General features: G+C 38.8%; 3 protein-coding genes and 3 pseudogenes across 8 annotated transcripts; 3 read left to right on the top strand and 3 right to left on the bottom strand.

Moving 5' to 3' along the window:
* Window positions 1-6,993: 6,993 nt before the first annotated feature.
* On the bottom strand, window positions 6,994-21,251 carry ANKRD34B (ankyrin repeat domain 34B). Of its 3 annotated transcripts, none has more exons than XM_032404095.1 (4): window positions 21,013-21,251; window positions 19,900-20,041; window positions 17,986-18,075; window positions 6,994-9,568 (listed from the first exon to the last, which is right to left on the bottom strand). In XM_032404095.1, the coding sequence occupies exon 4, from the start codon at window positions 9,544-9,546 to the stop codon at window positions 8,002-8,004; it is 1,545 nt and encodes a 514-aa protein (XP_032259986.1). In that variant the 5' UTR covers window positions 9,547-9,568; window positions 17,986-18,075; window positions 19,900-20,041; window positions 21,013-21,251; the 3' UTR covers window positions 6,994-8,001. The 3 variants fall into 3 exon arrangements, with proteins under 3 accessions (XP_032259986.1, XP_032259989.1, XP_032259988.1); XM_032404098.1 differs by having other exon boundaries at window positions 17,986-18,072; XM_032404097.1 differs by lacking the exon at window positions 21,013-21,251 and adding an exon at window positions 20,889-20,977.
* Window positions 21,252-39,773: 18,522 nt separating this feature from the next.
* On the top strand, window positions 39,774-41,474 carry LOC116632284 (annotated as a pseudogene).
* Window positions 41,475-55,812: 14,338 nt separating this feature from the next.
* DHFR (dihydrofolate reductase) lies at window positions 55,813-77,406 on the bottom strand. Of its 2 annotated transcripts, XM_032404103.1 has the most exons (6): window positions 77,252-77,406; window positions 76,833-76,882; window positions 74,670-74,775; window positions 67,217-67,343; window positions 64,271-64,386; window positions 55,813-57,600 (listed from the first exon to the last, which is right to left on the bottom strand). In XM_032404103.1, exons 1-6 carry the CDS (start codon window positions 77,335-77,337, stop codon window positions 57,522-57,524), a joined length of 564 nt encoding a protein of 187 aa, XP_032259994.1. In that variant the 5' UTR covers window positions 77,338-77,406; the 3' UTR covers window positions 55,813-57,521. The 2 variants fall into 2 exon arrangements, with proteins under 2 accessions (XP_032259994.1, XP_032259995.1); XM_032404104.1 differs by lacking the exon at window positions 76,833-76,882 and having other exon boundaries at window positions 77,252-77,338.
* Window positions 77,318-254,796, top strand: MSH3 (mutS homolog 3). Of its 3 annotated transcripts, none has more exons than XM_032404094.1 (24): window positions 77,318-77,785; window positions 79,705-79,825; window positions 83,587-83,807; window positions 87,256-87,471; window positions 89,101-89,217; window positions 89,606-89,723; window positions 90,895-91,040; window positions 94,249-94,415; window positions 124,994-125,106; window positions 128,134-128,248; window positions 138,998-139,082; window positions 141,678-141,787; window positions 158,961-159,093; window positions 175,181-175,368; window positions 176,107-176,275; window positions 181,810-181,874; window positions 184,254-184,370; window positions 190,489-190,596; window positions 198,275-198,386; window positions 214,133-214,290; window positions 237,735-237,921; window positions 241,339-241,468; window positions 251,027-251,195; window positions 254,064-254,796. In XM_032404094.1, the coding sequence occupies exons 1-24, from the start codon at window positions 77,336-77,338 to the stop codon at window positions 254,170-254,172; spliced, it is 3,624 nt and encodes a 1,207-aa protein (XP_032259985.1). In that variant the 5' UTR covers window positions 77,318-77,335; the 3' UTR covers window positions 254,173-254,796. The 3 variants fall into 3 exon arrangements, with proteins under 3 accessions (XP_032259985.1, XP_032259984.1, XP_032259983.1); XM_032404092.1 differs by having other exon boundaries at window positions 77,343-77,782; XM_032404093.1 differs by lacking the exon at window positions 251,027-251,195 and having other exon boundaries at window positions 77,342-77,785; window positions 254,064-254,157.
* LOC116632527 lies at window positions 168,389-168,471 on the bottom strand (annotated as a pseudogene).
* On the top strand, window positions 226,946-227,114 carry LOC116632533 (annotated as a pseudogene).
* Window positions 254,797-260,615: the final 5,819 nt, after the last annotated feature.

Raw genomic sequence — 260,615 nt, 5'->3', positions numbered from 1 at the left:
AGGAAGAAACTATTCATTTTAATATGATTTCTGGTCAGAATAGGCCCTTAACAAATGGATGGATGGATGGATGGATGGATGGATGGATGGATGGATGACACAAAACCTCAGTAATTTTTTAGACAAGTTGTTCTTACAGTGTGGCTCACAAACCCCTCAGTCCCCCTGAGATGCTTTTAGGAGATTCATGAGGTCAGAACCATTTGTGAAATTGTTATTATTCACAAATAACAGCATTTGCCTGTCTCATGTTGACATTTACACTGATGTTGGAAAAACAATGGTAGGTTAAATTGTTGATGCCTTAGTATAAATCAAGTTCATGGCATCAACTAGTAATCATATTCTTCACTGCCACCACTCACATTAAAAAGGAAAAAAAAGACTTAGAAGTATCATCACTGATTTGGCAAAAATTATTAATTTTTGATGCTGAGTCAAGATTAACATCCCTGAGTTAAGATCTTGGGGCACCCTCTTGCACTGTTGGTGGGAATGCAAACTGGTACAGCCACTCTGGAAAACAGTATGGATATTCTTCAAGACATTAAAAATGGAGCTACCCTATGACCCAGCCATTGCACTACTAGGTATTTACCCCAAAGATAGAGATGTAGGGAAAAGAAGGGCACATGCACCCCAATGTTCATAGCAGCAATGTCCACGACAGACAAGCTGTGGAAGGAGCCAAGATGCCCTTCAACAGATGAATGGATAAAGAAGATGTGGTTCATATATAAAATGGAATATTACTCAGCCATCAGAAAGGATGAATACCCAACTTTTGCATCGACATGGATGGAACTGGAGGGGATTATGCTAAGTGAAAGAAGTCAAGCAGAGAAAGACAATTATCATATGGTTTCACTCATATGTGGAACATAAGGAATAGCGTGAAGGACCACAGGGGAAGAGCGGGAAAACTGAATGGGAAGAAATCAGAGAGGGAGACAAACCATGAGAGACTCTAGACTCTGGGAACTAAACTGAGGGTTACAGAAGGGAGGGGCTTGGGGGAATGGGGTAACTGGGTGATGGGTATCAAGGAGGGCATGTGTGGTGATGAGCACTGGGTGTTATGCTCAACTAATGAATCGTTGAACACTACATCAAAAACTAATGATGGCTGGCTGGCTAATTGAACATAATAATTAAAAAATTAAATTAAATTTAAAAAAAGAAGATCTTGGGGCACCTGCCTGGCTCAGTTGGTAGAGCATGTGACTCTTGGTCTTGGGGGTTGTAAGTTTGAGCCCCGTGTTGGGTGTAGAGATTACTTAAAAATAATCTCTTAAAGGGGTGCCTGGCTGGCTCAGCTAGTTAAGTGGCTACCTTTGGTTCAGTTCATGATCCTGTGGTCCTGGGATTGAGTCCTGTGTCAGGCTCCCTGCTCAGTTGGGAGTCTGCTTGTCCCTCTCCCTCTCCCTCTAGCCCCTTCCCCTGCTTGTGCTCTCTCTCTCTCTCAAATAAATAAATAAAATCTTTAAAAAATTTTTAAAAATCTTTAAAAAAAGATTAACATCTTGACTCTTTAATAGTCTGTGTGATGAAATGGGAGGTAAACACAGAACAGGTCTTCTGTATACTGAAATTCAATGGTTGTCCTAAAGAAAAGCACTTGTTGCAAACAGAACTAGTCATTTTTTTCATGGAAAAAATATTTACTTGAAAGAACAACTGACAGACTAATTATTCAATCTTGGGTATTTGGCGAATATTTTCTCAAAAATGAACAAAGCAAATTTGTCACTTCAAGGAAAAGAACTGATAGTATCTGTTGCCAATGATAGAACCTGAAGTTTTATAATGAAAAATTAGAATTTGAATGAATTTGAATCAATCATTGTGATTGATTCCCAATGCTTAAGGACTTTTTTTTTTTCTGATATCAGTGGTAATATAAAAAAAATGTGCCAACATTTGGAAGATCTGCATAACTCAAAGAGTCTTTATTTTCCAAATAACTAGTGCATGATATGATAAGACAGGGCATGAGTAAGGAATCCTTTCAAATTGCAGGACAGAAGAGTGAAATTTAGTGTAACACAATACGGAAATTCATTGACATGGTTTCAGATTCCATATTACAGCTAACCTTTTAAGAAACTACCACTTATCCGAGTTGGAGTATAGTATCAAAGAAGACTATCCACAATTATCTGAAAAGCCTATTAAGTTATTTCTTCCTTTTCCAATTACATATCTGTGTGAAGCCATATTTTCTTCAAATGCTTCAACTAAAACAACATACTATAACAGATTGAATGCAGAAACAGGAGAATCCAGCTGTTTTCTATTAAGCCAAACATTAAAGAGATTTGCAAAAACATAAACCAATACCACTTTTTTCACTAAATATATTTTGGGTAATAGAGTTACTTTTCATAAAATATTTATGCTAACATGTAATGGGTTTGTAAAGTTTTCCAGGTTTAAATTTTTTTAAAAGATGTATTTATTTGAAAGAGAGAGAGAAAGAGAGAGAACACGAGTAGGGGGAGGCAGAGGGAGAGAATCTCAAGCCAACTCCACAGTGAGCACAGAGCCCGGATGCAGGGTTCGATCTCAGGACCCTGAGATCATGACCTGAGCTGAAACCAAGAGTTGGACGCTTAACCAACTGAGACACCCAGGCACCCCTTTCCAGGTTTAATTTTTAATGTAGCAAACACTGAAATATATAACCTGGATTTTTTTTTAAAGCCCTTAGGGTCCTCATTTTTTTAAGAATGTAAAGGTCCTGGGCGCCTGGGTGGCTCAGTTGGTTAAGCGACTGCCTTCGGCTCGGGTCATGATCCTGGAGTCCCGGGATGGAGTCCCACGTCGGGCTCCCTGCTCAGCGGGGGGGTCTGCTTCTCCCTCTGACCCTCTTCCCTCTCGTGCTCTCTGTCTCTTATTCTCTCTCTCAAATAAATAAATAAAATCTTAAAAAAAAAAAAAAAAAATGTAAAGGTCCTGAGACCGTAAGGTTTGAAAACCTATGTCTCCAGAAGTTTTAACTGTTCAGCATATATGGATAAAAAGCTAATTCCATTTCTGCTTTAATCATTCTAAAATCAAGGCATTAAAAAATAATAAAAAAATAAAATAAAGGCATTGTTTTTTTAACTATAAAATGTGTCATTTAAATATATTTAATGTATTTAAAATTTAAATACATTTGTGACTAAATATATTTAATTTTTGAAAAGTAGTTCTATTGGTTTTTAAATAGAACAAAATACATATGGTTTTTAAAAATTCAAACAGTACAAAGATATATTTAAATTTTTTTTTTAGTTAAAAGGGATGTATAAGGGACGCCTGGGTGGCTCAGTCAGTTAAGCGTCTGCCTTTGACTCGGGTCATGATCCTGGGTCCTGGGATCGAATCCCACGTTGGGCTCCCTGCTTGGCAGGGAGTCTGCTTCTCCCTCTGCCTGCCGCTCTCCCTGCTTGTGCTCTCTCCCTCTGGCAAGTAAATAAGATAAAATCTTTAAAAAAAAGGGATGTATAAAAGAAATGACCGTTTGGAAATTTGTAGGGGAAAGAATATAATTGTAACCATTGTTTTACCAATTTATCAAACAATTTGATCTTTTCAGTTTTCCCAAATTCCTTATCCACACATTTATGATGATGATAATAAGTGTGTATATGATGCTAGGCGCCATTCTAAAATGTCTCAATGACAATGATGATGTCACTGATGAAAAACTGTCTACTGGGGTACCTGGGTGGTTCAGTCAGTTAAGCAGGGTCCTTGCTGAGCAGGGAGCCCAATGTGGGATTTAGTCCCAGGACCTGGAGATGATGACCTGAGTCAAAGGCAGTCGCTTAACTCACTGAGCCACCCAGGCACCAAGTAATTGATTTTCAAAACCTAAATGTAGCCTACTCATGATAAGCAGATGAGAGGGAGTTCTCTTTAGGAGGAAGGCAAAGGATGGAAGTCAGCCTCGGAAGATGAGGCTTTAGCAAAGTAGATCAGGCAGACTCAACAATAATGCTGGATAATGCTAGAACCTAGCATTGGGAAAGTGCCTGTATCCTGACCCAGCAGAGTATCTTGACTGTTTTAATACAATTACACTTTGATCCAGTGTTCCAGCTAATTGAAAGTCTTTTAAATTGTTTTTGTTGTTATTTGTTGTGTTAACTACTCTTGCCAGATTTTCCTTTTCTGGTCTTCCCTTTAAGACTTGTAGACATTCAGGGGCGCCTGGGTGGCTCAGTCGTTAAGCATCTGCCTTCCGCTCAGGTCATGATCCCAGGGTCCTGGGATTGAGCCCCGCATCAGGCTCCCTGCTCCACAGGAAGCCTGCTTCTCTCTCTCCCACTCCCCCTGCTTGTGTTCCCTCTCTCGCTGTGTCTCTCTCTGTCAAATAAATAAATAAAATCATAAAAAAAAAAAAAAAAAGACTTGTAGACATTCAGGCGGGCCTGGCAGGCTTAGTCAGGGGGAATGTGTTCAAGCCCCATACTGGGCGTAGAAATTACTCAAATAAATACATACATACATACACTTAAAAAAAAAAACAATTATAGACATTCAAAGAAGGTCATAAGGAGATAGGATGTCACCTTAGAAAGGCCAATGGCCAGCTCCAGTAAATCTAGCGGATTTATCATGGTCCATGTTCTGGCCCTCTTGGTGACTTAGAAATGACTTAAAAATGTGACTTAGATCTAAGGAATATTGGCATTAAACAAGGCTATATAAACTCAAATATTATTTTATCAAGAATTATGACTTCCAAGTAGACTGTGCCTTCTTGTTTAAAAATATAGGTTTTATTATTCATATATGTTGAGGCCAACAGGAGACAGTTACATTGAAAATATAGTTTGTTACTCACAGTTGCCAAGAAGAGGCAGGCATACCACACCACACAGGGCCAATGTGGGGAAGCACCAGTGTCTGCCTGGAGACGGAGTGAGGGGAAAACTGGGTCAGTCAGACCCTTTATTAGAGTTTCTGTAGGAGGGAAGGGGTGAGGCAAGGTAAACAGGCTTAGGATTGGCTAGTTTGAATAATTTCAGTGGTTTCTGGGATGTGGGAGCTGTCACTGGTTGTTTGGTACCTGACCCTGGGGTGATCAGGACAGGGGGGTAGTGGCCCTGAGAGCCCTGTGAGTGCCTGATAAAGGAGATGGTTGGACTATGGACTCTGAGTTGGTTGGTTTGCATATGAAAGATGCATTCTGGGGCAAATTGTTTTCTATCCCTAGGAATTAGCTAACCCTGGGAGGGGCCGTCCCTCTAGTGTCAGCAAGGCCCGAAGATATCAAAGCATCAGAAAATACAAAAAACAAACAAACAAACAAAAAAACACCAACAAAAAACCCCCATGATTAATACAGTTGTCACCACCCTGACAAGTTCATTCCTTCCTTTAAACAAGCTATATGGAAATCAAGTTACTAGAAGGCTACATGGTATTTAACAGACTAAGCGTCATCATTTGAGATTTTAAAAGGTCCAGGTACTGGATAACTGATGGGTGCATCTCTACCAAAGAATATGCCAGGCAGGTGTTCATCACCTTCCCTTGGCACTGCTTGGATGGGACACTGTCAGCACTTGTCTCTGTAACTAAGACTGCCCTATATCCTCCCCAAAATTATCCTTGCTGTGCATCAGTATTAGCTGTACTCTTTGGAAGTCCTAGCCACAAGTAACTAAGAATGGTACCTGTAAAACTAATGCATGAAGTGTCATCAGACCTTTAAATTAAAGTTAAATCATACTTTTATGTTAAAATATAACACATATATACATATCTGACTCCTGTTGCCAACATATGTGACTTACCATTGGGAGCCCAGTGATATACTCCACTTAATGGAGTGAAAAGTCCCATAGGATGGTTTTACAACCTAACTCAAGCAACCTTAGCCCCTAAAATGTTTTCAGGATTGAGAGAAGACTAAAAGCTCTTCCAAATATGGCCAACAAAGGTTTAGTACTATTAAATATTTTTGCATGTTGGGATTAGAATAGCAACAAAAATTATCCTCAGTTTTCTATTTAGTCAAAGTAACATGTGGCACAATTTCTCTTGAGATTATGTTGAAATATTTATCATTACTACTTGAGGTAAATAAAAATGATAATCAAAATAACATTTAAAATTTTTATTGATAGCATTTTGTTTATGAACTAATATATTTACATATTTCTCCAAACTGTATCCTTGCAACTTAAAGCCAAGCACTTTTCTCAATATTAAAACTTGTGAAAAGGGTTTAGCTACCTATAAACATCAGGTACAATTCTAAGTTCTGAATCAAAAACTATTTCTAATGTAATTTACATTAATGTTCTTTAAAACATTAAATGAAAAACCTCCAATTATTTTTTTTCAAATAAAAGCCACAAAAACATTAAATAATTACCATGTACATTACAACTTGCTTATATCAAATTACCAAGAAAAGCATCATACCAATTGTTAGGATCTCCTCTACTAATAGAAGGCAAAGAAATAAACTTGTATATGACAGTCATCAGATTAGTGCACTCCAGTTTTATATAATTTGACTTATTCTTTGTTGTGAAACTGCTAGGTTGAAATAAGGATTCTTTATATAAACACCACATTTTGAAATCATATAGATAATATAGTCATTTTGTAACATTTTATAATAGTAACATGGTATTCATTTATTTTGTTAGAAGTTATTCACAGGTCCTAAATACTAGATGATTGGAATGTCACACTAAGGAAATTATCCTTATTATCCTTATTATATAAATGTTTAATAATTATGTTAGAAATTAAGAGATATTGTTTAATCTTGACCAAATATTTAGTGTATTTTGTTTCTATTCTGTAAGTTTCTATTGGCTTTCTTAAATTTAGCTGATCTATTTGAGAGAGAGAGACTGAGAGAGAGAGCACATGAGAGGGGGGAGGGTCGGGAGGGTCAGAGGGAGAAGCAGACTCCCCGCCGAGCAGGGAGCCCGATGCGGGACTCGATCCAGGGACTCCAGGATCATGACCTGAGCCGAAGGCAGTCGCTTAACCAACTGAGCCACCCAGGCGCCCCAATTTTAGCTAATCTAAGAGAATCTAATAATCAGTTTTTCTTTTCTAAAATGAAGCAAGCACATAGTCTCTATTTGTGATAAATCCCCGGGTTTTTTTTTTGTTGTTGTTGTCTGTAAGAAAGACAAGAATAATTTCATATAAGTAATGAGGAATGCTTTTAAACTTTTGTTTTATCTTATTATTGGGAACCTATAGATAGACCTCAAAAATAATAACAGGAATTAAAAGATATGAAGAAAGAATTCTATGAGATAACATTAAAGACAAAATAAAACCAAGCAAAAAACAACACGCCAACACTTAGCATAGATTATTACTAGCTTGTAAAACTCTGATCTGTTATTTGACATTGATTAAGCTGACAACGTGAATATTAGCTGCCCAGTCTACTATAATGGTTGGCCTTTTACAATTTTAATTAGATTTCACATACTTGGAATCAACATTTTTAAGAATTAGTTCATTCTTTCCTTATACCTTATACCTTATAGGCTTATTGATCATAGGACTGTTTTGTTTTTGTTTTTTTTTTTATGCTTTTGGCATCATGGAAAATTACAATCTTATTTATTGACTTGTAATGTTAAAACGTTTATTGACTTGAATGCAGTGTTTCCTAATAAAATATCTGGGAAATCTGAAAAAAATTTTAAAGTCATCTCCAACATATTTGCCCTTCTTTTTTTACTGATTTTTGTTTAAATTAAAAACTTGGACCACATGAAGGTTGTTAAATATTAGGAGTTTTGAGAAATACAGCTTTAATTTTGTTTGAATTTCCTTAGTAGGAACTACATGTTATTTGTATGTCTACAGTGCTTAGTATGATACACAGTACATTTTGATACCCCTAACAATTATGGACTAACCAATTACAAGATTTAAAAGGATGGACATTTGAGATTTCTTCTCTGGTTCTATATTTCTCTGATGTAGACATTTGAACAAAATGTGCTTTCTAGCCATTTCTTAAAAATTTACTAATTGCTTAATTTGTTCTGTTTGCAATGATTGTCTCCTTAACAACATTTTTTTACTTTTGAATTCTTTAGGGAACATAGGAACTGTTGGCATAAGCACTTTTTGACCACAAGAAAGGAGGCTGGAAATCTTGTTATTGACATTGAGATCTGAGATGGGGGGGTGAGGATTCACATTTAAGGGTGGCAGAAATCCTGACCTGGCTTGAGTAATATTGTGATCTAAAGAGAAAGCTCCTGAACCACGCCTTTCTAAAAGTGCATGATTTCTCCTGCTCAAGGGACCTGGTGAGATATTCTCCAGCAATTCTTTGGGCCCTGACAACAGGGAAGGAGATGGCGAGAAGATTTTTTTCTTTCCTATAAGTGCTTTGCCATCTTCTAGAGTTGTAGGGGTAAGACCAGCCGAGAGCTGGGAATCAGAGCTGTAGTGATTTGCCCCTGAGTTTCTTTTTTGAACTATACTTCTTAAGGTGGAAGCAAAGATTGTCTGGTTAGAGTCTGGATCTGGGTCAGCAGGGATTTCAATGCATTGCTGGCTTCCTTCTGAAAAAAATGACTGATGATTTATTTCATCGTATGACATCTTTCTTGAGCTGGCCTGATCAAAGGCTCTTAGCAAATGTGCAGTGTCTTTTATATCAATACTTTGGTGCCTAGTAATGAATCGCTTGGAAAGTGCCAGTGCATTGGTTTTGTAGGATAATTCTTCCTCTGGAGTAATATCCTGGAGCTCCTCTTGCAAGGAGGCCACTCTGTTTTGGTGCATTAATAAGGGAGGACTCTTGATCCAGGTTGGAGCCTGGGGTAGCTTGGGCCCATTAGAGGCCATAGCAGGCTTCCTCATAGGGGAGCCTGGGTCCTGTGTATCATCACTACTTCCTGAGGGCTCCAGACCTTTAAAGCCAAAAAGTGTCATTTCAGTTTCAGAAGAATGTGAAAGTGGCAATGAGGCTGTTTTTATGTCTATTTCTGAAGGAGTGGCACAGGAGGCTGGGGAATGACACCCATCTATATCTACAGGAGGCATATTTAAGTACTGTTTGGTAGTGTGCCTACCAGAGGGTGATTTAGCTGTTGTTATGATAATGACCTCTTTCCCTTTTGCCTTGCAAGCGCTAAGTAGAACTTTCAGGGTTTCTCTATCCTCTGAATTTATAGCATAAACAAGGGCTGAATAACCAGAATGGTCTTGCAAGCTGAGATCAGCCCCACTGCTTAGGAGCAAGGAAACAACTTCAGGACCAGCTTTTTCTAAGCAAGCGTGCATCAAAGCAGTTTTCCCAGATTTGTCCTGTATGTTGGGATCAGCGTTGTTTTCTAATAGGTATTTAACCATTTTGGCTTTACTGACACTCTGGTGATCAACATGTTTGGTCTTACAAGCAATCATTAAAGGGGTTTCCCCACGGTCATTGCTCTCATTAATGTAGGCACCACCTTCTAGCAAGAGTCTTGTGAGGCGAAGCCGGCTCTGATGGACTGCTTTGATGAGGGAATTTCCATCACTTGAAATTTCTACACCTTCATCCATCTTCAAAAGTCAGAATCAATACCTGGTTATCAAAGAATATGAAGAACAAAAGATTAGACAGAATCCCAATTTGTATTCATAATTTCTGAAATATGTATGTATAGAGTAATAGGACATAAATGAGATTATGTTATTAATAAATATAGAACAAAATAGTGAATTGCAAAATTAAAGAAATTTTAGAATGGTAACAGTTTTTAGGCAATTACATACTAAAATTTACTTTCAAAATCTTCATTGAATATTTATGATATAATACCAACCCATTACTTCCCTAAATTCCACATTAATTAAACAACAATCCACTTACTTTCTACTTGTGAAAAATATTTTTAAAATAACACTAAAAATGTAGATTTAAGCAAAAATTCCAAAATTCTGTGTAATTGCAACTGAATCAATTAAAATATAGATATTTATGGCAGATAATCTAAAAATTTCTTAGTGTCCAATTATTTATATGTGCTCTTGAGTTAAATAATGCAACTATTATCTAGATTTTCAACTTGAGGAACATTTTTTTTTAAGATTTTATTTATTCATTTGAGAGAAAGAGAGAGCACGAGTGGAGGGGAGAGGCAGAGAGAGAAGCAGACCCCACTGAGCAGGGAGCCTGACGTGGGGCTTGATCCCAGGATCCTGAAATCATGACCTGAGCCAAAGGCAGACACTCAACCATCTGAGCCACCCAGGCGCCCCTTGAAGAACATTTCTATGTTTCTTTTAAAGGATGAAAGATCATTTGAACTACAAGACATTAAAATACCTGACACATTGTCTGGAACTCACACTGAGATGGGAATGGTGAACAGGTGATTATGCAGTTTCCTTGATTTCATTATTTAAATCAGACACTAGATTATGGATGGGGTTGGCCACATACTGTTTGGTTAAATTTGGACAGCAGTACATTTGTTCTGAAAAAGGAGTTTTCTAGGCTGGAAATGTGAATGATGACATGTAGCCTTTATTTATTTATTTATTTATAATTTTTTTTTTTTTAGATTTTATTTTATTTGACAGAGAGAGACACAGTGAGAGAGGGAACACAAGCAGGGGGAGTGGGAGAGGGAGAAGCAGACTTCCTGCCCAGCAGGGAGCCCGATGCGGGGCTCGATCCCAGGACCCTGAGATCATGACCTGAGCCAAAGGCAGACGCTTAACGACTGAGCCACCCAGGCGCCTTTATAAACATTTTATTTTTTTATCATTAAAACTAAAAATTATTTATGTTTAATTTATTTAAATAATTTAGATTCAAACTCCTTCAACAGATAATTCCATTAGTTGATAAGAATTATGTCCTTAGGGGTGCCTACGTTGGGTGTAGAGCTTATTAAAAAAACAAAAAGAATTATGTCTTTATCTAGAGCTGAGGAAATGTTTGTCTTTGAACAGTACTTAGAGCTGGGGAGAAAAATCAAATGGAGTTTATATAATATTTAAATCTATTTTATTTAATGAGGTAGGTTTTAGAAATGGAGAAGTATTATTTATTCCACTTATTTACTTTTAGATTAACAATATGGGACATGAATTTTTTTACTGGATAATAGAATAGATAATAAATATGATGACCTTTTAACAGACAGAAGAAGAGATGAAGGGAACAGAAAGAAAATGAAGGGGGGAAGAAAGACATGCACACAGAACTTAGAATCTAAGTGTTAAACAGCTGCAAGCTCCTATTATGTCCCGGGCACTGAGCTACAAAGGCACATGCCCTAGCCCTGAAGAGCTTGCTCAGTTGTTTGGAAGAAACGCTATATAAGCAGCTGGTTATGAGTTAGAGTCATGAGAATATACAGGCTTTGATGGCCTGGGGACTGAGGGGCTTCACAGAGGCCAGCCATGTGAGCTGGGTCTTAAAGACTGCATAAGGGTCTGGTAGGCAGATAAAGTAGGAAGAGAGAAGTAGAGAATGTTCCTTGTGCAAAAAACTAGAGGCTTAAAATAGCAGTTATTTATCATAAATCAGGCTCTATTTATGCTGATATAACCAAACTTTAGAAAAATATTTTAGGGGCGCCTGGGTGGCTCAGTTGTTAAGCGTCTGCCTTCGGCTCAGGTCATGATCCCAGGGTCCTGGGATCGAGACCTGCATCGGGCTCCCTGCTCCTTGGGGAGCCTGCTTCTCCCTCTCCCACTCCCCCTGCTTGTGTTCCCTCTCTCGCTGTGTCTCTCTCTGTCAAATAAATAAATAAAATCTTAAAAAAAAAAAAAAGAAAAATATTTTAGCAGATGGTTATAGGTAGGGTAAATATGGCAGAACACACACATTTAATTTTGCCTCTTCCTGAACAATCCCCTGAAACGAAAGAAGTTTTAATTTTATTTTTTAAGATTTTATTTTTATTTTTTAAAAGATTTTATTTATTTATTTGAGAGAGAGAGAGAGAACACAAGCAGGGAGGAGGGGCAGAGGGAGAGGGAGAAGCAGACCCCCCACTGAACAGGGAGCTGGATGCAGGGCTCGATCCCAGGACTCTGGTATCATGACCTGAGTCGAAGGCAGACACTTAACCAATGGAGCCACCCACGCCCCAAGATTTTATTTTTTAAGTAATCTCTACACCCAACATGGGGTTCCACTCACAACCCTGAGATCAAGAGTCCCACATGGCACTGACCGAGCCAGCCAGGTGCCCCAAGAATTTTTTAAAGGACATAACTTCACAAGGATAGCAGGAAAAGGAGACAATGGCAACGTTTTGGAAGCCAGAAAGCAGATGGGCCAGTGTTAACCAACTTATCCAACCTGAGAAGGCTGTGCCTCAGATCATTCATGATAAAGCTGAGAACTCAGCCCATGTACACTGCAGAATCCTCACAAGAGGCAGTAACAGCAGAAGTTCTAGAACTGGGCGGGTGTGGTGGTGGTGGTGGTGGAGAGTATAGCTAAAATAATGAGGACTAGGTGAAAAGCTGTCAGGAAAAGCAGTTAGATCCCTAGGTCCTTGTCAGCCAAAGTGTGATCCTACCTTGGACCAGCAGCAGCACCACCATTACCTGAAGCTTAATCTCAGGCTCCAGCCAGACCTACTGAATCAGAGCCTACATTTTAATTAGATCCTCAGGTGATTTGTATGTGCATTAAAATTTGACTGCCTCAGGTCATTCCTCCACTCCAAGCCACTAGGGGATAGGATATTAGCCCTCCCACGTGAGATGTCCAGACCTTTATTCTCCAGAAATGGTGAAATGGAGGGTCTCTGGACTGAAGACACCTGACATATTTGGGGACAAGAAAACAGGGAATAAGTGACAGAATGCTCACTGATCACTGAATGAAGAGACTCAGAGCCTTCTCCCCAACTCAACTCCAAGAAGGCTGGCAGCTGTACCCTTATTATGCAACAGAATATTGCTGTACTCTTCTCTCAATAATCTGACCTGCTGAAAAGAAAATACCTAAGAGTACTAACCACAGGGATTCCCTAACACGCCACCCAGATCATCCTACAGTGAGGTTTAAGGATTACAAGCCTCACCCACGTGCTCAAGGCTTCTCATCAGCTTTTTAATCCAAGCCCTTTAATCATGAGCAGATAATCAAAATAAAAAACAAAACAAAATAGAAAAGCCACTTACATTAGAGACCAGAAGACATAGAAAAAAAGCAACTTGGACGAGACAGATACTAGTCGGGAAGATGAAAACTTCAAAAGCTCATTATCTTTAGATATAAGATGTTGTAACCATGAAACAAAAATAAAATTCTAGGAAAAAGAATATTCAGAGACCATAAAAAGCATTCTCAAAAGGTAAAAACACCATACAAACTGCAAAACTCAATAGAAGGGTTAGATGACAATGTTGATAAAATCTCTAACAGTTAAACAAAAAGAATAGAGGGGGAAAAAAAGAAAATTAGAGGTCTACACTAGGAAATTCAACTACTAGAAGTTGAACATTCAACTACTAGAAGTTCTGGCAAGACAAAATAGTGGGGGTGGAAGAAGGGGCAAGCAGGAAAGGAAATGATGACTGAGATCAAGAAAAATGTCATGAGTGACACCAGTTTCCAAATTGAAAGGGTCCAATTAGAACATAGCACAATAGATGGAAACAGACCCATGGCACATGGTTGTAAGTTTCAAGGAACACTGAGAATAAAGAAAATTCCACAAGCTTGGGGGCAAGTGGGGAGTTGGGTACATAAGTCACATGCTAAAGGATCAAGAATTACAGTGGATTCAGATATATCAACAACAGTAAAAGACAATAGAGGAATGTCCTTTAAAATCTGAAGGAAAAATGACTCCCAGCTTAGAATTCTATATCTAGCCAAACCATCAGTCAAGAATTGAGATACTTTTTTTTTTTTAAGATTTATTTATTTTTAGAGAGAGAGAGAGAGCACGCACGAGCAGGAGGGCCAGAGGGAGAGGGAGAGAGAATCTCAAGCAGACTCCATGCTAAGCACAGAGCCCAATGCCAGGCTCGATCTCATGACCCTGAGATCATGACCTAAGGTAAAATCAAGAGTGAGATACTTTACTCACTGTGCCACTCAGGCACCCCAAGAATTGAGATACTCTTAAGAATGTACTGAAGGATATAATCTACAAAGATGAAATGGTAGAAGAAGAAAGAGGAAACAAGATACCAGAGGCTGGAGATCATCTTAGAGGAGAAGTACAAAATATCTCCAGGAAGATGGTGAGGGGTCAGGATGATGGATGTGCACATCATCTCTGAGATCATACTGTCATTTTACTATCTTATTAACTGAGAACCAAATGCCCAGGTGACCCTGCCCTCAGCTCTTATCTCTACGTGCTTTGTCCTGACTGCGTCTCTGTTCCTTTTTAACACAGTACCTATATATTTTTTTAAGATTTTATTTATTTGAGAGAGAGAGAGCCTCTGAGAGAGAGAGCATGAGGAGAGGGGAGGGGCGGAGGGAGAGGGAGAAGCAGACTCCCCGCTGAGCAGGGAGCCCCATGCGGGGCTTGATCTCAGGCCCCTGGGATCATGACCTGAGCTGAAGGCAGACTGAGCCACCCAGGTGCCCTGTTCCATAATTAAAATTTAAAAGAGCCATATGAGGTTGTAACTTTTTACAACATCATTCAGTTTTGTGGTATTATCAATAGTATTTATGCCTAGACTTTCAAGGACTTTCAACTAGTGAGCTCCTGAAAGGCAGTATTCAAAAGAATATACTTATCATTCTACTTTAGTATCACTCATTATGTTAAGCAAAGAACTATTCAATATATACATACATAAATACAATGAAAGTGAATGCTGCGCTTTTTGTCCCCCTGTGCAACATTCTATAAAAGCTATTCCAAAGCGAGGCACACCTGCAATTTGGGACCTTAGGAATTTAGGATTGGTTGACAGTTTGGGTCCCAACAGAGGTCTATTCTGAATGCAAAGCATCTGAAAAGAGTTCGCAAAAGAAACCTTTTGTTGCATTTTTCATATACTAATGTGTTTATTTATTTTTATTTTTTTTTAAAGATTTTATTTATTTATTTCACAGAGAGACACAGAGAGAGAGGGAACACAAGCAGGGGGAGTGGGAGAAGGAGAAGCAGGCTTCCCACAGAGCAGGGAGCCCGATGTGGGGCTCGATCCCAGGACTCTGGGATCATGACCTGAGCCGAAGGCAGACGGTTAACGACTGAGCCACACAGGCACCCCAGTACTAATATGTTTAATAAAGCAAAGAGATGTAGAGAAATTAGCTGGAACATAATATCAAATATAGAAATCATTTAGTAACCACAGTTGGAGAAGAGATACAGTATCAATCACATAAAAACACCTTTGACCAAAAGTGGCATTTGAGAAACATATTCAAAAGAGAACAAGTTACCAGATAGCAGATTTCTTTTTTTTTTAAGATTTTATTTATTTATTTGACAGGGAGAGAGAAAGAGAGAGAGAGAGCACAAACAGGGGGAGCAGCAAAGGGAGAGGGACAAGCAGGCTCCCAGCCCAACACGGGGCTCAATCCCAGGACCCTGAGCTGAAGGCAGACACTTAACCAACTGAGCCACCCAGGTGCCCCGTAGGTTTCAATACTGTATTCTCATATAGTTTCTAGTTTTGGGGCCAGTCTTGCTTGTTTGTTTGTTTAGTTTTAAAAAAGTCTTAGAAGAATCTTTTGGAAAGACTTTCAAATCTCTTCACCCACCCTCATGTAAAGGCTTTCTCTACAACACTAAACCTGACCACTTTCTGTCATAACTTTCTCTCACCAAGATTAGCATCAGAAGGTTCTGGGAAAAGAAGGGGAACTGGCAAGGTACTGCCAGCTTGGCTGCTTGAGGGGGGCAGTGGCCCCACTGTGGTCCTGTGGAAAGGGCTGGTGCTGTGGGCTCCAGGGCTGTCTGAAGAAGCTGGGCAGTGGCACCACTAGCTACTGGCAACTAGTGAATCTGTCTCGTGGATGTAGGCATATCCCCTCTAGAACTGTCTAGAAAAAAAACCAGCCACAACAAAGCCTTACTCTTGGTTCATTTATTTTATTTTATTTTATTTTGTTTTGTTTGTTTTTTTTTAAAGGTTTTTGTTTTTAAGATTTTATTTATTTGACAGAGAGAGAGACAGAGAGAGAGAGCGCGCACAAGCAGGGTGAGTGGGAGAGGGAGAAGCAGGCTTCCCGCAGAGCAGGGAGCCCGATGCAGGGCTCGATCCCAGGACCCTGGGATCATGACCTGAGCCGAAGGCAGACGCTTAACGACTGAGCCACCCAGGCGCCCTCTTGGTTCATTTTAAAGACTTCTAAAACCCCTTGGGTTGCTCACTTTTTAAATTGTTCACATTTAATAGAACAATTCTAAAATTGTTTAAAATTAAAATTCACAGAGAAAAAAAGCTGTCAGATACTTTATTGTCCACATGTATACATGTTTGTTTTCCTAGTGTCTCATATTCAGTTCCTTACTGGAACAATCCCCTTGTCTTTATGCCTTTACTCTCTTTCAATTCTTTTATCATGGTCATCCATTTGCACATCAAAAATGCTGAAACTGAAGCTCTATTTATCTATTCTTCATAGAGCTAAGCCCTACCTGTGACGAAGATCACTTCTCTAGCCTACAATTATCCTAGTTCAGGAATGTTCTTGCTCCCTGTCTCATTCTGTGAAACATCCTCACTAAGTACCCACTGCTGATACTGTATTAACATTCAGTCAGACCCTTTGTTATAATATAGCATATAAATAACCCCCACATTCAGTTACACCTGCCAAATAGATAGCAGTTCAACTGGAGAAAGTTCAGGACTCAGACAGACCCACATTTCCATCCCGATTCCCCTATTTACAAGCTGTATACCACAGTCAGATGTCTCAGCCTCTCAGTCTTGGGTCCCTCCTCTGTAACATGACAAGGATCTAACCTTCATTCAAGGTGGGGAGGGGGTGGGATGAGGTGATGAAATCAGATGTCTAGAAAAAGACTTTCCTATTGTGCCTCACTAGGCAATGTATTCTTTTTAAAAATTTTATCTCAGAATTTAGCCTGCTTTTATTTATATCATGTCTCTAATTCACAGGCTACTTAAATAACAGATAAAATATTTGACATTTTTTTAAAGATCTGTAAATAATTCTTTGTAAACATAAACGGAATCTATTAAGTGAATATGGAAAAAAGATAGCCTTAAATGTATTTTCCTTATAATTTCCAAATACAATAGTTTCAGCATATTATAGATTAATTATTAAACAGCTGGACAAATTGCTTTTTATTTTAAAATTAGAATGTCTTTAACATCACTTATGATTCATCACGGCATATTTACTATACTCTTTTAGTGCCTCTCTCTACTCCCGAGACTTCACTGAAATCACAGTTTAGTTACTTAAAAATTTAAAAAAATACACACTCTGAAGAACAAAAGCTTGCAGGAGAGCTGCATCATCAGATGCGCGATTTCAGACAAGCTTTGGAAACAGAGCGGGGATGGCGGTGTGGTAAACTGCCTTAGCACAGCAGAGGCTGTGCCATAAAGCTCCCAGGAGGTGGCCCCACCGCAGGGGAGCCAGCTGACCCACAGGCCCTGGGAAGTTTAGTGCTGAGAGGCCCCACGTAGCACAGAAAGTGGCAATGAGGTGCAGGGCTGAGAGCGAGGGTGGTTCAAAGTCTCTGGACAAATCTACTTGACCCCCAGGTACTTTTCCCCACCCCAAGTAGACAACCACTATCCTAGGCAAGAAAACAAGATTTATGCTCTGAACAGATCCATCAGAAAGGCTAAAAATAGGTGATAAAGTGAGAGTTTACAGGCTGAATGGTGGAATTCCCAGACCTCTGCCCTGCTAGCAGGAGACTAGAAGCCAGGAAAAAAGAAGGAAAAAATCACTCGGTCTTAGAATTATGAGCCCTGTTAAAAATCTCTGTTGATAAATGAAGCAATTCAAATAACTACATTCGCCCCTTTAGACACCCACTCTGAATGGAAATAGAAAGTTACCTGAAAACGTTATTCAAAATTTCATACTTCACTTATGTCTTTTCTCTCCCTGGATGAGTTTTTTTTTTGTCAGCCAGCTGTCAGTTCCTACTGAAGGAAATCAAAGCTATTCAGAGTTACATAAATACCAATAATTTGTTCCACACATCTCTCCCATTCGGAGTCTAGTTTTTTAATTCCTTGTTAAGACATCCCTACAGTGTTTGTTCACTTAATTATATTTCAGTGATTATGAGTAAAAGCGTCTGGAGTGGATCCCATGCACTGCAGTCCTGTGTATACAGGCCAAGGCTTGCCCTGCAAGGATGCTGGGGTTGAGACGGGCGCAGCACTCACCTGGTCCAGCCTTCCCCCACCCCACCCCAGTCCACGGCAGCTGAGGAGGCCTAAGAAGGAAGGGTGGGAGAACTCCCAGTCACTCCTCTTATTCGCCTGCTCACCAGGACTTAATTAGATCTTCCTATGTCCTTTCTCTTGTTTCTCTTATGTTTCCTTGCTTCTTGGATACCAGCTTCCAAGAACAGAGTAGGGTTCTGTTTTGAGTACCTGATTTGAGTGGTATCAACAATGGTAGTGCCACATGGGCTGAGGTGTTTTAAAAGCCTTCTTGGAGATGACAGGCTTGGCCTTCCCTGTGGCTCTTTCTCTCCAAGCCACCCCATTTTCCTTGCATGCAGAGAGAAATGTTATTTTCCTTTGAGATTTGTACTCCACCTCCAAATAGGATTGGTGTTCCCTCCCATAAAGGGCCCTGGTCGGAGAGGGCAGCAAGGGGGGTGGAAATTAACAAATGGGTTTCAAGCTGGAAATTCAGCCCCTTACTCTTGCCCCAAGGTCGTCCTGTCTTTGTCCTGCCCACAAGGGGACCAGAGCATGCTCAGAAGGGGCAGCAGGCTTTATGTATCAGAGACTGGGGCTCTGTTTATTCCCAAGTTACCAACCCTTGGGAAACTGATCCTCTGGGATTCAGTTTCCTCATCCTAAAATGGGGATAATATTTACAGAAGATGACTGTGAGAATTTTAGAAGATCCTAATATACTTGCCATTTAGGAATTAAATAAATGTCAGTTTCTAAACATGCATCACTACATATGAATCCTGGGCTGATGAGGTCTGACAATGGGAGGCCAAAGTGCCTACACCAATGGGTTTTCCAGCTTCTGTGGGCATAATCACATGGAGAGCTTCTTAAAAATAAGATTTCAGGCTCCACTCCCACATAGTCAATAGGGGATGCTTCCTATGCAGACTTGGAGAAAATCTGTGACAAATTCTTCCTTCCTCACTTCCTATTCACTGTCAACCCCTGCCTCAGGCTCTTACCAGGCTGGCTGTCTACATCGTCACTTCTAGGGTGTCTGCTGCTCAACTCTCCCGGAGGAGCTAAGGGCAGAGATGACTGCCATGGCCTAGAGAGGGATGAAGGAGCCCACAGGTCTAGAGAAGAGTACAGCCTGAGTTAGAATGGGCCAGGCACTGGAGGTTTGCAGTCCCACCCTTCCCAGACAGGTCTGAAAAAATCCAGAGGTACAGTGGGCAGCCCAAGGCCAGGATGTGGGGGCTATGGCACTTAGATTTGAAGCAAAACATGTGTCTTCTTGCCATGCAAGCGAAGGGCCAAAGCCAGAACAAAAGATGTGCCAGTGATTGTCCCAGGAAATGTAATGACTTGACAGGAAAGTGTTCTTCTCTGGCAGCAGCTTGGAAGAAATATTTCAAAACTGCCCAAGGGAAGGAGTGAGTAGCTGGTAAGGTTTGCTGTGTTTCCCCACACAAAGCCAAAAAAGGGCTGGTGTCTTTTAGTTACTTGTATGTCCCCTAGGCCTCTGGGCTGGGTCCCCCCGGCGGCTACACCCCCACCTCTCTCAGCAGACACCCCTCCCAGCACACACACAGACACACAAACCTATACCTCCAGGTCTCAGGGAACCAAGGTGATAGGATTTCCAAGCCGTTGAGGATTCTGGCAGTGTCTCCACAGTCCCCGCTGGCTCCGGGAACCAAGCTTGGTGCCTCAGTTTTTCCCGAGAGCGAGAGCGAGCGAGCGCGTGGTGCTGTCGGAGAAGGGCAAAGGAAGGTGACTGGGGCGACAGCGCCGGGGCACCGATGGGGGCGGGGTGTGCGTTCTGTCGCCTCGTCTCTGAGACAAGACAGGCAGCCGGCGAGCTGAGGCGATCGCCATCCACGTGAAGGGGTTCTGCCCAGAGCCGCAGCGGAGCGGTCCCCGCACCGCCAGCCCAGAGAACACGGCCCTCCCTCGGGAAACGGGCGCGTCCGAGGGGAGCAGCCATTGCCGCCACCCCCGGGCAGGGGCAGGGGCACCTCTGGACCCCGGACCTCCTGTAAGGGGGGCTCGGGGTCCGGGTGCCAAGGCGGTGCGCGCCCGAGAGACGCCGGGACCGGGCTGCCCGCCCCCGTGTGGCTCCCCTTTGTCGAGCCAGTGACTGCAAACGGCTCCGCAGCCCCCAGCCCGCCTCCCGCGCCCAGCCAGTAGCTCCCGCCTCCCGGCGGCCGGAGGCACCTGCGGAGACGCGCGCTAGTCGGACCCCCAGACCCGCGCGCTCCTGCGGCCTCGCGCGCGCCGTTCCCGCGCCCGCGAGCCCCTGCCCGGATGCTCCCCGACATCCCGCAGCCGCGGGGCTGCCCCTATCCACTCTCCCGCGCTGCAAGGCCGAGCAGGAGACGAAACCCGTATCCCCGCGGGGTGTAAGCCCCAGCCGCTGCAAAGCCCGAGCCGAGAACAGACAGGGATTGCGGGAGACGCCAGAGTAGGCTCGGGCGGAGTCTGGACAGGCCCCTGTCCCCCAGCAGCCCTCGGTTGACGGCGGGTCTCGGTCCCCGCTCAGGGCACCGCAGTGACAGGGTGCGCGGGAGGTGCGGGCTCCCAGGGCCTGAGCGTACCGGCCGGGGCGCACGGAGGCCGCGGGGCCCCGGGCAGCGCCCTCCATAACCTCCTCCGGGCAGCCAACACGGCGAACCAAAGTTTCTCCACGTGCAGCCTGCGGAGACGCCGTCGCACACGAACCTGGGACGCGCTGTCAAGTCGGCGTCGGCGCCTCCCACCCACGTAGGCTCGGACCCTCCGCGCCAGTCTCCAGGGTGCCGTCCGGGTTGGCTTCTCTTCGGGGGCTCCTCGGCGGTTGGAGTCGCAGATCCCGGTAGGTGCTGCCCTGTCCCCGCCCCTGCTCAGCCCAGAGAGGCGGGCGGCGGGCGGCGGGCCGGGAGCCGCGGAGCGTCGGAGCCGGGGCCGGGAGGCGCGCACCTCGCCAGACGCCCGGGCGGTGCGGCGTTTCCGCTGGGAGTGACGCGCTGGTTCCCAGCTGCTCGGCAGGTGGGGGCGGCGGGGCCAAAGTCTGTTCGGACCCTGGGGCCTTCAAAGTCTGTCTCTGAAGCTCCGCCCAGTGTCCCCACAAGTAGCACCCCTCCCCCAACAACCACACACACCCCTCACCGCAGCCGCGGCGCTTTGGCGATAGGGTCTTCTCCATTGTCCCGAGACCGCCACCCCTACATCCCGGCCTCTGGTTTCCCCTGGCCATACCTGCATCTCTCCCTCCAGTTCATAATCGACCAGACTGGTCCATGTGTCTGTCTCCCACGGCTCCTTCTTCCCCCTTCTCGTCCCTCTACCCGCTTTAGGTAGAGCCTGAGTCTCCCTTCAGGTTGGGGTGTTGGTGGGAGCAACCGTTCTTGTTTTTCTTTTATGAGTTTATAACTTTATTACACTATTTTTAAAACTTTATTACACTATTATTAAAACATTAATATAACACTTCAACAAAATTTAACGAAATGTGTATTTTATGTGTTAAACTGTGCTGCAGTGGTTTTAACTCTTCATTTATCAGGGGTCGTCTGGGTGGAGAAAAGACTATTACCGTTTTTTGTTGTTGTTCAGTTAATGTCAATCAAAACTAGTTTGTAGTTTTGAGTCCTCAAAGGGGGAAAGTAAACTTATCTCTGGGCAGGCTTCTTTTATTTAGGAAAATAACCCGCTGAAATGGGCCCTTTAGTAAAAATAGGTAAAGGAAATTCACAGGATATTTTAAGCCAGAGTTGGGCTCTAGGGAGTTGGAATCCTGGATCTGGATTACCGTGTACCCCCACCCATTTTTGAGGGGAGATTGGAGGGTCCCGAGGAGGCAAATTTGGATGAAGGCATAGGTCTCCTTTCCTCCATTGAAAAAAAGTTTTTATTTATGTATAGTACATATTAAAAGGTGCACATTTCACAGGTTCAATGATATTGTGCAAAATGAAGCATCTTTAAGATCAAGGGACAGAACATTAGCAGCTCCCCGGAAGACTCCCTCATATCCTCCCTTTGGAGGAGGGGGCAGGGTAGTGGTTTCACCCAGCATAGATTTTTTGCTTATATTTGCACTTTATAACAATCAAATCATACAGAATTTACTCTGTTGTCTGACTTCTTCCACTTGACATTATATTTAAGAGATGCAAACTGCCTATGGTCATAGTTTGTTCTTTTTTTTTTTTTTTTCCTGTGTAGAATTCCTCTGTGTGAATTTACCTATATTCATTATACTACTGATAGACATGTGGGTAATTCTCAGGTTTGAGACATTATAAATAATGCTGCTAGGAACATTATAGTAAATGTCTTTGGTGAACGTATATACACATTTTTGTTGGGTACATACCTATGAAACATACATACATCCATATATGTTCAACTTCTGCAGATATTGCAAAATAGTTTTTCCAAAGCAGATGATCTAATTTTCACTCTATTAGTTTCCTTTTGCTACTTGTAACAAATTACCATAAACCTAGTGACTTAAAAGAACACAAATGTATTCTTTTAGAGTTTTGGAGGTCAGAAGTCCCAATTGTTGGCTTTTCCAGTTTCTAGAGGCTGACTACCTTTTTTGGCTTGTGGCCCCTTATTCTGACTTCCAATCTCAATCTCTCTCTCTCTCTCAACTCTGCTGCTGTTGTCACATGTCTTTTTCTCCCTCTGCTTCCTTCTCTCCCTTTGATCCTCTTGCCTCACTCTTACAAGGACCTTTATGATTATACTGGGTCCACTCAGATAATCCAGAATAATCTCCCATCTGAAGATCCTTAGTTTAATCACATATGCAAAGTTCCTTCTGTGATATAAGGTAACATATTCATAGATTCCAGAGACAAGGATGTGAACCTCTATGGGGGGCCATTATTCACTCTACTACACCTATCAGCAGGGTATTGAAACCTGCTATATTGGATGGATAGAGAGAGGCTGGACTGAACAAAAAAAAAAAAAAAAGAAAGAGAGAAAGAAAAAAGGATGATGAGGCCCTGAGATTCAGTTCACCTGGAGGATTGGCTCTGTTGCCGTAGGGGCTGTCCAGGGCTGGAAGGCAGGAGGAGGAGTCTGATGCTGGAAAATTATCTCTGGCCACCACGATCCTGGCGTCACCAACATATCTGGGGCCAAGGGCTTTCATAAAGAGAATGAGAGTCTAGGTCGATTTGGGCCTGGGCACCCTGCCAAGTGAAATGTTAGGGAAGGATTGGTAACAGCAAGAAAACAATGGTGAACAGATCACATTATGCACTATGGGTAAGGTCCTGTGGTCAGCAGACAGTGTCCCACCCCATCCATGTCGCTGTCCATCCCACAGGCTCTGAGGACTGATCCTTTCCAGCGTTGCTGGTGGAATTGTGGGGTAGGGTGAAGATGTGATGGGACGGCAGAGCCTGCAATCTAGGCAGGCATGCCCATGCCTTCATTGTAACTTGAATGTTAAAGGGAGATGGATGGCTTTCACACTCTAGATTTGAGGATGAGGACATATAGTTTTCTTTTTTTTTTTTTTTGATTTTATTTATTTGTTTGAGAGAGAGAGAACAAGTAGTGGGGAGGGGCAGAGGGAGAGAGAGAGAGAGAAGCAGACTCCCTGCTGAGCAGGAAGCCTGACACAGGGCTCAATCCCAGGACCTGGAGATCATGACCTGAGCCAAGGCAGATGCTTAACTGACTAAGCCACCCAGGTGCCCCGAGGACATATAGTTTCTACTTCCTTCTGGCCTCATTTTGATCCAGCAACCACAATCTTGAAGGAGCTAGGACAGATGTTATTATCCCCGTTTTACCAAAGAGATCAGCAGGGCTCCAAGCAGCTTTCTGATTTACTCCAGGGGCCTCAGGAATGGGACCAGAACAGAGCAATCCTCATAGCTCTTCTTGCTCCCCTTGGCACTGTTCCATCTCCCTGGTGTGTGAGATCCACTGACGCCTGAAGTCATGGGAGCTGAGAGGCAGAACTGAACCTACATGCACAAACCAAATTGGACACATCCTACCTTGTGGGTGATACAGTGGGATTACCTGGTTTTATGCCATCAAAAATATGTTTTGGTGGAGTTTTAGGAACATGTAACAGTAGATGCTTGTGTTTGATAAGCATCTTGATCAGAAATCCCTCCATCAACTTTCTACCTTCCAGAAATAAGCTGAACACTTTGGTCTATTGATGGAACCCCTCCATTTCTCTTCAAAATTGTGGTTTATACTATAAGTCTACTATCTATTTAATTCAGATCTCAAGACAGAGAGGAGATGTGTGATTAGTCTGCCATTTTGAATTAAAAATCCCTTGGTTATCATCCTCCTAGCCATAATCATCATTAATAACTGCTCCCCTGTCTTGAACAACTTCCCCCTACCCCGGCCTTTTCGTCTTCCCTTCTACCCCAGCCCCCCTTAGGTTTCTCTGCCTTGACCACTTACTTAGGTTGTTCCAAGGACAGTGTCAAGTCTTTGGAATCTCCTTTTACCTCACCCTTTTCAACTTCCTGGGAACACTGCTCTACTGTCACCCTGGGACTTTGTTCTGTGATTTCCTGGATGGATCCCATTTTATAGGTCTGTGTCTTCCTCGTTCTTAATTCGCTTCCTCTATTTGTGGATAATATCTCTCCAGTAACTTCCTAAAAAGGGTATGTGGAAGGTAAATTTGGAGTCCTTGCATATCTGAAAATGTCTTTATTCTAACCTAACACTGTTTGATTGTTTATCTGAGTATAAAATTCTAAGATGAAAGTAATTGTCCTTCAGAAACCTGAAAGCATTCCTCCTTTATCCTCTAGTTCCCAGAGTTACTGAGAAAAAATCTGAAGCCATTCTGATTCCTGATTTTATTTGGGACACTCCTACCCCCACTCCCACTCCTTTTGGAAACATGTAGGATTTACTCTTTTTCTACAGTGCTCTAAAACGTCACTATTACTCGCTTTGGTCTTTACTTATTTATTTATTTACTTATTTATATACTTATTTTAAAGATTTATTTATTTATTTGAGAGAGAGCATGTGTGTGCGAAGGGGGCTGGGCAGAGGGAGAGAGAGAGCATCTCAAGCAGACTCCCCACTGAGCCAGTACCAGACTCTGGGCTCAACCCTGAGATCACGACCTGAGCCGAAACCAAGAGTCAGAGGCTCCCAGGCGCCCTAGGCTGGGGTTGTTTTTATGTAATCTTGTAGGCACTTAGTAAGCCCTTCACATCTGGAAACTCATGTATTTCAGTTCTGGGAAATTTTCTTGGAAAGCAGTTATTAAAGAGTGCAGTGAACAACATATAGATAGTTGGAACTTGATTTTTTAACTTTGAAGAGAAAGCACAGAAGATGTAATTATAATTGCAGAAGAGACTAACCTTTTATCAGTTTCAGTGATATAAAGATAACAGTAGAGATGGCAGAGCGGAGAGTTCAGAGAAGGAAAGTGAGTGGCAGGAGAGCGGGGGCTCTGATAGCCTCATCTTACAAAGTAGGGGGTGGCAGTGAAAAGATGCTATCTAAATTTGACTGACTAGAAACGACAGATGTAATTACTGGAGACACTGGGATAGTGACACAACTATCATGGGAAGCAGTGGTGTAGTGAGGGAGCAAGCCAGGTTTGGGGGAGAGAATGACCTGTGCTGGGGAAGTGCGGGGGGTGGGGGGAGGGGAAGCATTTAAACAGGCAACTCTTCTTGACTAATTTTTCGCCTGTCTTTCACAAACTCCATCTAATATCTTTTTTTTTTAAAGAAAAAAAATGTTTGAGGTAAAATTCACACAACAAAATAAACTGTCTTAAAATGAACAATTCAGAAGTTTCAGAGATGGTTTTTGAAAGCTTTAAGTGGTGTGTCCCAGAGTAGTTGTGGCAGACTGGGGACAATGGGCAACCCTACTGGGCGGGTTTAGGAGAGCTGAGGTGAGAGTGTCTCAGGTCTCAGGTTCTGGAGCTCCTGCCTCTCCAGCTCCTGGGACCTGCTGGGCTTGGCTTGGAGGCCAAGGGGAGGCTCTGTCCCTGGTCCTCAGTGGGCAGTGGGCAGTGGGCGGAGCTGTCTCCTCCTTGCCTCCGCTGCCAATGGCCCAGATCTTCTCATCCATTCAGGAAAATATTTAGTTTCAGCTCTTGAGATGCAAATACATTTTTCAAGGCCTTTTTCATTTAAGAAAAGATCCAAATACAGTGAATATTATCTTTCATGGCAGGTTCTCTGTAGGAGAGGAAAGGCTATAGGAAAACATTAAACAGTAAGCTTCTTGTCACACTGAGCAAAACAGAGCCTGTTTTACTCCCTATATTCATCATTTTCTTCCCCCCTGGTTTCTTTTCAGTCATTTTTTCATGTCTCCCTCTTTCTCCATACTGTCCTAGCATAACAGGAAGCCCCCTGGCTGAGCCTTTCCCCAACATTTTCTAAACCTTGACAGCTTCGTGTGGGAATGGACTCCTTGCTATTCCCAAGCTTGCCAGCATTTTCCTGATTCATCTTTGGGAGAAGATTGCTTTCCTGTTCTGGGAAGGAAAAAAAAGTACTTCTGATGTGCTAGAAAGATTGTGAGGGCTAACACCTTCATTTAAAGGTCCATGCTTAAAATCTGTAAGCCTTAGATTTGGATGTACCCAGTCTCAAAACCCCTAGCTGTCCACAGAGGTCCCACACACTGTGCCTTTCCTGATAGGAGGAAAGTTGCCTTAAAGAATAGTTTCATAATAGCCTTCGAAAGTTACCAGAGAGCAATAAAATCTGTTTTGTGTTCAACCCTTGGTCCTTAGGCTACAATCCTTAGGCCAGGCCATCTTTTCCCTGGTGGTAGGGGCTGGGCCTCTGTATCTTCTCTATATCCTAGCAGATGAATATTTAAATAGCTCTCTTGGATTGAGTCCTTCCGAGTTGAGAGGCCCGTTTTTTTGTTCCCTCTGCATATTGGCTTCTGTGATATTATGAAAAAGCTGGAGTTTTCTAAAATTTAGGAGATGCCTATGATTCTTTCCTTGGACTTTGTAAATGGCTTAGCAAATACAACTGCAGGAGTAGCAGGGTTACGTAGTTTTAGGACTGCTTCCTCAGAACCTAAGTGGGTATATCCAAATCCTCTTCTGGAATTCAGAATTTTAAGACCATGAGGAACTGCTCGGCATTATGATAAGAAAGATTGACCTTGTTGAGGGTAGAGTTGGCGTTGGGGCCTGAATGTAGAGAAAATGAGTGTTGGACTCTGAGGAGAAGATACAGGGCCTAATGGAGAGGCCAGTTGGGGTACCCCTTAAAAGGAATAATTGACCTGTGGACTTTGAGGCAGTCAGGAAGAGGATCTAGATTTAAATATCAGTGAAGATGGCTTTGGGCCCAATTCTAATGTTTTTACCAAATGGGATTCTCCTTCTCTCCCTCTCTATCATTCTTTTTCTCTCTCTCTATATATGTATTCTATATGTTCTTTCTCTCTCTCTCAATATATATATATATATTCTCTCTCTCTCTCTCTCATTATATATATGTATATGTACATATATATACTCACATATCAAAGAAATCCATGGCTGGTACAGCTGGTTCCTTCCCTCTTCCTGTTCAGCCATCCTCAGTTTTCATCTCATGATCACAAAATGGCTGCTTGACTTCCAGGTATCTTGTCCACATTCCAAAGCTGGAGAAGTGTAAGGGTCAAAGGGCAAAAGATGTACACCATCTGTATCTCTCCTGTTTTTTTTTTTTCTTTTCAGTAAAACAATAGTTTTCCTTGGTTCCTGACCCCAAACTGGGTCATATGGCTACCTCTGCTTGTGAGGGAAGCAAGATTTTTTTTTACAGAGTTCACTGAAATTACAATAAAATCAAGGTTCTGTTGGTAAAAAAGGCAGACTAACATAAGTTTCTTTGTGACCCTGAACAATGACTTAACCTCTCTGTTTGCCGGTTTTCTCATCTGTAAACTGGAAATTGGACCATAACTGTGTCTATCTTAGAGAGTTATCGTGAAGATTAAATGAGTCGATTTTCATAAATCATACAAAACATAACACTATAAAAGTGTTCGTGAAATACATTGGTAAAGGGGAGAGTGTCCGCTGGGTGGGCAGTTAGTAGGGCCTCCCACTAAGCATGGCCATTCTGCATGGCAATTCTCTTCTGCAATACCTGCCTGTTGAACATGACACCTGAAATTAGCTATACTTCAGGGATTAAGGGAAGAGCGGCCGCCCTCACCCGGCAAGGCGCGCGGGGCAGGAGCCCGGGAAAGCTTTGTAAGGTGATCCGTAGAGAGTGCGCCGGGAGCTCAACTCCTTAAGTAACAAGGCACAACCACAAGAGTAGTAGCCGAGCTGCAGCTGGGATAGAGCGGCCTTTCCCAGCTTCCCTTGCAGCCGGTGTGGCCACGTGACCACGCTTCCGCTACCGGGAGTGAGTGGGAGTGCAGTGTGCGGAAGGGGGAAGGCCCGGCCTTTGCTTTCTGCCGCTTCTCCCATCCGGTGGCAATGCTGGACTCGTCTGTGAAGACGGGAGAGCCCCCGGGAAGCGCGGATCCCTGAATGAGTGTGCGATACAGAGCCACCCACTGACCTGGGCCGCCTACCCTGGACGGTTATATGCGAAAGAACGTTTTGTTTGAGCCACTGCGTTTGGGACTTACTCATTCCAGCCTTTTACCTCAACTTATAATACAATGACTATCATCATTTTTTTTTTTTAAGATTTTATTTATTTATTTGACAGAGAGAGACACAGTGAGAGAGGGAACACAGGGACGCCTGGGTGGCTCAGTTGGTTAAGCGACTGCCTTCGGCTCAGGTCATGATCCTGGAGTCCCGGGATCGAGTCCCGCATCAGGCTCCCCGCTCGGCAGGGAGTCTGCTTCTCCCTCTGACCCTCCCCCCTCTCATGCTCTCTGTCTCTCATTCTCTCTCTCTCAAATAAATAAATAAAATCTTTAAAAAAAAAAAAAGAAAAAAAAAGAGAGAGGGAACACAAGCAGGGGGAGTGGGAGAGGGAGAAGCAGGCTCTCCACGGAGCAGGGAGCCCGATGCGGGACTTGATCCAAGGACCCTAGGACCATGACCTGAGCCGAAGGCAGACGCTTAACGGCTGAGCCACCCAGGCGCCCCTATCATCATTTGATATTTAGGAAATGATAATAACATAGGCTACCTGTAGGGAGGGGAACTGCGGTTGAGGGAGAGTGGTGGGAGGGAGTGTCGTTTTGTGTTTACTCCATATCTAGAATTGTTGAAATTTGAACCATAGAAATGTAATATTTAAAAAAAAAAAATTCACCTCTAGTCAATTAAAAAACCTTAAAATGGAAATTATTTAGTTACGTAGAAACGTTGATCTTGCACCACAGAAGTCTGCCTGTGATTGGCACTCAGCCAGCACTTACCTACTCCCTTACCTTGGAATCCTGTGACCGGAGCAAGAGAAAAGAGGATGGGTAAAGCTGGCAGAAAGGAGCAGCCAGGTGAATTCCTGAGTGGAAGGCAGAGCTGCAGTGCTCTGCCCGTCTCTGCGGAAGACCACTCATCGGCATGCCAGCAGTCGGACTCCTCATCCTCCAATTAGACTGTGCATCAGCGTGAAGGAGATGGTCTCTGCATGCAGATTGATGTCACATCCATTTCCTGAGCATCCGATGTGCCAAGATGGTATCTTTTAATAGGCGCTCCAAGAGACTTGTCCTGAATTTTTGGTTGGATGAGCAAGGTGACATTTTATGCCAATTGAAGGAGAATTCAGTTTGCATCCTTGTAACTTGAGTTGATTTTTCCTGCCTCCTATATTTTATGGTGCTAAGAAAGAATGATTTATTATTTTCCTATTGATGATTTCCAACAAAGCTCCCATTTCAGAGACAAAAGGAAAGGGGCAGTATAATATTGAGTGATTTTCTCCTTAGGGACAAAATAGGAGTTTCTTATTAATGTGGAGCTAGGGAGGGCATTGTGTGATTGATAGTTCAGTTTCCTCAAAATCTTATGAATATTTGAAATTATTATTTTATTCTTGCTTTATGTTTTCTTTTTCCATACAATGGCTCCTTTTATAAGCTCTGGCCCCTGGGAAAACACGGATGGCATTTCCCCCTCCCAGGTGCCCTTGAACTCTGGGTATTTTTCCCAGGAGAATTTGTCAGTTGAAATATTTGGTAAATTAGTAACAGAAAAAGGAATCAAATAGTTTCAGAAACCACTTTTTAATAGTTTGAAAGTTAGAACATTAAAAAACTAATGCATTGTTGGTACCAGTTTAATTACCTCAGTTTAATCATCCCCTTTGGTTCTCAGTTGCCCACCAGACCAAGCTTTATGCTGGTCCCTGAGGGTCCCTCGTACAGCTGACACATGCCCTCCCAGCCTTGCTGCCCAGCATTCGCTGTGGGATTCATCCAGAGCCACGGCCAGACTGCTGCTGGCTCCTGGGGGCACACGGCCCATGACTTACCCCTCAGATGTCACCTTGTCATGAAGTAACCTCCCCCCTTCAACCAGACGCTGCAACCACGGTTTGTGGATTTGGGTCCATGTCCTGTGGACTTAGCGGCACAGAGCTAGTCTTCACCATCTTCACTGCTCTGCAGCCGCTGGCCCATAGTAGGTGCTTAGGAAAGTGAATTGCACTGAGGGGCTAAAGAAGCGAACCAAGGCCAGATTCTGCTCTGTCAAAAATGTGCTCTCTGATGGGGCTGGCACACCACCGCCCAGGGGCCAAGTCTAGCTGCTGCCTTGCTTGCAAGGCTCAGGAACTAAGAAGGCTTTCACATTTTTAACTGGTTGGAAACAAGCAAAAGAATTATTTCATGACATTTGAAAATGATGTGAAATTTCAGTATTCATAGATCAAGTTTTATTGGAACCCAGCCACACCGTTGGTTTACATGTTGGTTGTTGCTGTCTTTCCAGTTTCACGGCGCAGTGGACTCCTTGCAATGGAGATCATATGACCCACCAAACGTGAAATAATTCACTGTCACTTTACGGAAAGTTTGCTAGCCCCTGCTCTATAGGCTAAGAACTTTCAAATGGAAATATTCATTTTTGCTCTCTTCCAAATCTGCAGCTGTGCTAGGAGCATAAATGGCTGTTACTTCCCCATTTTTAAAATACTATTTACTGGGGGCGCCTGGGTGGCTCAGTTGGTCAAGGGCCCGACTCTTGGTTTTGGCTCAGGTCATGATCTCAGGGTCGTGGGATGGGTTCCTGTGTCAAGCCCTGGGCTGGGTTCCATGCTTAGCGTGGAGTCCGCTTGTCCCTTCCCTCCCGCCCCCGACGTGCATGCTCTCTCTCATAAATAAAATAAAGACTATTTACTATTTTGGAATTTTCTGAGCAACAGTCCTATGTATGATAAGCCAGAAGTATTCAATTCCTGCCACCCTCAAGAACATTCAGCAGAGGTACATTCAGTACATCAAATAAGTACCTGTGCCGTGCGGGTGGGGGGTGGCTCTCTGGAGATAATGCTGATGAGCAAGATTAACACAGTCCCTACCGTTGTGTTGCTAGTTCTAATGTGGGGAAAATTAAGCAATCCATAACACAAAGTATGATCATTGCTTTTTTTTTTAAGTTTTTTTTTTTTTTTTTTTTTTTAGTCTGACAGAGACAGCGAGAGAGGGAACAGAAGCAGGGCGAGTGGGAGAGGGAGAAGCAGGCCTCCTGCTGAGCAAGGAGCCCAATGTGGGGTTCGATCCCAGGACCCTGGGATCATAAGCTGAGCCGAAGGCAGACGCTTAACGACTGAGCCACCCAGGCGTCCCTGATCATTGTTTTGATAGAGAAGTTAGAAGGTACTCAGAGAACAGAAGGCAAGAATACCTTAGCTTGTCTACGTAACATCAGGGAAGGCTTCTCAGAGGAGGGGACATTTCCAGTGAGACCTGAAAGACGAGTAGGTGTCATATCAGTGAAGAGTCTTTTACATGGAGAGACAAGCTTCTATCTTATTTAAGCTACTGTTATTTGAGTCTCTGCTATATGTGTCCAAACCTGTATCATAATGAATACATTCCTTTTTTTTAAGATTTTATTTTTATGTAATCTCTACACCCAACATGGGGCTCAAACTCACAACCCTGAGAACAAGAGTTGCACGCTCCACTGACGGAGACAGCCAGGTGCCCCCATTCTTTGGACCACAGTAGACACTTCCTTAAGCAGTTGGAAGGACCCACTTCTCCTGTGAGACTGGGAGTCAGAGCCACTATGTGGCCCAGTGCAGGGAGGAGCTTTGTGTTCCAGGATAGAGGACTCTGGGTTGCTGGCCGGTTATTTCTCTTTAGGGAGATTTTCTTTGGTCGGCCCCTGAATATCTGAAAAATATATCAAAAATAAAAGGCCTCTTATGTGGGGATGCCACTGCAGTTTGTCAGACAAATTCCTCTCTGAACTTAATGTTTATTCTAGAAGACTATCTCAGTCCTTGAGCTCCTTGACAGAACTCTCTTTCCTTCTCTCTTCTAAATTTCTCTTCCACATTGGCCATAGAAGGGGTCCTACCTAATGGCAGCAATCTGGTGGGAGTCTGCTTGCCACTTTTGTTTTCAGGGTGGAAAAATTGTTTCTGAGGCTTAGTGGATTTGCTTTGGAATGAGGCTGAGAGGACTTAGCTCTAGTGTCTCTTCTGACATCTATCACCTAAATTCCAGGTAATTCAGACATCCCAGCTGATCTCTAAAACCAGGACAATGCAAAGTCTTAGGGAAATTAACATCATCTCTGTGAAGAACTTTAGACCAGGACTAAACATCACATATTATTTTTTTACTTTAAAAATCAATAACAGCCTGTGCTCTGAATGAAGATGTGCTTTTTCCTTCCAGTGATTCATTATTCATTTCAGATACTCACTTTGTCATCCAGAGGAGCCATGTAAATATGAAAAGCCAGCCCAATAAATTAGTATCCTGATGAATATGTTTTCATTAACTGGACCAATCCCTGATTCATATAAATCGATGAAGAGATGAAGTAATACTGGAATAATCAATCAGCTGTAGACCTCTCCAGAACATAATTAACCTCTTATGGATGCCTCCAGGATGTGTTGAATTTGTAATCACAAGTGAGAAAACTGTGTAGTGAACATTTGTCAGTTTTGGTTGTCCAGCATCCGAACACTCTTTCTATTTTTGTGAGTGCCAGATGAATGGAGGTCAGGATCAGGCTTCCTACTCTGGAAGCTGGAGAGGAGCAGATAATCCAGCTTTGGACTCCTTGGACCCGTGTGTGGACATCTGACCAGGGCTCAGCCAAACAGAAGCTCTTTCCCCGAGACCTTTGCCCTTCAGGGAGGGGTAATGAGGCCAGAGACAGTCAAAGAGCATTCAGAGTGGCTGGATGGAATTAAGACTTCAGTGGATGGTGACAGGTATCCAGGGCTGATGATGCCAGAGCCAGCATCCTACGTGGACTGAACCTCTGGTGGGATCTCGACTGTGCCATGCACCCCTGAGTTCCTATTTCCAAGACTAATTCTCCAGTTTCCCTGAAATTCTTTGACACACCCAGTATCTTTCCAATAAATTTCTTTTTTGTATAAGTTAGCCAGTATTGGTTTTATTATTTGCAAAAACACTGGCTATTTCATACTCTATGTGAGAATAAGATACATGATATTATTCTGTACCTGGTCCAGTTCTAGACCAGGGAGAATTAATTTTAAAACTACAGTTACTTTAAGGGCCCAACTGACAGGAAAGCATATATTTTACAAAGAATGTTGAGTTGTAACATGTTTGTTCAGTGCACTTAATTGCTACTCATTCTTTGAAAGGACAAGGACCAATCAGAGACAGGCCACAGTCTCCGCGAGGGCCTGACAGAAAGGCAGTGGTGTTTTAGAATTCAAAGGGACCTTTGAAACCATCTCATCCAAACCCCTTATTTTACAAATAAGAAAATTGAGGTTCAGGCTAGCTAAATGATTTATCCCAAATTGCATAGCCAATTATGGAAGAGCAGGGATTGTAATCAGACACCCACTCCTGGAGAATTGTTTTATTTGGCAGGAAAGACAGGCAGGGTGAAGAAGGGAGTGGCAAAGACAGGTATCTAGTTTGCAGAACTGGGATCAAAAAATGTCTGTTTGGTTCCAAGGCCAGGGCAGTCACAGAATTAGAGACTCTGACTCTGGGGTCAGAGTGTTGCTACACAGAAAGACTGGCTGGGGGTCGAGATGCTGCTGGAATGCAGGGTTGGCTAAGAGCAGATAGTCTCAATGCGAGAACCAAGCCTGAATTTCTCTCATCCCTGAGATGTGTGGACAAGGAGCCTAAGTGTTTAAACACTTAAAAAAAAAAAAAAAAAGCAAACCCTGTAGGAACTTGTCACTTTCTAAAACTCTCATGAATCCAGCTATAACTCTTAGAACTTTGATTCCCTCTTTTTTTGGTCTGGATATTGACATGCCTAGTAGAATCTCATTGCAAATGGACTTCTCATCCGTTGGTGACACTGTCTAGTTGTTAGGTAGAATTATCCCTTTAATTTGAGATATTTGCTTTACTTTGTTGGGCAGATATTAGTTATATGGACACCCACCCCCAAAAAAGGAACTAATAAATCATTTAGAAGAATGGACTTTGACTCCTTTAGGCTTGAAAATCAACATTTAAAATAAACCTGCTTTGGGGTGCCTGGTTAGCTCAGTCGGTTGAGCATCTGCCTTCAGCTCAGGTCATGATCTCAGGGTCCTGGGATGGAGTCCTGCATCGGGCTCCCTGCTCAGTGGGGAGTCTGCTTCTCCCTCTCCCTCTAACCCTTCCCCCTGCTCGTGTTCTCTCTCTCTCAAATAAATGGATGAATAGAATCTTTAAAAAAAAAAGTAGGTTTTGTAAAAAAAAATAATAAAATAAACCTGCTTTCTCAAGCATCACTACCATACAGCATGCTTTCATGTCACATTATTGACAGATGTTTCCAAAGCACTGATGTACTTCAGGATAACTCATCTCTTCTGTATGATATTGCCCTTTAGAATTGCTTTTTGCTTACCATTTGATACATGCCCAATATAGATCTTCTTACTCTTTTTTAAAGTTACACTGCTGGATGAGCAAAGGGTCTGCAATGAAAAACAAAGAACTGTCTCTAAACCAGGCTGGTGACTCTGTTGGGAATGGGGGTCTCCCAGAACAGAGAAGACTAGAGAATCCGGGCAAGACTGGGACAAGCCTTAGTGAGAGAAGTCTAGCACATGTTATGCCAGGAAGGAGAGCTGAGACAAGAGCTGTTCCTGCAAGGCTGAGGTCATAGCTCCTACTTAACAAATATGTAGAAGGAAGAAAGAAAACTAAGGAGTGATCACCTGGTTAATATACAATACTTAAACTATTTTTTTTTAAACTTTGAAAATATTTGGTGAGCATTTTTACAATGTAAAATAGTAGTGTGATGAAAGTAACTAATTGTTATATTCTGCATTAAAGTAATGTTTAGGTGATGATAACTAATCATGGTACAATAGGATTATTTGATGGTTTATGGATTTAAGTCAAGGGTGTTCCATTTCTTAAAGAACAAGGAGGTTAAGAACTAGAAAATTAACTAAAACTTACTATCACTTTCAGTTTTTCTTTCAACTCAAAGGAAATAATTTTATTTATTTTTTAAATATTTATTTATTTATTTTAGAGAGAGAGAGAGCACTAGTGGAAGGGGTAGAGGGAGAGGGAGAGAGAATCTCAAGCAGACTCCATGCTGAGTGCGGAGCCTGATGTGGGGCTCTATCTCAGATCTCCCCATCCTGAGATCGTGACCTGAGCCAAAACCAAGAGTCAGTCGCTCAACCAACTGTGACACCCAGGTGCCCCTCAAAGGAAATCATTTTAAAGCATGCAGTGTTAAAATGAATTATAAGGCCGTCATACAAATGTCATAGAATACGTATCTTTAAATTCTGGGAAAGATATCTATGTGTGAAGGCTCCCTGGAATAAAAACTACCCTTTTTTGGGGTTTGAACCCCTTTCTAGTGGTTGAATTTTTAGTGTTCCTTGATCCCAGTTAAGATTGATTGTGTTTGTGGGGTGCCTGGGTGGTGCAGTCGGTTAAGCTGGTTTCAGCTCTTGGTTTTGGCTCAGGTCGTGATCTCAGGGTCATGAGATTGAGCCCCACATTGGGCTCTGTGCTCAGCACAGAGTCTGCTTAAGACTCTCTCCCCTCTCCCTGCTCTTTCCACTTGCGTGCATGCGTACTCTCTCTCAAATAAATACATAAATCTTAAAAAAAATAAAGATTATGTTTGTGACTAGGTAAGAGACTTCACCCAGGATGTTACCAAAGCCACATTCTGTGCAGTTTTCAAGATCTTATGCAAGGCAAGACAATGATTGAATTCTAATTTGAAAAGACCAGGAAGACGTCTCCAGCATTCTAATAGATTCCAGTTTGCCATCCTGACCAGCCTTTGGTGATGAGTTAATCAGCGTGGATGGAGTTGCCACTGGGCAGGTTATTTCTTGGAAATGGACTGGACACCTTCCTTCCTCTGATCCCTTGCTTGTGCATTTTGTCCTTTCCTGCCTCCTCTTCTCCACTGCACTTTTCTAAATCTCGCAACTCCTTGCAAATCCAGCTCACCTCCTCCATGGAGCCTTTGCTTACCATCTCAACCACTGTGGCATACCCCTTTTGTGAGCTCCTATAATACTTGTAAGTAGTAGTCATTTGATCCTTGCTTTGTATGTGGACTTCTCTTTATGTGCCTTCTCAGCAAAATGCTAATCTCTAACGTCCAGGGTCCTATCGCCCATCTCTCCATTGCCAACAGTGTCACCTCAGTACAGGCAATGAGCAGTGGATGCCTGATTGACAGCCCCGCTCAGCATGGTGGCTCATTTTAAACTCTGTAAGAAAAAAGAAAAACCAGCATGCAGCATCCAAACTCAGCTTGAAGCTTATGTTGGGATTCCCAAGATATTCCCATAGTCTCATAATAAATACCCTGTTAGCTTAGGCTAACATGAGAAGGCGTCTGTTACTTGCCTTATGAAGATAACGTGGACCTGACAAAATTACATAAGGTTCTAGAATGTGGTTGTAAAAGGCAATGTATAACTTCTCAGGTGATCACTGATTTGAACAGGAAGCCTTGGGAGCCCCTGGAATTGATTAAATGACTCACAAAGCTTTTACTGAGTTTTGAGTGTATGGCAAGATTCTAGATATATGAGTATAGCAAATGCTTTTGGGGCTCATGTCATATCCCTTGGGCCACCCCGAATTTTAGTCAGGCTCCAATGACCTAATAGTGATGTTGAGAATGCAGCCTTTATTTATTTATTTTTTTAAAAGATTTTATTTATTTATTTGACAGAGAGAGAGCAAAAGTAGGGGGAGCAGCAGAGGGAGAGGGCAAAGCAGGATAGAGGGCGGGGGGGGTTCTTCCAGAATTATTATTTCTTTTGATATTTTATTAATCTCATATCTTACTGAAGTGTTCTTTTCTTAGCTAAGTATGAAGAGGTGGGATTGGGCACATTTTGTACCACATCCTTAGTGATCTGTAATTATATCCTGTCATTCAAATGCTATTCTATTCAACTTTGCAGAGCTTAAGCATCCCTTAACATTTTACTTCTCCTAATACTAAATGGAACACTTAGGTGTTCACAAAATTATCTTGGAACATGTCATGAGAATAAACAAAATGAATTGAAGTTATCATTTTGTACTTGGGGCCATTTATTTTAAAGGAAAAAGAAGGGGAACTTAATTTTTTCATCACAAAACTAATATAACAATATTTTAAAAATTGGGGGATGAATAAATACATCATCCATAGAAATATACTATTAAAATTTGCTATTGTACTTTTGTAAATTTTTATGATTGGCCATATTATAGATATATTTTTTACACAATTATAGCACTCAAAAATTTTTGATTTAAATCCTTTATTGAGCCAATTTTGGGGCTTTAAGAAGTCATCTTGAGGAATTTGTTCATCACATATAGTATTCTGGGATTATAGGTCTTCACTATCCACTAGACAGAGTTCTGAGGGAAGGCTGTATTCCTGGTTCCCTTTCTCGAGTCATCTATGTCTTCTAGCCTCTTTTAGGTCAGGGAGTCTTGGTTGTCACGTTTATGAAGGAGGTCACTATAAAATTTCTTAAAATACCAAGCTTTTAAAATGTTTTAATGATTTTTTTTAAAGCTTTGTTTAAGAGAAATATGTACCATGAAAGCAAGGCATTGCTTGGATTTGCATTTCAGAGTCTGGGCAAGACCCTTCTTCACTCTTATGTTTTTATTTTTATTTTCTTCCAAGTCTTATAATAATAAGAATTTACCTTCACAGATGATGGTGGGCCTCAATGTGGGTCTTGGCATTTATTTTCACTGTGCTTTCAGTGAATTTTTACTATGAATACTCTTGTCCTTCAATCCTTGGGAGTTTTTCTTTTATTATTTCTTTAATAATTTATTTGTTTCCATTTTCCCTATTCTGTTTTTTTTTATCTTATATTTTTAGCATATTAATCCTCTTGGATTAATCATGTATCTAATTTCTCTCCTATTATGCATCTTTTTGTCTTTTCTACTTTTGGCAGGATTTTCTCAGATTTATCTTTCAACTTCGGAAGAGATTTTTTTTCATTACTAATATTATATTTAAATTTTTTATTTATTAACTTTTAACAACTGGGATTTATTGAAAATATCAAAAGAAAGTACTTCATATATGCAGTTGCCAGCAGAACCAGGTAGCTCGGTAGTATAATAAAAGGTGGCTAGGGACGCCTGGGTGGCTCAGTCAGTTGAGCGTCTGCCTTCGGCTCAGGTCATGATCCAGGGGTCCTGGGGTCGAGTCCCGCGTCGGGCTCCCTGCTCAGCGGGAAGCCTGCTTCTCCCTCTGCCTGCTGCTCCCCCTGCTTGTGCTCTCTCTCAAATAAATAAATAAAATCTTTAAAAAAAAATAAAAGGTGGCTTATCAGGCAGCCTGTTGAATGGAATATGCTGCTAAGGAAGCTGAAGCGTAGCCAGGATACACTGATCATTGACTTTTTTCCTTTTTTTTTGTGAGAACTAACATCATATTTTTTTAATTTCCAAGAACTCTTTTTCGGCACCTGAATATTTTTTTTCTATAGTATCACTCTTTTATTTCACAGATAACATTATCTTGTTTACTCTGAGGCTATTAATAAGATCATTTTGAAATTCTCTTCTTTTAATTTTCTCTGAGTTCGTATTTTCCACATTACATTCTCACAGTTTTAAATCTAGTGGAAGAGAGTCTTTAAAAATGTAAGCAGGGGGCACCTGGGTGGCTCAGTCGTTAAGCGTCTGCCTTCGGCTCAGTCATGATCCCGGGGTCCTGGGATGGAGCCCCGCATCGGGCTCCCTGCTCCGCGGGACGCCTGCTTCTCCCTCTCCCTCTGCTGCTCTCTCTGCTCCTGCTCACTCTCACTCTCTCTTAAATAAATAAATAAAATAAAATAAAATAAAATAAAAATACTTTAAAAAAAATGCAAGCAAAAATTCCCAGAGTTTGATTTCATGGCCTCTGATTGGCTCCACTTGGGTTATTTGCTCATTTTTGAACCAGGTACTATGTAGGGAGATGCAGTTTCCACAGTTGGTTGGGTGTGGATCAGTGTTCTTCCCCTAGCGCTAGACAGAGAGCTCTATCAGAACTGAAAGTGAGAGCAGAGTCGGGCTTCAAAGAAAACAAGGAGGCTGTTACTAAGGGAAAGAGCCAAGGGATATTGGATGGCCAAAAAATAGTAAATATGCTCACTAAAGTGCCTGGCACAGGGCTTTGCTCTGCAGCAAGCTGGCCCAGAGCTCAAAAAGCCAGTGTCTGAATTCCTGCAGTGACCACTTACTCTCAGTTTCAAGGAACCCAGCTAATATCCAGACAACACTACTTTTTAACAAAGTCTTACATTATGCCAAAGTCTAGCTTCCTTCAGCTGCTTCTGTGATCTCTGTCCTTTGGGCCTTTGAGTTAAGTGAAGGCAGTGCTCATGTTCCCAGGTCTGTCTTTTCAGATTCAGCATCTCCTGTTGCCATAGCTATTCCTAACCTGACAGCATTTTGAATCCTTTCTCTATCTTAGATCTCTCTTTTTTCCTCTAGGTTTGTGCATTTTGGTGTAGCATGAGCAGCTTAGTATAGAGGATCGTCATGTAGTACAGTTGATTCAAATTGGTTTCTGAATGTAATCTAAGAATATGTAAATAACTCACTTATTCACTCACTATGTATTCAACCTAGAACACTGGTCCACTAGAACCACTAACGAAACCCACAGATCCTGCTTCTGTGCGGCGGCCCCGAGCAGCGGAGCTTACCGGCCCTCGCCCGTCCCATCCCCAGCCAGGGACCCCACCATCATGGTCGTTTATTGTGGCTCTTGAGGCTACAAGTGTTGGTACCCTAAGCTCAAGAAGGTAGAAGATGAGTTCCCCAGATGCCTGGACATCTGCGGCAAGGGCCACTGGCTTCTTTGAAGTGAACAGAGGGGATGGCTACGTGGTCACGGAGAGCAAGTTTCTGAAGCTTGTGGCCACCGTCAGGGCCACCTTGGCTCAGGGCTAATGTGCCCTGAAGGCCGAGTCCAGAGACCTTGGCCCGGCCCCTCTTGGCAGACGCTTCAGGACAGGAAGGACTGAAATGTCTCGTGGATGCCTGGGCTTTCCCTGATGGCCCTGTGGCCGCCGGGTGGGGGCAGAGACTGACGCCCATGGTCCCTGCCCTCGTGTGTGTGTGTGTGTGTGTGTGTGTGTGTGTGTGTGTGTATGTCCCCAGGAGTGTAGCTCTGCGCCCTGCCTGCCTTGCTCCTTCCTCTCCCCACTTTTCCCCTGTATCTCCCAGCCCCGTGGCCACTCTCTGGCATTTGGGGTGGTTGGGTTTGGGGCTTCCTTCTCAGGGGGTGGCCAAGAGAGGCATCTGGGTGAGTGAGATGCAGATTTCAGCAGTGTTGGCAACGGTTCACTATTCAATAAACATTGGATGAGTTTAACAAGGAAGGAAGGAACTTAAAAATCCTGATACCCAGGCCACACACCAGACCACAGTTGGGCTCTCTGGGATGAGGGGATGAGAACTCAGGCATTTTTAAAGCTCCCCAGGTGATTCCAAAGTGCAGCTAGAGTGGAGAACCCCACTGCTCTCCTATGTAACAGACCTCCTTAAAAATATAATCTCAGTGCTCACAGGTTTCTTAATGTATGTTTTTTTTAAAGATTTTATTTATTTATTTGACAGAGAGAGACACAGCGAGAGAGGGAACACAAGCAGGGGGAGTGGGAGAGGGAGAAGCAGGCCTCCTGCTGAGCAGGGAGCCCGATGCGGGGCTCGATCCCAGGACCCCGGGATCATGACCTGAGCCGAAGGCAGACGCTTAACGACGACTGAGCCACCCAGGCGCCCCAATGTATGTTTTTTAGAAAATGAATTTGAAGCATATTTGCATCATTTGCCTCTGGCTAACCTTATGCACTTTCTGTATAGACTATTCATCAAGTCACATCAGGGAAACCTAGGGCAAGACAGCCATTTGGCCATGTGTATTTATTGAGGTTTCTGAAAAAAGTGATTATATTAATACTGGTTGAAGCCTTGCTTTTATGTAATTTTCTCAGTTTGGTTGATAACTCCTGGAGGATAGTATCTTGAGTTTATTTAATTGACCTCATGTAGCATCAAGAGTAATGTTATGTTCTGGCTTTTGAAATGACTTTGAAGAGCTTTTGAAATTATTTTCAACCAAAAAATGTAGTCTTTTAGGACTATGAATTAGAAGCCATCGTGAAGCTGCTGAGTTTTATAGAAAAGCCTTCGTTTAGACTGACATTTATCTTGTAACTTGGCAGTAGAAAAAATTCTGAAACATTTGCCGAACAAAGGTTAAGGCCAAACTTACTCAATGTGATGTTTATAAAGCATAAATCTGCACAGAAAGGGGGTAGATTTATTATTTATGTTTAACTACAGTGTCTATTGTGTGTTGTAAAATGTCATATTAAATAAAGTAGACTCACTGAGGAAAAAGGGAAAGGAGGGAGGTTGAAAATAAGGGAGGGAGTAAGTCTAGTGAATTTTTGTGGCAGCCTTCTTTAAACTGTCTCCTGACATTTCCTGACTTTAGAACATTTTTGCCAATTTTTATTTTGCATATTTTCAAACATGGAGAAAAGTTGAAAAGAATATTGCAGTGACATCTGTATATCCTTATGTATCCCCAATGCCTGGAAACCACGAGAGCTGATGGTGTAGCCCTTGTTCAAAGGCCAGCGTGCCTGAGATCCAGGAAGAACCAATATTTCAGTTCAAGTCCAAGGGCAGCAACAAAAGCTGATATTCCACTTTGAAGGCAGTCAGGCAGGAAGAAGTTTCTCTTACTTGGGGCAAGATCAACCTTTCCTTCTATCAGGCCTTCAACTGATTGGATGAGACCCAAGCACTTGAGGGGGGGTAACTGTCTACCTATTTAAATGCTAATCTCATCCAAAAACACCCTCACAGAAACATCCAGACTAATGTTTGACCAGATATTCTTGGACACCTCTGGCCCAGTTGACACATATAATTATTAATTGTATTAGTTTTCTCTTGCTGCACAAAAGTATTATCACACACTTAATAGCTTAAAACCAACACATATTTGTTATCTCACGATTTCTGTGAGTCAGGAGCCTGGGCGTGGCTTAGCTGGGTCCTGTTCTTAGTGTCTCACAAGGCTGCACAGGGTGTCCACCAGGGCTTTGGTCTCATCTGAGACTTGACTGGGAAAGGATCTGTTTCTAAATTCACTCAGGTTGTTGGCAGACTTCAGTTCTTTGAGGGCTTTGATTTCTTTTTATTTTTTTTAAAGATTTTATTTATTTATTTGAGAGAGAGAGCATGAGCAGGGGGGAGCGACAGAGGGAGAGGGAGAAGCAGACTCCCCGCTGAGCAGGGAACCCGATGCGGGGCTCAATCCCAGGACCCTGGGATCATGACCTGAGCCGAAGGCAAACACTTAACTGACTGAGTCACCCATGCACCCAGAGGGTTTTGGTATCTTGCTGGCTGTCAGCTGGAAGCCATCCTCAGCTCCTAGAGGCCACTACCATTCCTTGCCATTGGGATTCCCTGACATGGCCAGTTACTTCCTCAAAGGTAACAAGGGATAGGGGGACTCCACTCTGACAGAAGCCACAGTCTTATGTAATTTAATTACATAATCAGGTGCATAAACATTTATATCCTGTCACCTTTGCCATATTTTATTCTCTCAAAGCAAGTCACAGGTCTGCTCACACTCAAGGAGAAGTCACATAAGGGCATGAATACCCCGAGGTGGGGATCATGGGAGCCGCTTTAAGCCTGTGCACCACAATTCTCTATTTAGACTTAAGAACTGTTATCATTTTGCCATATCTGCCTTCTCTCTGTCTCTCCACACACACACACACACACACACACACACACGCAAACACACACATTTTTGTCAAACTATTTAAAAATACTTGTCATGATTAACATTACCCTCTAAATACTCATTTATCTCCTAAGAATAGTGCATTTCTACATAACTGTGATATTATTTTCAAGAAAATTAACAATTACTTTCAAGAAAATTAATAATTCCATTCAATCATTTAATATTCAGATCAGTTTCAAATTTCCCCAAACACATTTTTTATAAATTTTTGAAATCCAAGATTCAGTCAGGTTTCATGCATTACTTTTGGTTATGTCATTTCCATTTCTTGGTCTAACTTAGTTATACCACCAAATTAAAAAAAATTGGATTCTATTGTACATACAGAAGAGTACAAAAATCATTGGAAATGGTAGCCAGCATTATAAGGAAGAAAAAGAAATAATGAGTCTAAAGATTGTAAAGGAAGAAAGAAAACTGTCTTTATAGATGACACGATTGTATATCTATAATGAAAACCCCAAAGAATCTGTAAACCATTAGAATAAAAAAATCAGCAAGATCTCTTGATATAAGGTCAATGTGCAGAAATCATTTCTATATACTAGCAACAAAAAATGAAAATGAAATGTAAAAAATATCAATTATAATACCACGGCAAAGCAGCAAATTCCCAGAAACAAACCCAACAGAAGAAGTGTAAGACCTCTCCTCTACACTGAAAATTATAAAATGCTGATGAGAGAAATTAAAGAAGACCTAAATAAATGGAAAGATGTTAACTTTCAAAAATTAATATTTAGATTTATAATAATTCCAATCAAAGTCCCAGCAGGTATTTTTGTGGAAATTGACAAGGTGATTCTAAAATTTATGTGGAACTGCAAACCATCGGGCAAGGCAATGTTGAATAACAAATTTGGAGGATTTATACTGTAAGATTTCAAGACTGACAATAAAGCTAGAATAATCAAGATGGTATGGTATTAGCTTAAGGAAAGACAGTTCTATGGAATAAAACAGAGAGTCTAGAAATATATGCAAGCATATATTGTCACTTGATACATGATAAAAGCACCACTGCAATCTAATGGGGGAAAATATAACCTTTTCATAGATGGCCTTGGAGCAATGGGGTATTTATGTAGGGAAAAAAAAAAAAGGAAACTTGATCTCATCTCACATCATATACAAAAATTAATTTCAGGTGTATCATAGACCTGGCGGTGTGAAGAGCAACAATACAATCTCTAAAAGAGAAGAGAGGAAGGTGTCTCCCTGAACGTAGAGAGGCAAGCATTTCTGAAACAGTAAACAAAAAGCGTTAACCATAAAAGAAGAAAAAACCCTGATAATTGAACTTCATTAAAATAAAGAATGTTCACGAGAAGACACAATTAGGAAAGTAAAAGAAAGCCACAGATTGAGAAGATAGCTTCAGCGCTTATATTTGACAAAGTTCTCAGATATTCAGAATACCTGGAATTACAAATCACCAAAAATAAACAAAGAAAAAAAATAAAAACAACTGAAGCTTAAAAAAATGGGCAAAAGCCAACAGACACATGAAAAAGTGCTCAACATCACTCGGCATCAGGGAAATACAAATCAAAACCACAATGAGATACCAATACCACCTCACACCAGTCAGAATGGCTAAAATTAACAAGTCAGGAAACGACAGATGTTAGTGAGGATGTGGAGAAAGGGGAACCCTTCTACACTGTTGTTGGGAATGCAAGCTGGTGCAGCCACTCTGCAAAACAGCATGGAGATTCCTCAAAAAGTTGAAAATAGAGCTACCCTATGACCCAGCAATAGCACTACTGGGTATTTACCCCAAAGATACAAATGTAGTGATCGGAAGGGGCACCTGCACCCCAATGTTTATAGCAGCAATGTCCACAATAGCCAAACTATGGAAAGAGCCCAGATGTCCATCAACAGATGGATGGATAAAGAAGAGGTGGTATATATACACACACACACATTGATGGACATTGGAGAGGGTGTATGTTGTGGTGAGCGCTGGGTGTTATGTAACACTGATGAATCACAGGGGCGCCTGGGTGGCTCAGTCGTTAAGGGTCTGCCTTCAGCCCAAGTCATGATCCCAGGGTCCTGGGATCGAGCCCCACATCATGCTCCTTGCTCAGCGGGGTGTCTGCTTCTTCCTCTCCTTCTATCCTGCTCATGCTCACTCTCTCAAATAAATAAATAAAATCTTAAAAAAAAAAAAGACTGATGAATCCCAGACCTGTACCCCTGAAACAAATAATACATTAAATGTTAATTAAAAAAATAAATTAAAAAATGGGCAAAAGCATTAACAGTCATTTTATATAAAATTATTCCCAAATGACTGAGAAACATAAGGAAAGGAGTTCAACATTATTGGTTATAAGAGAAATAAAATTAAAACCACAATGAAATACCATTACACACTCATCAAAATGGCTAAAATTAAAATGATGACAAATCCAAGAGTTGATGAGATTATGGAAATACTGAATTCTGCATATATTGCTGGTGAGAGTAAAGTGGGTACAACCACTTTGGAAGAGTGTTTGGCGCCCTCTACTAAAGCTAAGCGTATGCCTGCCCAGTGACTCAGCAAGTATGCTCTGGAGTGTCTGTGTCCACCAAAGTTATGTACAGGAATCAATCATAATGCCAAACTAGAAACAACCCAAATATCCACTGACCGGAGAATAGAAAATATAATGTGCTATATTCATACAATGGACTACTATATAATTAAAAAACCACTATTGATATGTGCAGCAATAAAGATGAATGTCGCAGCCATTATGCTGAGCAAAACAGGTCAGGCACCAAAAAAGTCAGACACAGAAGTCAGATGAAGTTCACTGGAAAAATTAATCAAATGAAATAGGAGTTAGAATAGTGTGTGTGTGTGTGTGTGTGTGTGTGTGTGTGTGTGTGATGTAGACTGGGAACGGTTATCATGGAACTTTCTGAGATGCTGAAAATGTTTTATATCTTGATGTGGGTGGTGGTTACAGGGTGCATATAAGTCTAAAAATCCATCTAATGGTATACATTAAGATTATTGCACTTTATGCATGTCTCTGTGTTACCCCACAATAAAAAATGTTTTAAAAGAAAATAAATATAAACAAACCCAAAGTTTATAACTCCGAATTTTCCCAAATTGAACAGCTCCTGCTCTTTCCCCATCACTGTCCTCCTAAGTGTAACCATGATCCTGACTTCCAACACCATAGATTAGTTTTGCTTGTTTATGAACTTTACGTAAAATGAACTTTAGAGTGTTCTGTTGTTTCTGTTTCTTTTACTCAACATTGTATTTTTGCCCATTTTTCTATCAGCTATTTTCTTTTCTATTCCTCAGTATTTTTTATATATTATGGAGACTGAAACTTTTTAAAAAAATGTACTTGCTTGCCCAAACCTCAATCCCTGTGTTTTCTCTGAGTACTCTCTATGAATTATTCTGAATTCATTAAAAGAGAAATTACTCTCCCTGGGTCTTTTTCTACTGAAAAGCTGGAATACATGAGATGTCCACTTTCATCCCCAAATATAACCTTGGCAGTTATGGTATACACTTCATTGTGAATATGGTAAATATTGGTTGGTTTGTTCTTCATGTGTCTGCGGTCCCTGACCAGCTCCATGCCATATTGCTACCTGTTTTGGAGCCCACCACGTTGAGTAAGCATGGGCTCCCTGTCCTCAGAAGGCCTTGCTCCTTCTCTCCATATTCACAGGATTTAAGCTTCAGGTGTGAACATCTTTGTTTCCGCCCGTGACTTCCTTTCCCTTCACCTCCTCTGTGAGGTGGGCCACACTCCTGATTCCGTTCTTCTTACACCTCCTCTCCAAGACCCCTGCCTTCCTCTCTGCTCTGGAGCCTTCGGGGGCCGTTCTCTATCTCCAACACTTACCTTTCTCACTTCTGTCTTCAGTCTCTGCTTTGTTGACGTCTTTCTTTTCAGCTAGCCTGTAAGTATGTATTTTCCTCCCTCTTAATCCTTCTCCAGAACAAATGTTTCCCAGTGTAGTTTCTTGTGTCCACAATGGGGATAGCCAAGTATATTACTAGGCAGAGAAGTAGGAGTTGGGGATCAGCCCAGAGCCTCATGGAGCCCATTACTGAGCCTTTCAGAGAACACCCACCCATAGTGCGCCCTCCCTGTGCCCCAAACTTTGAAACTACAGCTTATCCTTATCCTGGGCCAGATCGGATTCTTAGTTAAGGCAAACTACCACTAAACCTTGTCAGGGAATACTGATTTATTCTGTCTCTGCCTTTATACTCCTAAGTGGCAGGACAGGAGTAAGCAGCCTGTCTTAGGGAGAGTGGGGTTTCTTCGGATTACAGTGAGTCTCCCTTCACTGTCCTCACTCTGCACACAAGTGTCCGCCCATGGTCCCCACCATGGGTCCTTTCACTCTCACACTACACCTTCTCTGGACCTGTCTTCTCAGAGTCTTCCACATTTTGATGTCTCCACGTCTAGACCTCCATCCGGCCTCCAGTGTTGAGCGACAGGCCTGCAAACCCAGCTGCAGAGCCACTCACCATCCTGCACAGTCCAGAGGCAAACTCCACCTGCCCAAATTAGTGTCTCCCTGCTTGCTTCCTTTCTGAACCCCCTCTCTGGGGTTTGGCACCCCTCTCCCTCTAATGTCTCAGGCTTGAAACCTGGGAGTGATCTTCTCATCCTTTCTCTTCCTACTTCCAAGAGTATTGATTGATCGCTTGACAAAACAATCACCAAGTTCTGTCCATTCTACCTTCTAAAATTCTCTGGAGATGCTCACCTACTCTCTTACCCACTATTGCCTCACCAGTTCAGGTCCTTGTAATCCCTCCTTGAGACTGTTGTATCTGTGTCTACTGCCTTGCTGCCTCTGGTCGCCCCTTTCCAGTCCAGACTTCCTCTGTCCTCCATCATGCTCATTGTAAAAAGTAAATCTGAGATGATTCAGATTAATTACTTAGAGATTAATCCACTACTCTAAATTCTTTCATGACTCCGCATGGGGCATGAGGTAAAATTAAACTACGTAGCAAGGCATCCAAGATTCTATGTGATAATTTGGCCTCTTGCCATACTTCCTAAACTTTATGTTTTAGCAATTCTAGAGTGTTCCTATTTTTTGGAACTCTCCATAATCTCTACAACTTCTTTACTTTGCATGTTATTTTCTTTGCTTGGAATATCCATAGTCCTTCCTCATCCTATACCCTCTCCACTGATTGAACACCTGACAAACTCCTTTCCATCCTTTAAATCTCAGCTCAGATGTCACCTCCTCTGAGAAGTCTCCTTAGCCAAGCTGAGGTTTCCTTCCCCACATCTACTCTACCTGCTAATTTGTGCTTTTGCACCATCCCACCGTTTACTTGCATGTTTGTTTCTCAAATGAACCATGAGCTCCTTGAGATCAGAAACCATGTCTTATTTATCTTTGGATTCCAAGTGCTGATGTGACTTATGGAGATGCTTAAGAACTTTTTAATGAATGAAAGAATGAAGGAAGAAATCTTAAAACTGGGTCTGCAGTGGGGCTTGCTTCAGGTGGGAGGGTAGGGGCTGTGTTTTCATAGATAGGATCTTGCTTGATCCTGGACCATAAACTCCGTGCAGGCTGATGTGCATCAGTTTTGTTCACGCCTGTATCCCCATTGCTGAGCACAGTACCTGGAAAGTATATAGAAGCTCAATAAACAATTTTTGAGTGCATGAATGGTAACTCTGTGGGCTGGGACAGGTACTACCATCATAATGTAGTGGAAGAACTGGGTCTTGGGGAGGTTAAGTAACCTGTGAAAGTGTTGGACAAGCCAAGCCTCAGAGTGCCTGGCCTGCCACCCCTTTTAGAGAGGGAGAGAAGTAGGCTGCTCAATGCACTTGGTTGACCAGGGGAGGGCCTTTGTCCCACAAGCAGCCAATCCCTTTAGGGCTATTATAAGGCCTGACTTTAAAAGATGAGGTGGGACAATCATATTACTGCTTGAGAATTTGAATTAAGAAACAGAAGGGGGACGCCTGGCTGCCTCAGTCGGAGGAGCATACAACTCTTGATCTCGGGGTTGTGAGTTCGAGCCCCACATTAGGTATAGAGATTACTTAAAAAGAAAATATTAAAGAAAAAATAAGAAAAGAAACAGAGAAGATGAGCTGGTAGTGGGATCCCCACCAGAAGCCTTTGGAGATGGTAGGCTGGAGTTACAAGGGGTATGCACTGCAAATCAGACACAGCAGGAAAGAAACCACAACTGACAGCCTGCAGAGCCCCCCTGTTCCCAATGGCCTTCACATTTCCGTTTCAATGTGTGTGTGTCTTTACAGTCACCTCTCTGTCCCACCCAATCACCCAAGGTAATTCCAGTGAGGGTTTGTTCCTTGCAGCTAAGGTTTTTAATGAATGCTCCTAGGTGGACCCAGGATTGAAACCCAGGCCTTCTCTCTGAGCTCAGTGCTTTCTACTATTCCAGGGCTTAGGGACATTGTCTTTGTGCATATTTTAGCAGAGGGCCATACAAAAATGGTGCATATTAAATGTATTTTAATGACAATGAGAAAAGCTGTAATTGTGAATATGAGTGGGAGCAAACAGCCAGTGAGGCAAATCAAATCCCGTCTCAATTTAAGCTAGGCCAGTAGGAGAGTCCCAAGAAACCGAAAATAGGCCTTTACCAGGGTACTTATTTGTACAAGGCGTCTGCCTTCTTGGCTCTTTTTTAACACAAATCCCCAGGAGTTCCAGCCGCCCCCTCCTACCACCTCCACCTGCCATCAGGCTTGCCGGGCAGGTGGGGCCCTGAGAGGAAGACAGGCGGCCCCTCGAGCATGTGGGCTCCTGCCCTTCAAGTCTCAAGGCTGCGTGCAAAGAACGCCAAGATCTTGGTTTCTATCCATGTGTGGCCTTTTGACACACAAGCTAATGAATGTATTCCAGGTGCAAATTGTTCTTTCCCACGAGCTGTTTTGTAGGTCTCCAGTGAGGCAATTACCTGGTACCACTTAGCAGAATGACACAAGGAGAGATCTGAGGGCTGACTGGTGATGATGAAGCCTGAATGTTTTCCTGCCCTCTTCCCCCGCTTTAGAAATTGTATTGAAAAGTTAACATACAAAATGTCAAAGCTCCCCTCATTGTACCCCACGCACCTGCTTGTGAGGGCAGCAGGCTCTCTAATGCTCCTGGTAGGCACTGCTTTTCAAGCGCCGAATGGGCAGGTTCACGACTCCGGGCAATGAGAATGGTGAGCCCAGAGGGGCTTGCTCACCCCCTCCTTTCTCTGCAGAGATGCCTCTACTTGACGATTACCTAGCTGGGGTCACCTTTTGAAACCGACTGAAAAGCAACATTTCCCAGAAATCACTCACAAGCCACAGGCTATGAAAAGAAACAGATTTTGACAAATTTCATTTAATGTACATTATGGTCAAAAGTTTGCAGATGTGAACTTTGAATATTTTCAGATTAGATTTGCCAAAGAAATGCTTTTTGAAGCTGCAGCTATCTGGAGGCACTGATAAAAAACAAGAGTGAGATGTCCTATTGGAGCTGGATTTTCGGGAGCATAGGGGAGACGATCTTTTTTTTTTTTTTAAGATTTTATTTATTTGACAGAGAGAGACACAGCAAGAGAGGGAACACAAGCAGGGGGAGTGGGAGAGGGAGAAGCAGGCTTCCCACGGTGCAGGGAGCCCGATGTGGGGCTCGATCCTAGGACCCTGGGACCATGACCTGAGCCGAAGGCAGACGCTTAACGACTGAGCCACCCAGGTGCCCTAGGGGAGACAATCTTAAAAGTTAGACTTCAACTTTCATTTTTAATCTAAGCTTGAAAAATCACTGAGCTATGGAGAAGGAGACAATTATGATCCAATTATAAATAAAGAACTTCCACTGGGGTTGATATTTGTCTCAGACTGAACTACACACTCTTTAAGAAAAAGCATTCTGATAGACCCACAAATGTGACATTTAGTGCTTAAGAGACTGCTGCCTTTTTTCAAAAAATTTTCTGATGTAAAAAAGAAATAACTCCAAGGAGGCATATAGCACCATTATTTTTTTGATTACTTTCATTACTGTGATGGTTCGTTTTCTGTGTTTACTTAGCTAGGCTGTACTACTTCGTGATTTAATCACAAGACAAAGGTGTTGCTGTGAAGGTATTTTGTAGATATAGTTAACATCTCCAATCAGTTGACCATAAGTAAAGGATATTACCCTTGACAACTGGCCCAATCTAATCAAGAGCAAGAATAGGTTTTCCAGAAAGGAAATTGTCTCAAGATTCCAACATCAACTCCTGGCTGAATTTCCAGCCTGCTGGCCTGCCCTACAGATTTTAGACTTGCCAGCCCTTACAACCACATGAGTCAATTCCTTAAAATTAATCTCTCAATATATATTTCTTATTGGTTTTCTTTCTATGGAAAATCCTGACCGATACAATGACATGTATGCACTCGAGTAATAGCTAGAAGTTTTTAAGCTGGAAATTCAGAACCGTTCAATCTGGATGAGCCAGATCCGGACTCCTTCCACCTTGGGGCTTCTATCTTCAACTAAGGATTTCCAAGGTCGTTGCCCAGAAGGAAAGAACATGGAGGATCACAAGTGGGAGGAGGTCTGGAAGGGAGAGCAAACTGGGAAGGGCACACACCACTTTTTCCCACATTCCACTGACCAAAACTTTGTCACATAACTACACACTCATGCTAGAAGCCTGGGAAATGTAGTCTAATTGTGGGTCAGAAGGAAGAGGAAACAGGTTTGGTGAACAGCTAGCCAGGCTCCTGCCACACACATAAGGCAAAAGAGACAGACACCAGACTCAAAACTGGACTTCTGCTTCCCCCAATTTTTTTTCCTGTTTCTTCTTTTTTTTTTTCTTTGTGAGAGATCTAGTTAATTCTTTTTATTGAAGTAGGGTTGCACCCAATATTACATTAGTATATTTTTAATATATTTGATTATATTAATATAGAATATGTTTAATACTATAATTTAAATATATATAAATACATATAATGTAATCATTAAACATACATAGTATATTTTTTGAAGTATAATTGACACCCAGTGTACTGTGTGTACAACATGGTGACTCAACAAGTCTATACGTTATGCTATGCTCACAAGTGTAGCTGCCATCTGTCACCATACGATGCTATTACAATATCATTGAGTGTATTCCCTATGCTGTACCTTTTATTCCTATGGCTTGTGTATAACATGTAGGCAGTAGAAATCTTAGGTAACAAGTCTGAAAAGGTTGATCAATGCCATCTGTAGGGGACCCTAAAGGCCAAGGTGGAGTTTGGTCTTAGCTGGGTCAGCATGGAGACAGTGGCGTAATCAGCGGTGCAGTTCAGAGATTGCTTTGGTGGCCATGTTTATGATAGTTTATTTGGGAGGGAGGTCAGAGGTGAAAAGCCACCAACTTAGATTACCCCAACAGTCCAAGTGAGAGAAAATAAAGACCTAAACTGGATGTGGTTATGAGAAAGAGAGAACAGGGGCGCCTCGGTGGCTCAGTCAGTCAAGCGTCCGACTCTTGGTTTCAGCTCAGGTCATGATCTCAGGATCATGAGATGGAGCCTCCAGCTGGGCTTCACGATCAGCTCAGAGTCTGCTTGGGATTCTCTCCTCTCCCTCTGCCCCCCCTGCTCGTGCTCGCTCTCTCTAAAATACATAACTCTCTAAACACACACACACTCACACACACACACACGCGCGCGCGCGCGCAAAGAAAGAAAGAACAGATTGAGAGGTGCCTCAAAGGTGAAGTAGGTGCTTGGCACTTGATGGAGCTGGGGCCTTGAAGGTGATGACACCTTCCCTTCTTGTTAAGGCCCTGTCCTGGGTTTTGGAATCTGGAGATGAAGTTTCTTCATGGCTTTTCCTCTGCCTGGAGCATATATCTGCCTTCCTCCTGACCCTCAGTCCCCACCACCTCTCTAGATCCTTCAATACCAAGCTCAAATCCCGTTAAAAGAGTCCACATGTCCAGCAATAGGAGAATGGAGAAACAAATGGTGGTGCAGCTATACAATGGAATGTCAATCAGTTATGAAAAGGTACAAACCGGTGATGATGCATGTAACAACTGGGATGACTCTTAAATGATGCTGAGTGAAATAAGCCAGACCAAAGCATACATCCTATATGATTCCATTCATATGAAGTCCAGAAACAGGCAAAAATAACCTACAATGACGAAAAAAACCCAGAGTAGCACCTGCTTTTGGGGGCGGGGGATTGACTAGCAAGGGGTCTGAAGGAGTTTTCTGGGGTGATGGACAGAGGTTTAGGTCCCATAGGCACATGGGTTTATTAAAATCTGTACAATGCTGCACTTAAGATCTGCATTTCTACATGTAAATTTTACCCCCCCAAAGGTAAACAAATACTGAACTGTCATTGATGATGTGAAAGCTGATGGAAGGATGGCTGGCTAAGTATGTGGTAAAGCAGAGATAGGAAAGTGTTAATGACAGAATCTAGGTGATGGGTAAATGGGTGCTTAATGTATAATTCTCTCAACTTCTGTGTTCTTAAAAGAGTTCATAATAAAATGCTAGGGGGAAACCCCCAAGTTTAAAATTTGATAATTCACCTATCAAAGAGGACTGGCAGTCAAAAACCACCCTGCAGGCAAAACGTTGGCCCTTTGTAGGGGGCTATGACCGGGGGCTGGAAAAAGGGGCAGTCTCATTCAGGATGCCTTCCCAAATGAATTTGGCTGGTTAGGTGCAGTAGAAGTTCTCTTCTCTGCACGTTGTTCCCGAGTTCCATTATCATTAAATCCTTCCCTCCTTGCAGACTAACCCTCTATTCCCTCAGGGTTTGTGTGTCCTATTGCCCTGGGGGCAAAGAAGTACAGACCACCTAAAATTTTTCATCCAAGGGGCGCCTGGGTGGCTCAGTTGTTAAGCGCCTGCCTTCGGCTCAGGTCATGATCCTGGGGTCTTGGGATCGAGCCCCGCATCAGGCTCCTTGCTCAGCCGGGAGCCTGCTTCTCCCTCTCCCACTCCCCTTGCTTGTGTTCCCTCTCTAGCTATCTCAGTCTCTCTGTCAAATAAATAAAATCTTAAAAAAAATAAATAAAATTTGTCATCCAATAATAAATTTCACATCTAGTTTGATTACTGACTGCAAAATTATTTGAAATACCACACAACAATGTGATTTCTTCGCTTTTTTTTGTTCTAAGAATAAAGAGATTTAACAGAAATGTCAATGTACGGACAGAAAAACTTCCTGGTCCACATGAGGTCTCCTGGGGAACAGAAATGGCAGGAGCAAATAATTAGAAATGGCCACCAGTGCAGTTTCACCTTTGCCACAGGAATAGCACTACCTCACACAGATTGTAGGGCTTCTTTTCTCTGTTTAGTCAGAGACTCCATCCCTTTTGTGAGCAATACCTTTTCATTAGAATCTCTAATTCTATTCCTCATACTCATTTAATTATGGATTTCTTTTTTGTCCCAACTGGAACATCCTTGATCACAAGTTTCAATCTTTCAGAAATCATTATTTTTCTGAACCTTTTCAGCAGCTGGCTGGCCAACTTTTCCCTCACAAAGTCATGGTGCCAAATTAGGTCATTTCCTGGACAGTTTTTAGTTTACTACTATAAAAAAAAAAAAAGCATCTTGTTCTTGCATTTGCTTACTATGTACCTCTTTGAGCTACTGACATTACTTTCATACGTATTTTTATTACATATTTAATAAGTGAAAATCTTTATTTCTTAAAATAGATCAGCAACACACAGGTCTAATCTTTACAATTTTACTTTCTCCAATCCCATACATGTTGACTTACAATTCACTCATTTTTCTATTTTGCTTTATTTAGAAGCCCTAGTGATAGGAAATAACAGTTCAGGTTTTTTCTTCTTTAGAGGGCAGAAGCACTCTAACTCAGTGATTTACATCCTTGGGTAGGTTTCAGAATCATCTGGGGTGCTGATTTGCACTGCAGATTCTTCTTCTTCTTTTTTTTTTAAGAGAGTGAGGGGGAGGGGCATAGGGAGAGGGAGAGAGAGAATTTTAAGCAGGATCCACGCCCAGCGGAGCCAGACTTGGGGCTTGATCTCATGACCCTGAGATCAGGACCTGTGCCGAAATCAGGAGTCAGACGCTCAACTGACTGAGCCACCCAGGCACCCCTGTACTGCAGATTCTGGGACCCATCCCTCATATAGGTATAATGGGGATGACATTTTGAGAAACACTGTCTGTTAGGACGTGGGTTATGTTACATAATTTCAACCTCACAGAAACATAAAATGGGCTAACCTGAATATTTAGAACACATGTGCATGTTATACTATTTATATTTTGGCCTCAAATTATCATCACTTTACAGTTCTGTTTTATAAATCAACCTGGAAATAGTAAGACTTGATTTTTTTGTCTTGAAAGATGAACAAACCAGGGACCATGAGAGAAAGCCTGATGGCCCTAGTGATCGGTCTTTGGAATGTTGTGTGACCCTTGAACATAAAAGGCTGTTATTATCTTAAGTCATTGTGCATGAAAACAAACATATAGCACTTCAAAAAAATCTAATCACAATAGGCATACCTAATGTATAAAATAACACACCCAACTCTGATACTCTCGACTGTTTACAGCACACATTTTCCTACACATACTACATACACTTATTAAAAATTTTAGGTATTGTACACATTGTGCTTCTTTTATTTAGTAGTCTTTGGTATTTTCCTGTCAGTACCCCATTCTTTTTAACTGCTACAGACAATATTAAATTTTGTAGACATATTGATTAGTTATTTCTTTATTGATTGTCATTTGGGCTATTTTCAAGTTAAAAAAGTAGTGCAACAAATATTCTTGGGTCCATCTCTTTATTCAGGATTAATTTCTGGAAGTGGAAGCTCTGGGTCCAAACCCAGAATATTCTGAATTTTAATTGATATTCCTAACTTAAACTCTAAAAAGGCTGCATAAGCAAAAAACGCTATTTCTTTGGATACTTAACAATCCACATCTTTGCTAACACGACGGGTAAATGTGTTTTAAGTTTCATTTTTTAATTCAGTGAAGTTTAATTTAGTTTCCAGCTTTGTAATTTTGGTTTCTAGCTTTATCCATTTTCAGTTCATTACCTTTTTAATTTCTAATTTTAGCCATATGCTTGTTATTAGATTACTCTTTTTTTGTATAGAACAGCCTATTGTTCTTCTATCATTGTAACATCCCATGGAATCTCACTGGAGATCGGAAACAGAGTTGTTAGGTCTCAGACCTTTTCTTTTAACCTTCAAAAAGGTAGTGTTCTACCTGCCTCTTTACTATCCCTATGGAATATATCAGAGTTCTCAACTTACCAGATTCCCTGTCTGAGTGAACAGAACTTTTTTTCAGAAGTGTGATATGCATAGAGAACTCAAAGTTCCTCTTTTGATCTAATTTTCTTTTAATATCTGAGTTCTAGCTCTTCTGTTTATAATCCATTTCTGACCTTTGGACAAATCTGTCTAGTCCTATCTCTGTAAGTCCTGGTTTCAACTTATGCTATCAGGGGACTGTCTCACTTAGGCTCTTGGTAGATATGCTACCCTAGGCAGGTGCTGGTCCTTGACAGGCAACACACAGTTATAGCAAGAAATGTTTCACAAATGGTATCTGATATGGTCTAGTTAAGATTAATCTTAACTTAGCCTAATTAAGATTAATAAAATCTCATTGCTTAGAAATAATTATCCATTGACCTAAAGTCAACAAAAGTCTTTTTTCCCTAGTATTAAAATATATAATTGTTTGGAGGGCAGGGGGAGCAACTAATTTGAAATAAATCACAAAACATCTTCACATTAATCGTTCTTCTCATATACTTCAAATTTGTACTTAATGCCTTTCTCCTCCTGGACATCAGATAGAACACCTGGGTATCTGTAAAAGAAAAATATCCATAATAATGTGTCAATTAAAAAGACAGCTTCCCTGACTTTCAGCCAAAAGGCATCAATAATGCATAAGGTAAGTAAAAGTTTTCCCTTCCTTTTTTCTTCACAATGGTAAGCCACTATGAAATTGGGTATTATGTAAGTACACTACATATGGGAACAGAAAGAAAAACTTTCAAACTATGTAGAAAGTTGGAAAACAAAAAGTGCAATTTCTCCTTTCCTTCTGACTCCTAATTCTTCTGTTCAAAACTAACCACTGTCATCAGTTTCTCTTTTATCTTTCCACTACCAATCAGCTAGTATGAAACTGCTTAATAACATTCTGCAAATCTTACACTTGGTATCAAATTTCTCGTGTGAGCAAAGGAAAAACAAAATACAACCCTCAGCTGCTTAGAGCAGAACTGAAGTTCTATGTCCCGCGTGGTGCTAGATTCTCAGTTTCCCAGTGTGTGGCTTATTGCAATTCTTTTACTGGCTTCACTGTTTAATCTGGCATTTTCTAACTCTCACTTAGTTCTGTGTTCTCTCCACCTTCCAATTCAAAACCCAGGACCTCCTTTGGGTATATACCAAGAAGTGGAATTGCTGGATCACATGGTAATTCTCTTTTTAATTTTTTAAGGAACCTCCATACTGTTTTCCATAGCAGCTCCACCATTTTACATTCCCATCAACATGTATAAGAGTTTCAATTTCTCTACATCCTCACCAATACTTGTTATAGCTTGGGGGTTTTTTTGGTAACAAATCAGGATCTCAAAGAGATATATGCCCTCCCATGTTCACTGTAGCCTAATTCACAATAGCTAAGCAACCTAAATACCCATCAACAGATGAATGGATAAAGAAAATGTGGTATATACATACATTAGAATATTATTCAGCCTCAAAAAAGAAGGAAATCCTGCCATATGCAGCAACATGATGAACTTAGAGGATATTGGGCTACATGAAATAAGCCAGTCATAGAAGGACAAATACTGCAGTATCTAAAATGGTCAAACTCATAAGAACAGAGAGTAGAAGGGTGGTTTGACAGGGGTTGGGGGAAAGGGGAAATGGAGTTGTTTGAAGGGAAGAAACCTTGTTGTCCAAGACGATTAAATTCTAGAGATGTGCTGTGCAACAGTGTGCCTATAGTTAACAACACTGTATATTGTATAATTAAAATTTTGTTGAGAGTAGGTTTCATGTTGTATTCTCACCACAATAAATTTTTTTTCCCAATGAGAAAACAAAACCCAGGTCCTCCATTTGAAGGCTGTACTGACCACCCCCATCTCCAAACCAAATCTTGTACTTCCTCAGCATTGTGTGGGCTACACCCCCAATATGCTCCAGGTTTGGGGGGAAGGAATACCTGCTTTACTCAGACTCATGTTTGACTCTGGTTCTGCTGTGTGATACTTAGTTATCAACACAGTCTTCATCCTTGTGAATAATTTAGCACGGAGTTCATTACATTAAGTGTTCTACAAATGTTACCCTTTAATATTATTAGTTTGTTTCATCCCCATATTTTCTAAACTCAATGTAGCAAGGATAATACAGGAAAAAATTAAATCTCTTTTGATATCCAATACAATGCTGAGTAATAACAGGTATTAACCTTTAGTTGACTAATGACAGATGATGCCATATGATAAAAAATATAATTAAGAGACATAAAGTAACAGCATAATGATGTATAAGGAAATGAAAAAGCTGTTTTTTCTTGAAAAACTTACATTTCAGAGGAAGAAGCTATGTTTCTAGTTACTAACCATTTTCTGAGCTGTTTTGTTCCAGTGTTTTAATAGCAATATAGCATTTTTCCTTTTTTAAAGAAATGATTTTATGAGGCCAATGTTTAACCTTAACTTTAGTTTCTTTGGAATGAGTCACCAAAAGCAGCATTTACATTTTTGTGTGTGTAAAATTCTCACGAGTATCAAGATTCTCAGTTAATAAGATAAAAGCAAAGTATCAAAATTATTTCTAAAATCATGAATAGTATTAACTTAGAAATACTATGCTATTGGCTGGATATTGTCACTAGCCACGGTATTAATGTTAATCTGCTCTGTAAAACTGAAATTCATTTCTGCTTAACATTAATTTTGCTTTCCACAATATTCACATATTCAGTTTGTTTTAATAATTACCATAACTACCACACCATCATACTTCCCAACTGCTTAGGAGCCACATATGAACTCTGAGTTTAAGCCTAACAGGATTTGGAAATACCTCCTATTTGTTATGAACCACCCAGAAAGAGAGTCCCCTCTAGAATCTTCAAGCAGTAAAGAATCCAATGAATATGAAAAGACATAAGCTCTGAAATGACAAAGCATCATGAGAATATTACACAGATGATTTACTGTAAAGTCTAAGAAAGAGGTAAATAGAGTTCTTAAAACAGTTACCTATAAGAAACAACTCATAACCAAAATAAAATGAAGACTCTATAGCAAGCACAGGCTCAGGAGAGAGACATACACACAACATGAGTAAGGATCCTGCTGAATAGCCGGGAAGTAATGGGAACAGCAGAGGAAACGTCAGCCAAAAACCTTCCTCAAGTTGTCCACTGATAAGGGACATCTGTCCCAGCTCTGGAGCCAACTACTGTTTCTAAGGCCTCGTCTGGGCTTTATCCTCTTTGACTGCATGGTCACACGGAAGGTTGTTAACTAGAAGGACAAACCTGTTTGGGGCTCATTAAGCAGAAAACCGCCGGTAGAAAATACCTGGACCTGCTGGTTTGGTTGGAGCCTCGAGTGGAACAGTGTGAGGCAGAAAGATCTCTTCCAGGCAAGCTGAATGAGGGCAGAGCCCTAGAGGGCGGGCTGGCATGGTGCTGGCGCACAGACTACGACCCACCGGGGAAAAGGCAGACACAAAGTCAAACCTTACTTTGTTAAGACTAATTTCTGCTTTTAGCTTACTACCACCTGTGGTTTCACCTAACTTCTAATTTTATTCTCTTTGCACTTTACAACAGCCTCTCATCTTTATTTCCTTTTACTAGTGCTTTTGTTACCAGGAACTATGGTGTTAATAAAAGATAACTGTGTTTGAACTGAAACCTATGTAAGCACAAGAGGCCCACTAATAGGGATAATGGGGTTCTAAACGAAGTGTAGCTGTGGGGAAAGAAGTAGGGGAGGGTAGAGAACGATCAGAGTTCATTTCTGGACGGTAGGGAGCAATTCTAAGTTCCTCAGTACACTGAGATTTAGAGAGAAAGAAGCTCAAGAATTGAGCAACATTACAGACCTCCAGGGACAAGGTATATTCCCTTTGTCTTTCAAGGTTTCCTTTTTCTCTACTTCATGAAAGATTGACCTACTCCAGATTTACCCTTAGGGGATTCCTTTCACCTCACGTCAAAGAGGCTGTTATTATGTTGGTACAGGCTTGAAAGTAAGATAGCATCAAATGATGCAATGAAAAAAGACTTTTCATTTTCTTTCATAGCCAGCCTTGTTTAGCCTTGTCCATTTGGGAGCAATTTCCTTGGATTTTGGCTCTGGATAGCAATTTCCTCTCTGAATCTACCCACAGTTAAAATTTTCTAGGGGCACCTGGGTGGCACAGTCGGTTAAGCATCCAACTCTTGATTTTGGCTCAGGTCATGATCTCAGGGTCGTGAGATGGAGCCCCATGTCAGGCTCCGTGATAAACTTGGAGTCCACTTGGGATTCTCTCTCTCTCTCTTTCTCCCTCTGCTCCGCCCCCACAATGTTAAAAAAGTTTTCTAAGACATTTAAAGAAGAACAAATACCAATCCTTCACAAACTCTTCCAAAAAAAGAAGAGGAAAGAGACCATTTCCTAACTCATTCTGTGAGGCTGGTATTCTTCTGACACCAAAACCAGGTGAAGACATTACAGAAAAAGAAAACTACAAACCAATATTCCATTATGAATGTAAATGCAAAAATCCTCAACAAAATATTAACAAACTGAATCCAGGAACATACAGAAAGGATTGTACATTACTACCAAGTGGATTTATCCCAGAAATGCAAGAATAGTTTAACATGAAAATCAATCAATGTAATACACCGTATTAATAACCTATTAAAGACAAAGACCACGTGATTATCTCAATAGACTCAGAAAAAGCATTTGACAAAATCCAGCACTTCCTCACGATAAAAATACTAGTGAGGTAGAACTAGACCTTCCTCAATGTAATAAATGGCATGTGTGAAAAGCCCACAGCTAATATACTTAATGGTAAAAGACTGAATGCTTTCCCTCTAAGAGCAGGAGCAAGACCCTCGCCACTCCTCCTCATAATTGCACTGGAGGTTCTAGCCAGAGCAATTAGGTAGGAGAAAGAAATTTTAAAAAAGGTGAAAGATTTATGCAATCTGAAGAGAAACCAGAATGAGAAAGAAATTTTAAAAATGCAGATTAGGAAGAAGTAAAACTACCTCTATTTGTAAATGATATATCCTGCATGTAGAAAATCCTAAGGAATTCACTAACATTAGAATAAATGAGTTCAGCAAAGTTGTAGGATACAAGATCAATAAACAAAAATCAATTGTATATCTATGTATTACCAATGAACAGTTTGAAAATGAAATGATGAAAACAGCTCCATTTATAGTAACATCAAAAAGAATAAAATACCTAAGAATAAATTTAACAATGAAGTGGAATACTTGTATAGTGAAAGCTACAAAGCACTGCTGAAAGAAATTAAAGAAGACCTAAATAAATAGAAAGACATCACACATTCATGGTTTAGAAAAGTACTGCTTAGATAGCAAAATTCTTCAAAGGGATCTTTGTAGTAATGGTTGCATAACTCTGTGAATATACTAAAACCACTGAATTATATACTTTCAATGGGTGGATGGTATGATGTGTGAGTCATCATTCAGTAAAGATGTGAAGTTTTTCATTTCTAAGAGCCGAGAGCCAGAATGGTAGTAAAATATTTTAAGTTATCAAGGATCCCAGAGGGTCAGTTTTGGAAAGAGGTCTGATGGAGAGCAACAGGATCTGGAAAGGTAAATTCACACAGTAATCTTTTCTTTTTGTTAGCAGCAAAGATAGGAATGAGGGTCAGCAGATATCAATATTCACATAATGTGAGCATCAGCAACGTAAGCAGTATAAGAGAAAATATATAAGATGTGACAAACAAACACAACTGATTTCATAAATATATACAAAATCACTAAGTGTGATTTTTCTATGGGGTCATCTTTGAAGACTAAGCAAAAGCCTGCACTTAAGCTGTTTAGAAAACTTTTAGAGTTCTTAAAATTTTCAGTTTTCTTTAGAGCTAGTTAAAAGCCCAAGGAAATCAGTCACACACTTCATTAGATTCATGACCTTTACCTATTACTCTACAGACTATTACTTTAAAGCTTGGCCATCCACTTATTCAGACGTGACTGAATATTCTTTTAGGAGGTATTTCCCAAAACAAACTCACACTCAAAGAATAATGACTGGATTCAAATGAGAATATTTGCAAGAATGTGTTAAAACCTAGTCTGAAAGTGTGGATACAATTAATCTTTTGCTCTCCATAGCCAAGAGCTGAAAAGTACTTTTTAATTTTTTTAAATTGAAGTATGAAAAGTGCTTTTAAACTAAAATGCTAGGAGTTTTCAAAATCAGGCAGTTTCATGCTAAAATCACAACTCCATCGTAAAACAAGTGTAACCTCCTCTTCTTCTTTTTTTTTTAAAGATTTCATTTATTTATTTGACAGAGAGAGAGAGAGAGAGATAGCGAGAGAGGAGTGGGAGAGAGAGAAGCAGACTTCCCGCTGAGCAGGGAGCCCGATGCAGGGCTCGATCCCAGGACCCTGGGATCATGACCTGAGCCGAAGGCAGACGCTTAACTGACTGAGCCACCCAGGCGCCCCTGTAACCTCTTCTTTCGATCTCCACCACTGCTATCCAAATCCCTTACTCTTTCACCTCAACTCTTGCAGCCAACTGGTCTCCCAGCTCCACTCTTGTCTCCTCCTGTCCGTTCTCCACAAACAGCTGGAGCAATATCACTCTCTCTCTATTCAAACCCTCTAAACCTGCATCTGGTCTGAGCCCTTCTGGCCTCCCCCTTGCTTACACATAAAATGCTCACAGTGGCCTTCAGGGTCAGGGAGCACACCATGCTTGTTCCTGCCCTCTGGTGTCTACACTATTTCTGTTTTTTTTGCTCTTTGCGTGGCTGGCTTCTTGCCATTTAGATCTCAGCATAGATACCACTCTTCAGAAAGGACTTCTCAGACAATACAGTATTTCCCACATCACAATATTTCAATTCTCCATACAGCAACTCTCTTGATGTTTATCATTTGCTACCCTCCTCCTCTACTACAAAGAATCTAATCTTAGAGAGCAGTGATAGCATCTGTCTTGGTAAGCACGGTTTCCCCAGAGCCTAAGACAGCGTCTGATGCTAAGCACAGATTGTGTAGAATGAACTAATGACTGCTCTCTAGATTTCAGCAAGATGATTAAAACTTAAACATTCCCAAGTTTGTTAAAGCAGATTTTCAAAAATTCTTAAAGTATTTGTCTACAGAAAACATAACTACTCCAAATTCAATCTGAAGAGTACTACTCTTTCTGTAATTCTTAAACAGGAAATCCAGAAGTGCTTCACATAAATTAGTAACATTTTACTTACTCTGGCAGAAGTTTATATTTCTCCAAATCAATTTCTGGAAAAAATGTGTCACTTTCAAATTCCTGCATAATCCTTGTCACAAATAGTCTAAGATGGCCTGGTTTGTTCATGGCTTCCTTTGAAAAAACACAAAAGGCATCAATAATTTATCTGTCAAAAGAAATAGAAACTCTAACATTTCTGTTTGTTTTAATTATACAGTCAAGTTTGTAATAGGTATTAGAGACATGCTATATAACTTGTTACCTGTAAAGCATGCTATTTAAATATCCTATTCTTTACTTTGGGGTCTTGCAAGGTATGTCTTAGTTATTTTGAGAATGGGACTAATCATTATCAGTAATTATGAGAGTGAGTTTAAATATATTCTGGCCTCTATTTTGCTTACATAACTCTTTTTTCATTTAAGCATTCAGTATTATCTTTTTTCTTTGGTAGTGTTTAAGAATTAAGAACTATAAATTATTTAGTTGTTCTCCATAGAAAAATCTGCATATATATATATGGATAAGATAGTATAATTTCATGAGACTTTGATTATTGAAAACCCCAAGGGCATACTTAGAACATTTACATAGAATTTAATAATGCTTCCATTTCTTAGAAGATAGTAACAATGCTAGTATGTTATTTACTTTCTTAGCCTCTTGTTGCTAATGATTGTATTTGGCCTTATATTGTTAAGGACTTTTCTAACTACTGCCTATGGTACTGTTGATAGTTTCTACAGAAAAAACTGCCCTCAAATGAGTATCTTAATACTCTAATAAAAAGTCTTGAGTCCTAATTCCATCTCCAAGAAAACAATAATCCTTGATTTTCAAATACCTTATGGTAGAAAAAAAATATGTATAATTTCAAGTGTGTCTTATCCTTGAAGTTCCAAATAAGGGGGCAGAACAAATTTTACTTTTTATTTTTGGCTTTTTACTATAGCGTATATGAAATCATTTATTCTCTTGCCCCAACCAAAAAAATATTCTACCAATTCTTACTGTATCAAAAATTAGAGAAACTGAATGAGACCAACGACAGAAGCATCTGAAGGTCTGTATCCAAGTAAATGCTATATGGCAAACGTTTTCTGTAAAGGGTCAGATGGTAAATATTTTAGGCTTTGTGGACCATGTGGTTTCTTCCTTACCTTTGTGGGCAACAGCAGCCTTAGATAATACTAAACCAATGGGCATGGCTGTGTTACAGTGAAACTTTGTTTACAAAAACAGGCTGGCCCCAGGGGAGATAAGCCTAAATGTTCTACAAACTATTGTGATGTGAGGTGGATAATGCAAAATTATCGGCTAGAGGTTCTACTTCCTTATAACTTATATACATATAGATATATCAAGTATATAATTATATTTAATTTTGAATACTTATAAAAAATGTATTTTCAAGTGAATGTGGTATTATTCAAAATGCATATTGAACAAAATGAAAAAAAAATGATTTGTTTTCTTAGAAATTCATCCTTGGCTGCAAGATCAAAGGAAAATGTCCATTTCCTTGTAATACAAATAAAGCAAACAAAAAGTAGAAACAGGTCTGGGATCCTGGTATACCTCTTCTTTATAAAACAATTTATGGGTATATATGTCACCACAAACCACCAGTGTTGGGGGTGGTTTTTTCCCTTCCCATAAATATTAATCTCTCATTAGTGTTTTAAGAGTAAAAAAATTCTATTTACTATCCTCAAAAATTTTGAAACTTGAAAGTCATTTGGTATCAAGAATAAGGAGTATTTTGGGGCATCTGGCTGGCTGGGTCTATGGAGTGTATGACTCTTGATCTTGTGGTTGTGGGTTTGAACCCCAAGTTGGGTGCAGAAATTACTTAAAAATAAAATCTTACCAAAAGAAAAAAAAAAAAAAAAGCTTTGGGCCAGAGCCTCCATCTTCTAGTAATTTACCAGAATGACCAGCACCAAGGGAAAGAGTAGAGGTACCCTCTATATGTTCTCTAGGCCTTTTAGAAAACATGGGAGTTGTTCCTTTGGCCATATACATGTGAATCTACAAGAAAGGTGATATGGTGGACATCAAGGGAATGGGCACTGTTCAAACAGGAATGCCCCACCAATGTTACCCTGGCAAAACCGGAAGAGCCTACAAGGGGACAGCATGCTGTTGTCACTGTTGTAAACAAACAACTGAAGGGCAAGATTCTTGCCAAGAGAATTAATGTACATATTCAGCATATTAAGCACTCAAGAGCTGAGATAACTTCCTGAAGTGTGTGAAAGAAAATGATCAGGAAAAGAAGGAAGCCAAAGAGAAAGGTACTTGGGTTCAACTGAAGCACCAGCCTGCTGCACCCAGGGAAGCACACTTTGTGAGAACCAGTGGAAAGGAGCCTGAGCTACCGGAATCTATTCCTAGGGATTCATGGCATGGTAAGTGTTAAAAAAAAAAAAAAAGAGTAAGTACTATTTTCTATTTTACCTGTTTTTCCTTATATTATGAAGTCATATAATACTTTTCCCATGCCCTCATATTATATAAAAATTGTTAAGGGAAAGTCTTCTGCTTTTAACAAATTCATACACATCTAGTCAGTATACAGCAACTGAGAGCCCCATCCCTTTATCAGTGAGGACGTAGATATCCTTGAAAAAAAGGGAATAATTCAGTATATCAGGGCACATCCAGGGAGTAGAAAACAGTGCAGTGCAAGTATGATTCTAAGGGAAGGATTTAGAATGTTTTTAAATTAGAAACATCAACTATTTTGAATTGAAAATAAACTGGAACAGGCTTAAAGACTCACTTTTATATTTTTATTTAGTTTTCACGATAGTATCTAAAATGAATAATTCAAATTGACAATATGTCTAGCTAACAGTAGGGATAATATGCTTCCTTTGCTCATGACTTAATTTTTTTAAAGTTCAGATGGCAGGGAAGCTGAAGGAAAGTGGGGTACAACATTTATAATTTTACTTACCTTATAAACAGAACTGCCTCCTACTACCCAAACCATGTCCACTTTATTTGCTAATTCTGGTTGCTCAATAAGTTTTAAGGCATCATCCAGACTTTTGGCAAGAAAATGAGCTCCTTGTGGAGGTTCCCTGAGGTTAAAAAAAAGAATTAGAAATAATTTCTATAAAACCTATTCATATTAGTCAATTAATTATAAAACCAAAATCATAAATATGAATCCTTTCTACAAGAAACACTTAACATCATATGACCTATGACCAATAATAGACCACCTTTGTGCATATATGGTCCACAATGAATCAAAAAACAGAAACATTTCTGATATCTTGTGATATTTATGGTGGAAAAAAATCATAAGAGTAGTTGTCTTCAGAGGGATGGGGTTAGAGGCATAAGGGAACTTTTGAAGGGTTATGGTAATGTTCTCTATCTTAGATATGGGATTATATAGGGGCATATATTTGTCAAAATTTAGCAAAAGTACATTTAAGACTTGTACATTTCACTGTATATATTTATCTCAAAAGAATAAAGCTAATGTGGGGCGCCTGGGTGGCTCAGTCATTAAGCGTCTGCCTTCAGCTCAGGTCATGATCCCAGGGTTCTGGGATCGAGCCCCACATCGGGCTCCCTGCTCCGTGGGAAGCCTGCTTCTCCCTTTCCCACCCCCCGCTTGTGTTCCCTCTCTCGCTGTGTCTCTGTCAAGTAAATAAATAAAATAAAATAAAGAATAAAGCTAATGAAGTATTGAACTCTGGTTAATCATATGTATGCTGAAGTATTTAAGGGAAAACACTAATGTCTACAAGTTACTCTGAAATGCATGAGAAAAACAAGATCAACTGATGTATGGATAGATGGTAAAACAAGCATAGTAAAATGTTAACAGTAGAATGTATGTGGTGAATATACAGGTGTTTACTGTAAGGTTCTTTCTGTATGTTTGAAAGGTTCATAATAAAATGTTAGAGAGAGTAGTATGTTTGAATAACTGTAGCATGGAATGATCTTTATTTTTTTTAGATAGAGTACGCTCATGAGTGTGGGGGTGGGGGGTTGGGGCAGAGGGAGAGGGAGAGAATCTTAGGCAGGCTTGAAGCTCAGGTCAGAGCCTGATGCAGGGCTTGATCTAACGACCCTGAGATCATGACCTGAGCCAAAATCGAGGGTCAGACACTCAACCGACTAAGCCACCCAGTAGGCCCTGGAATGATTTCAAACTCTTACTATGTGATGAATGAGGAATGAGTAAAAGACTTTCATGTTTCAAACATGTAAAGATGGATGAAGTATTAATAAATGAGTATGTTATTTTTTGTAATTAAAAATCCAAAGGAGGGACACCTGGGTGGCTCAGTTGGTTAAGCATCCAAATGTCTGACTCTTGATTTCAACTCAGGTCATGATCTCAGGGTTGTGGGATAGAGCCCTGCGTTGTGTTCCGTGCTGGGCATGGAGCCTGCTTGGGATTCTCTCTCTCCCTCTGCCCCTCCCTACCCCCGCCCCAATACAAAAAATTAAAAAAATCCAAAGGAGGAAAAGTTAATTAATTTCAGGGTTAGATCTTCAGGTTAATCTCTCCCTATCTCCACAACTGTTTTTTGGGGGTGGTTGTTGGGGGGCGGGGGAGGGCTGTAATTCCCTTTATAAATGAAGAAACATGTAGAATTTGGCTTCCACTGTAATTAGAGAACAGAAATTACAATTCAATGTCAAGTTTTTAGACTGACGCTTTAAAAAATTATATAACTGCCTTTGAACTGGTAGTTATAACAATGATTAATCAAGAGCTAATGGAGACATTCATTTTTTTGGCTGTCTCCTCCCCCACCTCCTTGACAGATATTTTACTTATTTCACTTTGTCATCTCTAAAGGAGTTAAGAGCACAAAGAATGTATTTTGACTAAAAGCTGGAAAAGATATGGAGGCCAGGGTGAGGTTAAATGAGCCAAGGGATTCTCTAAGACGTCAGGGCAGCTGCAGCGACTAGGCTGGATGAGGCTATGTAGGGGAAGAATTGAGTAAGAAACAGATTTGAACTTGGGGAGAAGACAGTCTAGTTAGTAAAGTTAGAATGCCTGAAATAGAGTCAAGGTGGTTTTAGTAACTGAGGATGCTAAAATCAGGAACGATGACAGGTGTCGGGGTAGAATGGAAAACAGTGACTTAGGAACTGACATCTGAGGAGAACTGGAAGAGGCATCCTAGAAGTTGGTGGGCTATAGCAAAATAATTTAGAAGGTGGTATAAATGGTTGGTGTGGACTTCAAATTAACAGGGTAAACATTTTGTGTAGATTGTGGAACAATGGCTTGAAATGGTGCAAGGGCTTAAGGTGAAGACTACTTCTTTGCCTTTTTGTAGTGAGTCTGGAAAAGGAAAACAAAGGATTTGTTTCAGATTTTAGTTATCATAGAGTCATGGAGGAAATGCTTCTGCAAAATGTTGCTACTTAGCAGTTTAGGAATAAGTTTCATAGGAAACCATTGACCCAAGATGGGTAGAAAAAAATAAGCAAAAAGTTGAGCTAATGTTTGAGTTCATTAGCCCACAGTGTTCATTGTGTGAAAGCACGAATCCTAGAAACTAACACAGTAAACAGAATATAGCAAGCACTCAATATTGTGACTTGTTTCATAGCTAAATCTCCTTCCTATATTTATCTCAAGCTAACAGAGATTGCATTCCCTGACAAGAGGGAGTTGGTATGTGGTTGTATAGTCAAGGAACATGTGGACATGCTTGATATCTTGTTCCAAACTTAAGTCTTGAATTTTCTTAGAGGGTTGGGATGAGGATTAAGAGAAAAATAATGCACATCATAGGCACTCCAGTGGTATTTCCATCCTTTTTTTAAAGATTCTATTTATTTGAGAGAGAGAACAAGCAGGGGGAGGGACAGAGGGAGAGGGAGAAGCAGACTCTCCGCTGAGCAGGGAGCCCAATGCAGGGCTCGATCCCAGGACTCCGGGATCATGACCTGAGCCGAAGGCAGACGCTTAACCAACTGAGCCACCCAGGCACCCCTCCATCCTTCTCTTTAAAAGCCGTATTCAAAAGAGGCTGCTTTTTACCTGATGGAGTTATAGTAGAAAGAAAATATCTAACATTTATTCAGTGCCCACTTGCTCTCCCAAATAGTGGGATCAGGCAGTGTTTTACAGGCATCACACCACTTAATGTGACCAGCAGTCCTGTGTAAGTACTTTTATTCCTGTTTATAGATGATACTGAGGCTGAGAAGTTAAGTAGCCAGTGGTTACAGAGCTAGGAAATGGTGGAGCTGGGATTTGAACTCCAGCAGCCTGATGCTGGAGTCTGAGTTGCAACTTCCTACATAGACATTAGAGTCTCAACTGGTGGTCATGGGCTACAGAGGTGTCATATTCGAGTCCCCTCAGACCTCAGGATGGTGTGGCCTAATTCAGGCAAGCCCTAAGACCAGTGTCCTCTGGCCTTGAGCAGCCTCATTTGATTACCTCAGGGTACCATATGTGCCTGATGTGAAGGATGATGTGGCAGATGGAATTCTGGCTCAAGACTGTTGGGAAAAACAAAAAGTCCTAGGCTAGAATCACATTTTAACCAAAATTTTAAAAAAAATGTTCAATTTAAGACCTTTCAAACTCAGTCTTTGAAATGGTATTTCCGACTATTTAAAATTGGTGCAAGTATGCTCCATCGTCATAATTGAATACTATGCAGCCATTAAAAATATTTACAGAAATTAATCTTTCAATATATCAAATGGGGGAAAAAGGCAGGTTACAAAACAGGATTATCCTATTTTTATTTTTTTTTAAGATTTTATTTATTTATTTGAGAGAGAGAGAATGAGAGAGAGCACATGAGAGGGGGGAGGGTCAGAGGGAGAAGCAGACTCCCTGCAGAGCAGGGAGCCCGATGCGGGACTCGATCCCGGGACTCCAGGATCATGACCTGAGCCGAAGGCAGTCGCTTAACCAACTGAGCCACCCAGGCGCCCTCCTATTTTTATAAATCACGTATTGATCATGTATTCTGCTTTGCTAGGGGATATGCTAAATGCTGGGAATAGAGATAAAAAGAAAAAGAAAAGCACTCCCTGTACCAATGGCAGGCAGAGAACTATCTCAGCAGTGGCCACAATGTGTAAAGGACATGCAACGGGGATGCGTGGAGGACGCCTGATGAGCAGAGGTGATGCATCTTCTGGGTGCAGTTATGAGGGAGAATACTCCTTGGAGAAAGATCCCTTACCAGAGAGTCTCAAAGGAGATAAACACATGTTCGAAACACAGAAGTGACAAATGACCATAGATACTACTGAGGCTTGTACGAAAGTTACTAAAGTTATCTAACACAAAGCTCCAAAAAAGTTGAAGGTAGAAGTAATCTGTGCTGAGGTTTAAAATGGTAAAGGGTAGGACAACACAGCCAAGGTCTTAACAACAGGAGAAAATGGGGGTCTAGAATAAAGTGGTGGGGGCAGGGGGAGGGTTCTGATTATGAACCTCAAGTTTGAGGGAAGGAAGAACAAAGTTATATGTTAGGGTAAAAATGAGACCACAAGCCTGTTCACTGTGCTTCCATTAATGTTAATTTTTTCTGTAAGATATAAAATAAGGTAATTTTGCTCAAATAGCAAAGGTTGGGAGAGTAGGAGCTGATATTGATAGGGTACTCTCTGTGTGCCACAAATTTAATATACAAATTTCAATTAATCCTCAAAATCACCCTAAGATGATTTATTATTATCCCATTATTAATCCCATTTAGTAGATAAGGAAATTGAGGTTCAGTAAGGCTTAAGGTTAAGTCTTTGCTATACTAAGTGTGTGAGTGGTGGGGAGAGAAGAGAGAAAGCTTTAATCACTGTGGAGGATATGATGAATTATTATACTATGAAATGTCAGGTAACTTTTATGGGCTGGAGACAATTTATAACATCTTATATCATGGAGGGAATTTTGGATTTATTAAAGATGCTATCAAAGCTATAGCATTATGGTAAAATTTACTTAATTTTTGGTTCCAGAGCCTTAAAATACTTTATTGAGATAAATCACGTACCATACAATTTACCCTTTTAACGTGTAGAATTTGGAAACTTTTTAGTGTATTCATAGAGTTGTAAAGCCATCACCACTATCTACTTTTAGGACATTTCTATCCCCCCCAAAAGAAACCCTGTATCCATTAGCATTCATTCCCCACTCCCACAAAACCAATAATCTACTTTGTCTATGAATTTGTCGATTCCAGAAACTTCACATAGATGGAATTATGTGGCCTTTTGTTTCTGGCTTTTTTCACTCAGCATACGGTTTTCAAACTTTATCCATGTTGTAGCATATATCGGTTCTTCTTTTTATTGTGGAATAATATTCCATTGTATGGATATAGGCTACTTTGTTTATCCATTCATCAGTTGATGGACATTTGGGATGTTTCAACTTTTTGGCTATTATGTATGATGCTGCTATGAACATTTGTTCTTGTGTGGTCATATGTTTTCATTTTTCCTTCATTTCATAAACCAAGGAGTAGAACTACTCGGTCATATGATAACTCTACGTTTAACATTTTGAGAAAATGTCAATCTGTTTTCCAAATGTGCTTGCATATTTCTTTTAAAGCCACAACTTGATTGTCTAGATAGCTTTGGAAAAGCATTTTCTCCCTATACTTTAAGTAACTACTTACCCAAAATAATTAGTATCCTGCAGCAAATTTTGGGATTACCTTGAAGATTCAGTTTCGTCTTACATTGGAGGGTGGTGGTGAAAAATTGAGTATTTCCAAAAGATTGCATGAGCTATAGTGATTATATGAGTAAATCTAGCACTGTGTGGCACATAACAGGTGCTCAGGTTATGTGTGTAATTGATCCTCAAGTAGGGAACCAGAAGGAAGGGCAAAAAATAAATTCTAAGACATTTTCGTAACTGATATCCTTATTTCCTTGGTAATAAAGACTTTTGACATTTTCTCTCTGCCTTAAAAAAAAAAAAACAAGTAAAATACAGCAACAAATGTTATATATAAATATGTAAGAAAACAACCAAACCCAATTGCATACACCACAGGGTGGGTCATAGAGAAGAAATTAGAGTTATCATTTGAGGAGATCTGCTGGCTCAACTGAGTATGTCCCCCACTGAGATTTCTTTATGTTTGTTTTAGCTCAAGCTAGCCATAAATAAACCTGAGTAGTATTCAAGAATATGTTACTAAAGAGTCTCTGGGAATGGCAATACGGTCTGTGAATCTGGATTCTACCAAGTAAAGAGATAATCAGAATATCCTAGCAACCAAAAAAAAAGAGAATAGTATGAAGATTGAGGCAGATGGCAAGATGCACATCAACATAATCCTCATCACCCAAAGGCAATCAATGCAAATATTCTGGTATGGTTTCTTTCATGTTTTTACCTATGCCATTCTAGGAGGGATTTGAGAGAAAATCTATATAAGCCGGAACCCCCTTAGCCTACAGTGTATAATGTTTTTTCCTTCCCATGATGTGATGGTCTTTGAGGTGTTCCCTTGATTGGGCTATAGTCCTTGTTCAGACACTAATCTAGGTGTTGCTGTGAAGGTATATTATAGAAGTGATTAAAGTTGATAATTAGATGACTTCAATCTGGGTGGGCAGGATTCAATCAGTTTTAAGGCCTTAAGAGCAGATCTGAGGCTTCCTTGAAGAAGACATTTCACCCACAGTCAGCAACTTCTGCCCCTGCTGGAAAGTTCCCGCATGCCCTTCCCGATGGCCTGCCCCACAGTTATGGACTTGCCTAGCCAGCACCCACAAATGTGTAAGCTAATTCCTAGCAATGAAGAACCCAGGGCATTTCCAAGCATCAGTAACTATCTACTCCAATGTTAGCCTGGAGGACAGAAAAATTCCTAGCAGAGGCCAAGTGGAGACACTCCTTTCTCTCTAGGATCCCTAGGTTGATTTCAATACTTTCAAACTTTTTGGTAAAGAATACAAGTATAAAATATTATTTGGGTGTTGTGGTAAACTAGGAATAGGGCACAAGATTATGACTGATTTTTAGCCCATCCTAAAATTTCTATCTTATTTATTGACGGCAGAGTCCAGAAAGTGCATAAAACACTTAATCTTGGCAAATCCCAAAGCATATGTGAAACTAGAAAAAAGTTATTAACTGTTGTATAAATGATACTTGAGCCTATGGAATAACAGTTCAAGGAAACTGACAAAACTGTTACCACAGTGAGATTTAATGTAACTTTTCACAGTGGTGAAATCAATCCCTTAAGTAGCAGAGTGAGTTACTGTCATGTGGGATAAATAACTGCTTATTCATTTTCTGTAAATCTTCTTTATGATATTAGGCAGCTTGATCAGTAAGGCTGTATTTATACTATTTTGTCATACACTGACCTCCACCATAAAAAATGGAACATGATTTTTTGTGGTGAATTTGTTATAGTACTTACTTGAGGTTTCTGCTGAGAACTAAATTAATTCTGTCCTTTAAAGGTCGATTCTTCTCGGGAATAGAGAACCATGTCTTCCTCCCCATAATCACCAAATTCTGTTTACCTAGAAAATCACATAAAAGGATATTTTGGGAGTATACATTTATATTTTCATATATTCATATACATATATACAGAGATATGATTGTCATAGTGACATCTAGTGGATCTGCATTAAAAATTAAAACAGGCTTACCAAAATTTACATTTATCACCCCATTTCCTAAATATAGTAACTATTTTTCCCTATGGTATTATTCAATTCATATCCAATATTTAGTTTTAATCAACTGCAATCATGTATAATAGTGAAGAGCCAAGATTCTGGGGCAAAGTGCTCAAGTTCAGTATATTCAGTCATCTACTAGATAAGTCATGTTAATCTTCTGTGTTTTACTTTCCTTATTTATAAAATGGAGATAACAGTAGTTCCTACTTCTAGGGTTACTGTGGGGATTGAAGAATTAGAAGATTTAATAAGTCTTGTTTAACTGTTTGATATGATAGTATTATTCATATTTGTATACTTTGTAGATTTATATTAATAGTCATACTTTTAAAGATAAGTGCTTAATATTCCACTCAATTAAAAAGCTAAAACACTTTCAATTGTGCTTCTATCTTTCAAGTATAATGCTTCTATAGAAATTTTATACACATAGCTTCCATTTTTGGTTTAATTACTTAGGAAAAAATCTTGGGAATCAGATATCTGGATCAAAGGAATATACACATTTCTGTAATTCTTGATATGTTCTGAGAGGCTATCAAAAGAAGTGCATGTGTCTGTTTTAAAGAATCATTATTAGCTTGATTTTATTTAGATAAAAATACTAACATTTACAAAATACAAGCTGTAAGACTAAGCATTTTTCTGTATATTGCTTCATTACTCATAACCAAATATTACCTCCAAATGTTAAGAAAAGTTTTTTCCTCTAAGAATTAAAACCCCAATAATTTAGGGTGCCCCCTATGCGATATGCACTGCATTTTCAAAGACAGAGCTTTAGGTGTTAGTAAGGAGATATCAATTATCAAAAATAACAGAGCCATTAGGTGAGGAATTCTGATGAGAGAAATGGTACAGACCTGGCCTAACAACTAAGGTGGAGATGATAAGTGAAGAGCATAGGGAGATATTGGGGGGCAGGGGGGAAAGAAAGAAAAAGAAAAAAGAAAAAAAAGCCAACACACCTTTGGTACCCTTCCATCCACTCATCCAAGAAATACTGTATTTACTGAATACCAGCAAACAGGCCAGGTGTTGGATGCTTTCCCTACTACTAGACCATACTTTGGATTCTAGAGAGTGGTTTATGTCAATTCCTTAAGATTCAAGCTATTGCTATCTTGTCTCTACTAGTGACCCAAGTGCCAGGTCCAAGGACTTGTATCTGTCCTGTTAAAGTTATGCTGCATTTGCTTCTGACTTACTATTTCCCTTTCACTCTGCTATTCCTTCTCCTATGACCAAATACATGTCTCTTAGGTTTTAAACGGGTATCCCACCACTATATTCTTTTCCTTGGTTGTCCTCTTCTCTCCAGTGGCTCAATTCATCTACTTCCCTGTACCTGAAATTACCCTGGATATCCCACAAAAGCCTCAAACCTCAAAATTATCATTATTACAATTGCACACTGTTCTCCACTCCTTTATTCTCCATGTCACCCAGGATTATTCAACTGAGTATCTGAGAGTTCATCCTGGATCCCTTCCTGCATCCCCTTCGCGTTCCTGATCTCCACATTGAATATCATGGAACCGTTTTTTGGACTTTTCTCTTCTCCACTGCCCTCCTTCAGGCCGCATCATCTCCTGCAGGGGCTATGGCAAAGGCCTCCTCTGATTTCCTTTCTGTTTTCCTCACCAAAGCCTGCAGCTAGCTGCTAATTCTGCCCAGTACCTCACCTGTACGCCTGCCCATATAAAATTTCAAAGAACGTTTTGTTTTTTTTTAAAGGATATGACAAACCTTGGAAACTGCATACAAATGAGTGGTAAGACAAAGGGTCCCAGATTAACATGGACAACTTTTCATTTAAATAAAATCTGCACTGGTAAGCTTACTCAGCAAGATGTTTCCCAAACCTCAATCTCCTAAAAATCCCACATTACCTTCTAATGAGGAGGCTGTGGTCATTCTTTGGAAAAACTTGAATTCATTCCTACAAGTTAGACAAACAGCATTACTCAAAACATTATCCCGCGGGTTCTAGTTCTAACGCGATCCACAGACGCTGCGCTGGAGGGGTGGGGGGAGAGAGGGGGGTCTCCGGGACCCGGACTTTGTTCTGAGGCAGGGCGCCGCGGGGGGAAAACTCGCAGGGCGGCAGGAGCAGGACGGAAATCAATAACTTGGCCTCCTGGCTCCTGATGGCGGAAAGAAGCCCAGGCCCAGCTCCCGTCAGCTCGGGTCCCAAGTCCGACCCCCTCCTCCCCCCGCAAGTGTCTGCGTGACCCCGTCCTAGTGCCGCGATCAAAGGCAGCCCGCGCCAGCTCTCCCAAACCCAATCTACTCCCTGCCCGGCAGGTACCTGAGCGGGGGCCACGGCAGGTCCCCGTTCTTGCCGATGCCCATGTTCTGGGACACAGCGGCGATGCAGTTTAGCGTACGAACCATGACAGCAGCTGTAAACACCTCCCAGCTAGCTCACCAAATCCGGATTCATCCCGCCGAGCTTGGCGCGAAATTGCGGCCACCCCGCCTCCTAGCTCCCATTTGTGCAGCCGAGACTCCGCCCCCCGCCCCGGCGCACGGCAGAGTCGTGACGTGCTCGCGCCCGCAGACGCCGGGGACCTGCGGCCGCGGGCTCGCGCTTCCCGCTGAGCTCTGGCCCAGTGGCGTCACTCTGTGCCCTGCGATGTCGGGCCGGAAGCCTGCGTCGGGCCGTGCCGCTGCCACCAGCCCAGCGCCTGCAGGGCAAGCGGTTTTGAGCAGATTCTTCCAGTCTACGGGAAGCCTGAAATCTACTTCATCCCCCTCGGGTGCAGCCGAGAAGGCCGACCCTGACTCTGACTCCGCAGCGCCCCTAGCGCCCACTTTCCCGCCTCAGTTGCCGCCACGCGTGGTGGGTTTGGTCCGGGGCGGGGCGTGGCCAGCGGGGAGATGGGGCGGGGCAAGATGGGCGGGGGCGGGGACGGTGCTTCTGGGTGGAGCAGGAGGAGGCGAGGACAGTGCGCGAGAATCCGCGAGATGAGCCGGCTAGAAGAGATAGGGGCGAGGCTCAGAAAGGAGAAGGCGGGAAAGGTCAGGCCGGCCTCCATCCTCGGCGCGGTTCAAAGTTTGTAGTTTCCACTTGGAGTGATAGACTTGAGGCCAACATCACTCAGGTTCTTAATGGCAGACCCGAAACAGGAACTCAGGTCTCCTGACTTCCATTTTGATGAGCGTAGGGGCTTGTGGGCAAAGTATATATCTTTTAACCTCCATTCTACGCCCCCGCTCCCCCCTTTTTTTTTAAATCTGGATTGAAGGTTGAAGAGCTTTATTTACCGTATTTGATATACTGGGTTAGGTGACTGGAAAAAGAAAATTGACCTTAAGTCTCTAGTTTTTAAGTATGCAACAGCGGTGCGCAGTATTTCAAGCTACTAGGGTAAGAGCAGTCATATTGTGCAGTTCCTCAGTGACTACACTTCTTGTAGCTAAGATTGTAAAGTTTGATACACAATTTGGCTGGATTAAGTTTAAGGTGGTGCAGATATGAATGGTTAGTCATTGAATCCTTCCTGTTGCTTGCCACCGTTAAACTGAGTAAAATAAGTAGTTTTGTTTTTACCAGGGACACTGCCACCAGGGAAAGTCTAAGGTTGAGCCCTCACTGGGGCTCCCTGGAACAGTATTTTTTAAACTGAGGATGTGATGGAACTCCTGTGTGGCTTAGTCGGTTAAGCGACTGCCTTCCGCTCAGGTCATGATCCCAGGGTCCTGGGATCGAGTACCGCATCGGGCTCCTTGCTCAGCGGGGAGTCTGCTGCTTCCTCTGCCTGCCGCTCCCCCTGCTTGTGCTCTCTCTCTCTGACAAATAACTAAAATCTTAAAAAAAAAAAAAAAAAAACAGGATGTGGAAAGGGATTGCAGACTGACTGTTAGCCACCCTCCCTGTTTTAATATGGATGACAGCTTAGCTACTTCAAAGTCTTGTTCCCTTCATTTATATTTCTTCCATAGAGTAATTTCTCCTCTCTTGTTTTTGATTTTTTAAAAATATTTTATTTATTTGAGAGAGAACACACGTGTGAGAGCACACAAGCAGGGGGGAGGGGTAGAGGGAGAAGCAGACTCCCCGCCAAGCAGGGAGCCTGATATGGGACTCTGTCCCAGGACCCTGGGATCATGACTTGGGCTGAAGGCAGACGCTTAATGGACTGAACCACCCAGGCGCCCCTGTTTTGGATTTTTGATGATAGTCTACATTTCATGAATTGACCAAGATTTTATTTTACACCTACCATTTAGAGGGTATTTTGTGAAGGACTTAATTTTTGACAGATTTCCTGCCAGTACATAGTTTATAATCTTATGATATCTTCGGTGGTGAACATAAGCCAAGTTTGAACATGAAACAGTTAAATTACAATTAACATTAACATTTCAAAAATGGTAATGTTCTTTTATTATGTATCTAATTTCACCTTTCCTAAAATGGATATTTTTTTTAAAAAGTATTTTATTTGACATAGGTAAGTAGGGTGACTCAGGTTTTATAATCTGAGATAGGTGAAGGCTGATTGAGTAAAGAAAGGTGTCAGCCTTGGTTCTGATTAATGTTAGCAGGGCTTGAAGTGCTGAGGCTCATGACCTCCAGTCTCCACACTGTCTTTCATGACAGTAAGGAGAGTTTACCTATAGTTCTTTCCAGGGCTAAAGGTAGATGATTCCAAAAAGAGTGGATGGCAAGGACCTTGTTAGTCAGAAGTACGGTTTAAATTATTTCACATACATCAAGTTTTGAGATTAGAGATAACACATCATTTTCTAATATAGGTTGCAGAAATTGGCAGCAGTAAAAAGAGACCACTGGAGAGTGATGGGCCTGTTAAAAAGAAAGCAAAGAAAGTCCAAGAAAAGGAAGGAAGAAGTGATTCAATGATGTTTGGGAATGCTGGTGAGTCCTAGGGCGATGATTGTTCGTTCTCACTTGTCGTGGTACTGATACTGTATTCTCCAGAGAGCAGGGGAGGTTATTGGAGAGTTGCACCATTTTTTCCTTTATGGACAAAGGTCTCCATTGTGCTCGAGTAGAGTGGCCCCTCCATAAGTTGTGGTGTGAATAGGGCTTTGGGGGTGTGGAGGTAGAACTGGAGTTCTGCAATTTGGCTGTAGTTCTCCCCATTTTCTCTTTTATTCCTCCTGGCTAGTTTTTGTCCTGATTATAAAAGTAAAACATTCTTGTTATAAAAATCTCAAACGATACAGAAATATAGAAGGTAGACAACAAAAGACCCCATAATCCTTCCCTTTTAGTGAGACCTGGTAATTTTAGGGGGGCTAATGAATATTTTTCCAGGTTTCTCTATTTATACACAGCTGTGTGTGTGTGTGTGTATATATATATATATATATACACACACACACACAAAGACCCACAAATTACTTAGTAATAATAGAGTTGGCCCTTGAACAACAATGGGGGGGAGGGGTACTGATGCCCTGCACCGTTGAAAATCCATGTAGAACTTTCTGACTCTCCCAAAACTTAACTACTAATAGCATATTTTTGATAGGAAACCATACTGATAACATAAACAGTTGATTAACATATATTTTGTATGTTATATATATTATATACTGTATTTTTACAACAAAGTAAGCTAGAGGAAAGAAAATGTTAAAATCATAAGGGAGAGAAAATACATTTACAGTAGCATACTGTATTTATAGGAAAAAAATCCCCAAGTGGACCCACATAGTTTAAACCATGTTGTTTAAGGGTCAACTGTATATTATAAGTTGTATTATACTATATGTACTAACTTGCAACTATCATTTTCCACTTAACAGAACGTTTTGAACAATTTTCAATGTCAGGACATGTAAATCTACCTTGTCCTTTTTTAGCATGGAAGTGCTCTTTCTGTATGCTAAAAGTCTTTGGATAAAACCACCATTCCGAGCTTGTGGACTTCTAGAGGTAGTGCTGGATTTATAGATGGTTGAGCAGTATTTCTTTAGTTCTTGGCCTCGGAGAATTTGTTATAAGGGATAACAGAAAATGCCTCTTTCTTCGTGATCCCCAGAAAATTAGGCAGAGATTGAGATAAAAGGAAAGCAAAAAAAAAAAAAAAAAGTCTCAATTCAGTGGATCAAGCATGTAAGATATCTATCCTTCCCCAAAAGGTAAAGTTTGGATTTAGGGTCAACATGAAAGCCTTGTATGAAATAAGTATAGAAATGGAGATGTATACTTAAAGAGAATGATAAATCTGATAATACCCTTTTCTGTTGTTAACAAGGCAATTGATTTAGAATGTTTTGAAATAAGACTTTTTGTGACTTGTTAAAAAATGGTGCTCAGGAAAAAGGGAAAAGAGCATCTGTCAGTCCAGCCCCTTCGTTTGTTTTCCAGTCTTATTTCTCCTTGTGCTTCATTTTGGATCAGTTCTCCTGCTACATTTTCAAATTTGGTAATCTTTTCTTCTGTGGTGTCTAATTTGCCATAAATCTCATTCAGTAAAATGTTCATCTCAGATACTGTACGTTTCATCTTTAGAAGTTCTACTTTGTTCTTTTAAAAGAAATCACCTTTTTCTCTACGTGAATTACATCTCAGTAAAGCTGTTACCAAAAACAAATAAAACCCAAAATCCAAATCTTCCCTTTGCTTCTCTTTGTTTGTATTTTTCTTTACCTTTTTGATTATGTGGAACATTTTTATAATATGTTTTCATGTCCATATCTGGTAATTCTGTAATCTCTGTCATTCCTGGGTCTGTATCCCTTGACTGTTATTTCCTGCCTTTTTTATGTCCAGTAAGTAATTGTTTGGGTCATAGACACTTTGAATTCTGTGTTAATCATGTGTTGGGTTTTGTGTTTCTTTTTTTTTTTTTTTTTTTAAAGATTTTATTTATTTATTCATGAGAGACAGAGAGAGAGACAGAGGCAGAGGGAGAAGCAGGCTCCCCGCGGAGCAGGGAGCCCGATGCGGGACTCGATCCCAGGACCCCGGGATCATGACCTGAGCCAAAGGCAGACGCTTAACCGACTGAGCCACCCAGGCGTCCCGGTTTTGTGTTTCTTTAAAGAATGTTGGACTTTGTTCTGGCACACAGTTAAATTCTTTGTGGATCAATTTGATCTTTTTAAGGATTGTTTTTAAATTTTGGAAGAGATGGTTTAGAGTAGTTCTGTTCCTAAAGTTTGATTTTTCTAGAGTTGGGAAGGAATACATAGTAGCAATAGCATATTATTATATAGTATTTCTACCACATGGAAAAAATGGACATTAATAACCTTTAGAACATAGGTAATAAAAAAAAGAACGTAGATAAGTAAAGTGTAGTAACAGTTTTAAAAAACGATGAGGTTTGAGTATTTATTACCTTTGTTTTTAATACAATTTATTTAATTGTAAGTTTACGTAATCTAATTTGTAATCATGGCTGTGTTTGACAGCTGGCTTACAAAATTCTTGAAGGTTTAACAGTGGGCTCTAATAAGCCAGTATCAATTGGCTTCATCCAGCACACCACTGGTCTTTCTCTGTGAGCTAGCTTGAGTTTCCTCATAGCTTGAGTCTCCAAGGATGAGCACCCTGAGAGTCAGACAGAAGCTGTATTGAATTCTAAGAGCTAGCTTCAGAAGTTAACATGCCTTATGCTGTTGGATGAGTTAGTTACAAAGGCTTGCCTTTGTTCAAGAGGAGGGACTGTCTATCCCACCTCTCAGCGCCAGAGTGTCAGCATTACATTGTAAGAAGAGCAAACAGGATGGGATATATATATCTGGCCTTCTTTGGTAAATAAAATCTCCTACATGGGTCAAAATTCAGAGTCGACTTTTTATGTTGTTAATATTCTTATTTGAATTACAGATAAACATAGTATAGAACTCTATCTCAGGAGTATTTTGATAAATACAAATCTTCATTATCTTAATGCTTATAGTATATGTGCTACTGAAGCGAGCACTATCGTAATGATGTATAAATAAATTCAGATTTTTATGAGTACAACCCCAAGACTTGTAAACCACCCCCATCCCAGGAAAGTTTTTTAATATCTGTAGGAGGGAAGTCCTTGTATAATATACACACTTACAGTATACTTTTTTTTTTTTTAATTTATTTGAGAGAGAGAGAACGAACAAGCAGGGAGAAGGGTCAGAGAGAGAGGGAGAAGCAGACTCTGCCGAGCAGGGAGCCTGATGCAGGGCTCCATCCCAGGACCCTGAGATCACGACCTGAGCCGAAGGCAGACGCTTAACGACTGAGCCACCCAGACACCCCAGTGGTATTGGTCCTTGGTTTTCTTCACTACTGGTTTAGGATTTAGCTTTCAGGTGTGCTAAATTGGTTATTATTCATCTATTTTTTCTTCTAGTTTCAGATTTTTTATTTGCACCTGTCACTTCTCCTTTTCTCTCTGTCCTTATGTCCTAAAAAAAAAAAAAAAAGAAAAGAAAAGAAAAAAAGAAAAACCCTACTATAGTTTGTAATGGGGTTTCAGGACCAAGTGAAATTACATGTATGTTTCAGTATGCTATCTTTACCCTAAACCCAAATGTTTCTTTATTTCCTTATCACATTGTAGTTAGATTCATTGCTTTAGTGAGAAGCTCCCTCTTTAAAAATCCTACGTTGGTTATGAATTGACATAATGAGAACAAAATACTATTGTTATATTTTCTTCTGATTTGCTAACTAAGAGCCAAAGAAATGTCTGAGGCCCAAGAATGTTTTAAAGTCTCTGGAAAAATTGAAAAAATTCTGCTGCGATTCTGCCCCTCCTCAACGTAGAGTTCAGACAGAGCCTCTCCAGGAGAGATTTGCAATTCTGCCAAAATGTACTGATTTTGACGATATCGATCATCTACGTGCAAAGAAGGCAGTTTCTTGTGAAGATTCCAAATCTCATATTAGTCAAAAGGTATGTGTTTTGTAGATGAATATCCAGTTACTCAAATCAGTAGGTTCTGAGGTGCCATTAGGTTCTGTGAGTTCACACAAGGCAGTGGTTCCCAAACTTGGCTAATCCAGATTAGCTGCGGGAGCTTTTGCATTTTAGCTTATTTATTTTTTAAGTCCATGGAGATTGTGATTTACTATGTATTAAGGAAGGAAGAATTGGTTTGTATTAAAACAGAACCAAAAAAAAAGCCCCTGGGTGATTCTGATGTACAGCCTGGGTTAAAAATCCTTGGCTTGGGGGGATTCTTACTGATGAATACAAGCACAAGTTTTATAATCCTCCTTATAGTTACCATGATGGAAAACCATAGGCAATATATGTGGGTTTTGAGGTTTTTAGTTGAAAACTTGGTGATATAAAGTAAATTCAAAGGCAAACCAAACATATATGGCTCTTTACTTCCACTGTTATATGATATATTAATGTTTTTCAGCATTGCAAAATCAAGGAATTTAACTTTTGCTCTGTCATTAACATCTACAATTCAGAACAGTGGTTCGCAGGCCAGCTTTAAATTAGAATCACCTGGAGAACTTAAAAAAATGCTGATAACAAAAACCTTCAGAATCATACTGGTTTTCGCTAAGAACGGAGTATGAATATTGTTTAAAAGCTCTCATTTTAATGTGTAACCATGGTTGAGAGCCATTGAATTAGAGAAATTAGTTTTTTTTTGAGTCATTTAAATGAAATGGATTTTTAAAAAGCTATGGACTGAAAGCAATGGATTTTTTACTCATAAAAATACTCACACCAACATAATTTTTTTATGTAATTTTCAGAAGTTTACACTCCTTCCCACAAAATCCAGGTTCACGAACTCCTCCTTCATCCAAGCTGAGATCTATTGACTTATTGTAGGTCATCAGGAAAAAAGGTGTTTTTGTTTTTATTTTTAATCTCTTTAAATACTTAGAAGCAGTTCACTTGAGTGTAGTGGTCATAAAAATATTGATATCAAAACATTTGTCTATTAAAGCTCACTTTATTAATTGGAGAGTTTACCGTAGGGCTTCATGAGAGCTTGTTTACCATTACTTTATACATAAAATGACCACCTTGGTATTTCTGATTCACAGCACATTAGAAGTCACCAGTTAGAAGGGACACCTAGAAGTGTAGTACATGGACGTCATTACAGGAGATAGCTGACTGATGGCATGGAAGGACACAGACAAATGGTAAAAGCTACTAAGTGAAGTTAAATGGCCAGGGTCTAGGGTCTGGGACCATTAGTGTGGGAGTCAACAACCCCATAAGTCTTGATAGGTTTTGAAATTCCCATTTTAACATTCTGAGAAGTATTTCCACCCAAATGGTAAAAAAAAAAAAAAAAGTTGCTTAATACTCAAGTATTCAGATTGACTTATTAGTATAAAAGTTTTTTTCTGCATGCCTGCTCTCATTCCATATGTGAATAAAGCATAAAGTAAGAACTTTTTTTTCTAGGAAATATATTTTCTTCAAGTATATGGTATTCCTGGATTTTACATAAAAGGCATGGAAACAAATGAGAGAATCCATCAAAGTTAAAAGCAAATGCATTCTCTCATCTGATACATTGACTTACCCTTCCGTTGCCACACCTTCCCACACCTCACCATCTCATTGCTGATATTTGGAGATTTGCTGGGCTGCACTATTCAGATAATTCACATCTCTACCTCCTATTTCAGCTAAGCCAAATTTTTATTTTTTTTTAAATTTTTAAAAATTTTTTATTTTTTTAAGATTTTATTTATTTATTTGACAGAGAGAGAGAGACACACACACACACGCAGTGAGAGAGGGAACACAAGCAGGGGGAGTGGGAGAGGGAGAAACAGGCTTCCCGCTGAGCAGGGAGGCAGATGTGGGGCTCGATCCCAGGACCCTGGGATCATGACCTGAGCCGAAGGCAGACGCTTAACGACTGAGCCACCCAGGTGCCCCTAAGCCAAATTTTTAAATGCAACTGTAAAGTACATGTTGCTGGGCTTTCTCTTGGATCAAGGTCCTCTCCCTTGGCCCTATAGGACATTTCTCTTTTTCTCTTCTCTTCCTCTGCTGATCACTGGTCTTTTTTTTAAAGATTTATTTATTTGAGTGGGGGAGGGGCAGAGGAAGAGGGAAAGCGAGAATCTCAAGCAGACTTCCTGCTGAGTGTAGAGACCAGAGCCCGATGTAGGGCTCCATCCCAGGACCCTGAGATCATGACCTGAGCTGAAATCAAGAGTCAGACACTTAACCGACTGAACCACCCAGGTGCCCCTGATCATTAGTCTTTTAAAGATTATTTATTTATTTTTTTAGTAATCTCTACACCCAACGTGGGGTTCGAACCCATGACTACGAGACCAAGAGTTGCATGGTTTTCTGACCGAGCCAGCCAGACGCCCCTGATCACTAGTCCTTTAGGCAATATATATGTATTTTTTAAAGATTTTATTTATTTATTTGACAGAGAGAGCCAGAGAGCACAAGTGGACGGGGGTGGGGGGAGGCTGAGGGAGAGGGAGAAGCAGACTCCCCTTGGAGCAGGGAGCCCACTCAGGCTCGATCCCAGGACCCTGGGATCATGACGTGAGCTGATGGCAGATGCTTAACCAACTAAGCCACCCAGGCACCCCTTTTAGGTCATATTTTTAATTCTAGGCATAGCCGATAAATTTTTAGATGATGGCAGTGACACAGTGACAGTTAGCTAGAAGTCAGATTTATCCTACAAATTTGTCTCATTTTATCTTTTGTATAAATAAGTCTCACAAGCAAGGAATTTGCCCTACGCTCTAAACTGGAATTAGTTACGGTTTTCACATATGAAGGGAAGGCTAGCAGGAATACTAATGTTGAAATGTGACCTTGTGCTTTATACTTTTCAAAAGCTCTGTGTCATATCTCTTTACCAAAAAAAATCATGCTTCTTTCTTGTAATCAAGATTTGTGGAATGTACTATCTTTTAGACTGTGCTTGGAAATTTGAAACATTAAGTGTAGCTTTAACTGATGGCATACTTATTGAAAGTGGTCTTACCTACTGTTGAGAGAGAGACATTCATGCCTGCTCACTCTTTGTGCCTTACACATCTAGGAATAAATATGGAAGAGAAAAATGTTAATTACAATAGATTTAATGAAATAGAATTTAAAAAGAGGTGTATAAAACTAAAATGTTTAGGCTTTTAAAATTTGCTTAAATAATTATACAGTAGTTTAGTTTGGCTCTTTTTTTTTTTTTTTTAGTCTTTTACCCTGAAAAAAATTTCAAACCTGCAAAAAAGTTTACCTGAATATACTATGTATTCCTGTAAACTTTCACTTAGATTCACCAGTTGTTAGGTTTGTGCCAAGTTTGCCTTCTCTCTCTTTCTGAAAACTATTATTATGGTTAATACTTTCTAAACTATAAAAATCTTTTGGTTGCCAGGATAAGACACTTTCTGATCGCAATCCTTTTGGATCATCACACATGGGTGATGACAATTTACAAAAAACTTCTGATCCTAAGCCATCTAACAAACGGACCAAAAGCATCTACACACCTTTAGAATTACAATACATAGAATTGAAGCAGCAGCAGAAAGATGCAATTTTGTGTGTGGAATGTGGATATAAGTATAGATTCTTTGGGGAAGATGCAGAGGTAAGTTATTTTTTCAAATACCGTTTCATATTCTTGTCCAGCCTGAAATATTTTCCGATATTTTTGTTTCATTTTCTGACTTTATAAGAGGACCAGTGTGATCAGTTGCTTTTTAAAATGCTGTCATTTAAAGTAAAAACTACAAATAAACACAGGCGAACTTGGGGGGTGCTAGACCAGTGGGAGAGGAGTGAGGGACCCCTTTTGGAATGTCGTGCCTTTTCTCCATGAGCTTGTCCAGGACCTTTCATCCACTGCAAGGTGATTGGATGAATCAGATAGTGAATGAACCATAATCATGTGAGTATTTATGTTTCCTGATGAAGACTCAAGCAAGAAAAAATTTTCAGATGGCCCATTTACTCTGAATTTATAAATTTTGATGGCCTGGAAGGTAGTTACATCTCAGTGGAAGAGCACATTAACTGCCAGGCACCTGCAGAAGGCGTTTGAAGTCTTACAGTCTCTTTGTATGTCAGTCATCTTGCTCTGTTAGTCTAAGTTGATTTTGTATTTAATTTTGAGGTATTTGATGTAGGCAGAAGTTAAGGTTAGAAGTGAGTTTGAGCATTTAGTGGGCAAGTGTAGGGAACGCATCGCTGATGTTCTGTTGGAGTCATGCATGATTGTGATGATTCCACAATTTTAGGTCTATGTCATCAGATGTCAGACATCATCGGAGAGTGATGGGGTGGCACAGCTAACATCTACCTCATGGATAGGAAGTAAAGACTTAACCAACTTTTCTTCCGGTTTTTAAAATCCTGTTGGGGCATGGAAGTGGTGATCTTTAGTATAGGTAGCATCGTGTTGTGTTTGGTGTTACGAAGTTAGACTTTGAAGCAGAGTCAGTGTGTTTCCTGAAGACAGGAACAGATACATAGTTGGCATCGTATAGGTAAAGGGGTGAAAGAAAATGTCATTCTTTCTCCTTCTCTCCAGGTCGAGTGGTAAGTTAGAGGCTAATGTCTTCTGGCCCTGCAGTGAGGAACTAATACAGTCCAGAGACGGGTGGGGTGAGGGAGTGAGAATGTTGGAATGAGAGTTCCATGACTCCAGTGGGCAATATCTGAGCCATCGAGCTTTCCAGAAGGTAGCGGGGAGTCAGGTGGTGTTGCCTGGTTCTGCATTCCTATCATTTATTTATGCATCGTGCATTAGCTAACCAGACCAGGGGGTTCTCTTCTCATTTCCTCAAAGATATCCTCTGTCCAAGTAGCTTCAGAATTTATGTATGGTAGTATCTCCTCATTTTCAGTATTTGCATGTGCTTTGTTGCAAATTCTTACTCTTAGAGTCTCACACTCTGTGCACTGAATAGTCCTTATGCAGGGAAGTAAGGTTTCAGTAGATCTAGGGGCATAGAAGACCTGTCATATTTTCCCATGTCGTTTATAGATACAGGTGTTGGCCCTGAGGTTAGGCCGTGGGAACTGCCAAAAATAGATTAAACCATAGGCTTCTATATGGGAAATGTCTTTTACACTTTTTATTGATAATACCACACAGGTAGAGAAGTGCACTAATCCCAAGTGTATACCTTGATGGATTTTTAGCAAAGTGAGCAAACACCACACAGGGACTCTTGAAAGAGAAATTTATTGATAACTCTCTTTTTAAATTTTTTAGATTGCAGCCCGGGAGCTCAATATTTATTGCCATTTAGATCACAACTTTATGACAGCAAGCATACCTACTCACAGACTGTTTGTTCACGTACGCCGCCTTGTGGCAAAGGGATATAAGGTCAGCTTTGGCTTTGACTTGTGCAAACGGGATTGGGTTCCCTTCAGAGAGTGAAAACATGTTCTGTAAGGTGGTAGGTTGTAATTGGAATTCGGCTTTTGGGAAATGCAAGTGTGTCACAGTTATTAGCATTATATCTTCATGAGTTTTTACTGTACTAGAATTTTAAGGTAAATTAAAAAAAAAAAAGTCTGTGATACTGTTTCTTAGTGATTTATCCACACTTGCAAGCTCTTTGTGGTGCTTATTACTTAAGCCTTACATCTGGACATTGTGGACAAATGTGTTTATTTTATATGTTTCAGAATTAACCTTTTAAAGTCTTCAAATGTGTTTCTTTAAAACAATTTCCATCAGGTTTGATACTCAGTATTTATTTTTGTTGAAGGTGGGAGTCGTGAAGCAGACAGAAACTGCAGCATTAAAGGCTGTCGGGGACAATAGAAGTTCACCGTTTTCCCGGAAATTGACTGCTCTTTATACGAAATCTACACTTATTGGAGAAGATATCCTTTTTGAATAGGAATTTTTCTCGTAAATGTTACAAAGGCTTTGTTTTATTTATTTATTTATTTATTTAAGATTTTATTTATTTATTTGACAGAGAGACACAGTGAGAGAGGGAACACAAGCAGGGGGAGTGGGAGAGGTAGAAGCAGGCTTCCCTCTGAGCAGGGAGCTCGATGCGGGGCTCGATCCCAGGACCCTGGGATCATGACCTGAGCCGACGGCAGACGCTTAATGACTGAGCCACCCAGGCGCCCCTGCAGGGATAAGGTCTTAAAAGATACTGTGTGAAAGCAGTATTTCTTTTTATGGTTTATTACAAACCTGCTTATTTAGAGACCTGCTTAACTTCTACCCAAATTATTTAGAGACCTGCTTAACTTCTACCCAAATTATGAAGACCGTTTTGTTCCAATAATATCATGAATAGAAACAGCTATTACACAGAGTAGACCCCAAACCATTAATAGTTCTCTGCTGTTCTAAGCTGATCAGCCTGTAGGAACCTGGTAATTTTATTGCTGCTTTTGCCTGAACTTGAAGCCTGCTCCTAAAATGGTACACCTCCCTGCTTCTCTTTTGCCATTGCTATAGTTCTTACCTGCTGATGCCTAAGTTGGTTGTTTTCGGATTGACTTCTGAAAATGTCCCAAATCAGCATTTATCTCTGAGAATTTAATTAACGGACTCCCTACATATGCATACATGCATACACATATTATGTGTCTGTTTTCTTCCTTGGTTTTCTTTTTTCATGTCTTTTAAAAATTCTCATGCTTTTTCTCAGAGCTTTAGGCACCTTAAAGGAGGAAAGTAATTTACACTATTTTAGTGTATTCATGCTTTGACTTGTGGAATTAAGCATTGTGGGACTGTTAAGGATTCAAGTCTTAGCATTATCCAAGTAAAGAAGCAGATTAATATTTGAGCTTCCACAAGGGTACTCTCCTAGGCCCTTTGGGAAGTGAGAAGATAATAATTGTCTGTCCTTACAAGCCTCCTATCTTAGGGAAGATAAGGCACGTAACTATGATCAGAGTAAATCAGAAGAATGAAGGCTGTATGGAAGATTTTGCACAGAGCAAAAATGTCTGGGAAAATGAAGCATTATTTTAAAGGAGAAAGCAGTTAATGGGAATGTAGCATATAATTTTCTTTAATGATTATTACATGTGAACCCTTTAGTCAAGCTGGATGATGCTGTAAATGTCGATGACATAACGACTGATACTTCTACCAGCTTTCTTCTGTGTATCTGTGAAAATAAGGAAAATGTTAAGGACAAAAAAAAGGGGAACATTTTCTTTGGAATCGTGGTAAGTGCATTGTAGGTAAAGACGAATGATAGATGTTCATGGTAGGTATCTCTGTGAGTACTCATGTAGGGTTTACAATAAGACTATCTGATGAAATGTGCCCTCAAGTAATTGTACTAGAAAAACATTTTTCCTTATAATTTTGTATGTTAAATCACTAGTTAAGATTTTCTCATATGGCTACTTGGCACTCTGTGCTATGGAGACATCCAGGTAGTTTCTGTCCATGTGCTCCGTGAGTTTGGGTTCAAGATGGACCCAATGATAAGCATGGGTATGGATGAGAAACAGCAGAAGGAAACACTAAGCCAACACATGCACAGATAGTAAAGGGTTTTGCAAATTTCCTCTAGAAATTTGAAGTTAAACACATGATGATGGGATTGTTGTATATAGATTTGGAGGAGAGGGAATAGTTAGGGGGAAATGATACTTGGCAAATACAAAACTCTATACTTAATGACATTAGGAATACTTAATAGTCATTCTTCTAGAGAAATACAATTTGTGAATCGTAGTTTTATTGATTTTGCCGTCTAGCAATTTGTGAATAAATTTGCCCATTTACAGACCTACCTGAACTCTGCTCAAAACCTCAAATTTTTTAGTGCCCTTCAGAACTATTAGACTCCCTCGTTCTGTTGTAGGTGAAGCCAAAGTAGGATTCCTTGCCTAAGTAGTAACTCATTCTCTTTGTTTTTTCTAACTTTTGCAATCAGCTGCAATATCAACAAAAATTCTTACAACCCAGATGTCTCCAAAGTACTTTTTAATACCTAATTCTGGTTGGATAAGTTTGTGCTAACTTGACATTTGCTTAGCCAATAGACCTTTGTCTCAGGGAGCTAGCATTACTGTTGGGTGAATGTTTTTTTTTTTTTATCCTTGAGAAGTCCTTTTTGTCTAGCCACAGGCAAATTGGGTCTATTTACAAATAGTAAGGTTATTTGTCTTTAAGCTTTAATATGTGTAACGTGCTATTTTATATTTACCCTAAACTCAGTCTAAAGAACAGAGCTGATCATATACAATTCCTCCTTAGTGCTTAGTGCTTGCTGCCAGCGTTAATCATTGTGTATGAAAATGGGAAATTCCTCTCACGTGTTTTCCTGGGTCCTATCCTTGACCTCAGTGACCGCTTTTGGGCTGATGACATCCAAAGCTGTGGGCCCGGGCTGCACCTCTCTCCTGAGAGCCAGCCTCCTGCACCCAACTTTTTGCTGGGTACGGCACTTAGAATTTGTCCTCACTCCTCAAACTCAGTGTGGCTGCGATGGATCTCTTCTTTTTTTCCCCTCAGTACTATTCTTGCCGGGTTTTTCCCTGTTGTAATGAGTGTCATGAGTTCTCTGTCCCTCCGTAAGAGTTATCTTCTAGATAGTGGCAGTGTCAAATCAAAGGTTTTAGTGTTGATAGTACTGCTGCAATTATGCCCTTGACCTTCACTCTGGGTGGTGCACAGTTTTATACAGACTAACTTTGGGGTTCTTAGTGTCACATATCGCATCGTAATAGATGTTGTGGGTGTTATAATATAGACCATTTCTCTGATTTAAAAAAGGCAAAGGGGAATTAGGCTGATAAATTTGTTACCTGAACTTCCGTAACTAGCTTTTGTAAATGTTTGGTTTGTAGTTTGGGAGATAAATTTACTTAAGTATACTAATATACTTATAGTCCAGCTATCTGGGTACTAGAGAAGGTCTCTTGGCTAGAATTAAGGAAGTTCCTTGAGCCAAAAATGAGGGCCTTCAAAAAATTATAAAATATTCAAAAGAAAAAAATTCATAAAACAGAGTGCATAATTGCAGTAATTATAGTAATGTGAGACAACCACCTAGGTCAGGAAATAGAATATTGCATAGAGAAAGGCCCCCTCCCTTCAGCAGAGGTAATTGTAATCCAGACTTTTATGATAATAATTTCCTTGCTTTTACGAGACCAGTGCTCTAACCCCTGAGCTACGGAGCCCCGTCATTTCCTTGCTTTTAGTTCCAGTTTTACCACCTTAAACTATGTACAAATGTAAATATATTGTATCTTTTTGGATCTTGCTCCTTTTGTTTACAAACTACTATTTGTATATGAGATTTATTTACCTGTGTTACTGTAGTTGTGTTTTCATTGTCATTGCTGTGTTGTATTTCATTTTATGATTTACACTTTATTCAGTCTTCTATTAATAGACATGTGGGTTCTTGTTAAATTTTGGTTGTGCAGAGAATGCTGTTAGAAACCTTTTTGTGCATGCCTTGTGGTATACATACCTCTCAGTATATACCTCGGGGAGGATTTGCTGAGTTGTGATACTGGATGCTCACGACTTGTCGAGAAAATACCATGCTGTTTTCCCAAGAGGCTGTGTCAGTTGACTTGGTGTCGGCAGTGTTTGAGTGTAGGGATGAGTGTAGCTAATGCCGTCTGTGCCGTCTGTAACTAGTGCCATGCATTTCTTAAGCATCAGCAGTGGACGAGAGCGTGGCCTATGGAGTGAGGCCACATGACCCTTGGCTCCACCACTTTATCACCCTTCAGCCTTCCGTAGATTACTTACCACCTCTCCCAAACCATGATTTTTTCCAGCTTATCTTTGCTATGGCTTAGGATGATAGGGGGTAGCTTTTAGTTTTCATGGTTATTTCCCTGGATAGATTCTCTAGTTGAGATTCATTCAGAGTTTGTTGTATTTGTGCTTTTTGGTTTTTTTTGCAAAAATTATACTTTTATTGATTAATTTTATATAATGAAGTAGAAATTTACTACTACTCTGATGGCCACGTTACTAGGAACATATTGCTTTTAGTGATGACAACTGCTAATTGTACAGTACTGTGTAGTTCACAAAGCATGCGCGTTTGTTTTATAATTTGACCCTTGCAGTAATCTGAAGATTAAAGTAGGCTGATTTATTCCCACTTCACGAAGAAGGAACTGAGGGTTTTGGGACTTGTCAGAGTCATTCTGTCAGTTTTGTTGGATCCAAGACTTAGAGTGTCTCTAAAAATCCCATCTAGCATAGCTTAGATATTGGTGAGTCTGACTTCCTACCTAAGAATCTTGGAAAGTACACAGGTTTTCAAATACTTTAGAAATGGACTACATACTAAAGAGTGTATCCTCTTTACCACGTTCCCATGTTTGCTTATAATGTGTCAGGGTTATAATTGGGAAAACTATTTTGTCTGTGACGTAGTGTTTTTGTTTTCAGGGAGTACAGCCTGCCACAGGTGAGGTGGTGTTTGATAGTTTCCAGGACTCTGCTTCCCGTTCGGAGCTAGAAACTCGGATACTGCGCCTGCAGCCGGTGGAGCTGCTGCTTCCCTCCCACTTGTCAGAGCCAACAGAGACGCTCGTCCACAGAGCCACAGCTGCTCGGTAAGATGGCACATCACAGAAAAGAACACTGATTTTGAAACTCAGATTTGATTCCCAAACTGGTACTTATGCAACTTATTAAGGTTGTTGAAAAGTTTTTACTTAAAAAATATTTTAACAGGAGTGGAAATGTCAAAAAAGAAAACTAAAATTACCCCTAATATCACCTTAATGTAGGATTTTTAAAGTGGTTTTATATTATTTGGTAATTAATCTTCAGTTTCTGGAGGTAATTTAGAGTTCATTTCTTATAAAGGTTAAATAAATTTGAAAATGCTTTATCTGTGCTGCAAGTTTTAATTTGTGGCTCTGTCTAGGACTTGTATTTATTCGATCTAAGGTCACACTTCTTATTGATGAGGCAGTATGCTAGGCACTGTGGTGTACAGAAGGAGAGGATGTGGTTGTGGTCTATGTCTGGCAGGCTTTATAATCCAGCAAGAGATGCAGATGTGTACTACCTAACTGGATTCACAAAGCCTGATGTATTAAGGGACAAACATGAAGGTACCTTGTTGGGACCATTCCATCCTGCTACCTGGTGGAGTGTCGGGGGAGAAAAGACACTGGAAAGGCGGGCTGGGGCTCCAATGGAGAGGATTATATGTTGAGGAATTTGGACTTTAGACTAGGCAAGAGAGTCCCTAAAGATTGTTATTTAGTAGGTTGACAGATCAATTAGAAAGTCAAACTAATTGATTTAGTGAAGTTCCATGTATTTTTTTATTCTGCGAGTTTAGAGTGTTCTGTTCTCATTTGGATTGAACTTCTTTCTAAGTAGCTTTCATAATGTATTTTTTTGGTTATACTACTAATTCTTGATCATTTAGGAAAAACTGGGAGTTACCAAAAAAAATGAAGAGCTAAAAATAAGTCAAATCCTATAACACATAAATAATTACTCCTAAATGTTTTGGTGTGTTGTTTCTATGCATGTATATCACCTTTTTTGTTTTAGAAACTTGGATTCATGTTGCAAAATCAGTTTGTGTCCTGTTTTTTTACCTAAAATTTCCCATACTTTTTTGTGGAAGATTTTATTTTATTGTGGAAAATTTCAGACATATACAAAATTATACAGAATAGTGCAGTGAACACCCATGAATCCATCAAGCACCTTCAGCATTGCTCAACTCAGTTGATTTCATTTCATCAATATCCCTACTCCCTCTCTCCTTGAATTATTTATTTGAAGCAAATTCTAGAGGACATCACTTCATCTCCTAATATTTCAGTAGGTAGTCAGTAAAAACAAAATGACTACGTACCACTCAGTCATGTAAATGGATAATTTATCCATTCCCCTTTTGTTATGTTGCATTCACTTTTCAGTTTTACAAATATTGCTGTGATAAATACCCATGCATAGAAATATTTGTGTGCATTTCTGATTATTTTCTTAAGCTAAATTCCTAAAAGTGGATTACTGGGTCACAGGGTATAAATATTTTATGAAGCTCTTGGTTGCTTGCTAGAATGGTCATATCTGTTTATACTTCTACCACTACTGAATAGTAAGAGAGTTGCTTGAACCTTGCTAACATTGGATCACTTAAACAATTTCTGCCAGTTGGATAGATGAAAAATTCTGCATCAAGTCCCCTTATTTTATTATCCTCTTCTGACAGTGAGCTAAAACTTGAATAATTAAAAGAGACAGTAGACTAATAAGGGGTGCTGCTCTTGAAGACCTAAAAAAATTAATAAAATCTAAAAAAATTTTTAAGATAGTCTTCTAAAACTATTTCCAATATTTTGTGTCTGGTTTTCATTTTTCTTTATAACTGTGTATATTCACTTGACTTAGGTATAACTGTGACTAAAGTCAGTCAGTTGAATCAACACTTCCATTTTTCTTTGGGTCTAAAATGAGTCTCTTGTAAGCAGCATATTGATGGGTCTTGTTTTTTTATTTTTATTTTTTAATTTTAATTTTATTTTTATTTATTTATTTGACAGAGAGAGAGACAGCGAAAGAGGGAACACAAGTAGGGGGAGTGGGAGAGGGAGAAGCAGGCTTCCCTCTGAGCAGGGAGCCCGATGTGGGGCTCGATCCCAGGACTGTGGGATCATGACCTGAGCTGAAGGCAGATGCTTAACGGCTGAGCCACCCAGGTGCCCTGGGTCTTGTTTTTTTTTTTTAAAGATTTTTTTTTTTATTTATTTGAGAGAGAGAGAATGAGAGACCGAGAGCACGAGAGGGAAGAGGATCAGAGGGAGAAGCAGACCCCCCGCTGAGCAGGGAGCCCGATGTGGGACTCGATCCCGGGACTCCAGGATCATGACCTGAGCTGAAGGCAGTCGCTTAACCAACTGAGCCACCCAGGCGCCCCCTGGGTCTTGTTTTTTTAATCCATTGTGATACCGTATGTCTTTTTTGATTGGAGCATTTAGTCCATTTACATTCAGAGCAATTATTGATAGATACAAATTTAGTGCCATTGTATTACCTGTAAAGTCACTGTTCCTGTAGATTGTCCTTTCTGTTCTTTGTTGGTTTTGGTCCTTTTCCTGCTCAAAGGGTCAAATATTTCTTGTAGGGCTGGTTTAGTGTTCATGAACTTTGGTTTTTGCTTGTCTTGGAAACTCTTTCTCTCTCTTTCTATTCAGAATGACAGCCTTGCTGAATAAAGTATTCTTGGCTGCATACTTTTCCCATTCAGCATGTTGAATGTTTCATGCCATTCTCTTCTGGCCTGCCAAGTTTCTGTGGACAGGTCTGCTGATAACCTTATGTGTCTACCCTTGTAGGCTGTGGACCTTTTGTCTCTAGCTGCTTACAGAATTCTCTTTTTATCTTTGTATTTTGCAAGTTTCACTATAATAGGTCTTGGTGTTGACCTGTTTTTGTTGATTTTGAGGGAAGTTCTTTATGCCCCTTGGACTTGATTGCCTGTTTCCTTCCCTAGATTATGGAAGTTCTCAGCTGTAATTTGTTCAAATAAACCTACCCCCTTTTCCCCGCTCTTCTGGGACTCCTGTGATGCAGATATTATTGTGCTTTGTGGAACTGCTGAGTTCCCTAAGTCTGTATTTGTGATCTAATAGTTTTCTTTCTGTCTTCTTTTTGGCTTATTTTCCATTATTTTATCTTCCATATCACCTGTTCTGCCCTTTGCTTCTTCCATCATTTTGATTACATCCAGTCAGTTTTGCATCTCAGTTATAGCATTTTTTATTTCAACCTGACTAGTTTTTATGTCTTTTAGAATACTAGCCCAGCTAGTATTATTCTGACTGTTGTTCTAAATTCTTGTTCAGATATATTGCTTATATCTGTTTTGAGGAAATTTCTGGCTGTGATTCCTTCTTGATCTTTCTTTTGGGGAGAATTTCTCTGTCTTGTCCTTATATCTGGGCTTCTGTCTTTTGCGTTTTATGAAAGTTTGTTATGTTTCCTGCTCCTGAGAATAATACTACATTAAGAAGGGGTCCTACACTGTCTAGGGCCTGGCACTTCGGGAAGTGTTTCTGGTGTATGCTGTGTGCAGTCTGCTGTTGTGTTTTGGTTGCTCTTTGTTACAGGTCAGTCCTCTACAGAGTTCTTCCTTGCTTGCAGTGGGAGTGTTTGGACCTTTAACTAGGTGTGCTTTAATTTCTTTGTTAACATAAGCCTGATTTAAAAAAAGAAAAGAAAAAGAAAAAAAGCCTGATCCAAGAAAAGGAAAAGGAACATAAAAGCAAACAAACAAAAAACTGTAAGCCTGATTCTAAAGAAAAAGAAAGAAGGAAAATAGAAAAAAAAGAAAAAAGCATGATCCAAAAAATAAGAAAAGGAAACCAACCAACCAACACACAAAAAACTATAAGCCTCATTCCAAAGAAAAAAAAATAAAAGCCTGGTCCTATTTCCACCAGAACTGAAGCTGACTCTTTGGAGCAGAGCACTCTGTGATTGGTAGACCTGCTACATGCAGGGGGCCTGTGTTGGTCTTCTCAGGGAGAGGCCTGTGGCACTGGCTCAGAGTCAGACCTGCTGGAGCAGAGGGGCAGGATTTGGTGTAAGTGACTCCAGCCTCCACCGGAGGCACTGTGTCTCTCTTAAGTTCGACAGTGCTGGTTTGGGGAGGGGGGTAGGGTAGGCAGGGGAGAGTGGAAGATGGCATAACCCTGCCCTCTTGTCCCCAGGAAAGGGAACTCGCAGGTACTGCTGTTCAGGAGGTCCTCCCAGAAAAGTGAATGATCTCCCCTCCTGTGTCCCAGGCTTTCCTCAGATCCCTGCTCTCAGCCTGTCTGTGTCCTGCTGTGGGCACACCCGGCCCCACAGTTCTCCTGTGTTTTATCTCTGGCCAGCAGCTAGGATTCAGATGGCAAAACACGGACCCACTCCCCTCCCCTGGAGGAGAGCCTTGCAGCACTGTGCCTGTCACCGTTCTGTTCCAGAGAAGCGGCTACATGCCCGGGTAGCTGCCTGGAGTCTACAATGAAGCAGAGTGAAGAGCTGAGACCAGGCTATGTGTCCTCTGCACGCGCCTCTATGGCCTGCTGCTGAATGGCTGCTCAGTGGTGCCCGGCAGGCCTTTTGTCCTTGGAGAGGCAAAATGTCCTCTTTTATTTATTTATTTAAAAAGATTTTATTTTTCATTTGAGACAGAGAGATACACACACACACACACACACACACACAGCATGAGCAGGAGCAGGAGCAGAGGCAGAGGTAGAAGCAGACTCCAGCCGAGCAGGGAGCCCGATGCGGGGCTCGATCCCAGGACCTGGAGATCATGACCTGTGCCAAAGGCAGATGCTTAACCATCTGAGCCACCCAGGCGCCCCCAAAATGGCCTCTTCTACAGGTACTCTAAGAAGGGGAGTGTTCTCTCCCAGTGTGACCCAGGGGATCCCCACACTGTGGCATTGTGTGTGAACCCTACGTGCTGCTCTCTCTCCTGCTCTCCCTCTCCCTGATTTTTCTCTGTGAAAAGGGCTCTCTTCCCTGAGTGGCACCACGGCTTTTCTCTCCCCCAGTTCACGTCTCAGAACCTCGCATCTGCCATGTCCTCTCCTTCCCATTGTGCAGATTGTTTTCTTAATCCTCAGATCAGTTTCCTAACTAGGAATGAGCTGATGTTGACTTAACTGTGTGCAAGGGACGAGGCAAGTTCAGGGTCCCCCTACTATTCTGCCATCTTAACTCAAGCAGCAGCACTTCCGTTTTTCTGATTTCCACTTTTTTTTTTAACAAAATAATAAAGGCAAAAATTAAATAGGAAAATATTCCACAAAGACATTGCCAAAAATGAATTTTTTTGCTGGCAAACAGCATTGCCTGTGATATTCCTTAATGTTTATTCATCAAATGAGATTCAGAAGCCAGTTGGTATACTAAAGATAGTTTGGGTGTCATATGTGGGTTTTTCCAAATTTGATGGCTGCCTTTGTCTTGTTTTAATTTATATTTCTTTGCTTAGCACTGAGAGTATGTAATTTTTCCTATTTTTATTGAGCACATGTAATTTTTATTTTTTTCGCATACTGGACCAAGCAAAGTCAAAAGTTAATCTACATTTCTGTGTCTAAAGCTAACCTTTATCTATGGGCAGAATGGAGTGCTAGAGATTCAAAAGTCAAGCAGTCAAACATTGTGGCTCTTGTAACATGAGGTTGGGTTGGAAATGGGCTCTTACCCTTAGTGATTTTGGTGCTCAACTACGTTGTCATTCAGTTTCCTTTTCTTTAAAATAGGGGTAATAAGACTGCTTACCTCATATGATTGTTGTGAGGGTTAAATAGATTAATATAGGTAAAATGTTTGCAATAGTGGCTGGCATAGAAAGCTCTCTATGGGGGGAAATCGTTCTCTCTATTATCAGTTATTTTGTTATTGTTCCTGTCAGCCATTGTCTTTTTAGATATTGCCTCTGCCCCATTCTCTTCTGGAATTCCTTCTTATTCTACTCCCTGTGCATGGCCCTTTATGGTGTTATCTTCTACCTACAGCTGTCTGAAACAAATGTCTCTCCTATTTTTGTTTTTTTTGGCCCTTGGGGATTTCCTCTTTTTTTGTTGTTGTTTTTTGACTCTTTTTAAGAAACTTTTTTTAAATTTTGTTTATTTTTTGACAGAGGAAAAGAGAGCACAAGCAGGGGGAGCGGCAGGCAGAGGGAGAGGGAGAAGGCTCCCCGCTGAGCAGGGAGCCCAACATGGGGCTCGATCCCAGGACCCTGGGATCATGACCTGAGCCAAAGGGAGACACCTAACCAACTGAGCCACCCAGGCACCCTGAAACATTTTTTATTATATTTTAATTCACGATTTCTATGTGTTTTTAGTAGACTGTTTGGATCAAACAAGTGTCCATGCTTACAGTAGCATTCCTTTATTTTTGTACTTAGATCTTTCCCCATTCTGAAGCTACTTCAGTAATCATCTGTATTTTATTCAATTTAATTTTCTTTAAAATTTTATCTAATTTTTAGCATTTAACTGTTTTTCTTTATTGTACTTTCACTGTGTAAGGTGTGGTCCTACCTTGATTTCCCCCGTGAATGCTAGTGGGTCCATTTTAGCATTCATAAAACTTACCCTTCATCAGCCTGAGATACAAATCATAGCCATATTTAAAAAGAAAAGAGAAGGAAAAAAAATCAACAATGAAGATAGGAAGTGCTTTTAATAAGGTATGAACAACATAGCTTGACAAAATTTTGTTCCATATTTACTACGAGTAAACCGTATAGCCTTAAAATTTCAAGGAGAAAAGTTGTTTTATTTTTGATGGATTCTTAATCTGTTTTAAACAATAAGTAGATTCTTGTGTCTCAGACTTAGCATCCCCTCTTTTTCTTCTGCTGTAAATCTGGAGGTAAAGAGAGTAGTTTTTGTCAGTTGCTGGTTGATATTTTATTAATATTTAAGAAATAATAAAGCTGTGTGAGAAAATGCAGAAGAATGGCTTGGAATTATGGAATATGCATTTTAAAATACTAAGTTTTTTTGTATTCTTTGGCCACAAGAGGTCTCCAAAGGATTTTCTATTCTGTGGGTTATCATTTAAAGACTATTGGGACCTTCACATTTATTTTTATATCGCCAGGTAGACTTACTTACTTTGTATCTTATGGCAATTACAGATAGCTACATATTAGTCAAAAATGGTACTAAGATAAAATTGTTTCTAAATAATGATAAACAGTTTTTCTTAGGTTAATTATTTTTATTTATGTAAAATGTGTTTATAAAGCTTCAGTTTGGATCTTAGGAAATCATTTTTACTATACTTTGTTACCCTTCCCATTTGTGGTAAGAATATATAGAAAGAAACAGAGGGAAAGAGATGATTTTAAGCACTGTATTAGCTGCAGTTAAGATGGCTTTAGTTTAGAGAATGTTACATGTTTATAAAACTTGTTGAGAGGAAGACTATAGAAAACAATAAACCAAAATTAGTCTTTGTTTACTAGTTCTCAAAGAAACTGATATTTGAGGCAAATCATATGAACAGAGCAGATGATGCTCAATTTTGTGATCAGAGAAGTGAGGGCTTCCTGAGCCTAGCACAGCCAAGGAAGGCTTTGTGAAAGAGGTGGGCTGCGCGGGTGACATTTGCAGGATGGGAGGCTTTGTACTGGTAGTGGAGGAGGGAAGGGTGTGCTGTGTGTGTGTGTGTGTGTGTGTGTGTGTGTGTGTGTGTAAACAGGATGAGTTCTGAGGCACTTAGGCTGGAAATATTAGAGGAGGTGTGAAGACAGAGGGGAGACTTTTCTAGTTGGAGGTGAACTTTAAAGTTGAGAATGGAGGAAGAAGGGGTCAAGAACCCTAAAATCCAGCAAAGGGGTCTGGAATCCTAATGGAAGTCAGTAAGGTTTCTGGGCAAAAGAATGGCATGATAGAAGAGAAGAGGTGAGTCTACAACCTAAGACAGGAGAATTGAACTTTAAAAAAATAAACAATTCCCCTAATGGGAAAAAGAATAAGACCAGGGAGTTTAATGGATATCATAGTTGGGAGTAGGGGGAAGAAAAATAGAAAGAAACAGAAAGGAAGGGGATAAAGAGCGAAGTAGAGAGCCAGGGCAAGGTAGGGATATGTAGTTATAATTTATTTGTTGCAAATGATATGGCCAGTGGTATGTGTTAATTTTATACAGTATTGACTCTTAAAATTTTCTGAAGCTGCACGATATTCAGATAGTTGGTTATAAATTAATCCTAACCAGTTGGTATCATTTATCATTTATTCTTCTTATGGAAGAATGTCCTTCAGTACTACAGTGATTGAAGCAATTTGGCTTATGAAATAAATGCTTGAACATATTAGCATTTACTGAAAGATAGATGTTTATGTTGCAGATTTGAAGAAAACATTCAAATCTTGGTGTTGGGGAGTAAGAATGACCCCTGCTGTGGATGCTTCCAGTGTTAGAAAGAGAAATACATTATTATGTCTTTGTATCCACAGAGGACCTTAAATTTTCTAAGGTTTAACCAAAATCAGTATCTGACATGATTGTTTATAATGGAGATTTATACCATCTGAATGTCATTTATACATGTTTGCAGTGTTTTAATTTTGTGTTTCTCTTTTATTAAATTAATTTGTGTTAGAGATTGATTCCTACTTGGTGTTCTTATACTTTGATTTTCAAATTTTTAATGGAAAATGTATCAAAATGAAATTATTGCTGTGAAACTATGTGCATAATTATCAGAGAAATTGTTATGTAAACTAGGTATCTGTTATGGCTAAGATCCAACTTTTTTCTCATGTTATTAGTTGAATTTAGCATTAGTTAAAAAGTATCAAATCTTGAAGGACGAGAGGAAAAAAGTAGACAGGTATTACTGATTAACTTGGTTAAGAGGAAGTGCTCCACACATAAGAAATGTTAAGTGGCCAGTACTTGATGGTCTGAATTTAGTGATTGCAGTCTCCCAGTTTGTTCTCTGAGAGTTTAATAAGCTCAGTTTCTTGGACTTTTATGACATCATTACTGGGATCCAAGTAAATGTGGCATGTATCAAACACTGGCTGGCATGCAAAAGAACCATAAAGCCCCTATATTTAGTGGGAAGGTGAGGCTGGGTACGGTGAGGGCATTTAAGGGAGTCTGAACACAGGATGCAGTAAGGGATTGTGAACATTGAGTGTTCAGGTGTGTATGAGCAGAGGATCCTGGGACAGAATCTAGCCCTTAAGAACTGCTCAGTGAATGTTTGCTCTATGGCAGTGTGTTTAAGGATAGGGGGGAAGACTACAGCTGTTTTATGGAGGATGCTAGGCACTAGCAGAAAGAATTTGTGCTTTATTTTGATGTTTCTCCACTTTGGCCTGCTGACTCCTTTTATTTATTATTTTGTGTTAGAATTTTCTTCTTTTAAATTTGTTAAATTACAGAGGTAGTACATGTTTTTTTGTAAAAGTAAAAAATACCTATTTTATTTTATTTTATTTTTTAAAGTTTATTTTTTTAGTAATCTTTACACCAGCAGGGGCCTCGAACTCATGACCCGGAGATCAAGAGTCGCACACTCTACTAAGTCAGCCAGGCATCCCCCAAATCCCTGTTTTATTTTATTATTATTTTTTAAGATTCTTTTTTCTTCTTTTTAATTAATTAATTAATTAATTATTTTTAGGGAGGGAGGGTCAGGGGAGGGGCAGAGGGGGAGAGAACTTCCCCAGCAGGCTCCACCCCCAGCACAGAGCCCACGGCAGGGCTAAATCTCACCACCTGAGCCAAAATCGAGTTGAATGCTTAACCGACTGAGCCAGCCAGGTGCCCCCAAAAATACCTATTTTAAGGGAAAAAATTATTGCTAACCTCCCTACCCAATTTGATTTAAAGTATTTTTATTACAGTGTGACTTTAATATTTATAAACTTAGATTTTCATGTTTTAGGTTTATACCTTTTTTTTAGAGTAAAAAAGTCATAATGAAATTTGAGATTAAAATCAAACAAATATATTAAGCTCATAAACTATAGGTGAACGATAGTTTGGTACAAAGGATGATGTTCTTGTCTGAAAATAAACTGCTCCTCCCAATTTGAGTAGGATGTGTCCCCCACTGAGGACCAGGTTCTTTGCAGTTCAATATTTCTATACTATGATGTGCTGTGTAAAGACTCAGCTGTTTCCCACTGTTTTTGTCTTTGAACCATGGTGTAACTTAAGTGATTTGCCCACCACTTTCATTGTAAGACTGCCTCCTTTTTCTTTTTTTCTCATTGAACCTTTAACACCTGAAGTGCTCTTATTGCTAATGTGGTGTTAGCATAAAGAGAAATGTAGGAACTAAAGCTTGTGGCAGCATTCCTTTTAAAAGTTGGTAATCCAGTTGATCTAGGATAGTGTTTTTCAAACCAAAGGTCGTGAAATCAGTTTGGTAGGTTGCAACTAACAGTGAAAAAAATAAATTTGAATTTATCAGAATGCTTCCCATGTAGTAAAGGTTAAATGTTTCATGAAATGCTTTCTTTCAGTTTTATCTGTCTGTGCGTAATCTCTGTCTATATGTATGCCTTCTGATCCTCTTTCCAGTCCTTACGAAGTTTATAATTCTCCAGGAAGGGAATTAAACTCCTAATGTGATGTATTAATTAAATGTTATCTTAGATTATCTTACATGCACATTCTTACTACCTAAAACTGATCAGATATTGCCTGGAAGTATATTTTTAAATAGCACAAATGAAAGGTAGTTAGCATTTAAAGACTGTGGATTGAAAATTCTAAAGCTGACTTGACTCGCAGACCACATATTGCCTACATAGCAAATGCAGAAGTGACAAATTATTAGAAGTAATGAGGATTCATCAAGATTGTTAAATATAATCAATATATGCAAATGAATAGTATCTTAATACGGCAGCAACAAATAATAAAATTTTTAAAAAAAGATACCACTTGGAATAGCAACAAAAGCAGTATTATTTAGGACTGTATTCACCAAAAGAAAAACAAGAAGACCTTAATGAAGAAAATTTCAAAACTTTATTTAAAGATAATAAGAACTAAATAGTGGAAAGAGGTGTATTAAAAACATGTAATTAGCGAATCAAACCTGCGATTTTAGAACTTTTTATGGTGTAGACAGATTCTTAATTTGATATTTGGATTAAAAATGTGGGCTGATTTAACAGGAGCTCTTGGGTTGTGGTGATGCTTATAGGTGTAATATGTTTGAAAGTGGAGGGGATATGACTTAAGTTAGGGCAATGTGCTGGAGTACGTTGTAAAGCCAGTATGTGTCACGATTACCTGTTTCCTGTCATTTAGATTATGTGTCTTTGAGCTAAATCTAATATAAATGGGACCATTGCTTGAAGAAAAAGAAGATTCAAACCAGAATTTTAGGCAAATACAGATGATGAATTTAAGGCCTAGAAAGGTCACTTAAACTCCCTGAAGATGGATTACTCTCCATTTTTCATGATAGCATACTGTTATTTTTATTTATTTATTTATTTATTTATTTATAAAGATTTTATTTATTTATTTGACAGAGAGAGAGATAGCGAGAGAGGGAACACAAGCAGGGGGAGTGGGAGAGGGAAAAGCAGGCTTCCCGCCAAGCAGGGAGCCCGATGCGGGGCTCGATCCCAGGACCGTGGGATCATGACCTGAGCCGAAGGCAGACGCTTAACGAGTGAGCCACCCAGGCAACCCTGTTTTTATTTTTTTTAAAGCTTTATTTATTTATTGGAGAATGCAGGTGCGGGTGCGAGTAGGGTGAGGGGCAGAGGGAGAGGGAGAGAAGCAGACTCCCTGATGAGTGTGGAGCCCAGCACAGGGCCCAATCCCAGGACCTGGAGATCATGACCTGAGCCAAAATCAAGAGTCGGATGGACTGAGCCACCCAGCAGCTCTAGTAGCTTACCTTTTTAATTAAGATATTTTATTCTGCCTTCAAGTTCTTGTTACTAATTTAGCTAGCAGTAAATTCTAATTGATAATTCTTTTCTTATCTGTATTATTTTAGCTCATGATTATCTGTATTGATAGATATTTCCAGTAGATTTTCAGTTTATTGATACATCCCCTGAGTATGCATTATTATACATTCATTCATTCTTAACATTTATTGGGTGCTTGCTGTGTGCCAAGTTCATTATTAGATAGTGAGGATCTGAAAATGAACAAGATCCTTACCTTCCCAATTCTTAAAGTCTAGAAGGGTGGTAGTCATGGAAATAAATAATTATAATGAAAACACTGATTATTAAGGTCCGATAGAGTGACTGGTAGCATGAGGACATCAAGCTTTGCAGAAGGAGTTAGGGGAGGCTTCCCAGAAGAATAGGCCACAACTGAGACTTGAAAGATGACAGCCAGGCAGATGGAGGTGTAAACCACAGTGTGGTTTTCTTAGGGAATAGAAACGAGTGTGGTCTGCCAGGGTGGGCATGGCAGCCTGAGACAGGACAGATGTGGGGTTTGGAGAGAAAGGTTGTGTAAAGTGAAAAAGAACCAAGAGAGAAAGTAATATCATGGACGGGTTAGATAAAGAATTTCCTGTGAAGAAGACCGAGAACGAATGGCTGGTGGCAGAAACTGTATCATAAGGATCTTTTGTGTCCCCAGTACCTATCATAGTGGCTTGCATATAGTAGGTACTTAATAAATGACCAATGAATGATTAAAGAAGTGACTTTTGAGATAAGGGGGAAAATGGGTATTTCCTATGTGTTTTTCTTAGAAAAAATGATTTAGGGGTTTTATAAATACAGAGGATTGTTGTAGTAGCTGGGAATTCATACATATATGTGATGATAAATGTATATTTAAGTGGTATGGATGGAGCCAAGTCATTTACTTCTTTTGGAAAGACTGTATTAATTCCCTATCATTTTTTTCTATTGTTTTTAGTTTTTAAAATTAAAAAAAAAAATGTCACTTTCAAGTAGTTTATTTAAGCTTCTTGACATTTCCGTGGACATTCCTGTACAGTAAATACTAATGGGATCTACATGGCTAAGTTATCCTGGATAAGGAATTATGTAATATTTTAAAAATTGATATTGATGATGATCACCACAATAAGGCTAGTCCATCACCATGCATAGTTATACAATCTTTTTTTATGATAAGGACTTTTAAGATCTACTCTCTTAATAACTTTCAATGTATAATACAGTATCATTAACTGTAGTCACCATGCTGTACATTTACATCCCCAATTGATAGTTTTTATATACGTAGTCAGCACTTTTAATGGGTGTGCTTAATATATATGAAATGGGTGTGTTCTTATATGTGAAAATCCAGATTTTAAAACATGGTAAATTAATAGGTCAATGTTACCGTACAAAAGTGTTTGCTATAGGGTTTATCTAAATTCTAAGCCTTTGTGCATTTTCATTGAGTCTAACTCCATAGGAATGTCTTTACTTGAAAAGTATAAATGGAGGGTACATGTAGTAAGCTTACTGATAGTAGTTGAATAGGAAGAAACCGCATTTGAAGAGTCTGGAGGAATGACTTAACAGATTAATACAGAAAACCCCCAAGCTGGGTCCAGACTGCTTCAACAGAAAGTTCAAAAGCATTGTGTGAGATATGCGTAATTGTTTTACTATTTCTGTATGATTTTTGTAAGTACACTTATTCATTTGAGGTTGAAGATTTATTGCATAAAGTATCCTAATTAAAGCATTTTATTCTGAAGTTACAAGATCACTGAGGTAGTAAGTGGCAAAGCCCACTAGATCCGCAGTCCTATTTGATGCTTCTGCTATCATTAAGCTATAACTTAACGGCAGTCTAAAACACGAATATCTCCATAATTGAGCCCTTAATACAGGTAGCCATCTGCCCATAGGCTCTCTTCAATTATTTCTTTCTTCCCTTTCCCTCTTCATAGTTCAGAAAGAGATTCCTTTTACTTTCTTCCCTTGTAGCAAAGTTTCCTTTCGCTATCTGTTTTAAATAAAAAAACACTTGAGGCTAGCTTGGTTCACAGCCTCTCTGAGCTTGCTTATGTCTAAGCCTTTGTGGACTTAGACTTATCCATTAGTCTTTTCAATGACTCCTTCCTGTCAAACCTCCCACTAAAGAGAGATTTCTTACTAATTTCCATTACTTTTCTTGATTACCCTGAGATTATTCTCTTATCTCTTGTTTTCAGGCCAGGACTTTCTTTTCTTTCTCCTCTTTTTTTGTGGGTTCTTTTTAACCACTAGCCCAAGTTTTGATCTCTAGAGCAATAAAAGTCTGTGAAGTCCTGCTATGTTTTTTCCCTCCACCATTTTTCTTTCCTCTCTCTCTTACTCCTCCTTCTGTCTTCTGTTAGGTATTTGATTTAATATATAATTTGACTTAATATACATAATACTGAGGTTGATGATGTTTCTCCAGGTTTCCTTGGGATCTCCTGTACACCCCAACAATTTAGAAAACTCTAGCAAGTTCTTGGGACTCTTACCCTCAGTGTTATCTTGAATTCTTTCTTTTTGAACCTTCAGCTCTGACCAACTCTTCTTGGTCAGGCTGTACTGGGCTCTGCATCTCATGGGAGTAGACGTGAACCCAGAACATAGCATGTAGTTATGCTAGGTTGCCCCCAACCCTAATAGGAAGGCTGGTAGAGAAGGGAATGCATGAGTGGATCTGCATTCCTTCCCTGAAGGCCATGTTGGACCATGACCATCCACAGGGTTAGTCCTTACTTGGTGGGGCCATTGAGATCAGGGGAGTGTCTAGCCAGGAAGGCCTGCACCTGACCCATCATGGCAGTGCTTTTTGAACTGTGGTCACAAGTCATTAATGAGTCGTGAAAACAATTTTTGGGTTGCACTTACCACTTTAAAGAATGAATTAGGGTAGTATAGAGTAGAAGATAGATGAATGCATTGTTTTTATAAGCTAAGTATTGTTTAATGAAACTTTTTCCATTTGCTATACATCCTAATCCTGTCTTTAACCCAAGAAAAAGTTGCTTCAAACAGTAACATATTTATTTCTGGTCGTTCCTGTTAACAATAAAGTAATTGTATGCAAATAACACATTAACTGAATGTTTTCCTTTTCATTCAGCTTCATAAACATTTATTGTATAATTACCATGAATCTCATTGAGATTAGAAGATCCATTCCCTTTGCCCGATAAGGGCTACCAGTCTTTTTGGGGAGCCAGCGCATACACAGATGGCTCTAGTACAGAGCAGATTGATACAGTATGTGATAGGAAAGCAAACTGAATACTACGAGTACATGAGAGGAGAGAATGGAGCAGCACTGCTTAGCAGATACATGATGTGATCCACAAATGTGAGTCACTTGTTATTTATTTTTTCATGGAAATAATAGTTGAAAACACAACGTTACATTAGTTTCAGGTGTACTACAGTGATTCCACAAGTTTGACATTATGCTGTGCTCACCACAAGTGTAGCTACCATCTGTCCCCATGTAATACTGTTATTACAATACCATTGAATATGCAGTGTGATTTTAAATTTTCTGGTAGCCACATTAAAAAATAAAAAGAGATAAGTGAATTTAATTTTGATAGTACATTTATGTAATTCAGCATATCCAAAACATCATTTTAACATGTAATTTCTTTACATTCTTTTTTATACACTAATTCCTTACATTCCTTTTTACACACTAAGTTTTCAAAATCTAGTATGTGTTTTACACTGAGCAGCACATCCCAGTTGTGACTAGCCACACTTCAGGGGCTCAGTAGCCAGCCACATGTGATGAGTAGCTACTCTATCAGACAATGCAGTTGTATAGAGTGTAGGGAAACTTTATTTAAGAGAGGGCCTAGAATGATAGGTAGCATTTAACTAGACAGTGCTGGGAACAGCATTCCGCAGTGAGAGAAAAGTGTAAACAAAGATGAAATAAGAATTTGTAAAAAAAAAAAAAAAAAAAATAGTGAATGAAGGTCTTACTATATATCACGTATATTCTCTGATCACTACTCTTATTAACTTGTAACCTTCACAATAGCCCTTTGAAGAAGTTACTATCATTATATAGTAATTATATATATAAACTCTAAATTTTTAAAAATGTGGAAACAGGCATTAGTGGTCAAGTAACATATATGTGTATATATGTATATATGTATGTATGTATCTGTCTGTCTGTGGAAGGCAAAATGATGGCCCTCCAAAGATATCCGTGTCCCAGTTCCTGGAAACTGTGAAGTTACGTGGTAAGGGGGAATTAAGGTTGCTACTCAAATAACTTTAAGTTGGGGAGAGTGCCCTGAATTATCCAGGTGGGCCCAGTTAATCACAGGAGTCCTTTAAATGTAGAAGAGGGAAGTAGAGGGGATCAGAGTGATGTGTGATATATTTGACACATAACCCTGGCTTTGAGACAGAGGAAGGTGCCATGAGCCAAGGAACATAGGCTGCCTCTAGAAACTGGAAAAGACAAGAAACCCAATTCTCTCTCTCTCTGTTTTTTTTTTTTTTAAGATTTTATTTATTTATTTGGCAGAGAGAGAGAGCACATAAGCAGGGGGAACAGCAGAGGGAGAGGGAGAAGCAGGCTTCCTGCCGAGCGGGGAGCCCGATGCGGGGCTCGATCCCAGGACCCCTGGATCATGACCTGAGCTGAAGGCAGACGCTTAGCCGACTGAGCCACCCAGGCGCCCCAAGGAACCCATTCTCACCTGGAATGTCCAAAAAGGAATATAGCCCTGCCCATTGAGACCAGTGTCAGAATTCTCACCTAACTGTGAGATAGTAAATGTCTGTTGTTTTAAGCCACTAAGTTTGTAGTAGTTTGTTTAGTAGCAAAGGAGAGTAATACACTACTTTATCCAGAACTGTGGGTTCTGGATAATGATATAAAAATGTGCTTCTTAACCTTTTGTTTATGGGTAGCTATTTACAGGAATTAAGTCAGACTACTGTATCTCTTTCTGGGATGCTGAGTTTCTTCTTCCTCATTTTTCAGAGTAACTGGAAAATGACAGGTATTTAATACTGTTTAAGTAGACATAACTTTTTTACAAATAGGAATATAAATACTAGTTATGGTTTTGACTGAAATATTGAGAGTTTGTAAGTACTTGATAAAGTGGTAACTGCCCTTTTTAAGTCTGAGCAGTTTCTAGTTGCTAAGTCAGGGTATCATTTATGTATGAATTACCTTATAGGTAAGTATATTTTACAGTTTTTTATGTAACTCTTAACTATCAGCCCCCGGATGTCACAAAGTTTATCTCTGGGTGATTAAATTGAGTAAGACAAGAGATTGCCTACCCATACATAATAAAATCCTATTTCTTCTACCTTCCAGAGAACAGTGAGAACAGCTTGGCCTGCAGGTTGATTGTCATATTCTGCCTCCTTCCCACCTACTTACTGCTACTGAGAGACAGAGCTTAGCCTCTTCTTAACGTTCTGTGAGGAAAGGGCTTCCTTAGGTTAGTTCCTTGGCCCTGTGCACATTGAAACATATGCTCTTAGGAGAGAAGCTTTTATCTTGCTTCCTGCTTGCATATTTCCTTCCACTTTATCTTTCCTTCTGTACTAATAATGCAAATATTTTACTTCAGGGATATGTGTTTTATTTACTCCTGTCATTATCCTATATACTAAAATACTACCTTTGTCAAAGGGCTGATCTTTTGCAATGCTCTACAAACATGTAGATACAGAGTGATTTTTTAAAAAGTATGATTCCGGAGTTAAATGCTGGCTAAATGTAGACAACAACAGTGGAATTCATTAGTTCCCTGGGGCTGTGGTGATGTGAAGTGTTTGTGGGTGTCTTTATTCTAACTTCAAAAGTGGAAAATTTATGCTTTTTTTGCTTGTCTGTGCTCTGGGTGCTTAGTGAGTGCAGCCTCATCTTCTGGAATTCTCTCTTTTTTTTAAAGATTTTTATTTATTTGAGAGAGACAGAGCTAGGGAGAGAGCGTGAACCAGGGGAAGGACAGAGGGAGAGGGAGAAGCAGACTCCCTGCTGAGCAGGGAGCGTGACACAGGGCTCGATCCCAGGACCCCTGGGATCATGACCCGAGCCAAAGGCAGACGCTTAACCAACTGAGCCACCCAAGCGCTCCTGAAATTCTCATTATGGCTTAGGGAATCTGTATGATTTTCCTGCTTTTATCCTCAGAGGCTCTAGGCCATGCTGATGACTCCTGAGTGATTACAGGTTCTTTTTGCCTGCTAAGCAATCCTTATATGTAAAAATCAGGAATTAGACACAAGACTGATAAGGAGATGGTGATTTTGTTTTACAGAGATTTTCACTTGCAGACTTTTAGGTATTTTCAAATTCTAATTTGATTTGATGCATTTAAATAACAAGCCATGCACCAAGGTTAAACTGATCCATTTTACAAGTTTGATTTGCAAACCCATGACTTGTATAAGGTAACCTATACCTGAGGCCAGAAGAATGGCATACTATCTCTCACGTGGTCTCTTGTCCCTGTCTCTGGAACTTAGCTACACCAGACTATTGGCATGTTCTCCACATGTCATGTACAGTCACAGATGGCACAGAGCAGTGGTCTGGCACCAGACACCCTGCATTTGAATCCTAGCTTCCTCCTCACTTTTTAGCTGTGGATCTTAACATTTTTGTGGCTCAATTTCATTATTCAAAAACAGGTGAATAATAATACAAGTATCTCATAAAGTTGTAGGGAGGATTAAGTTAGTTAATACATGTAATGGGTTTAAAACAGTCCTTAAAACACAGTATTCAGTAAATACTAGCCTTATTTTTCTTTTTTTTTTTTAAAGATTTTATTTATTTATTTGACACAGAGAGAGACAGCGAGAGAGGGAACACAAGCAGGGGGAGTGGGAGAGGTAGAAGCAGGCTTCCCGCTGAGCAGGGAGCCTGATGTGGGGCTCGATTCCAGGACTCTGGGATCATGACCTGGGCCGAAGGCAGATGCTTAACGACTGAGCCACCCAGGCGCCCCTAGCCTTATTTTTCATTCATCGTTTATTTTTCTACTATTCTTAAGCTATTCTTAGGTTGTGCAGTGAGTTTTTCCCACATTTGTCTTAAAATTTTCTGCATCCTGACAGTCTTACTACTTTTATGAAGCTGCCCTACAATTTTTAGTTGTGGGTCTAACCTTGGCTGTAATTGGAATTGCCTAAGGATATTAAATACTGATGCCTGCATTTTTTTTAAAAGATTTTATTTATTTATTTGATAGAGAGAGGGAGAGAGAACATAAGCAGGGGGAGCGGCAGAAAGAGAGGGAGAAGCAGACTCCCTGCTGAGCAGGGAGCCCGATATGGGGCTCAATTCCAGGACCCTGGGATCATGACCTGAGCCGAAGGCAGATGCTTAACTGACTGAACTACCCAGGTGCCCTTGATGTCTGCATTTTTGATCTGTGCTAAAGCTGGCTGGTAGTAGTTTTGAGGATGGATTGTTGTATTTCTGGGAGTTTTCTGTCAGGTTGTTAAAACACTGGTAGCTTAAAATCAGCCATGGTGGGAATATTTACACTATTGAAATTGGCAGATACCACCACAGCATTTCTTTCAGTCTAGTTGGTATTCCTGTGATTTGTTTATAAGCCTCTCTAAATAGGTGTTGAGCCTTTTACTAGAGTAAATTAGTTTGCTAGGGCTGCCATAACAAAGTATCACAGACTGGGTGGCTTAAAAAACAGAAATGTATTGTTTCACAGTCTTGGAGGCCATTAAGTCCTAAATCAAGGTGTCAACAGTGTTGGTTCCTTCCAAGGGCTGTGAGGGAAGGATCTTCCAGGCTTCTTTCCTTGGCTTATAGACAGTTAATTTCTTCCTCTGTCTCTATATTCTTTCCTTCTCTGTGTGTCTCTATGTTCAAATTTCCCTTTTTTATAAGGACACTAGTTCTACTGAACTAAGGCCCACCCAGTGGACCTCACTTTAACTTGATTATCTCTGTAAGGGCCTTATTTCCAAATAAGGTCACATTCTCAGGTGCTGGCAGTTAGGACTTCCACATTTGGATTTTAAGGGGATACAATTCAACCCATAACACAGGGCAGGGAACTTCTTTTTTCTTTTTCTCTGTTCTTGTAATATTTACACAGTGAAGATTTGTTGACTTGAATGAAAAAGGAAATGCCAGTTAACTTGTGTGTTATTTGTGTATAATTTTTTATTCATTGTATTATGAATTCCAGATAGTTAATTTGTTGATTTTTTTTTTGAAGCAGCTCTTTCTGGGCATAATATCAGTTAGTATTTATAGAGAAAAACATTAGTTTAGGAAGATTAGTTATTTTAGGTTGCCTGAGGTAGGCTTGAGCTTGTTGGTGAACTCAAAAGGCATATGATCTGAGTGAAATAGTCTTGATTTTGTGTCTGTTGCTGAGAAAATGCTTTTAATCATGCATGAAAAAATGAGATGAATTTCCACTGATCTGAGAATGTTTTAATGCTGATAGTCATCTTCAGGATTATGTAAGACTATAGAGTTCTGAGGAAAGTAGGGGTTTTTTTGTTGTTTTGTTTTTGTTTTTTGCTTTTTCTCAAAGGCAAATATAATGTCATGTAATGATTTTGTGATGTTGGTGATTGAAAAAATATTTTTTGAAGCACAGGAAGTATAAATTATTTTTTAAAAATCTACCTTGTGTTAGGATGATTGTATACAAAATAGTGGATAATATTTAAACTATGATCATCTCAAAGCATGTAAATTTGGCTGTACTTTTTGAAGTTAAAGATTTTTCTTTCAAAATGAGGTACTTCTCCACACCATTGTTTTTTGCTAAATAAGTACTGGAATCTTATTCCAGAAGTGTATTTGAAATAAGTATTTGAGGGGTACCTAGGTGGCTCAGTTGGTCCAACTCTTGATTTCAGCTCAGGTCATGATCTCAGGGTCATGAGATGAAGCCTCACCTCAGGCTCCGCGCTCAGCACAGAATCTGCTTGAGATTCTCTCCCTCTGCCCCTCCCCAGGCTCACGCGCTCTATTTCTCTCTCTCTCTCAAATAAATAAATAAGTCTTTAAAAAAAACACATTTGCACAGGAATTTATTAGTGTAATTGTTCTGTTTTTTTAATAGAAAAATTTCATTTATAATTTATATATTCAGTTGTAAATTATAAAAGCTTTATTTTTAATCGACTTTAACCAACTAAATTTACATGCAATATACTTTATACATTTTAAGGGTATGAGTCAAATCAATTTTGACAAATATATACATCTATATAAACACCCCCCAATTAAGATGCAGAGCATTTCCATCTTCCCAGAAAGTTCCCTGTATCTCTTTGCAGTCATTTGCTTCCCATCTCCTCCTTCCAGTCTAAGTGAATACTGATCTGATTAGACTGTTTTAGAATTTAACATCAATGGAATCATGTACTTTTATGTTCAGCTTCTTTTAGCATAATGCCTATGAAATTCACCCATGTTGCTGTGTATCAGTAGGTTTTTTTTTTAATTGTTCAGTAATATTGCTTTGTATGAGTATACCAAAATGTGTTCATCCATTCACTTGCTGAACATTTGGGGTTTTTGCCTATTTTCAGTAAAGCTGCTAAGAACATTTGTGTACTATTTTTTTTTATGGACATATTTTTTATTTTGGGTAAGTACCTAGGGGAGTGGAATTGCTGGACTGGATGGGTAAATATGTACTTGACTGTATAGGAGACAGCCAAACTATTTTTCAAAGTAGTTTCCCAGTTATATACTCTCATCAACAGGGAATGAGAGTTGTAGTTGTTCTGTCTTTGTCAACTCTTGGTATTGCCAGTCTTTTAAATTTCAGCCATGATAGTTAGTGGGAAGTGATTATTCACTTTGGTTTAAATTTTTTTTTTTTGGATGACCAATGTTTTCATGTACTTCCTGGCTATTCATATATCTTTTTTTTTGCCCATTTAAAGAAATTGGGTTGCTTTTCTGATTGAGCTATAAGAATTAGAATTCTTTCTGCATTCTGAATAAAAATCCTTTGTTAGGTATATGTATTATGAATATTTTCTCCCAGTCTGTGGTCTGCCTTTTAATTTTCTTGATGACCTTAGAAAAACAGAAGGTTTTTTAAAATTTTCTTTTTATTTAAATTCAATTAATTAACGTATAATGTATTATTGGTTTCAGAGGTAGAGGTCAGTGATTCATCAGTCTTATATAATAGCCAGTGCTCATTACAACACATACCCTCCCCAGTGTCCATCACCCAGTTACTCCATCCCCTAAACCCCCTCCACTCCAGCAACCCTCAGTTTGTTTCCTATGCTTAAGAGCCTCTTATGGTTTGTATCCCTCCCTGATTTTGTCTTATTTTTTCCTCTCTTTCCCTATGATCCTCTGTTTTGTTTCTTAAATTCCACATATGAGTGAGAGCATATAATTGTCTTTCTCTGTTTGACTTATTTCACTTAGCATAATACCCTCTAGTTCCATCCATGTTGTTGCAAATGGCAAGATTCCATATTTTTTTTGATGGCGGAGTACTATTCTATAGAATATATATACCACCTCTTCTTTATCCATTCATCTGTGGATGGATATCTGGGCTCTTTCCATAGTTTGGCTATTATGGACATTGCTGCTATAAACATTGGGGTGCAGGTGTCCCAGAGGCTTTTTTTTTTTCTGATGGAAGTCACATTTGTCAATTTCTTCTTTTATGGTTAGTGCTTTTTGTGACCTAAGAAATCTTTGCCTATTTCAAGGTCATGAATATTTTTCTCTTATGTTTTCTGCTAGAAGTTTTATAGTTTTAACTTTTACTTTTGGCTCTGTTAAGTATATTGATTTAATTTTTGGGCATAGCATGAGCATAGGGATTGGAGTTCCTTTTTCTCCATGTAGTTCCCAGTCGTTTTCATGTCAGTAGTTGAAGAGACTGTTCTGTCCACATTGAATTATGCTGCTGCCAAAGGCTTTATTTCGAATTTAACTTTGAAAAGTGACCTAGAGTTTTATGTTCTTCGGGTAGATGATTTAGACACTGACTTTCTAGGATGTCATTTTAAAAAGTGTGGTGTTTTGTTTTTTGGTCTCAAAAGTTACTTACATTTTAGAAACATAGAGTCGGTGGAATGGGAGCTCTAGAAAACCACTGTGCCACCTTCTCCCTAATACACCCAATTAGAGATGAATATAAAATAGATGACTGTGTGTATGTACATGTGTTTGTGTGGTGTGTGAGAAAAATTAAGCTAAAGCGCTCGTGGAACATCCAGGAAAGCACATCAATAAATATTGCACAATTGGTACAGTCTTAAGTAATCAATTTTAGGGCTTATTAACTTCTGTTGTTAATTCTTCTTCTGTTTAACTTTTAAAAATAACCTGAGTATAGGTAAGACTTTCTACACCTTTTTGTTTTCTTGTCTTTGAAGACTGCCATTTAAATGACCATTGAATAACTTTTTTCTTCTTGTGAAATGAAATGCTTTGTGTCTCTCAAGCATCAGAAATGGGTGAGATGGTATGGGGGGGGGGTGCAGTGGTTTCTGAAATCACACATGAGCTTTTCCTCCTTCACCTCTGTTCCCTTGGAATGAAAAAGGTGCTCTTGGTAGCTACGGAGCATATCCCTTACTGCTGACATGTTTTTTACTTTGTGCCTGTCCTGCCCAATTACATATATTATAAAGCTCTCTCCCTTTTATCCCTTTTCCTTTGAGTACACGACTACTACTTTCTCTCGTTCTTAAGTAGCAGTAATAGTAGTAATAATGGTAGCAGTAGCTAACAATATGTTTTAGACACTAAGGGCTTTGTATTTACTGACTTAATCTTCACAAACACCCTGTGAGGGAGCTGCTGTTCTTTTAATACAGATTTTATAGATTAGGAAGCTGAGGCAGAGAGATGTTAAGTCTGGGGTTCTACCACTGATAAGTAGTAGAGCTGGGATTTGGCCCAGACTTCCTGGCTCTGAAGCACATGCTTTCAACCACTATGTTACGTGGCCTCTCAGGAAAAGCACGCGAGGAAGCAACCATTCCCTTCCTTCACCCCTGTTTCTGGACTTAAAAAGGAGTCCTGTTTTATAGCATAGTTGACATTATTTTGGTTACTATTTGATGAAATTTTCATTCCTTTATAATGCATATTACAGTTTGTATTTCTATCTCTGGCAGTAAAGTTTCTAACAAACAAAGTAGCTTTATTTCTAAAGCTATTACTTTACAAACCGCAGTCCCATGTGTCTGGTAGAAAGCACAGGCCCTTCCTAGCATGTGGTTCTTTTTCTGGGAAAGCATCTTAGAAGAGGTGAGTCTTGGCCCACTTCTGTACAGGAATGTGCGCAAATGGCTGGGGTGTGGTATGTGGAGATGGGTGGTCAAAAGATCCATGATTGTGATGAGGTGAAAGTTTAAGAAAGGATGGAGGTTTTAAAATGTTCAAGAGAATTCATCTTTAGAGACGATTTCCAAGGTCAGAGAAGAGCTGGGAGGTCATGACTCTGGGCAGAAATGAATGGCTTCTCGAGGCCTTTAGGCTTTTTCTGTCTCTGTTCCCTCCCCCTTCACGTTTTCCCTTTCCCTTTGGTTTCCCAAGTTCGAGTACACTAATCCTCTTTCTTTTCCTCACCTCAATGCAGAGAGAAGTACTCTTCTGTCAGGTTTGCCAAGACAAATTGGAGACTTTTTGATGCAGCTTTATCTTAAAGAAAAAAAAAATAAGAATCACTATAAAAGAAGAAAAAGTAAAACCAAAAATTTAGAAAAAGCTAGAGAAAGTTTTAAAAGACATGAATTTCGCCAGTACAGACTTCTTACATTAAAGTAAAACCTCTTCACGCTTTTCTTCTTTTGAAGGCCCAGCTGCCCTCCATACTGGCCTTGATTAGTTCCTGGGCCTTGGGTCTCTTGGGAACTCAAGGAGCTTGCGCAGGGAGTGAGGAACTTCTCAGTCCTCCCTCGCTCCCCAACAGGCCTGTCCTGCATGGCGGGGCCTGGTGTGTTTCTTTATCTCCACTCTCTCCAATCCTGCAGGGGCCCTAAATCTGCTTGTAGTGTTTAGTCCCTAGTGGCAACTTGGCTAAGCTTTCATCAGCTGTGCTAGGTGGGGAGGACTGGGAGGAGGGTCCTCCTGGTCTCCAAAATTTCTGACTTATACTCTCCCCGCCTTATCTAAAGCAGACTTCCCAGCTAAAATCAAACTTCAGGTCTTCCTTGCCTCGGTTCACTGTTGGCTGTTGGATTTGGGTAGAGGTTGCCAGCTTTCTTAGAAGCTGTCTGTGTCCTTGTGTCTACTTCCTTCTCTGGGCAGCAAAAGGTTCCTTTTTTCATTTTGAAAATCCCTCATTTTGTAGTGAATTCTTACTGAATTTTTAAAGTGGAATGTGAACATACCAGCTCCTGTAAGTGAAAAGCTGGAAGGTGGGCTAGAAGCAGGCGTGGCTGGATTTAGGAGCTCTTCTCCTTTGTCTCTCCTCTTTCCTGTCACGTTCCACAAGGTGGCAGGATGGCTCCAACCACTGGATCTCTGGACTCCCAGACTCCCAGGTTCAAGTCCAGGGAAATGGATGAACATCTCCTGGCAGCTGTTGCATAAATCCTGTAATCCATTTGTCTCTTTCTCTTGCTCTTTCCTAATAAGCAATTTTATTTTTTGAAGAGGTAGTGTATTTGTTCAAAAATGTAAGTGTTTTAAGGATGTGGAGTGAAAAGACTTTCATCCTTTTTATTAGTACGAAGCACCTCTTTTTGTCTTCTTTAATGCTTTTTGTCCTGAATTCTGTCTTGCCTGATATAAAATCTTGTTCAGTGCTTTTTTTTTTATTTACATTTGACTAGTATATCCATCTAGACAAGTTCTTTTTTCAGCTATCATTTTATTTTTAACCTTCCTGAATTACTTTATTGTAAGTTTTACTCCTGTTTGTAGCACAGAGGTTTTTCCCCCTCTGTAATCCAATCTGAGATCAGCTCTCTTTTAATAAGTAAGTTTACCCCATTTACATTTGTTGTTTGGGCAGATATATTTGATATTAGTCTGTCCATATCATTTTATTCTGTTTTTATATCTTATGAAGAATCTTTACCCTGGCCTTTTTCCTTGCTGTTTTTGTGGCTAGTTATTCTGATATTTGTCAGATAATGGTTGTCTTCATAATTTTAATTTCACATAATGCTCATTGTCTTCCTAAAGTTCCTTACTATACGTGTTGATAAAATTAATGAATCTCATACTAATTCTAATATAGAGACATTGTAACTCTATTACATGGCCTGTTTTATTCATTCTGGATCTCTATTGGATTCTATCCTCAGAGGAGAGAATTAATCACTCAGCCAGGAAGCTTGGAACTCAATCAGTATTTTTATCATCAGTAAGAACGCTGTCAGAAGAGGCTTTGTGAGTTTTCCTATAGCAGATTGTCAGCCTTTTACAAGGCTCTTTTTGTCTATGAAAATGATAGTTTCTAAAGTTAGCATAGATCATAAAATTGGCAAGCTGACATTTGTTTGGTCACAATTGAACGTTAGATCAAGATCTTTGTAGGTGGTCTGTTACTCAACACCAGAGAGTCGGCAGTTTTATGTTCAAGTTGACATTAAAAGGTATTATTGGGTCTGAAATTCCTTTATTTTAGTATGGGTTCCATACTTGTTGAGAGTTTTATCACCATTTAGTTTTTCCAAAACAGTATATTTGGCAACAGAAAGGCATGTTACATATGAAAAGGATTTTTTTTTAAATCAGAAGTCTTAATTTAAAACAGTCCAGCTTCACATACACCTTGTAATAACTGAGACTCCTTTTTTGACCATAGTCCTCCCATCCAGCACAGAAGGGGAGTCACCACCCTGGGCCCAGGGAGGAGCACAGCCTCTGTTCAGCCTCCTTTCCATTCAGGAGGCTTCGGCCCAGGCCACAAACAGCCTCTGTAGAGGGTGGAAAAGGGAGGGTGTTTTCATAATTTTTTAGACTCAGGTCAGTTACATGACCATAGTTGACTTCCTAAATTTTTTTGGTGGAAAGGCACTTAACTGTCCACCTCTAACAGAGCAGCTGAAACGTAGACTATTGTTGTAGAAGATTTCCATCTCCTCTTTGTACTCTAGTCCTGCAGTGACTGCCATATCTTTCCTATAGACTGCTGTTTTCAGTTTGCAGTTTGCCCGTGAATCATTCTGAAAACCCTGTTGAAGATGAAAATACCCCTTCTCCCCTAACTTCCTGTGAATTCAGATTTAACACATTTAGGGTGTGGGATCTATGCTTTTACTGTGTGTTGCCGGTGATTCTGATGCAGGTATTCCAGGACTGTAGTTCGAGGAAATCAAGGTTGACAGTTCTGTGCCTAATGTAGAAATTTTGCTAAAATCTAGTTTGACAAAATTCTGGTTGGATATTACTCATTATGTACACAGTGTTTCAAGTAGACATTTGTTTCAAAGATAGTGATTTAATCTACCATGACTTTCTTCAATTAAGAAATCTGGCAAAACACAGATTTTATAACTCCAACCAGTTTGTGGAAAAAATGTTTGCATGAAGATGTTCAATATACAGATTGCGGAACGATGAGTTTAATACTCCCGTAATGCTTTCACGGAAGTCTCAAGGATAACTGACAAGTCCGTTTTTATAAAATTTAATGGGTTTCTAAATCCTTATCTGCTTATCAAACAAAACGTTAATTAGAACAGTAATTGAGTAACCAGCTGCCTCTTGGGTTCATTCTAGGAATTTGTACAAAATCACTGTGGAGCTCATGTAAGGTCATTCACTGCTTTTTGAGTTGCTAAATAATACTTTGCTACAGGCTTCTAAAAATCCAGGTATTAAGGGAGTCTACGGGAAGATACAAATTGATAAGAGATTTGTAATAGTCTGATACTCTCTCTCTGGTGGATTAAGGTGAAAAAATCCTTCTTCAGCACTACAGATGGGAGAAAATCCTCCCTCTTAGATTTCTTCCTGAATCAGCTTATGCTTGCCTAGTCTTGTAGTAGAACAGAAAAAGCCTTTGGAGCTAGGGATGCTGGTGCAGATTTTCTGGGGAAACAAAACAAAACAAAACACTACGAAGTCGAGTTTGTAACTTTATTTAAGCAACACAGAACATCATGACAAGTATGTTCTATCCCAGGAATGCAAGGATTATTCAGCATCAGAAAATATGAATAATATATTAAGAAATTAAGTGAGATATAAGCCATGTGATTATTTTCACACATGTAGAAAGAACACCAGGTTAAATCTTATTAAGATTTAATAATCCTTTATGACTAAAGATTTTTTTCCCCCAAAACTGGGAAACTTACCAAACCTTAGGCCAATAAGTCATTTATTCCAAAACCTATAGCAAGACTCGTACTCAAGAGTGAAACTTTAGAAGTCTCCCTATTATTGTCAATAAGAAGACAAAGGATGCCTATTAACATTACCTTTGTTCAACACATCCCGAAGGTCTTAGCCAGTAGTGTAATGAGATAGGAAAAAGAAAAGAATAGAAATTGTAAGGGAGAGATAAAAATATCCTTTTTTCCCCAGGTGATATTAATGCATACATAGACAATACAACACAAGAAATTAGGGTGTTCAGTATGGTTGCTACCTGTAAAAATCGATAGGTTCTGTACACCATGATAACCCTCTAGTAAATACGTTTCCCTTCACAGTAGTATTAATCTATAATATATCTAAGAGTGAGCACAACCAAAGAATATAAAACATGGAAAAAATTAAAGAATGTTATTGTTACATATAAAAGACAGAAACAATAGGATATCTTGATTTATTAAGATATTTTTCTCTAAATTAATTCATTGTATATCCAGTCAAAATCCTAATAATATTAGGTTTTTATTAACTTGACAAGATGAATCTAAAATTTATAAAGAAAGTCAAAGGCCCATGAGTAGTTAAGACAGTCTTGAAAAGCAAGGTCTAGGGTCCCGGCTACAGATACTGATACCAAACCATGGACATTAAGATACTGTAGTCCTGTTACAAAGATACACAAAAAGATCAGTGGAACAGAATAGAGAAGCCAGTAAAGGGTCACACACATATAGAAACATGATATGCATTGGAGGCAGCATTATGAAGTGGTAGGAAAAGATGGAATGTTTTCTAATTGGTGCTTTGATCTTTAATTGATAATCATATGGAAAATCTAACTGTATTTCTAACTTCATACTATCCCCCAAAATAAATTCAGGTGAGTTTAATTTGAAAAGCAGATCTTAAAAAATTCACCAGAAAATATAAGAAGTAATGGAATACTTAGCAGTTCTTGAAAATTAAGAAAAGTTTATCTGTCTTCATGTATAAATCTTACAATACTGAGTGTAAAAGCAAGTTATAGGAGGATAGGTGTAATAAAGTACCACTTACGTAAAATTTAAAGCATGAGATAGGGGCGCCTGGGTGGCTCAGTCATTAAGTGTCTGCCTTCGGCTCAGGTCATGGTCCCAGGGTCCTGGGATCGAGCCCCGCATCAGGCTCCCTGCTCGGCGGGAAGCCTGCTTCTCCCTCTCCCACTCCCCCTGCTTGTGTTCCCTCTCTGGCTGTGTCTCTCTCTGTCAAATAAATAAATAAAATCTTTAAAAAAAAATAAAGCATGAAATAAAGCAACATGTTGTATAAAGGCGTTAAAGTATATTGCAGAGTATAAAAACATATATAGTAATACACACGAAATTAGAGATAGTGTTGGTAGAAAGATGAATGTGACTGAGGAGGGATGTGTGCAGTTTATTACTTATTTAATGTAATGTTTTACTATTTTTTTAGATAAAAATGTTCTATAGCAACACGTGACAGATGTTAACATCAAGTGAATATCCAATAATAATGAAATGGTTGAATAAATTATGGCTTTTACATACTATGAAATATTTTTCAGCCATTAAAAACAATTAGTTGTAGATAGATCACTTTATGTGGAGGAATTTCCAAGAGTTACTGCTTAAGAAGAAAATAAGATGCAGAAAAGTTTGTATGAAGTCATCCCATTTCTATAAAACAAGAACATGTATGAGTATGTATGTATATGATATGTGCTTGTGCATGAACATATGAACATGAAAAAAAATAAGGATTCATTCTGGGCTGTTAACATGGGTTGGGAGTGAGGTGATAGTGAAGGAGAGGGGGCTGGGGGAATGGGGAGCCAAGCGAAACAGAAAATGAGAGAGAAAACATACTACCCAGCATGGATGATATGGTTTTGTTTATGTACTTACATAATCACATACACACACACACACTCACTCACTCACTCACTCACGCATGCAATTTTAAAGAGACTATAGAGCTGCTTTAAAGAGAGAGTGAGAGTTGACCTGGGGGAATTTACTAGTTTTGAATGGGGACTGTGGTAGAAGTGGACTTAGCAAAAAGATGCCATTTCAGAGAAAGATGTATTTTATTGGTAGAGTATTTAAACAAATGATGCAATTAAATTAAAATGATGCTTTTCCAGTTTTCTCCCTTTTGTATTTATCAAAGTAATTGACCTTAGTTTCAGTGAGTTCTTGATAATCACAGTGTACTACTTGATATAAAGTACCAGTGGTAAAAATTGTAATTATATTTTATGAAATGGGGCCTTTTGACAGGGAAACTTTAGATCTTTCTTTTTTTTCAACTTGAGGGAGAATAAAGAATGAATTTCTTTTTTTGGTCAGGCCAAGACCTAAATATAGATAGTTCAAGATTGTGAGTAATTATCTTTGAAATTTTCGTTTTTTTCTTTCAGTGTGCAGGATGACAGAATTCGAGTAGAAAGGATGGATGACGTGTACTTTGAATACAGCCATGCTTTCCAGGCAGTTACGGAGTTTTATGCAAAAGATGCACTTGACGTCCAAGGTAAATATTTCATATGTGTTAGCCTCAATGTCCTCCAATTTAACTGAGTTGAGATTTGGATAAAAGTGCAAGTTTGACTTCCAATTTAATGAAAAAACTAGGCAGTTATCAATAAATAACTGGCAGAAATAGAAGCAAGAGTTCACTTTTCTTGCACTCATCAAAAACACCCCTACAGCTTCTTCCTTTGTAGCTGTGACCATTTAGTAACTTGATGTTTTTGACATATTCGTTGGACTGTAAGGAGATGCTGGCCAACCTTCTTTTTGCTTTTCTTAGAAAAATGGCCCATTATTTTCCTTGCCATTTTATAGAGTATTTAGATAAATCTCCTGATAAAGGCTAGTGTTTCGTTAGATTGATTGCCACAATTTAAATACCAGAACATTAATGACAGGGTATTACTATGTTAAGTAACCATTATTTGTCTAATCTGCATGTTGTCAGCCAGGTATCAGTGCTTTACTTGGTCTGTACCCCTACTTCCTTCTAGTCCAGCTTATTCTGTTAAGGTTCATTTTTATATCTTACCACATGCTGTAAGGCTTTCACCATTAGACCGTAGATAAATCAGTCTTCCCTTGGCTCCCCCACAGGCACCAATGTCTTGTTAGCATTTCTCTCCCCAACTCTTTTTAATCTCATGGTGTCAAATTGAATTGAGTGTCTGAGAGGGTAACCCATTCTGACAGTCTGCGGTATCACCAAGGGATTGTTGTCTTATGCTCAAGTAAAGACAAGACTACCATAAGCCTCTTCTGACGTCACATTCACTTAGAAGCGTATGGGATAGGAAACCAGCTTGCCAGTAGGCAGCACTTGTTCCTGTTAGTGGGAGTAGTCCTCCACAGGGTTTGTCACCCCATAGAGCCATTGAGAGCTTAAGTTGTGCAAACCCCTTCCCCCCCATCCCTACTCCAAGCCAAGTGACAGTTCAGCTGCAAAGACAGGAGATACTCGTCAGGGCCTACCCAGGCCTAGAAGCTTCATGCCATGCCAACTTCAGGGTCCCTGTACTCAGAGAAGGGCAACATTTCTACAGTCAGGGGTTTATAATTCTTCTTAGTCCGGATGCAGTTTACTGGTTTCAGGTCATTCTTACCATATACAATGTTACCTCATAACAATGTGCTTCATTTTTATCAGGTTCCCTGGGGAACAGAGCTAGAAAGTTAAAGGTGAAATTCTCAGAAGGGGGAAGAGTTTTGTTAGCTCTTTCTTCACACCTTGGTTTTATAAAAAACCGCAATAGAAATTAATGTACTTGGTATTACTGATGTGGAGAGAGTATTTTGTAGTTTTTTTATTTCTGAAAGTAATAAATGACTGTTGCAAAAAAAGGTCCAAACATAGATGTGCATAAAGAAAAAAAGTCCCTCCCCCCAAATCTTTAAGAATTTTTATAGGTACAAATCCATACATATAAGTATACATATATAATTGTGTATATTTCATATACCTTGGATTTATTCTTTCAACTAATTTTTATTGGCTGCCTATTATGTGAGGCATCACACATACAGTAAGGGATAAAAAAAGACAAAAATTCCTGCTCTTCTGGAGTTCACATTCTAAGGGGAAGATATATACAATAAAATAAGCTAGTGTGTTTGAAAGTGGTAAGTATTATGAAGAAAATAAGGCAGGGAAGAGGGAGCACTTTTGAATAGGGTGGTGAAGTAAGGCCTCCCGGAGAACGTGGCACGTGAGCAAAGGTTTGAATGAAGCCTGAAGGAGTGTAGGGGTAAAGCCATACACACAGGTGAAGGAACAGTGTTTTAGGCAGAGACGCCAGAAGTACAACATATCTAAGTGCCTGGTAGGTTTAAGGAATAAAAGGAGCCTGGGTGCTAGGACAAAGTAAGGGAGAGAATCTGAGGAGGTGAGTTCGGGAAGGTGGAAGGCAGGTTGTGGGGCCTTACAGATCCCTGTCAGGGCTTGAGCCGCTTCTCTCAGTGAGTTGCGGGTGTTAGAGGGTTTTTATAAGCAAAGTAGTCTAATGGTCTGATGTACATTTTTAAAAGGATTCTTTTGGCTGCTCTGTTGAGAATACCCTGTAGGGCACAGGGATGAAGCTGGGAGACCAGATGGTAAGCAGTCTTCCTGCTGAGAGATAAGAATGATTGTACAACTTTTTTTTCACCCTCACTCAGCAGTATATTATGGATAGTTGTACAGATAGCTGTAAGGCATTGTTGTTAGTAGATGCATAATAATCTGGACTTACCAAAATTTATTGAGCTGTTACGCTCCTGATGTTCAGTTAGGTTGTCTGTAGATTTTACTATTACAAAAGATCTTTTAGCTCACTTCCTTGTACACACATCTTTGACATGCATTTTAGAGTATTTCTGGATCAAAGGGGATGGGCATTTTACATTTTGAAAAAGTTGCTCTCTGGGGCGCCTGTGTGGCTCAGTGGTTAAGCGTCTGCCTTCAGCTCAGGTCATGACCCCAGAGTCCTGGGATCGAGCCCCGCATCGGGCTCCCTGCTCAGTGGGAAGCCTGCTTCTCCCTCTCCCACTACCCCTGCTTGTGTTCCTGCTTTATCTGTCTCTGTCAAATAAATAAATAAAAATTAAAAAAAAAAAAAGAAAAAGTTGCTCTCTAAAAAAGCTTTATTTCACTATCAGAAAATCCCCATTTTTCCATGACCTAGGTACTTGTAATCTTCTACATTTTTCCAAAAGGCAATTTAAGGAGGTATTGTCTATATTATTTCAATAATCATAAACTAAATTTCAGTTAAAGTTTGTTTGTTTGTTTGTTTGTTTTTAAAGATTTTATTTATTTATTTGAGAGAGAGAGAATGAGAGACAGAGAGCTTGAGAGGGGTTAGGGTCAGAGGGAGAAGCAGACCCCCTGCCGAGCAGGGAGCCCGATGTGGGACTCGATCCAGGGACTCCAGGATCATGACCTGAGCCGAAGGCAGTCGCTTAACCAGCTGAGCCACCCAGGCGCCCCTAAAGTTTGTTTTTAATAATGGTGAGCAATAACTTTAATGAAACTATATATTCTGTTTTTTAGCTTCTCAAAGTTTTTCTGGCATCATTAACTTGGAGAAGGCTGTGATTTGCTCTTTGGCTGCCATAATAAGATACCTCAAAGAATTTAACTTGGAAAAGGTGCTTTCCAAGCCCAAGTAAGTGATTTCTCAAAAATAAAAAAAAAGGAGTAGAGTTATATTAAAAACATTCCCTTTAAAAAAATATCCTGTTTTTCTTTTGGCTTGAAGTTCACATGCATTCATTTAGAAATAAGAGCATCTGAGAAATTTGACATTACTGCCTTTTTCTTTGATTATTGGCGGACAAAAAGTCATCTTCTGTTTTCTATTCTGTGTCAATATTAAACCATATGACTGAATATAATACATCTAGCCTTAGAGTGTACTTCATTCTCTCCATAATTCAGTCTATAAAAGCAATTCTTAAATTGAATTTGGTAAGTACTGTACTCAGATAAGTTCACCTACTAATGATAGAATAGTCTTTTTTGTTTTTTTAAGATTTATTTATTTCAGAGCACAAGCAGTGGGGAGGGGCAGAGGGAGGAGAGAGAGAATAGTGAATCCTCAAGCAGACTCCCTCTGAGCATGATGTGGGGCTTGATCCCAGGACCCTGAGATTATGTCCTGAGCCTAAATCAAGAGTCGGCCGCTTAACCGTCTGAGCCAGCCAGGTGCCCCGATAGAATATTCTATTTGGGGGCAAGAATGAAGTGTGTGGTGCTATTGGTGAAAAATATTATTTAAAAATATTTATAGAATCCTTAAGAATTTTGTCAATTTGTATTCATATAGCTATTTAATATACTAAATACTAAAGCACAGTTAATTGACAAGTAGTATTAAGTGGAGTTAGGAAGTGGTATTAAAAAGCATTCATAAAACTTCACTGCCTTTCTTATTCATGGTTTCAGTTCTTATTTTATAGACCATAAATTTGGAGATGAAAAGGATAGTTACTAACATAGCTTTTTAAAAGAGTGATTAACTTTGTGGAGATTTAAAACTCGCAATTGCTATTCTAGGAAAATTAGTTTAAAAACCAGTGGAATAATAAAAGGTAGTGGGAGAATTTTCTTGCCTTTCTGTATTTCACCTTCACCAGCCCCTTGGCTTTGGCTCTGTGAAGAATTAACCTTTATCATTTTGATCCTTGATAAGTAAGCTTCTTCCTGTTCTGCAGATAGGAGCTATCTCACTAAAATGGTCGAATATGAATTGGGGTACAAAGAGGTCGTATTGGTTTGAGGTTGTTGGGGAGGGTGCAAGAAAGGTAGGTCTCTTGGGAATCTTTCTGTAATGTCTTTTTGGTGTGCATAGTATTTAGGATAGAACAGAATATCATTTCTCTGGAAGCAGTTTTGTCCTGTTTAAAGTCAGTCTAAATGTCCATCAACAGGAGAGTGGATTTATTGTGTTATATTCATGCAGTGTAGTGTCCTACAGCAATGAAAATAAATGGACTGGAGTTACATGTATCAATATTTAAAGAACTTTGTTAACATTATATTGAGCCAGAAATCAAATTACTGAAGGACACACGGTACACACCATTATATGAAGTTAGAAACATGTAGAAGAGTCACTACTTAAGTACTGAAATTAAACTAGTTTATTTTAAAATTACCTACCTTGATAAATTACGTGAAGCTGAACTCTTCTCATTTTGTATTTGGTGGTGGTGTTGGGCAGTGGTCAGGGAACTGAATCTGCTGATGACTTAGTATGTGTCTGATCTGCTGGTTGGGTGATCCCCTCTTCTCATTGCCACAGAGCCAAAGACAAAGATAGAGAGCCAAAGTAAAAGGTCGTCATATGGTATAAGTTTCTATCACCCAACATTAGCCAGCACCAAGCAGGGAGTCAGTAAATATAGGATTAATGGAAGAAAAGGAAAGAAGGAAGGAATTCTTTATCCTGTGAGCGTGGACTTGATTGGAAATTGCCAAAATGTCCTTGGGAACCAAGGTTAATGAATAAAGGTGGTGATCAAAGTGGTGCTGTTGTTTTGCTTAAACATAAAATGTGAGTGATGATGTTATATGATTCGACTTTGAAGATATTCCAGAAGAGTAACTCCACAGTTGTATTTTGGAAAAAGAATGTTGCCGCTCAAAGTGGTTACTTTGGAAAACAAGAATGTTCTTCTTGTGTATTTAGAATTCAGTTATATTACTTTAAAAAAGTTCAGCAGCATAAGGTATGATTAGATTTACTTTAAGAGCTATGTTAATGGGGAAAAATTTAGTTGCCTCGTATGGCAAATGCTTTCACAAAAACTGTTGTATATTTCCTAAAAATCTTGATACACATTTTAAATAAATACTTAGAGGTGTTTGTGCCTTTATGATAGAATTTTAGGTTATTAGAGAAAATGCGTATTTTAGGTATTCTTAAGAATGGATTAAGTGAGGTTTTATTAGTTAGGTCAGATTCTGAGGTTCCAAATTTGTCTTGAGAGTTTAAGTAGGTTTGTTCCAGAGCAAAATAGTATAATAGAATAAATAGAATGTGAGGGATATTAATCATCATGACCAAATTAGCCTGATTCCCAAATTTATGAAGTTTTAAAGAAATTGGCATTTTTGTTGGTGTTGGAAATGAGTGCTTTTGTCATTTCAGAGGACTTTTATTAAGATTGGTGTGGTCAGAACTTCACATAGGTTTTGGAAATTTAGAAAAGAATGACAAAATCCACCAAGGAGAACTGTAAGAGCTTTTTCTTAGAAAACTTATTGTAACAGAAAGATAACATAGAGTGTTTACAGTTACTAGTGAAAGTAAATTTTATTATTTTAATGACCTTTAATGGGCATAGAACAGAGATGCAGCTGAATATCCTAAAATTCACAGTATATCCCTTTACAAAAAATAATTATTTAGCCCCAAATTCAGTAGTCCAAAATCACATAAAGATACTACAAGAGAAAAAACTGCAGACTAACGTGAATATGGACATAAAAATCCTCAAAAAATACAAGCAAATGGAATCCAACAATATAAAGGATTATACATCATGATTATGGGATTTATTCTAGGACCATAGGTTTGGTTTAACAAATTATAAGTCATTTAATGTAATATACTATGTCAGTATAATAAGAGATTAAAAACTACAGGGGCATCTCAACAGACAGTTAAAGCTCCGTTTCATGATAAAAACATCCAACAAACTAGAGCTAGAAAGGAATGTCCTTATCCTGATAATGGCCATCAGTGAAAACCTCAGACCCTAACATCATACTTAATGGGGGAAAGAATGAATGCTTCCCCTCTAAGAACAGGAATAAGAAGAAGCAGTGTTTTCCCAGTTCTGTTGCATATTGTCCTAGAAAGTCTAGTCAGGGCATTTAGGTAAGAAAATGTAGTAAAATTGTAAAGTAAGAAGTAAAACTCTGCTATTGCATAATTTCATATGACTTGGAATTATGTATAGAAAATCCTAAGAATCCAGGAGGAGATGATTAAAGCATATAAAATGAGTTCATGAGGTTGCAGGATGTGAGATCAATATACCAAAATCAAAATCAGCTCTGAGTGTATAACCTTGCAACAAAGAATCCAAAAATGTAAGAAAATAATTTCATTTACAATAGCATCAAAAAGAATAAAATACTTAATGCATTTAACGAAAGAAATATAAAGCCTGTATTCTGAAAACTATAGAACACTGTTGAAAGAAATTAAAAGAAGACCCGAGTAAGTGGAAAGGCATCCTAGGTTTGTGGATCAGCAGACTTAATCTTACTAAGATGGCAGTATTCCCCAAACTGATCTACAGGTTCAGTGTAATTGTACCAAAATCCCAGCTAGTTTTTTTGCAGAAACCGACAAACTGATCCTAAAATTTTATGAAAATTCAAGGGCCAAAGAATAGCTGTAACAATTTTGAAAAAAGAATAACAGAATCAGAAGATTCACATTCCTGTTTGAAAACTTGCAGCAAGGCAAAAGTCGCTGAGACATTGTGGCACTGGCGTAAGGACAGACATACAGATCAGTGAAACAGAATTGAGAGTCCAGAAATAAACTACACACATATTGTCAGTTGATTTCCAACAAGGCTGTTAAAGCATTCAGTGGTGGAAAGAATAGTTGTTTTTTTCCTCCAATAAAAGGCCCTGTATGAACCCTGCTTATTGTTTGACCTAGTGTTTTTTGTGGTTCTTTCCCTGTCCTCATGGATAACTGGTTATCTATGCAGAAGAATGAGTTTTGTATTACCTTACCTCATGTCCTAATAAAAAATAACTCAAAGTGGACCGAAGACCTATATGTAAGAGCTGAAACTATTAGCTCTTAGAAGAAAACATGGGTGTAAAAATCTTCATGACCTTTGATTAGGGAATAGTTTCTTAGCTGTGACGCCAAAAGCACAAGTGGCAAAAGAAAAAATAGAAAATATTGGACTTCACAATGAAAAACTTGCTCTTCAAAGCCTACCGTCAAGAGAATGAAAAGACAACCCACTGAATAGTAGAAAAACTTTGTATAGAGATCTATGTCTAGAATATATGAAGAACTCTTATAAAGATCAATGGTAAAAAGACAGATAACCCAATTAAAAAATGGACAAAGAATCTGAATAGGCATTTCTCCAAAGAACTTGTACAAATGACGAATAAGCACATGAAAAAAATGCTTAGCATCATTAGGCATCAGATAAATTCAAATCAAAGCCACAGTGAGATACTACTTCATACCCACTAGAATAGCTGTAATAATAATTTAAAAAACCAGGCAAGTGTTGGTGTGAATGTGGGCAAATTAGAACCCTCATACATTGCCAGTGGGAGGGTAAAATGGTTATAACCACCTTGGAAAACACTGTGGTAGTTCCTCACAGTGTTTGGAGTTACCGTATAATCCAACTATTTCACTCCTAGATGTGTACTCAACACAATGAAAATGTATGTCCACACAAAAATTTGTATGTGACTGTTCATAACAGTATCATTCATAGTAGCCAAAAAGTGGAAACAATCCATATGTCCATCCATTGATGAATAGATATATAAAATATAGAATATGCATAAAATGGAATATAATTCAGCCATAAAAAAGGAATGACATACTGGTACATGCTACAACGTAGATGAACCTTGAAAATATTATGGTAAGTTAAAGAAGCCATCACAAAAGACCACACACATAACTGTATGATTCCACTTATATGAAATATCCAGAATAGGCAAATCCATAGAGAGAGAAAGCCAATCAGTGGTTTCCAAGAGCAGTTTCAGTTGGGGGGAAGTGGAGAGTGACTGCAAATGGGTATAGAGTTTTTTGGGCGGGTAATGCAAATATCTGAAATTACATAATGATGATGATGATGACTGCACAACCTTGTTAATATACTAGAAACCATTGAATTGCATACTCCAAATAAATGGTGTGGTATGTAAATTATATCTCAATGTAATAGATATACATATATATACACATATATTTAAATGTTATTAGTATCAAGATTGGGAAATCCTTGTCACTATTTTACTCCCACTTGTAAAGCAATACTCTTCTGAGGCTTCTACTCAGTGTCCCATGTATTTTTTTTTTTCCTAAAGATTTTATTTATTTATTTAATTGACAGAGAGAGAGAGACGGCGAGAGAGGGAACACAAGCAGGGGGAGTGGGAGAGGGAGAAGCAGGCTTCCCGCGGAGCAGGGAGCCCGATGCGGGGCTCCATCCCAGGACCCTGGGATCATGACCTGAGCTGAAGGCAGTCACTTAACCGACTGAGCCACCCAGGTGCCCCAGTGTCCCATGTATTTTGAGGCATTTCCACTCTAGTTGGTCAGAGAACCAACTATTCTAAGCCCTGTATGAACCCTGGTTATTGTTTGACCTAGTGTTTTCTTGTGGCTCTTTGATCAGTGGAGGTTCCCCCACACCCTTAAGGATCAGTACCTGGCCAAATCCTTGAAGGGATCCTTCCGCAGATCTTTGGATCTCTCTCTTGTGTGCAGCTCTGTCATCTCTGGCTTTCTGTCTAACGAATTCTAGTTTCCTTGGTCTCTCCAAAGAGTCAGTCTTAATATACCTCATTTGTTTTTCTTCTCTCAGGGATCACAGTTTTGTGCTGTCTGATATCTAATAGCTGACAACAGTTTTTTTTAAAATATAAATTTGTCCAATTTTCTAGTTGTTTATGGTTAAAGGACAGTTCTCATGCATTTAATCTTTTATGAATGAAAGCGAAAGTCAAGTACCATAATTGAACATCACACATAAACAACAGAAGATGTGTGAGGTTACAACAGCTGTCCAGAACAATGCCTGTGTTCTAAAGCTCCCAGAAAATTAATTTCACTTAAAATTAAAAACAGAAAAAGGACCAAATTCAAATCTTATACAAAATTATTATAAGAAGAAACACAATAAGGAGCCAGATAACGTCCTTACAGAAAATGAATTCATGCCAGAAAGATGCCCACAAATGAAATGAAAACTGTAACCTACTACTTCAAAATGAGCCAAAAGACATTAAGAAAATGATGCTGGGGATGAAAGAACAAATGAGAATGAGAAATAGGAAAGCTATGGAATGAGATGATAGGATCGAAGAATGAACTGCGTATTCAAGAAAAAGATCAATTTAGGAGTGAAGAGTAAACTAGAAGGAATACTAAAGTGAATAAACATAGCACATATACTTGAAGAGAACTAGAATTAAAAAGAGATGTGCAAAAAAAAAAAAAAAAAAAGGTTAACATAGCAGACCTGATGAGACAGCCATCCTTAGAAAGATCTACCTGCAAGCTTGACCCTTAACTGGCATCTGGGAAAGTTTCCAGCATTTTCTGATAAGAATGGCTCACTCTCCCCAAACTTTGCAGAGAACATGGTTTATACTAACTACTTGCTTGTTTCTGGGAGCTGGAATTTTTGTACATGTAAGGAAGAAGATGCCTGTGTGACCAGCTTCCAGTATAAACCCTAGGTGCTGAGTCTCTAATGTGCTTCTCTGGTGGACATTTCACACATGTAATCACAACTCACAGCTGGGGAAATTGAGCACACCCTGTGTGACTCCATCAGGAGAGGACTCTTGGAAGCTTGCCCTTTGTTTCCTCCAGACTTTACCTTCTGTATCTTTTCCCTTTTCTGGTTTTGCTTTGTATCCTTTCACTGTTATAAATCATAGCTGTGAGTACAGCTATATTCAGAGTCCTTTGTATCCTCCTGGAGAATCAGAGGACTCATTATATACCTTTCTTATTCTTTTCCTCTCTAATATGCTTCTTGGCAGCTTTTAGGAATGTAAAGGAGGTCATTTTGTTTAGTTACAAATCAATTAGAAGTGAATCTACAATAAAACAAGTTTTATATAATTTGTAATTCATAAGTTAAATTAACCCTGAAAATGTTCAAGAAATGGTGAATGTCTGAATTCTGAAAACTGTACATAGAGAACTATTTTCTACTATAGATTCCATGTGAAACATAGTAGTTTGGTGGGGTTTTTTTGTCTGTTTCAATTTTCAAATTATATTTAAATAGGGTCTTTGTAAGGGGTTGGTCTTTCAGGTAAGATCTGCACCTTTAACTACCTCTATCTAAATGAGAAAGATTGGTCTTCATTTTTTAAAAAAAACTAGGGTAGGAATGATATAGAATCTTAAATTTTGCTGGCAAGTTTTCAGCAATGACATTTTTCTCCCCTTATAAAACTTGAGGGGGAAAAAAAAAGCGTCCTCTGTACTTCTGTTGTCTGAAATATTAATGAAGTATTTTCCCATGTTACTTGTAGGATTTTTATCCAGGTTCACACAGCATGAATTCTAGCCAGGCATTGTTTATGAGGTTCATTTCAAAGCATATAAAATTTGGCTTTTTCCAGAAGGATAAATAATTTAGAATTGCTTGAGTATTTCAGATCAGTGATCATATACTGTTGAATTCCTGAGGATGCTGGCAGATACAACCCTGAGTTCAAAAAACCATATAATTCCTAATGGAAATAGGCACTGACAGAAGGAAATTTCTTTCGTATTTGGGAAGAAGAGTCCCAACTCCAGAATACATTATCAACCAAGCATAGGGGAAACCTGAAAGCATATTTAGTTCTTGGGGCACCTGGGTGACTCAGTCGGTTAAGCATCTGCCTTCGGCTCAGCCATGGTCCCAGGGTCCTGGGATCGAGCCCCGAGTTGGGCTCCCTGCTCAGTGCGGAGACTGCTTCTCCCTCTCCCTCTGCTGCTCCCCCCTGCTTGTGCTCTCTTGCTTTCTCTCTCTGTCAAATTAATAAGTAAAATCTTAAAAAAAAAAAAGCATATTTAGCTCTTATGTTGCTTGATAATTATTGTTCCATAGGAATCATTCCAATTTAATATTGCCCAGTGGTTGATCTTTTTTATTAAAATCAATGCAGATGTTAGGTTTAAATAAACTCTTTGCTTCTCATGGTGTCTACTTTGAGATCTAGGGGACTTGCTCAATAAGGGAAAAACCTAAAACAAAATAAAAACTATGCACAACTTATTAATACTGCTAATTAATAAAGGAACCTGTATTTTTTCTCTAAAGGTCTAGTTTTGTGAGCTAACTTAAGACAATTTGGTTGTTCAGTTTATTGGGTTCTTTTTGGTGTTGTAGATACCCAGTAAAAATATAGGTGAGGGCTCTAAGACTCCTCCTCCAGTGCTCTCTATACTAGGTTGTGTGTTAGTCCAAACAAAATTCTGCCACACATATACTTCTTAGCAAGCAGACACAAAAGTAGTCCTGTTAACTTTTCTGTAAGCTCCATGAAATTCTGATTTTTATTTATTTATTTTTTTAGTGTTCTGATAGCGCCTTGCTTCAGAGGTTCATTTGAGGCATAGTAGGAGCACTTTTAGTTAGAGTTAGGTGACAAAACTCTCAACTAATTGCTGGAGCAAAGGTGCTTTCAGAAACCTAAACCTAAGACCCCATTCTTCAGCGTATGGACTGTTGGGTTTACTAGTTCTTGTGAGGGTAAAGCCAATTGAACAGTATTTCTGGATAGTCCACAGATCTTAAATGTCATTTATTTATGTTACAGCTCTGCTCTTCATGGAAGATGAAGACCGCTAACTGAGATGTTTTTAGAACAGGCTGTGGGATTATGGGTTCTTGATTAGTCTTTCTCTCAGACCACATGAGCATCCCTGTAGAGTCTGTGTTTGATTAACATACTCATGTGTTACTCACTGCTAGGGTATAGGTTCAACCTAACTGTCAGGAACAGGGGAAGACTTCTACCTCAACACTTGGGAACTGGCTGGATGTCAGCTCGAGTCCAGGCTATCAACTCTTCCAATTTGGATCTTTGACCATAAAAGTGTGTGAACACCTGTCAGCTACACAGGAAATCACTGCCTAATTGTTTCTTCCTGAAGAGAACGTTTTACATTTTATTCTTGTCCCTGGGTGTTTTATGGACATCTCTGGGTTTTAGGACTCAAAGGAAACCAATCAACCCACCCGAGCTGGCTCCCCCATAGGAAGATGGCAGACATTTGTTGAGCATCTGTGTTCTGTTAGGCTCAGCAGGTGGCTGCAAAATGTATGACATAAATAACTCTTGCCTTCAAGGAACTTTGATCTATTAATGAGGATAACAGAAGAACATGAAATTGCTGTAATACAAAGCCAATTAAGTTAACTGCTATAAGAAGGAGTGAAAGAGCTACACACACCTGCTGTCAATCAGTGTTGGAGTTGCTCCTCTCTAAAAATCATTAACAAGTTATCATGGAAGCTACATCAAACCTGTCAGAGAAATCATGCTGCTAAAGGACAGTTCTTAACTAGGCAATATTCCTAACATGCAGGAAGGTTATTTTTTTTTTCAGGGCTTTGGAGCATTAGTTGGGGGAGTCATCTAGAAGTGAGGGCATCTCTCAGTGAGCACTGGCTCTGATTTTAGGCTCTAGACTCCTGGATGAAGCCTTGTTTCCATAACTGGCTTGGGAACCTGGATTATATTTAGATCTTACCACAGCCACGTGAGAAGTATAGTAGTTAATAATGCAAACATTCATGCTTTTCCTCCAAATAGTTTAGTGGCTTGCCATTATTTTTCTTGCCTTTAAAAATAAGCTATAAAATCTGTAAGTGCTGTTGATGGAAACATAAAGGAAATTGAATTACTGTATTATTAATGCATTGATTAATACACTTTTTAACACAAAAGATTGCTAAGGACAGAATTGGAATTGTGTATACACTTATTAATCATCACAGCTCAGTACTCAAGTCTGAAATTTATTGATCTTTAATCTCATTTGGGATAGTTTTAGGGACAGAGAGAGACTGTGAATTCTTTGAGCTTAAGGAAATAATTTTTGCTACTTTTTAAGTTTTATACTCCACTAAAATGTTAGCTCCATTAATGTGTATTGTTAATTATAGAGTAAATACCATTTGTTGTACATATCAGAATGTTGATTAAAAGCTGTTTAAAGGGTTTATCAAGATGATCTCATGCTAAAGAATAAGGAGGACATTTTAAAATATCTTGACATATTTTTCTAGCTAATTGCATAGCTTTTCCTGAAGATACCACCACATGCTCTGCTGATGATAAAAGACTATGTTTGGTTCTATTCCTGGAAATGTAAAAAAGAGATGTTGGTACCATTTACCTCCTTGTGCTTGTTTATGGTGTGAGACAACTATCTTTTTGCATCAGTCTGTTTAATAGCACCAGCATCAATGGAAAACAGTATCCCAGTGAATACTTGTTTTGCTCCTTTTGGTTTGATTTTCTATCAAAGAACTCATTTTTGTCATAATGGTACTGGAATATTTAGTTTAGTTTTTAAAATTTCTTTATGTACTTACATCATGGCTAAATTAGTTTTTAAAATTTCTTTATGCACTTATATCATGGCTCATATTTCATTCTTTAACAGGAATTTCAAACAGTTGTCTGGTGAAACGGAATTTATGACAATTAATGGAACAACATTAAGGAATCTTGAAATCCTACAGAATCAGGTGAGGTAAACATAAAGGCTAATTGATTCAAAATGAGTTTGAACAAAAATTTGAAATAAGGTGGCAGTCTGTTCTTAAGAGTGAAGGTGAGAACAAGAATATTGTCTTTAACTGATCACTCTGCCCATCATCTATCTATTAATTGATAACTGCAGGACCCCTTTTTTTGAGAATCACATATATGAAATACTTCCCTGGGGGTTACTTTGGGAGCTATAGAGCTGTCCTTCTTAATTATTGAAGTGACATTCCCATCCTGATAATCTCTGTATCAAATATTTGTTTGGAAAGGCATAATTGAAAATTAATGTAAAGTGGATTTTTTGTCTGTTTGATTATATTTTTTCTACGTGCCTTTTTCACTGAAATGTCTTCAGTCTTATTATCCAGTATAAAACAAGTTACTGTGATATTGTTAGATTATAAGATGCATAAATTTCATTTCACAAACTTCCATCATTATTTGCCCTTTATTGATGAATTAGGAAGATAATGGAGACATTAAATTGATTGCTTTCATTTATTAAATTATCACTTAGAAATAAGATCTTATATAATGTTCATAACATAAAGCCATAGAAATAAAAAGCAATTCCAGATCATTTGAGTAAGTAGTTGAAAAGCTGAACTGTCTGAGTTAAATGGTTTAAAGCTCTTCAGAAATATTTATTAGTGTTGTAAATTAAAGTAAATGCTGAATTTATTCTCCTGACTCCTAGATTTGTATATTACTAACTAGTTTCTCTCATTTAGTTTCTGCCTCTTCCAGGCTATCCTTGTATGCTAGAGTCAACCTTACTTTAATTTCATAACATTTTGATCTTGTCATTACATTATCCGGAGATTGAGAATCTTTCCTGCATATCTTTCTCACCAACTCTGTATACATTGCCCAATAGGAAATGAGTAGTAGGAGGAAAAGAACATTTCTTGGATGAAGAAGAGCTCATAATCAGACTCTGAAGACACAGCGCTGGCCTTCCTAGCTTTCTTTATTCTGCCACTTCTTCCCTGTTCAAATCCTACTGCTGTGGAGTCAGTTCTGAAAATAAATTCCTAAGGCAAAAATACCCTTAAAAGCTCTTTCATTATCAGGACTTGGGCCATTATAGAAACAGAAGCTAAGAATTCACAGCTTTGGCTTGTCTTTGCATTTGAACTTTGGCCTCTGTTATCCATGGAGCAATGGAAAGGGGTAATGAGGAGGGGGCTGGGTATCAGGGAGAGCAATTGAATAACTGTTTCTCTCCCACCCTTCCCTCTCTTGTCTGAGCCTGGTCCTTCAGTGATGCAGGAAATAATTGGAAAATTATTCCCACCCACTTTCCTCTTCCTGGGACCCTTTACTGTACTCAGGCGAGTAGGGCATGTGTTTTGGAAGAAATGGTGCTGGTTTTGATGTGGACTGCCCTCGTCAGTCAGCTCATCCTCAGGGGAGCCTTCTGTGACCTGTAGCTTCTGTGTGCGCTCTGCTTTAAACTCCGAAGGCCTGGCAGCTTTTGTCATGGCTTTTATAGTTAATTTCTGCCAAGTGGCATCATGTGTTGATTATGAGTCATTTCTTTCTTTTTTTTTTAATATACAGTAGGAACATATATTTTAACTCTTCTAAAAGATATTTCTCCATTTTGATATAAAAATCAAACCCATCATACTTTTCCCACCAATCTTTCCACATCAAGGGCAATCAGAAATTTGTACAACATGAATATTTGCTTCTGAAACAAAAATTACAAATGAAAGTGATAACAAAAGTACACAAATCAATTTCTCCCATACTTGGATATAAGATATGGTTCTCAAGGAGGGGCCATATCTTAATACACCTTTGCCAGTCATACAACTGAGTACAGAGGAGTATTCTGGAAGTACTTGCTTAATGACTTGAAGGAAAAGAAAAAAAGTTAAAAAAAAAAATTTAGGTGAAAGCAATTTTATATTCCAAATAAGATTTAAACCTATTGACTTTTTGTAATACAATGAGACCTTGGTTAAAATTAACTATCATCTCTAGTTAATTTTTTTTTTAGTCGTTCAACTTCGAAGTAGCAAAGCACAGGTCAGTAATTTTTTACTGAGGATTTAATAAAGCAGACTAAAATAAAGTCTTTCCAGGGTGAATTCCTAGAGTGCAGTTTAACTTCAGTTCCATCTCCAGTACCTTCTACTTGTTCAGTGTTTTCATGGGAGCAGCAGTCCTTAGAACTCTGAGGCCGTGGAGGATACTGAATTGCCAAAGGAAATTAAATTATCTTCACTGTACTTCCCAAGGCAGAAAAGTCTGTATTTTTAAGATGTGTAGGACAAACATATATTTTAAAAGATTTCTAAATATTCTTAGTTAACCAAAACCACACACAGACTGTCCTTTTTCTGTGCAAATATCAGTACTTTATATTGTATATGTGTGTTCATATGTACATGCATTCGTCACACATTAAATGAACGCCTGTTATGAGCCATACTTTATGATAGGCATCTGTACCATTTAAAATTGGGGTATATGGAATAATTAAGGCACATGAGCAACTAGCAGTTTTGGTACAAATACAACATCCACTTAATAAATAAAACTTTTTTTCTGGTTTTTCTTAGACTGACATGAAAACCAAAGGAAGTTTACTTTGGGTCTTAGACCATACTAAAACCTCATTTGGGAGACGGAAATTAAAGAAGTGGGTGACCCAGCCACTCCTTAAACTAAGGTAAGGGGAATTCTTTTTTGTGTGTTTAATCTGAAATTACATAAAGTTGTGAAATTAAATGTATGTTAGCCTCCTTAAAACCAAGATTACCAGAGTTATAAGAACAGAATTTTAGGGGCACCTGGCTGGCTGAGTCAGAGGAGCAGCGATTCTTGATCTCGGGGTCTTGAGTTCGAGCTCTGTGTTGGGTGTAGATTACTAAAAATAAATGAACTTTAAAAACAGAATTTTAAATTGGAGAAGATTTTATTTTGTATCTGGCAATACACTGTGTAGTATTGTGAGGATGTTTTCCTTGTCCCCAAGAATGAGTTGGCTTGCAGATTGGAAGACATGGGGTGTGTCCAGGGAAAGTGAGTTATCCATTTAGTTTGGGTCATCCGCAGCATAAGAGAGTAGGGAGGAGGGGGTTGAAGAGCTGGGGCACTGCCTTTCGTAGAGGGCTTTGAAGGCTAACCTGAGTTGGTAGCCAGGGAAAGTTAATCCAATGATTCTGAGCATGGGAGTGCTAGGATCAGAGCTGGGCTTGTATGTGGGAGGGGACAAAGTGTGGTGGGGTGGGCAAGTTAGCAAGTTCATGGCGAGGTTCTGAGGGACCCGAGCTAAAGCCGGAACAGTAGGGATCTGAGAGAAGGGTCAGGTGTGAGATGTTTGGGAAAGTAGATGAGTAAACCAGGAGCGCCTTCAGGGAAGGTAGCTGAATCTAGTGCCTAAAATGCAGCTGTTTCCAAGCTTGTCCGCCCCTTGCAGTCCTTGGGAGGCTTCGCAGATACTGATGCCTATGTCTAAACCCCCAGAGAGTGTGATTTAATTGGTCTCCAGTGTGGCCTGGGAGTTGGGAGTTTTTGAATGCTCCCCAGATGATTCTGATATGCAGATAAATTGGGAGACTCTGACCTGTCACTTAGTAGGAGCCCCATTAATGTTTACCGAATGAATGAAGGCTGTTATTTATTGCATTTTTACTATGTACCACTCTTTAATACTCAGAAGCATCCTCTGAGGTAGGTCCTTGAGATGAGTAAACAGATTCAGAGCTTCAGTTAACTTGCTCAGTGTTTCATAGCTGGTAGAGCCCAGATTTAAAAACAGCATTGACTCCAGAGCTGAGCAGGCACTTAACCATTCTGAACCATTTCCTAAAGAGACCAGAGAGTGTGGTGTTAGATGTGTTAGAGGTGTTAGAACTGCTGTGCGTCAGCTCTGTCAACTGAGTGAGTCAGTCCACTAAGTCCTTGGGTCCCATGTCCTGTCCCATGTGTCTGTCTCCCCATGCCATGTTCTCACCTTTGAATTGGTAAACTGCCTCCTCACAGGTTTGTCCTAAGGAATAAGATGAGACGGGAATCCTAACTACCACTTTTTGAGCTCTTTATTACATGGCAAGCCCCGTACTGGGGGCCTTATGTACCTTGTAGCTTTTGAACTACACAAGAGCCTCACTCTTGGCTGCTTATTATGCTGAGTTTAGTAAATAGTCATCTTCAGCAAAGGATAGCACATGTTGTTAGTGCGAGTAATAAGCTTAACACACTCTTATGATGATGATCATTACCAAATCACTTCAAGATTTACCGGGTCACTCCAGTTTTTCTTCTTGACCATAAAGACCTTCGGACAGGGGAAACTGACAAGAAGACATTCTGGAAATGGAAGCATGGTTGATCCTTGAACAACTCGGGTTTGAACTGTGCAGGTCCACTTATGTGCACATTTTTTCTGATACAATACAGCACTGTAAATGTATTTCCTTATGATTTTCTTAACCTTCTCTTTCCTGTAGTTTACTTTGTTATGAGAATACAGTATATGATACGTATATAAAATATGTGTTAATTGGCTATGTTATCAGTTAGGCTTCTGATCAGCAGTAGGCTATTAGTAGTTAAGTTTTGGGGGAGTTAAAAGATATACTCAGATTTTTGACTGTGGTGGGGGAACAGCGCCCCTAATCCCCACATTGTTCAGTGGTCAACTGTGTCTCCTTGGTTCAGTACTGAAATGAGGTAAGAATGCCTTGGGGAGCAAAAGCAGACAAGATGGCTTTCTGCAGAAAGTGTGGAAAGACATATACCTAAGCATCCATAGCACTTCTTATATTCTTATTTGCTTGGTTGAAATATTCAGCAGAAACAGAGTCAGTAGCAGACTTTTTCATGTAAATTAAAATTTTTATTTCTATTCTTAAAAATTTGTTTTCTATAACTAGGATTAATTTGAGATAAATTCAGTAGACCATATTGTATGCTCTGTAGGAGCTGAATCATGTATCTCTTGAGATCGTACTTTCCCAGGAAGGCTGAAAGAAAATATGCCATGTGTTGAACAGTGATGCTTTCCAAATATGAACTCTAGACAGGCCCAACACCTATATAGCTGAAAACAAACACACAAAACTTTTTCCTTTGTGCCTTTAATTTTAGATCATAATTTCAAAACTTTTATCTAAAATTCATTTCAAAAGAATTTGTTAAATCTTAATGGCACTTGCAACCTATTCCAAATAGCTAGAGAAAATCGTCAGCTGAGTAGTCATTGGTTCAGGCGTATATTTATTATTGTTGTTCGTGCTAACATGGGGGTCATGCAAATCACAGATCTCATCAGTGTGGTTATCCAGGCTAATATTCTCTTTCTAATGTTGGCAGCCAAAAGTTCGTTTAGAGTCTGGTTTTCTTTTATAGGGAGTCATAGAACAAAAAATTGGTGACAAGGGTATTAAGCAAGATATGGTAGGTTTCCCGAAGTTCTCCAAGAGCCTATTATTTGTCAGTTATCCATGAATTTTCTTAAATCCCTAAAGATCATCTTTATATTTTCAGCTCATTTTAGTTCCTGGGGCAATCACACAGTTCATATATCCAGGACCAACTGTTTTAAGTTTCAGAGGATTTTCCACTCCCATCACCTTTTTTTGTATAAAATAGTCTCTTCAGTGTAGAATTTTACTAGTGACTTTTAGAAAATATAAATAGCTTTTATCCTATATTTACTGACTGATTCAAATAATTTACTTAGATTATTGAGACTGGATTTTACTTTATTGAAACCAAATTCGCTTCCCTCCACCTTTCATTTATTTTTTTTGAGAGGCTGAAAGCCATTTTATTTTTTACAGTTTTCTTAATTCAGGTATAATTAACATACAGTGTTATATTAGTTTCACACATCCAATGTCGTGATTCAGCAATTCTATGCATTACTCAGTGCCCATCAGGATAAATGTACTCTTTATCCCTTTTACCTATTTTACCCATCTTCCCACCCACCTCTCTTCTGGCGACTACCAGTTTGTTCTCTGTATTTAAGAGTTTGTTTTTTTAATAAATAGGTGATGTGTTGTGACCTATGCTTTTTATCAGTTCTCTAAGTTTAGGCAAGAAGATTCTTCAGTGTAGTTCTTTGGCTTCTTCTTATAAATGAATGTCACATTGGCAAGTCATTCGTCCTAAGACCTTTTAAAATTAAATTATATTGAATTCATTTTTTGAGGTTCTGTCTTTGAATTCCTTCTGCTTCTTTGAGTTGATACGATCTTGTCAATTTTATATATAAACACCATATGTAGTTTGTTGGTTTTGTCAAAAAGCCTTAAAATACAAATTCTCCTTGTTAATATTGAAAGAAATGGGAAAAAGAAAACTTTGAGAAGTATGGGATGCATCTCTAAAATATTGTTTTAGGCAAAATCCTAATTTCCAAGGCAGATTTGTTCATCTTGGAAGAAGGAGTCAAGATTTGGTAGCTTACTCTGTGTTTTAAAATATTAAACAAAAATAAGTTGTGGATTTCCTTTGTGGGTAACTCTTCTGCCTCACCTTAAATGTGGATGGTCCCCAGGGCTCTCTCCTGGGATCTCTTCTCACTTTCAGCACTACTTAGGATCTTTTCTGGGGCCGTGGTTTCTGTAGCTCCTGTGCTGATGACTTCATCCCATTATCTCCAGCAGCTCCATGTTCACACATCTGCCAGAACATCTCTGCCTCAGAAAATACTAGGTTTGAATGCTGAATGAAACAGATTGGAAACAAAGCATTTCCTTTAGTGAGATAGTGACTTCTTGTAAATGAAGATGTGTGTGTGTGTGTGTGTCTGTGCGCGTGCGCGTGCCACAGGTGCACGTATATGTGTACACACAGAGCAGGGTATTATTATTATTATTTTTTAAAAGATTTTATTTATTTATTTGACAGAGAGAGACACAGCGAGAGAGGGAACACAAGCAGGGGGAGTGGGAGAAGGAGAAGCAGGCTCCCCACGGAGCAGGGAGCCCGATGTGGGGCTCGATCCCAGGACCCCGGGATCACGACCTGAGCCGAAGGCAGACGCTTAACGACTGAGCCACCCAGGCGCCCCTAGAGCAGGGTATTATTAACCACAAGGCAGAATCTGAGAAATCAGTCCCTTCCCTTCTAGGATGGATGATTTTGTTAAACAGTGAAAACACTGGATTTCTGGCAAGAGGTAGTATTATATCATCTTGCCTTTTTGTAAAATCACTTTTTATGAAAGGCAGTCAGATGGAAGCCTTTTCATGAAAGGTTTTTTTATTTATTGAGGGAATCTCTGTGCCTCTGGTCTCGCCCTTCTCTGTTTCTGCTCTGCACTACCAATTGGTTACTTTAAAAAAAAAGTATATCTGATTATGTTGTTCCCTACAGTTTGCAGTTCTCACAACACGCTGAGGTGTCGTTTATTTCTGGATCTTTGTACAGTCTGTTTCCTTTGTCTAAAGTGGAAACTTGTACTCATCTCTGTTTCCATTCTAGTGTGCTGCCTGCTTCTTCACAGTCTTCTTTGCTATCTGCTCATCCTCTGGATATCCTTTAAATGTCAGTGTTTCAGAGACCTGAACCTTAGGAGCCGAGCTTTCTTCCTTCCCTAAACCTCCCCTCACTGCCTCTTCTCTTCTCACTGTCTCCTACCCATATCCCTGTGAACATACCTGTTCCCTTTACTGTACATATCAAAGTGTCAGTGACTCCCAAATTTGTATCTCAGGTCTTTACTCTCTCCTATTCCCCAGGATTATATCTTCAGCTTTGATTCATAAACACATAGATGTATCACAGACATCTCAAACTTCACGTATTCAACCCTGTTTCTCCTTCTGGTGTCCCCATTCCAGGAACCAGCACTTCACCGAACAAGTTGCTTAGACCAGAAACCTGGAAGTTATCCTGGACATTTCCTATTTGACAACCATGTCCTATCTAATACTAAGTCCTGTTGCCTTTAGCTCTAAAATATATTCAGAGTCTGTGCATGTCTTGCCATCTCCACTGCCATCACCGTGGTCTAAACTACATTAGTTCTTACTTGGACAGCTGCAGTATCCTCCTAACTCATCTCTTTTTCAAGATAAAGACTGTATTATGCCACTCCCCTCCCTTAAACTCTTCATTGGCTTCTGCTTCACATGAAGTTAAAATTCTTTCTCATGACTCTTCTGTCTGACTCTCCCCTGCATTCATGCATTCATCATCTTCCGGTCACTCTGGCCTTTCTTTGGTTCCTGAGCAACCCAAAGCTTTTACTCATCTTGTGGTCTTCGCATTTGCTGGGCTCTCTACCTAGAATGTTCTTCTTCACATGCTGACTCCTCTTTTAAGTCTCACCTTTAAAGTGTCACTTCTTCAGAGAGATTTTCTCTGACTGCCTAATCTAAATTATGTTCCTTGTATCATTCTTCATTAGCATATAGGATTTATCATGACTGATATTTGTTTTTTCTGTTTATTTAATATTTCTCACTAAATTGTATTTCATTTATAACAAGCATTCAATAAGTATTTATTGAATGAATTATTAAAATGATGTCATTCAGGACCTAACTCAGCTATCTCTTTGAGAAGTTGTCCTTTTTCTCCTTTCTTTGTAGAAAGTTAACTCTCCTCAGTTTTGTTCAGCCTCTTACCCGTCCATCACCAACCCACACAGAATGAATTGGGGGCTCATAGTACTTTGAATATAATAGATGGTCAAGAAATTATGAACAAATGAATCCATTTGAAAATCTTAGGGTTCCAAGTGGTCTTTGGCACACCTCTGTAAGAGAAGTTTATTTTTCTAAGAAAAACTCCTTGATTTTAAAAGCACCTTAGAAGCAGTTTTCTTTCATGTGATTCCTTATTTTAGTGGAACAGTTGCTTGGTCAGGAATGAAAACATTAACACTTAAAGTGGAAGAGATGGTTTGGCAGTATCTTGCTTTCTTGTCAACTCTTAGTGGAATTAGTAGTAAATAGAAGTTCCTTGGCGTAAGTCATGGGACTTAGTAAAGGAAGCCAGGTTGGGGGATGGGATGGGGTCATCTTCCCACCTGAGGCATAGCTGGTTTTAAATATCGTGTAAAAGGTCTAATTCACAACTCTGAACACATCTGAATTGGAATTTTTTTGCTTAGAATTATTTGGATGCGCTGTGATTTTCCTATGACTCCTTAAGGCCATGCCTGTATAATTTGAATTCCATAATGGGTGAATTAGATAGTGTATTAGTTTGCTGGGAGTAAAAAAGTATCACAAACTGGATAGCTTAAACAACACACATTTATCTCACAGTTCTTTCTGAGTTCTCAGAGGAGAAGCTGTTCCATGCCTCGCTCCTAGCTTCTAGTGGTTTGCTGGCAATCTTTGGTATCACTTGGCTGGTAGTTGCATCTCTTTTCTGTCTGCTTTCACATTCACATGGTATTCTTCCTGTGTGCATATCTGTTCACATGACGTTCTTTCAATGAGGATGTATCCTGTTGGATTGGGGGCCTCCCATATTCCAGTATGACCTCGTCTTAACTAACCCTGATTCCAACTAAGGTCAAATTCTGAGGCACAGGGGATTAGTCTTCAACATGTATTTTTTTGTTGATACAATTCTACCCCTAACAGGGAGGCTCAATAATTTCATCTTTCTTCCTTTTGGCACAAGCGGATTGAATATATTCATCTCTTGGATGGAAACAAGTGTTTTGATTATCATTTAAATGTATTACACATTTATTCAACATCTGAAGTGATGTTATAAAGAACCATTGAATTTTGTAAGTTGCAAACATTCTGCAATTTTGTGCCTGAAGTACAGTACTCAAAAATCATCCATCGGTCTTTGAAAAACATTCTGGTCTGTATCTGTCCAGGTGAAGGTATTTTACAAATGTTAGGTTGATTTTTAGGGATCAGAAAAAGACATTTGTATGTGGGAAAAAAAGAGTAAGGGAAATGTTTGGGTAGAAAGGAGCAGAGGTCCACATCTAAGGGTTGAGGAGAGAAAAGTAGCCATGGTGGGAAGGGAGAGGGCTGAGGGCTAAGCGGTAAGATGTGTTACTCTGTAAGTGGGTCCTGTGTGGGAGTGGAGAGAAAAAGGCAGCACAGAAAACTGATGTCTGACTGTGCTGCATTTTTTGAGTCTGTGATATGTCTATTAATTCTTCCAGCTATCCTCAGAGATAGTTATTACTTCATTTTATAGACATGGAATACTGAGACTCGGGTTGATTATCCAAGATCATCCAGCTTGCACATAGGGCCCATCTAGAAGCACACTTGGGGAGTTATTGGGACTTGACCTCTAGTTCTGCTTCCCTCACCCAGTTGTGTCACTTTGTACAAGTTACGAATTTTGATACACCCTCTGTTCCTTTATCTGTAAAGTGGGAACTATAATACCTAGCTCACAGGGTTGTTGTGAGGACCAGATGAGACAGGATATATAAAGAGTTGTTCTGGTTGCTAGCATCAGTTATGTGGTTCAGGAAAATAGCTGTGGTCTTTATAATTGGTTATAATTTATAACCAAAAAACTGGAAGCAACCTAGTTATTAATAGGGGAGTAGAAAAATAAATTGTTATCTAGTCTTAGTTAGCATATGATAACAGCAGTTAAAATGAAGACAGTGGTCAGATGACCCAGCTGGAGGCTTCCCGTGATGACAGGGCAGAGGCTGGGTGCCACTGTCAGGTGTCCCATATCTGTCTGGTCAGGTCTCCTGAATCTAGTACTTGCCCGTGTTGTATCTTTTGCCTGTAGCTGCAGTCGGTATTGTGAGGAGAATTTGCAAGGAACACTGGTGAGTAGATAGTGTCTTTGTCAGTCCCCTCTAAGAATGATGCAACCATCAGCAATTGAGCTCTGTCATTTTGTGTGGTCGGGCTTGGATCACAACCTTTCTCATTTATTTAATGCTCTAAACCTGACTATGTCGTGGGACCTTAGGAAGCTCAGTCTCATATTCTGATTGACTAAGGACAGGTTAACATGTTTGTTAACACTAAAGGTGTAGTACATTGGTTGGAGAAACTAACTGCTTAACAACAACAACAAAAATACCACACAGTTGGACAGCTCTAACAGTGGAAATTGATCTCTTCTTTATCTTCTTTGCATAAACAATCCATGGTCTTGCCATATTGAAGGTGGGCTGGAACTCATCACATAGGCATTTAGGAACTCCACAGGCTCTTCAGTCTTAAACCTGTGATTTCTGAGGTCAGCCTGGGCAGTGACATCCAGCCTGAGGAAGGGGACAGAGCATGGAGGACATATTTTTGGTTCACCAGGTCTTGTAGTGGCAAATATCATTTCTGCTCACACGTCACTGACTAGAACTCATTCTGATGGTCTCACTTAACTGCAAGGGAGGTTAACAAATGTTTGTCAAGGACGAAAAAGATATATTTAATGAATACCTAGCAGTCTATTGCCAGAGATGGGCTATTTTTCCTTTAACTTTGTATTGTTGTTTCAACTGTGTTGTACTTTTTTTTTTTTTTACACATTTAAATGATGAACTTATTTAAATTTCTGAATAGGCAGTACCTTCACATAGTTGCAGAGCTTAAAAATGGAAAAAGAGGGTGCCTGGGTGGCTCAGTTGGTTAAGCGTCTGCCTTTGGCTCAGGTCGTGTGATCCTGGTGTCCTGGGATTGTGATCCCAGCATCCTGGGATTGACCCTCGCTTCGGGGCTCCCTGCTTAGTGGGGAGTCTGCTTCTCCCTCTCCCTCTGCCCCTGCTCGTGTTCTTTCTCTTTCTCAAATAGATAAAATCTTAAAAAAAAAAAAGTATATAGATAGTGAAATGTTTGCCTCTCATCCCTGCCCCACATCTGCTCAGTTCCTATTGGATAATCATGGCTGTTATTTTCTTGTGTATCTTTCCAGAGGCTTTCTGTTTTAAAAAGCAAATAAATAAAGATGAATATATAGTCCTCCCTCCCTTTTTACATGGATGGGGCATAATATACACAATATTTTTTGCTTCTTTCCCTTAATAGTATAAGATAGTTACTTTTGTATTATTATGTATAGTAAATTTATGTATAGTAAATTTTGTATTATTCTGTCTCAGTGACAAGACGTTCCTACGCTCGAGGAGTTTCTAATCTAATTTGGTCAAGGTATAATCTAGTGAGGAGGAGATGCAGATAAGATATCCTGTACCTAAGATAAAATTCTTACCTGTTACACGCTGTATAGCTCAGTAGCACAATTAGAGCAAGTGAAGAATACTTTTTTAATTCAAATTAGATTTTTAGAAAACTGTTAAAGAGAATTAAGCATGCTAAGGTTATTCTTGGTAATTAAATCACATAAATCATTGAAATTAGCGAAACTGAAACTGGTTGGTATTAGGAAATAGATCCCTGACTATTGATTACATTTTTGTGTAATTTTCTAAAGCACTAAGTACATTCTAGTGATAGTTCTTTCTCTTGAATAGTTAAATGACTTTTATTTTGGTAAACTCATGTTTGGAGTATTAACGGTTTATTTCTAATTCATAACTCTGGCCTCAATGGCAAAGTAATAAAATGTTATGTATTTCCTCCATTTACCGTTTAATTTATATTAACAAAACTGAATGCCATTTTGAAGTCTCAGGGATTTGTTGTACTGAACTACATTGGGAGGCCCTCTTTATTCTTCGTGGTTTCCCATGTTCCATGAACCTGCCCACACAGTGTTCACCTTTGGTGACTGTGATTTTCCTCAGCCCAGTGAGACACAATACTGCTCATAAATGGGAATGAAGAGCAGTAGGTGGGGCATAGCTGTGAGCGGAGATTGGTTGCTGTTGAGCCCTGCCTCTCTGCCTTTGCTGTGTGAATGTTTGAGCAGAAACTGCTGCTGCCAAGAAAAAAGTGACCCCAAACACCTCTTACCCGAACGTCTGCCCTGACTTAGTGCCTGTGGAGGAACCAGTGTCTCTTGGGATGCTTATACCCAGGAACCTGCTGCTGGCCTCCGCTTCGTTCGGTAGTAATCAGGCCTCCAGGGAAGGCTAAACTGGTTCACGTGACCAGCAGGAAATGGCAGCTTTCCTTTGTGCTGAGGAGGAGATACACAGGAGAGAGTGAGGAGGAAGAGTTGGAGATCTTTTCTTTCTTGGCTCTTCCAGCTTTATTTTCCTCTCTTTGTGCCTTGACCGGTGGGGATTTTCAGAGTATATCTCCTCCAAATGCCGTGGGAGGACTTCATTTCCTGTGGCTGTAATGTCATAAAAATCCCTCTATGAAATAACTAGATATGCTGTATAAAGCATAAGACATTGTTTTCGGACATAGCTGAGCCTCTTAAATAATGATAAAGGGAAAAACTGAGGGAACAGATTAAAGAAGGAGCTGGAAGTGGGAGTTGACTGCTGCTGCAGTTGCCCCCCTAGGCCTCTGCAGACGTTGGTAATCAAAAGGATCGGGTTTTAAAAAGCCTTGTGGGAAACTGGAGTGAAGGCTTTGTGTCTAAGTTAGGGAGCCTATAGTAATGTGAGACCCTCCAAGGATCATAATCTCATTAAAGAGAGGGAACAAGGAAATACATTTGTCTTGGCCTAGTCTTTACAGAGGGGAAATTTGCCAAGAATTCTCAACCAGAGGCTCACCCTCACTCAGGTTTGCTATTCCAATTGTACTGTCTGTGTGGCCTGGCAATTTCCAACTTGTGAAAGTTGTTTTGAATGGTCCCATGCCTCAGGGTTCCTAGCAGAAGCAAATGCAAACGCTCCCTGAAGGAATACACTCTCAATCCTGGCCTTCTAGGAATCCCAAAGAGAAAGCTCTACCATAAGCTCACAAACCACAATTACAAAAGATAAGGAAACAAGTAACCATGAATGTGAGTAGAAATTATAAACAGCTGAATTAGAATCCCAAGACCTTCAGATCATGGGATTATGAGGATAAATATCAAAAGTTAAAAGAAGTTAAAGTTAAATACAAAAAAGAACAAAAAATATGAGCACGAAACAAAAATGCCATCAAAGGAGAGAGTAGATTGTTTTTTAAAAAGAACTACATACAACTTTTAGAAACAGTGGGTGGGTTACACAGGAATAAATGCAGTAACTATAACGCAGGGTAATATCTGAAGAAATTACCTGGAGTATAACACAGAGACAATACGATAAAAAATATAAGAAATTGTAAGACAAAAAGAGAATTAGGTGGTCTAACATAATCCTCATCAGATTTCCAGAGGGAAATTAGAATAGGGAGAGAAGAGACAGTGTTCAAAGAGATTGTCCTTTGACAGTCCTTTATTAGGATGAGAATTTCTCATATTTCATGAATGATATGAATCCTTAGGTTTAGGAAGCACAGTGGATTCAAAGTGCATTTGAGAACAAACGAGAAATCCACATTTCAGTAAATCACACTGAAACTGTATGACACCGTATCAGATGTAAAAATATTACAAAGAGCAGAGAGCAAAGAAAGATCACCTGTCATGCCCTAAAAATTACATAACTGATTTGATTTCTAATTTCCCCACCTGTTCTCTGCTTTATTTGCTTTCTTTCAGTGATTTCTTTTGGATTTATTGAGTTTTTGTTTTTTGTTTTTTTGTTTTTCATTTAATCGCCCCTTTCCCTGCCCAAAGCTTCGTAGTTTATATGTCTGTTCCTGTTGTCTCTTGTTTCTGTTGATTCTTACTCATCTAGTTGCTTTTTATGCTTGATTATCTTTGTTTACTGATTATATTCTTTGGAAATTTATTTTAAGAATAATGGAGGGCTAGGATGAAGGTGCCTTCTCTGTTTGTTTGCTTCTGCCAGGTTCTTGGTGGCACAACAATTCTGGGACCATTTTAATTCAAGTGCAGCATTTGGTATGTTTTAGTCCATCCAAATGATGCGAACCTATACTGCAAGTTCATCTTTACTGTGAGGCTAGCTCATTTTTAAGCACATCTCTTCAGTACTAAAGTGGCTTTGACTGCTGGATTACTCCTCTGGGTTCCTGTTTTCTTTTAGATTTTGGTGATTTTATTCCTTACCATTTTGTTAGTTCTTTGATACTTTTATGAACATGTTTTTATGTCTCATTTGGCTTTTTAAATTGTCCTCATTGGAATGATGGTCTGAAAGTACTGGTTCTCACCATTACCAAAAGCAAAAATCCTATTACGTGTTTTCAAAGACTCAAGTTGATGTTCTAAACTGGTAATGGAAGGTAGCTGTCAGAAAATTGTTCTGTTTAATATTCCAAAAAGGGTGAATTGTTGTCTATTCCTAAAATGATGCATCACTAGAATAGGAGTAATAAAAATCCTCAAAAGCTTGTTGGGTGATCTATAATTTGCAACAAGGTACATATTCAGAATAGCTCCTTAGAATGTAATTTGTAAATAAATAAAATAACGACATTTGTGGATGACTCATAGCGCATCTTCTTACTCAAGCTATTCGTTCTTCCCCCTCCTGCCTTGCCTTATCTAATATGTCACAACTCTTGTTAACTTGACCTCCTTAATGTATCTTAAAACTATGTGCCTTTTCACCCCTCTGTCCTTTACCCAAGTTCAGATCATCAGCATCCCTCCCCTGGAGTCTTCCTGCCACTGTCCTCTGCCTTTCAGACGTTAGCCATTGGCTCCCATTCTCAGGGGAAAGTCCCAGCTCCTGTGTGGCCCATGTCCCTCACATGACCATATGCTGCCTGGCTGCCTAGCTCCTGCTGTCACACTCTCACACTTTCAGCCTCCATCTTCCCGTACATCTTCCTGAGCTACTTCTACAGTCAGTACTTTCGTAAGCACTTGGTAATTATTCATTAAATGAACCAGTGAATGATGTGTATGACTCTAGGGAGATCCAAGTAATCATAGGCCTTCTCATGTTTCTATTAGAAAGCTGTGTAGGTAGTTAGTTGAGCCATAGTGCATGGCCAGCATGGTAATGTCTGGATTTAATTTACTCATTTTATATCGTCTGTCTTTAGAGCCAACCTTTCAGTGAAAAGTCAGAACAAACACAACTCTTCAGAGCAAACCTTTCAGTGAAAAGTCAGAACAAACACCACATAAAACCACCTCTCCTCAGTAGTTTGTATTTTAGCTTCCCCCCCCGCTTCGCCCTCCAAGTAACCTTATGTTAGAATGATAGAGGCATCTCCACAAATAGCAACCAGCAGGTACAGACTTCATCACATGTCCTTGCAATGGCAGCAGCTGCAGTAGGGTTACGTACTGTGTTCCTGAGTGGCAGCCACACACAGCAGATACTGGCGTCATCGCCCAGTTCATCTTCAGATGTGAAGGACTCCAGTGACACCCACTTTTAGTCCTTGGGTCTTTGGTGGTAAAGAAGAATCTTTGTCATTGAAGGACCTCAAGTCCATTGTTTTTTGTCATAGGGAATGAAATGACTCAGGGGCCTTCCTTTCATTTGGACTGTGTCATGCTGTAAGATCAACCATAGAGTTCTATAGGGCATCTTGACGCAAATACTTTTATCATCATCTCGTTGACAGTGCTACTTCCTTTTTTTTTTTTTTTGACAGTGCTACTTCTTGTTTTGTTGACTGTCATGATCACTGAATCTCTCTTATTGATTACACCAAGATATTTTTTCTCTATTTTGGTATAATCTGTCATACTGTTTTATTAGAGTTATTTGGGAAGTCTTGTTACTGCTGCTAAGTAAAGAACAGGATATGCAAACTTCTTAAAAAACTTGATTAGAAGTCATTTTACTAATTTGCATTCTGATCTGCAGATAGGAGATAAAAGTAGAACTATAGCTCCCCCAGTGGTGAGAAGTTTGTAGTAAACAGTGTCACACACCCTTTCACTCTCTTCCTGCCTGTTCTAAACATCTGTAATGCGTTACGGCATTCTCAGTGCAGCCTCCTAACCATTTTGGGTGCTCTTTCCCCCACCCTGTGCTGTTCTTTGTGGTATCTACCAAACAGATTGTATAAGCAAATAAAGATCACTGTTAACAGCTAATTTGTATTGAGTACTTACTATGTACCAGGCACTGTACTGTTTACCATGCATTATTTCATTGCATTCTTGTAACAGCTCTGAGTTAGAGACCATTATTATTCCCATTTTATAGATGGAGAAACTAGGGCAAGACTAAATAACTGGTAAATGGTAGAGGCTGGATTTTAACTGAGGTCACCTGCCCAAATTTTTAACTTCTGAGCTCCCTAACCAATGAAGGCTGGGTTAAAACCAAAATGATTCATAGTAAATATGCTTTTGCCTGTGCTGTCATTAGGCTAAAATAAAAAGCCAGTACCTTTGTATTTTTCCAGATTGCAGACCAGCTTAGCACATCCTTTTTTGTCTCTTTCTAAGAAATTTGTAGTTTCATGTCTATTTAAAAAAAAAATCTTCTGGAATATTTCATAAATATGACTTAGGCTTTTATTAACCTGTTTTGCTTTTATCTTTCCATATCTCCAACAACCTTTATAATTTTTGAGAGAGCAGCTATCTTTGTAGGCTGTCTTATACATTCACAGATGGTATTATTTTATCTGTCCTCATACCATCTGTAGCATCAACCTAGTCTGTTCCAATTGGTGTTATCTCTCATTTATGCAGGAGTGAGTTATTAAAATAAAACTTTATATTTGTATAGCATTTTGGGTAAACGTTAGGGTAAAACATTGATTTATTTTATCACAACAATCCTATGCAAAGAAAATTTAATTTTTTTTTCACCTCATCTTGATTTACTTTATATGTAGTCTTTGGAATTGAGCTGAATTGAATTCAAGAACTACTTTTTGAACACATATTGTGATCCCAGAACTGTGGGAACGAAGAAATGATCCCTGTTCTCACTGAGCTTACAGTCCAGCAGAAAAGACAGAGAAGTAAATACAATTACGATTTCCACTATGGGAAAGACAATAGAGGGTTGTGTGGAAAAGGACGGCAGAGGATTAAATCTGGTCTGCTGAGTCCAAAAAGCTCTTTCAGAAGAAGGGTGAATAGGAGTTTGCCAAACAAAGTGGAGCTGGTAGGTAGCAGGAGAGAGGAAGAGAGTCTTCAAGGCAGAGTGAGCAGCAAATGAGCAGGCCCTGGTATCAGAGAAGTTGGGAGTGACCAAAATATGGAACAATTTCAGTGTAAGTCAAACTTACAGCGAGAGGAAGAGAGTGGCAGCGGTCTGACTTGAGACTTGAGAGGTAAGCAGGGCCCAGTTGTCTTGTAGGTCAGTGAAGGAATCTGGATTTGCATCTAAGATTATTGGCAAATCATTGATGAGCTGAAAGCAGAGGTAAGACATGAACAGAGTTGGAAGACCGCTCAGGCTACAGTGTGGAGACTGGATTGGAAAAGGGGCAGAAGTGGATGCAGGAAAGTTAGGTTGTTCTTTTTGTAGTCTGTGTGAGAAATGATTTTTACTTAAACTAGTGTAGCAGTAGTAGAGATGGAAAGAAATGGATTGATTTAAGAGGCCACCCCACTGAGAATGGAGGAACCAGTGTGTATGTCTACAAAGCTCGGGTGTGTTCTACTGTGTCATGCTGAACCAAATGCCTGTTCTACATAGTAGAGTATGAGCCAGAGAAAAATGAAACTGAAATAAAGCCAGCCTAGTATGCATGTTGTGAACAGGCATGACCTCACAGAGTAGTTTGAAGGATAATAAAGAGAAAAGCACTCAATTAATTGGGAAGTACTCAATTTAACAGTCATCTAGGCAGGATTCTGAGGCTTGCCCTTCACGTCAATGTGTGTGATATCAAAGAACTTTGTTAGACAAATGTGTATTCAGTAGCTCACGTTTCCCTTTGGCCCTGAGTGTCAGTTCATTCTTTCATTTGCTTGCTTGCTCATTCTTCGTTCAAAAAAACATTTACTGAGGGCTCACTATCTACTAGCTATGTTTACTTATCTCAGTCTTTAATACCACATTATGGCCATCATACCTAGTCTGGGCCTTTGGCATTTATAGGCACTAGGTGGGCCACATCCTGTTTAGGGCACATTTAGTCAATCCGGTTTCCATTTTAAGTTGACAGCTTCACCATTTCCTCTCCAGTGGCCTGCCCATCACTTATGGTGCAGCCACTGATGAAATCCTCCTACTCTGGTCTCCCATGTCTCCTGACGTCTTATCTTCTGTACTTTCTGTTACTGCTCTGAGTCTTTGCTCAGGCTCAGTAATGCCTAATCCCACTTCAAACAGGTGATCGATTCAGCCACCACCACCAAGTCTTCTATCAAAGTAGTTGGTTGAATGAATGAATTGGTTTTTGACTGAGATGATCAGTCATTTCAGTCGGACTAGAAAACTCAGTTGCCCTTTGTAGATCCGTTATATTAGCCAAGGTAAAACAAGCAGTTGTAGCAAATAAATCCTCAATCTCAGTGGTTTAAATACAATAAAAGTTTATTTCTTGCTAATGTAAAGTCCACCTGGTAGCAAATGTGGGAGTGATGGGTTTTCTGCTCCACTAACGGACCCAGGCTGAGAGATTCTTCAGGTGGCTCACAAGATTGTTTGGGGCCTAACATTCAGCTGGGGAAAGAACAGATGTGAAAGATCACACAGGAGGGTTTTATGGGCCAGAGCCAGAATTGGCTTAATCATTCCTGCTTACATTTTATTGTCTACAATGTGGGTACATGGCCATAGCTAATTGCAGAGGGAAACTGGGAAATGTTGTCTGACTGGGAAATGTCGTCTGTGTGTTTGCCCAGGAGGAATGGAAAATCTAAGGAGCCAGTTTCTGCTCCACTTAGTTAATGACTTTCTTTGTATGGTACCTGCTCTTTGATGTAAATGATAGGGGTTAGGAAGGGCCAGAGGTACGGAGGAGGAGTCCCTTTATGTTTTTCTAAGTAGCTGTTGTCACAGTGCTGGGCATAAGAGTGGGAAATGTCTCTATTCTGAATTCCTAACATATCTTATAATTGTTACTACTCTGTTCCCACAGGGAGATAAATGCTCGACTAGATGCTGTATCTGAAGTACTCCATTCAGAATCCAGTGTGTTTGGTCAGATAGAAAATCATCTGCGTAAACTGCCGGATATAGAGAGAGGACTCTGTAGCATTTATCACAAAAAAGTAAGTGTGATAGAAATCAAATCTATTAAAGCTGTTAATGTTCTGCAGCACAAGGACACCAGGTATTAAAGGAAAACATGTCAGAGCTTCATCATTGTTATTATTTTGTGAAATCTTATGGATAACATGAGAGAATTCTTAGAACATTTAATGGCACAAATTAAAGTTATTCCAATTTTTTAGGGGTGCCTGGTTGGCTCAGTCGTTAAGTGTCTGCCTTTGGCTCAGGTCGTGATCCCAGGGTCCTGGGATCGAGCCCCGCATCGGGCTCCCTGCTCCGTGGGAAGCCTGCTTCTCCCTCTCCCACTCCCCCTGCTTGTGTTCCCTCTCTCGCTGTGTCTCTCTCTGTCAGGTAAATAAATAAAATCTTAAAAAAATAAAAAATAAAAAAAATAAAGTTATTCCAATTTTTGCATTGTAAAAAGTAAAGTTTGCCCCTTTCTGTTAACTACAGCAACGCATAGAGGCCCTTCTGTTTTAACACAGGATATTCTCATGTTTCATCCTCAAAATGTGGACCATCATCAAAATAGGAAATTTCTTAGACTAGCCATTTTTTTAAAAAAAGATTTAATTATTAGAGAGTGTGCACATGCACACACATGTGTGCACAGAGGGGCCGGGGGGAGGGGCAGTGGGAGAGGGGAGAGAGAATCCCAAGCTGACTCTGTGCTAAACACAGAGCTGGGAGTGGGGCTCGAGCCCATGATCCTGAGATCATGACCTGAGCTGAAACCAAGAGTCCAACACTTAATCGACTATTCCACCCAGGCACCCCTAGACTAGCCATTTTTAAAAAAGAGATGTCTTATTTCTTTTGACCCTAGAACAATTTCTCATTTGACTTATCCAAAGGAAAAATCTGCTAATATATCTGTGGGGGTATCAATATGCAAATGAGTTTGGGTATTGAAGCAAAGTAAAAAGCATTATTTTGATTTTTAGCACTTAAGCTTTACAGTTTGTCATAACATTAACAAGAGAGGATTTTCCCATGAGGCTAGCAGAAGGTTTTTTTCAACAGAAACTTTGCAAATCAGAAAGGAGTGGCACGATATACTCAAAGTGCCTAGTGGGAAAAATCTGCAGCCAAGAATACTGTATCCAGCAAGGCTATTGTTCAGAATAGAAGGAGAGATAGTTTCCCAGACAAACAAAAACTAAAAGGAGTTCATGACCACTAAACCAGCACTGTAAGAAATATTTAAGGGGAACTTGAGTGGAAAGAAGAGACCAAAAGTGAAGTATAAATGTAGGAAATCTAAAAGCAGTAAAAATGATTATTTCTGTAAAAAATCAGTCAAGGAACTCACACACAAAAAAGGATATAAAATATAATAACATATACCTAAAACATGGGGAGGAGAGGAGAAAAGAATGGGTTCAAACTTTAACAGCCATCAACTTAATATAGACTGCTACATGCAGAAGAGGTTATATACAAACTAATGGTAACCATATATCAGAAATCACTAGTAAACTTGTAAAGAATGAAGAGATAGAAATCTAAATGTATCACCAAAGAAAACCAGCAAAACATGAAAGAGAGAAAGAAAGGATCAAAGAAAATCTTCAGAAACAACCACAAAACAAGTAATAAAATGGCAATAAATACATATCTATTAATAATTACTTTGAATGTAAGTGGACTAAACACTCCAATCAAAAGACGTAGGGTGACAGAATGAATAAAAAAACAAGACCCATCTATATGCTACATTCAGCAGATTAAAAGTGAGGGGATAGAGAAACATCTACCATGCAAATGGATGTCCGAAGAAAGCCAGGGTAGCAATACTTATATTGGACAAACTGGACTTTAAAACAAAAACTGTAACAAGAGACAAAGAACGGCACTAAATAATAATAAAGAGGACAATCCAACAAGAAGATATAACAATTGTAAATATGTATACACCCACATAGCGCCCAAATACATAAACAGTTAATAACTGACATAGAGGAACTAATTGATAATAATATAGTAATAGATCAATGCACAGATCATCTAAACAGAAGAATGAAGGAAACAGTGGCTTTGAGTGGCACATTGGACCAGATGGACTTAACAGATAAATTCAGAACATTGCATCCTAAACCCAAAGAATACACATTCTTTTCAAGTGCACACAGAACTCTTCTCCAGAATAGATCACTTATTAGCCCACAAAGCAAACCTCAGCAAATTTGAGAAGATCAAAATCATACCATGCATCTTTTCTGACCACAATGCTATGAAACTGGGAGTCAACCACAAGAAAAAATCTGGAAAGACCACAAATATATGGAGGTTAAACAACATGCTACTAAATGATGAATGGTGGATCAACCAGGAAATCAAAGGAGAAAGGAAAAACTACATGGAAACAAATGCAAATGAAAACGTGATGGTCCAAAACTTTTGGGACACCTGAAGGCAGTCATAAGAGGGAAGTTTATAGCAATACAGGCACCTACCTCAAGAAGCAAGACAGATCTCAAACCTCCTAACCTTACACCTAAAGGAGCTAGAAAAAGAACAACAAACAAAACCTAAAATCAGGAGAAGGAAGGAAATAATTAAGATCAGAGCAGAAATAAATGATACGGAAACTAAAAAAAAAAAAAAGCAGCTCAATGAAAATAGAAGCTGGTTCTTTGGAAAAAAATAAGATTAATAAGATTGATAAACCCCTAGCCAGGTTTACCAAGAAAAAAAAGAAAGGACTCAAAATCACAAATAAGAGAGGAGAAATAACAACCAACACCACAGAAATACCAACAATCATAAGAGAATATTATAAACTACATGCCAACAAATTGGACAACCTGGAAGAAATAGATAAATTCCTAGAAACATATAAACTACCAAAACTGAAACAAGGAGAAATAGAAAACTTGAACAGACCAGTAACCAGCAAAGAAGTTGATTCAGTAATCAAAAATATCCCAACAAAAGTCCAGGACCATGTGGCTTCACGGGTGAATTCTGCTAAACATTTAAAGAAGAGTTGATACCTAATCTTCTCAAACTATTCCAAAAAATAGAAAAGGAAGGAAAACTTCCAAATTCGTTCTGTGAAGCCAGCATTACCCTGATATCAAAACCGGATAAAGACACCACTGAAAAAGTGATCTATAGGCCAATATCCCTACAAAAAATCCCAACAAAATACTAGCAAACTAAATCCAACCGTACATTAAAAAAAACATTCATCACGATCAAGTGTGATTTATTCCTGGGCTACAAGGGTGGTTCAGTATTCTTAAATCAACATCATACATCATATCAATAAGAGAAAGGATAAGAATCATGTGATCATTTCAATAGATGCAGAAAAAGCATTTGACAAAGTGCAACATCCATTCATGATAAAAACCTTCAACAAAGTAGGTTTAGAGGGAACGTACCTCAACATAATAAAGGGCATATATGAAAAACTTACAGCTAACATCATCCTTAATGGGGAAAAACTAAGAGTAAGGTCAGGAATAAGACAAGGATGTCCACTCTCACTGCTTTTATCCACCATAGTACTGGAAGTCCTAGCCACAGCAATCAGACAAGGAAAGAAATAAAAGATACCTAGAATGGTAAGGAAGAAGTAAAACTTTCACTATTTGCAGATGACATGATACTCCATATAGAAAACCGTAAAGACTCGACCAAAAAAACTTCTAGAACTGATAAATTGAGTAAAGTCCTATGATACAAAATCAATGTACAGAAATCTGTTGCATATATATATATATATACACCAATAATGAAGCAGCAGAAAGCAAAATTAAGAAAACAATTCCATTTACAATTGCACCAAAAATAATATACCTAGAAATAAACCTAACCAAAGAGGTGAAACACCTGTACTCTGAAAACTATAAAACACTGATGAAATGTCTATCGACTGATGAATTGGTAAAGAAGGTGTGATATATATATCTACACATGCAGTGAACCCCCCCCCACACACACACATACACACACACATGAGTATTTCTTGGTCATAAAAAAGAACAAAATCTTGTCATTTGTAATGTTGTGGATGGAGCATAGAGAATTGTGCCAAATGAAAAAGTCAGAAAAGACAAATACCATATGATTTCACTCGTGTGGAATTTAAGAAGCAAAACAAATGAGCATAGGGGGAAAAAAGAGTGTGCAAACCGTGAAAGAGATTCTTTTTTTTTTTTTTTTAAGATTTTATTTATTTATTTGACAGAGAGCACAAGTGGTTGCAGGGGTAGAGGGAGAGGGAGAAGCAGACTCTCCGCTGAGCAGAGAGCCTGACGCGGGATTTGATCCCAGGACCCTGAGATCATGACCTGGGCTGAAGGCAGACACTTAACTGAGCCACCCAGGTGCCCCAAGGAGACTCTTAATTATAGAGAGCAAACTGATGGTTACCAAAGGGGAGGTGGGTGGGAGGATGGGTGAAGTGGGTGATGGAGATTAAGGAGTACACTTGTTGTGATGAGTACCGGGTGTTATGTATAGGTGTTGAGTCACTGAATTGTATACCCAAAGCTGGTAGTACACTGTATGTTTACTAGTTGGGGTTTATATTAAAGCTTTAAAAAAAAAAAAGATGAGAGATACATTGGAATATTACAGAATGGAGTATTACTGAGCCATGAAAAGAAAGAGATCTTGAACATTTGTGACAACATGAATAGACCTAGAGGGTATAATCCTAGATGGAATAAGTCAGAGAAAGACAAATACCATATGATTTCACTTATACATGGAATCCAAAAAACAAAAATGAACAAATGGATAAGGAAAGTGTGGTGTATATATACTCAGTAGTAATCAGCCATAAAAAAAGTATGAGATCTTGCCATTTGCAACATCAATGGACCTAGAGGGTATTATGCTATATGAAATAAGTCAGGGAAAAAGAAAACAAATGAATAAACAAAAAAGCAGAATCAGACATGTGACTACAGAGAACAAACTGATGGTTGCCAGAAGGAAGAAGGTGGGGGGGATGGACAAAATGGATAAAAGGGAGTGGGAGGTGCATGCTTCCTGTTATGGAATATGTAAGTCACGGGAATAAAAGGTACTGCATAGGGAATGCAGTCACTAATAGTGTAATGGCATTGTGACAGATGGTTGCTACCCTTCTGGTGAGCAAGCATAATGTACAGCGTTGTCAAATTGCTATGTTCTATACCTGAAACTAATGTAACATTGTGTGTCAACTCAAATAAAACTTCAACAACAACAACAAAAACACAGATGAAAGAAATTGAAGACAACACCAAGAAATGGAAAGACATTCTGTGCTCCAGTATTTGGAAGAACAAATATTGTTAAAATGTCTATACTACCCAGAGCAATCTACAGATTTAATGGAATCCCTATCAAAATACCAACAGCTTTTTTCACAGAACTAGAACAGACAATCCTAAAATCTGTGTGGAACCTCAGAAGACCCCAAGTAGCTAAAGCAGTCTTAAAAAAAGAAAAGCAAAGCTAGAGGCATCACAATTCTGAATGTTAAGTTTTATTACAAAGCTGTAGAATCAAAACAGTGTGGTACTGGCACAGAAAGAGACAATAGATCAATGGAACAGAATAGAAAATCCCGAAACAAACCCACAATTAAATGGTCACTGAACCTTCAACAAAGCGGGAAAGACTACCCAGTGGGAAAAAGACAGTCTTGGAGTGCCAAGGTGGCACAGTTGGATGAGCGTCCAAGTCTTGGTTTCGGCTCAGGTGATGATCTCATGGGTCCTGAGATCGAGCCCTGCGTTGTCAGGCTCTGCACTTGGTGGGGAGTCTGCTTGAAGATTCTTTCTGTGCCCCTCCCCCCACTTTCTCTCTCTCTTTCTCAAATAAATAAATAAATCTTTAAAAAAAGAGCATCTCTTCAACAAATGGTGTTGAGGAAACTGGACAGCAACATGCAGAATAATGAAACTGGGGCACCTGGGTGTCTTAGTCAGTTAAATGTCCGACTCTTGATTTTGGCTCAGGCCATGATCTCAGGGTTGTGAGATTGAGCCCCGGATTGGGTTCTTTGCTCAGTGAAGAGTCTGCTTAAGATTCTGTCCCTCTCCCGCTGCCCCTCCCCCCATTTACACACACACACTCTCTCTCTCAAAATAAATAAATAAATCTTAAAAAAAAGAATGAAATTGGACCACTTTCTTACAGCATGCACAAAAATAAATTCAAAATGGATTAAAGACCTAAATGTGAGACCTGAAGTCATAAAAATCCTAGAAGAGAACACAGGCAATAACTTTTTTGACATTAGCTGTAGCAACTTCTTTCTAGATAATGTCTCCTGAGGCAAGGGAAATAAAAGCAAAAATAAATGATTGGGACTACATCAAAATAAAAAGCTTCTGCACAGTGAAGGAGACAGTCAACAAAACTAAAAGGCAGCCTATGGAATGGGAGAAGATATTTTTGAATGATATATCCAATAAAGGGTTAGTATTCAAAATATGTAAAGAACTTATATAGCTCAACACCTAAAAAACAAGTAATCCAATTAAAAATGGAGCACTGTGTGTTATATGCAAACAATGAATCAGGAACACTACATCAAAAACTAATGATGTTGGGGCACCTGGGTGGCTCATTTGGTTAAGCGACTGCCTTCAGCTCAGGTTATGATCCTGGAGTCCTGGGATCGAGTCCCACATCAGGCTCCCTGCTCAGCAGGGAGTGTGCTTCTCCCTCTGACCCTCCCTCCTCTCATGTGCTCTCTCTCTCTCTTTCAAATAAATAAATAAAATCTTTAAAAAAAAAAAAAAACCAAAAAACTAATGATGTAATATATGGTGATTAACATAACATAATAAAATAAAATTTAAAAAAAATGGGCAGAAGACATGCACAGACATTTCTCCAAAGAAGACATCCAGGTAGCCAACAGACGCATGAAAAGATGCTCATCATCACTTATCAGGGAAATACAAATCAAAACTATAGTGAGATATCTCACACCTGTGAGAATGGATAAAATCAACAGTATAAGAAACAACAGGTGTTGGCAAGGATGTGGAGAAAAAGGAATTCTCTTGCACTTGTGGAGGGAATGCAAAGTGATGCAGCCATTGTGAAGAACAGTATGGGGGTTCTTCAAAAAGTTAAAAGTACCCTACGATCCAGCAATTGTACTACTGGGTATTTACCCGAAGAATACAAGAATGCTAATTCAAAGGGGTACATGCACCCTCATGTTTATTGCAGCATTATTTACAATAGCCAAATTACGGAAGCAGCCCAGGTGTCGGTCGACAGATGAATGGATAAAGAAAAGGTGGTATAAAAAAGAATGAAATCTTATTTGCTATGACATGGATGAAGCTAGAGATTATAATGCTAAGTGAAATAAGTGAGAAAGACAAATACCATATGATTTCACTCGTGGAATTTAAGAAACAAAACAAACGAGCAAAGGGAAAAATAAGAGAGACACAGATCAAGAAACAGACTCTTAACTATGCAGAACAAACTGATGGTTACCAGAGGGGAGGTGGGCAGGGGGATGGGTGAAATAGATGATGGGGATTCAGGAGTAAACTTGTTGTGATGAGCACTGGGTGATGTGTGGAATTGTTAAATCATGATATTGGACACCTAAAACTAATGTAACACTCTGTTAAGTATACTGGCATTAAAATAAAAACTTAATTAAAAGTAAATAAATTAATTAATGCCAATTAAATGAAAAAAACCGAGAGATTTTTCACACAGAAATAATTTATCTTCAAAATATGCTTAGAATTAATAAAAATCAATTAAGTATATTTATAATTGTTGATAAACTTTCTATAGTGTTTTACCTGTTGTGGGAGTCATTCACATACGTTAGACCCTTTGTCCCTTGTAAAAACTTTATGAAATTGAGAAGATAAACTGTGTTTCTCACCTTCTTACTAAAGGGACACTATGTATACTGCTATCTCTATATAATGCTATCACAGCTTGCATTACCTTGGATAAAATGATGATGCTGAGAAGAGAGTTAGTAGCTTGTTAGTAAGGGACAGAATTAGTATTTAAACCAGGGTCCTTGACTGGGTTTTTAGTGGGTACACTTCGGATGTGACCATTTTTGATGTAGTAGTTTTGACTACCATTGCATTTTTTTCCTGGTTATCCTGACATAAGCCATCTTTATTTTCTGCCCAAATGTAAATCCCTGCCAATGTAATAATTTTATTGTAGAACAGTTTTTATGTGCCCACATTTTAGTTGTGACCAATTTTTCATTAGTCTTTACTTTTTTTAGTCCTTTCCCCCACAAAGTTTTACTGGAACAATAAGTACTGCTTCTGAGAATACTTGCAGTGCCCGAGAGGACTTATGTAACTGCTCCATATGCTTCAGCTAAATTTGAAAACAAAGAACAAGCCAGAATTGGGAAATACTCATCCCTCGGGAAGAATGCATGGGTTGGTTACGGGGTCAGTGGAGTCTTTTGTACCATGAGTTGGTGCCCTTGTGGTGGTGTTTCGCTGGCAGTAACAGAGGTTGTCCTGATTCTGTACCGCCCCATTTCCTGCGGTTCCAGTTACCCGCCGTCAACAGCAGTCTAGAAGCAGGTGGTCACCTTCTGATATACTGTCAGAAGGTCAGTAATAGCCTAACTCTGTGTCACAGTGCCTATGACATTCGCCTCACTTCATCTCATCAGTAGGCATTTTATCGTCTCATATCATCATAAGAAGAAGGGTGAGTACAGTGTAATATATTTTGACAGGGAGAGAGAAAGACCACATTCATATAACTTTTATTACAGTATATTGTTATAATTGTTCTACTTGATTATTAGTTATTGTGCACCTCTTACTAGTGCACCTAGTTTATCAATTAAACTTTATCATAGGTATATGTGTATAGGAAAAAACAGTACATATGGGGTTAGGTACTATCTGGGGTTTCAGATATCCATTAGGGGTCTTAGAACATATCCCCCATAGATAAGGGGGGACTAATGTAGTCAGAAATTTTATGGTTGACATTTTTGAGGTTACAGAGTGGATGTCAAGCCATTTGTTAGGTTGTATCATTGGTCCTGTGCTTGACAATCAGTGCATATTACCCTTCATCAAGCAATAGGTCTCTAAGCACCTTGTCTTCACTGCTTGAAAGGATTCACTGACAGTCATTAAAGATTTCTCTCTTTCTCAAGAAAAAATAGGGACAAAGCTGAGAAAAGTATTAATTGCTAACTAAAAGAGCAGAGTCAAAGTATCCATGGCATCAAGACAGAAGCATCTTTCCATGGTGCTGTGATTTTTATTGTGCTTTGCTTCTCTTTAAACTTTACTTTGATGTTTTCAATTCATAAGGTTTGTGTATTTACAAAAGTTTTAAAACTCTGGTAAAATAATCTACACTTGATCTTAGCCAAAAGGCCGAGAAGCGATATCTGGTAAAATAATCTAATTCTTTTTTTAAAATTGAGATATAATTGACATATAGCCTTGTGTTTCAGATGTACACATAATCAGTGGTTTGATATACGTATATATTGAGAAATAATCACCATAGGTCTAATTAACATTCATCACCACATGTAGTTACAAAGCCTTCTTTTTCTTATGATGAGAACTTTTAGGATCTACTCTCTTAGCAGTGTTCAGACATGCAGTACAGTATTATTAACTATAGTTACCATGCTATACATTACATCTCCAGGACTTACTTCTTTTCTAATTGGAAGTTTGTACCTTTTGATCATCTTCACCCATTTCATCCACTTGCCCTCCATGGCCCACCTCTGGCAACCACAAATCTATTCTCTGCATCTATGGGTTTGCCTTTTTTTTTTTTTTTTTAAGATTTTTACATATAATTAAAATTATATGGTATAGAATCGGATTCATTTTAAAAGTAACCAAGAATGACTTTTGTTTTAGAGTTTCAAACTGTACTTTAGTGAAGGAACTTATGACTCACTCAGAAGTTGTTCCTTATTGCTGTTTAAATGTTTACACAAGTGTGCCTGAAGATTGATTTGAAAAGTGAGGATTAGAAATGACTTGGTAACAGACCAACTTTAGGAAGTCTAAATGCTTTCAACCTAATTTTTATAGATTAGTTTGCTGGCTCTTGGAACACACCACCAAACACATGTCTGTTCTTTATCATTAGATTACTCTAAATAAGCTTCTGCTGTATGCACCAAATGGTGAGTGATATCCTGGGCACAGACTGTGCCAATTATGTAAAATTCATAAAATGGTTAGGAACACTATTTGGATGTTGTGGAAGTGGTAAGCCTAGGCCATATGGCTGTGTGGAAAGTGCCATGGAATAGTCATAAATAGGTATTTTTCATGTCGATAATAATAGAAGATACCAAGAAGGCCGACCCTGAAACAAAACAAACATTTCTTGATTAGTAAAAGTATTTTACTAAATATATATATAAATAAATATATATATATATATACACACACACACACATAATTAGTATCTTATAGTAAAACTTCAAGTTCAAATCTTAGAGAACAGTGTTAGTCTTAGAAACCCATACTAACTTTGCTCAAGAACTGTTTTGTAAGAAAATGATACATAACTGCTAAGATTGGTGAATACATTTAAAGGATTATAGCACTTAGTAAATGTTAGAGGAGAGTGTTTCCAGAATTTGGTAGGCGAGAATAATTTCTTGGCCAGACTGGTATAAGCCTAAAGCCACGTTCTCAGTATGGAACTTAGGCTGGAGTTCTTCTAGTCCCATGATGACCCTTTTCCACACTTACGGATGTGTTCTAATGCTCTTCCACAGAGAAATTTGCTGCTGGAGATGGGATTGAACATGAGTGACTCCAGGAGCTACTACTTCACCCTTCTCTTCAGCTTTCTGGCAGCTCTGTTGAGTTATTTTGTTTAAGAAACTTGAAAACAACGTGCCTTGGGCACTTAAAATTGCAAAGCACTTCGTTTTCACTTTGCTGCTGTTGCTGACTTAAATTTTATATCTGAGGATGAAAAATCATGCTCAGATTACAATAATTATAAGAGATTATTATTATTCAAAAATTGTATTGAAATGTTTACTTTTAGTTTTCATTTTTGTTAGAATGTATCTATTTAATAAATAACTATTGACTGTTGGCCAAAAACCTTCTAGGCTCCACATTACAAAAATCCAGCCTCTGTATTTATCTTTCCCATCATACAGTGGCCTCTCTGGTGAAGAGATACTTTATGATACACTTTAGATTCAGCTTTTATTCAGTTGGACCTAACTTCTTAATTTTTTGCATAATTTACTTCATTCCTTTTAGTTAATAATTTTTTCTTTCTAAATAGGTTCTTAGCATTAATTCATTTTATGTATACTATTTATTATGTGTACTTATCATTTACTCAACCCTAAATCATCTTCTCATCTCAAGATACTTATTTTCATCAGATATTCTATTTCATTTTACCTGGTCCAACTTAGACTGATTGCCCTCTATACTAGTTGTATAGCTATCTTCTTTGATTTATTTCCCTTGAATTGAGTCTTTTGTTCAAAATTCTGTGTCTTCCTTTTGGTTTATCACTTCATTCTGATAGAGTGCATTTTCTAGAAGCATCCTGAGACAGGGTATTGGAAGTACAGTTGACCTCAACTCCTTTGAACAGTGCAGGAGTTAAGGGCATTGACCCCTGAAGAGTTGAAAATCTATGTATAACTTTTGACTGCCCCAAAACTTAACTACTAATAGCCTGCTGTTGACCTGAAGTTTAATGATAGTCAATTAACATGTTTTGTATGTTATATTTTATTATATACTGTCTTCTTACAATAAAGTAAGCTAGAGAAAAGATGTGAAGAAAATCGTAATATTAAGACAATTTCTTTTGAGAAAGACAAAATACATTTGCAGTACTGTAGTATTTATACAAAAAAATTTGTGTAGAAGTGGACCTGCACAATTCAAACCTGTGTTGTTCAAGGGTCAACAGTAAATGTTTTGAAATGTTGTCTGGAAATGTCTTGTTTTCTTTTCTTTTTTTTTTTTTTAAGATTTTATTTATTTGAGAGAGAGAGAGTGCACGAGCAGGGGGGAGGGGCAGAAGGAGAAAGAGTAGCAGGGTCTCCACTGAACAGGGAGCCCAACACAGGGCTTGATCCCAGGACCCTGGGATCATGACCTGAGCCAAAGGCAGATGCTTAACCGACTGAGCCACCCAGGCGCCCCTGGAAATGTCTTGTTTCCTACTCACATTTGATTGGTAGTTTGGGTATAAAGTTCTAGGCTATAAATTATTTTCCTTTAGAATTTTGTGTTACTCCATTGTCTTCTAGCTTCTGTTATTTTTGTTGGATAGTCTGATTCCTGATTCTTGGTGTGACTTTTTTATCTCCTTCCAGAAATTGAAACATTTTCTTTTCATCCCTGGTATTCTCAGATTTCATGATGATTTGCCATGATTTGGTTCTGTTTTCATCCATTGTATTGAGCCTTTATTTATTTATTTTTTTAAAAGATTTTATTTATTTATTTGACAGAGAGAGATAGCGAGAGCAGGAACACAAGCAGGGGGAGTGGGAGAGGGGAGAAGCAGGCTTCCCGCGGAGCAGGGAGCCCGATGCGGGGCTTGATCCCAGGACTCTGGGATCATGACCTGAGCTGAAGGCAGACGCTTAACGACTGAGCCACCCAGGCGCCCCATGTGTTGAGCCTTTAAATTTGGCAACCAAGTTCTGGGAAATTTTCCTGAGTTATATTTAGGTTCTTTCTTTTTTGAAGTTCTTTTTTTTGAATTGATTGAATCCTGTTCTCTGAATGTTCCTATTTAAAAAAAAAAAGTATCCCGTTCTGTTTCATGATTGCATTCTTCTCTGTTTAACTGAGGATATTGTTTTTTTTTTTAAGTTTATTTATTTTTAATGTTTTTATTTAAATTCAATTAACATACAATGTATTATTATTAGTTTCAGAGGTAGAGTTCAGTGATTCATCAGTCTTACTAAATACTCAGTGTTCCTTACATCACGTGCCCTCCTTAATGTCCATCACCCAGTTATCCCATCCCCCCACTCTCCTCCCCTCCAGCAACCCTCAGTTTGTTTCCTATGATTAAGAATCTCTTATGGTTTGGGTACCTGGGTGGCTCAGTCGTTAAGCGTCTGCCTTCAGCTCAGGTCATGATCCCAGGGTCCTGGGATCGAGTCCCACATCGGGCTCCCTGCTCCGTGGGGAGCCTGCTTCTCCTTCTCCCACTCCCCCTGCTTGTGTTCCTGCTCTTGCTATCTCTCTCTCTGTCAAATAAATAAATAAAATCTTTAAAAAAAAAAAAAAAAGAATCTCTTATGGTTTGTCTCCCTCTTTGATTTTGTCTTGTTTTATTTTTCCTTCCCTTCCCCTATGATCCTGTTTTGTTTCTTAAATTCCACATATGAGTGAGATTGTATAATTGTCTTTCTGTGATTGACTTATTTCGCTTAGCGTAATACCCTGTAGTTCCATCCACGTCATTGCAAATGGCCAGATTTCATTTTTTTGATGACTGCATAGTATTCCATTGTATATGTGTACCACATCTTCTTTATCCATCTTTTGATGGGTATCTGGGCTCTTTCCATAGTATAGCTATTGTGGACATTGCTGCTATAAATATTGGGGTGCAGGTGCCCTGTCGGATCACTGCATTTGTATCTTTGGGGTAAATACCCAGTAGTGCAATTGCTGGATCATAAGGTAGCTCTATTTGCAACTTTTTGAGGAACCTCCATACTGTTTTCCAGAGTGGCTGCACCAGCTTGCATTCCCACCAACAGTAATACTGATTTTTTCTAAGACATTTTCTTCTACGTATATAGGCTGTATTCCCTCTAGTATTTGTTGATTGATTGATTGATTGTTTTGGTTTTTTCATTTCATGTTAGAATTTTTTACCTGATGCCTGATCATTTTTAAAGAGTGGGTAAGAGTTTTATCAGTGGATAAAATGCTGATAAGAAGATCTCTGTAGGGCGCCTGGGTGGCTCAGTCGGTTAAGCGACTGCCTTCAGCTCAGGTCATGATCCCATGGTCCTGGGATTGAGTCCCACATCAGGCTCCTTGCTCCGCGGGGAGCCTGCTTCTCCCTCTCCCACTCCCCCTGCTTGTGTTCCCTCTCTCACTGTGTCTCTCTCTGTCAAATGAATAAATAAAATTAAAAAAAAAAAAGATCTCTGTAGATGAATATGGCTTGCAAAATATGAAGTAAACTGTACAGTGTACTAGCTGATCCATTTTTGGAGTGAACTCCTGCTTTAGTATCTTCAGAATTTTCCTCTTGGGCCTGTGCTATTCCCTAGGCACTCTTTTAGCCTCCTGAATGGCTAACAATGTTCTGGGAGCTAGGGGGAGGCAATTGGGAATCTCCGTTTTCTCTTATTTTAATCCCTTGCTTTTGGTGATATTCTCATCTTTCACTATGCCTGAAGATGGTTCAGGTACACTATGTTTTACCTTCTGCAGATAATAAAATTAGTCTTTTGTTGGTTAGGAAAATAGTGATTGCTCAGTGGCATGGAGAGGAATGAAATATTGAGGGATAATTGCTTCTTAATTCATTTGCAACCAGTCATGTTCTACCCACCCACCCACTCCCAGCTTCCACTTCCAAAGATAATTTGTGCCACTAATTTCTGAGTCTTTTAGGATTCTTGGTGTAACTCAAGTTGGGTTCTAGTTTTCCTCATAGCCAGCTTGAAATGCTAATATTTTGAATCTTCTAAGTCAGTTACCACTTATCTATTTACTTTATAGTTTCTAAGATGTTGTTACTGCTGTCTTTTCTTCTAGTTATTCTTGAGGTTTTATGCCTTTTTAAACAATCTTGGACTGTAGTTTCAAGATAGTGTGAAATTAGATGTACATGTTCAGCTTATTCTCTTTATCAGAAGTTCCAAAAGTAAAAATTATTCATGTTCATGTTTAAAAATTGCAACAGTGTTTATAAAGGTATGAAATAAAGAATAAAACATTTTCCTCTACTTTCCCCCTGAATACACACCACCCAGAGGTAACTAGAGTACGTTAACATGTGTACCCTTCCAGATATTTTTTATTTATATTTTTCTCTATATAGAATAATGCATATAATATGAAGAATCAAAAATGAAATTTTACTGTATAAATACATATGGTATATAGTATAAACATATACTATGTATATTTAATATTTGTCAAAATTATGGAGTTCCATGTTGATCTGTACATCAATATGTACAGATGTCTTAATTTTTAACTGTTTAATACTATTACATTGTATGAGCTTTTCCTAATAAGATCCCAATTGTTAGATACTTGTTTCCTATTCATCTGTTTAATATTATTACCAATAGTGCTACTATAAATATTCAGATACACATACTTTTTCACTACTTGTTAAGTATAGTTTTTGTTTAATTTTTAAGAGTGGAATTATTTAGGCAAAGGGTATATGCACTTTACTCTTCAAAGAGGTTATGCCTCTACTAATTGTATATAAAAGTGTCTTTTTTAATAGCCTGTGTGACTTAGCTATTATCAGGTTTTAAAATCTTTGGCATTCTGATAAGTGACAAATGCTATCTTGTCATTTTAATTTGCTTGTTCTAATTATGTGTGAGGTTAATTGTGCTTATTGGACATTCTTTTTTTTTATGAGCTGCATATTCAGTTCTCTTAGCCATTATTCTGTGGATTATTCATCTTTTCCAGGTAGATTTGTAAGAAGAGCTCATTAAACTGGGAAGAATTTTGCCATTTATTTCTCACACGTTTTGCAGATATTTCCCCAGAATTGTCCTTTATATTTTTGACATTGGTTACTGCATTTTTGCTATGTGGTCAATATATTTTAAAGTGAAAAATTATTGAACAAGTATTGGCTTTATTCTCCCTGGCCCAAATTATTTTCTTTAGAGTTTTAAAATGTTATAAAGTATTTGAACTATTAATTTAACATTTAGAAGTTATCAACAATACTTTATTTCAATTAACTAGTATATAGAGTAAATTAAAATTTTCTTGAATTCTGATTCTAACTTGAAAAAGACCATTAACTAAAAAAGAAAAGACCACTAATTAAAAGACCACTAATTAAACTTCATGTTCATATATCTTATGTTATTTAGCTAAAAAAGATTTCTTTTTTCAGTGTTCTACGCAAGAGTTCTTCTTGATTGTCAAAACCCTGTATCACCTGAAGTCAGAATTTCAAGCATTAATACCTGCTGTTAATTCCCATGTTCGGTCAGACTTGCTCCAGACATTTATTTTAGAGATTCCTGAACTCCTCAGTCCAGTGGAACGTTACTTAAGGATGCTTAATGAACAAGCTGCCAAGTAAGTAGTAGACTCTTAGATTACTGTCACTGCTGGAAAGGAAGAACTAATAGATTTGCCATTTGTTGTATGGATTCGTAAGCTTCCCTCGCGGTACTGGTAGACGTTGCATTTGAAATTAGAAATGGGATGGGATGCTAAAGGCTGTCTATGATAGCTGAAAGTAACCCTCTGCCATATAAAACTTAGGCAGTTCATTATCAAGGACAGATAACAGTACTTCTCCAGGTACCAGATGATGAAAAGATAGAGTCCAGGCAGAACAAATAGTAGCAGTTTATTAATTCAAACGTGGGAGTCAGATGGCATCTTACACTTATTTCCTAGATTCCCAGCGGTAGTCTGCGTTGTTTATAAACCACAGAAGCAAAGTTTTCCTTTACGAGGTAGTCATTTTATAGTTCATTCCACAAAGAACTCTTTTATAAAAGGGGAAGAAAGACAGTATTTACATTCGTGTTTATTTTCTGCATAGGTGAACAACACATATTTAATTTTATCTCTCATTTTCACCACGGGAATCATGAACTTGCAAAATGAAAATGATGTTGGGATAATTTTGTATATTCAAAGAAATTAAGAAACCAACCCATAAATACTTAGTGACAGCTGGGATTAGAGCCTTGCTTTCCTGATTCCCAACCCTTTGGTATTTATCATGCTGTGAAAAATAATTGATAACTGGTATAGGTAGTATGCTTCAATATATGTATTTGCATTTTTTTTTTCATTTTTTAGAACTGGGAATAAAACTGAATTATTCGAAGACCTTACTGACTTCCCTTTAATAAAAAAGAGGAAGGATGAAATTCAAGAAGTTACTGACAAGATCCAAATACATTTACAAGAAATACGAAAAATACTAAAAAATCCTTCTGTACAATATGTAACAGTGTCAGGACAGGAGGTAATGTCAACATACTTTTATTTTGCATTTGTTTATCTCAAGTAGAAAAGTTATTTTAAAATGTAAACAAAAATCCGAGGATAGGATGAATATTTGTTTGTTTTCAGATTTTCTCTTTTGTTCCTTGGAAATACGACGTAATACTTTGTGTTGGTAAGAATTATTTTAATAACAGTTTTTTGTGTGTTTATTTACTCTCTTGGTAAAATCATGCAATTTAATGTTACATGTGTTTTAATATTATTTGTTGAAATTGTATTATAGAAAATGTGACTCTTGTTAATAATAACTTATAGGATTCATTTACCCTAAATCCAGGAGAGAAAAGTTAGTCTTTGATCTCTGGCCTGCAGATAATGAAATGATAGAAGTGAACCACCTGTGTTGGTTGGATCACACAGTGATTAAAAGGTAGGGTTTCCTTCTGAAGTTAGTAGTATAGCTGCTAGAGAACAAATAGCAAGAAAAAAACAAACAAACAAAAAAAAAACCAAAACTATAGCGAAAACCTACAATTAGTGAGTCTTCCATGAGCTGATGTAACTGCTGTTCAGAATGTGTTTTTTGGCATGCATACTTCAGTTTAAAGTTTGATATTATTAATATCTGAGTGAGAATCAGGAAGAAGTATGCTTTTTAAATGTGGTTGTATCCTTTGGTCTTATTCTGAGTCTTGAGGCATGCTACTTCTATATCTTATGTTTAATAAAATATAGAGAGCCTAACTGAGGGAATTTGAGAAATCCTACTTCGTTAAGATAGCAAATTAGGAAATTTGTGAATAATTTCCATAGGATGGATGAACATTTTATTCAGGATTTTAAAAAGCAGATATTTTTCTAGTGGGGAAGAGCTTAATTTCAAATAAAATTTTTAAACATTTGCATTACTTTATATATTTAGTCAAAAGACTGCTGATTTGTATAATTATTTGAAATAAGAAACCCTACAGATTATAATCTTTATTAAAATATTTATTATTTATTTTAAAGATTTATTTATTTATTTATTTGACAGAGAGAGAGAGACACAGCAAGAGAGGGAACACAGCAGGGGGAGTGGGAGAGGGAGAAGCAGGCTTCCCGCCGAGCAGGGAGCCCGATGCGGGGCTTGAGCCCAGGGCCCCGGGATCATGACCTGAGCTGAAGGCAGACGCTTAACGACTGAGCCACCCAGGGGCCCCTATTAAAATATTTATTAAACTTCTGCCATGTAATAGACCATTGTTTAAGTCAGTGTATCTTTTGGACTCAAATCTTTTGGCCTCAGGCAGACGTTTCACAATGTATTCCACCTAGAAGTCTATATAACAGAAAAATAATGTGACAATATTTATACTTAGTGGCCCCCCCACCGTCCAGCCAAATATTTAATTGCATCACTTGGTTTCACTATGCTGTCAGGACGTTGCAAAGGAAACAAGTGACCTTAGTACCACTATTCCAGGCTATTTGTTGAAAATGAGATGATCAAAACTGCTTAATAACATTAATAAAAGATATGTAGTAGAAAGGCGGTTACCTGGTATGACAGTAGGAAAAAGCTGGGTGTGAAGTGCCACTTCCCCCTTCGTGCTATGTGACCAAGGCAGAATCACCTATGTCATGAGACTACTCCAAAGACCAATTGAGTTAAAATACGTGAAAGTGCTTTTTAATCATACATTAAAGCCCTATGTAAATGTTATTCATATACTACTACTACTAATATAGTTACCATTTGTCAAGCACTTGATCAGAATGGTGCTAAGCACTTTATGTATATTATTTAACATTTGTAACAACACAGAAAGGGGTTATTCCCATTTTGTAGTGAAGAAAACTGAGGGATGGAATAGTTAGGTAAGTTACCTAAATCAGAAGCCCAGTCCTGCCTGACTCCAGTCTTTCTACCAGTTCCTTATTTCACTCTACTTACAAATATTAACACAAGGATTATCAACATCTTGGGTTTTATTTTATGAAACCCAGACATTTTAGAGCTCATACTATGCAAACTGAAATAAAGCTTAAGTCTTGGGAAGACAGTCCTGGATCCAGCTGGTAGTTTTACAGTAAAAATGGGGAAAACTGATCAGGAATTCATAAGGGATAGTAGATTAGATTTTTTTTTCTTTTTTAAATCAGTGTGGCAGTGAAGTTTAAGAAAAAGCACAGTATGGAGATAAAATAATTGAGTTACAACTAATTAGGGAGGTAAATTATCTTATTCTTTACTTAACCTTTATTAGGTTAAGGTGATGAGTTTGAGGCAAGAAATTTCTTAGTTATTAACTGTGGGATGAATTCTTACTGGTTTTTAAAAACCTATAGAAATTGAATAGTATATTGATTCAGAATCACTTTTACAACATTTTTTGAGAATTAGTGATTCTGTTCAAACCAAATAAATTCTAGATATTCAGCATTGTTATAGTCAAATTCTCTTTTAAAAAATTGTACTAATGGGGGGCACCTGGGTGGCTCAGATGGTTAAGCGTCTGCCTTCGGCTCAGGTCATGATCCCAGGGTCCTGGGATCGAGTCCCACTTCGGGCTCCCTGCTCCTTGGGAGCCTGCTTCTCCCTCTGCCTCTCTCTCTCTGTCTCTCATGAATAAATAAATAAAATCTTTAAAAAAAAAAAAAAAAATTGTACTAATGGTATCAGCAAATTATTTAAAGATACTTACAGGACCAAGAACAGACTCCATCAAATATGATTACCTCTGAGAAGTGAGAGAGGAAGGCAGGAAAACCCTTACTTTGTATGTGCTTCTTATTTTATACCCTTCTGTTCTGAAATTTTATAACTTTGTAATAATTTTTTAAAAACCTATTTTAGCAGCCCCATGTGGTACATGGATTTTGTTATTATTGGGAAAAAATAAGTAGATTGTCAAGCCAGTGATACTTTTGACAACTTTCCTTTTTCACCTCTGTTCTCAGTTTTTATGTACTCATTAGAATACTATAAGCCTTATTGACTGTATTATTTCTGACTCTGAAAGTATTTGTAAGAAAATAATGAAAGCAGAAACTTAGCTCACTGCTTCTGAGATAGTTTTTCTCATATTTTGTGTATATAGAGAATCATCTTTTAACCTTGAATCAAATATGGAGTGGATATGGGGTGATATTTAGATTTGGGGCAGTATTGGTAAGTAGTAGTATTCTTAAGGAAAAGGGAAGAAATATTGGGGGAAAATCTTTAGAAAAAAATTTTATTAATTCACAGCATGCAGCATATCTGAATTCTGCTTAGTGTGTTTAAGATGTGAAAATTATTCTCTGTTACATCTTACTTCTAAAGAAAAAATACTTGAGAATTCTTGAGAGAGAAGAAAGAAAAGAGGGAGAGTAGGAATGGGTTAAGTGTGGTATTGGAGAAAACAGAGAGCGGTTTCTGGAGTGAATTAAGCAAACTTAGCAATGATGCAAGCCCAGTGATACGACAGCCTGTAGTTTGAGTAACAATATCTGACGTTTAACCAAGACAGAATTGGATCCCAGGAGTATGTGAGAAACTACTAGAACAAATCAAGACATACTTCTTGCATCAACACCTAAGAAAGTGAGGAACTATAGAGCATGGAAAGGTGCTTGTGAGAATTTTCTAAGATTTCTGAAATATATATTAATTTCCAATTTTAGTTTCCTTTTCTGTAGCAATAAAGTTTTTTAAAGGCCTTGTCTGCTCATTCTTAGAATGTTTGTGAAAAGAAGCAGAGAGAAAATTTACTATTCGTTAGGCAGTGTAGAAGAGAAAAAAAAACCTGCTAGTAGATGACAATTCTCAAGAGAAACCCCAGCTGAGAAGAGGACACACAGGACCAGCGCCAACTTGAAGAAGTAACCCCAGGGGTGTAACAAGCAGGAGGTCCATGTGGGCCTTCCCAACTCTCACCCTCTTTTCCATCGAGTATTGCCTCTGCATATGGCTTGTTTGAGGAACTGTGGTCCTTAGAGTAGACCCTTGATACTTACAGATTGAACCATTATGGTCCAGACTGTTCCCAGCATGCTCTAAAGGGCCATGATTAGAATCGATCTGTGACGTGTATAAGGTATAAATTTGGATCCAGTGCCCCGTGCTGCAGTGTAATGGCAAATTACTTAAGTAAGCCAGCCTATCTGGCTGCCCACTGATCTCACTGAGGCAGTTTTAGCTTCTTTTTCAAAATTTCCACCTTTCCTTACACAGTAACTCTTGCGGAGCTCTGTGTTTATAGATCTAGATGTGTCCTTTCCAAGTATTAGTGAGCCGCCGCGGCCCTGAGTTTTGCTGTTTGCCGCAGGCATAGCTCTTCCCAGAATTATTTTATAAGAAGATCATTATGCTTTTCTTGTAGGACATTTACGAATAATATTTAAGCAGAATTTTTTAGCATGGTCTTAATGTGCTTTTCTTTCTCGTCAATGATATTTATTTTGTGGGTTTTTTTCCTCAGTTCCTTTTTGTAGCCGAAGGGAACTTTTTTAGACTTTTGACTCTTCACTATTTAACTGGGTGTAGCAGATTTGAAATTGTATTAATTTCTCTCTATCCAGGAAGACATCATTAGTCCCCAAATTCTTAAAATTAACCAGTAATTTCTGTATTATAATGAATGTAAGAACTATATAGAAAAATAAACTCAAAGATAGGCCAATATTATTAATAATATGCATATTATAAATACCAGAAATGTTATAAAACTGGTATGTGTAAAAAAGTTCCTGTGCCATCTCAAAATTAGTGGTAGCCACAGAGCTTCTGGGTTTCCTCCTGTATAAAATAAGTGTTTGTGTGTTTATTCATTTAAATAAAACACTGAATTTTATTACAGTAATATAGGAGAGTGAGCAGGAGGAAGAGATGATATACAACTAATGCTAAAAAGGAAAGGCATGATAGAAGAAGTTTATTTCACTTGCTTCCTGATTGATTTCAGAAAAGCTTGCTTGCAGAACATGGCTCTATAAAGATATGGTTCATATGAGTGAAAACTTAAAACACTGATGGGAAGAAATCTCTTCTTCCCTTAATAGCTGAAGAAATCAGTACTTTTTCATGAGGATATTCTTAGAGCACTTGGGCTCTTTGGATAAAAACTATGACAATGAATCCTCTTCTGTTCAGAGTAGGGGATGGGCCATGTCTGAAATTGGTATAGCACATCGTAATTGACATTTTAAAATTGTATGTACTTTGTAAGAACTTCAGTCTTATTACTGAGTATAATAGAATTCTTAATTGGGTACTAATAAATGAAAGAGGCCATTAAAAAAAGAAAAATCGCCACATGTAGTGCACATGACAATGTTATAAACATTAAAATGCCGAGTTAAATGCTTATTACAAACTTTCGATCAATACATATTGTACTTTATCCCAAGTATTGCAACCCTAATTAATGATATTTGGTTGTGTGGACGTATTTGAACTTTCCTATTAACAATACTGGATTTATTTTGAATGTTTAGAATAGTATTTACTAAATTTATAGCACAATTTTGAGGAAGCTTTAATAATGGTTAATCACTTAAATATCTAATTTTTATTTGTATTTCTTTTAGTTTATGATTGAAGTAAAGAATTCTGCTGTATCTTGTATACCAACTGATTGGGTTAAGGTTGGAAGGTGGGTTTAAAATTACATTTTTTCTTATTAATGTGAATTATGACATGTGTATACCTGTATACTACTGGAATGAAGATAACAACATCCTTGACATAAAAAGTAATTCTTTCCCTTTGGTTTTCTTATGGAACTTTTAACCAAAGAAATAATTATTTTAAATATTTTTTATCATTGATTTAAAAATATTTTTTCCAAAGAGTATCTTACTTGTATACATTTGTTTTCCTGTTTTGTAAATTACCATTTTATTCTTACACCTCAGAGTACACTTTAAACACATGAAAAAAAATATTGGGGCATCTTCAGTAATAAGATTAATTTGATTGCTTGAAATTCCTGTTGAGTGCTCTACCTGAAATTTCTTTTAGGAAGCTGAAATTTCATTTTCTACCTCACTGAGTTCTGCATTTCTTTATTCTTGATGCTTTCCAATGCACATAATTTTAACAGTTCTTTATGGCTTCTTTTTTGTAAGTTATTCATGAATTGATGAAAACAAATTAATCAAAAACAGAATTAGAGAACCACATTGAGACTGCCTTTTCTCCTTGATTAGGCATTAATCCCCCAAAGGGGACTCATATAAAGAAGTGGTATTAGTGAAGTATATACTCCTGTGAGTAATATTCTTTGTGAAGTATTTATTGCTACTGTTATTAATATGCTTGCATGAACTTGAGATGAAAATGTTACATTTGTCTAAGTGAGCAGAAGAGGGACTAGTATAGTAGCTGGTGTTTATATGAAGGAACTCTGTTAAGGATAAAAGAAAATTTTAACATCTGTGAATGATTATTATTTAATTAAAAGAAAAAAACTAGTATCCATTGCCATTATCAAAGGATTCTGAAGGCACAGTCATGGGTTTCTTTAGCTCTGTTACCATTGGGTGTTTTTTTTTTTTCTCCTGTGTTACTAGAAGCTGTAGGTGAGATTTGAGTATTGTTGATTTTAGGGGCTGTTTTCTCTCTTTACAGGCTTTCTTTCCTTTATCTACTTTTGTCCTGCCTTACAGCTCATGAATTGAAGTATGTTTTACGAAGAGAAATTATTTAAAATTGTACATCTAATTATCTAAGAAACTGAAATGTTTCACTAAATGAATTTTATCAGAAGAGAAAGCTATGATAAATATGTTGGCATAGAAATCTAGATGACATTTCAGAAGCAACACGGAAGGCATAAATCAGTGCCAGCATCTTTTGAACATTCAATGATGTAAATTGAATGAATAAATAAGATGGCTTTGGGGAGGTTCATTGTTATTTTTATATGTCATTTGGCTATTGGAACCTTGACAGGGATAGGTTAGAATATTAGTCAGAATTTGAATATGAAAGGCTCACCCCTGGTCCAATAACTGGCCAAATTAAACTTAATTGGGACAGGAGTTGGGGAGCAAACAAAGAACAGTAATTACACTCTGTCATCACCTGCGTATCACTCAGTCCTGATCTCTTCTCATAGGTCCAATCATAATAGTAATATCAACAGCAGTAGCAATCACCACCTCCACAGAACAACTCCTAACATTGGGTACTAATGACATAGGACATAGGTACTGTGCTAAGCACTATCTTATCCTCTCAACAGTACCTATGAGGTAGATACTATCATTATTCCCATTTTATAGATGAGGAAAGGGATGTTTAGAGAAGGTCACTTATATTTGCTTAAGGTTAAATAGGTAGCAAGTAAGTGGTTAGAGATAAAGCCTTGGCCCGGATTTTTTAACTGGGAACCCATGGCATCCCCTTTTGTGCTCTACAGCTTCTCGATGAAGAAACAGACGATACACAAGCCCACAAGAGGAGCATGTCATATTTCTTCCCATCTGGGGCCACTGTGAATCTACAGTTAGATCATGCAACATTCCTCTTCTTTGATTGCCTCCTGAATTAATGCATTGCTATTCTTTGTAATTATATTTTTCTTTTTTCACTGAAATACATTAATTATACAGAAAAGTATCAAACGTAAAGAGTAATAGGACTTTCATCCATGTACCCAGCTTTGTCAGGACTTACTTGCTTCTGATTTTTAATAAGCAAGCATTTTCATTTAGTGTAATTTAAAGAAAAAAGCTTTCTGCTTATGAAATGGAAATTCTAAACTTTGACTTTGCCATATGGATATAATTTGAAATGCATTTGAGCTCCTGAACAAAGTCCTGTGAACTCCAAGTACTTTATTTACAACAGAGATCTTTGGAATCAATAGAGTTCAGCACCATAATTAAAGAATGTTCTCTGTTTACAGCTATTTACTTTCAAGGTTCATCAGAGAACAATAAATAACTACTTTAATTTTCTGAAGTGATTGCATTAGTGATTTCTTAGTAACCTTGATTTCCTATTTATGTTTCTTCCCCTCTTCTAGCACAAAAGCTGTGAGCCGTTTTCACTCTCCTTTTATTGTAGAAAATTACAGACATCTGAATCAGCTCCGGGAGCAGCTAGTCCTTGACTGCAGTGCTGAATGGCTTGATTTTCTAGAGTGAGTTTACAATGAAAAATATAATCTGACTTTTTGCTATGAGAAATAGACCGGAAAATCTTTCCATCAAAAAGAAAAGTAGAGATTACTGCTTGTGACCTGCCATAAAATAGTTGAGTACATGTGTTCTCTGATTTTATTTTTAATCCATTGAAATGTAAGCTCATCTTAGTCTTTAATGAGAGACCTAAATATACTTTATTGTTACTGTACTAATATTTAGTTGCTAAGGATGTTTGGTAGAGTCACTTTTTGAAATGCCACCTTGGACTTCCTTTACTTTACTTACAAAAAGGCTCTAACATTTTCAGAGTTGAAAAAGAATGGGTTAGTTGCTTTGTTTTTATTATCTCCATTTAATTTTTTTCTTATTTTTTTACATCCTGAATATTTTCTTCCTAACTTTTTATTTTAAAGAATTTTAAATCTGAAAAATTTGAAATAAATACCGATATACTCTTCATCTAGATTTATAAAGTGTTAACATTTTGCCACATTTGTTTTATCTCTCTCATACTTTTTTCCTGAACCATTTGAAAGTACGATTTAGACATTATAACACTTCACCCCTAAATACTTAATTAAGCATACATCTAAAACTAAGGACATTCTATTATATAATCTTAAGACTATTATCACATCTGAGAAAAATTATTAATTTTTTTTTTTTTTTAAGATTTTATTTATTGCACAGAGGGAGACACAGTTAGAGAAGGAACACAAGCAGGGGCAGAGGTAGAGGGAGAAGCAGGCTTCCCGCTGAGCAGGGAGCCCGACGCGGGGCTTGATCCCAGCACCCTGGGATATGACCTGAGCCAAAGGCAGACGCTTAACATCTGAGCCACCCGGGTGCCCCAGAAAAATTATTAATTTAAGGAATATTGAATTTCTCTAATTCTGCCCCCTCATTTTTAAATGAAAGCTCTGTTCAGCTTTCACATGTTACATTTTATTATGTTTCTTTTGTAGTTGAATCTAGAATAGTCCCTCACCTTTTTGGTTTTTTATTTTTAAGATTTTATTTATTTATTTGAGAGAGAGAGAGAGCATGAGCAGGGGAAGGTGCAGAGGGAGAAGCAGACTCCACATTGAGCAGGGAGCCTGACAGGGGACTTGATCCCAGGACTCTGGGATCATGAATTGAGCTGAAGGCAGACATTTAACTAACTGAGCCACCCAGGTGCTCCACCTTTTTTGCTTTTTTATGAGATTTTTTTTTTTGAGGAATCCTTGCCATTGCCTCAAAGAATGTTTCATATCTGGACTTATTAATAGTTATGTGTTCATATTGACAGGGTTAAGTCAGTGGTGTACTGGTAAATAAGATGTTAACAGCCAGTTCTTTGGAAGAATAGTAGTGTTTGTGGCATTTGCTGGTTTCTATAGTGTAAATACTCCTACTGTGGTTGATTTCAAGTTATTGCTGGACTGAAGTTGGGAAGAGAGGTGTACAGTTGACTTTCATGAGTCCTTAGCTATGAGCCACTCATCTAAGCCCTTTAGGTATATTAGGTCATTATTTCTCACAAGATCTTTGTGACTGAAATATTATCACCCCCAATTGACAAATGAATAAATTGAGATACAGAAGTAAGAAGTAAGTTGCCTACATTGGGTTGGAGCCAAGGTTCAATGCAGGGTGCACAAAGATATTAAGTGACAGTTCTTAAAAGGTAGTTGGTACCATTTTTTTGCCCAGAAGAGTCTTGAATTAGAGCATTAGAAACACATTCTAATTTACTTATCCTGAATCTTCTGAGGTTATCTTAACTCTGAATCTTGGACCCAGGGATAGAAACTTGGTATATTCATTTCCTTTTCCAATTCGCTTTCAGTTTCCCATTTTAAGGGTCTTTAGGGCCCTTGAGTCTCAAGTTCTCCTGGTTTTCCCCTTAGAAATATCACTGAGAGGTGCCTGGCTGGCTCAGTTGGTAGAGCGTGCGACTCTTGATCTTGAGGTTGTGAGTTAGAGCCCCATGCTGGGTGCAGAGATTACTTTAAAAAAAAAAAGTATCACTGAGACATGAAAATTGGATGAAAATTAGTCCTTTCAAGCTTCAAGGGCCACATTCTAGGGTTCTGGGATTGGGTGAGATGATACATATTCGCTCTGTTCATAGTATACAAGATTTTATAGATCTGGTTTATGTTCTCATTGTCGTTATTCTAGACTAAAGATAAAGTTCCGATCTCTCAGGCCGAAAACTTCGGCATTGTCCCTTTTTGTCCCTTTATCTTTTATCAAATTCCTGTTTGTCTTTTCCCTTTGAAATGTATCTTTGATTTGCCCCTTCTCTGTTCTGTTCTAGCACCCCATTATTTCTGTGTATCATTCTTCCTGTATCAGCTCTTTGCCTTCTACCAAATTAACCCAGGAGAATTCAGCTTTCATCATACTACCTCTTTGAGTGAGGTGACATTAAATACAGCATCACAGAAGAATATGATACTCATGTTGTATTGCTAAGTGAAAAAAGAATGCAAAACAGTATTGAAGGATGATGCAGTTCTGTGTAAATTCACATACATGCACAGCATACAAATCTTTTTATCTGTTTTTAAAAGATTATTTGAGAGAGAGAGCATGCATGCATGCGCAAGTGGGGGAGGGCAGAGGGAGAGAATCCCCAAGCAGACTCCCCACAGAGTGCAGAGCCCTGTGTAGAGCTTGATCTCATGACCCATGAGATCATGACCTGAGCCGAAACCAAGAGTTGGATGCTCAACCTACTAAGCCACGCAGGGTGCCCCTAAATCTTTTTATTTTAAAAGATTAAATGTATATATTCCATTATTGTATTATCAGTATGCTTATTGGTCATTTGTATATCTTTTCTGGAGAAATGTCTTCATATATATATCCTCAAATATTAACTGATTATTTCTGGATGGTGAGATTACTGGAGATTTTAATTTACTTTGCAAATACATGATATCAAAAGTGTCTTTAATGTACTTACATTACTTTCAAAATAAGAAAAATACATTAATGGTTTTATCTAAAAAAATAATATTGGCTGAATTTTTGCTAGAGCTTTTGCAGCTAGAGCCCCCACTTGAGAACAACATTGATTGTAATGTACAATATTTATTAAGGTGCCAGATGGTATGAATATGATGTCATTTTAAAAAATGATTAACCTCAGTGAACCTGACATCAGAGGATTGAATACCAGCCATACACATGTATTTGTCTCTTATTGAGATACTAACCATTATACATTAGTCATACTACTTTTGATCAAAATATTGCAAGAAATCAAGGCTGTAAGAAACTCTAAATGTAATTTTCTCTGAAAAAATGTGTCTCTTCATCTGTATTCCTAGAAGATGGGCTGTGGATGTTGAATAATCTTCTTGATTGGAGATTTTTTTAAAAATTGAATTATAATGTCTCTCGTGCAGTAGGTTAAATATTTTAGAAATAAATTTGCAAATAAAAAATAAAATATTTTCCTTTTTTGTTGATTTTACATATCATTGGGCAACATCTGATGGTAGACTGTCCTAACAGCTTTAGAACCCAAGTACCTTAATCTTAATTTTTCCTATGGATGTGGCAATATCTTTTGACCAGAGATTAAATCATAGTACTTTGGCTTCATCTTTAAGTTGGTTGGTGGCTTAGTGATAAAGTTGCCTGTTGTGACATAAACCCAGTCTTATCAGATTGTTATTTGAATTGCCCATTCTTTAGCTTGTTATTTTTCTAGGTATGGGTAATCTTTTTGAAATTTGGCAAAGTGTAGCAAATGGACAAAGATCAAGAAGTCAAACAAGACTTCCTAGGTTATGATGATGATGTTAAAGGTTTATGATAGTGTTTCATTTTATTCACACATCTTATTTATATAATTGACATGAGAAAGAACATTATTGTCTATATCAAAATAATTACCTTATCTCTCTCTGCCTTTTCTTTTTTCTTATTTTTTTAACCAAAATGGTACCCACTGAGAGCTATGTCACTCATTTCAATCCCAGACACTAGAATATCATGAGGGACAGTTACCCTCAACCTAAGGCTCCTAGATAGTGGCAAATTAATTAGGGTCTTGGTGGCCTGGACAAGAGCTGAGAAGCAGGGAGTGAGAGTGAAGAAAAAATGAGAGTTATTTAGTGCCAAAGATACTTTGATACTCATATTCCAGAGAGGCAAGAGGAGAGACACCAAATGTGGCCACTCTCTGGGAAAACAGAGTGCCAGGATAGGAAGGACCAGATGGGTCAGTAATTAGAACAGGGACAGAACGCAACACAGTCCAACAGATAAACCAGTGGTCAGATCTAAAACTGAAGTCAGACCAGGAATGACAAGGCATGATCACTGGGCAGTCACTCAGAAGTGTTAGGTCCACGTAGCATCTTCACAATGGAGTGAGTCATTTTTAAGGTGGCAACTGAGCATTGTCTGATGCCAGGGGCCAGTCTCCTTTGTGTTTGGGATTTTGCACAGACTCTTACCACTGTTAGTGGGATTCTTGCTTGTGTTGATAAACCTTAATTCAGTGAGAAATAGGTAAATTATATTTATTATGTTCTATCTATTCAGATTAAAAGGTATAAAATACACTATAAATATATTTTCTAATTCATAACGTTAACACAAAAATAAAAATGGGTGCTTAAAATGTTGCTTCTGTTATCTGGAAAAGTCATTTGCATGGAATACCTTATTATAATATTACTAGAAAAATCATATTACAGATTCTAAAAAATCAAGATAATGATAATATAAGAATAACTGATCACATAATAGTTTAATCTGGATATCCTTTTCAAGCTAGGAAGCATTCTAAAACTTTTGGATTTAAGAAGCAGATTAAATCTCAAAGTTTCTGAAACCCATAATACAACAGAGAAATCTTTTTTTTTTTTAAAGATTTTATTTATTTATTTGACAGAGAGAGAGATAGAGCAGGAACACAAGCAGGGGGAGTGGGAGAGGGAGAAGCAGGCTTCCCGCCGAGCAGGGAGCCCGATGTGGGACTCGATCCCGGGACCCCGGGATCATGACCTGAGCCGAAGGCAGATGCTTAACGACTGAGCCACCCAGGCGCCCAGAGAGAAATAATTTTTAAGAGAAGAATTCAGCCTAATATTCTACTTTGGTGGGAATTTTCTTTGAAAGGATGTAAGGGATACCTATGATGTGAAATAATGGAATAATTTGGGGCACCTGGGTGGCACAGTTGGTTGGGTGTCTGACTCTTGGTTTCGGCTCAGGTCATGATCTCAGGGTCGTGAGATCTGCATCGGGCTCCGTGCTCAGTGGGGAGTCTGCTTGAGATTCTCTCTCTCCCTGCCCCTTCTGCTTGTGCTCTCATGCTCTCTGAAATAAATAAGTCTTTAAAAAATAAAGGAAATAATGGAATAATTTAAACAATAAAAAAAGGAAAGCGCTTGCCTACATTCCTATATGTTTTCTGAATAAGTCTTTCAATAAAAGTCTTTTAAGCCTTTAGATCACAAGTGATTTAATTAGCCAAAGATTTGAGGCACTGATCATTATCTTTTTAAAATAAATCTAAAATTTAATTTATATATGTATTATTAATAAGATAACTGAAGATCACTGAAAAAAAGTACTTTATTTGCTTGCTTTTAATGAAATTTATTACAATGTCTACTGCATATCAAAGTTATGGGCTAGTTGTTGGAGCTAATAATGCTAGGAAAATCAGACGAACATGGACCCTACCATCGAGAACCTTCCAGTTCAGTGTGAGAGAAAGATACTGAAACTATTAATCCTAGTTTGGATGATGCTATGAAGGAGAAGCACAAAGGCAAGCTGACCTACCTGGGTAGTTCATGTTAATTTAAGCTGAATGAAAATGATCATTACATTTGTGTTAATTATGTTAAAGTTGATGTGTCATGGTCAAATGAAATGTGCAATACAGTATTAATAGTAGACATCTTTATATAGAAGCCTCAGTAATCAAGTTATATTAAACTGAGAAGTCTTCTGGAGTAATTTCCATGTTTCTTAACTGTTAGGTATCTCTGGTTATTTTGTTTATGCTCATCTTAGCTAGTAAAGCGATCACGTATTGTGCAGCTTTTACAGATCTAAGAAATCAATGTGTTCACCTTTTTGTTGTTGCTTCTGTAGGAATTTCAGTGAACATTATCACTCCTTGTGTAAAGCAGTACATCACCTAGCAACTATTGACTGCATTTTCTCCCTAGCCAAGGTCGCTAAGCAAGGAGATTACTGCAGGTAATGTATTTTTTGACTCCCCCCTCCTTTTCGGTGCTTTAGATCAGATGGCATTATCCCATTACTTTTAGTATTTTTATTATAAAATATTAAAATATGCAGATACGTTGGATTCTTGGTAAACCTGAATGTCATACACACATGGCTTGATTTAAAATTAACAAATTCCTTTCTTGCTTGCTCTGTCTTTGAGTACAATGAAAGCAGATGTTCACAATAACTCTAGAGGTGAGTGTCATAGATTTCAATTTTTAAGTTTATGTGGGTGACATTTTTTTAAAGGCGTAATCCTTTCATTTGTTAGCTTTGACTTGAACACTTTGTAATATATTTCACTTTATAAGTCTCATTTAAATGCCAACTAAATCGGATATGGATGAGACTGAATGTGTGATCCATTTCGAGACAGTGTCTCTATTGCTATCAAATTGCTCTTCGTTAAGTCTAAAACCTTAGGCTTGAGCCAAATCTTTGGCTCATTGCTCTGCTTTCCAGGCCCACTGGGTAGGGATTCCCACCTTCCAGACCCACTGGGGCAGCAGTCCTGTTCCCGTAGCTTTGCGGGGCCAAGGTTGGGCCCCCAGAGCTCTAGGCCATATTGCCCCTTTGGTGGCCCTGTGCCTGAGCCCCGCCCCTGAGGTAGTTCTTTCTGGTAGTCCCATGTCTGCTGATGCCCTGTGCCTGGTCTGCTGATGCTCTGTGCCTGGTGTGCTTTCTGGTAGTCCCATGTCTGCTGATGCTGATGCCCTGTGGCTCTCCCAGGCTGGAATTTTGTACTGGTGGCTCTGTGGGTCTGGAGAGCTTTGCCCAGTTGGCGTCTGGCTCTCTGTGGGCTCTTTTTATAAAACCACTAGCCCATTCACGAGGGCTCTGTCCTTATGAACTAATCACCTTCCAAGGGCCTTACCCCCAGTACCATCACATTAGGTTTCATATGAATTTGGGAGAGGACACATTCACTCTGTAGCACAAAGCCTATTTTTTCATATACTTAAGGAAATTTAAGGGAATATTTAACTCACTGGCTTATTATGAGTTCTAAAAAGAAAACATGGAAGTGATACTGCCTATCAGTGCTTTGGTATACAGAGTTCGTTATGTTTGAGAGGATATGTTCTGCTGTTCATACTTCTTTCATGTTCTCTCTAGTTTGTGCCGAATATGTTTTTTTTTTGACATTTAAATGTTCTCTTTATACCTAGCATATACCCATAGTGGATGTTAAAAAATAGTTTTTTTATTGTAAAGCATTTATTTATTTATGGGAGAAGAGTTGCAGGAATTGGCTACCCCAGTTTTAGATAAAAATGTACTTAGTTTGCTGTTTTGTTTCATTTTGTTTTGCACCCATTTATGTATGGAGTGATCTACTGTACTGTGCACAATGGTTTTGTTTAAAATAGGCTCTTTTGTGGGCGCCTGGGTGGCTCAGTCATTAAGCATCTGCCTTTGGCTCAGGTTATGGTCCCAGGGTCCTGGGATCGAGCCCCACATCGGGCTCCCTGCTCGGCGGGAAGCCTGCTTGCTTCCCCCTCCCCCACTCCCCCTGCTTGTTTTCCCTCTCTCACTGTGTCTCTCTCTGTCAAATAAATAAAAAAATAAATAAATAAAATAGGCTCTTTGCGTTTTTATTATTACTCAGTTTCTTTTCACATCAGAGGACTTTGAAAATTTTGTGCAATTTATCATTCATGAAAATGAGATCTGTAAATGTACTCTAGTTGAATCTAGTTCTGGGAGAATAAGAGTCTATCTTCCGTTGACTCGATTTCTTCCTTATGTACTGTGATCTTAGTAGGACTTCTTTCTTGGTGCACAAGGTTTGTGAAGCTAACTTTTCCTAATGGATTTGTGAATTAAGCAGAGGATTGGCTACAATCTGTACACTTGGTGATGTTTTCACACAAAGCTCTTTCCACTGAAAAATACCGATGCCTGGTTTCTCTCTTCCTGCACTTCTTCAAGTGGCCTTTTGCCATTTGCTGCTGCAGCAGCTAGTAAGAACAGAAGAACCATGTCTGTGGGCTTGTGGTTTATATTACATCAGATTTAAGTGTTCGTATCTGTATGTGCGTATATACCTATTTGTAAGCCTAAACATACATATATATTACACATAATATGTAATTTAAAGTAATACATAATTTTCAGGGCATTATAATAACCAGAATCTAGCTTTGATATCAGAAGGTCTGGTTCTAGCCCATCCTCTGTCACTGATTAGCTGTGTACTCTTGTTTAAATCTCAAGTATTCATATATAAAATTGCAAGAAGTTATGAATTAGTAAATGGGATAAATTTTACAATTGTAGGTATTCTTTATTGAGAGCTAGTTTTGGCAAAATCTCTGAGGAGTGAAAATGCATCCCTTATTATGTCACTATAAAACTATGATTAATTTGTAGACTCATCAGAGATTTAACAAACATTTTGAGTATCTACAATATTCAAGTTTGGTCCTAAATTTTTCATTTTGGGGCTTCTGCTTATTTGGGCATTTTCCAGTACATTTACTAAGAGACCCCTTGATTTGCAAGTAAAATTTGAACTGTTTTTTAGACATATCCTTCGGAGTGTAGACTTTGGATCAGACAGGCTAGGCTTGGTTATTTGGCAGCTGACCTTAAGCAAGTTACTTAACCTCTCTGATCCTCAGTTTCTGCATTAACAGAGTACCTACCTCTCAGAGTTGTTGTACAAATTAAATGAGATAAAGCTATATTAAACTTCTAAGCAGAACCAGACAGACGATAAGAACTTAGTAAATAGCAGATAATATTATTCAAAGATATTTATTCAAAAATCAGAAGGAATTAAGTAAAAAAAAGAATTAAGTATTTTAAAAATTGTCTTTAATAGAAATATCTAAACTTAAGGGTTGTTAGAATCTTTCATACCCATAATAATTTATTCTTTAAAAATCATTTTTAGTTCTCTGCCAGTTCTCAATCTTATCTGTCTCTTTGAACATGATAAGCATCGTTATCTTAAAGTCTGTGTCTGGTAATTCAAATATCTGGAATTCTTGTGGGTCTGTTTCTATTGCTTGTTGTTTTTGTTCATTTCCATTCTTAGATCTTTTTGAATTCCTGGTTGTTTTGATTACATTATGAGCATTGTATTTGCAGAATCATTATAGAAATAATTTGATATTATATTTCACCTAAAAGAGTCACATTTGCTTCTACCAGGCATCTTAAGACACTGATAATAATCTGGCATCATTTAATCCGTATCAGGTCTTGAGGTGACTCAAAGATTCAAAGGTTGCCATTATTACTTCAAATGTGTTTCTCTGCCTGGTGTGCAGCCCATTGGTGTCTCAGTCCAGAGCCAAGCTGTTCATAGTGCTTTCCCTTAGTGGTTCCTTTAGGAATCCACAGACACAGTCCCTGGGTCTCTGTCCTGCCCCAGGTCCTGGCCAGCTAATTCCTTGCTTTCTTGTTAGTTATCAGATACCATCAGGTAACTGTTTTCTATACTTTATCTAACTTTCCTATTTGGCCTCAGTAGGATTGTTCCAACTGATATATTCTTTCATGAAGACAACTTCAGGAAATATTTCACATGCTAAAATACTTTCCAAATTGGATACTATATGTTAAGAAAAATCCACCTGAATATTTTTAAATGAAAAATCATGCTATAAAGTTCAAGGAATATAATCAACTTCTCTCTCTCTCTCTTTTTTTTTTAGCAGAAATAAAATTGAGTGTAAATAGCCATGAAATAAGAAACTTTTTTTTTTTTTTTTTTTTAAAGATTTTATTTATTTATTTGAGAGAGAGAGAATGAGAAACAGAGAGCATGAGAGGGAGGAGGGTCAGAGGGAGAAGCAGACTCCCCACCGAGCAGGGAGCCCGATGCGGGACTCGATCCTGGGACTCCAGGATCATGACCTGAGCCGAAGGCAGTCGCTTAACCAACTGAGCCACCCAGGCGCCCGAAATAAGAAACTTTTAACTAAAATGCATTTTAAGCTAGTATTTAAGTATCTGAAACTTATACCTTTTTTTCCCTTAGATTTCCAGCTTGTTTAAAGATTTTAGTGCATTTGAGCTATTGCACTTAGTTCAAATTGATTGTTTGGCTGCGTAATTGCAGTCTTTTCTTCCTAAATGCTCTTAAGAGATTTTATTCACTGTAGCCTAACCTTGAGACAGAAGTTCTTATTCTAAGTCTTTCTATCCATTTTTTTTCTGGATGTTATATTGTTTTACTAATTACGTTCTGTTTCCTTGAGGCATTTAAAGGAGAAAGATGCAATTTCAAAAATATAAAATAAATTTGTTCAAGTTTAATGTTTCATTCTTTCCAGGCAGCATCTAAATTTCCTCAGCTCTTCGTAAATGCCATATCATCAACATGATTTTCATATCCTTCTTGCTATAACTATCCTAATCTCATCTCATCTCTCCAAATTATGATTTGCTTCTCATTCCACCAGGAAGTGTTTTGTCATTATATAATTTTGATAGCAACAGAGTAAGTCAGTGTAGATTTTAGAGCAGAACAGATCACTCAAAATTTTATTCTAAAGTGAAAACCTTCCTGGGAAATCATATCAGTGTCATGAATAATGATCTATTGATCTCACTTGGCAGAACACCTAGGATTTTATTTTAAAACTGATATTACTTGCAGATGCTTTCACTTTTTATAGTAAGTTTATAATGCACCTATATAAAAATCCTATCTTTAGAATTAAACATTGAAATTAAAAAAAAAATATCCTTTTCCTGTCATTTCAAAAGTCTCTTTCCAATGGATAATTTTAAATTACTCAGAAGGTACTTTATTTTCTTTGAGAAATGTGAGTGTACATACTTGGGGTTTTGTAAGCCAGATATATTTAAGGAAAAGGATTTAAGTATTTAGGGAAGTAGTATTTCTTAGCCTTATGAATAAGGTCAGAAATGTGCTTATATGTGAAAAGTTCTGAGTCAAAGTATTTAGTTATCGACGAGTGCAAGTTAACACGATTCGAGAACACTATTCACCCAACACATTGTCAGAAATTAGAAAATTAGATAATACCTACTTTAGGTGAAGGTATGAAAAAACAAGTCAACTTTCATATCCTGCTGGTGGGAAGATAAACTGATACAATATTTCTATGTGTTAAAAAGTATGCATACCCTATGACTTAGAAAGTCCACTTCAGGAATTTACTCTAGCTTAAGAAACATTTGTCCGTATGCACATGGACATATATGTAAGATTGTTGATTGCAGTATTGTTTATAACAGTGAAAATCTAGACACAGTCTAAATGTTGGACAGTGGAGAACAACTGACTTATCTATGCAGCAGCTTCAAAAGAATGCTGAAGATATGACAAGAAATGATCCTAAGTCTTCAGTATAGCATACCATCAGGGTCCCTTGGACCTAATTTCAGTTTTTGAGTTTCTTAAAGGTCTTTTAAAGAACAAAGAGAAAATTCATGTTTTTTTTAAAAGGAGAATAAAATTCTGTCTTGCATTTACCATATGGGTCCATTGGACCCTTTTATAAATCTAAGATGCACTTTGGGATCTTTAATGATTTTTGTCTTTTCTATATCTGGAACATCTTGCTATTTCGTCATCCTAAGAATTAGTTTATTATTGTTTATCAATTATTTCTACTAAAAAGTCTAAATATAAGAAAACTAGAGGGTGATGATGCAAAGGTAAGATAAAAATCACTACCACACCATCCTTCATTGTTCTAATTGTATTGCCCAAAGTGCTGCATCGTCCTTCAGGAAGTTATAAAAGACTGGAAATAGCACTGTTGTAGTCTAACTACAACAGTTATTATAACTGTTATAGTTATAATTAATTAATTTCTATTAATGTAATGATTAACTTTCACACATTGTAACTATTGTTTCTAACTTTCACTGAGCATAGTTGAGAAGTCTGAATTTTTAAATTTTTCACCCATAATAGCAAAGAGGACAAAAGTGACAGAAGACATTTCACAATTATCAGATTAATCAGAAGATGAATGTGAAGAGAAAGATAGCAGTGCTCTAGATACTACCGATGATGATGATATTTCTTGTATAAACAAAATCTCAGATCATAAGTGTTCAGGTGACAGTATCCTAGATGAATTTTCCCAAACTCAAGAATCAGTGTGCGAATGATGTATTTCCAAGGACAAAATGAAATGTGTTCTTCTCCAGTTAGTTATTCCATAGGCAGCACACATCATGCAATATTTGGTGACAAGAACCTGAACCATCCTGTTTTGCTAAAAGGATATGTAGTGGTTTCTTTTGCCTTTATGATGACTGTGCACTAAAGTTTGCTTGATACTCTTTGTAAGTCCACAGGTTCTGAAGGGAGGAGATTGAAAGAAAATAGATGTGAAATAAAAATATTGATTTGATCAACTATTCTAATTTGGTATTTATAAATATAAAACTGAAAATGTTTTGCAATTGTGGAGCGAAGAAGATGGCTGTCCTTTCCTCAACATAATGATAAGCTTTCGAAGATTTCAAAATTTCAAGTATTGCATTTTTGTCCATGCAAGTGGGAGAAGAACCAGAAATTATGATAAGCCAGAACATTTTAGAAATGTATTGAAACCTAGAATTAGTATTTATGAATGACTGTGGTCCAGGTGCATGCATGATAGCTGATGAGCAGTTAATTACATTGAGAGTGTGTTGCCCATTCCAAGTATATATGCCTTTAAGACCAGGAAAATGTGGAACAAAAATTTGAGATTTGCTCTGTTTAAGTTCTTAATAAAATTTGTCATGAAGTTTTGTTTTGTTTTTACTACCCCTTTATTGCCACCTCTGCAAATTATTTGTAAAATGACTTGAAAGTATTAAGAAAAATAAAAGGGTCCGTTGGTAAATTGTGAAACCTATTTCTTTTAATGTGTATTGAGTATTAAGGGGGAAAATGTAGTTATAGAATAACACATTACAGTATGATCCTGATTTGTTTTGCTGTTTTTTTAATGAAATCACAAACCAGCACAGTGAGTGTGTAAAAACCTAAATGCAGAGAAGAAATTTGGGAAGGGTAGACACCACACTGATCTCAGTGGTGATCTTTGGGGAGGAGAATAAAAGGAGGGCAGTGCTCACAGGGGCTTTGATAAATAGATAAAGCTATAGATAAAAACAGAGAAATATAAAAGCTTTAAAAGGAAGACCAGCAAGGCAAAAAAAAAATAATAATTTTTGTATCAAGAAAAGTGAAAGATACTAAAGACCATAGGAAGATGTTTCAGTTAAACAGAATATGAAAATTTTAGGTCTCCAAGTGCAACACATAATATAATTTCTACTAATGTAATAATTGAATCTGGAAATAATTTTCAATGACTTCCTTTATTCTTATAACTGAAAATGATTTAAATGGCGATAATTTGAACTGTAACTTTTAGTAATGAAAATATTGATCTTAGAGAATAGTAGAAAAAAAAAGATCTTGTAAAGTAGACTTCAGCAGTGGAGCTATTGTAAGACACTGCTAAAGTTTGTGCTTCGAGCACTATTATAATAATTGTCCTCCCAATTCTTATTTTATAGTTAAAATTTAACTTTTGTACTCAAAGCCTTATTCTGGGTGTGTGTTCTTAAAGTCTTATCTTTTATGCTAGAACTTAGAGATTTTTTTAAAGGCAGTTTTCATGCCTAGTAAATTGAAATATGCTTCTTTTTGCAGACCAACTCTACAAGAGGGAAGGAAAATCTTGATTAAAAATGGCCGGCACCCTGTGATTGACGTGTTGCTGGGAGCACAGGATCAGTATGTTCCCAACAGTACAAATTTATCAGTAAGTAACACACGATGCCAGTAAATAAGTAAAAGATGGTAACACTGATCCAAACTTTTAAATACAAAAAAGTATTTTTATAATTTACTCAGGTTTTAACTTTGGCATTAAATGTAGTAATCTTGGGCTGTAGTTTTTATATTCACCACCAAGTATGGAGTTGGTGTCCTTTCCAATGAAAGATGATCTATAAATGGAAAGATTTAGCAATGAAAGGGTTAGTCTTAATTAGTTATCCTAGGTAACCCCTATAAATATTTTTCATTTATAAATGTCCAAATATGCTAATAGGGTGGAATCATACCATAGTTTTTGCAAATTTCTATTAGTGTTTAACATTATATGCTTTGTCCTGTCTTTCAATATTTTAAAATGTTCGGCGAAAGAATTGGAGATGCTTCAACTGATTTCAGTGATGAGAACTTTGTCATATGGGCTAGCATTCTCTCACGGAATGTTAATGATCCTAAGATTTATTCATTTAACACATACTTACTGTATTCCTATTTAGTTTCAGGTAGTGAAGCAAGTATTAGGACAGAGAGTGATAAGCAAGACAGAACTAACTATTCCCTGCCTTAAGGGTACTGTGATCAAGCAAGAAGGTAGCCAGGCTATTATGATACATGATATAGGAAACCACATTGTCCTGGGAGCATGTAGCAGGTCAACCTAACTTAGTGTAGAGGGAGCATCGAGGAAGGTTTCCTGGCGATGAGATACTAATTGAAGAGGGAGTCAGTATAGGCCAGGGAAGTGGAGAGGAGTATACCGGGTCAAGGAACCAACATGACAGAGGCTAGGAGTGAGGCAGAGCAGGGTGAGTTCAGGGTAGTGAAAGATGTGGAGTGGTGTGGAGCATAGAGTGTAGAGAAAGAAGGGTTCAGAAATGAGGAAGAGGCCAATTTGCTCATATGCCCTTAGGGAATTTTGATTTTTTTCCCTAAGGGATTGAGAATACCAGCAACAGAGTGTTTGAGGCTGGGAAAAAGGCAAACTTGTGGGATGGAGTATGTGTGTATGTGTCTGTGCCTCTGTGTGTGTGTGTGTTTGTGTCACATAGAATTACACTGTCAAAGACAAAGCATACACTAAGTGAAGTGGGGCAAGCGTAGATTTTATTCAATAATGTAATGGCAATAGAGAAAAGAGTCTGGTGTGAACTGAACTCAACTTCAGTTTGTGCAGAGGTGACGGGGTGTTTTAAAGGGAGAATGAGGGACTAGGAAGGAGGTGGAACAAGCTGTAAATTTTCCTGCCAGTCTTGTACTTTTTCAGGTAGGAACTTAAAATGCGATTGGGATCACCCTAAGAACATGGCCATGAACGGTTAGAAACTATGCTAGTGTTGGTTCTGGTGTCTTAGTGGGAGGAGTAAACAAAATCATTTATGTTGAAAGTGTGGGTTTTTATAGGCCAAGGTTGAAGCCTAGTGCAGAAGAGGGCTCAGGAGGAGCCTGACTAGAGTTTGGTTAAGGTGAGAGCGTCTTTGTCAACATCGAGTGAAATAATCTGGTGGTGAGATCGGAGAATTAATACGTAGGGAGGAGTCAAGTGAGAGAGGTGGTTGTATCAGTGAATGAAGTGCCTGACTTTAGGATTTCGGAGGTAGTGCTCTTCTGGGAGAGAGCAAGTCCTAGGTATGGCCATGGAAGAGGAGTAGCAGAAGTGGAGAAGGTGTTTGGAGATGAAGAGATCAAGGAACAGAGTCTGGGAAAAAGTCACCTACATGAATGTTGAAATCATCTAAGAGAACAGCAGCATTTGTAGGGAAAGCTGAAGGTGTTCTAGGTGTCAGAGATCCCAAGGGATGGAGACTGGTGACCTGGAAGTTTGTCGATGCCTGAAGTGAGGACAAGCGGAGGGGGTGGTCAGGTTCTAAAGAAACACATAAGAACACGTAAGAAAGAACCTCCGATCTCTGGGATATGTGTGGTAGGATGTGGCAGAAAGCTCAGCCTCCAAATGAAGTGAACAATAGCCAGGTTTCAGTTTAAGCCTGTTTGAAGGAAATGTTAAGCAAGGATATTAGAAACATAGAAGGATTTGGGAATTTTCAGAGGTCAGTGGGAGAATTGGGATGTAGTGCAGCAGCTAGAAATTAGGTCAGAGAAAGGAAGCCCAGAACAGCAAGGGAGTTGAGAACATAACAGAGTACTCCCTCTTGGGCTGTGAGCAAGGATGACAGCAGTGTGCACATGGTGAATTTGGCCACAAGTGTGGTGAGTAAAAGGAAATGCTTTCAGTTACGTTTAGTTTAATATTACATTTTGATGCAGCACATAGATTTGTTGGTAGTATATAACCTGATCCCCAAAGTCTATAAACTTGCTCATTCTCATTAAGGAATTTGTAGGAATTTGTAATTGACTTAATTTATCAAGCCAAGTTAACACTTCCTGATGCTTTATTGACTTTTAAAAGAAGACTATGTGAACATAAGAGTTTCTTTTTCAGTTCTCATAATACCAGTGGGGTATAGCTTTTTTTGAGAAAGTAATATAGTTGTAACATTTAATACCTTGGTTTATATTTTATTTATAAATCACTTAAACATTATTTCCTGTTACTGTTCCCATCCCCCAGCATGCCCACCAACTCAATCCCAAGTATGTTATCCTTGACATTGGTTTTTTTTTTTTTCTGTGCTTTTTCATTATTTTTTTTCCTCTTTAGCTTTCTTTTAAAAATGTATTATACTATTTAATAAAGCAAGATTTGAGAAACTTAAATAGCCTTTTGCCTAATTATAAGAATGTTTTAAGGAAACATTAAACTTTTATATTTAAATTTTTACAAAATAAATGGAGTGATTTTTTTCCAGTAGGCACTTCAGAATATTCCAGAATATTCATTTCTTTTACATATGCTTTTTCTAACTTGAGTAGGAGTTGATATAGAACTGTTGCTATGGTGAAGTGCATTCTATTTTGCAGGGTATAAATTTATATATAGGGATAGTGTTGAAAAAGAACTTACTATGTAAAACTCGATTTAAAATATTTTATAGGTGTTAATTATAAAAATATAGCCTGAAAATAATTTCCTGAAAGCCAAATGACATTGTTGCTTTTGATAATCATGTAATTTTAAGAAATGGTCTTTTGTACATGTGATTGTAAGTGTACTTTTCTGGATTCTGTGTTATGTGAACTTATTATAGTCCTTCTGAACAAGCCAACTTTCTGCCTACTTTTCTTCTCCCAGTTTTAAGAATACTCTTCACATTTCATAATCTGGCATTTATTTTGAATTTTTATTAGCATTATTTTATGAATATTTTGTTCTTAGAGATTTTGACACACTTTATGTCAGTATTGTGCTTGAGGTCAGATTACACAGAAGAAAGAGACAGAATACCTCCCTGATCTGGTGGGAGACACACCCAATTAAATTAACACTAATAGAATACTTACAAAGGCCATGAAGGAACTAACAGATTACATGGTAGAAAAATTGGCACCAAACTTGAACAGGCATTTCAAAGTAGAGGATATCCAAATGGTCCCTAACAGACTAACATTTTTTTGACCTGCTGTATATTAGCTTTTCTAGAATACAAGAATATAGCAAAGGATTAAATAGAGAGGAACTGTGAACTTTGAGGTGTTTGGGGGACATTGGGTGGAAATCCTAATGTGAAGGTGGATAGATGGATATGAAGACCAGGAGAGTGGTCTGAGCTGGAGTTACAGATTTTAGAATGATCATGACATAGGTACAGGAGTTTTGATTCTGGATCTGTCAGGGAAATTATATGAAAATATAAAGAAGGCTGATGAAAAGGCCTTCTCAGGCATTAACACTGAAGGCATAGTTTTACTAAAAAAAAGTAGGTTTAAATGAGAACTTTTTAAGAATCTTTTTTTTTTTTAAATTTTAAGGTTACTTATTTACTTATTTGAGAGAGAGATAGTAAGAGAGAGAGAGAGGACAAGAAGGGGCAGCAGCAGAGGGAGAGGGAAAAGCAGACTCCCTGCTGAGCAGGGAGCCTGACTCAGGGCTCGATCCCAGGACCCTGAGATCATGACCTGAGCCAAAGGCAGACACTTAACCAACTGAGCCACCCAGCCGCCCCAGACTTTTTAAGAATCTTTTAAACATATTTATCCTACCTTATTTTCAGAATTTAGAGTTATTGTTTAATCTGAAGATCACACTTGTTACAGTGGTAACCAGATGCTACTGTATATTCCTTTCTATCCTGTGGGACCTAGCTCTGTCGCATCTTCTAGGAAACCTCAATTTGACTTCTCCAAGCAGAATTGAAAGGAATACTCTTTTAAATCCTCTTTTTGTTTCCTTCCCTGATTCACGACATAATCTGAATGTTTGTAGACTCAGCAGTGCGGGATCTCCCACCTCCATCTTGCCCCTCTCCAATGTATTTCTCCATTCTGCAGCCACAGGGCTTTTCCTAACCTGTCCTAACACTCTCCCATTTAAAATCATGCTTAAAATTCCAGCCATATAGTTCCCAAGTTGCTGTTCTTCTGGGACTTGGCAGATGGTATTCCCTCTGCCTAGAATGTCATCTTTCCCCACACCATCCACTCCTGCCTCACACACACCCACAACCCACCCCACCCCACCCTCCAGCTCCTGCTGTTCTTGAAGTCTTGTCTTGGATGTCAATTTCTGCACTGAGCCTTTCCTAACCAATGCTGGTTTGGGTACCCTATCACTTACCCATAACACTCATATTTCTCCCCATTTTAGTACTTAATCAGTAAATTATAACTGCCTTTGTTTGGGGTTCCCAGTGCACTGTGAATTTCACAAGAACAGAATGGACTTCTCTGGTTTAGTTGTAATCCCACTGTCAGTCACAGTTCTCTTGCACTTAGCAGGCACCTGATCATATTTGTTAAATAAACAAAGATTAGCCACAAGCCTTGAACAGTCTTTAAATTTTAAATTTTTGTCTTTTTTTCCCCCACAGAATGTTATTTTTCAGGATGTTATATGGGAATATCACAATTTACTGAATAATTATACTGTAGAACTAGAAGGGAAATTAGGGGTCATTTAATGTAACCACTTCTTCTTACTTATGAGGAAACAAGGCCCAGAAAAGGGAGAGTTGACATGCCAGAGGTTACCCAAGTTGAGTGGTCTTGAATTGTCTCCCAAAAACACAACAGTATTCTAGGGCAAGCCAGTGCTTTTCAATCTTTTTCACTTTGCAGCACACCTTGAAAGTGATAAGAGTTTGGGGCTCCTGGGTGGCTCAGTCGGTTAAGCGTCTGCCTTTGGCTCGGGTCATGATCTCAGGGTCCTGAGATTGAGCCCCACGTCGGGCTCCCTGATCAGTGAAGATCCTGCTTCTCCCCCACCTCTGCTGCTCTCCTTGCTTGTGCTCACTTGCTCTCTTTCTGTCAAATAAATAAAATCTTTAAAAAAAGAAAGAAAAGAAAATGATAGGCGTTTGATGGTACGCTGGAATGAAAGGAAAAGGAGAAGGTTGTTCGGAGCCAAAGAGGTTCACCTGGGGCTCTGGCTGCCCCAGCCCCACCTTGAGAATTAGGAGGTCAGCTTCTTAGCATCCCTGTAACCCGCGAGGCAGACGAAGACATAGTGTGCCAAGACATCCTGCTTGGGAAACACCACTGTGATCCACTGCAGTCTCAGGACTGTTTACTTATTAAACCAAATGACTTTCTAATGGATGGGTTTTTGATAGCAACTAAAGTTGGAGTTTTAGTTTGTGTTTTTTGTTTTTAAATATTTATTTATTTATAAATAAATGTTATTTATTTATATGGGGCTCAATCCCAGGAGCCTGGGATCATGACTTGAGCTGAAGGCAGACACTTAACTGACTGAGTCACCCAGGCACCCCTGTTTTTTGTTTTTAATGTAAATAATATAAATTCCCCTTATTGGGAGAGAGAGTGGGAAAATTGGGTTGACAGCTTCTCGATTTGTGGAAGGGAAGAAAATGAGTTGAATGTGCAAAGCAGGAAGTTTCCCAGGAAGTACTTGAACCCTGTGAATCTCTGTGGCCAAAGGGAAGTCCACAGCCCAGCTCTTGCGGAGTGGGACTGGGTGGACACCGGAATCCTGGTCACAGTCCTTTCTCCTGAGATCGAGTCAGACACTCAGTGCCTGGCACTGTGTGGCACATAATAAGTGCTCACATATTTGTTACATGAATGATCCTTGAAACCGGTAAAGATGAGGGAGTACTAGACGGGACCAAGGATCACCAACTTCCCATTTCCTCCCTTCTCCCAGACAAATTCTTCTAGCTACCCCAGAAATGCTTGGTTTGGCTATATAAAAGTAAGACTGATTGTACTAATATTCATAAGCTGTTGACTCTTTGTCCCTAATTACCAAGCAGACTAACAATAATGCATACCATAAAAATATGTCTGAGTATTAAGTTTAATTTAATTCTGTGCCTGGATTATTCTCAGAGATTTTGCTCTAAATGTTTTTTTCGCATAGCATGATCATGGGATCATATTGTTAAAAAATAGAGGAAACAGGTGATGCCTGGGTGGCTCAGTCGTTAAGTGTCTGCCTTCGGCTCAGGTCATGATCCCAGGGTCCTGGGATCGAGCCCTGCATCGGGCTCCCTGCTCAGCAGGAAGCCTGCTTCTCTCTCTCCCACTCCCCCTGCTTGTGTTCACTCTCTCGCTGTGTCTCTCTCTGTCAAATAAATAGATAAAATCTTAAAAAAAAAAATAGAGGAAACATCAATGGCATTTGAACATTGTTTTCTGTTAATTCTCTTCCCTGGTGCCTGTTTCTTCCTGCTTCTGACACAGTGAGATAAAGAAGGATATTTTGTATGATAACTGCTTACTTTTTAAAGTGTTCTGACCTAGATTGCTGTCTTTGCCCAGAATGTTCCTTCTTCTGTCTTCCTGTCTTGTAACCCATCTGCATTGATGGAGCTCCTACTCATCCCTCACGACCCAAAAGATACTACTGCCTCCTCAGAGCCTTCACCATTACTCTGGCCAGAAATAATGTCTTTTATCTTAGCACTTTCTTTGTTCTGTTTTTAAAACTCTTATCACATACCACTTGTTGGTACATAGAGGTAGTGGGAGAGTTGATTGGAGGAGTAAATTCAAATCGTAGTTAGCTGTTATTTTATTATCATCTTGGACAGACCACTGTACTCTTCAGTTTCTTCATCCATAAAATGAGGGGATTAGGTTGAGTAACAACTAGCTTTCTGTGGAATGTAAATTGGACAGCATCCAGGCATCAGAAGGATTTGGACCCTTTCCTTAGCATGTCAGCATACAGCCTGTACTCTTCTCCAGCCTCATTATCCCCCTTTCTGTTTGTAGTTCCCCTTGGGTTAAAAGTGCAAGGATTTGGCTAAGGGCTTCTCTGGAGGAGGCTTTTCACTAGGGAGTCTCTTACTGTAACCTATTATTGATTGACGTTTTCAGGGAATAAAACACTTTGAAACTGCCAAACTTTTTCAGCATTCTGCAGCTATTATAAAAATAGCTCTACCATGAGTCTTTTTTGAAGATAGATGTCAGTATCTGTACCTGTCAAGGAAGGAAGCCTTTTTTGTAGAAAATTAGCTGATGCCCAAGTCTTAGAAATGAACATGTGACAATTTTAGTGTTTCGTTTTATTTTATTTTATTTTATTTTATTTTTTTGCTGGGCATCTCCTGACCTCAGGGATATTCTGACTGACCATCACTGTAGTGTACCCAACGGCGGACCCACGGAGGCTGGCCCTGCCCTAGAGCAGCTCCTCTCGGATCTAGCAGTGACTGTGACTCCCTGTCATTGAGCAGGGATCCCTGTGAGACATCTGTCAGGGGATGATCTTCACCTGTCATCCCCGTTCTGCTACTTAGTAGCTCCATGTTACGGGGCAAGGCCCTTAGATTGCCCAGGCCTGTTCCCTCGCCTGTAACATGGGAAAGCAGTAGTACTTGTATGACCCTGTGAGGCTCTTGTGAGAACGAAATGAGGTGATGCCTGTGCAGTGGTTAGCACGGTTACCTGTGGCACTTGTTAGCTGTGGTTTTCTGAATGATACCTTAAAATGGGCCTTTTGTGTTTTCATCTCCACTTCTTTTCTCTCCACAGAAGACCGCATTCAATGTGGAAATTGATTAGTTATTTCAAAACTTACTGGCTTAGATTCAGTGTTTGATTCTTGGTACATAATACTAAGATCTTATTGACTGATGCTGTCCACATAGACATCACTAGTACTGAGGTAAAAACTTGAAAGTTTGAACTCTAGCTTCCGCAAAGGTTTATTCAGGCAGTAGGTGCTGTCCAGAAACAGTCCCCTTGGTACAGTACTTCAGTGTTGGTTTATTGTCATGCATCCATCCATCCGTGTTTTCTTTTTTTTTTTTTTTTTAAGATTTTATTTATTTATTTGAGAGAGAGCACAGCGGGAGAGGGAGAAGCAGGCTTCCCGCTGAGCAGGGAGCCTGATGCGGGGCTCCATCCCAGGACCCTGGGATCATGACCTGAGCCGAAGGCAGATGCTTAACGACTGAGCCACCCAGGCGCCCAATATATGAGATTCTTGATCATTTCCTCACTTACTATGTCATCTTAGGAACTGTAGAAGAAAGGGAGTCACATATTCCTGACTCGTTTCTAGAGAGAATGCAGATGATTTTTTGATCTGTAAGGGTGGTGAATATCCCTGTTGTGGTGCCTTTCACCGGTATTTATTAAGTGCCTTCTTTTTGCCAGACCTTGTTGTGGTCAGTGGGGATGAACAAGATGACATAGTTCCTCTCATGGGAGCTTACTTTCTAGCAATGACATTGGTAATAAGTAAACAATAAAATTAAGGAAATTTCAGAGAGGGATAAAAGGATAAAAGGTATAAAGAAAATAAAATGGGGGTGCCTGGGTGGCTCAGTCGTTGGGCATCTGCCTTCAGCTCAGGTCATGATCCCAGGGTCCTGGGATCGAGCCCCGCATTGGGCTCCCTGCTCCGCGGGAAGCCTGTTTCTCCCTCTCCCACTCCCCTTGCTTGTGTTCCTGCTCTCGCTGTCTCTGTCTCCATCAAATAAATAAATAAAATCTTAAAAAAAAAAAAAAAAAAGAAAATGGGTTAACATCATAGAGTAGGACAGGTTAGAGGGGCTTAAGGTAGTTGAGGGTCAGAAAAGGTGTCTCCTGGGAGCTGATGTTTGAGTTTGGACTTGAATGACAAAAAGGATCTGATCTCAGGGAAGAGCACCCCAGATGGAAGGAACAGCTATGGAAAGGCCTGAAGGCAGGAACAGAAGAAGAACATAAATCCAGTCTGGCTAGTGCTGAGTTAACATGTGGAGGGTGAGAGGAGATTAGGCCAGACAGGCCGGCATGGTCTCTAGGCCATGGTGAGGAGTTGAGGCTTTAGTATTAGTACACCGTGGAGCTATTTGAGGGCTTTTAGCAGGAGACAAATTCTGTTTTAATTTTGAAGACAATCTGACTGCAAGGTAGAGAATGATCTGTGGGCAGAGAAGCAGAGAGACTAGTCAGGATCCACTGCAGTGGCCCCCCAGGATGGTGGCAGTTGAGATGGAGACAAGAGGTATTAATGCATCCCTCCTGATTCTTCAGTCTCTTTTTCCCCATCAGTATTTACTAGAGTGTGCCCAGTATATAATCTATCTCTCATTGAAGGTATAAATATTAGTGCTTATTAGCAAAGCAACCACTTTATTACCTACAAATAGTTGAGTTGAAAGCATTTCACTCCTTAAATCTTCCGAGTTAGATCATGTCTGAAATCTTCAGATCCTGGATAGGCCTGGAAAGACCACTTCCACAGAAGGGACCGCACGTCTGACTGGGGTCACTGTGTACCCATTTTTCCCAAGTACTTCGTGTAAGTGAATTCCACAGCTTCCCCTCTTTGATTCAACCCAGAGCCACCTACTCTGTGTCATATGCCTGAATTTGGACATATTATTTTTCAGAGGGTCATAGAATGTGAGGGTGAGAAATCATTTAATTCAACTCTCTCATTTTAGAATTGAGGAAACTGAGACCTCAGGAGCTATCTTGACCTGTCAGGACCCTGTCAAATTTTTGATTCCCATTGGATGAAGACACTGAATTGAGCAATAAGTATAAATACTCTTATCTTTCAAGGCATTGGAAGAAAGAAGCTGTCTACAAGATAAAGGGTGTATATTTTTATATTTTTTCCTCATAGGTTTCCTAAATTACTTATTTAATAAATTATTTTTTTTGTTTCTGCACTTCCATCACCCACCCCTATTGCTCATTGGGTTTGGTAATTCTACTTCAGGCGGTTCCACCAACAACGCCTTCATGGTTCAGGGCCTCCTCGTGGCACATGTAACCCTTGTGTGGGTTATTCCGCCTTATGTTACACTCTTTTACTTTCTAGTATGTGGGGCTTTTTATCTAGTATTCTATTTTTATGTAAATATGCTGGAAGTCCAAATAGCAAGATGTCATTAGGAAGTTATGTAAATTTTTCCTAAATATATTAATGGATTTATAAAGAGTTGTTTGATGGCTCATGATGATTATTTGTGAAATAAATAATTAAATCTTAAGATAATGCATTTAAGTAATTTTTAACTACCTAATGTTTCAAACAAATGAAAAAGTATAGGAAACAGTAGAACAGACACCCATTTACCCTTCCCTCAGATATCATAAAGAATGACCCTTTGTGATATGAACTTTAGATTTATTTAAAGTAAGTAAAGTGTTACAGATCTAGCTAAGGTTATACATAATTGATTGCTCTCCCTTTTCCTCCCCCTTCACTTCCTTATCTGATTGATAACCATTATGCTGATGTTACTTGTTATCCTTATGCATATTTTTATTCTTTTATATAATATTTATATTTTAACACTATATAATTTGGTGTATTTTAAAAATGTACATAAATATGGCATGTTGAACCTGTCATATGCTATTTTGTAAATGATTGTTTTCATAATTGTACAAAGTAGATCTATTCATTTTCCTAATGATAGACAATTAGATTGCTTTTTTTGTCTATTATGAATACAAACAGTACTAGAGGGAGCAGTCTTATAAATATCTTTCTGAGTACTTGTGTATTTTTCTAGGGTAGACTCCTAGAAGAGGAATTGCTGGGTCATGTAGACTGGTATACAGAATCTTTTTTTTTTTTAAAGATCTTATTTATTTATTTGAAAGAGAGAGAGAATGAGAGACAGCATGAGAGGGAGGAGGGTCAGAGGGAGAAGCAGACTCCCTGCCAAGCAGGGAGCCCGATGCGGGACTCGATCTTGGGACTCCAGGATCATGACCTGAGCCGAAGCAGTCGCTTAACCAACTGAGCCACCCAGGCGCCCTGGTATACAGAATCTTTAACTTTACTAGGCATTTCCAAATTGCTGTCCATATACTTCCAACATGCTGCATAAGTAGACTTTTAAGCCTTTTGATGATATGATGAATGTGAAAGTGTCTTTTAAAAATTATTCCTTCAAAAATTTTCACTGTTTCCTTCATTTGAATGTTAGGGATAGCTTATAGGTCCCTTGAAAAATCCTGTGATTACATTTTCCTTTTCCTGATTAAGAATATGTTTTTGGCCTTGTGTATTTCTTTTTCTATAAATATCCTATTCATATCCTTTGCCCATTTTCCCATTGTTTTGGTGTTTTTACTATGTAGGAGTACTACTTCTTTATTTTAGACCTTTTCATTTTGTGTTTGGTGACTTAATAGAATATTTTTTAAAAAATTAATAGATTTATAGATTTATATTTTTTGTGTTGCTTTTCCTGTCTTGTTCAATACATCATTCTCTGCCTTGATGTCATTAAGCTGTACTTCCATGTTTCCTTCTAAAAGTTTAAAGTTTGCTTTTCACACTTAATTCCCTTATCTAGATTCAATTTGGGGCCTCTGTGTGAGAGTCAGGCCTAACTCTATTTTTTTTTACATAGGTACCTGATTGTCTCACCATGGTTTATTGAATATGACAATTATTTATTATTATTATTTTTTGCTTATTTATAATCCTATCTCTGACCTATACCAAGCCCTTTATGTATTTTCTTTTGTCATGTTCTTTTAAAGTTTTCTTGACCATTTTTGGGGAGGTTATCTTTCTTTTGATTTGTAGAAGTTTTTTATGTATTCTGGATTTGAGTCTTTGAGAAATATATACTACATATAATCTTCTATTCTGTAGCTTTTCATTTCCTTAATGGCATCTTTTGGTGAATAGCATTTTATTTTACTTATTTATTGATTTATTTTTAAAGATTTTATTTATTTATTTGACAGAGACACAGCAAGAGAGGGAACAGAAGCAGGGGGAGTGGGAGAGGGAGAAGCAGGCTCCCCACGGAGCAGGGAGCCCGATGTGGGGCTCGATCCCAGGACCCTGGGATCATGACCTGAGCTGAAGGCAGATGCTTAACGACTGAGCCACCCAGGCGCCCTGCATTTGATTTTAATGTACTTCAATTTTTTTTTTTAAGATTTTATTTATTTATTTGACAGAGAGCACAAGCAGGGGGAACGACAGGCAGAGAGAGAGGGAGAAGCAGGCTCCCCACTGAGCAGGGAGCCCGATGTGGGGCTCCATCCCAGGACCCTGGGATCATGACCTAAGCCGAAGACAGACACCTAACTGACTGAGCCATCTAGGTGCCCAATGTACTTCCATTTTTTAAATCTTCTTTTATAGTTAATTATGATTGGTGATCTGTTAAAGAAATCTTTCTCTACCCCAAGGTCATATATTATTGTCCAGTAATCTTTTTTTTTTGTCTGTCAAAGCTATAATCTACCTGGAATTGATTTTTGTTTATGATGTAAGTTAGGGGTCAGGATTTCTTATTTTTCTATATGGACATCCTTTTGACCAAACACCATTATTCAAAAGACCATCCTTTGTCTACTGTGCTACAGTGTCAGCTTTGTCATAAGTCAAGTAACTGTATACACATCAATCTGTTTCTGTGCTTTTTTTTCTTAAAGATTTTTTTTATTTGCGAGAGAGAGAGTGTGAGCAGAGGGAGGAGCAGAGGGGGAGGGACAAGCAGACCGGTGCTGAGCGCGGAGCCTTACGCACAGGGCTCGATCTCACGACCCGAGATCATGACCTGAGCTGAAACCAAGAGTCAGATGCTCAATGGACTGAGCCACCCAGGTGCCCCAGTCTGTTTCTGTTTTATTCCACTGTGGGTCTTTGTGCCAGAACCATAGTAGTTTATTTATTATAGTATTATAATACTGAGCCTTTCAGTCCATGAACATAGTATATTCTTTCACTTAATTAGGTGTTCTTTAATTTCTTTCAAAAATATTTTGTAGTTTGCTGTGTAGAGGTCTTGCTCATTTCGTTAGATTTATTCCTAGGTATTTGATTTCTTTTGATACTGTGGTAAATTGTACCATTAAATTTTCTATTTTCAGTTACTAATTGCTAAAATCTAGGAATAAAGTTGACTTTTGAATACTGACCTTCTATCCAAAGATCTTGCTTAATTCATTTATTGTTTATAATAATTTTTATAGACTTCTTTAAATTTTCTGGGAACATAATCATGACATGTAGGAATAATGACAGTTGTATTATTTTCTTTCCAATGATTGTACCTTTTATTTCCTTTTCATGCCTTTTTTTTTTAATGAGTAGATACTGAATTTTATCAAATGTTTTCTCTGTGTCTTTGGAGATCATCTGATTTGTCTTCTTTATTCTCTTAATGTGGTGAATTACATTGATTGGCCTTTGAATATTAAACCCACCTTATACTCAAAAATTCTAAATGTTTATGTAGCTTTGGATTGGTTTATTAATATTCTAAGGAGTTTTACAAATATATTTATGGATGAAATTGGCCTGTAATTTTTCTTTCTTGTAATGTTCTTGTCGGGTTTTTGCTATCAGGATTCGGTTGGATTTTTGAAATGTTTTGGTTTAGAGTTGCCCTTGATCTGTTCTGTAGAAGAGTTTTTGTAAGATAAGTGCTATTTCTTATATATTTGCAAGAATCAGTGGGGAAATTATCTGGGTTTGGAGTTTTTCTTACAGAAGGGCTTTTAATTACAGATGTAATTTCTTTAATGGATACAGGATTATTCAGATTATCTATTTCTTGTATCATTTTTGCCAATTTTAAAAAAGCTGTTCATTTTATTTAAATTTTTGAAATACTTGGTTAGGTCACATATTTGGTTGTTTACAATAGGTTTATTATTTTTAAATCTCTGTAGGAGAATTAATTTTATTTTATCATTTTTATCATTCTATTCATGCGAAGTTTCTTTCTTTGCCTTCACTGTGCTAAGCTCTTCTGTTCCAAGAAACGTAGATTCACTCAAGTTCCTTCAAATAATGGAGACATATGATGCTCATTTTAAAGCTACCTGCCATAAGAGAAAGGAATCACAGGGAGAACAAATCTCTAGTACAGCTTGGCTTTAGTGAGACTGGAAATATCTGGTTAATTTAGGGTATAAGACAACTTTAGAGATGGAAACAGTTTTCTTTTTATCCCCTCAATAGTAAGACTTTACAATATTTTAACTCTGAGACCCTCATTATTAGCATGAAGTTTCTCACCCCTCTGGACTCTCCTCTGCTTTTCCTTCCTTTTCATTGCTAACTCCCCCTTTTACTCCCTGTTCTTTTTTTTTTTTTTTTTAAAGATTTTATTTATTTATTTGACAGAGAGAGACATAGCGAGAGGAGGGAACACAAGCAGGGGGAGTGGGAGAGGGAGCTGAGCAGGGACCGTGATGCACGGCTTGATCCCAGAACGCTGGGATCATGACCTGAGCCGAAGGCAGCTGCTTAACGACTGAGCCACCCAGGTGCCCCTTACTCCCTGTTCTATGTAGTTTTTCTTCATACCTTTTGTTTCCTCATAACTTTTTATTCATGGTCCCCAGTGCTTTGTGGCCTTGTTCTGTGTTCCGCCAAATTGAATCAGTGCATGGTACTCAGTTTAAACCCCCAAGAGATTATTTGATTAGTTTCAGAAGCCCTTTTATGTGAGGCCACCTCTAGGGCTGTTGGTAAGTTACACAATGGCCACTCTTGACCAGGCAGGTATTGCCCAGTGTGGTGGGTTCACAGAGCACATGGATGCCTCGGGCTCCCTCCTCTGCAGAGGGCTACAGCTGGACAATTTCCCTTAGGATGAGTCTGTATGTGGCAAGTACTGTAATTGGTTAATAGAGGCAAGTTCTAGAAATTAAATTAGTACAGGTGTTTGAGCTTTTCTGCCTCCTTTCTATGCTCTGGTGAAATGCCAGTGAAAAATGCTGATAAAGCTGATATCTAGAATTTGTTACTATAAACCTCTTTAGTAGTCATCCATCTGTCACTGAGACAATTCTTGTGCTACCAACCCACATTAGGGCCTTGAGCAATTAGCTATATAATGTGTGTAGTTTTAGGATGGATAAATGAAAATTGATAGATTTTAAATGTAAGCAATATAAAAAACACACACAGAGGCAGATTAATGAATATTTAATGAGAAAGCCATAGTAGTTATCTCATTTGCTTGCTCCTTGTTGTTTCCTTTTTCATATGCAGAAACAATCCTGTGCGTTGCTCAGAATTCACTGTTCTGCAGTTACACAGTTCAGGTTGAAGACAAGGAGGTCCTCCTTCCCTTTGTGATACTTAATTGGTAACATATTTAAGTACCAGAAAGCCATCTTTTGCCTAATGCATTCCCATTTATGGACTAAATTATAGGTATTACATAAAAGCCCTTTGGGTACAATAAGTGAAATTGCTTTTTAATTTTCTAGGGGGATTCAGAGAGAGTAATGATAATCACTGGACCAAACATGGGTGGAAAGAGCTCCTACATAAAACAAGTTGCATTGATTACTATCATGGCTCAGATGGGCTCCTACATTCCTGCGGAGGAAGCAACAATTGGAATCGTGGATGGCATTTTCACGAGGTAAAAACATTAGTTCTATTTGAATATATTTCTGAAAATAAAGCAAGCCCACATTGTCACATGAACTTTCTGTGTACATATTTAGATGAATAGATTTGCTCTTAAAATATTTAAAGCTTAGGAGCGTAAAGAAATCATTTCATCATGAATATTAATATCAGAAGAGACCAAGGAGAGCATTTTGTCCAGTTATTTTTAAGTTATTTTTAGTTACTGAGTTCTTTAACAAAAATCTTACATAAAAGATGAATATTTAAACATAAAAGCAGATCTGCTCTGCCTGAGTCAGAGTGGAAGGCTTGCAGACTTGCCTGGATAGGCTCTGTGGAGAACAGTCTGGAAACCAGTCCACTCTCCTTGTTTTATAGGTGGGGGACTGAGAACAGACTGAAAAGGACACTGGCCCAAGATAATTTAATTCATATTCTTTTCTTTTTTACTCTAAGAACATTACCTACAACCAACTAGGTCTTACCCTTAATTTATAATCCCAAATTGCATGTCATATTAGGAATACGGGTGAAGTACCTGGTCTCACTAATAGGAAAATCATAGTTTAATCTGTTTATTCAGGTTTATCAGTTCTTAAAGTATTATATTTCTTGCATGTACATTTTTGGAAAAATCAAATATAGTCTATATGTGTGTAGTCAAGCTTTGTGTATAAGTGTTTGATTTATTGTCTAGCTGCATATTTATATGATACTTGACTTTGGAGTTACATCAGAATATATCACATGCTGATATTGATACACCTGAGTAGACATTAAAATACTTTACCTTAAGAGCTTGGTTTTTAGTCTGAGAGTAAGCAAAGCAAAGAGACCTAAATTCTTTTTGATGCCATATCACAAACAGATGTTATTTTGATCTCCGTATATTTGTAGATCAACTCAGTATAAGAAATTTAAGGAATCTGTCTTTACTTTTTAAATTGTCATTAATTTTCTATTTTGTAAAAAAAAAATGTGTGTGTGTATGTATATGTGTGTGTGTATATATATTTTTTATTTTGGTTACATTATTAGGGAGAGTGACAGAGAAATTTAACAAAGAGAAAAAAGATTAAAAGGGCAAGAGAAAAATAAGAAAGGAAAGGACTTCTTGGGCAAAGTAAGGTGATTTGTCTGAAAGAGAATCTTGTTAGTGAGCAGAATGTCAATTACAGATGTCTTTAGATACAAGTAATAGAAAAGAAAGTAAGAGTTTACTTTTCTCATACAGTGAGAAGGCTTGGGGTGGGCTGCTGCTTCTGCTGCTTCAGTGGTTCTGCAGTTTTGTTGGCCTTTCCCTCATAGTTGCAAGATAGTTGCTGTGACTCCAGACATCATATCACATGAGGAAAAAGGAAGACAGAATGCCACAGTTCCCCCACACACACACCTTCCCCCCCCCCCCCGGAAATCAGTACCTTTTCAGAAGCCTCCCAGAAAACTTCCACTTATATTTCATTAACCAGACCTATTTCTCATGGCTATAATTGCAAGGGAAACAGAAAGTAAGAATTTGCTTTTGTCCAGCTTTCCTCATGGAGTTAGGCAAGTGTTTGGGAATGGATTCAAAGGTAATCAGAAAATAGTTTTTGCCTAGAAAAAATGAATTCAGTGATAATAATAAAAACAGCTAAACTTTATTATAATAATAACATATTTAAAATAGTAGTGTAACAAACATTTTTATCAATGTATAGGGACTGCCCTATGCCCTCTATATTAAATACTTTATATAAAGTACATTCCGTGATAGCAAGTATAAGCCTTCTGAAAAAGGACAAACCACACTAATTTCAAGAAATTTGGGTATTTATTCATTTTCATATATTCATTCATCCAACATATACTAACTTAGCATCTAACATATGACAGGCACTGGGACTACAATGCAACCGTAGTTTCTGTTCTGGTAAAACTTACCTGGTGGAGAAGATCAGCATTAACCAAAAAAATTGTAAAAAAAAAAAAAAATGTGAAATTGCAGCTGTGACAAGTCTACAAAGGCTATGTACAAGATGCCGTGACAGCCTGTGAGACTGGGGTATGATCTGGACAGGGGAAGGCTTCCCTTAGCAAGTGATTCTTGAGGCCTGTCTGAAGGGTGAGCTAACTAATCAAAGGAAGAAAGAGCATTTCAGACAGAGGAAGCATGTGTGCAGAGGCCCTTAGCATTTTTTAAAAAATCGTAGTTAAGGGACTGAAGAGTGATTCTGTATGGGAGCATTATTCTATATGAAGCTGAAGAATAGGTAGGGGCAAGTTACACAGAGTGTAGAGTTTTAGGAGTTTATCCTAAGCCATGGGAAACCATTAAAGGGTTTAAGCAAAGCTTGGCATGATCACATCTACATTGACTACAATGCAGGGAATATTTGGAGGAAGGACACAGTAGTAACCTTATTAGTAGTGGTCTTAGGGAGAGGTATCAGTAGTTTGGATGAGGTTTGTAGTATTAGAGTGGAAAGGAATTGCATTTGAAAGGTGTTCAGGAAATAAATCAACAGGGCTTGGTGATAGAAGGGAGATGCAACTGAGATAAATGGAGTTGTCAGAGATGACAGTGGTTTGTGCATCTGGTTGGACAATGCTGGCATTTACTGGAAGAGGGTGGTTTTCTTTTTTCCATAGATCCTGACTTTATTTTTATATGTAGTAAGTAGAAATACTCTGAGACATTTGAGGGGAGCTGTCATATAGACAGTTGTGTATAGAGTCCAGAGGGAGAGATGAAAGGTAATGATACAAATTTGCTGTGAGACATTTTTGTATAAGTGGTAAGTTAAGTCTTGGGTGTGGGTGAGATCATCTCAGCAGAGAGTATAATAGAGAAAATAGTGTTCTAAGAATGCCAACATGTCATTGATGAGTAAGATGATAAGCTAGAAAAACCAACAGGGGGACAAAAACCAGGATGTGACATGGTCAGGGGAAGACTCCTCCAAGGAGAAAGGAAGTGGCCAGCAGCCCAGAGCGGTCAGGTGAAATGAAGCCTGAAAAGTCAACTTTGATCTTGACAAAGTGGTGGTCATTAGTGACCTTAGCAAGAGCTATTTTGTTTGTTTTTTTTAAAAGCTTGATTTATTTGTTTTAGAGAGGGAGCATGAGTGGCAGGGACGGAGGGAGAGGGAGAGAGAATCTCAAGCAGGCTCTGCACTGAGCGCAGAGCCCAACGCAGGGCTCAGTCTCATGACCCTGAGATCACGACATGAGCCAAAACCAATTGTACGATGCCCAACCAACTGTGCCACCCAGGCGCCCCAGCAAGAGCAGTTTTGGTGGAGTGGTGGGACCATACTCCAGTTAAAGATGGTAATGGAGTGAGTGAAAGCTCAAGAAATAGACTGTCTAGGTGTCATCAGGCAGCTTGGCTGGGAGGAGGAGGTGAGAGATCCAGTGAGGGACTTGTTTGTTTTTGAATGGTAGACTTGAACATGTTTCAGTGGGATATCCAGGGGGATGTATTATACCCATAAATTTATGATTTAAAAAATGCATTGATTACCTTGGAGGATATTAGAGTAAGTTAATAATGATATTTACAACAAAAAAATCATTAATCACGTTGGAGAATGAAAATTGAAAAATAAAGAGAATATCAAGCAGCTATTCTCTTTCCACACAGGTGATGAGAGGAAGTTTCTCATTATAGAAGTACCCCAGCTAATAAGCAAAGAAGGAATGGTAGAATTAGAGCATCACCCTTTTTTGCAACCCCTCCAAGGGTGGAGTTTTTCCAGAGAAGTGAATGAAAAAGCAGAGGGAGTTTAAGAGTTAGCAAGTGGGGGCACCTGGGTGGCTCAAGTTGGTTAAGTGTCTGCCTTCGGCTCAGGTCATGATCTCAGGGTCCTGGGATCAAGTCCTGCATGAGGCTGCTTCTCCCTCTCCCTCTCCCTCTGCCACTCCCCCTGTCAAATAAATAAATAAAATCTTTAAATCTAAAAAAACCACAACAAACCAGTTGGCAAGGGTATGTTGGGAATAATAGTCCATGGAACATCAACAAAGAAGAGGGCCCAGGGGAAAGCACAGTGGTAGGTGGGCTAGAGTCCTGAGAGCTTTGAACAGCCATTGTAGAGGTGCTGCGTGAGCCAGAGTGGGCAGCTTTTGAGGTGAAATAGTTCATGTCTCTGATGAAGTCCACGATGTGCTCCTGGTGCTGGACGGCTGAGGTAGAAGAGAGGAGGAGAGGTGGCTAAGAGGAGATCTAGAATTATCTAGATGGTGTTGGCTGGTTTAGCTACATGGACCCTCAGTGCTACCAGAAGAGTTGGCAGGGCTCTTGAGGCAGAGAAGAAAATATACACCAAATGTTAACAACTTTGATGAATGAGGGGTTGTGATTTGAAGTTGAATAGCTGACAACATGGACAAAGGGAAGATGTTATGGTCAAATGGTATAACCTCAAAGGAGCTATTTTTATTACCAGAAGGTAGAGCCTAGAAATAAGAGTGGTGAGCAGGAGAATCCTTGCGGTATTGCAGGAGGTGAGGAAATGAATAGCTGATTTTGAAGAGGGTTGCAGGGGAGGGACTGGAGAGGAATGGGAGGGAATACCCATGTGGAGAAGAGAGCAAGGACACAGGAGAGTTGGCTGGCCATTTGGCAGTATTCCAGGGTGCCCAGTGTCTGGCTTTGGGAGGTGAGTGAGGTGGAGAGTTGGATAAAACCTGGCAAGTGTAGAGCAATTTGGACTTGATGTTGGCTCCAAGAACCACAGAGGAGGACACACAGTGTTCTGACTGATAAAAACATGGGAAGGACAAGGGTGGGGCCTGGGACGAGTCTCACCAAGCTTGGACAGTGGTGGGTCTAGAACTGTAGGTGCCACACACCACAGCCTAACTGGGCTGGCTGGTTGTGGCCCGGAACTTGAGACACATACTGTGTCACCTGGACTCAGACGCTCCTCAGTCAGGCAGGAAAGGAACAGGTAAAATATGCTTGTGTGATTGCATTGTCCCCAACGGATATTGCTGAACGCACTCTTTGACCCTTGATGTATTTTTTTCCTGCTTCAGGTCTAATCCTGGCACCCATTACTTACTACATATTTTTGCAGAAACTGGTTCCCTGCTCTCTCAGTCTTCCTTTTTTCCTCTCTCCAGTCAGTTTTCAGGCCTCTGTGAGGTGCCTGTCAGAGCACAGCTATGATCAGGTCATTCTGCTGCTAAACCTCTAATGGTGAATAAAGGTCTCCAAGCATGTCAGTCAGGAACCACCAGATGACCCCCAGCCTTTTCAGTCTTGTTTTCTGTTTCTTTCCCTCACCTACCTATGTGTGAACCCAGTACTTCCTTCTGAATTCCAGGAAGCTATTATGTGCTTTCCCATTTTTTTTTTTTTTCAGTTTGTATTATTTCCTGTGCCAGAAATACTTCTACTAATTTTTTTTTGTTAAAAATCCACCTCCTTCATGAAGTCTTCCTTGATTCCCATAGCCAGAATTAATCTTTCTCATCTCTGTGCTTCCATCATCCATGTATTTTGCCTTGTTTTAAAGCTCTTACCACTTTTAGTTTTATAGTTCTTCATGTACAGGTCTACCTCTACTGTTGTATGGTCCATTCCCAGAAGTTGAGTTTCATGTTTTGTACATTTCCCTTCTCCCTCCCCAAACCTGGAGAGAGGTCCAAACATACATACATAACACTCAAGAACAGGGCTATTGAATGAATGGACCTTTAAGTCAAGATCAGGCAAATGGAAGCTAAGCCCATGGGCAGTGGGGAGTCCTTGAAGACGTAGGAGTAGGGAAGTGATGTGATCAGAGTTATAGTTGAGGTTCCAGGAAGATTAATCTGGCCACACTGTGAAAGACAGACTTTACAAAGGCATGATGTCATACAGTAATTCTTGGGGAGATCCCAAGCATCTTAATTAGACTGATAGAAATGGAAGTGGACAGGGACAGAGGAGAGATGTTGCAGGGTTAGAACACACAGGCCCTGGTAACTACAGTAGTGGATGAAGAGAGATAGATGAAGACCTGAGACAAGGAGGCATCAAGCCTAGGTGACCAAGAGGAGTGAATGGTGGTACTTGTCAGTAACACTGGGAAATTCAGGAGGAGGATCTGATTTCGGAAGTGATCTTAACTGCTAACGTGCAGCACAGCAAGGAGGCTGTACCATAAGATGGCCATTACATTTCTGGGTCGGAAGCACAGTTGTAGGCTGTTAGAACACTTGAGCACTCGCTCAATAACAAGGCCAAGACGCTAGTGTACTGAACACGTATTTTTCTTAAAACCTTACCATGTACCAGAGTTTGATGCTAGGCGTTAGGGATATAAAGCCGAATGAGACCACTTGACCTGCCCTTCGGAAACTCAGGTGTGGGAGATGGAGGCACAAGGCATTACAATGCAGTAAGATTATGCAGTGCTGGAGGAGTGATGGTATATCTGTCTTTATTTGCTTGCTCATTCATTCATATTTATCCTGCCATCTTCCAGAAAGGAATTAAGTGTTGGTTTGCAGAAGATTTCAAATAGCATAAGTAAAAATGAGGGTGACGGATTAAAATGGAGCCAGCAATGAAGCTTAAAATATTTATCACATGATGACCAACACTGGTGGGGAAGTCACAGATTTGTCTCAGAGGTTTCCACAAAGGAAAACTTGTTCATTTAAAATAGTTCGCAGTACCTAGAAAAACAAATTGCTTAAGAAAACAGCTTAAAAAAACCTTTTTATTGCGTTAGACAACGATTTGTAATGATAAGACTAACTAGTGGCAGGCTTGGACCATGAGCTTCTTGTTCCTCCATGCTGATGGCATGATAACGTGCATTTATCTCATAAACCAGGCAGCGTTGAGGAGCTGGACTGATTACCGGTCACTGAGTAATGCAACAACTAAGCTTTAAACTTTGCAAACACCAAATTGTTTTAGCATAGTAGTTTTCATTCTGAATTAGCTCCTTCACACATGTCAGTTTTTTCAGCTACTTGGGGGTACATTTTACAGTTACCTGGTCCTGGTGGGCCCATCCAGAGGCAGTATTACGTGAAAGAATATTCTTGTTATAATACACAAAAAAAGGGGGCACCTGGGTGGCTCAGTCAGTTAAGTGTCTGCCTTCGGCTCAGGTCGTGATCCCGGGGTCCTGGGATCGAGCCCCGCATCGGGCTCCCTGTTCAGTGAGAAGCCTGCTTCTCCCTCTCCCACTCCCCCTGCTTGTGTTCTCTCTCTCGCTGTCTCTCTCTCTGTCAAATAAATAAAGTCTTTAAAAATTAAAAAAAAATAATACGCAAAAAAAGAGCAGGTTACAGAGCCTGGCATTCAGTATGATTCCACTTTTGTATGAGAAATTATATATGTAAATATATGCAGAGAAAATCATCTAAATAGAAGGCTTATATTCCAAAATATCATGAGGGATATGGGATTATGGTGAGTGTTCTTTTCTTCTGCTTATTAATATTTTTTAAAAATCTGAAATAAATATGTAACAAAGATACAACCTCAAATTAAGGGCAGTATCAGTCAAAATGAGAGGTTTTATAGGAGTCCAATGAAATGCTTATACGGTCATTGTCTGGGAACACTTTTTTCCAGGGCAAATTTCTCTTCCCTACTCAGTAGAATGGAATTTGCGGTTCTGAGTATAAACCTTCCCAGGTGCTTCAGTGTATCAGAGCTTACTTTTCCAAAAAGTTTTTAACCCAGCCTATATATAACCTTCTTTCTTCCTCCTTTAGGCATTGATGGTTTTCTTGTCTGGATCAGTATACAAGATCGGTGTCTTTAATTTTCATAACTCACATTGTCATTTGCACATGTAACATCTAAAACAATGAGTTTTAACCCTTAATGTACACTAGACTTTTTTTTTTGAGAGAAAGAATGCACATGTGCACATGAGGAGGGGAGGGGCAGAGAAAGAGGGAGATAGAGAATCTTAAAGCAGGCTCTACGCCCAGCACAGAGCCCAAGACAGATGGGGCTTAATCTCACAACCCTGAGATCATGACCTGAGCTGAAATCAAGAGTCTGACATTTAACCCACTGAGCCACCCAGGCACCCCCATTGGACTTTTTTTTTTTTTGTAATGGAGCTTTTAAAAAATAGTGATACTTGGACCATACCCTCAGAGGTTCTAAGTTGGACTGAGGTCTGGAAGTTGAGTTATGTAAGGGTCCAAATGGTTTTGAAGTGCAGCTGAGGTTGAGAAGCATTTCCCCAAGCCCTTGCTGGAGAGCTCAGTTGTTTAATTATAAAAGTTAATTTAAAAATTGTAGATAAAAATTGTAGCTTGACAGTATAAAGGGCATAAAGTGGAACTTTTGCCTTCTGCCCAGGTCAACAACTATTAATGGTTCTTTGTATAACTTTCCACAGATGTACAAGTATATGTAAACCTTCTCTTATATAAACGATATTATACTAAGCATTACTGCTATGCAGCTTGCTTTTATTTTCTAATATGTGGGGGACATATTTCTCTATCAATTCATGCTGATTAATCTCACATGTTTTAATGGCTGCAAGGTATCTGCTGTGCAGAGATTCCTTGGTCTCTAACCTTAGAGGGCTGTATCTGGAATGCACTGCTTTAGTATAAGGACCCTGTTCCCTGTCTTTTCTTCTGTCTTCACCCTCTCTTCCTGTTACAATTGGAAAGGAGTCTGCATGGACCACATTCATTTATATCCTAGATCCTTATTAGAATATGGTTTGATATTATGCCTTCATATTTTTCATTTATTTATTGTGAAATAATTCAGACCTATAACAATCCCCCAGGTAACTGCCACCCTACTAAAGAAATAAAACATTGCCAATACCACTGAACCCATAATTCTCCCTAATTCATTTACTTTCCACGCCATCTAGAGGAGCTGCCCTTCTTGACTATAGTTTTCATCCTATGTATTTCTCTGTATTTTTATCTCAGGTATATTTTTGGGACAACGTAGAGTTATTGGGTATGCTTTTACACTTTATATGTATCACATCACACTATGTATTCTTCTGCAAGTGGCTTTTTCCCCCCTCAATATTGTATTTATGAAATTCATCCATATGGATACATATAATTCTAGTTTACTCATTTTGCTATAATTATGAATATTCCATTGTGTATGCACCTACCACAGTTTATTCATTTTCCATGATTCAGATTTGTGGCAAATGCAAACAGTACTGGTACTTGTCTTACACACATCTTCTGGTGCACATGAATGAGTTTTCTGAATCCAGGCTGTTATCTAGGAGTGGGACTGTGGAGTGTAAGGAGTGTGCATCTTTCTTGTTCTTCAGAGAGGCTGCCAGCAGTATGTAAAAGTTTGTACTTGTGCTTTAAAATTAAATTAGGGGTGTCCAGGTGGCTCAGTCAGCTAAGCGTCTGACTCTTGATTTTGGCTCAGGTCATGATCTCACGGTCGTGAGATTGAGCCCTGCATCCTGCTCTGCGCTGGGTATGGAGCCTGCTTAGGATTTTCTCTCTCTCTGTCTCCCTCTGCCCCCCTCCCCGACTAGTGCAGGCGTGCAGACAGGCACTCGCCTGTGCGCACACGCTCGCTCTCTGTCTCAAAAATAAATACATAAAATAAAATAAAGAAAATTAGACATACCCATTTGATGATGTTTTATATGGTCTTCAAAATTGCTCATAAGTAAATTTTCATTTTATTATTTACTGTCTTTTACATGAAGTGCTACCTGGTAAGTCATTTTTTGTTAATGCTAGGGAATTGTTTTCCCTCCGAGTGCATGCTGTGCCTGTTTACACAAACATTTGAAGCAATTTATTGGCCTTCTCTGACAAACTGCCAGGCCTCCTCTCATCAGCCAATGGTTATTTCTTCTTTAATTCCTTTTTGTCTTGGCTGCCAGGAAAGCAAGAGCTAAATTCAAGGCTCAGGTGCAGAAACAAATTTGGTGTAGTTTTCCCCTTCTCATGCATGGGAGTATTTCTCTAATATGGTTCTTATAATAGCTGCATCAGAATCATTGAGATGCTTGTTTCAAATGTTTAAAACTTTCTAAGCCATGTATCAGAGACCTATTAAATTGGAATCTCTAAGATGAGATCCAAAATTAGCATTTTCAAAGCTCATGTAAAATGTGCTGTCTTAAATATGAAGATCTACTGTATGGCTTATGATCTTAGTTTCATATTCATGAAATTATAGATATGTTGTTATTCTAAATCATTGCAAATCCTTTTTGTACTCAATGGAAGAAATACTGAAAATCTAGCAGAGTGAGATATATGCATAAAATTTGGCTCCAAACTTTTATCTTTAAATTGGTTATTTTTGTATTATTGACTGGACATTTATGACACTGGGTTTTAAATTCATGCATTCCGTAAATACTCATTGAGTGCCTACGTGTGCTGTGTGCTGTTCTGTAAGAGGACAAATAAATGTGTGAAAAGCTGTGAATAGCAGGCTTTAGGAATATTTTTTACTGAATATTGTAACCTTGTATAAGCCTTTCCCTGAATAAGAACATTATTTTTAAAAGTAGAATTTTGGCAAACATTTACATGTGGCTCTAATTAGTATATTTATATCAGTATATTGTGATATACGTATTTATCAGTGAAATATTTCTAGACACATATTTCCAAGGATCATTAACATGTTTGAGTGCATCACTGGAATATAAGATCTGTTGTTTATTATCCTGATAAATGCAAACTTAAACCTCATTGAGCTTTTTAGACTCACTAATTAAGTTTTAGGAAAGCAATGAATTAAGTCTGGTTTGAAAAAAGCAAAACAATTGGCTTCTCTCAGCACAATTTACTTCTACTTATGTGAATTAAATGTTGGTAGAAAGGGGTATTTACATTAAGTGGCCCTTGGTTAATAATTTTCTTGCCATGTTACCCAAGTAAACTCTGTTATGGCCCCTCACTTCAGGAATGCGGTGTACTCAAAATGATAATAGTGTGTTTATTTTGAGAGAGAATTGGAGAGTAATAGGCATTCAAATACTTATTTTAAATATTTGCTTTTGATTGTGCAAATGATTATGATTTGTTTGCCCGGTCTAGTTTAATTCAGCAAATATTGATTGAGCACCTACTGTGGAGTATTTGTACTCTATTAAATATATATAATATATGTTTACATATACTTATATGTGTATGTATATATCTTAATATATATTTATATAATTAATATATGTATATTTATATATGTATGTAAATATCCTTCTTGGACAGAAAGAGAACATCTTGAAGCAGTGCATGTTTTCTAGTTGGTAGTAAATACCAGCACTAAAAACCATATGATAAGTGATATTTTACTAAATGAGTAGGCTGTTACGAATTCTATTGGCATCAGAAATGTTGCCTGTGAACATCTCTGTTGTTTATTTAGTTCCCACAGCTGTGTTTGCCAAACAGGAGATGCCTCACTTCATTTTTTGATAGAAAGTGGTTGTATGAATTTAATACTTCAGTCACCTGAGGATTTGGTTTGGTTTGAAATGCAGATGCCAGACAGTTCCCTTGAACGCAGATCCCCTGGAGATAGTGTTGTAATTGGTGTGATGAAGGGGACTCTTGGACTCTATAGTTAAGAACCTCTGCAAGTGACTCTGAAACATATCCAGATTTAGGAGCCATTGTTCAGTTTCAACTCCTGACATTTTGCAAAGAGAACAACAGAATCAGAGAGATTGTGATTTTCTTTTTTTTTAAAGATTTTATTTATTTATTTGACACAGAGAGACAGCGAGAGAGGGAACACAAGCAGGGGGAGTGGGAGAGGGAGAAGCAGGCTTCCCGCGGAGCAGGGAGCCCGATGCGGGGCTCGATCCCAGAACCCCGGGATCATGACCTGAGCCGAAGGCAGACGCTTAATGACTGAGCCACCCAGGCACCCCTGAGAGAGATTGTGATTTTGTCTGCCTGAGCTCATAATGTGTGTTTAATTATAAGGATGCATCCCTCTGGTTGTGTCAGGTTCCCCTCTATTAATCTTACTAATTAATCTGATTAATCTTATTCCTGATGACTGATTAATCTTACCTTTCTTTTGATGGCCTTAATTATTTGTGGCTTTCACAGATACAGTTAAGGTTGGGAAAGAACATTTGCTCTTGTTAATTATTTTCCTTTGAAATTCTTGGGACATTCCACAGAGTGGACTAGTGGATGTGTTAGAGAATAGTTTGCCCAGTCAGCACATCCTGGGTTCCCTTTGATAGGAAAATGCCCACGTCCTTCATAAGTGGCCTGCATGTGTTTGTAGATGTTTCCAGTGAACATGGTTTCATGAGAGCCAACACAAGTTTGGCATTTTCCTGGATTGCTGTCTTGATTCTCAGCAACGTTTCCATTGAAATTGAAAGATTGCTAACAGTATTTTTTGCTTGGTTGTATATGCAGTTCAGTGTTACAGCTTTTATAAATTAATTTTAAATACTGTAGTGTGATCTGATTGCAACTGTTAGTAGAAACAATTATATGAAAGAAAGAAACTTTTTTCTTGCCTTTAATAATAATTTTATTGCTGCTAATAAAGTGTTTTCAGTGTTGCTGGAAGAAAGCTGCTTATTTAACCTGGTAATTACCTTCTTTTTCCATTGTCTTAAAGTAATGATACAATAAAGTGTTCTTAAATGTATCATTTGTGATTTTTAAAAATAACATGTAATGCTTGTTCACTGTGCAAAATTTAAAAATAGAAGAGCTCAAGCTTTGCGCAGTGGCACTATCGTAGCCAATGAGGTTTATTCGAGGCGCGATTATTGCTAATTGAAAAATAGAAGAGCTCAAAAAAGGGAAGAAATTTAAATCACCTGTAATTCTACTACCTGGAAATCATTGTTTAGGTATTTGGCTTTTCAGGCTCTTTTTAAAATGCATACAATGTAGTGGTAAATCATGGGTGACTTCATTCCATTTCTGGGTTAATGTTTATGTTTAATTAAATGCAACAGATTTTTTTTTTTAATGCCTTTTAAGTACTCTCCTGTATCTACGCATCTTGTAGTAATTGGTATCCTTTTGCGGCTTTTTCTTTTCTTGGACTGTAATTTTTAAATTTTTCTTTCTTATGCCACCCTTCCCAAAAGTTAGAGTACATTGTTATTTAGGAGATTATTTTCCTTGTGTACATTTACATAATATTCAAAAAATCAGAAGCTTAGACATGTATACTCTACAGAATTCTGTTAACTTTTTAACAAAGTGAAGTAAATAGGAAAACATCTTCAATTTCAAAAAGAAGGCAAAATAAGCTAATATAAAAGTCCTCCTCCTATACAGAGCACTTAGAGGACAAATAAGGCATTCCACTTACATGAGGAAGCTAGAATAGTAAAATTCATAGGGACAGAAAATAGAGGTTACAAATGGGCTGGCGGGAAGGAGAGAATATGGAGTTTGTTTTTTAATGAGTACAGAATTTCTTTTTTGGGATGATGAAAAGATCTGGTAATGGATCGTGGCGATGGCTGCACATTTGAATGTGCTTATTCATGCCACTGAATTGTATACCTGAAAAATGTTAAGTGGTGAATTTTATTTATATATATTTTTACCACAAGTTTTGAAGCACTCAGATATGTCCAAAAATCCTAATGCAATACAATAATTACTGCGTCTATTCAGTAATTTTGATATTTGAGCTCCAGTATTGATCATTCAATATGAAAAATCATTTTTCTTTGTTAATTGCAGTACTTCTCCCTCATGCTAGCATGTAAGTCCCAGAAATTGTGATTTGAGGGGACAGAGGCCTACCCTGTTAGCTACAATTGAAAAATATCTAGAATGTTATCTTAAAATATCAAGATCTCATAAAAACAAACTCTTGTTCAAATTTTCATGTAAGTGTTCTTTATTTTAGAAACTGATTTTAAAAACTATTAATTTCTTTTTTCCATTAATGCTTTATTAAGCTTTGTTGACCTATATAAGGGTTATAGGCGAGGAGGGAGTAGGGGATTAGAAAGATTAGTCAACTGCCACTCCTAAAAATATCAGAGTGATTTTTTTTTTTCTTAATCACATAACTGTAACCTGTCTACTCAGAGCAAACTAACTCTAAGATGAAACCTAAAGAATGCATTTTTTTAATACTTTTTAATATAAATACTGACAGAATAATAATCACATGTGTTCTAGAATTCCTTAAATCTCTAACATATTTTGACACTTGAAAAACTTCAGAATCATTGTCCAGTATTGTGTCTTGTAAAGTGCTTGTTGAAGTAATAAAAAGTTATAAAAATTTTAATTAATTTATAATGTCTTGCTTCAAAAACTTATTTTTGGTGCTGTACTTGGGATATGTACAATATAGCAGGATAATAAGAGAGTAGAATGGTATCTAAAGACCCTGGAATAAAGAGAAAATAAGGAGAGAAATGTAAGATAGTAAGGATAGAAAAATAAGAAAGTAAGAGTTGCTATTTGTTATTATAAGATGTTATTCAGTTATTAGTAACCAAGATGAAAAGGAAAATGTGTTCAGTTATAAAATTCTGTGTCCATCAGAATCATTATACTGCTGAAATTTATTGGAAAAATAAACTATATTTCTTAAGGGAAGTTAGCAGAAAATATTTTTATCAGTCAGCATTTCGCAGAGTCAGAAGCATACGCTTCCCTAGTTGCCTCAGTGACTGGATAACAAGCTGGCCTTTCTTCAGGTCAGCTGGGCAGCACTGTTCCTTTCTCATCATGTGCTGTGGAAAAATAGAATTGTAATAGAAAATGTGTTGCCTGCTAAGGCAATGGCTTTCAAACTGTTGTACACGGTGTTTAGAGTCCCCCAGAGCCCCCTCTGGATGAAGAAAGGGGACCTAATAATGCTATGTTGTGACCAAATCAGCATGCCTTTTATTTAATCTGTAGTGAGTTTCTCTGCGAAATTTCATTTGATCAAGGGATTTAACAGCTAAAAAGATATGCGGTTGATATTGCACTGGCCTAATGGCAGAGTTAGGACCATTGTATAATAAAAGTACATCTAAGATCCCCTGAAATTTGGTCTGCTGTCCTTAAGGGCAGAAACCCAGTAATACCATGAGGCACTTTGGGGTAATTCAGCTGCAAGCTGGGAACCTGAAGGCCTGTGTATTTTTTTTCTTCTCTGCCACGAATTCACCGTGTCACCTTGGGAAAGTGACTTGATGTTTGAAGTGTTTTCCCACATCTGTAAAATGAGAGTATAAAATGATTACTACCAAGTTGGCCAGCAATAAGACTTTTTTTTGACTCTCTTGGCTTGCTAATGGGAAATTCTTTGCTATCATACAGGTTCTAACCTATCAAAGTGGAAGGAACCATTGGAGAAAGAAGTGACCCAGTTCTCTGTAGGGAATGTGAACATAGAAAGAAAAAAAAAAACCAGGGGAAGGGAAAATAAGTCTGCCTAGGGCAATCATCTTTTGGTGTCTGTAGCTCATTTGTGCAGACAGATCCCGTAGGACAGATTCAGTGAGAGCAGCAAGGGCTTTGGATAAAAGGTGACTGAGAGGGGCGCCTGGGTGGCGCAGTGAGTTAAGCGTCTGACTCCAGATTTCGGCTCAGGTCATGATCTCACAGTCATGGAATCCATCCCACGTTGGGCTCCTGTGCTCAGCGTGGAGTCTGAGGTGACTGAGAGGCTATCAGGGCTTTGGTGCTAAGATCGTTAGAGAACAATTGGTGGTCATCAGTGAGAAAATCTAAGAAGGTCAGAATGGAGAATGGGCGATGTGTTAGTCTTGTCAGGAAGGCCTTGAAGACATTAGCAGGGGTAGTTTGGATAAGCAGAAAGTAAATAGCATTTTTAAAAATTATACTTCATCAGCATGAGTTTGACTTTATCACTAAAAATTTAGCATAGGAAAAGCGTTTTTACATTAAGTAGGTTATCGTGAAAAGTGAAAATTGGAATTACTCTTTTAAATGCAGTGTCTTTAAACTGAGTGGAAAATACAGGTGAATACTGTTGAGATTGCATGCTAGTTTTAAATTACCGGGTACCGTATTATTGCAATAAGCTTCCCATGAAAATATTAAACATTAATTTTTATATCCATTAAAAACTAAAGTTTCTCTCATGTTCCTTAGATTTATACATTGTAATTTTAGAATAAACTCAGCAGCAGTGTACGGGATAACCCTAATTTATAGGGAAGCACAAAAGAGAACATAAGTTTAAATCTTCTCACTCCTTGCAACTTTTGCCACAAATGATCAGTCAGTCCTCTGTTACCTTTAAGTTTGGACATTCACATTGTTGTTTACTCTTGACTCATTTGGGTTGGGTTTGAGAAGGAGAAGAGATTGGAGAGAGGTTTAGGGACAGAGACTCAGAAGGCCTTGTGAATCATGCTAGGAATTTAGGATTTTATTTTCCAGGCTTTAGGAAACCCTTGTAAGTTTGTTTTGTTTTGTTTTGTTTAAATTATAAATATTAACTTATTTATGTCTCATAACCATCCTAAGAAGTAGAAAAGCAGGCACTATTATTGTCACTGTTTACAGATGGGGAAACTGAAACACAGCACACTGGGACTCGTACACTTAACCATCGTGTCCTGCTGCCTCTTGGATAGGATTCAGTCTGTATGTATATGCAGCAGTCGTCAGTGATTAAACTCAATAATTAGTAGTAAGATTAGAAAAAAGTACATCTAAACTTTTAAATTCATTCATGCAATATCAACTGTTAACTGACATTGCAGAAAAAGCTGTTGTCTAGTTTGAGACACCTTCTTATTTTTCTTTTATTATAGATCTCAAAAAAATTTTTTTATTGTGGTAAGAATAGTTAACAGGAAATCTACCCTCTTAGCAAGTTTTTAAGTGTACAATGCATTTTTGTTGACTACAGGAACAGTGTTGTGCAGCAGATCTCTAGCACTTACTCAAGTTGCATAATCGAAACTGTATGCCTGTTGATTTGCAATTCCCATTCTCTCCCCACCCCAAAATCAGCCCTTGGCAGCCACCATTCTACTCTCTGTTTCTATGAGTTCATTTATTTTATTTTATTTTAAGATTTTTTTAAAATTTATTTGAGAAGAGAGCACGAGAAGGGGCAGGGTTAGAGGGAGAAGCAGACTCCCTGCCGAGCAGGGAGCCCGATGTGGGGCTCGATCCCAGGACCCCAGGATCATGACCTGAGCTGAAAGCAGCTGCTTAACTGACTGAGCCACCCAGGTGCCCCAAGTTTGTTTATTTTAGAGAACTCACATAAGTGGAGTCAGGCAGTATTTGTCTTTCTGTGACTGACTTACTATACTTATTTCAATGTGACTCAGTTGATTTTAAAATAGGAGTCTGCTGGTAAGGTGAAAAATAGAATAGCTGTTAGAGAAAGTGAAGATAGAAAAGTTAGGTTATCGGAATAACTCGGATCAAAGAACATAAATTAGTGAAACATCAGTGGGATTGAAAGGAGAGTATTAAGGACTGGGTATTGTAGATTAAGAGGGCTAGAAGAATCCAAAGAGAACACCAAATTCTCATTTTTCATACTTACAGAGTGAAGGTACTGAATTAGTTTTCTGTGTTGTGTAACAAATTGTCACAAATTCAGCAGCTAAAAGAAACAGCATATTATTTCAGAGTTTCTGTGGCTTATGAGTCCAGGCATGGTTTAGGTGGGTCCTGAGCAGAGTTCTCATCTGGAAGCTGAACTGGGGATGGATCCAGTTACAAGCTCATTCAGGTTGTTGGCAGAATCCATCACCTTGAGATAATAGGACTGAGCTCCCTGCTTTCCTGCTGGCTGTTGGCTAGGGACTGTTCTCAGCTCCTAGATACCACTCCCAGATCCTTTTCACATGGTCCTCTCACGGTATGGCAGCATGCTTCTTCAAAGCCAGCTGGGGAGAAAGTCTGTAGTGTCAGTCTGTAGCAAGACATGGTCTCACATAACATCAGATGACCTTGGGAGTAAAATCCATCACTTTGGCTGTATGCTGTTGGTTGAAAGCAAGTCACAGGTCCCACCCACACTCAGTGGAGGTGGAATGGTACAAGGGGGTGAACACCAGAATGCAGAGTTCATTGGGGTCACTTTATTGTGTGTCTACCACACATACTTCCAGCCTTTTACAGCACGTACAGCAAGGAGATCAGAGTGTACGTTCTGGCATCAGACGGACCTGGGTTTGAATCCTGACTCCATGACTGACTAGCCTTTTGGTCACTAAACCTGTTTCCTCAGCTGCAAATGAGGATAAAGTTTTATCTCATGTGGTGTCGGGAATCAGTGAAATAATGCAGGTGTAACACTCAGGTGGGTGCCCAGAACACAGTAAAATGCTCACTCTTTCTCACGTGTGTTATCACATTTGAGCTTCAGCCACTATGAGGAATAACTAATTGAAAAGTTAAGTTTCAATTAAAGGATTTGCCCAAGTTAAATAAGTTGATATTGATATTCAGGATGTGAAACTTAATCTAGTGGACTTTTTGCTATGCCAGTATGAGCATAAATGAACACATTCGTGAAAACCATGGGACTTGAGAAGAGGATGGGCCCGTAGAGGTTTACTATTCCAACCGCCCCATTGCACAGATGAGGAAGCTAGGACCACACAGGAAAGTTACCTAACTTGACTAAGATGACACGGTACTTAGTGGCCAAGCCAGGACTAGAGTGCTGGTCTCTTCCTTCAAGTTATTACTTTTCTACCATATTTAGCTACATTACATAATTTATAAATTGCACGACTTTTTAAAAGTTTTCACTCCATCTTCTAGGCCAGAACTTCCTTTTTCAATGTGACAGCTAATTTTTTAATGCCAAGAGATAGATATATAGAGAGTTCAAGTTCAAGGCCTAAGGCCTAAAATAAGAATTCACCTATTTCTAGTGACTAAAACTCAGCCTTTCTGAACATCTCCATTGTATAAAATGTGACTGGCTTCTTTAAATGTAAACTTAAATTACCGACTTTTATGTATACATTTATCTATAATTATTGACTCTATATTTTATTTTGAACTGATTCCTAAAGGTACCTCAATGATGGTAATGAAATGAACATTTAAAAAGCGTGGAACCTTGTTAGCAGCCATGTTAGGCCACTGTTGCCTACAATGTCTTAATCCCTGGAGTTAGGAAAGAAGACATTATTTAATATTTTTTTATCATTCTCCATCCTTGTACCAGACGTTTTGCTAGGTGTTTGGAGGAAGAGAAAGGGTCACCAAATGACCAGTAATTCTCCCACCCTGAGACAATAACTCTAAACATGTTGATAACCTTCTATATTTTTTTCTGCACAGGTAGTTTTTAATAAAAACGACGTAACATTTTTTTAAAAACGATGATTACAGAAGCAATGCCTGTCACAATAGGAGGGAACTCAAACAGTACAGGGGGCACACAATTGAAAACTGAAAGGCTCCCCCCAACCCCCCAGGCCCTCTGGCACCGAACCCTAGCGCTTTGCACTCAAAGCAATCGCTTCGAGGGGTCCCACCTTTGTTCTGCTGGTAGTTAACCTTACGTCTGTAAAATATTCCTCACTCTAATTTTAGATGGATTTACTTTAGACAGTAGCTGTTGAACTAGCTACAAATACAAAGAAATCATTTATCGTTCCATGAGCTTTCCTAATTTTAAAACTGTTCTTACCTTTACCTTTCCAAAAGCTCTCAACATCTGTCCTGCTGTAATTATCTCATTCTTTTTCATAGGCTAGTTTACAAATGGAAGGACCCAATAATCAGCATTTATGTTATTAGGATTTGTGTATATGTTACATCCACATTCACTTGAAAGCTTAAAAAGTATGTAATCCTTAAGGTGTTAGACTGTCAGAGGAGCCCCTCCTAAGCATCCCAGTCTAAAATTCTCATTTCTTTCTAGCTTTTTTTGCTTCTCTTATTCCCTGTATCTCGTGTTTTCCTCTCGAATGCTCTTTTCCCTTTTTGGTCTCTCTCTGTCTTTGAGCAGTTTATTCATGAGGACTCACGGTGGCAAATTTTCTGAGTTCTTGAAAGTCTAAAATAAGCTTTATTTTGTCTTCCTATCTGTTTTGCAAGTTTAAATGAATATAAACTCCCAGATTTTAAATGTAAAGGAATTGCTCCCTTATCTTCTAGTTTGGCATTGATTATAGATAAGCAGTTTGATGGCATCTTATTCTCATCCTTTTGTTAGGAATGTTTTTTTCTCTCTCCGAAGTGTTGAGTTTTAAAAAAATTTCTATCATTTCTAAAATTTTACCTGTATGTTTCTAGGTGTAAGTCTTGTCTTATTACTCTTGTCATTTTGTGGAAGCTTTCCATTTGAAGATGCATGTCTTATTTCAGTGTAGCAGTAATTTCTTCTATGATACGACTATCTGTCTGCCTTCTGCACTTCCTATTGGGTGGGTTTTAAACCCTCAGGAACTGGCTGTGTTAAAATTATTTGTGTGTATTTTTCATTTCTTGATCTGTTTACTGGGCTCAGAGATTTCTTTGAATTTATCTTTCAGATTAAAATCTTGGTCCTCCACAGGATCTAATTTTAATCCCTCCTATACAGTGAATTTTTTCAGTCATCATATTTTTAATTTACAAGAGTTTTTGTTCTCCAGCTGTTCCTTTTTTTGGCAGGCTGTTTTATTTTAAGACTGCAGTGTTCTTAATCTCTCTGAGGACACCAAATAGAGGTTTTGTTTGTTTTAATTCTGTTTAGTGAATTATATTTTTATTCATTTCCTCTGTGGTCGTTGTTTTGTTGGTTGTTCTCAGTTCTTCTCTTTCCTCCTGTAAGTTTTCCTCAGCTCTCCTCAGACTTTTCTTTAATTTTGGATGCTGTCCAAGTATCTCAATGGAACACTACCTCAGGTGTTCTTAGCACTGGCATGTGCTTCCTCAGCAATCGGGCAGGCCTCTTGTCCTAGCAGATCCCTCCACTAAATCTAGACACTTTCTGGTGACCTAGTGTTTTCACATAAGGTATGTTGTGACCATTTTCCAATGTCGTAAATTCAAACATGCCAGTTCTACTGGTTGCAGAGTTTTCCATCATAGTATTATTGCTCTCTCTCTCTCTTTTTTTTAGGCATTTGATTTTTCCAGTTTTTCACTGGACAACATTAAGGAATATATTTGTACATGCATTTTTCGTACCTCTGCGATAATTTCCATAGTGTTAATTCCTAGAGTAAAATTTATGGGTTATGAAAGACTTCTGACAGACATCACTAAATTGCATTTTGGGAGACTGTAACAACTCTCAGTCTCACATAAGAATACCCTTTTCCCTACACTCGACAGTGGTAGATGTCATCATTCTTTTTCATCTCTTTGCTAATTGATATATATAAAGCAGCATTTTATTCTTGTTTGAACTTGCATAATATATGAATATTTTCATGAGTTTTTGGGTGTGTGAATTGATTCTTCCTGTCCTTTTCCTGTCTCTGTTGGAATGTTCACCATTTTGTTTTGCTTTATGAGAATATTTGTTTTAGGAATATTAACCCTTTTTTATACATGTTGCAACTATTTGTGTCAGTTTGTGGTTTGCCTTTAACTTTTTCCTATGTGTTTTTTGCTGTACACATGTTTTGGTGCTAAGTTTATAAAGCCACCCATCTGCCTATCCAGAGATTAAATTTCATTTATACCTCTTGGTATGTTTATGGTTTCTTTTTTTACATTAAGCTTTTAAATCCATATAATTTTATTTTGGAATATGGTTTGAGTAGGGGCACATCTGTTTTGTTTTGTTTTGTTTTCAAGATAACCAACTAGCTGGCATGTTTTTTGTGGATTGATCATTCATCCTTTCCTCCCTTACTGATTAGAAATCTCTCCCTTGTCATATACTAAATGTTTTATATATGTATGTGTGTATCTGCCTAAAAATATCTTCCCAAGAGCATCCTACAGTTCATGAAATTCCTAGCCAGACCGCTGTGTTACCCTACTATTTCTAGAAAACACTTAAGTATAATACTTAGACTATTGTATTAAAATCTTATTTAGTGCTTGCTTATTATTCTAATTCTTGAGAATCAAAGACACTTCCCCCCCAACATTTGCCTTATCAGAGCACTTTGTTATCAGCTAAAGATTCATTCTTTTTTGTCAGCTTGCAACCTGTAGGGAGTAAAAGCAACCATGTTTAATGGGGGTCAAACATTAGAATTCTAGAGAATTCAGAATGGTTTCAGAGATAGGAAAGTTTAACCTTTGTGGTGGGGAGAAATATTATTAAACACTGGAAATTGATATAAATAATAGTATTTGAACTTTAAGGAAGTAACCAGAATGCTCATAAGTTAACAACATTTCAGAAATTATGTTTTAAAGTTATTGATTTTAAAGTGGATAAAATTAAAGCACTTTCTTTAATAATCCCATCTATGGTAGAGTTATCCTAGACGGAGTTACATACAGTTTCTAAATGACACTGATTCCTGGAGCAGTTCTCCTAAGGGTCTACCAATCTGTGGGAAAAACAGTGTACTCCATCTTCCCTGCCCAGTACAAGGCTCCAGCCCGGGGATGGTTAAGGCTGGATTTCACCATGAGTTTCTCCAGAAAGAAAAGGTACATTATGCTGCTGTAGGTCACAGGTGAACTATTAGAGCAAAATTACATCGATATGTAGGTATTTTGCTAAGAAAATAGTTAACCAGAACTCAAAAAGCTGGTTAGCGGGTCGAAAACCTGAATTCTAAGTTTTGATATTAACTGCATGACCTTGAGTGAGTATTGCTTAATGATTCTCCCACACACACACTTTTTTTTTTTTCCAGAATCCTTTTGGACTAAATAGACATTTCCCCAAATACGTTCTGTAGACCGTTATTGCCACAAGGTGCTCTGGGAGTTTTAGGGGTCCACAGTTAAGTGAGTTAGAGAAATGCTGTATAGTAGATCTTCTCTAGAAAATACATAATGTGTAGTATAATATTAAAGGATCATGGAAATCTTACAGGAAAGAAACCGTTACATCTTTTGCACCCATTTCTTGACATCTCTTAAGAACTGTGTTCCATGAAGTCCACTTTAGGAACCTGTTTTAGGTGTCTGAGATTACTAAACATTTATGATCCTAGTAAAAATTTTAGCTTATTTAAATAAATTATTTCAACATGATGCTATAATTTGTAATACACTGTGGAATCTTCTTTAGGAAATACTAGAAAAAAAACCCCTTTAATTCTATAATTTTCTAGTACTTATGGATTTTTTTAAACACAGAGAGGCAGTATTTTCCCTTGGGAATACCAAAACTTTGGTTTGGAATGATTGCTCAGAAGGTAGGGTCAGAGGTTTCCCTACTTTTTGGAAGCTCTGTTCAATACCTGAGACTCTATCCACAATGTTTCTACAGGTTGCAGTTTGACGTTAGGCACTCTTTTATATCCAACACATGTTTATTTTTGTTTAATATGATTTCAGCTATTATTGGCATAAAGTATATAGACCCTCAGGGATCCTTTATTGTTCATAAAGTAATACTTGGCTTCCTAATAATAAAATTCAGAGGAAAAAATCAAGGTGTCTTCATCTTATTTGTAGGATGGGTGCTGCAGATAATATATATAAAGGACAGAGTACCTTTATGGAAGAGCTGACTGACACAGCAGAAATAATAAAACAAGCAACATCCCAGTCCTTGGTTATCTTGGATGAATTGGGAAGAGGGACAAGCACCCATGATGGAATCGCCATTGCTTATGCTACACTCGAGCATTTTATTAGAGATGTGAGTATCTTACACACCTTTTTGTATGTGAATGGTGCATAGTATACAAATTATTTTTCTGGCCTCAGCTTCTAAATGTTCAAAATTATCTTTAATATTATAAGTGACCCTACACCTGCAATTGACCATTAAAACACTATACATTGAACTTAGATGGATTGGCCCTACATCATGTCTGTAATTTGTTGATGTGTCTTCTTTGCTTTTGCTGAAGCAAAATAAGCCTGGTCAGTAGGATAAAGGCCTCTCTGGTAATATTTCCCCCCGAGAACTGTTTCTTATTTTCCTTGGCAAACTCTAAATCAAAAGCAGGGACACCCCCCCACCCAACGTGCAACCAGTCCTTAAGGAAAGAACAAAAAGGAGATAGAGCCATTTTTACCTATGAAATCCTTTTTTCAGCAATATCCTACAGGACCTTGATAGTCGGCCTTTAATCTCATGTCTTTGTGTCTTTCTGTTTCATTCTTTTAATGCATATCTGTTTTTTCCAGATTGCAGTTCTGAGCATCTCGTTGTGAAGTTTTGTTTGTGTTAAATGCTCCATCCCTGTCCATCAAACTCTCCCCTTTATTAATGCTCTCTCTCTTTGTTCATTCTGGTCTCTCCCCTCTGTCTCTCCTTCTTGGCACCTGCCCTGAACCTTGTTTGTTCTTTGGTTTTTCTTTCTGTATTTTGTTCTCCACTTTTTAAACTCTTTCCTTTGTGTCTTTCCTCCATTTTCATTTCTTTTTCTCTTCCTTACATAACCAATAAAAGCATATTTTTTACTCCTATTTCTTTGCACAGCACAGGATGCAAAAATAACTCCCCTTTTCTTTAAACTTATGTGGGTCTCAGTTTTGTGTTTGAACATTTAGTTAGATTACATAGTTAATGATGGCATGTTTTCTACTTTAAAATAAATACTTTTAATTTTTCTTTAAAAAAAATTCTTTACTTGCAAAAAGATAGAGCTCAGGAATGTCTCTTTAATTATTGTAGAGACTGCATATCACAGGTTCAGGAAAGTCCTGTCACTGCCTCCGAAACACATTTTAAACATTGACATAAGAGCCTTCAGGAATGAATTACGACAGACTGAATTTGCCACCTCTGAGCTTGATTTCATTGTTCCTACTCTAGAGCTGCATATCAGTTACTCTGACTGCATAACAAATGACCCCAAGACTAAGTGGCTTAAAACAACAATAATCATCTGTTGTATCTCTCATGGTGTCTGGAGTTAAGGAATTTGGGAGCACCTTAGCTGAGTGATTTTGACTCAGGCTCTCTCCTGAGGTTGCAGTCAAGTTGTCAGCCAGAGCTGCCTTCATCTGAAGGCCTGACTGGGGCTGGAGGACCCTTTCCAATGCAGCTCACTCGCTGGGGCACATCAGTGCTGGTGGTTGGCCAGGGCTCTCACTTCCTTTCCCTGTGAACCTCTCCATAGAGCTGTTTGAATATTGAGTGGCTTCTGGCTTCCCCCAGAAGAAGCATTCCAAGAGGCCAAATTATTTTCTGCATTTTATGACCTAGCTTCACAAGCCACACACTGTCACTACCATCATACTCTGTTGAGCACAAGGGCCAGCCTTGATTCATTATGGGAAGAGGCTGCTCAAGAGCACGAACATTGGGAGGTAAAGAACTTTGGGGCCATGTTGGAGGCTGACTGCCAAAAGCAGTTCGGCGATATTTTAAAGATTCCTCTAAGAACCCTCAGGAACAAATTATGACAGAATTAAATTTGTCACTTCTGTTCTCATTGCTTCTATAGCAGTTTTTTGATGTTTTAAATGTTAATGAAGAAAGTGTTATTTTAAGATAAAATTTATGTTAGAGGTAAGTCATTGAAGAAGATTCTTCAGGAGCAAAGAATCTCTACCCTTTTTATGGATGAAAATCTGTATTTTCATGGTGTCTTTTGATTGCTGGAATAGGAAAGAGAGAGCAGAGAGGAGGAATGGGGAGGCTCTGTGTTGCAGCTGCAAGCTGAAAATGGTTTTGAGGAGAGCAGTGTTGTGACCCAAACCCTTAGGTCTTCTGGCAAGAAATGCCTGTCAGCTCAGGGAAGGGGCATCCCAGAGACAGCTGGTCCAAAGATACTTCAGGGCAGATTTTAAGAGCAGCTCATCAAAGAAATCCTGCCTTAATAGGTTTATTGTAATTGTTATACAAGAGAAGGCACATGTTCTGACTTTTAATGAGGTGAATGGCAGATGAATCAAAACTGAAGTTCTTTGATTTAATTATCCCCTTCTGCTGATTTTTATCTTTTTTTTTTTAAGATTTATTTATTTGAGAAAGAATGTGCGAGCGGTGGTGGGGGGGAGGGGCAGAGAGAGATTCCTCAAGCAGACTCCCTGCTGAGCATGGATCTCAATGCAGGGCTTGATCCCAGGACCCCGAGATCATGACCTGAGTTGAAATCAGGAGTCAGCTGCTTAACTGACTGAGCCACCCAGGCACCCCTTCTGCTAATTTTTAGACCAAGATTTGGTGTTAGCTTCTTTTAAGATTTAAGAAATTAGGGATTTCTAGAATACATAATAATGTGTGCTTTAAAATAATGCTTATTAAAGAATCTGTAAATGCATATTAATACTAACAAAACAAAAATAAATTTTAAAATGGTGGTGGTAGGGTGGGGAGAAAAGAAAGCTCTTCTTTACCGAATGCCAACTAATAAATACCAAGAGAAGTTTTTTAAATCAGCATTTACTAGTCACCATATCACCAGGCAATGATGATCCATAGATGGCAAAACTTTGAGATGAAAGATTGTTGGAAAAAAGGATATTCACACAATCTCAAAGTATTACTCCACAAGTTATTAATTACAAAGGAGATAGGTGTTGGTATAGTAGAGAAATCTTCTGGGCACTCACTTAAACCAAATAAGCAAATTTAGCATCCCCAATAATGGGCCAAATTGATAAAGTAAAATTTAAAAATAAAATAACGGGGGGGCGCCTGGGTGGCTCAGTCGTTAAGCGTCTGCCTTCGGCTCAGGTCATGATCCCAGGGTCCTGGGATCGAGCCCCACATCGGGCTCCCTGCTCAGCGGGAAGCCTGCTTCTCCTTCTCCCACTCCCCCTGCTTGTGTTCCCTCTCTCACTGTGTCTCTCTCTGTCAAATAAATAAATAAAATCTTTAAAAAAAAAAAAAATAAAATAAAATAAAATAACGGGGACACCTGAGTGGCTCAGTCAGTTAAGCGTCTGCCTTCGGCTCGGGTCGTGACCCCAGGGTCCTGGGATCGAGTCCCACATCGGGCTCCCTGCTCTGCCGGAAGCCTGCTTCTCCCTCTCCCACTTGCCCTGCTTGTGCACTCTCTCTCTCTCTGTCTCTGTCTCTGACAAATAAATAAAATCTTTAAAAATAAATAAATAAATATAAAAATAAAGTAACGTTTGTCATGTCTTACTGCTTTAGGTGAAATCCTTAACCCTGTTTGTCACCCATTATCCACCAGTTTGTGAATTAGAAAAAAGTTACTTACAACAGGTGGGAAATTATCACATGGGATTCTTGGTCAATGAGGATGAAAGCAAAAAGGATCCAGGTATGAAATACGCTTGCAGTAAGTACAACTAGACTGTTGTTGGTTTTCATGTTTGATAACTCAAAATTCATGAATACATGAACTTCTTGCTTATTAAAAATAAAAGCTGTGAATGTTGATTTTAAATGACATTTGTCTGAATTCATTTTCTCTAAGCTTAGGGTCAAGTAGAATTTACATTTATCTTTGCCATCTCTGAGTGCTTCTCTGGTCTTTCTTTACCTCATTTTTCTACAAGAAGAAGATGGGGTCAGGGGGGACGTGTAGGTTTTACTCTTAGATTCATCTCAGGAAAGATGCCCTAACAGTCAAGTATATTAGTCATCTTTAAAAATGTCTGATGTATTTCCCGAAATCTCATCCCCAGTATTCAATACTGGACATATGTTTTATCTTAACTTGACAAGGAAACTGAATGTCAGGTCAAGTGGCTTGCCCATGTGGGCTACCTGGGTGGGGGCTGAGCTGAGCCTAGAATCATAGAATCTGCTTGCAGGTTCTATCCTACTCTGCTAGAACTGGTATGTGGGATCTACACTATTTTTCCTAGCCTTCCCACCCTGCACCACTGTCAGAGGAATGAGACATTTCGTGAAAAAGAACATCATTAGCCAACAGAAATAAATTCAAGTGCTGTAAGTAATATAGTCAATTTTAGTATAATTTTATTTTCCTGTTCAGTAGTAATTTTTTTAAGCTCCCAACCTGTGGGCCAGTGATGGTTTACACAGTTGGTGTGTTACAATGGAAAATCCATTACCCAAGACACTCCAGAGTCCAAATTTTATTTTGGAAAAGTAATAAAGATGGACCTGAAAAAGAAATCAGGCGACTGGCCCAAATAAAACAAAGCCCTGGACCTGAGATAAATGTAATGTTAGGCAATCCTTGCCTTTCACCACCATGAAGTCTTGAAAAACACATCATAAATTCTCTCATGGAAGCAGTTTCATGTCTATTAATCTGCATCCAAAGTGACAGGAGGAATTTATAAGCTAAAATCCAGTGGGATAAACAAGAGTTCACCAGCAGGGAAGGGTCATTGATAAGCATTTATGTGAACTGACTACCAACCTGTAAGGGTTCTGGCATTTTATCTTATTGATTGAAATTTATATTCATGAACATAATTTTCAACAGTAAATGATGCTAAAAGGCTCGTGCTAACAGGCCATAGACCCCTGCTTCTGTCCCTTCCCTCCATGGCCCCTCCCCATCCAGTCCCAAGGCAGCTACTTTCAACTCTTTCATTGCTTTCTTCTGTATCTCTAAATAAGACGCTTATCTGCCCATCTCTTGGTTCATCGTCTTGACACAATACTGTCCAGCTTCTCATTGAGCTGGATGGGAGTCTTCAGCCTTTCCCGCTTTAACCTCCCAGTGTACTCATTCCAGGTTCTTTCTGCCTCATTCCTCGTCATAGTTTTCACTGTTATTGCCAGTAGCTCTTGCTTAATCATGAACCAGGTATGAGGACAAGTGCATTTTCTTTCTTTCGCAACTTTTTTGTTTTTTGTGTTTTTGAAAGCAGTAATTGCCTTGTTTTCATTCCATTCTTTTATTTGAGTCTATATCTGACTCTCCCTGTACCCTCCAGCAGCTTTGTAAAACACCTTTCTAGACATGTTTCCACGTGATTGAACTGTTGGTTCCACTTCTCTTTGTTGGAATCGTTCCTCCTGGAGCCCTTTGTCCTGCGCGTTGGCACTGGTCGCTCCTTAGGCCTGCTGCACAGTTGTTGTCCTGACACCTGCCTTCACCATCATCCTAAGAATTCTCTCATCCCGCCCTCTGTGCTTTTGATTGCAGGTGACCGGACACTGCAATTCACAGGGGTGCCAACAGTGAGAATGGAAATAATCTCACATTACAGGGACCTCAGAGGAAGAGTGGGCTTCAGCTCTGTCTTCCTGTCTTCCTGCATCATCAGGCTAGTGACAGGGCGGCTGCAGCTTTTTCTTGCATCAGAGCCAGAATTGACAGTGTCCCAAGGGACCAGCATTTCCTGTGACTCTTTCTTTGGAGCCCAGATGCTCACTAGCATCTCATCATTGTCCCCTCTCCTTTTCAGAATTGAATCACATGCTCACTCTTAAGCCACTTGCCAGAAGTGACAATGACAGGGATGAATTTGATCAGCCTAGATTAATCAGGATCCACTTTTGGAGCTTGGTATGAGGACATTATCTCCTCAGTTAAATGGTCAGGGAGTTAATTCCATATTATAAAATCAGGGTTTTCTTAAGGTTGGAAAAGATTTTGGATAGGCTACTAATAATATCAACTAAAGGAGTTAAAAGTTTTGAGGTTTTGCAGGAATGAAAATGTCTCCAATATACCTTCATACTTGATTTATAATTTTGCTGGGCTAGAATTTTAGGTCAAAAATAATTTTCACGGGCGCCTGGGTGGCTCAGTCGTTAAGCATCTGCCTTCGGCTCAGGTCATGATCCCAGGGTCCTGGGATCGAGTCCCACATCGGGCTCCCTGCTCGGCAGGAAGCCTGCTTCTCCCTCTCCCACTCCCACTTCCCCTGCTTGTGTTCCTGCTCTCGCTATCTTTCTCTCTGTCAAATAAATAAATAAAATCTTTAAAAAAAAAAAAAAAAATTTTCACTCAGAATTCTGAAGCATCGGTGCATTGTCTGCTTACTTCCAGTGTTGTTCCAGCGACATCTGTGTCTCATCCATCACCTCTAACCTAACTCCTCTGCTGTCTGAATTAGAGGCCACCTCATAGGTCATCAATCAAGGGCCCCAAAGACCTTTTGGGTGGCTTTTAAGATACTCTGTTATTTCTCATGGCAAGGTAGATAAAGCAGCGGACTAGCAGTAAGAAACATGTACTTTAATCTATTCCAGTCTATAAAATCTTGGACAAGTTACCTAACCTCATCCACCTCTGAAAATGTTATGAATCAGTCCCAAAAGTGACTTCAGAGACTATTTGATCAGCACATACTTCTTTAATAACTGCCTACAGAAGTTTGGCTTTCAAACAAATTTTGATAAGTTCCCCTGTAACAAGCAGAAACATGAATTATTAATTTCTCTGACTCTAAGCAGTGTCAGATTAATTTTTCAGTAATATCCATCTAGGAAATGGTTACAGCTTATAAGTAAAGTCCTCACCAAGAACTTTTATTTACTACCTTCTCTCCTATCTGGCTCTGTCTGCCACCACATTTCCATCACACACCCACTCACAATCTCTCCCTTTCTCCCCTCTGAGAGGGGTGAAGGACAGTCCTGATGTAGAACATAACTCTAAAAGCTCCCTAACGTGAGGGGACGCCTGGGTGGCTCAGTCAGTTGAGGGTCCGACCAGGTCACGATCTCATGGGTGGTGGGATCGAGCCCCATGTCAGGCTCTGCGCTCAGTGGTGAGTCTGCTTGAGATTCTTTCTCTTCCTTTGCCCCTCCCCCTGCTCATGCTCGCACTCTCTCTCTCTCTCAAATAAATAAATCTTAAAAAAAAAAAAAAACCCTAATGTGATTACGGAAGAATCGCACAATATTTACCTCGATGGTGTGAGAACTACCATAATTACATGTATCATATGATCTCACTGATATGAGGAATTCTTAATCTCAGGAAACAAACTGAGGGTTGCTGGAGTGGTGGAGGGTGGGATGGACGAGGTGGCTGGGTGATAGACATTGGGGAGGGTATGTGCTATGGTGAGCGCTGTGAATTGTGTAAGACTGTTGAATCACAGACCTGTACCTCTGAAACAAATAATACATTATATGTTAAAAAAAAAAGGAGAAGAAGATAGTAGGAAGGGAAAAATGAATGGGGGGAAATTGGAGGGGGAGACGACCCATGAGAGACTATGGACTCTGAGAAACAAACTGAGGGTTCTAGAGGGGAGGGGGGTGGGGGATGGGTTAGCCTGGTGATGGGTATTAAAGAGGGCACGTATTGAATGGAGCACTGGGTGTTATACGCAAACAAGGAATCGTGGAACACTACAGCAAAAAAAATTAATTAATTAATTAATTAAAAAAAAGAACTACCATAATTAGTACTACAGTGGAGACTAGGATATGACGACAAATTGACCAATTGTTCGTACTGAGGTATGTTAAGTTACTCATAGCAATATAATATATAGCTATAAAATATATAGATATATTTTATAACTATATTATATATAAGAAGCATTTTATAGCTATGTATATGTATACGTACTGTATTATATATATTATATATTATATATGTAATATATAATATGTATATAAAGCAAAAAAAAAAAGCCACCAGCAAAGCGAATTTTAACTAAGGGAGTTTTGTGGCATTAGAGGGCTTCCAGAAAAGGATAGAAGGAAGGATGGATGGATGGATGGATGGATGATGAACGGACAGATGGATGAATGAAGTGTTTTTAGAAAGACCAGCATGGAGGCTAGATCATAGAAGAGAGGCTAGATGTAGGTACATCAGTTAGAATCAAGCCAGGTGAAGTGATAAAAGACTGGTTTTTTTGTCTTAAGAATGGGAAGAGTTTGCCCTTTTGATTGCCTACTGCTGTTCACTTCACTTTTGGTCACGTGAGCATCAGAGAGTAACAACAAAATTATCCAAGTTAGCAGGCACTGCTTTCTCCACGCTTCTTTCCTGGTCTCCTTCCACCCACCTCCTCACCTGTTCTTTATGTTTCTGGAGTTTTATTTGGAGGCAAAGGGATTATTAGTGCTTTGTTTTTTTGTTTTTAATTTTATTTTATTATGTTATGTTAATCACCATACATTACATCATTAGTTTTTGATGTAGTGTTCCATGATTCATTGTTTGCGTATAACACCCAGTGTTCCATGCAGTACATGCCCTCTTTAATACCCATTACCAGGCTAACCCATCCCCCCACCCCATCCCCTCTGGAACCCTCAGTTTGTTTCTCAGAGTCCATAGTCTCTCATGGGTTGTCTCCCCCTCCGATTTCCCCCCCTTCATTTTTCCCTTCCTACGATCTTCTTCTTTTTTTTTTTTAACATATAATGTATTATTGGTTTCAGAGGTACAGGTCTGTGATTCAACAGTTTTACACAATTCACAGCGCTCACCATAGCACATACCCTCCCCAATGTCTATCACCCAGCCACCCCATCCCTCCCACCCCCTACCAATCCAGCAACCCTCAGTTTGTTTTCTGAGATTAAGAATTCCTCATATCAGTGAGGTCATATGATACATGTCTTTCTCTGATTGACTTATTTCGCTCAGCATAGTACCCTCCAGTTCCATCCACGTCGTTGCAAATGGCAAAGTTTCATTCCTTTTGATGGCTGCATAATATTCCATTGTATATATATACCACATCTTCTTTATCCATTCATCTGTCGATGGACATCTTGGCTCTTTCCATAGTTTGGCTATTGTGGACATTGCTGCTATAAACACCGGGGTGCACATACCCCTTCGGATCACTACATTTGTATCTTTGGGGTAAATACCCAGTAGTGCAATTGCTGGGTCGTATGGTAGCTCTATTTTCAACTTTTTGAAGAACCTCCATACTGTTTTCCAGAGTGGTTGCACCAGCTTGCATTCCCACCAACAGTGTAGGAGGGTTCCACTTTCTCTGCATCCCCGCCAACATCTGTTGTTTCCTGACTTGTTAATTTTAGCCATTCTGACTGGTGTGAGGTGGTATCTCACGGAGGTTTTTATTTGGATTTCCCTGATGCCAAGCGACGCTGAGCACTTTTTCATGTGTCTGTTGGCCATTTGGATGTCTTCTTTGGAAAAATGTCTGTTCATGTCTTCTGCCCATTTCTTGATTGGATCATTTGTTCTTTGGGTGTTGAGGTTAATAAGTTCTTTATAAATTTTGGATACTAGCCTTTTATCTGATATGTCATTTGCAAATATCTTCTCCCATTCTTTAGGTTGTCTTTTGGTTTTGTTGACTGTTTCTTCTGCTGTGCAGAAGCTTTTTATCTTGATGAAGTCCCAGTAGTTCATTTTTGCCCTTGCTTCCCTTGCCTCTGTCAATGTTTCTAGGAAGAAGTTGCTGCGGCTGAGGTCGAAGAGGTTGCTGCCTGTGTTCTCCTCTAGGATTTTGATGGACTCCTATCTCACATTTAGGTCTTTCAACCATTTTGAGTCTATTTTTGTGTGTGGTATAAGGATTTTATCCAGTTTCATTCTTCTGCATGTGGCTGTCCAATTTTCCCAACACCATTTGTTGAAGAGACTGTCTTTTTCCCATTGGACATTCTTTCCTGCCTTGTCGAAGATTAGTTGACCATAGAGTGGAGGGTCCATTTCTGGGCTCTCTATTCTGTTCCATTGAGCTATGTGTCTGTTTTTGTGCCAGTACCATACTGTCTTGATGATGACAGCTTTGTAATAGAGCTGGAAGTCTGGAATTGTGATGCCACCAGCTTTGCTTTTCTTTTTCAACATTCCTCTGGCTATTTGGGGTCTTTTCTGGTTCCATACAAATTTTAGGATTATTTGTTCCATTTCTTTGAAAAAAGTTGATGGTATTTTGACAGGGATTGCATTGAATGTGTAGATTGCTCTAGGTAGCATTGACATCTTCACAATATTTGTTCTTCCAATCCATGAGCATGGAACGTTTTTCCATTTCTTTGTATCTTCCTCAATTTCTTTCATGAGTATTTTATAGTTTTCTGAGTACAGATCCTTTGCCTCTTTGGTTAGATTTATTCCTAGGTATCTTATGGTTTTGGGTGCGATTGTAAATGGGATCGACTCCTTAATTTCTCTTTCTTCTGTCTTGTTGTTGGTGTATAGGAATACCACTGATTTCTGTGCATTGATTTTATATCCTGCCACTTGACTGAATTCCTGTATGAGTTCTAGCAGTTTTGGGGTGGAGTCTTTTGGGTTTTCCACATAAAGTATCATATCATCTGCAAAGAGTGAGAGTTTGACTTCTTCTTTGCCTATTCGGATGCCTTTTATTTCTTTTTTGTTGTCTGATTGCTGTGGCTAGGACTTCTAATACTATGTTGAATAGCAGCGGTGATAGTGGACATCCCTGCCGCATTCCTGACCTTAGGGGGAAAGCTCTCAGTTTTTCCCCATTGAGAATGATATTCACTGTGGGTTTTTCATAAATGGCTTTTATGATATTGAGGTATGTACCTTCTATCCCTACACTCTGAAGAGTTTTGATCAAGAAAGGATGCTGTACTTTGTCAAATGCTCTTTCTGCATCTGTTGAGAGGATCATATGGTTCTTGTTCTTTCTTTTATTAATGTATTGTATCACATTGATTGATTTGCGGATGTTGAACCAACCTTGCAGCCCAGGGATAAATCCCACTTGGTTGTGGTGAATAATCCTTTTAATGTACTGTTATTTCCTATTGGCTAATATTTTGGTGAGAATTTTTGCGGGATTGTTACTGCTTTGTAATGTGAGTTTTACTCTGTATTCCTGAGAGTGCCAGCATTCTTTCCCCCTCCCATGTCCATCACCCAACCTTAGAAAGATGTTGAATTCTTAGAAGAGGTTAAAGAAAATTCCATTATCCTTTTTCTCAGTTATGCTTTTTGTTTTTATCTGATAAAAGAATAAAGCATACACATGTATCAAGTGACATAATGTATGAGAAAAAGCTCTTGATAAACTTATAATACGTTTATTGGGATCTCAGAAATAATTAAAAATCTGGTTCATTTTGGGCATTTTTGCAACTCAGTGTAATTAGATTGAGTTTCATAATAAAAGCTGCAGAATCCTGAAGTGCTTTAGTTTTATCAAAGATTAAACAGTATGCAGCTTTGTCTTTCTATTATTGTGCTTCATTATATCCCAGTTCTTTGGAAGTTTTTAGTTCATGTGTGTGTATTTGTATGGTAGTCTGGGTTCCCCAGGAAGCAGAGTCCGAGATTTTTGTGCCAAGTGTTGACTGGGATTGCTCTCATGATCAACACCTGAGGGCAGGCCTGGGTAGGATGGGGCTGTGTTGTGGTCATAAGACTTCAGCCAACCCTACAGAGAGCTCTCAGATGTGCTTGGTCTTTCAGAGTTACCTCAACTTGGGGTGAGGGAGCATGGCCCTGTATACCCTTTATTAGTTAGCTGTTGTTGCATAATAGATTACCCCCAAACATAGCTTAAAACAACAAACATTTATCATCTTATCATTTCTCTGGGTCAGGAATCCGGGGGCAGCTTAGATGGCCACTTTTACCTCATGGTTTCTCCCAAGGCTACAGTCAAGGTTAGGTAGGTCAGTTGTCACTTCACGGTTTCACTGGGGGAATTTACTTCCCAGACCTCTTACATGGGTGCTGGCAAGCTTTAGAATGTCTACTTCCAAGTTCACTCATGTGGCTGTTAGCCAGAGACATCAGTTTCTTTCCATGTGGGCTTCCTCATAAGACAGCCCACAGTATGGCAACTGGCTTCCTTCAGAGCAAGTAAGCAAAATGAAAGTGCCCAGGGCAGAAGCCACAGTGTTTTGTAATCTAATCTCAGAAGTGACCACACATCATTTTTGCCATATTTTATTTGTTAGAAGCAAGTCACTGGGTCCTGCCCACACTCAGGGGCAGAGAATGACACAAGGGCATGAACACCAGTAGGCAGGGATCTTTGGTGGCCATCTCAGAAGCTGCCTACCAACTCCCGTAGCAACCGGTTACGGTGCAGGCTGCCCAAGACAAGACATGACCTCAAATGAAGCAGTTCTCTTCTTAAGCTGAGGTGACTCCCAAAGAGGGGATACAGCTGAGGATTGTGGATAGACAGCCTTCCTGACAGCTAAGGCAATAAACCCTTTAGTCCTAAATGGGAGCTAGGTTGAACTGAACAGCATCCACTTTAATATATATAACCCTTAGTTAACCCAGTATATTTAATAAACTGGAATTTCTCAATCTTGTTATTTAAACTGTGCAACATGTTATATTTCCTTAAGCATTTTTTTGCTGTTTTTTTGTTTTTAGCATTCTTAGAAACCTCTCTTATGGTGTGTTACTTTACAGAGTATATTACATACAAGACTGGTTCAGTGAGTACATTCACTGAAATAACACTTTTTTAGTCTGTTTTTACAGAAAAAATTATATTGTACTGTGTATCAGAATCATTCCCTTTCTGATCATAGCAGTTCAGTTGAAATTTTTTAGCAAGCAGCGTAAAACAAATCTTTACCTTGCACCGAGTCATTGTTAAAAACTCTTGTAGCTTGGGGGCGTGTGACTGGCTCAGTCAGTGGAGCGTGCGACTCTTGATCTCAGGGTTGTAAGTTTGAACCCCACGCTGGGTGTAGAGATTACTTAAAAACAAAATCTTAAAAAAACAAAAAGACCCTTTTAGGTGAGCTACAAGATCCTAAATGCAAGAGAATTTTCAAAACAGTATTTTCCCTTTTCGTAGGTAATGTACAATTGATAAATGGAACTAAGAGGTGATTAGGAACAATGTGTTTCTTTTTCAGATTGTAAATTTTAATTGCGTGAAGTTGTAAGAATTTATGTCTTATTTAATCTTCTACTTTGAACTTTCAGGCACGGTTTCCTTTATCTCCTCTTTTTTATTTATTTATTTATTAATTTTTTTAAATTTTGTAGGTGAAGAACAAGTTCCTGATTTTGTCACTTTTCTTTATCAAATAACCAGAGGAATTGCAGCAAGGAGTTATGGACTAAATGTGGCTAAATTAGCAGATGTTCCTGGAGAAATTTTAAAGAAAGCAGCTAGCAAGTCAAAAGAGTTAGAAGGATTAGTAAATATCAAGAGGTCAGAATGATTGTGTTGCATTTTTTGGTTTATAATGAAACCTTCCAAGTTGTCCAAGGAAGAGGAGTGTCCTGTAAATGAACGTCAGATTTACCTTTAAGCATTTCTTTAAATATTCTGAAACACATAATTAAAATGAAAACAGATCTTTGAAAAGCTCATGTGAATTCAGTCCGCCTTCTCTACTCAGATCTTTATCTGTTAAGTTGCTAAATTGGTTTTTCAGTCATTTTTCTAAAGAACTAAGTTAACTCCTTACTGTGTGCCAACACATTATTTGCTTAAAGCATTCAGTTATATAACAAATTACTAAAAGAAACCATGACATTTAAAACCTTTAGAGTACTTCCTTTATTCATATATGCATTCAGAAAATAAGAATTCTGTCAGGACATGAATGAAAATAATAGTATTATATAACTATGTAATTGTAGTCAGTATCCCCCTGTCACTTCTTTTGTGGATTGTTTGTGACAAATTTTTCATTCTAAACTACCTGCGGGGCACCTGGGTAGATCAGTTGGTTGGGTGTCCGACCCTTGATCTCAGCTCAGGTGTTGATCTCAGGGTCATGAATTCAAGCCCCATGTTGGGCTCCACACTGGGCGTGGAGTCTACTTTAAAAAGAAAACAAACAAAAAAAGAACAGCTTTATTGGGGTACCTGTGTGGCACAGTAAGTTAAATGTCTGACTCTTGGTGTCGGCTCAGGTCATGATCTCAGGGTTGTGACCCCTGTCGGGTTCCACACGGTGAAGAGTCTACTTAAAGACTCTCTCTTCCTCTCCCTCTGCCCCTCCTCCCCCACTCTCTCTTGCTCTTTCTCTCAGAGATGAATAAATAAATCTTTAAACTGCCTTCTCTCTGTCACTTAGAATGCTTACGTGAATGCATTCTATCTTTTACCCTTGATATCCAGCCAGTATGTAGTCAGTATATTAACTAATATTAATATATATCTGAGGTATACTTTGGAAGAAAGATATTCCTAGAAAAATACCCTATTAAAAAATAATAAATTACAGCCTCTTTCCCCCCAAATACAAGATTATATGATAAAAGGACATAAGCTCCTCACCCATCTCTTGCCCCACTCTGCACTACTGGAAAGTCTGATCTGCCTGGGGCGAGACATGACCACCTTGGCTGATAACCATGTGACCACGAGGGAACAGATCGTTAGTGAAATAGAAAATCTTGGCTGGGGGCACTTGGGTGGCTCAGTCGTTAAGCGTCTGCCATCGGCTCAGGAAAATCTTGGCTGGTCACCATACTACAAGAAAAATTTTTAGTCCTGGAAATCATTACCAAATTTAAATATTGAAATAGCAATACCTACTATTAGTTAAACAATTACCAGCTTGTATACTGAAGCACAGTTGTGTAACTAGCTTCCGTTCTTCCCTCTTGTGGTTCTGCCTTGCCACTATACTTTGCAGTGGTAAATGGTGGTTGACCAAGTCCAAAGTGCTGGAATACAATAAATGGCATGACATGTAGCTTCCTCTGTTGGCGTTCTCTTTTGGATCATTTCTACAATGTCAAATTAGAAAAGTAATTATTTATTATGAGAGTTCAAAGATAAGCCCTTAGTTCTCTGCAAAGTCCAAGGACAAACTCAAATCCTCTTTTGTTATCTTATTATTTTTCTTCTTCCCTAGAGAAACTAGAATAAAACTTTACTGCAAAGGGATATTATATATGTGAGATGGCAGATAAAATATGGTAGTTTATAATTATTGCTGCTATATAGCTTATATAATAGCAAGAGCAATAAAATTCACAGGTTGTAATATTTTAACTCTTCCAACTACTGTGTGACATTTTGAAATCTGTAATCTTGACAAGACAGAGAATTGTCAAAAGAGGTTGCATTGGGGTAGAATCTGATTATTTATTAGGACACTATATTCATTATTTTTACCTTTTTACTGAAAGTGCTGTCACATCAGTTCCATTGGCAAGATCAAAGAAACCAAAGGGAATCCAGTACATTTATGGGTTTGTGGTAACAGCTAGTATTCCTTGAATGCCTACTGTGCACAGAAACAAGTCTATGCAGTCATTTGCAGCAACCTAGATAGACAGGTGCCAGTTACTATTCTTACTGCTTTACATGTATTAACTCAATCTGTATGACAGCCTTGTGAGATACAGGGACTGGCGTTCTGCCCATATCATAATTGGGGAAAATGAGGCCAAGCGAGGGTTGGAAATCGACCAGGAGGTCAGGGTCCCATAACTAGTCAGTGGTGGAACAGTAGCTGGAATTCACCCTGGCTCCAGACCCTAAACATTTAACTGGTTGGTCTTCGACGGAAAAAATATGTCTGTGTTATGTTGGCATTCTGCTCTTTCATTAGCTAGCTTTACTATATTAAATCAGCTTTACTTTTCATCCTGTGAGCACACACAGCCTCTGGCCTGAGTTAGACGGGAACAAGCGGGGTTCTCCCCTCCCTGGAGGTAGTAGTGGCAATCTGCAACCTCAGTCCTTGATTATAACAGCGTCACCCAAAGGCTGATGCTGGCACAGCTTCCTGACCACAGAACCCTGCCTGGTGTTCTAACGTCATAGACCTTTTTTTTTTTTCTTAAGATTTATTTATTTGAGAAAGAGAGAGCACGCAAGCAGGAGGGGCAGAGGGAGAGAGAATCTCAAGCAGACTCTGCGCCTAGCATGGAGCCCAACATGGGACTCGATCTCACAACCCTGAAATCTTGACCCAAGTGGAAACCAAGAGTCAGATACTTAACCGACTGCACCACCCAGGCGCCCCTGTCGTAGACCTTTTATAGCTTTCAGTGAAATGTATTGTACCCCAACAATTTCATTTATAAAATAAATTGTATTTTATTTTCTCTCCAGGAAAAGGCTAAAGTGTTTTGCAAAGTTATGGATGATAAATGACGCAAAAGACCTACAAAAATGGAAAGACGAGTTTGAAATGGAAGAAATTCCAGGCTTCTCTTCTTGATTAAAATGAAGACTACATTTTTGGACAAAACATGGAGAATTAAAAATACCATCTGTACCAAACATCTCTCCAGTAACAGCCTATCTTTGTGTGATGTGAGCATAAAATCAGAACTATGGTATATTCCCATTGGAAACAGGCCTTTTGTGTAGAAAGTCTGTTCCAGGTTCTTGTCATCCTGACTTATAAAAGTATAAACAGTTTTGAATATTAAGTCTTCTGTTATATAGTTAGAAAACTTCATGAATAGTAAGATTCACATAAAATCTGATCTCCTAAACGAAGCCTAACATAAACTAAAAGTTTATAGAGAATGATAGAAAAATTTAATTCATATTTTTATTTGTTCCAGTTCAGATTAATTTGCAACTGGGTGAGATGTCTAGCAGAAATACACCTTTTCATTTGAACTAAAGTAATTTTATAATGTCACCAGTTTATTCACTATGAGCGTAAGAATTTTTGATGAGAAATAGAAAAAGATATCAAGCTTTTAGAAAGTAGAGCATGGAAGGAATAAGATCATATGAAATCGTACTCTCACAGTTTTAAGCAATTTAAAAATTATTGGATGAAATTATTTGTCATTCAGGTAATAAACATTTAATGAATACTTGCTATAAATAATGATTTTTTTTACTTGTTGAATTTTGGGTTTTTCAACTATCTGGCAGTTGCTACTTTTTAGGTTTAATTATGGAACCAAGGTTGCTGCTCCTAGCAATACACAGAACTGAATTTTGGATCTTTCTGTTAATCAATGTAGAAAATGTATGATCTCTGCGGTATCGAAGTATGTAGCTTTGTTGATAGTTAACAGCACTCCCTCCCTGCATGTTTAGGTTGACATGTGTTCATCTGTGTCCCTGAGGTTTTAACAGCACTTACAACCTGACTTCTCATAGCCGTGTGGTTTTGTTTGTAAATCTGTGATCTTGCACAAAGGCTCTCCATCCTATTTCACACCCATTTGTTATTCCTGCTTGTTAAATGTCTTCCCCACATTTGACGGACATATTTCTAACTCCTTCTTTAGTTTATTTCCTCCAGTGGTCCTAACAGTGACGCCTGGACACAGGAGTCAATATAAGCTCCCCAAGTTGAAGGGTGTTTGGTTGCCGGACTTTTGAATCACTTACACTGGAGCCCTTTGATTCCTAGCCTTTTTGCAGTTAAGAGTATGATACCACTTGATTGATTCCACAATCCCTTCAGAAGTACTAACACAGTGAAATCCTCAAGAATGTCTCAAAAGAGAGTTTGCTATTGGAATTTACTATCTAAATTTTAGAAAGAACAATACTTTTTAAATAGTGTTTTAATACTCTATATGATAGTAAATGTTTTATGTTCTTTCTAACAAGGTTTTGGAGGTAGTGCTGTAACCTTATGGCAGACCAGTAGGAAAAGGAGATGAATCCAGGAATGTCATACCCTTGCCTGAGGGAGCTGCAGGGACCAGCCATCAGTGGTTATGTCCAAGGGGACATTTTGGGCCATCTCTGGCTTGGGCAGGCCAGCGCCAACATTTAAGCAGGTATGGGTCCAGGAGCAGTGTGTCCAGGCAGTGGCAGTCCACATTGTCTGGCAAGTGACAATGTGGACTATTACAAGGTAATTCTTTAACATGAGGAAGGATATCAGCCAGCCAGCCAGTGTGCAAGAGGTCAGGCCTGGTTAGGAGGCCAGCCCTGCTGAACTGCATTTCCAAGTGAGGCCCCTTCCTGGCCAGATAGCTGAGACATTGAAGGGAAAGTTGTGACAGAGTCCCAGTTAGGAAGATGGCACAAAGGCCATGAAGATTGGCAGGAAAAATGCAATTGATTGGGTACATACTGCAGATAACCAAACCGAGGGGTACAATTCTAATGTCTTCCAGATACTAATTTCATTTCCTTTCGATATATACCCAGAAGTAGAATTGCTGGAGCACATGGTAGTTCTGTTTTTAATTTTTCGAGGAACTTCCATATTGTTTTGCATAATGGCTGTACTAATTTATATTCCTAGCAGTAGTGCACAGGAGTTCCCGTTCTCTACATCCTCACTAATGCTTGTTGTCGCTTGTCTTTTTGATAATAACTATTCTAGCAGGTTTGAAGTGTTCTCTTATTGTGGTTTTGATTTGCATTTCCCTGGTGATTACAGTCAGCTTTAGAACATTATCATACTCTAAAAAAGAAACCTGTACTCATTAGCATTCCTCCATTCCTCCCCAAAATCCCTCGTCCTAGACAGCCATTATCTGTTTTCTGTCCCTATAGATTTTCCTATTTTGGACATTTCATATGAATGGAATCATTACAATATATGGTCTTTTGTATCTGGGTTCTTTCATTTAGCATTTTGTATTCAAGGCTCATTCATGTGGTAGCAGGTAATAGTACTTCATTCTTTTTTATTATTGCAAACTACTCTGCTTTATGTACTTCATTTTATTTATCAATTCATCAGCTGATGCACATTTGGGTTGCTCCCATTTTTTGGCTTTTATGAGTAATTCTGCTGTGAATATTTTATGTGGCAAGACACAGGGTTGTTTTTTTAAAGCTCCCCCAAATAATTCTAATGTGCAGTCACGTTTGTGAGCCACTATTCTCAATGATGACAAATGGCTAAACTTCTCAGTGGATTGACAACTATTTGCTCCATCTCTCCTCTGCTTTATCTGTCACTTAGAAAGTATGGCAAACTAGAGACCACCCCCCACCCCAATACTTATTTGTTGAAAGAGGAAAGAAAACCCAAACCCTTTCAGATTAGAAACTCAAGGAAAAGACTCTTCTTTTCATAATCAAGGTACCATTTCACTAGGGAGTCAAGATCCGTACAAAAGTATACTACATCTTAAAATTTAAAAAAAATTTTTTTATTCTGATAATTTATTCAAGTTTGAGCCTGTTGTCATGGTTGGAGTGGTAATGGGGCTGGTGAAAATGCTCCCTGAATGAATTCCAGAGTAAAGGCTAGATTGAAGTCCAGTGTTGACCTTCACTAAGTTTCAAAATCAATATTAATTACTGCTGGGCTTTGTAATTATAAAAGTGCTATTTGATGCTCTCTACCAAGGATATGGGTAGAGAGAGAAAGAAACTTGAATTAATACCATATGTGGTTTCTAACTTTATAATTAAGGTCAATTCCTCTTTGGAGCATTGTATAGTTAGTATATATGATTATTGTTAGGTTTGTTATGCCCTGAGAAGTATTACCATGACGGGGATATCCTTTCTGGTTTGGTTGGGATAGTCTTGGTCTATACTTGTTTTCTTGGCATCGTTATTAAAAGTCTCTTTCGGGACGCCTGGGTGGCTCAGTTGGTTAAGCGTCTGCTTTCGGCTCAGCTGGGAGCCTGCTTCTCTCTCTGCCTGATGCTCCCTCTGCTTGTGCGCTCGCTCTCTCTCTCTCTCTGACAAATAAATAAATAAAATCTTAAAAAAAAAAAAAGAAAATACTTATTAAAAAAAAAAATCTCGGGGCGCCTGGATGGCTCCGTCGTTAAGCATCTGCCTTCAGCTCAGGTCATGATCCCAGGGTCCTGGGATCGAGCCCCGCATCGGCTCCCTGCTCAGCGGGAAGCCTGCTTCTCCCTCCCCCACTCCCCCTACTTGTGTTCCTGCTCTCACTGTCTCTCTCTGTCAAATAAATAAAATCTTTATTAAAAAAAATAAAAAAAAATCAGTTACCATATTCTGAATAATCTGAAGGATTCTCTTAAGAGAGAACAGTAGCACATACTCTGCATCGTGATAAAGCTGATTTCTAGTACTGTGACTAATGGTTGGACACATACTTCATAAATTATGCCTTCTTACCAAATAAGGCCAAATATCTTCAAGGTGAACAAAACGTTTCACAATAGCGAGAAATAGAGGGGCGCCTGGGTGGCTCAGTCGTTAATCATCTGCCTTCGGCTCAGGTCATGCTCCCAGGGTCCTGGGATCGAGCCCCGCATCGGGCTCCCTGCTCAGCGGAGAGTTTGCTTCTCCCTCTCCCTCTCTCCCTGCTTGTGTTCCCTCTCTCATTGTCTCTCTTTCTCTGTCAAATAAATTAAAAAAATAAAAATTAAAAGTCTCTTTCACTCATAAATGTCCTGTTTTAAATAATACATTATATGGTTACCCCAGTTATAGATCCTACTTCATGGGCAAACTTTACCTACTTGATGGATTTTAAATATCACCTTAAAAAATCCATTTTTTTCTTATGCATTGTATGAACTGATTCTTGTAGCAAAGACCCACCGTTTTTTCTCTTTGTAATAAATGCTTTATATTGTGACATTTAGAAAATGACTCTCTGCTAATTGGCATGTTAGAGTTTTGTTCCGTAATCTATTTTAGAAAGAGAGGGGAGAGGGGCAGAGGGAAAGAGAGACAGGGCAAGCATACTCCCTGTTCGTAGCCCGAGGCAGGGCTCCATCCCATGACCCTGAGATCAAGAGTTGGACACTTAACCCATTGAGCCACCCAGGCACCCCGCTAGTCTACTTTTGAGACTACATTCCTGAAGATTACTTGTCATCTGCCTTGTTTCAATGAAATCATGGTGAAGAACGTGCACCTATATGACTTGGTAAGACACACAGCAGGACTGTCTTCTTGCAGAAATAATTATTGAGCTTGGAAGGAAGAATCTTCTCTCGGGTTGTTTTGCCCTTTGCTCAAATCCTGCCTTCATTGCCTTTGACTATATCTTCCTTTTTGGGGGGTGGGGGACATTCAGAACAGTTTATTTCTACGTCAGAAATAATGCATGCCATTTTACCTCCTTTTTATAAACCCTACTTCCCTGAATCTCCCTCACTGGATTGGGTGTGTCCTCCCCTTTATCAGAATCACCTAAGGAGTTTTTGAAATGCATATTTCTAGGCACCCCTCTCACTGTACTGAATCTGAATCTTTAAGGTTGGGATATGGAAATGTCAGTCAGTCAGTGTTAATTTCTGTCATCTCTTCTCCATTTTCTCTCCCCTTTTCCTTTCTCACCTCTCCCACCATGTTAGTAATCTTGTCTCCAAAGCCATTTGCTAAAAATCATATTCCTTAAATCTTAACCCCTTTACAAGATTCTGTCTGATTCAGTAGGTCTGGCTTGGGGCCCTGGGAACTTTATTTGTAAAATAGACTTTATTTTTTCGAACAGTTTTAGGCTCACAGCAAAATTGAGCAGAAAGTACAGAGATCCTCTCTACTGTCTGCCTCACCCCCAAGCACTGCCTCCTGCATTGTCAACATGCCTCGCCAGAGTGGTGTATTTGTTATAATTGATGGCCCTACATTGGCACTTCATTTTCACTTACAGCAGATAGTGTGTACATTAGGGTTCATTCTTGGTGTTGTACACTCTGTGGGTTTGGACAAATGCATAATGACATGTATCTACCATTGTAGAATCATACAGAACAGTTTCACTGCCCCAAAAGTCCTCTATGGTCCTCCTATTTAACCCTTCCTCTCCTCTAACCACAGACAACCACTGATCTTTTTACTCTCTCTGTAGTTTTGCCTTTCACAGAATGTTACACGATTGAGATCATACAGCCTTCACAGATTGGCTTCTCTCACTTAGTAATACGTATTTAAGTTTCTTCCATGTTTTTCACAGCTTGACAGCTCATTTCTTTTTAGCACCAAATAATACTCCATTATCTGAGTTTGCCACAGTTTATCCATTCACCTGCTGAAGGACATCCTAATTGTTTCCAAATTTTGGCAGTTATGAATAAAGCTACCATAAATATCCGCATGTAGTTTTTGTGTGGGCATAGTTTTCAGTTCATTTGGGTAAATACCCAAGTGCAATTGCTGGATCATATGGTAAGAGTATATTTAGTTTAGACTGCCAAACTGTTTTCCAGAGAGGTTGTGCCATTTTGCACTTCTCCCAGCACTGAATGAGAGTTCCTTTTACTCCTCATCCTTGCCAGCATTTGGTTTTGTCAGTATTTTGGATTTGGGCCATTCTAATAGGCATTTAGTAGAATCTCTTTGTTTAACTTGCAATTTTCCTGCTGACAGGATGCTGCACGTCTTTTCAAATGCTGATTGGCCACGTGTATATCTTTGGTGGGTGTCTGTTCAGGCCCTCTGCTCATTTTTTAATTGGATTGTTCATTTTCTTGTTGCGTTTTAAGAGTTCTTTGCATATTTTGGATAACAGCCCTTTTATCAGATGTGTCTTTTGCACATATTCTCTCCCAGTCTGTGGCTTGTCTTCTCATTCTCTTGGTGTCTTGCAGAGCAGAAGTTTTTAATTTTAATGAAGTCTAGCTTATCAACTATTTCTCTCATGGATGGTGCCTTTGGTGTTACATCGAAAAGGTCATTGGCATACCAAGATCATCTAGATTTTCTCCTATCATCTGGGAGATTTATTGCTTTGCATTTTACATTGGGGTTTATGATCATCTGAGTTAATTTTTATGAAGGGTGTAAGGTTTA

The sequence above is a fragment of the Phoca vitulina genome, unplaced genomic scaffold (genome assembly GCF_004348235.1).
Source record: "Phoca vitulina isolate PV1807 unplaced genomic scaffold, GSC_HSeal_1.0 scaffold6, whole genome shotgun sequence".
Lineage (NCBI taxonomy): Eukaryota > Metazoa > Chordata > Mammalia > Carnivora > Phocidae > Phoca > Phoca vitulina.
The sequence above is the reverse complement of the archived record's forward strand: the minus strand, read 5'-3'. Positions and strand labels throughout refer to the sequence as shown.

Bases quoted from the DNA above. Each gene is read 5' to 3' on its own strand.
- ANKRD34B (XM_032404095.1), bottom strand. From the start codon at position 9,546: ATGGATGAAGGTGTAGAAATTTCAAGTGATGGAAATTCCCTCATCAAA.
- MSH3 (XM_032404094.1), top strand. From the start codon at position 77,336: ATGACAGCAGCTGTAAACACCTCCCAGCTAGCTCACCAAATCCGGATT. The intron at 83,808-87,255 runs GTATGTGTTTTG...TTTGGTTGCCAG, and splicing joins AATCTCATATTAGTCAAAAG to GATAAGACACTTTCTGATCG. The intron at 251,196-254,063 runs GTCAGAATGATT...TTTTCTCTCCAG, and splicing joins GGATTAGTAAATATCAAGAG to GAAAAGGCTAAAGTGTTTTG.
- DHFR (XM_032404103.1), bottom strand. From the start codon at position 77,337: ATGGTTCGTACGCTAAACTGCATCGCCGCTGTGTCCCAGAACATGGGC. The intron at 67,344-74,669 runs GTAAGTACTATA...TTTTAACCTCAG, and splicing joins GTTCTCAGCAGAAACCTCAA to GGAACCTCCACAAGGAGCTC. The intron at 64,387-67,216 runs GTAAGTAAAATT...GTTTTTTCAAAG, and splicing joins GAGGCAGTTCTGTTTATAAG to GAAGCCATGAACAAACCAGG.